The sequence below is a fragment of the Dermacentor variabilis genome, chromosome 5 (genome assembly GCF_050947875.1).
Source record: "Dermacentor variabilis isolate Ectoservices chromosome 5, ASM5094787v1, whole genome shotgun sequence".
NCBI lineage: Eukaryota > Metazoa > Arthropoda > Arachnida > Ixodida > Ixodidae > Dermacentor > Dermacentor variabilis.
This window is the reverse complement of record NC_134572.1, coordinates 64,954,649-65,203,962: the sequence shown is the minus strand read 5'-3', so window position 1 is coordinate 65,203,962 and position 249,314 is coordinate 64,954,649. Positions and strand designations below refer to the sequence as shown.

At 49.3% G+C, this 249,314-nt stretch overlaps 3 protein-coding genes across 5 annotated transcripts; 1 reads left to right on the top strand and 2 right to left on the bottom strand.

Moving 5' to 3' along the window:
* Positions 1-17,970: 17,970 nt before the first annotated feature.
* On the top strand, positions 17,971-28,247 carry LOC142582707 (uncharacterized). The gene is made up of 4 exons (XM_075692671.1): positions 17,971-18,158; positions 18,568-18,702; positions 19,538-19,682; positions 28,102-28,247. Exons 1-4 carry the CDS (start codon positions 18,102-18,104, stop codon positions 28,143-28,145), a joined length of 381 nt encoding a protein of 126 aa, XP_075548786.1. The 5' UTR covers positions 17,971-18,101; the 3' UTR covers positions 28,146-28,247.
* A 2,246-nt stretch (positions 28,248-30,493) lies between these two features.
* Positions 30,494-202,108, bottom strand: LOC142582705 (semaphorin-5A-like). 3 transcript variants are annotated; one of them, XM_075692668.1, is made up of 21 exons: positions 201,723-202,108; positions 135,350-135,469; positions 74,857-75,094; positions 70,334-70,433; positions 62,494-62,602; positions 60,135-60,233; positions 59,079-59,292; positions 57,898-57,986; positions 56,739-56,938; positions 55,830-55,965; positions 53,970-54,082; positions 53,011-53,212; positions 51,839-51,915; positions 49,532-49,668; positions 47,912-48,079; positions 46,958-47,131; positions 44,360-44,731; positions 41,849-42,031; positions 39,171-39,350; positions 35,451-35,612; positions 30,494-34,945 (listed from the first exon to the last, which is right to left on the bottom strand). In XM_075692668.1, exons 3-21 carry the CDS (start codon positions 74,990-74,992, stop codon positions 34,602-34,604), a joined length of 3,195 nt encoding a protein of 1,064 aa, XP_075548783.1. In that variant the 5' UTR covers positions 74,993-75,094; positions 135,350-135,469; positions 201,723-202,108; the 3' UTR covers positions 30,494-34,601. The 3 variants fall into 3 exon arrangements, with proteins under 3 accessions (XP_075548783.1, XP_075548782.1, XP_075548784.1); XM_075692667.1 differs by lacking the exons at positions 135,350-135,469; positions 201,723-202,108 and adding an exon at positions 101,431-101,837; XM_075692669.1 differs by lacking the exons at positions 39,171-39,350; positions 135,350-135,469; positions 201,723-202,108 and adding an exon at positions 101,431-101,831.
* LOC142582706 (tudor domain-containing protein 5-like) lies at positions 67,166-68,898 on the bottom strand. Its single transcript, XM_075692670.1, has one exon. It carries the CDS (start codon positions 68,719-68,721, stop codon positions 67,711-67,713), a length of 1,011 nt encoding a protein of 336 aa, XP_075548785.1. The 5' UTR covers positions 68,722-68,898; the 3' UTR covers positions 67,166-67,710.
* Positions 202,109-249,314: the final 47,206 nt, after the last annotated feature.

The window sequence follows — 249,314 nt, the reverse complement described above, 5'->3', positions numbered from 1 at the left end:
AAAACGACGGGCCCTGGCTGTCCGATCATAATAAACCTTGGCCCTCTGCTGGGCCTTTGTCATTGCTTCACCTGACAACTCCTGTGCCCTTCTTAAGCGTTCGAGGAGCTTAAGCACGTACTCCACCACGACTGGGTCGTCGCCCCTGCCTTCCCATGATTCTCGAAGCATGCGAAGCGGAGACCGAAGCGAGCGACCGTACACCAGTTCAGCTGGCGAAAACCCCGTAGCTGCATGCGGCGCGGTCCTTAAAGCAAACATCACCCCAGGCAGACACAGCTCCCAGTCAGTTTGATGTTCAAAACACAAGGCTCTCAACACGCGCTTCATGACGGAGTGGAGCTTCTCAACGGAATTCGACTGTGGGTGGTACACTGAGCTGTGTAACAGCTTTACCCCACACCTTTCGAGAAAAGTTGTCGTCAAAGCGCTAGTAAACACTGTGCCCTGATCTGATTGGATTTCCGCAGGGAAACCAACTCGCGCAAATATGGACAGTAGTGCATTAACTATCTCAACTGAGCTGAGTTCTTTAAGCGGCACTGCTTCAGGGAACTTTGTCGCTGGGCAGATCACAGTCAAAATGTGTCTGTACCCCGTGGCTGTTACCGGCAGAGGTCCCACAGTATCAATAACGAGCCGTCTAAAAGGCTCCGTAATGATAGGTACCAATTTCAACGGCGCCCTCGATTTGTCCCCTGGTTTGCCCACCCGCTGACAAGTGTCACATGTCCTCACGAAATGGTCTGCGTCCCGAAAACACCCTGGCCAATAGTACTCTTGCAAGAGACGGTCCTTAGTTTTCTTAACTCCTAGGTGTCCGGACCACGAACCCCCGTGTGACAAGCGCAACAGATCCTGACGATAGCATTGAGGCACGATCAGCTGATCGAACTCCACTCCTCTTCGGTCTAGATACTTCCGGTACAGGACTCCACCCCTTTCCACAAAACGCGCAGTTTTCCTGGCGATACCTTCTTTGACATTGCAGCGCACGTTTTCCAGGCTGCCATCCTTTTTTGCTCGGCTATCAAAGCCGTCCGGCTGACTTTTAGCAACCTATCAAGTCCGTCTGACGTAGGCGCGATGAGCAAATCAGTAGATAGCTCTTCTAACTTTCCCGCGTCGGGCGTTTCCTCTCCAGTATCTGGCGCCTTTAACGTTACAGACTCAAGTTTATTCAGTTCGGGCGTGCTCTGAATATCAGCTTGCTGCGCCTCTGACCCTCTTTCGTTGTTTGATAACGTCGGCCCCGCAACTACCGCCTTTGCAGCGAGCTCCCGAACCTTCGACCTGGTTAAGGCCTGAACACTAGCTTCACTAAACAAAAGCCCCTTCTCGCGCAGGAGGTGATCGGACCTGTTTGAAAATAGGTACGGGTACTGGGGTGGCAGCATAGATGACACTGCCGCCTCTGTCTCAAGCGCTCCGAAAGGTCCTTCAATAAGCACCTTTGCTACTGGCAGACACACGCTATGAGCTTCCACGGCTTGCTTGATCCACGCGCACTCGCCCGTGAACATATGGGGTTCTACGTAAGATGGGTGAACTACATCCATCGTAGCTGCGGAATCGCGAAGCACTCGGCACTCTTTCCCGTTCACGAGGAGGTCTCGCATGTAAGGCTCGAGAAGCTTCATGTTCTCGTCAGTGCTGCCTATTGAAAAAAACACAACTTTTGGTGTTGTTTCCGGACACTGCGCCGAAAAGTGACCCGGCTTCTGGCACGTATAACACAAGCGCGCTCGCCTCATCTCGAACCGCTTTCTGCGTTTGGCTGCCGCCGTCTCTTTACGTTTGGTCGGACTGCTTTCACTCGCATCCTCACTACGCGTGTCCCCCTTTAATCTCATGGGTGTGAACTTCGGCCTCTCAAACTTCGAGCCAAATTCACCCTTTTGACCGTCCTTAGCTCCGCGAGCCCGACGCGTCACAAACTCCTCGGCTAGCTCAGCGGCTTTAGCCACCGTACAAACGTCTGGCCTATCCAAGACCCAGTATCGCACGTTCTCCGGTAACCGACTATAAAACTGTTCTAGCCCGAAGCACTGCAGAACTTTATCGTGGTCACCAAACGCTTTCTCTTCTTTGAGCCACTCCTGCATGTTCGACATAAGCCTATACGCAAACTCTGTATATGACTCACTTCTGCCTTTCTCATTTTCCCGAAACTTCCGACGGAACGCCTCCGCAGACAGCCGGTACTTTTTTAGCAGACTCGATTGTACTTTGTCGAAATCCTCTGCCTCCTCTCTATCCAAGCGAGCGACTACGTCGGCCGCCTCGCCGGGTAACAAAGTGAGCAAGCGCTGTGGCCACGTTTCCCGAGAGAACCCCTGCTTCTCGCACGTTCGCTCAAAGTTAACCAGGAACAAACCAATGTCCTCTCCAAGCTTAAACGGCCGCATCAGGTCAGTCATTTTGAACAATACGCGTTCTCCTGCACCGTGTGCCTGACTTCCATTACGAGCGCGTTCCATCTCTACCTCGAGACGCTTCATTTCCAAAGCGTGTTGGCGCTCTTCTTTTTTCTCTTGTTGCTCTCGCTCTTTCTGTTCTTTACGTTCACGCTCTTCTTTTTCTTTCTGTTCTTTAAGTTCCCGCTCCTGTCTTTTTGACCTCTCCTCAATAGTCTCAAGGCATTCCGACAGCTCGTCATCCTCAGCCTCTAACTCAAGAATAGCCTTTAGCAGTTCAGGTTTTCTTAGTTTGTCTGAGACATCCAGACCCAACTCTCTTGCAAGCTCCAACAATTTCGGTTTGCGCAACGACTTCAAATCCATGGCTGCTCTGAATGCTGCTTTCTCTACTGCTTACTATTGTCTTGCCGCAAACTAACCCGGCAGCAACGACAACCACAATTACCAGCTCTGTTTCTGACACTAACAAAAAGCCTGGCAAAGCTCAGAAGAAGAAAGTCCCGCACTCACCAAACCTCGCAGGCAGGAATTCCGCGCAGTCGTTCCGCTGCAGGCAACCAGTCGTCACACAGGGCTCGTTGCACTGCTCCCGGATCGTCGTTGAGCTGCTCAGCATACCGTCAACTGCATCTCTTCGCTGCTGGCCTCCGTTGTCGCGATCTCACCGCTGGCAGACAGTTGTTTGAAGTCGGAGGCGATCCCACCGCTGCCACCAGATGTTTGGAATCGCACCGCTGGTACGATCTGTTGGGAACTCGGCGCTGACGCCCGTGGTTGTACCTGGGTCGCAAGCCCCAAGGGTAGCGTTGGCCTGGCGGCCTGGGGTACAACTGGAAGCATCCGAAGGTCCCGGCAAAGCATGAGTCGACTGGTAACAACGAAACAACTTGTTTATTTTAACATCGCAAAGAGTAGGTGGTCAGGTTTGACCGAAGTAGAGAGACGGGAGAGCACTTCACTCAACAGAAGAAATCGGAGCCCTCCTTCTTGGCGTCCGGGGGCAGCTGTTTTTATACTCTCGCAGTTGAGGGCAAGAAGGAACCCCTCAAAAGACGAGCACGTGAATGCACAATGGGCTAATGGTGACGCACACTGTCGTAGCGCTGCCGTAGCACCATGTCGAGCACGATCTCGTAGCACCCTGTCGAGCACGATCTCGTAGCACCCTGTTGTAGCGCTGCCGGTCGGGCACAATGACTGTAATGAGAGGATGGTCCCTGCTTTGGCATCGCCTGTTTCGGGCACAATGACTGGAATGAGAGGATGATCCCTGCTTTGGCATCGCCTGTTTCGGGCACAATGACTGGAATGCGAGGGTGATCCGTTGCGGTCGCATCGCCGCAGTCGCGCCTGGAAACACCTGCCGATGAGCGTTGCGGTGACGACGATCGGGCCAAAATGTCTGCCGCCCCTCCGCAGTCGCGCCGGCAAAACCACGTGTCGCAGGCGAAACGCAACAGCATGAACTGACGTGCGCATTTCGACGGATACATTGTGAACGGTGTATCTATAGTGCATTGGATAGACTTCTCATGACATAAAGTCAAGTGCATAAAAAAGACACAAAGGCCAGGGGGGGGGGGGGGCGAGGTCATATATGTCTGAAGACCTGCCGGCTTGACTGTGTGTAAATTGTAAAGAATGATCCGGTATAACCGGCAGCACGCGCTTACATACCACATGTGTAGCGCCGCAGAATTCTCGGCTGCAGCTTTATCAACATCCTACGTAATAATTGCCACGAATGTGCGGGCTAAAAAGTTCAGTTCGCCAAGTGGTCGCTAAACTACTCGCCTTAGCGGAACGCTTCATGAGCGGTGCGCTCGTGCGGCGCGCTCATGTCCCACCATGGTTTGTGTGTCGTCAGCATGTGTACAGTGGTTAAAAGGTAGACAAAAACCCGGGACACTACGCCGACCAAAGTGAAATCTGTGAACAAGGCTCCCGTGTGGGAGCCGAAACGTCTTCTTTTCTTTTAAATTTCACTTTGGTCGGCGTAGTGCCCTGGGTTTGCTTCTACCTTTTAACCATGTTTCATCCCGACCATGCAGACGGGATTCCGTCAAACACTGAACTTCATCTATACAGTGTTCCATTTATGAGTTTTGTATCGTTTGTATTAGTTTTGTATCAGTTTCTCGGTGTTGAATAAAAACACGTCTCCTAGTCATAGCTAACCATCTCTTTGTCATTTTGTTGTTGTCACGGTGGCGTCCCACAGGGCGGGGTATCGAGCCCTATAATATTCTCCTTAACCTAAGCATCGTTGGCCTTGCTGAAATGTTACTCAAGAGAACTTACATATTAATATGCGCTAACGACATTTGTCTTTGGCCTTCTGCGGTGACTCGTCGTCAAGTACGCGCAAAAATTCAGCGGGCAGCCACCCGAACTTGTTCGTATCTCAGCAAACAAGGCCTTCGCCTGTCCATCTAAAAATGCGCGTTAATCGCGTTTACGCGCAAACCCATGGCACCACTATCAAATACCGGAAGTCTCACCGCTTCTTAGGTGTGATTATGGACAGGAACCTTTTAGGGAGCCCCCACTGCATCTGCCCGAAGCGGAGACTAATTTCGATTGCACATACACTGAAGTTCCTGTGCGGAAAAACCTGGGGCACGTCGGTACGGTCCATGCTGCAGCTGTGCAGAGCAATGTTTCTGGGCTTTTTAGGGTACAGCATGCCGGTTTTGGCGAACACATGTAAAACAAACATTCATACCTTCCAAAGTTTGCAGGCCAGGCTCTACGAACATGTCTTGGACTGCCACGATGTGCCCCGACTCACGCAACAGTCATGATTGCTAGAGATTACTTGGTTGCAACATATATAACGATTGACAACCTTAGAGCACCCATTCGACATCTGTGTGGCGTATATACCCAGTCACTATATTGCTGCTTTGCCAGCACAAAGACCTCAAGCTACATTTGCTAAACTTGTTGCGACACATGAAGGCTATCTTACGTCGGGCTTTACACCGGCAGCGAGACCACTGTTACTCCTCTGGTGCCTACAACAGCCACAAGTACGCCTCACGATTCCGGGAATTACGAAGAAGATCCGTCACTCAACAGTGGCTCTACGTCAGTTCACACTGTCATTACTCAACAAGGCATATGAACAAAGAACGCACATTTACACCGATCTATCTTTCTCAGCCACCAGCTCCACAGGCGTTGTTATCATTCCGGCCTTACCAGTCAAAATTACGTTCAAACTGTCCCATATAACGGCCTCTACGGCAACAGAACTTGCCGCTCATACGTGCCGCAGTTAATTGCAATGGACAAGCCAAACCTCCAAGGCAGCCCTTCAGAGTCTGCAGTCAGCACGACGCAAGACCCATGAACAACTGGTGTTTGAGACCAAAAAGGTTCAAGCCCTCATAAATGGACGTAACATGATTTTCCGATGGCTTCCGGGGCACTGTGGCATCGTTGTAAGCGACCTTGCTGATGATGCCGCCCAGTCAGTCCATAAAGAAACACTGACACTTCCTGTACACTTATCAAGGACAGACGCTGAGGGGGTTCTTTACTTGCTCAAACCAAGACTGAAACTTTGTGGAACGCCCTGATCTTCTGCAACTGCCGTCTCCACCGGCTGAATCCTACGTTGAAGATGCACATTCCATCGAACTTCTCCCGCCGTGATGCAACTATACCGTGCCGCCTCTGTTTACGAAACCCTGCTCATTCCTTATTGGAATGACCGACACACTGATTTGTGACTCGTGCAAATGTGAAGAGACGATCGAGCACGTGTTGCGTTTTTGTAATCTCTATGATATCGAACGCGACGTTCTTCAGAGGTTGTTAAACCGATGCGATAGCAGACCATTTGCAGAGACTAAACCCCGTATTCAGAAATGCATCTTAACTTGAATCCCACGCTTGACTTGATTTAAATGAACCCATGTGGTGAACGCACCAAAGAAAACGCAATGAGCGTCTTGGGCGCGTTCGCACCAGGCGACATTTATAAACATCAAGTCAAGCATGGGCTTCAAGTTAAGATGCATTTCTGAATACGGGAGCAAGATTCTCGGACCATGGCCCCACGCGTCGCAGGCTTAGCAGGCTTACAAAGCGACGCGGGCACTGCTACGTTTCATGAAATCGACTGTCCTCAGTGACCTTATATAGGCGTGAAGTTATGGTCAACTGCACGTATTCACACCGACAGTACCTTCTTCTCTCCCTCTCCTTTCTTTTCTTCCCTTAAACCCCTTCCCCTGGGATAGGTAGCAAATCGGACGTGCGTCTGGTTGACCTTTTCTTCCTTCTTTTCCTTCTCTTACACCTCCCCCTGTTTTCGTTGTTGTGTGACTTCATGTCACAAATACAGTGTCTTGTGTGAGCTACACGGAATTTTACAAAAAAAAGTGAATTTTGTGAGGGTATCTCCCGATATTCTATCAGGTTATGCATCTTTGTGACCACTAGGAACTCGGTATCGGGCAAAGTATGGCAGACGATTAATAAGTATATCTTACATAAATGCTTAATCAGCAATTATAGAGGAAACATTGCAATTCGGGAATTGAGGATCTCAAAGTCATATTATTAGCTCAACAAAATCTTCTCTAAACAAAATCTTCTTGGGAGCTAGAGCCTGCAGTACTTTGTCACTGCGGGCGGCTCAGTACAGAAAGCGGCTCAGTGTATACAGAAAGAAATATGAAATAGTGCACCAGTGACGTCCATCTCTCTATCCTCTCCATTGCGTGTGCAGACCAACAGTAGCGCAAGCTTTCGCTGGCACGGGCTTCCTGCACCGCGGCCTTCTCGGTTTTTTGCATGGTGACGCCAGGAATCGACGCGGAGCGTGCTCTATTCCGTTTCCAATCTTGCGGCGGTACCGCAGCTCGTATGATCACGTTTGCCAATAGCAGCAAATTAAGAAAGGCTTCATGGATCAGAATGAAGAGAAGTCGTAATTGTCATAGCATTGGCGCCAGCGCAGCAAGGAAGCAGGTGGCATTTTCTGATAGGATGGGGAGATCAGCGTAACTGACACGCTATGTACTTTCGTTTGGGTTCCAGGGCTAGCGACAGCCAAAATACTGCACGCCGTAGTACCTACGATTATATTGGAGAAGTTGTTGTTGGTCAGCATATGACTGTCGGGCTTCAATTTTTGCAAATGCAATATTGCCTCTGAAATCGCTAATTAAAACTTCATCTTTATTGGCTGCCAAGCCTTACAGTCTGACATCAGATGTTCAAATGCGCTTATCAAGTTGCTAGTGCTGCGCCCTGTATTATTTGGTACAGAAAATAAAACAGCCTGTATACCTGCTACATTAGCGATATCTGGGAACGAAAGCGAAGGGGGGGGGGGAGAGTTGCAAGGCGGCTGTACTGGTGCTGAAACATCACCCCCCGCCGCCCCACACCCAGGAAATTTTCGATATCCCCGCCCTAGCTACGCCACTGGCTGGAGCTTCGGGAAACTACAAAAGTAAAGTAGGTGTGTGTGTGTGTGTGTGTGTGTGTGTGTGTGTGTGTGTGTGTGTGTGTGTGTGTGTGTGTGTGTGTGTGTGTGTGTGTGTGTGTGTGTGTGTGTGTGTGTGTGTGTGTGTGTGTGTGTGTGTGTGTGTGTGTGTGTGTGTGTGTGTGTGTGTGTGTGTGTGTGTGTGTGTGTGTGTGTGTGTGTGTGTGTGTGTGTGTGAACCGTCAAAAACAGCTCGTGCGCTTGTACGCACACGCGTTGTCGTGCCACTAATACCTCCACGCTCCCACTTTGTTTTCCTTTCTTTCTTTCTTTTTTTCTTTCTTTCTTTTTGCATCCCCCCCGTTTTTTCTTTTTTCTGACGACTGTGTAAGTACGCTCAGATAAGCGTTATTTATTGGCATGACACAGGTGAAACAGGAACACAGATATTGCAAAAGGCAGCTGAGCCACACGAAAAGAAATATAGACAAACGCCTCAAAATGGGCGATGACGAAATGCTACGCTGCCGAGAAACATGACTTTGAAGCTTCGTACAATTGGAGGCGCGCTAACTCCTTTGTCTCATATGTCGCTGATGAAAAAACGTGCCGGTAACACGATGCCATTTTTTTAAATGTAATTGCCTCTTTTAGCAAGCATGAGGTCGTTATTTTTCAATAAAAATGCGGCGTCAGCGACGTTGCCGGATAACAGACACCGCGCTGGCAATGCGCAACGAGAGGTCTCTCTAGATTGCTATGTATAAGCAAAGCTGCAGGAACACGTTTTAAAACCACACTTGGCGGGTTTTCATGTAGACCGTCTAGCTTTGGTGTAGCTGAATTCTTCAATTTTCTGTTGCCAACTTCTTTCCACTTCTTGCCCCTTGTTCTGCTTGTCTATCCTGGCACCCATTGTAATGGTTGGGGTCGGGCATGAAATAGATGGTAGCTGGCCCATGCCGTCGTCCAACTCATCCAAGTCATGTCCAACTCATCCAACGTCGTCCAACTCATGTTGAAGGGAAGGACTTGTTCTCATCGAGAACGAGGAATATGGGATTTATTTGCAGTTTCTACATGAGAACGTTACAGTTCATCAGTATAGCATGACTGAGAGAGAATCCACCCTGAGGAGCCGCCAACGGCTCCTTAAATACACTCTGTCCTCCCTAGATCCCTCGGTGAGGGAAAACGGCCGTTCAACCATCGACCTGGGAGCGTCCAAAGTCATCGTAGCCGACCCGCCTGGAAGGGGGAGGGTTTACACACTCACTTCCGCACAGGTTTCACTGACCACACGGAGGTGAGAGGGTTCTCGCAGACAAGGGTCCTGCCCCGAGCAGGCGCCTCTTGATCCCAGGGTTGACTCCGCAGGCAGTGGCCGCCACGCCTGTCCATTGACTGACGTCTTCTATGAACCGTGCGACGGCGCCACAAAACTTCTCATTCCAGGAGTTCCCCCGCTCCAATCATACCGTGAAGGCGACGGCGACTCCACAAACAATACTTGGCCCGCCGATTTTGTAGACATCCCGGCGCCGTTCGATTGGTGGGGACGCTGTGCATTGTGGTCCTTACAAAGCGAGTCGTCGCAGCAGACATGCCGGCGCCAAAGGGCTGGGGACTGACGTATTGTCTTCCTTTCAAAGCGAGCCGCCGCAGCAGACATGCCGGCTCCAACGGGCTGTTGACTCGACGGTCGCTTCTTCGTAGATCGCCAGCCCCGCAGCTGCGGTGGGCTGGGAGAATTTTGTAGGTCGGTACCTCTGCAGGCCGTTCGTAACACCACAGAGGCCATACCCATCCTAGAGGATTGGTCGAGAACGTTAACGCGCCACTTGCTCAGTTGCACATATGCCCAACGTCCCGAATCGTCTATTCGGCCAAGTGACACTTGCCCACTGTAGTTGCAGTACCCAATGGCCCAAGTTGTCTATTCTGGCACACATATAGTCACATACACCTGGTGACCCAAGTTGGCGTGAAAGAGGTTAGATGATACCTACGGACATATTGAATAAAGAGCGTGACGGTTCCCAAATAAAGATGACCCCATTAAATTAAACGAATAAACAGCAGGAGAGAGAAAGGGAAGAAATTGGCTTAGAAGTCAGAAATCGAACCTGAAACTTTAAATTGTCTTTAGCCCTCAGGTGAACGGGGTCGGTCGCTGAGGTTGCATTTAGGGAATTGTTTTGGAGTCGAGAAAGGTGTGTAGAAGGCGTTCTGACGCGTTCATGCATGGGCATTTCAATCGCCTCCAGACTCAAACTTCGGCAAGTAAATGAGTCATTTAAGTGCTTTAAGATAGCGCTGAGGCTTCGGCAGAACATATGCAATGGCGTGAAATTATTTTACACCATGGAATCTAATAAAATTGAGTGTTTTGACACGTTCGTGCCTTTGTGTACGTAAACGAGTGCTTCAATTGTTCCAAAGCGCGTGCTACCCCGAATGATGCCGTTGGCTAGGCGAGCCGCCGGTTTCTTATCATAAGCCAGCGTTGCCATAAGCTAGGCCTTCATATATGCCCCGATAATCGAGAACCAATTTCAAGAGGGCCCCCGAGATAACGCCCGAACTTTGCGGTCGAGGTGGGACGAAGTGCAGATTCCCAAAACCTACGACACCATTCGTTTCTCTATAAGGGCTTAAAAATGGCTACTCATGAAGTCGTTGTGCCGCTGTGTTGAGTGACGACGTACTTCCGTTCCATTTTCATACCAGAAGTCTGCGAAAGACTCGTACTGTAAAGAAAAACTGCTTCTGCGGTAAAAAAAAAAAAAAAAGCTAATCCAGGGGACAAGGAAGGAAACAAACACGAGCGCAAATGCGGGAGTTTTATTTGTGCTGAGTTCGCGCTTCGATTTCTGTTGTTGAACACACTTGTCCAGCAGAGAAAGGGCGGTTAACTAGATGGCCAGATAAATGCTCTTACTGTAATTAAATTCTATAATATTTTCCAGTGAAGCGTTATAAGTAAATTCTAGATCGAGCCAAATGTAACTAGAAAGGTGAAAAACAAAAGTTATACGACAGGAGCTGTTGCCTGTACAGAACATATCGCCTGCAGCACTTTATAGGTTAATATTAAGTGTCGTAAAACCACTACACTAAAGCTGCGCCTTCATTTCAGTGCAGGAAGAAAGTTATAATGTATGCGGCATGATCTCGAAAAACTATCTTCAGAATTGGAGTAGTATTTACTTCACTTGTAACCTCAGGAACCCTTTCCAGAAATTAAATAATATTTGCTCCGTATAAAACCCCTAAAACCCTTGTAAGCATGGAAGTAATATTCACTCCAATTTCAACACCTATAAACTCCTTCAAGAAATGAAGTAATATTCAGTCCAATTGGAACACTTTAAAAACTTCTGCGAGAAATGAAGTAATATTTACTCCTATATTTGAACACCATAAATTCGCAGTTCAGCCCGAAAGGCGAAGCACATTGCGATAGCAAATTAGTAGGTAGCTGTACGAAGTAAGGATAGTAGTTTTATCGATCGTGCAAACTTGTAAATATTCTAGTAGATAGCTGTACGAAGTAAGGATAGTAGTTTTATCGGTCGTGTAAACTTGTAAACATTCGTTTACTAACTAAATTAACAATGACAGAATGTGTAAGCGTGACTCAACGAAGACGTAGAAAGAAACAGGCACACCGAGACAGCGCTGTCTTTGTGTGTCTGCTTCTTTCTACGTACTTGTTCAGTCACGCTTACACATTCTATCATGGATTCAAACCAACTAGCCCGTCAACGTGTTTTAACTAAATTAACCAGCACGGTGCCACGCGTGCTCAGGTAAACATGAACACGTCTCGCTCGATGAACGCGGAAACGCGCTGTCAAAATTCTGGAGTGAGGAACGCGGCAGCAGCAAGCAAATTGACCTTCATGCATCTCTCGCTTCAGCGCGAACGGAACGCCGAAAGCACATCGGATACGAAGCTACCGGCACTACGCGCACTCTGCAAACATCGCAGATCGTTTTGAAAATGAGGCCCGCGCGGGCGTGCACTTTAGCCACGTCGCAGACCGCTTTCAAGACACACGAGCGCCGGCAGCACGTCCCTACGACGTGCACGATTCGCGTGGCCAACGCCGTAGTAGACGCCGCGGTTGTCTCCACTCTGTACGGTGCGGCGGGCGAGGAGGACATCGAGGCACCGTAGCTGCCGCCGGAAAAGTACGCCCCTCCTCCTTCGCCTCACCCCCCCCCTGCCTCGCGGGCCACAGGAGAGGGCACGCACCCGGCCCGCGTTCCTCGCTTGCGTATACATAGTATGCACGTGTGGTCACATCCGCTGCTGTCGTCGGCTTCCGCACTACCTTCCGCCATCTTGGGGTACCTTATCAACAGGAGCGCGCATAGGCTGGCATAGGCTTATGGGTTCCCCAACATGGCGCTGCCGTAAACCGGAAGCCGCGGAGTATCGTTGAATGACGTACGTGCATACTATGTATACGATATTTAACCGCGTTCGCGGGCTCACCCTCACACGCTTTCACTCATACGGAACCTCACGGCGACGGCAGAAAGGCGCCTGGAGTGTCCATATAATCGCTATCGCAATAAAAATTCCTGTAAGAAATGGAGTTAACTAAAACTCCATATGAATGGAGTATATTAAATTCTAATTCGGGAATTCTATAGGCGACGAGGCACTTACTCCTATCTGGGATTATTTCTATTTAGTGCGTATAAGGGGACAAACGGCTTAGAAACGGCTATTCGGGAAGTGGGCGTGGCGCCATGCTGATGGACGAATCTACGGGACAAGGAACGAAACAAACACAAGTGGAAATGTGGGACTTTTATTTGTGCCGAGTTCGCGCTATACCACGACATTACGCTCGCTATACGAACGCTTGAGCTGAAGTTATAACCGATCATCCTGCTTCATTTTCGGTCTTTCCTATGTGTATCCAGTGTGACGCGTCCCAAGCGTTGGAGTGGCGGTTGTGGTCACCAATTTAAACGGATAACTGCGCGTTTCCGTCGTCGTAAACAGCATAGTTGTTCCGCGGGATATGAGGCGACGCCACGCCGACATTATGTCGAGGGGAGAGAGAGAGAGAAAAGGCCTTTACAGGTGTATGCCAATTCGAGCACCTCATATATACCATGTATACCTGTATACCATATATATACCATGTATACCATGTATACCTCATGTATACCTCATGTATACCAAAGTCTTGGTATACCAAGACTTTGCGAACGCTTCACTATATCCGATGCAACTCCTTAATTCTTTCGCTATACCAGAGCCTCTTCCGGCACTTCACTATGATATATCCGATGGATATTCCTGTATGCTGCGCCGGCTCTAACGACGCCGGCGCCTGAGGACGCATTCTCGCGCCGATGTCCTGGGCACAGGCTGCTTTGTTTGATGTCCTGTGATTTACATTTGACGCTGACCACGGGCGCCGCCGCACGAGAACCGCTGTGGAATTGCGCTATACGCTGTAAAATGTGCCTCGTGGTTGTCACATCAAGGTGAATGTGTAGGTTGGACTGTGCCTGTTGTAAACGGGAAGGAAGGTAGCATACGCGCTGCCGGCAGCCACTGATACAGGCACCCCCCTCTTCGACGCCGCGCGTATCTCACTGGCTAGAACCAGATACCACATCCGTCCTTTGTTCGGCAGGCTGGGAGGTATTCGGAACTCGCCTCGGCGCCTCCTGGACAGTGACTGCCCCGTTTCTTTCCTTTTTATTTGGCCTTCTCCATCGCTCTCTTTTCTGAAGGTGTAAACATGCTTACGAGACCTTCAAGCCGGCCGGTCTAAAGCTGCTCCGCCAGACTAGGTGTTTTGTGCTTGTACAGCGCTGTAGTAAGACGTCGAACGAGTCGCTTTCACCAGCGCTATCGCACACGCTGTTCCATCGTTTTTAGCCGAGGATGAAGATGGCGCAAGCATGAATAACAAGCGGCGTTGCAAAAAGCAAATGAAGATACGCACACATATAATAAAGGTCTCGGAGAACGTTGAAGCGAGAACCGCGCCAAGTTACAAACTACTTCGAAGTCCCCTTCAACTCATCTTGCATGCGCCGGGAGGGATAAACGAAAAAAGAAAAGCCACGTGTTTGTTCAATCTCGGCAACAGTGGCCGTCCATTTCAATTGATATGTAAGGTGCGTAAGGTGAGCCAGACTTCCTCCAGAAGATGCGATCACCGACGTGGTCGCCCTCCCGGCCAGCCAGCAGCGGCGGCGGCGGCGGCCGGAGCCTGGGAAAGCCGGCAGCAGCACGTGCGGAGCGGTATACGTAGCACGGCGGCACGGTGGCGCCGACTTTCCTCTCCGGAGCACGCAGCGCACTTTTTTTTTTTTAACCATTTGCGTGTCTTTCCATGCCCCAAACCCGTGTGTGTATGTCGTACGCAGTACATCCGTTCTGCAAGAGAGGGGCGAGTTTCGGCGTAAACATCACGCTCGGCTAGCACAGCGCGCGACACTCCGGCGTCAATCGGCAGGTGTGCGCCCGACTCCATCCAGAAGAGAGGGCTGTCGCGCACGCACCACTCACTGGGGCCAACGCAAGCGGGTCGCCGCTCAGCGATGACGGAGGCAGTCGGTACGGGGGGTGGGGGGGTTCGGCGCCCGCCGGCAGACGGCGGCGACCGCTCGGCGCCGGGGAGTTCCTTTATTGGGCAGTGCCTCTCATTGTTCTGCCGGCGGCCCCGCGCTGCCTTTGTCCAGCTGCGCGGAAGCAGCGAACCGTGGGAGCAGCCGCGGCCATCGTGTAGTAATGGTCAGGCCCCGGCGCGGCGTCGTGCACGTTGTTCGCGCCCGGAAGTGGGTGCAACAGCCGCGCGAGCTAGCGCCACTGTTGACCTGGGCGCCCGCCGCCGGGCCGGCGCGCCGGCGTCGTCGTCTGCTGCGGGCGCTGCCATCCCAGGCGAATGGGGACGGCCCTCATCCGATCCCTCCTCCTCGGCTGTTTTTGCTGGCTGCAAGGGCGGCTCGCGTCGTCGTCATCGTGTTCGAGACGCCGCGACGGCGGCTCCCTTTCGCTTCGCGCGCGCACTCACGACCTCGATTTTTTCTCCGGCCGGCGCCGTGTTTTGTTTCAGGGTCGACTTGACGCTGGCCCGTGGAGCTGGCTGAGTTGCGCTTGCCTCACTCCTCGTCGTCTCTCGGTAGGCCATTTCGTCTCGTCGTGCTGGTCTGCGCGGCCGGTTGGTTGCGCAGCCGTCGCTTCGTTGCTCGCGTCTGCCTCCGACTGCGTTTCACTTTTTTTTTATTCTTTCCCAGGCCCAGCGGCGCAGGTTGACTAGCGTCCCGTTTCCGGTCACGCAGTCCGATCATCGCTATCTTCCTTGTTTTTCCAGTTGTTTTATGACAGCGGACATCCGAGCAGGTCTGCGCGCCTTTTGTCACGCTCAGAGGGAACACTTATGATTAGCGTCAGCGTTAATTAACTGGCATTATACGTAGGTCTAATAACTATATATAGTCAACCATCAATTAAGAGGAAGCTTTAGCTCGGGCCGAACTCCGACGCGACCTATTCAAATACATGTAAAACGCAGAAACGCTTTTCCCAGATAACCCTTGGATCGATTTCAACGAAATTTGTTGCATTTGAGAGATAAAAGTTAAATTCTAGTGACTGTTGTTGCGACGCCTGTTATTGGAACCTCGACCGGCGTTACTACGGGGTAGCGTGGCGTTGTCGGCAGGCTGCAGGCGTCCGGTAGACCATGGCGACCAGGCAGGGGCGAGACGATTGCTAGTGCGAGACTTGCACTGTATATTCCGTGGTTGGTGAAGGATATAAAAGAAGAGAATGAATAAAAAATACATTGGGGGCGGGGCGCCTAAATAGGCCCGCTAAAATCTTAGGCGGGATTTTGCTCACATCATCGTCATGTGACGTGTACTGAGTCCCGTCGGTGCTTGGCGGCTGCTCCCTCTCATCTATAGGCGACGTTGCACATGCTTGCCTCCACTGGCGGCAACTCGCGGGTCCTGTTTGGTTCGAGCGAAGGGTCGCACAGTTTGCGGAAAGGGTTCTGCCCTAGAGTTGCACAGTCCGCGAAAGGGTCTCCTATTGAGTCGCACAGTATGCAGAAAGGGTTCTCATCTTGAGCCGCACAGTTCGCGGGAAGGGCCTTTTTTCTTCTTTTGGTCACGCGCACACACAAAGGGGCCCGTAATCACTGCGGGGCGCCCGTCAGACCGGCAACCTCTCGAGATATCCATAGCTTATTAGGGATCCATCCTCCGTTTTGATTAGGCATGGTCTTTCGGTTATCCTTTTTTGCAAGCGGTATTACACGCCAATCGTAACACTGTTGGAAGCGGAAATTTGATTGAGGGCCTCTATTTTGTTAAAAGAATTTTCAGAAATTCGAAAGTTCTAAAAAAATAGAAGCACTAAGTTTACAAATCAATAGCTCTGCATCAAGAACGGATATCAGTATTCCGAAAACGCGTTCATTAGATCAATCAAAGCGAATAAATTCGATGTGTCAATTTATATCTTATGTAAATTTGTTACGTTGTGTACAAGGGTTCTACAAAAGCTGTATTTCCATATTACAATCTTTTTTTCAGATTTATGTTTAACATACCAATTCTGTCCGCTGTAAATTTACTATTAGATGCAATTCACAGAATTGTGATACCATTTTTCATTGCTGAATTACAGAGTTGTAAACTTGATGGCATCGTTTTCTGAAAATTTGCAATTTTCGCCAATATTTAATGCAAAATTGACGACCCAAGTCCAAAATTCGAAACGAACAGTAACTAGATATTAAGTTTTTATTTGAAATGCAACAAACCTCGTAAAATTTGGTGCAGTGGTTGCCGAGAAAAAGCGAATTCTCCTTTTACATGTATTTAGATAGGAGCACCCGAGCCAATGCTTCCTCTTAAGAGACGCCTTTCGCCACTGGGCACCCTAGCGTCACATCGGTCACTATGTTGCCTAAGGCAGTGGCTAAAATGCTGACGTTAATTTCAGTTTAATATGATCGTATATGTACGATAATCGTCACGAACGATGTGGGATGACGCACGCAGAGGATAATGCCGGGCTACTACGAAATTTGTACTGGTGGTGCGTGGTAGCCTGATACCGAACGCGTTCGCGTTCGGTATCGCGTTCGGTATCGTTCGGTATAATCGCGTTCGGTAACGCTCACGCACGCGACGTGAGCTTGCTACGAGAAACATTTTCAGAGTAGTTACGATGATGATATCGTGCCTTTTATGGTGCAATACATTTGTCAGCTGAACAGCCTCAAACATTACGTACGAATCTACAAACGCAATTGAGGTTAATTTAGAAGCCGCGCGAAGTGAGAACGTTGTGGTTCCAGTTTCGGAAACCTTAGTTTCTACAACGGAATTTTCGGCGCTTGCAATCGCTTCCGGCGTCTGCAGCATGCAAAAGCATGGCCTTCAAGACTTGCTTTTGTTACTCTGAGGTAGCCGCTGCCGACAGGTGTGGTGTGCACGCTGCTACCCTGGTAACGCGTCGAGTTTAGCATCAAACTGGACGCTGTAAACTAAACGAATGGGTATTTTATTGAAGTTTATTAAAGTTTATTGAAGAAATTAAGTTCAGTAAAACGAGCTTGTATTTCTTTTCGTAGCGCGCGCTACGCGTTCCGCTTGTTTGCTGGTGTGGGTACCCCAAAATCGTGGTCTTTCTTTGAGATTCAATGCCACGCCTTCCTGTAAACGCGCCTGACGCGCATGCAAAACTTTGTCGCAATGTTATGTAGTTGTACAGCGCTTAATAAATATAAAATGTGTTCTTATAATTTGCTGACCAGCGCTTTGCTACACGTTTTGCTACATTTGGAGATGACCTATGGCATGCCCAAGAGGCAGCACAGAGCACAGAGCCGTTTTTTTATATTTATTTTTCCCGCCTTTCGATGCGTTGCTCCATGGGTGCGGCACTTATCTTAGCGTGCATTAAAGATACACAAGAGAAGCATAATATAACTCTCTATTACAAATTTTTGTCCTTACACTGTACATGAAATAAGACAAATTTAAGTTCATCAGGCAATGCTTTCATCAGAATAGTACTGTGTGATGGGGTTCATTTAACGGGAAAAGTCGCATCAATATCAACATCACCTCTAGCTGACGACCTTGCGAGTGTTACAATTTATCTAACGACTGGGAATAAAATCGTTTTGCCTGACAGTTCTTACAACCTGTTTGTGGTAACTCCCTTATTCAAGTAAAACATGTCTGCCATCACAAACAACGCATTAAAGATGCGAATTATTGTCCGGCTTCAAGCGGTGAGCTACGCAGTCGTGCGCATGCGGTGCAGGTGTTTCGTGTTCGTAGAGCGCTAACGGTTTATAGAAAATGTTTCGTGCTCACCTTCTTAGCGTGTATCATCAGTGCGTGTTAGTAATATCAGTGCCTTCTTTTAAAATCTAATTTATCGTATAACTCTTTCGAAGTTGTTATCAATACGTGTGCTGGCTGCGTTCTCCGCTCGGGGAGCACTGCGGAGTTGATTCGTGAAAGGGAGCTAAAACAACTTTCACCGCTGCATATAGCACAAGAACTCGTCTAGTCGTTATTAATTCTTAATATCTCGATCGCTGTCATCATTGGTCAGCGCCAGTTCTCACGAAGTGTTCTTACGCACGAACGGCTGTACTAACATGTGAACGTAATTACGTCTGTTTTGTTTTTTAGGCCAAGTGTAGCACGACCGCAGCGCCAAAGGAGCCGGTTAAGAAAGGACAAATAGCTAAAAGGATTCCAACATTTGTGAAGCTTGAAGCGGGCAAAACTTATTCCTGGTGTGCCTGTGGTCTCAGCAAAAAGCAGGTAAGATATGCATTTGTTAACCTAGCGGTTATGCTTAGTACCGCGATAGCTGACAGGTTTTCTGCAACGAAATCCCGATGAGCCTTGTTTTAGCTGTGGCTTGACGGTATTATAGGGCCTTTAGCGATGCAAGTTTGTGCTCATTTGATTACTGAACTCCAATTTGCTCTGGGGCACTTAGTACGCATACAACGGTGGTAGTTACCTCTTCCGCCTATCTCCTAGCCAGGTTGTCTCATGTGTACCTGCATCCACAGGTGGAGAGAATAAGTGGATACTCATTCATACTTCCTCACCAACATTTCCGCAGGATCTGTGCTCACAGGCACTCATCTGCACTTGCACTCGTTGGCACTCATTCACGTTCCTACTCACACTTACTCGTTTTCACCAACACTCACAGGTGTTCATAGTCCCTTCCATTCACAATCGCCTGTACTCGCTCACGTTCATATACTTGCTACCACTCCCACTTACCGGCATTCAGTCATATACATATCTCCAATCACACTCACCTACAATCACTCATGTTCAAAATCCCTGTCACTGACTTTCACTTGTACTCGTACTGTTCATACTCACTTCCACTCAAACTCGCCGCTAGTCACCCCTGTGCATTCCAGTCCGCTCACACCATTCCTAACTCTCTATTCATGCCTGTGAAATGAGTGCGGCATGATTATGTATAAGTATACTAGTGAGTATATATGCCAACCTATGCCTATATCTGCTGCAATCATCCTTATGTGAATTTATAAAATGTTTTTTCTTCCTTACGTCTAAACAAATGCCAAAATGTCTTGTATTAAAATGTCTTTTGCCACATCCTTTATAGCCATTCTGCGACGGGGCTCACAAGGGCAAGGAGCTTGGTGTTGGGCCGGTGCGCTTTACCGTTGAAGAGAGCAAGAAATACCTCCTGTGCAGGTGCAAGCAAACCAACAACAGGCCCTTTTGTGACCTGACGCATGTCAAGACTTGTAAGTCATGTTTTGATGTTGTTAAATTATAATTTCCATCAGTGTGACTTTCTCACCAGCACAGTGCAGTTCAGAAAGCCTAGGGATTGTGTCAGCTACTTAGTAATGAGACCTGGCTTAGAGAATACAGGATAAGACACTGATTGTACACCACTGACTCTTCCAAGAAGCTTCCATTAAGTTGACTTTGCTCAGAGGGGGAGTAAAGGGAGATAATGGAGGAGACATTCTTCTGGTTCTCTGTTCCGGTCGGCCAGCGCTACCACACATGCCATACAAGTCACCATAGAACACTTTTTGTGCGCATGCTTGTCATCTTATTTGTACTTGTTCCTATGTATTCAACTCAAACCATAGGCATATCAAGTTACATGTAACGGAAACCTATATGTGTTGCAGCTATAACATTAAACGTCCATGCTCTAAAGAAATAGAAAACATCAATTTATGTCTTCCACATGCCAGTGAAGTTATCTCTATTTCTTTCTGATGACAGCTTGCATGCGCATACCAGTTGTGAGAGCCTGTGCAACATGTAAGCACGAGTATAAAATGTATTCTTGTGCCAAGCTGGCTTGAGAATCGATTGTGTTGTTACTTGGTTTGCCAACAGTTACAGTTCTACCAGGACAGTGCTTAAAAGCTTGAATATGGATTTGCTACGTCCATTGTTTCCATCATCCTTTACACTATGCTGTCATCGTTATCGTCAAGTCGTCATCACTATTTTGCCTTTGTTACACCTGTGAGGAAGAAGATTGGCACACTGAAAAGCTCCATTGCCATCGCATGGCTCGTACCCAGTTCACTCTCTGGCTGCGCCCTACTTCCTAGTGCTGCATTTGTCGCTGCTGCTCCACGACCTTTATAAACCCCCTTTACAATTGGTGGAGCTCCTACGTGTAACAGGAAATCTGGAACTTCACAATCGGACACTACAGCCCATCTTCATTATGCCGTAAGAGGGACCACCACAACTTGCTGCCCCAGTGGCTATCATGGTCTGCCCTGGCCTGTTGCCTCAACAGGACCCACCCTTAACCCTTTGAGACGCTGTCTACACAATTGTGCACAGCAGGAGAGTGCATCAATAGCAAAAGCACTGATGAAAGTAATGGTACTTAAAATGTGTTTCATACATCTTGAACACTTATTATTGGAACTGTGCTGCAATTTTAAATAATGTGCAGAATGTTTTAGCAAAATGAGTGGGTGTTCTTACTCCATGTCAGTATGTTGTATGCAGCGGGTTCACTTCTTTCATTGTTTTTTACAATGTCATGCACCAGGCATAATGTTCAAGTGGCTGGATAAGTGCTTTTCAAGCTTTTCAAAACACCAAATAGTAGAAGTTCTCATATTTTGTGTTCCTGTAGAGAGTTTTCGCATGGAGTCGAAATTTTGTAAACTTGACAAAACTCGCTAAACAATTGAAAATTCTTAATATTTTCTGTAGCTGTACACTTTCTACGATTCTGAAGATGCAAGGGATGTGGTGAAAGTAACTTTTCGATCAACGGGATAAAGTGGCGTCTGAAAGGGTTAAGCAGTACAGAAGAGGATGACGTAGAAGACTGGCTCGCTGACTACGACCATATGAGCATCCGCAACCAAAAAACTGAATTCCGTGTAGTTTTATTTGAGCGATGTTGCCAGCGTTTAATACCACAACCACGAACGTGATCTCACGACGTGGGTGGTCTTCAAAAGTAATGTGATGGAGGTATTTGGGCGCCCCGCCATTTGCAAGCTTTGTGCTGAGCAACATTTGCATGGTCGTGCACAACAGAGTGGGGAGACATTTACCAGTTGTATAAGAGATGTTGTCGACCTCTGTAACCGCGTTGATGTCACAATGGCTGATGCCAAGAAGATCAGGTTATCTTAAAAGGCATTGAAGATGACGCCTTCCAGATGTTGGCAGAAAATCTGGCAGCAGTGTCTGAGCTCGTCAGTCTTTGTGAAAGCTTCAATTAGCTATGCAAACAACGCGTAGCCACCTGCCAATCTCCTCCTCAGGACACTTCAATGTAAGAGCTTGGCTGTTGCCCTGGATCGCACTTCACTGCTGCTACAGATCAAGGAGTTCGTCCGTAAAGAGGTTGCTCATCAGCTTTCTCTGATACCGCTTACACATGGCCAGCCGAGTTCTCCATTGGCGCCCGCTCTCCTATATGTCATCAAGGAGCAGGTAGCTGACCACGTCCCGCCTTCTCTACAGCAGCCTCCAATTGCCGCTCCCCTGACGTACGCTGAAGTCGCTACGAGCCCTGCACCGCAGACCTACGGTCCCCTTCGCCCGCCTTTGTGCCCACCCGTATCATCTCCCGCCTGGCCAGTGGTGCAGTATGCATGACCTCAAGACCATTGGCACGCGGAAGACAACCGTCTGATTTGTTTTTATTGTGACCGTGGCTGGACATGTGGCATGTCACTGTCAGCTATTTACACCGAATGTCTCCAACAATGTGCGTCCATATATGCCACGTTTCCAACAGCGCTGCAACTGTTCAGACAGCTTTGAATCTCCTTTATTGGAATCTTGTTCTGCCGTCGAGACCACATTCTCCACTCGCCATTCACCTTCTCCTCGCTGCCATTCCCTTTTCCCCATGCACCGTTGACAGAGCCCTCTGCGCCAGGAAAACTAAAGATTGCAGTTCCGGAGGCGAGAACTGCGGTGTCAGCGAAATGTATAAGCCCTCACACTTCCCCAAAATGGTTATTGAAGTCACAATTAGATGGAATATTGACGCTGGCACTTTTAGACACCGGCGCTGCACTTTCAGCAATAGATGCTTGTATTTGCCGCAAAATAGGAAAAGTGGTGACAGTGCTTTCTAGAATGTCCCTTCAGACTGCCAACGCGCAGCACGTCAAGCCAACCGGCGCATGCACCGCTCGTGTTCTCATTCAGGAAGTCATTTATGTCATTGAATTCATCATGTTGCAATCATGTTCACACGACGACGTCACATTAGGTTGGGACTTTCTCTCCACACATTGTGCGATCATCGACTGCACCCGCGTCGAAATTGAACTGTTTCCATTTTCTACAGATATTATCACTGAGCAGAAGCGCCCTTGTCGCAAAACCGCCGTTTCAGAGGGCACCGTTATACCTGCCTGGTCTTCCGCACTTGTCAGTATCTCTTGTGACTCTGTAAATGACGGCACAGTACTCTTCACAGCGTCTGAACTTTTAGTTCGCTGCCGATCACTATGAATACCGTTCGCCGTCCTCAAGTTCAAAACTGGTGCCCCTCTCATGTGCGTGTCAAACCCATTTGCCAAACCAATTACTTTATGCCACTGCGAAAACTTTGGCAGAGCAGAGCCACTGACCTCATCTTCAATATTTGACACAATGGACGACTCCACTTATCTTGTCACTTTCAAGGCATCGCCTCCTCTGTCACTGCCACATTCTTTTGAGCCAGCTATTGCCAGTAACCTTATGACGATGCAGCACAACGAACTTCTTCACTTGCTCCTAGGCTTCTCTTCCTTTTTTAACTGCCAAGCAACATCACTCCGCTGCACAACTGTTTCACACACTATCGACACTGGGCGCCATGCACCCATTCAACAGCATCCCTACCGAGTACCGGCGACTGAAAGATGCATTATCGATGACCATGTGAATGAAATGCTCAAACGCATTGTCATCCAGCCTTCTAGTAGTCGCTGGGCATCACCAGTCATCCTAGTTAAAGAAAAGAAAAACGGCACCAGACAATTTTATGTTGCTTATCGAAGGCTTAACAAGGTTACCCGAAAAGATGGATACCTGCTTCGATGTATGGATGACGCACTTGACTGTTTGCAAGGTGTGGAGTTTTTTCCTCCTTAGATCGCTCTGGCTACTGGCAGGTGCCCATGGCTGACGCTGACTGTTCCAAAACCACGTTTGTAACACCATATGGCTTGTGTGAATTCACTGTAATGCCGTTCGGTCACTGCAATGCGCCCGCCACCTTTGAATGCATGATGGACGGCATCCTGCGCGGCCTGAAGTGGCATACTTGTCTCTGCTACCTCGACAACGTTGCCATCTTTTCCTCAGATTTTCTAACCCGTCTTCGCCGTTTACATCAAGTTTTGACCTGTCTCCGGAATGCTGGCCTCAGTACCCCGATCGCTCCCTGGCTGTGCCCTACCTGCTGGTGCTGCGTTTGTCGCTGCTGTTCTACGACCCGAAAAAAAAATACATTGACGCACCAAATTCTTATCCTTAGCTTTACCATCGCCTTACGGCAAAGAAAATAACTTTTCGTACCGCCGCCATAGAGTTTTCTACTAAAACTGCTGGAGGGAAATGTGGCACTGTAGTCATTCGGACACCATTGGCATGATGGGTAATACATTCATTTTTATATAATTTGTCCTGCTTTACGAAAGTAAATGCAGCTTCTTTTGTTGTTCTTTGGGGCTCAGGTGTTCTGTTCTAGTTGCGCAACATTTCCCTAAAGCAGTGGAGTGCTTTGCGTTGAGAACTGTTATACCTCATCCTGTTATTTCATTCCAACTGCATAAATAAGTTTACAGTTATTGGCACATGTGTTGCTATACCTGAATGGTTTGCGGGTGGTGGCACTCACCCTAGCTAACTTTTTAGGTGTACTAAAGAGTTGAAAAGGTAGCAGTGCAAGAAAAGACACGGATAGAGACGGGATGACAAGGACTAGCGCTGGATCAGTGCTTGTCCTTGCCTCATCTCCATCTTTGTCTTTTATTATGCTGCTGCCTTTTTAAATATCTACCAACATGCCCAGTTTGTCGCATTAATCAAGTCTAAAGAGTTCTTTTTGCTTATGATGTTCTGAAAGCAGTGCGATGGTCACACTCAAAGAGTAAGTCGCACTAGTCATTGCTATACAGCAAACTTGAGGTGTCTGGGTAAAACAAGAAGATTGTTCAAAGCCCAGTGGGGGGGTGGGGGTGGGTGGGGCAGAGTGAAGCTTGTACATATTCATGTAGTGCTCATCAACGCTGGATGATGTGCTTCACTGGGCATTCACAAAGGGTAAAGATTACACTTGTCAATGCAGGGAGCTCACATCACATAATGGTGCCACGATTTTGTGACATGGTGCGCTGCCAGCATATATCCCTGGGAGGGAGAGAAGGTTGTTGCCGAGAGGAGTGAGCAGTCTTTGCTTACAAGGGCTCTGGAATTGTTTTTTGAGCGGGGGAGCAGGAGCAGGGGCTTATTTCTCTCATACAACCTTTTTTGTTATTGTGTAACCCGGGCTTATACTATATCAGAAAGGTCGGCACTCACTGCTGGGAGGGAGGTAAGAAAAGGGAGGAGGGAGAGGAGGCTGTTTCCACTGTACAGGAACCATTGGAATGCCCTCCTCTGGTTCCAGAACTCCTACCTACATGGCAAGGGATCCAGCAGCATTTTGTGCTGTTGTCTAGCAACCTTAGCCAAATTTGTGCTCAAGAGGGCGGCAGCCATATTGCAATCGCTTTGTTGTTGGGGTCACCGCAGTCACAGTGGCTTTGAGTGGTATTTGTCGAATTCGTCATGCTCTCATTTCTGATTGGCTGGCAGGTTTTTATGGTTGGCTCAGGAGGTAGGAACATGGCAGAACACTAACATGGCAGAGCTTCACAGTGTCCAGAACAGGAATCCGGTCACAAACTAAACGACGACAATGACACTCTCAGTGAAACGCATTGGGGCTGTTGCTATCAGCAAAAGATGAAGCGTAGTGTCGAGAGTGTAACCTGCCAAATTACTCTGATAGCACTGACCTTCCTCTCCAATGGGCTCACCCATGTGAGTTGGGGAAGACTATGGGGAATACTCTGTGATGATTGATGTCATGTTGCTCCTCCTATACCCTTTGCAGGTATCTCCTTTGTGTGAATACCCCCTTACCAGCAGGGTGTGTAAACACTAGCACCAGATTTCCCTCTTTGCAATTTTGGTATGAAACTCCATGTGACCATAAATGGAGATCGAACTCATGCCTCTGTGGCAGTGTGCAGTTGGGAGCCAGTGGACTAGTGTACAGCTTTGGTGCTTGACAATTTGTACAAGGCTCTCTGTGTAATGCAAACTCTGAGACTGGTGCCAAGTGTGTATGTATTGTGGAGGCCATCCTAAGAAATAGCGTAGTGGACAAATAGGAATAGGGTGCTGCGGTGCATCGCAAAGAAGTTGTACTTCTGAAGGCGTCAATGGCCCGCTCTGTGAGCCTGCTGATGGCACAGTAGATCAGCCCGGAAGCGGAGTAATCTGGCGTCGGCCGATTTCTAATCTCCGGGAATTTAACTGAAATGAAACCAAAGCATCTTGAACCTGAACCCAAGCTGAACCAGTGCTTTTATTTTTAGTTCAATAATTTTGTTGTAAGTCATCACTGCTCTTCATTCGTGCTGTTCTTAACGTGATCCTTGTCACTTTTAATTTGGCTTTAAGCTTTATAGTCGACTTTCGTTAATTCGACTATGATGGGACAGACGAGATTGATTGAATTGCCCGGCGGGTCGAATTAAACAAGACGCAGAAAAAACTGCAAAGCACACCGCTGATTCATTTGACAGTATGTGCCAGGTTCTAACATGCCCCCGCATCAAACGCGCGCCCACTTTTTGTGGGTGCAAAGTAGAAAGCTAGCATATAAATGACATTAAAGCTCCTAAACAAAGTATAAAACCTAAGGCGTATCCGATTTACTAGCAAGAAAAGCGGGAAAGAGTCTTATGTGTTGCAAAACTACAACCTATTTTGTAAAGTCAGCTTCGCCGCATTACATCGGCGTTATGCGGTAAAGCATATGAACGCCGCGAATGCGATTTTGGTTTTGTATCCGATTGCACCGCGCAGGAAATCGGATACAAAATTCCAATATTCTTGAAAAATATAATAGATAAAAGGCACGCGTCAGATGCGGGTAAGTACCGTAATCAGACATTGTGAGCTGCGGTTATTGCTTGAATATCATCTCAGGGCAGGCCGAAAATAAGCGTTTTCGGCGGGAGATGACTGTATTCACGCACTCATTGTCCTCTAAGCTCTGCCGAATCCTGAATGGTCATGTTCGAATTGTGCAGTGAAGGCCAATTTTAGGATCGAGATAACGAAAGTCTGGGCCTTTAGAAATGCATCACCGTCAGTTGGGATCAAATTAACTGAAAAATCGAATTAACCGGAGTCGAATTAACGAAAGTGTACTGTATCTGGATGACATAAAGAACATTTTTAACACCTTTAATATTTCATACTGTATTTCCTCAAGCTTATAAGATTAAAGTGTGTGCAAAATACTGTAGAGAGGACAAGGGTCTCCGCCTGAACAACAAAAAGGGAGGATGCTTTCTGAGCAAGCTTTCATTTAATCATTTCATCCACAGTGGATAACCTGAAAAACATAGCATGAAACAGACAGGCTTGATGTACGAAGTGAAACATAAATGTTAGTGGCACGGCATTTCCCTTTGCTGCAGCTAGCCATATTTGCTGTTTATAGAGAATACAATCCCTGCAGATCCATGTTAAAGCCTGTTTAAAACATTCCTTTAAAGCAGTGAAGCAGTGTGGTGTTTGTTACACCTTATCTGTCTACACATACTGCAACATTTGCTGCTCCATATTCTTGTACATTGATAATTTTCTGCATATACTGTTGTTTCTGCATCTCGAAAGCTTTCAGCAAACGCATTTATATCATTTTATTTAATCTTGCTTTTCTGGCTTTAAAGAGACTTTTCTTTCTAAATTGTAAGTATGCTTTGCCTGAATAATGGTGGCACTGGTCCGTGTTAGAATGAAAAAAGAAAAGTGCGAACTGTGGATGTATTATCATTGTCGGAGCCATCTCTATATTATCCATCTCAGAAAACACAGAAGGGGTGCACATATGAACAGGCTTGAAGATTGACTGCACTGTCCTTGGCAAAATGTCTTGTTGCAAAGCGAGATTTAAAATTAAAAAAGAGCTGCAGCAGCATTGCTGCAATTTTCATTTGCAGATTGCATGCTAAGAATTAACGTTAACATCTTGTTTATTCTTTTCGCTCCATCATAAACTCGGTACTGCTCATCTTGCAGTAATATAATTTTGATTGCTTGGGAAATTATTAGTTACCTGCCATGGTGGTGCAGTGGTTTCGGCTGGGCGCTGCCGAGCCTGGGAGTGTGGGATAAAAGTTCGCCCATATTTCAATGAGGGCTAAATGCAAGAATGCCCATGTACCACGCATTGGGTGCACATTAAAGAACCCTAGGGGTCAAAATTAATCCGGAGTCATCCATTACGGTGTGCCTCATAATCAGATAGTAGTTTTGGCATGTAGAATTTCAGAATTTAATTTAATGGTAGTTGACTTTATTAAGCACAGCTGCCCTTGTTTTTTGGAGGATGAGCTTTGAGACTAAGTGCATGTGATTCTGTTTGCATTGCAGTTATTCCAGAGCCGGTTCGTGTGGCCCTGAAGATTAAACTATAGTTCGAGAACAGTGCCTCATCCTCTTCTGTCCACGTAGAAGAAGATATTCGTAGTTTCCATAGGCAGCTTTTGTAAAAAGCTTCAATAAAGGCTGTTAACATTTCACTTGGTGCCTGATACACAATACTTGTAAGTGTTGAGGAGCTCTCACTTGCCATTGCTATCAAATGGTCGATACACCAGGCTTAAAAATGTTGTGAGGTGTGACGATAAGCACTTTCCATGTACTGTCATTGCTCTTCGACTCTAAAGATGAATACTTTCATTTGTGCCAAATGTATTAGCTGTATTTGAAGTTCGTTATATTTAGACCTATTCTCAAAACTAGTCATACGGCACTGAACAGGGTGCAGAAGAGCAACCCACCGACACAAGTTGGTGTGAAACGGGTTAACTGATGTCATTGCAGTGTGCCACATACACAGCTACCCAAGTTGGCCTCGGAGATTCACTGAAAAGGGGCACAGATCCACTGCTCCAAGTTTGGCATCAGAGAGGTTCACTGAACAACTGCACATACCCAGTGCGACATATTCAGGGATCCAAGTTGACGGGAAAATGGTTTGGGAGATAGTAGCTGAGAGAACAGGAGGACGTTCGGCACTGGCCTAGCCACGGCAGCAGCTGAGGGAGCACGTCCTCCTGCTAAACTGAGGAAAGTGGAACTTTTGGCAAAAGCAGGTAGCCTTCCTAGGAAACTTGAGCGGGGTCCATGCCCGAAAGATGACAATGTGGCAGCCACTAAGCCGACAACAGTGAATAAGCTCAAAACCTTTGTTTTTGGGTCAGCTCGGCTATTATAGAAAGTTCCTGACACTGGTGTCAATCCTGCTAGCACCTTTGCATGCACTACTGGTAAAAGGCACAAAGTGACTGTTGTGAAGTTATGAAGAACAAGCCTTCCTGGGAGCTAAAGCAGTGCTTAAAAGCCTGAAGTTTCTGATACACTTTGATCCAAGTAAACCACTTCATTTGTAATGTGACACATCAATGGTAGGCATAGGAACGGTTCAGTCCCATCAGATAGATGTGGCGTACTATACTATAGTAATAAAGTTGTGCCAGTTGTTGAACAGAATGCCCTACGGTGCAAGGCCTGTGGTGCGTGAGCTTTTTAACTTCTTCCGAGAGTTGGCAACTCTTGGCACCGAAAAAGACGGCATAGGTTGCACACTAGCGACCAATCGTAAACCATTAACAGAGCTGTTTAGCCCTGACAAAGCTATTCTCCAGATGGCCAGCAGTACAAATTTGTCTGTTGCAAATGCTATGAGAACGCTAATGTGGACACCCTTAGTCAATTTCCGTTTCCCATTAAAGAACAAGAAAGCAACCAGAACGAGACCCTAGAGCACTTCCTGTATGCTCAAACATTAGAGGCTGCACCTGTCGATGCACAGGAACTAGTGCATCCGACTTGGGTGGATCCTGTGCTACCGAAGGTAAAAAACTGTGTTTTGACCAAAGCACTGTGTTGTCTTACCTTCATCTTTCATGCAATGTTAGTTTTAACTATGAACCAATGTGAACTTACCCACTTTTCTATCTTCAGTTGCCTAGTGTTGAGGCTCATCAACATGGCATTGGAGATGGGTGAGACACCCACATCAGGGAGTTTTAAAATAATTTATTGAGTGGCAGCCCTCACAGATTCTTACCAGCAGAGGTGAAGCAAGCGCTTGGCCCTACTTCACCTCTGAAGCAGAGCCATGCTGGATGGAGTCAACTCACAGTTCAGCTGCTTTTGATGTGTTAATTGCAAATACTAAGCTAATTGGAAAATAAAAGCTTGTTGTTCCGAGCTAAAATATGACCCATTAAAATGGATGTTTGGGCGAGTTAGTAAGCCGTATTTGAAACAGAACAGCATGGTTTTGACGGGGACAAGGAGGGAGACACAACAGCGCTTGTCCGTGTTGTGTCTCCCTCCTTGTCCCTGTCAAAACCGCGCTGTTCTGTTTCAAAAATATTACCACTGGCTGAGTAGTGATATTACGACCTCCCATACAATTTGCTGAGACCTTCAAGTTTCATTGCAGAACGAATGGCACAAAGGTACACATTGAGCAGTATATGGATGGCAAATTTGGCCACCTTAAACCTGCAGGGAGTGAAGTGTGCTTCCTATTCTTCGTCACTTTATGCCAACATTCTGCAGTTCCTCTAGTAAGACGGTGGCAATCCGACTTCACTTTCAGGACACCATCTCCAGTCCAGAAATCTTTCAATCCTCCATAACTCACATCCCTCATGTAAAGAAAGAAAAGATACAGGTATGTGCTGCTGCTACTAGTGACAGTGAATTGCAGTTTTGTTTCTAACGTAAAAATACACAACACGCAAGAGGCTGTAGCTGCAATACTTTTTCAATGCCTTGCAGTTCTGCTGTTACATCATGTTCCTAATGTTTTCAGATTTCAATATTCAAAATAAAGAAGTTAACCTTCTTTTTTATTGAAATTGTTCACACACAAAAAAAAAAAAACACGAAGGAGATTAAATATGGCAAATCAGTTACCTGGAAATAAGGGCAAGATTGTAGCTTCAAGCTGCTGTCACGCGTATAACAATTTTCCCCCATCGTGAACCTTCCTACATCCAGAAAACCGATCTGCCATTTTCAGTGTCCCTGTGCTTCGAGTTGTCGATTAATTTGGACCTGCTGTGCGATCTGTTTGCCTTCTGGTTAGCTCAGGTGGTAGAGCGACCGCTCTGGAAAGGCACTAACCCCGGGTTCATTTCCTGGACCCGGATGAGTTATTCAACTGCAAAGCTTTCTTTCTAAGAAATCTATGGGCTTCCTTTGTAGCTTAATGGCACTATCGTGTGGATGACAGCTTATCTTTTGAAGTGATAGCTCTAAGGCCCTACTGCGCAGTGAGCATGCCATCGGCAGTGTGTAGCGTGAGTGTCTACCAATTACAGAGCTGCGCGTGCTGCAATTCTACCAATCGCAGAGTGTCGCACGCTGGGAAGGTAAAAAAAGAATAGAAACAGAAGAAAGCTACCGTGCATAGTGTACACTGCAAGCGTTTCCCGGTAAAGATTACTGTTGCATAATCTGCAGTGGCCGGGAAGCGCGAGAAGCAGTCAGCGACCCTTCAATCGATCTGAATGTGCAAAACGCATCAAGAATAAGTATAATCAACAAAACGAAAAATATATTTTGCGGAAATCTTTTCAGCAATAGGGGGAAAACCCCAGTCAGGAAACTGGAATTGGGCTTCACTCCAAGCCATCCAAGGCTTTGTTTTCAATTCATATAGACAGGTCTCATCATATGTGAACCATAGGTGTACACTTCATGCACTTTGCATCACATGTGCGACACCACTACAGCTGAGAACACGGGGAATGTGGGAGATGGAAATTCAAGACGATAAGCAAAATGAGAACAAGGTGGATACAGCTACACTACGCTACGCTACACTACACTACACTACACTACACTACAGCTGGATATCTTGCATCGGCCTGTCTCCTCTGACCTTGCTTTCAAAAGACTGAATCAGATGCCAAAGTTCTACTTCCCCGCCCAGTGTTCCTGCTCTAAACAAACAAATGACACTTGCTGCCTGTCATTCAGTGTTGGTCAAAGACATTTAGCCAGAAACTTCGTACTCAATACTAAAACTCGGAAGAAAAAAACAAAAAATTCCTTGTACGTTACCTGTAGGCAACACTAATCAATAAAGGGTTAATGTTATCACATTCTGCTCTTAAAAGAGAAGCTTAAGCATTTCCCAAGGTTTTCTGCGAAAAATATTAAAGCATGCACTGCTTATGAATAAGAAATAATGAGCCATTGGATTGTTCTGATGTCTTTAGTAGGACACATCCACACACAAAAAAAAAACATCTTCAGAGGCATAAAACTGACAGACAGTATGAGACACTGCTATCCTGGTTACATGTGACACCAAAACAAATGCATGTTGGAGGTTGTATTCACCTTTTGGCTGAATCATACAGCAAAGATTTCCATTTTCAAACATTCTGCAAAAGTGCATGTTTTGATGACAGATGGTATCCAGAAATTTAAATAACGTACCTTCTTTCAGTGTTGTTCACAAGCTGCATAATTATGTGCCACAATGTTTAATACACTTACATGAGCGAATGTGGATTTCATGGGCACCAAATATATCTGAGAGAATGTTCTCTTATGTGTTAGCCAAATAACATTTGGATAAAGTGATCACATCTTTGCATCTTGTGTCATAAATAACAGGCCAAAATGCACCCTGTAGTCAGTCGCATGTAACTGCCAGTCAACTCTAGGACATTCAATATAAAAGTGATAAAAAATGTTTTGGCACATCTGTCACAAGCGTAAGTTCAATAACCTTTTTGTGTATGTCTCACAGTATATAAACTTCCATCTTTGCCACATAACCAACTATCTGTACAGCTGAGAAGAAATTTACAGCTAAGCTTATCTACAGGCACACGCTATATACAAATGCAAATGCAGTATTGGTCCCAAGTGAAGGAAGGATTAGTTGATAAGGTCTGGTCTCACCTTCAATGTAAGCAAACAGACTTGCTGTTGAAGAGCCAAGCATATTGCATGGTGTGCATTTGAAACTTAAGTTTACTTTGCCAGAGCCGAGGCATCTTGAAATATTTAAGAAATCTTACAGAATTGGTGCTTATTTTTCCTCATGTCCATGTTTAATAAAAAAATTACATATAGAGAAAAGTTTGTTGCTTGAATTTGTAATTAACCTTCTTAGATTGAGCACAGCTCCCAAAGTAAGGTCTAAAATAGGAACGCAAAAATGTAAGGCATATGCAATTACATTTGATGTTAAAATTGAATGTCAAGCACACATACACTGTCATCGAAGGTTTGCATAAGACTTCACATCAAATGGCTGACTTAGTGTGTATTATTGACATGTTAATGTATTTAGTATTTTGTTTATATATCTATATATGTACTTTCCCATTCTACAGACACAGACAAAACTGTTGATGGTGACACATGATGTGCTATGCACTGTCCACTGCAGTTCAAGTTCAAGAACATGATCAAGCAGTCACAAACACAGTTCTTGTTGTTCACCACTTCCTCACAAATTAGTGCACAAGCGTCTTATGAACACAAACAGAAATGCAGACATGAACTGAAGACATTGGTGTCGTGCTGAAAAGATGAGTCCAAGGCCTTACTAAAACTCACCACTCTTGTAACCCTGTGTAGTAGTGTCACTGGTGTACTATTTCTCTGTCACACACTCAGCAGTTTAAACACTAACAGCACCGTACGCATGCAGCTTGTGGGCTTGATGTCATCATGTAGCACACCCTATGTCCCATGTTCTCAAGGCACAACAGTGTAGTTTTTTGCATTGTCAATCTTGTCCCCATAGCCTTGGTTCACACAGCACAGATTGAATGCACCTTGGATCCAAGAAGCAACGATCGTACATATAATTCTTGATGAGCTTTTTGTGTCCTCTTTTCTGTTGAGACTGCTGCAGCATTGCAAACACTTGCAGAAAAATATAGGACAATGTTTCTGCACATCCCTTTAGTTCACTTCATTTGTGGTTCCTCACGATACACTGTTATGGTTTGGCTGTGATGTTTTGCATTTCACAACTGTCCGCTTGTCAGGAACTGTGTTGTACAACAATGCGCCATTCACTTGGTGAACAGCTCAGTAGCTGGAGGGGCACACCAAGTACTTAGATGATGCTTGACCACACCTGTGCTTTTAAGTCACTGCTGTCAACCTGTTGTGGTGTTGACTTTTATTTCACTGGGTGATTTCTCTGCACTCCTTGAGTTGGGTGTTACATTATCTGTGAACACTGACGGTGGCAGGGCGCAACTCGGATTGTTTGTGAAAGTTCCACTTCTGCCATAGGCTTCGACACCTCTGTACCAAACTGTTATCTGGCTCTATTCATGGCGATGATTATCACGGCAAGCAAAATATCATTTAAAGGCACTTCATTGCAGGTGCGGCATTGTAGCCATGTTGCAGTAAACTGTGTCACTTTCCAGGGAACTCTGGCTGTGGACCGAAAGGTCTCAAGCAAAATTTATGTTGAGGGCTTTAGAATTGCATCGCTTTAAGGCACAAGTGCACCGAGCACATGTTTGGCTGCTCATTGTCGGAGCATATCTTGCGCCACATGAAATGTGAGCTGGCAGTGAGTGCAGGTTCACAACTTCCACACTGCCGCAGTGAAACGGTGCAATATGGCGCCCTTCTCTTTACAAGTCTTCAGGACTGATATAAGATGTGTTCGCTGCTTGCAAGCATCACCCAGTTTGCGCATCTTGAACCCTTGCTGTTTCGCTCAAAAATATGAGCCCAAACACATCCGCTTCGCATAGCAAGTGACAAGCTGTAATCTTGTCTGCAACGGGTCTGTCCACAGCACAGTGTCTTCGCAAGTGCAGCAGAAGTTTCTCTTTGACTGCTTCTCTTGTCCTGCGACCTCAGAAATTGTGGTCAGAATGAATCTGTGCCCTGAAGCCATTCCGTTTGATAGTAGCCTCTTTTTGAAACTTTCCTCCGGGTGATGTGGTCAGAGTGGAGAAGTTGTTCTTGTACTGGGAGTGAGGCACGTAAGTGTTGCCCTCAGCCTGTACCAGTGGTGTCCCCAGGTGTTTTGGCGCCAGGGGGTCGCGGCTCTGGTGCCGCTTGGTGTAGCGGTACATGGCCAGCGCTCCTACCAGCGCACCCAGAACGAGGCATGTGATGCAGGCTCCCACCAGGTGCTCTGTTCGAATTCCACTGCCTCCACTGTCACGTTGCTCTTCCAGACCAGGTAGGATGGCAACTGCAACATGGGAACAATTGCGTCCTATATCCACATGCCTTCACTTGTGATTGTTATTATTGTTCCTTCCTAAAGGTAAAATACATGACCAAAATCTGGTTAACCCTCATTATAATAAAATTACATCCGTCATTCATTGTAATCATGCTCCCAAGCATATATCAGCTAAGAAAAACGAATTAATTTTGGATGATTTACTTCATCATATATGTGTTTGTAATGTCAAAGTGTGACTTATCATGGATCATGCAAGCTCAACTGGTGATTTAACCAAAATTACACGCATAGGGATGCGCTAGTGACTTCTGCCTCTGGACAGCAACACTGCATGTGAGCCAGCTACTACTTATGTTCCCTTCAATTGTACATACGTGTGCTTGCAAGTGCTGAGCAAAGTTTGAAAATATGTGGTGTCAAAGGTTTTCACAAACTACTGCCGTGTCCTCCTATCCAGGACGTCAAGGTACACACTGTGTACGAAACTTATCAAAGTAAGTAGACTCACTTGTCTCTTGGCCAGCAATACACATGCGGCTTTCACGAGTTGATCCTCTGCACTGAGTTGGGTTGGGGTCAAGAATCATGCATGTGCGACGGCGATGCTGCTCATTGTTGTGGTCACACAGTGACCACACAGACCACTCAGTCCATTCTTCCTCCTCAGGCTCTGCAGAAAAAAAAAAAAAAAAGAAGAAAAGAATTCTTGGTTATTGTACCGCTTGCAGAGAAGCCAAAGCCACCATGTTGGCTCTCTTTTGTACGGCACGGTACAAAATGCATGGCTCCACACAAGGTTTAATGAACAGTGCTCATTCACAGTACAGTATACAATCAACTTCTATTAATTTGACTTTAGGGGAACCCGCAAAGTTGTTTTTAATCATCCGGACTATGTGGAGAACAAGCTGTGACTCGTGAATATAAATTATTAAGCTATAACGAGTCCAGTTATAATGAGTCCAGTTTTACAGAAGTGGAAATTGCACAGTGAATTTCTGTCTACAATAAATGCACCACAACAGCAGTTTATGAGAGGTGTGAGCTATGTGCTAGGTTTAAAATTGACGAGATAGCTAGCCCCTTTTATTCATGGTGTCCACATAAGCAGATGCAAAATCTGCCTGTGTTTCTGGCTCAATGTCAGAAAGAAGAAAAAAAAAATGTTTCTATGTTCTATGTATAAACAAACACAAAGAGGTGTGTGCAAAACCAGCGCTCAAAGATTGGCACTTGCATTGTGCTCATGAATGCATGCATGTTCCTGTGCATCAATGCTGGTGGCGTGTTTCCTTGTGCATGCACAAAATTCAAAACTGTTCAGTAACAATAAAGTCCATTAGAATGACTACTTTTGCTTCCTCTCCTTCTGTTAAATGAATCGGCATATTTGAGATCGCAAAGTAAAAATCTGGTAGATACACATGATAATGCGTACTCACTGTCGTCGGCCTATTTCAGTCTGAAACAGCTGTCAGTTGGGCGTGTTGGTAAACATTCATGATGGAAAAAGCACCACTAAAAATGGAGACTTAGCAAGAACACAGGATGTGCTTTGTCCTGTGTTCTTGCTAAATCTACGTTTTTAGTAGCGCTTATTCTATTTCAGTCTACCAACAATATTCTGATGCTGATTCATTTAACATACCTTTCCATTGTTTGTGTAGGAATCAAGACATTCTCCTTGAGGTGCTGTGAATGAGTGGAAAAAGCCACTCACTACAGGCTTGCCAGCCCAGAACCTATTTTCCAACAGATCTATAGAATTTATCTTTTTCTGGGAAGCGAGCAGTCTAGTTAAACAAAAGCATCAACCTACTGAATTTTTTCTCAATAGCAGGTCAGTTGCATTTCACAGCTGAGGGGGATGATATGACTTGGTAATAATAAAGATTGGGCTGGTTGATTCTACATGACCTGTAATGTGACAGCACCACATGGGACATAGAGAGAACCGAAGAGAAGCTGTTGTTTTTAGCCTGGTTCACACGCTGCAAATTGTCTGCAATTCTGGCTGCAGTCGCCACAGAAATTGGTAGAATCCAGACTTGGTGAAAATTTGCGCAGTGGCGTTGCAACTGATTAATGGAAGCACTGCAGTAGAGTATGACGCAAATCCTGACGTGGTAGTGGCAGCGCGCGCCCACTACTATCAGAGTGGCAGTCGCTGCGTTTAAGTCCCTGAATACAACTAAAAGGTAGGGACATGCTTTTATCTTGCTGCCGCCGCTGCTGCGAGGAGCATGCAAGGAGGCAGGAGAGGAGGTCTGCATCTCCCAATTGGTTGTGCGCCGTCACATGCTATTTTTCGCCGCCCTTGTCTCTATTTTTTCTTCTTTTTCGTGTCTCAGCGTGCTCACCCTCATGACGGTTGGTCATCAAGATTCTGTGGCGAGGCTTTTGCAAGAGATTTTATATGTTTTGGCTAAGTTTTGTGAATAACCGCATCATTTAAGAAATTACTTTTTGCTTTGTTTTATGTTAGGGATTGATTTTAAGAGTACCGGAGGTGCAAATGTGTACGAATGGAGCTTTTTTCTTTGTTGATGGGGTACAGAGCTCAGGCATGGCTAAGCTTATGCACGAGTGCTATTCTCGGGGCTCGTTCAGATTTGCTTTCCTGATCGCGCTATCGTCAACAGGTGTATGAAGCTATAGAGTGCGCAGGCTGTATTCTGTCATATATTATGCTAGAAACGTAACACATGTTATTGTTGTAGTACTGAGAGTGCGTAGCTTTGTCAGTCCATGCTTTTATTAGGCGCTGCAAATATATTTTGTGAGGACAAGCTGTTCACTAATAGTGCAAATGATTTTGACTATTGTGAGTAGGATTTCTGCACTTTGCCATCTCGGCAGGATAAAATGGTGCAAGAGTTTGTTGGCTCATATTGACTTGGAACTGTGTAAAGGGAGAAAGTTCTCATTGATGGATACCATTTCTGTGTGACTTTCATCCTCGCATATGCTTTGTTCACAAATGAAGTACAGGTTCCACTGTGATGTTTGCGCTTGAGAGCCAACGGCACCAGTTTGTCATAAAAGCGTAGGACCAGTTTCATTGCATAAAGAGATGCCAGTGTCATGACAAAACGACAAGAATAGCTGAGATGCTCCGCGTTGATCACGCATGTTGCTACATGACGCTCGCATTAGTCAGGCAAATATGTCATGCGCCTTGCGTTCAGTCGTCATGGTACTAAGACGATTAAGTCATGAAGCTGCACAAGCTGGACACACGGCAGTCAACTGGGTACACGCAAGTATACACATACACACTTCGAGCAGCGCAAACGCATCCGAGTTGTTGAATCAGCAGCTACATAGCGCAGCGCACACACAAGTGCATCGCCTTTGGCATGTCTCGGCGAAACCTTCATCGCAGCTCTTTCATGCCGGGCAAGTGTCCTTAAAAAGCCAAATAAAGAATCTGATCAATGCAATAGAAACAACTCGCGAAGAGGGTTGATCTGTGCAAGCCATGACATTGTTTTTGCCCATGAGTACAATGCATAGATGTGGACGACATAACACTCAAGCGAAGTTCTGGCATGTGTGTAAACATCTTGTACATTACGTATACATTATTGGCGAGACAAAGAATTCTGATTTTTGTGCTAGTACTCAACACTAAAAGGAATTTGTCCCCCAAACTAGCCTCAAAAGCCTTCTTCTAACTGGCAGCAGGCAGCCAACCCGAAGCCACAAGACAAGTGCGCAGTTACGAGCCGAAAAAGCACAAAAAAACATCTGCTTCTGCCAGTTTCGTAGCGTTCCATCATTGCTCCTAGCACAGCACACAATAATCAAGCCTTGAATATGGTAAAAATTCATGCGCTAACGCCCAATGACAACTTTAGTCTCACCTCATGTAACTCTATGGGCGGCTTCCGAGCGAATGACCAAACTGCGAAACTGAGCTACGAGCGAAAAAGCAAGCTGCGAGAAGGCCAGGAGATGGAGAGGTGAGGTGAGGAGGAATATCGCTACCCTTTAGTTTTATTCAGGCACCTTAGCTGCGTCAGCAGATTCTCGAACTAAACCTCTTGCGGCAGCGGTGAAAAGCCACTCGTCTGAGTATTTCACGTCGCATAATCGCAGCATGTGAAACAGGATTCTTTGTCTGCTCTTTGGTTTCGTCCTTGTCCCAAGTCATGGTGCTACATTTTCGATCATGAAGGGATAAACAGCTTCATGCATTAGGAACTCCTTCTCCCACAGTACTCACTCGAAAAAGGGCAGGGCAACGTTGCATTGCAAGCCACGACCTCAGTGGCATCACCCTGGCAGGCTCCCGACTCGGTGCCTGAGCCAGGTTCTCTTAGGCATGTGCGCGTGCGTGTTTTGGTGCCACCACCTCCACACGTCACGGAGCATGTGCTATACTCCGACCAACAGGACCAGTGGCCTTTGCCGTGTAGAAAGCATGGTAGCGAAAGGCAATAGAGGAAGAGGAGAAGGGAGCAAGAGAGAAGAAGAAGCCAACACCACAATCAAGCCACCAAGCAGCACCCACAGGTTCACTGTCCACCACTAGGCACAAGCATAATCGCGTTGAGCTACTCAGTGTGCTGCATCAGGAGCAGGCTGGCTTTGTAGAGTCAACTCACATTAATGCAAACTCTTAAACATTGTCACGTGAATTATCAGAATTCGGAGTGATCAAAAGGTGTGTAAAATATGATACAGAAACAGGATTGCTGGTTGATTATTTGGTAGGGTTTAATGTCCCAAAGCAATATGGGTGAAATCCACATTTCATCTACACACCATTGAATTTTCCTCATTCATTGCCTCGTTTGTAATGCTACATGACACAAGTAATTGAATGATAGTGTATCCTGAGATTATGTTGTCTCAAGAGAGTACATGTTGCCTGTGTACACTTTGTGCTGGGACTGCACAAAGACAATGTATCAGCGAAGGAAATGCGACAACTGGCAATTTGTCAATGAAGTAGTGCTAATGATAATCGAGTGCTCAACAACCACTCTTAAAGGGACCCTGAATCACCCCTCAGGCTTGGTGAACTAACATAGTCCGTGGGTAGCATGCGCTGCTGTGAACATCTCAGCCAAACTTTGCTGTCCAAGCATTGCTGTCGTACGCAGTGCGCAGAGCTTGCAAGTGGATCGTAAAGTCGCCTTCCTCTCAAATGCTCTGTTTTCAACAGAACGCCATGTCCTCACTCTTTTCTAGACACAGTATTTTGTCATCTGATGCACTATTTCGTCATTCCCTTAGACAGCTGCTATTGGCCGATAGTTGACATCAAGCTGCGGTCAGCTACATGGCGTACTGCGGCTCGCTGAAGACAACCCCGCTTGGCTTATGTTTAACCCGTTGTAGGCACCAAAGGCAGAAGTCGAGGCGTCTTAGTTAACATCCAAAATGAAATTTGAACTGCTCACCACGGTGATATTTAGAAGGCGGAGTATTGTGGGCACGCCTCACTGCAGTGTAGCCTTCACAGTACAAGGCATTGAAGAAGGAATGGGAGCACAGCGAAGGCCGTGTTTGGTTGCCAATAACTCCACTTCTGCTGAACTCATTGAAGTACTTTCTGCGGCAAAGTATTGCTGAAATAACCTATTTTCACTTCAAATGCCTTTCTCTACTTCGATAAAAAGTGGTTCAGGGCCCCTTTAATAGTAACTCTGGCAATAAGAGTGCACCAACTTTACAAGGATGCAAGCTAAACATTTTTCAGAAGGCAAGCAGATTTGCAGGCATCATGCAAAAGTTCAAAAAGAAATAAGGCATTCAGGCATTCAGAAAGCAGGCAGTGCAGTACAGTGAAGGAGGCAGTATGGCTAGTAATGTGTGCTTTCAAATACTACTCGTATAATGCAGTGTGCACATAATGTGCAGGGAAAAGAAAGACAAGACAAGGATCCTTCCTGCTAAGTTATTTTTTTTTCTTTTACTTCTTCGACTATGTTTGCACAATGCATTATTTTTTAAACAATAGTTAGCCTGCCTTTCAGTGTTAAATTATCAACACAGCCCATACTTCCTGGTTATTGACAAGGCAGGGGAAGGTTATGGTGTTTTTATTATTGTTTTAAATATGTAACAATGCGAAGGTTATTCTGTTCAGCCCTTTTGTTAAGATAGAACTCTGCATGCTATATCATCAGTAAAAGCAGAAATGATCAGCCTGTGCTATACATCTCTTACGATTCTTGTAAGCTTTCATACTTTGTCTCCTGATAAACAGTGCTCCAGACGAGTTCAATTGATGCATTATGAAACATATGCTCATGTCTAACTGGGCAATTCTTTAATGTCTCCATATGCATGCCCAATATGTTATAAACGCATTTCCAATTATGGCTGTCGGCAGGGTGCCAACCTTGTTCTGTTACTGGTAAAGCATCTGCAAGATGTGATTTCCACTTACATCCTAAATTCACTGTCACCTTGTTGTGCCTCTGGAGACCACTCTTCCAAACAGAGTTCAGATGTATAGAAGAAGCAAAACTGGTCTGTCCTCAATAAATACATCTCTAATTAAGTGTGCCCAAATTAGACAGTTTTCTAAAGGTTAGCTTGACACGTATTGCCTTGGACAGTGACGATCATAATTATACAGTATACATATTTCTTTCATAAGATGCGGCTGGCAATCCATGAGCAGTTAGTGAATACACAACCGTGCATTTCCACATACTGTAAAAATGGAAAGAGCATGGCAAAAGAAGAAAGTAAAGGTAAACTGACAAAAACAAGAAAGACCAGATGGGACCAATGTTCACTCAGGGCCGCTTGGAAATTCCCTCAATGCCTTGTCCCTTCTAGCACTTCTTGTCATTGCCTTTTGCCTTTTCACTCTTTTCGCTGCGTTTTATTAGGAGGTGAATGAATGAGCCGAACAACACCATGTTGTTAATCATTGATACTTACTCTGGCACTGATGGATGTTGCAGTCCCGTTCCTCCTTGGAAGGGCCCTGGCAGTCGGCACCGGTCCCTGAGGGCCGTGGGTTGTCACAGGTCCTTTCCCTGTACTGGATGCCACCTCCGCAAGGCACCGAACACTGGTACCACTCACCCCACTCTGACCAGTCGCCATCAATATTCAGGTATGCTGCACATTTTAAAGGGAATGACAGTAGTACAGATTTGTTGCAAAATCTCCAGTTAGAAGCTGATTGGAAAGCAAACACATATGAAGTCCATGTACCACACGGCCACACCTCAGTCAACTATCTGTAGCGATCCCAGGAGAGTGGCTCAGACAGAACAAATAAGTGTGCAAGCCTTCCTACCCTAAGTTATCAAGCAGATGTTCCCAGGCTGGCTACAGGTGTCCAGCACGACATGGTATTACTTAATATTCCATGCTGAATGTCAATACAAAGATTAAAGCTCATTTATGTTAAAGGGACTGACAGCCGATCTCTAAGGACCTAGTTTTTTATAGTGCAACGTAAAGTTCACCCTTGGTAGTTTTTGCACCTGCAGTGGCTACTTCCAAAAGCGCATGGATATTTCATAAGCAATATTTTTCGATCTGAGTAGCCTCTAAAAAAGTATGAGTCCCTCCTCCAGCAACGCTGAGAAATGAGAGCGTTGCCGATAGTCCGCCTCGCAAGTTGTGAAAGCCGCCCATCGTTCTGCTTTCATAGGAGTGAGTGCAACTGTGGTTAACCACGTTCTGAAAACAAAAAGCTGGTACAATAAGTTTGCGTTGTTATACAGAGCTTTCTTATATTTGTACCGCGTTTTCCCCCAAGTATGCGCCTACGTCATGGCTAGCTGGCCCCCATCGTCATTATTCTGTCGATAGATGAGCCTGGTCAATTCATCGATAAAGAAGGCGAAGGCAGCAACACTTTTTTTGTTCTCTGCAAACGAGGGCCTATCTGCACATTGTAAGTTTTAAAAAGATATAACAGAAAAAAGTATACTGCATTTTAATACTGATCAAAAGACCAGCAACCGCTTACATTAATAGAAGGTCACGTGATAGGCCTCTTACGCATCTTCATGTTTTTGCCACGTGGCGCGCCCAAGGTATTTTGTCCCGACATTTAGCGAAGAATTAAAATTATAAATTCACGTTTGATGAGAAAAACTTGACTTGTTTTAACCAGTATGATAGGCAATCTTTCCATCAATTCATGTTCTGAGCAGCTGTCCGTCCCTTTAATTGATAAGTAAGGTGAGCATCAGCACTCTTTAATCTTGCATGAACATTTTACAATGACTTACAACAGCATGAATATTATGACATATCTGATACTACTATCGACAAGCACTTTCTTATGATACTTAGAGCGACAAGCCTATCTCATAGTATGAGATGTTATTCTGGTTAACGGTCTAAACTCAACATGGCTGCAGAGGAGAGCAATAGTAATAATTCCGAGTATTGAGATATCCCTAATACTGCCACGCGGCGTTGTTTTACTTCTTGCCATTGACTGCTTTACCAAACTTCTACTGTCATCTTGTGACCACTTTTGCATATTATGCACTTTCCATGTTTGAAACTTTGTGAATATTGTTGTGAATTCGGCGGTGAAAAGGCAAGTTTAATCAGACTACATGTGTCACTTGAACAGTGTTGTGGATTCTTGAATCTGTGTGAGCACCAGATATTTCTCTGGAAAGTGTGGTGATGCACATATATATACTGGGCCAACTTTAGCTGTACGATAAGATTTGAATTGCCAGCAACCGTGTTCATCACTATCATTGTGATTTGAGTACTACTTTCCTTCCTGGGCACAAGTTCACCCAATAAGGAGTTAGAATTTTAATTCACATTTTCTACTAGTGTTTTAGGTTCTTCAGTGTCATTACTACATGCCAACATAATCTCATAGCTACAAATGAATGCACTGCTGCAGTCATAATGTTTACTGTGCATGTTAAATAAATTCAAGCCAGCTCTTACACACTTTGAGTGCTACCTTTGAGACAGCCAAAAAGACACTTGAAATTAAGTTAAAACAGCAACTGCAGGCACAATGGGCTGCTTTCTTTCACTCACTCTAGCCACTGGCTTGCAATGCCAGCTCTACATTCAAGCCCAGTTGACCTAGTAACAGCACTTAAGTCTGTAGCGGCTGCTGGAATAATGTGAAAGCTGTCTGTGACAGCTCTGTGAGGATGCAAAGTGATGTACCTGTACACATATGTGCAATGAAAAAGGGAACACTGACATTTAATCTAGAAATGCCCCCTAGTTTTAAACTTAGGTGTGACATGTGACTAAATCAAGTAGTTCTCCCATTTAACAGCCAACTTCATAATACACCTTTATGCTCGAGGTAGGCGTAAGGTTACTCTTTGCCTTTTGAATGCAGTTGAGTAGACATTCTTTGTTATACTGTGTACAAGTTCATGTGCTTTACGAGAACTTCCAGCTTCGTTTTCCTGCACGGATTCCGTATCTTAAGTTACTCACCCGAGTCCATGCAGCTCTTTGCTGACTCATGACAGTAGCGCTCCTCCTTTTTAACGTTTCCAACCCTGAGCAATGAGCTGTCAGCAACATTGGCACGGCAGGTGAATCTGAAGCGCTGCTCAAAGTATCCATCCCTTGTGGCATTGACGCGTACCCATGCAGTCCAGTTGGAGCTCTTGCGTGTCTCTGGGCAAGCATGTGTGTTGCAGGCACGGTAGTCCGTGTCACAGCCACCACCACAGCCCTCACGACCGCGGGGGGAGTCGCAACGTCGCCGCCGCCACTGGAAGCCACTGCCGCACTGTGCCGTGCACTCACTCCAAACACCCCACTCTGACCAGGTGCTCTCACGGGTTGCAGGTGTGGCAGGGGCTGCACATAGGAGGTGATGTGGCATGAGAAACAAGGCAATCATCATTCCTCTCCTTTTAATGCGAAAGCATTATGTGCCCCTTTACACGAAAATCCGGCTTTGGTGTCGCCGCCGAGCGATGGTACCAAAAGTGACCAATGGCACACAAACAGTAAAAACACGTCAAAAATGCTCAAATTGATGTCAAATTTCTCACGAAGGTTGCTGTAAACAAAGTAGTTGGGTTTCAACGGCGTTGAAAAGAAAATTTGGTGGTAAATTTCGGTTTGGGTGGGAATCAAACTTGGGCCTCTGGTTTGCAAGACGGGAATGCTTTTTCGAAGCCACGGCAGCTCCACAGTTCTGGTTGACTAAAGGTGTGCCTAGTGCACGCGTCATTGCACATTCCACGTCGAAAGGTGTGGCCTAATTGTGCGTCATTCGGCACATGATGACACAGCCACTGGGAAGGAGGTGGCGCCACATCACGAGTGTATAAAATAAAAAGCATTAATGTCCAATTTAATGCTGCTGGGTCGTCCTTCGAGCTATGAACGCCTCACGGGCAAGTGAGTGTGTTCAGATGCTTAGTGTGTTTTCACTTGGCCTTACTGAGGCACAGCTAGAACACAGGTGAGAGTTTGTGTGGACAAGGAATGCGCGGAAAAAAAAACAAAGACATTTCACCAAAGAGACTATAATGCTTTTGCATTCCCACACGTAAGCAGATTTAAAGGGCTCCTCACAAGGTCTGGCCAATTTGAGCTGACAAGCACTGTGCATGCAATGCGCACTAACGATCATGTATGCTAAGTATTACATCACTAAGCGTGCGAAGAGATTAAATTTCAATCCAAACCCTGTTTGCCCTTCTCCTCGAGGGCAGCGGACTCCCAGCTGGAGAGTCGACGCATTTCGCACAAGTGCACCTACGTACATGGCACTGCTGTGACGTCGCTCATAGTGGCATGTGACTGAGAATTGTTCAAGCCAAGAGCAGTTATTTGTTTGAGCTGTTGCTTTGAGAAACAAATTAAAGTTTAGAAAAATAATAAAACCTACAAACCGAATGTCTGCGTGTCTTTATTTACTTCGTATCGTAGCGAGAGAAATGTACTTCTGTTTTGCCTGCTTGTTCCCATGTCGTGCAGTCATGCGCGCAGAGAGCGAAACTTTCTACTGTGTTCCAGCGTGCGATCATGCTATGTGATCCGTTTTTGTCTGCTTCAGTGTTCCTGTAGCATTGACTTATACTGCTAGTTAGGTGATCTTGTGCACACTGTGCAAGATCGTGCGCTGTGCAAAATGAAACACAACAGCTCACGCAAGAGACAGTCAGCGGAAGCGCACCGCACAGAAAAGAGAGAGAGAGAGAAGGCAGGGTCCATGAAGTATGTGTCACGCGATCCTCCGGTTCTGGTATGGGAGAACTCAGGGAAGGAATTTCGCTTGCAGAGGCTGGACGTGAGCAAGCGGAGAACGAGTTATGTTGGTGGTGACACTCTCCTCCTAAAATCATGGGTTCGCGGCACTGAAATATTTCTATCTCGGCTATTAATGAACCAGTTTGAAAAATTCTTGCAGTAGAACACTCCCTAGAGGGCACATAACAACTTCCAGCATATAACCAAAATTTGCTGTATGGCCTGGTGAGGGGCACTTTAAGTGTCTCTGCCAACTTTTGTTCTCGTAATACACATCTTGCAATTTCTATGTTTAATGGGCTTTTTCCACTTCACCTTACTATTTACATGTCCTATTCATAACTTTGTAGATTTAATGTTTTTCTTGGCAGTACTGCCTGTTCTAAGACTGACATTATCAAATTAGATAATCATGACAATACACAACAGACAAATATATAAGTTGAGAGCAAGATATACTGACTTGGTGAAGCACATTTTTACTATTGCACTCAAGTTATTACTGCGAAAAGCCTGCATGGCTTGTTATAACTAGCTATGGTGAAGTATACTGGCACATTAGAAGGTAACTATAATAAGTACTAAAGCTCTGGGCATTTGCACTAAACTATAAAGTTTAGCAAATAAGACTTGGGTTGTACCAGTTAATGTCCTATTTAAGGCATTCATAACGCAATATAAATGAAATTGACAACTGTTTGATTTAGTGTATAACCATAATTAAGAAAAAAAAAAGAAACTCTACTGGCCAACACGTCATGGTAAGAAACTCTCACTTGCAGGACTCTTTTTCTACAGAAATTTCAGCAGATTTCTCATTACCTGGACAGGGTGGGTTAGAAGTGCAGTATATTTGCTCCTGCTCTGGTCCTAGGCAGACACGTCCACCATGCTTAGGACTTGGATTCCCACAGGTCCTACGACGGAACTTCACTGCCAGACCACATGTTCGTGAGCATGCTGACCAGCCAGACCACTCTGTCCACTGGCCATGTTCTGTAGGAAGCAATGAGCGAGAGGAAGTTACATATAGCTTCTCTCACTAAGTTTTGTTTTATCTCATTTGTAACACTAGGAGTAAGCAAAAAATATATTCTTAATGCATTGCTATATACACACTTAATTTTTATGACACACTCTTGTGCATTATTGCTATTTTAATTATCATAGCAAAGTGTAAACATAAACAAAAGGCTTAAGGAAAGACTGCTTCCGAGAAGGGCGCAATGCATGCCTGCCAGAAAGGGGAGGGGACAAAAACTTATGTGCATCCTTAATTTGTGTTTAACCTAATGCCAATGTGTGTTTTATTTATCTCTTTCTTTTTTTTGCATTGTTAATGATACCCTCATAGCACTCGTATTGTCTAGGACTCCTTCCCCATTGCTTTAAGAAATTGCATACTTCATGTGATTGTGCATGACCATGCAGTGCACAGACCTCAATGTGACATGCCTGTCATCACACCTGCAGCATCGAGTACATGTTCCACCAGCTATAACACCCCATTACTTGAAGAGCTGTTGCAAAGAAATAGCAAGTTTCAATAGAGAGAATTTACATTATTGTGTAGCAATATAAAAGAGGCATGCTCTCTGTTTTACGCCTCTATACCAGAGAAGTAACAATTACAATGATGCGATGAAGACCTACACATTGCACAGTGTAACACTGAGTCTCTCATTTTCTCCCAATAGGAAACAAGTTAGGCTAAGAGCAGTTCCTAACTATTGCTAAAGCAAATTTACATTTGTTCTGTCTTTGTCGCATACTCACGCGTGCAGTTGGTGACTTCTAACGATGAGCCCTCGCACAGCTTGCCACCATTGGCTGGAGTGGGACTGGTGCAATGCCGGGACCGGCAAAGGCAATGATCACCGGGTGGGTCCTTGCCGACCTGGTCACACTCTGCCCACTGACTCCAACTACTCCAGCCTCCGTCAACTGAAAGTAGGGGGGGGGGGAGTTGGGGGAGGAAATTTAAGCTTCAGTATTGCTTCTGAGCTAGTTTTTCAGGCATTCTGAAGGGCTTCAAGGGCTGGGGCTGTGCGAGACACCGTATTGAAGGGCTTTGGATGACAACTTGAGATCCTTGAACATGCACACAAAGCTTGCTGCACAAGCATTTTCGCATCCTGCCTCCATGGAAATGTGGCTGAAGCAGTCAAGAATCAAAACTGAAATCTCGTATGCAGCAGCTGAACACTATAGCCATTGAGACATTAGGCAGGTATGTATAAGCCCTCAGAATTCTTTAATACTGGTTCATTGCTTGATTGGTGTTTGCTACAAGTGTGGATAGCCTGGCAGATGAGCCGGTAACTCTGCTGCTGTTCAGAAATTTGCTACCATGTGCTAACGAGTTCTGTGTCGTGTAGATATGTGACACAAATATGTATAATAGATCCACTAAATTGTGCTCAGCTAGAACATACTGCTGGGAGAGCTGGCACATGTCTTGATTGAGCAATACACGGGACACATGAAAAGAAACAAGTAAGACAAAGACACCGACAATCACCAAGTGGCAGCCAGTTTCACATCTTTAACAGTAAAAGTCATTACCCCACATGGCTATGTGCTACACATAAGGTTATCATAGCATAGGTTATCATATAGCTTCTTCAGGTAGCATAATAAGATGACAACAAAGAAGGAATGAATTGATGGGACATGTGCTGTTCTCACAAATGAATTTTTTTGTTGAAGACCAAGTGCTTAAGTACAATATAAACTGGCAAAAGCAATACTATCAGGGCCAAGTATATGAAAAATTATTTTTGACAAAGATTTTTGCCATGAGTTCCTGCTTTGGTTTTTGTCACTTGTTTTTGTTAGAATTACTGTTTCCGGTTTCTACTGTACTTAAACATTTTGGTTCCAAAAAGAAATTCAGTTTTGAGAACAGTGCATGTACCATCAATTCCTTCCTTCTTTGTCAATGTCCTGTCATGCTTTCTAAAGAAGTCAGGCGCCCATTGCAACCTGCCCACCTATGTGTGCTTTTTTTGCAAGGTAGTCATAATGACAAGTCATAGCAGAAAGGTGTAAAAACAAGTTCTAGCAAAAGCCAAGAGGTGGGAGGGAGCAGCTACCATACTTAACAGTGGCATTGAGATTCTGCTTGTCGGTGCTCTTCTTGCTTCTTTTTGGTATTCTTTGTGTTCTTTATATAGGTGGACTCCAGTTTCAGTCTAGCATGTCCGATGATCACTCTCGTTTCATTGTCCTCATCCATGTTCCCATGGAAAGAACCATAAACACTCCGAGGTGCAATTCACTAGCCTAGCTTGGTACTGTAAATAATTTTAGATATACAGTGTGTCTCTCCAACTATGTCAGGTTTGGATGGAGGAAAAAAATAAAGTAAGAAAGAAAGAAAGGCATATGTCTCACCAGGCACATTGCTGTTGGGGCAGCCTGCGTGGTTCTGTTTCCAGTCAAGACTGAGAGGGTTAAGGTGTGGCGCTGTTGTGCATGCCAGCTGGTGTTTGTTCCATCCGCAGTATGGGTCCATAGAACCCAGGCAAGACCTGCAAAAGAATACAAATTTGCTTTTAGTGTGGCACGCGTTTTAAGTACAATAATATCGTGGTAAAGGGAACTAGCCTAACAGAACAACCACCTCTCAAATGGCTGGTCTCGTACCTAGGTTATGCAGAAAAAAAAAATGTTGCAGTTTTGCTCGAAAGGTGAAGCATTGATTGCGATGCCAAATTGTTAGACAGCTATACGAAGTAAGGATAGTAGTTTAATTGGCCGTCTAAACTTGTAAACATTTTCTTAGAAACTAAATTAACAAGCATAGCGTCACGTGCACACAGGCAAACATGAACATATCTCACTCGATGACCGTAGCCACTCGCTGTCAGGTCGCTGACGTGAGGAAAGGTGGCAGCAGCAGTGAGTGAATTCCCCTTCACGCTAGTTGCAGGCCACCAGGAATTTCGTACTTAATCTGACCAGTTAAATCTGGATGAACTATGTACTCCATGTCAAAACCTCAGTGCATATGTGTATTTTACTCAGTGCATTAAAACAGTCAGGTGTCTTTGCAGGTTGCTTTTTTGTCTGTTTCGTGAAGAGCTCTGAAGTGATGCATTCATGGCGGATGTAGTCCTTTGTGTTTCAGCCTTACAATATTATATTATATTAGAGTGGAATCTCAATAAACGCTAAAATTAAACGGAACTCCCTCTTAAACAGAACACCATCATCATGGCTGGTTGGTTTTGTACTCATGCAATTGTACAGTGTATGCTCGTTACAACGGACCCACGTACAACAGACTTTCGGACATAACGGACCATATTTCAGCCTTAGTTTGTTCGACCTATTTTATTAATGCAACGAAGTTCGCTTTTAACGGACCGCGCTACAACGGACTATCGGCTACAGCGGACAAAATTAGCGGCAATTAAAAAAAAAAATTAGGTGTATAGAACGTACGTTTGCCGTGTTGACATGGGCTGGCAACTGACTTGCGAGGGTCAGCCGACAATCGCGGCTCAATATCGCACGTGCAAAGGAGGAAGGCAGAGCGCAAACGCGCCATCTTCTTTCGCATGCGAGGCACTGGAGGGGAGGGGGATGCGAAAGACAGGGGGGTTTCAGTCCAGCGCCTGCTGCGCCGTATCTTCAAAGCGATCTGCGATGTGGACAAAGTGCGCCCATTGCCAGTAGCTTCGTATGCGCTGGACTTTCGACATTTAGTTCGCGTTGAAGCGAGTGACAGGATGAAGGTCAATTCGCTCACTGCTGCTGCCGCGCTTATCTTGCTTAATTTGCTATCATGATCGATGCTTCGCCTTTCGGTAGAAACTGCGACTTATTGATTACTTTTTTAATTTGTACGTTCCTCACTCACTTTTCCCAACACAAAGTTGTTAGACATTGTGACGAACGTTTCGTAAGTGAGGCATTTTGGATATTACAGGCTTCGGACAAAAAGGTCCTGTTTAGTCGGATTATCAGGGTCCGTACGTTGTAACGAGAGTCGATTGTATTCAGCTTTGTCTCTCAGTAAATGGAACTCCTGATAAGTGGAACCAATTTCGCTGGTCCCTTGAGGTTCCGTTTAAAGAGAGTCCACTGTACTTAAGTTCATTAATGTATCAAAGCTTGACATACTGTCATTCACCAAAGGAAGCATTACCAATTTAATTTTTAGCTTGTTAGTTTTTTCCAGAAGTCATCATCACAGTCTACTATGCTAATCAAATCAAGATTTTAACAGCCGTCTAGTAATGAACTCATCGATCACAGGTGGCTTCAGAATGGAACATACCAAGAGGCCAGTCAAAGGCACCCTCGCGTCTTTTTAAATAGCAGCAATGTTATTCAGTTGATCTTAATGGTTACAGTGTGAAAAATACAAGGACAACGAAAGAGCAGACACCACAAACACTGACTTATACTTATTACCACAAATGCGTAACAACTCGCCAACATCAGTATAACAACTCGCCAAACTTTCCATTTCGGTTACTAGGCTGATATGTCCTGAGCACCAAAGAGGCTTTTACACAGTTATCTGAGCTGAGTTATGAGCAGTAGATGTACATGCGAATATACATGCATGCTTTTTATAGTGCGCATAATGCTATCTGTCTTGTTCATCTTAAGTCACCGATCATTCTCTTTTAAAATCCTGGCCACTTGTCGCACAGTGTGTTAGGGAGACAAAGAAGTACTTTTACTTACTCTTCACTTCTGTACTGCTCACACCGGTGAACAAAGATTCGGAGCACCTCCTTGTCTGTTCCCAAATACAGAGAGCTCTGAAATGCAAATGAAAAGCATGCTCTGTCTAGACCAAGTTGGGATAACTACGAATATTCATAAAAACATGGTTGTTTAATACTTCACAACCTTTTGGAATATCTTTTGTCTCCCTCAGTGCGTCCGTACAGGAAGAAGATCACAGTGCTGGCACTTTGTATTCACTGCACTTGCTGGTTCGTTGAAAACACTTATCACAGCAACAGTGCTTACTCACATAGAGCATAGAAGTCGAATATCTAAGCTGCTAGTCATTGCTGGTACTGTGCTATCAGTGTCAAACGAAATGTAAACAGCAACGAGCATAATTGAAGGTATAGTGCGCACTGTCCAGTCATCACCATTGGCAGGCGTGCTCATCCAGTCTGAATGCACTGCGCAATTTTTGTTTCTGTTCTCGCTCTCTTTTATTTGAAAGCAACAAAAGAAAAACTGAAGCAAACAAATACCAAGATATCACAGTATAAGGCGAGTAGTATCGCCCAGTGTGGCGAAAGCACACATGCTATATCGGTGTCAAATGAAACACGAACAGAGGTGTGCGTTGCACAGTTTGTGCTATCATCTTTTTGTTGCTTTCCAATAAAAGAGAACCAGAACTGAAAGGAAAATATCACAGTATAGAGGGAACACCATTGTGCAGGGCAGTCAAACCGGAAGTGTGCGCCTGTCAATGGTGATGACTGGACGGCGTACCACTTTACCTTCAGTTGGGCGCTCTGCTGCTCAAGTTTGATTTGACGCCGATAGTACATAGTTTTCCTTGGTTTCTCTCATTCAAACCTTTGGGTGTTGTACTCAAACATACTTGGATGCACTTCTATGGTTCTCCAAACTGCTTCAAGCATTCCAAACTACATATCATTCCAGTCTCGGTTCACGAGCACCACTGTCTTCAGGCAATAATGTGAACATTTCTGCCCTATTGCTCACATTTGCACTAGCTGAAACTCTATAAAATGCCAGGTGTGTCCCCACAACTATTTTGATACACTTGCAAATCAGCCGTAATACTGTGTTATGTTTTATATGACACAGCAACAAGGCCATCACACTGGAAACCAACAATGCTAAGTTACGCCCCGTATACTCACAGTGTCTTTTAGAAGCTTCATTGTGAATATGTGCCTTTCCCTGGGGGAGAAAGGGTGGATTTCTTCAACGAGACAGGTTTCCAGAAGTCCTGGGATAACCACCAGCTTCTTGATTGCACCTTCCAGTGTAGCTGCAAAAATTACATGGACTCCATCGAAGCTGTACTTTGTGGGGACAACGTCAACTGTTATGTGAGTCAGCCTGGAAGAAGATAAGAAGAGTACGATTAGACAGCAGTCGACACTCAAGACTGTGTGAGCGAGAAGTGTTAGTATGTCTGATTTGAGGAATATTTAGATGTAACAAATATGTTATGAGTTCCTAGCAAATAAAGAAAAAGAAGTTAATTTTGTTCATACTAATTTAATGAAGTTAGAAAATCAGTTCTGCAAAATTCCACAAAGTGGATGACAGCTTTTCCCTTTCATTTATTGAAGTTAAAGAAATGCTCAGAAAAGGGGCCACCAAGAATGCTTATTGTTTAGATGCCTTCAAATTCATTACTGGCACGTGTGTCAATGGACACGTTGAAGCACCACGCACGGCTCTACAAAACTACCCTAGACACAAAACATTTCACCTGTTATGGCTCCTGACAGTGGCAGCAATTGAAACAATCCATGTGGACATGGATGAGGGTGTTAATGAAGAGAATATATTGAAATTTCTTGACGGTGACAAAGAGCACTTGGAAAATGCTAGTGATGTGGCTGCTACTAAATGTCCTATACTGACCACAGTCAGTTTTACTTGGTGCCACAATCCCACTGCAGCAATCTGGTGGTGCCCACGAGGGAGCTTAAGACACATTGTGTGCACACACAATATGTGTAATCACTAATTAAAGTGCCTAAGCAAACTGCTGTTTTTTGTTGCGTAAGAATTTTTCAGTTTCCACGAGTACTTAGAGTGCATTTGTGTTGGGGGACTGGAAGGTACTAGCATCCTGGCTGCGTACCTTTCCAGCTCGCCCGTGTACAGGGGCTTTCGGCTTGCTGGTTGCACAGCCTCATCTGTCAGCTGGTAGTTCTGAGCCTCAATGACTCTTTCGTTGTCCTCAACTGCACGGCACTGAAAGAGAAAACAGAAGGTGAGTGCACATAGTTTATAGCTTACACTTTGCCATGTTTAGCCACAATCTTATTCCTTGTGCCTTAAAGTGAAGTCCCTCAAGGTAAACAAACTGTTTATTTCCTCTTTCTGCCCTCCTCCTTGCTTTCACAGTAAATACACTCTGACGGATTCATTAGACAGGTTGCAAGATTTGTGCGTTTTCTTGTATGAAGGATGTCCTATGCAGAAAAATAAATAAATTATTTAACGTCCTAAAGTTGCACAGTAGACAAACTCGTACTGTGCACAGCTGCACAGGATGCCATAGTGGTGGGACTCCATGATAATTTTTACCACCTAGGGCTCTTTACTGTGCACCCGAGGCATGGTAGATGACCATTTCTGCATTACACCCCTTTGCAATGGTGCCACCATGGCTAGGAATCGAACCTGCAACCTTGAGCGCTCAGCAGCATAACACCACAGCCACTCAGCCACTCACTCCAATTAAAATTTATTAATTAATCTCTGGGGCATTAGGTGCTGAAGGGGCCTTTTGCATAAAGCACATGGTACTAGTTCAAATGTGAGGGTATAGTGACCCATGTTTGAGAAAATCAGAAAGCTTGTGCATGGTCTGGCTAGCTACCATCCTTACCTTTACATTAAAAACAGCTGGACAAATTAGTGTTGCGTGACCACTGTCCCATCCTGGGCAAATCGCCAATCACCAGCGTCATGAGAGCGATGGACACAGAAGACAAGCCGTTATGACTGAGGTTTCGCTGATCAGCCCACAAGGCGTGCAGCAAAATCAGGTGCAAACTACTTTGTGTCGCTGTGCGCAAGGCCACTACATGTAGTGCTAATGCCTGAATGACTGTTAGTGGTTTTGCCTCCATGAAAGGGAGGACTTGCAATCATTATGTTTGAGAAGCTCACTTCTCAGGTTCCTCAAGCACTTAGTCACACGGAACAGTTTATATGTTACTGTGGAAGTAGAAGTATACCATCAATTTGAGAAAATCATATACAATGAAAAATTGTCCATCTGTTATGACCTTAAGCTAGTCCCATGACACAAGCATGTAAACTTTAAGACTCTCCTGATATGCAATTTCATGTGAATATACTGATAAAGATTAAATAACAAATGCTAAGATGTAACATTTGCTTTTTTATGCTGCAAGAGAGGATAAAAAGAGCAAACAGTTTTCCACAAGAACAGTCCTGCAGTTACTCATGGAACTTAACAAAGAAGTTATTATTGCATAAAATGTTCACACAGAAACATATAATAGCAGGTTAATTGCCGTGACTGGATTCAGGAGAACATTTCACAATACATCCACATTCATTTTGAGGAACAGAGAAAGGGGTGTTTGTTGCAATAGCAGGACAAGAAAGAGAGAGGAACTCATTTACAGAAAGGCGGAGAGGTACTCCTGAGCCATAGATTGCTTTGGCCTGCTACTCTACACTGGGAAAGGGAGTGAGAACGAAAAAGTGGTGAGTGATGATGATGAAGTGAAGGGAGTGTGTATATACAAGTCCATCACGTTGCAGGATCTCTAAAGTCATATGTTTGGTCCATTGGCTCATCGTAAGGCTGGATAGCTGCCCTTATAATCGGGGTTGCGCTGGTTGTGTCGGAATAAAGAGGTTAGCCTGGAGTGGCCGTCACTAGCTGCACTCTTCAGTGCTGCATTTCAGTGTCCATGCTTCATTTCAACAGGAAGTTTTACACAACACAGAGCAAGCATACCTGGAACTGTTGACTGGTGGTGGTGGAGCGCTCCCAAGCCGATTTTTGTGTGGACTGGTACTTCAGGGGTCCTTCAAATGCATGCTTGATGGCTGACATGTTGAACGCACATATTGCCGAGCCATAGATGCTATTCCTGCGGTGATAAGATGGAGGCATGGATGTTAAGCTGAAGCTCATATTAGGAAAAAAATGCATGTGGTTCTTGTCTATTGGCAAGAGCCTTTTCTCCGTTGACACCTATCGTGCCAGATGGCTCATTTGATAGCTATAATAAAGTGTCATAATGCAGACTTTTTATTCTTTTTGTCTATTATCAGACACACTACGCAAACATAACGATGCAATAAACATGTACAGCATGGTCCATTCCAAAAGTGAAACACCAGTTAAGTAATATGCTCTTTATTACAGCCAAGATATGAAATAGTGACCTGAAGACAATGTTTGTATATGTAGAGCTGCATGCCTGATGTTTAATATTGCAACTATATTTATCTGAAAAAAAAAAAAAAGAAACTGAAGGACTGCTGCAGTTATAGAGTGTGTTATACTGTACATAAATGCATACTTTTTCCTTTTACTGTTTTATGAACATATACCACTTGTGAAGCCCAGCTATGCAGAAATCATTCTTGCGATGCATCTTTTTCGGATCTCTTTTTTTTCCTGTTCAAACTGTTGTTATGTCCAACAATATTCTATTTACAGCTGCCTAGCCCCCATTCAATATCTAGAAGTGATGTGCTAACTGGCTGTGATATAATTGTAAAGCATTTGGCAATAGCCACGGAAAGGCATTTGCCAGATATCTGTCATTCTGGCATAGGTATTAAACTAATGGCCTCACTGAGACTGTCACCATGCATGACAGCATTTTGCTGTGACCTGGCGCTGTTGTTTACTCACTCTCCGGTGGTGAACGCTGCATAGAAAAGCTGTTCTTTCTCAAGGTAGTGGACACTCTGGATCTCGTTGTAGTAGAATGGATAGAGGCCCGGCAGTGAACAGTTCAGGCGAGCCTTGAGGAATGTTGTCCAGTTCTCCTTGAGGATCACCTGGCCACCTTGGTCATTCTTGCACACCCGAGCCACTCTCGAGTAGACAGCCTGCACAGCGAAACGTACATGTGCACCTGCATTGAATGCACCGAAGCAGCTTGCTCTGCTTACAATTTTAGCAAGCATTCTTGTTTTTGAACACACCATGAGAATGGTTTCAGATAAAATTTAAGGTTTGTCTAGGCTGTAGATGATGTTTCAAGTATTAGGTTGACTTTGCGCTCATTGCAACATAACTCAACAGAGCGCCTGAGCTGATAATGTGGAAGTGACTAGTAATTTCATTTGCAACAGAGCGCAGGTTCATGCCATGCTCAAAAACACATATCAGTGGTACAGCTGCTTGCTGAACTTTATAGAACGCTGCAGCCATGAAGATACTGAACCTTCTCACAGCTCAAGCACATATCTAGGAATTAGAAGTAATGATCTCTAGCACAACCTTTTTTTTTTGCTCGTTTTAATCACACGATCTCTATGAGTACGGCACAAAGATGGAGATGAGACTGCACAATGCACAGAAGAAGCAAAGTCCTATATAATATGTTGTCTATTTAGTGCCTGCCTTCCGCGCCATGCTCATAAAAACAGCACACTCACGGCACCAATACATGCAGTCTTCACTGTGCACATATCACTTAGAAGCTAAACTCACATTAAATACATTTCTTTTCATGACTTTTCATATCAAGGGCACATGAAAGCATGTACACAATATATAACTAATTGCTTTCTGAATTACCAGACGAGTTTAGAAGGCAAGTAATCCTTTTATTTGCAGTGCAGTATGTGGTTTCTCACCAGGTAGCAAATAGTGCCGACTTGTCTTGATCTACACGAAGTTTTCTATCACTCATCGCCAAGCTAGCTATAGAGCAAAGAAAGCCAGCACATTATCCTTCCTTCTTGTTATGGCTGTTTCGGTGAATTCCAGAAAACCTGCCGCTAATGGCAACTGCAACATTACATGCACAGGAAATGTTTTGCCAAGAGACAGTTGCACTCACTTTGCCGCAATTCATGAATTCCACGGCAGACTCCCTGTAGAAGATGTACACAAACTCTCCAATTTCAAAGGAACCAACAAAGTTTGGCTCTGAAATAAAGAAAAATCATTTAGTACAGGAACCACAGTGATGCGTACTTTGAATGATTTAGTCTCTGTCAACTTCTAAAAGCAACAATTATAAAAAGCTTTCACGATGACGTCTCAAAATAATGTTTGACATCAAAGCATTCATGCTTATTTTGCTGCTGCACAATAAATGTTTGAAGCAAATTAAGATCCCCGTTTTTTAATTTTTATTTGTGCTATATCCTAGAATACCACCGCACATTTTAACTCACACTTGTCATCATGGCCTTTCTTGGCGATCGCCAGTTATCTCCTGTTTTGCAAAAGCCAACTCTACCCTATACCTGCAAATTTATAATCTCATTGCTCAAACTAATTCTCTGATGTCCTCGACTGCTATTCGCTTATATTGATGCTCATTCTGTTACTTTGATAGACCAGTGGTTTACCTGTTATTCACCTTAAAAAAGTTGCTCGTCTGCCCAATAGAAATGTGCGTAGTGTAAAGCTAACATGTGCAGCCACCATCAGACTTAAACCAAATGCACAGGCTCTAATGAGTAAACACTGAATGCTTTGGAAGGAAGATACATTAGGCTAGCACATTTCAAGGCACCCCAGCCAGGAATCTGTAACACCCTCTGCAGGAGAAGCAAAAAATCACTTAAGGGTCACTCGAGCTAGGCATGACAGTGACCCTACATAGTCCCAGAAATGACTTAAGCTTATAAAGAAATATACAATTGCTGCAGGGTAGAAAGCTCTAGTGATAGGAATGGATGCATACTTGACGTCAGTGTAGAAAATGATGGTGACATGAAAAGGACAGAAGGCTTGTCCTGTGCCTTTATTGTGTTGCTCTTGTTTTCCATGCCGAATTCAAGTATATGTTCAATTGCACCAACACAAATAATTGTTGAACATTGAATGCAGTGCAGGGCAAAGACCCCTGTTGCTGCTTTACATTACCTGTTTGTGCTATGCATGTCATTGCTCACAGACTCTAGTGATGAAGGAAGAGTAGGAATTGAATGCAGCACTAAGAACTGCTACAGTGGATCTCATGGACAGCTTAACAAATCACAAAAGGTTCAGCAAAGACATCTAACACACCGCTTAGCCACTTGTGGTCATAGATGGGTGTGCGCAGAGACCGCTCTCTGCCCATGATGCGGTACAGGGCATAGTCCCTTGCCGAGAAGTCCAGAGGTGACGCAACATAGTAGTCGCCTTGCACGGTCATCAGCATGGTGCTGTTTGAGTGTGGGCTGTAGGGTGCCTTGCCCATGCCGTCCACTTTCTCCCTCACAGTGGCTAAAGAGTTTATCTGCGTCATACAAAGCACACCTTTTCACTTCACCCACAGCCAAAACATTGCCACCAGGCAGCTGCCGCATGTTCTCCTGCATTTGAGTAAGTGTGTGCGCAAACTCTACACAAAGCATTGTACCAGTTGTAGTAAAGCTTCTTGTGACTACTGCTGTAAACGAGATCTCACTAGCAAAAGCAACCATAATCCCAACAAGCTCAAACCTTGCATAAGAAATTCAACACCAAACACTCAAGCTTCTGATTCAAAGTGTAAGACAACTGCGGCATAAGTCAATAAGAGGAAAATGTAAACTTTGCTTCTTTTTAGGGTACCTGTACAGTAGAACCTCATTGATAAATTATTATTTGTTAGCTATGACCAAAAGGAACCAATACTTTCATCAAATTTCTATCACACACAAATAATCTATAACTATAATGATTATAGACTTCTTGATGTGTTGCTAAAATAAACAAATTAAATTTTGTACTGCTCCCTTGTCATGAAACATTTTAAGATTATGAGATGCCTGACCACAGTAGCCCTTTGCATCTTTCTCTTTTTTTCTGTGACAAAGTGCCCTGAAACACTGATGGTTTTTTTTTGGTTAAAAGTGAATTTCAAGCAGTGAGTTCGTAGCACTCATTTTCCTGCTGTAAATAAGTTTGGTGTCAATATGGCAAACATCAGCAATATTATAGTTCTATGCTTACTTCAGTATCTGTGCAGCAACCAGTGCAGTGCAATGAGTGTCAAATTACAGTGCTTGTACACTGCCATGCGTTAGGACAGGCTTTTCAAGCGGAATCAGATGTCAACATTGACACACTGCTGAATGTTCTTGAATGAGTACTCACGTCTCTCCAAGTGCATTCTGGAGCAAAGGCATTGGTGCCGCAACTGAATAGCCGCTCATTATGCGAGAGCAGCACCTTGATGTAGTTTCGACAGCCCTCCTGCGCATAGAAAGACATATTGCAGCACAGTGCAGAGATCCTCAATGAACCATTAAACCTGCTTCATGCTCCGAAAGATTCCCATAGGGGCATATTTTGAGCAAATAGTTCTGGCTGTCACATAATTTTAAAATGTTAAGAGAAAAGGTTGTAAGCAGAAACATTAATGCATAGCTTCTTGCTTATTAAGTAAAGATTGACCAATTGGCGGCAACATGGAAACAACTACTGGTCAGGATGGCCATCTTGACTTATTATTTTCTATGCGTTTTCACTGACATGCATAATTTTTCAGATGTTCTTCATGTTTTCTTAGTTTTATGTAACTTTTCATCCTTTTTCATTCTTAAAATGTAAACTCTGTGCATCTTTTTTCTTCATAGCGCACACATACTGAAATGTCTCTCTCGTCAGAAACACAAGGAAAGCAGCCTAAATGCTGTCATTATTATAGTGATGCCGTGAGCGTGTCTAGAGTGTCTGTATATTTGCTATCACAATAAACATATATATATATATATATATATATATTGTAAGAAGCCAACAATATAGACACCAAGGACTACATAGGGGAGTCCTTGGTGTCTACACAGGAGCGTTAGCCGGCGCCACCACTCACAAATCTTGGCAGCGGAAAAAATGTTCCACTTCTGCCGCCAAGGTTTGTGAGTGGTGACACTGGCCAACAGTCCCGGGGTCCTAGTAGGAAACATAAATCCCCAAGAAAGCAGATGGGAAAATGGCGCCGCGGTAGCTCAATTGGTAGAGCATTGCACGCGTAATGCGAAGACGTGGGATCGTTCGCCACCAGCGGCAAGCTGTTTTTTCATACACCTTCATTTACATTAATTTATCATTTCATTAATTCATTTATTAAGCACAAGTAATTTCCCCTATGTAATCCTTGGTGTCAATGTTTGCTGGCTTCTTACTATATGATTAATAAATATCGGGGTCCCTCGGTTAACCCCCTCCTTTCTCACACACACACACACACACACACATATATATATATATATATATATATATATATATATATATATATATATATATATATATATATATATATATATATATATAAATAAATCAATCAATCAATCTCTCTCTCTCTCTCTCTCTCTCTCTCTCTCTCTCTCTCTCTATATATATATATATATATATATATATATATATATATATATATATAGAGAGACAGATTGATTGATTGATTGATTTAGATGCTTAAAGGAAATTGTTTAGTACAACTTTCGTTCTGTAAAGAAGAAAGACACATGGTTCAACAGCACTGCCAGCACCTCACAAGAAGTACCGCGACTCCATCTTGAAGATAATTTTTGCCAAGCCTGTGACGTCATTTGCACGCTACAATAAAGACCATTGCATTTGATACAGGTGCTTTTATTGGTATCTTCTTGCAGCTGCAGTATTTTTATTTGAGACAGCTAGTTAGCTGTCTGCTTACTACACAAGGACCTGGCCATCCTGACACTCGTAGTGTGCAGAGGTAATCGGAAGAGTTACTGCTAGCGCCAACTTCTGGCCATAGGTTCACAGAAAAGTATTGCGCAAGTTCCAAGTGAAGAAGTGTAACCTTTAAGGTGGATACACGTGACGTACAAAGCTGCAGCAGGTTAGCTGATGTGATAATCCCCTTCCCCCTGTACAAACCACTCACGCGACAAAAAAAAGGGGGGGGGGGAGATTGTGTGGAATGAACAAACATCGTTCTTTATGACAGGTCTCTTGAAAGCCAAGCAGCACCCTGATATGAGAGTATGCAACGCTACTCTTTCATGACAAGTGCTACATGCAGAAGATATACTCTGTGTCAGCATGCATATGTGATCAAGTGATAGCAATAATCCCATGCCTTGTGTGAAAAATGAAAGATGATTTGCTGCAAGACCCAATAGGCCCTACTGCACTAAAATCACACCAGTTTGCTAAGTGAAAGGCAGTCATTTTCAGCCGGAGTGAAAACTGGGCGAGTTGGTATATGTTGTTTGTAGTAATTAAAGAGCAGTGTGAACAGAAGACACAGGAGGCACTTGTCCTCTCTGTTCCTTGTCCTGCATCTCCTGTTGTTCATGCTGTTTTTTACCATGTTCTCAAGTGTTGCTGGTCCACGGATGAGGTACAGAAGCACTGAAATGGTTATGTGTAGTCTCATAGTGCATGGTTTCGTGTGTCCAACATCATGTGTTGAATGTTTTGTGGCAAAGCACAAGCATGAACATACTGAAATGCTGCCCCTTGTTACCTCTGTTTGGCCTTTCAGTAGACAACTCCGCACAGCTGCGTTTGATGCTGGCACAGCGACATCCTCAAGCTTCTTAAGATCCTCCAGTGACAGCCGAAACAGGTGGTCCCTGCAGGCAACAAAAAAAATTCGAAATGGTAACAATGCAAACACAAAACATTGCACTTTATGCATTAAGTTGCTTTATAGCGGCCAGCTCATTAAAACAGGGCTTGAATACAAATTAGTTAGAACATCCTTTGTGGAATTTCAGTAGTTGCAGAGGTAGATATGAAACAAGCAGAAATGGAGAAGGATTAATTGAAGTGTTTATAAATCTTGTTTGAAAGATTGCACAGAATATAAAGTCATGTGGAGATAAGAGAATATGAACACACACTTAGTTTTTTTTTGGTTATTTGGCAGATCTGCATGTACACATATTATAGGGCTCTGTAGAGTGCTTCATTAAATCTCTAGAGGCCCCTCCCCCCCTTTTAGCTAAAAATAAGTAGCCTATCACTGGATCAGGGGACATCTCTACTCATAAGAAAAACGGGTGAGTTTGCACAACCTGCTATGTTCGCTGGTGCAAATAATGGCCTGCCAAAAAAGTAACCCTTTTATCTCGACCTTACTGCAATGTATTTGCAATTGAGGCATGAACAGTAGCAAGAGCGAAACTTCGACATTATCTTTATTTCATGAAGCATACTATTGTGCATATATATATATATATATATATACACACACGCACAATAGTATGCTCAAAGCTCAAAGTATCTCAAGTATCAAAGTATGCTCAAAGTATCAAGTCATCAAACATGCGCTTCTCTGGTGTCAAGAAATTACAATTCCTTCTTGCTTTAAAAAGAAAGAAAGAAAGGTGCAGATTCAAGTACACATTCCAATCTATGTGAAGTGAAACTTTCATGAAGCAGGTAATTCAATGGTATAAAAATAAATTCAATGCCTACAATCGTCTTTATGCTACATGTCATCACATGCAAAGTACATGCTTATGCATTGCACTGGTCACAACTTTCATGTCATGCGATGTTCATGTTTGAATGCACAGTTCACAAGCTATGCCGAAGTGCAAGCAGCAGTTCATGCAAATGCACACTGTGAGACGAGGCAGTGATGTCACAAAGGTAAAAGCGATGTTTGACGTTTGTAGAGAGAAGAATGATGACGAAAGCTACTTGCAGAGAGAAGTATGATGCGAAAGATGGTTGTAAGGTTGACTGCTATTCGCCCATTTCATTATTGCATCTGTGGTTGAATGGGAACTGGTGCCTGCAGATGTGTTTTTGTACACATGCTATTGCGCACACATGCCAGTCATCACACATACACACATACCAGTCATCTGAGTTAGAGGCTTTGGCATGCAAGGAGTATACATGTGATTGTGGGCCTAATGGTTAGAGCATTGGGCCCTTGTACTGGGAGACCGAGATTCAATCCCACCATGGGGCACATAGTTCTTTATTTTCTGTGTGCGATTTATTCTGCAGGACAGCAGCAGCAGTCACGGTTAGCAATGTCCTGGAGGATTTGTTAAAGTTTCATGGATGAAATGTGGATGAAATGCTAATGCAACTATACTTGCCTTGCATGTGCTTTGGTGCCAACAGTAGTTTCATTGACAAGAGCAAACTCTGGTTGCTCTTCTGACTAGTTAATAGCACCAGTCTTCCAGGCACATGGCAAGAGTCACACTTGGCGATTCATCTCGTGCAAGACAAGTGTGGTCCACGGATTTTCATCTTCCTGTGCTCATTCTTACACTGGACAAGCTCGGTATTGTGTCAATGAACGTTTGTGAGAGCATATTGAATGCAAAATCAAGAACCAGTAGGATTATTCAATGTGCCATCTGCGAATGTGTTCCAAAGTTTGAAAGTGCGTGCATTCTTAACATATTACAAGCAACATGTGTGTCAAACTATTTTATGCCTATGTTATTTACCATAACAAGCTGTTGTGCCCAAGCAAAATCATCTGTGTAGCCAATTGACAGAGAAATTGCACACCACTGCAATTAATGCGTTTTCTTGAACCTTGTTTGATTGGAGTTACGCACCTACATCTCTGTGTGCCTTCTTTTTCATGCTTCTACTAAGGTTCATAAAGAACCTTTTAAGTAAAACACCTGTCAGTTGGTAATCAGTGCCATGTTGTGCAGCTTATTATTCTTGTGCCTCCTGTTTAACGCTGTTAGCTCCAAAATGTGTACCACCTAACTTACGAAGTCACATTATTGCCTTTGTGAACAGTATAGATTTTTATATTTTGCTTATGCTTCTATCTGCTTTCCTGCACAATGCATCATATTAATTAAACATTGGATGGCAACTACAGCCAACCAATGTGCTAAAGTTGCCTACCCCGATAGCCTAGCTAAGGGAACCCTACATTCTGTTAAGGCTCCCTAATTTTATAATTCAGGCATCTGCCTGTTTTGTCTAATACACCTTTTACAACAGAATCAAGGATGCTGACACAAAACATTCCTGACACATGACACAGACGCAGGCCTGCAATTTTATTTCCGCCCAATTGGTACATGGACTTTCTTCTGAAGGTGCATAGATAAGTACATACTGTTATGATCGACCTGTCAAGTGTGAGAGCCATTCAGGCGTACATTCCCATGACAAGATGATTTGCCTCGTCCCAGAAAGGGCTGTTACGGTAAGCCTGGACATCGACCTGTCAAATGTGAGAAGCGTTCAAGTAGGCGCCCCCTTGTCGACATAATTGCCCTCTTCTCCAAAACAGCATCACCCCTCTTATCCCCCAGCTGACTCAAGGGGATGGACGAAGGGAAGAAAATCCAAAGGTCAGGAGCTCAACGGCAGAACCTGATGAAAACACTAATACTTCCACAGGCTCCCCAAGAAGACGTCGATGACCACAAGACTGTAAGGGGTTATTTAAGGTCGTCCTGGCCCCCATGTTAATCAGAACTGCTCAAGACTTGGATGAGAGTGACAACAATGTACCAATGAATACAATCTTTTAAACTTTTTTTTTTTTCCATCATCACGATGCCTGGTTTCGTCGTTGTTTCCTAATTCTTGCGGTGAAGACCCACCTCACTCGGTTGAGATCGTATCAATACTGGGGCCTTTCTTTTTAAACCATACAAAATTATTAAACGTAGCCTGTGTAAGATAGCACAATTCTAATTCTTGAATTGCACTGCTAGAAGAGACGGACATCACTTACACAACAAACAGATGTGCATAGTTGAGACTAAGTACCAGTAACCAATTAATTCAGTTTTAACTAGTACTTACTTTATGGCACATATTGCAATTTATTAATTTGCAATACGTGAATATTTTGAAACAGCAGCTTTGGAATAGTTATTCCAAAAGTGTGTGACAAAATATGTTGGCATACCATTTACTTTTGTGCTTCAATGCATAAAACGGTGTTTTGATTACAAACTAAAGGGAGCAAGTGCATTTTTACTGCAAATTTGACGGCATCTGTTTTGAAATGGGTGCCATCCTCAAAATTCCTTCAACGTAGATGCCGCCTTGCAAGCTCACCGGCTATGATTTGTTAATTGCACTATATGCCGTAAAGCAATTAGAAACTTGAGTAAAATTTTGTTATTTTGTTATGTTATGTAAGTTTATTGTGCAAATGATGTCCGCCTTTTCAAGCAATCCAGTACAAGAATCAGAATTTTGCCTACTGCCATAGGAAATGTTTTTTAAATTATGTTTGAAGAATACCTGGGGGTTATTCTGCAAGTGTCCACCTAGTGGACAAGTCTATTTCATCTGCTGCTGTATTTCTGTTGTCTGGGCTGTGGAACACATCAGAGACAGGCACCCCAGCCAATCAGCACTTCAGCAACAGACGAAATGGACGTGTCCATTAGGTGAGCACTTACAGAATAGGCCCGCTGGTATGCGAGTGCTCATGTACACAGATGCAAACTGCCCCACTGTTCTCGTCATGACATGCCTCAATCGGTACAGTTTGACAAGGAAAACATCCCTGCATGCATCACTGCAACTGATTCGGGAACATCTAGCTGGCCTGGTGTTGCATCCACACTCTTGGAGAACAGAAGAGATCAATGCAAGCTCTCGTCCTCCTCTTGTAGAGCATTCTAGTATCAGGAGTTGCATAGGCACAACACGATGCAGCTGGGACTCCGCAGTAATCAAGCCCCTAGCGCCTTTGTTTCTTTTGATGAAGGTTGCATGATAGCTGTCCCTGCACTGCAGACTGAAATGAGCCAAACTAAGCCTAACATAAGTTGTGCAGCACAAAGTCGCTAGGGAAGCACAGTGCCACAGCGCTGAAGGCACTTGCTGATGCAAAATTTGTGACGAGATCTGTATGCACAGGTGAATCTCTAAAGCACACGGAGAGATTTCGCATCACATGCAGAACTATGCTGCACTAGGCAGTGCTGTGCCTTCCTTGTCTACTGAAAATGTGCCAAGTGGTAGACAGAACATTGTTGTAAAGCAGCTTTCACTACTATTTGCTTTAAGGATGGTAACTGACTGGAGGACATGATATGTACTTTGTTTAAATGCTTCCTTAGAATACGTGTGATATTGCAAATGGATTATCTATTTTGTTGCAAGGTCGTTGACAAGGTCAAGGTGGCAACACATAACTTTGTTGCAAGGTGTTAACAAACTGAACATGGCAATGAAAAGGAATGGCTTTTATAGAAGTCAACATTGGATAAGATACAACACATACGGTAAGAAAAAACAGGCAGGCTTTGCAGCATACAGCACATAATAAAATAATGTAAATGTACAATGGGGAAAACAACTGGTGAACACAAAAGTGTGGTGACATTGAGAGTCTTAGTTGCTTAGTTAGGACCTTGAAAAGGAACTGAATTATCCTAGAGCACCTTTAAATTACTTCAGAAGACATAACCAAGACAATACATTACACAAGCACCGTATGACCAAACAAAGTTTAACATAACTGTTGCAAGGTTTTGACAAATTGACATGGCAATGAAAAGGAATGGCTTTTACAGAAGTCAACAATGGGTAAAATGCCACACAACATAAGAAACAACATGCAGTCTTTGCAGCATAGAGTTCATAACAAAATAATGTACAAGTACACTGCACATACATTGCAGGAAAAAAAAAAAAAGGGTGATGCAGACCACTCCCATACATTGGTCGCAGAACTCTATGACCAATGAAGTCTGCATTCTACCAACTGAAGATATTATTCTTCATCGTCAGACGACCCCAGTGGAAGTGCCAGGCATTCCTCAATGAGTACATTACTCGCATAGATGTCATCTGGACCACTTGTTTTGCACATGATAACAGCAGGCATGTCATCTACATAGGTGACGAGTCGGCACATGACTGTCTCGTCCCAGACCAACTCCGCCAACCTAGTACACGCTTCAAGTCCCCATACCCCTCCGTAGGCAGGACGTAGCCGGTATAGCCGTACTGTTATAGCTTGCCGTGGTAGCGTACAGAAGTGCGAGGCGAGCTGGCGCAAGCTGGTGCTTGGTTTCAGGGTTTTTACGCCGCTGTCGACATCCGTGACTTTGATCATGCCGTCCTGATGGACACCCGTTATGACTCCACGGCACCACCTTCCCGCTCCGGAACCAGACGTGTCGACGTGTGGGTAAGCGCACAAGGCGCCAGCAACCAGATCCTGCGCGGCTACCTCCTGCCCGCCAGTTCCCCCCATGCCAGGATGAGAGTAGAACAATTTCATTGCTTTGTGCATCTCTGCCAACTGATCGCTCAAGTTTCCAGCCAAGTTTATGACGATGGCTTCGGGGCTAATTATGTGTCGCACAAGAACTGGGAAGAACTCGTTCTCCAAGGTGTAGGGCAGTGGTTGTATCACGTTGACATCAGCGCACACGGGTCGCGGCGTAGATGGCTCGCCATCCGCGGATGACGGCAGCGAAGGCGTTCTGCCACGGCAAATGACAACTTGACCCTCTTTAACTTGGAAGTTCAACCGGCCAGCTGTCTCCAAGCAAGCATTCAGTACCTCTGTTGAACTCAGTTGGGGCCATTTCAGTTCATTTCGTAGCAGTTCGACGGCTGCCGTCAGCGGCACAGATTCACCGTCGTGTGGAAGTCTGGACTCAAGGTAAAGCCGAACATCGGCATTCCCTCTGTGTTCGGATTCTGACGGGCTGTCTTGGTGCTGGTTGGGCGGCTCGGCGATCGAAGCAAACGTGGCACTGCTATTATTGCTCATCGCAACTTCGCTCACGTTTTGCAGTAGGGCTTAACGTAAGTTGCGATGTCTAATGGTACCACTCGTTCCTGTTACGCCTGTTAATGCAGCAAGCTACGTGCCAGAGCACTAAATCGAGAGAACACCATAAGACACCCTTGATATTCAGGCTTCTGATGATGATAATAATCATCAGCTGTGGCACCAGGTGGCACCGTAAAGATAGGATATACGTTTATTTCCTTCGTGTGGTCCTGTACTGGTACAGTTTCTGCATCTATTTATTCTGTTTTTATCGCATTTATCAGTGCTTGGGATCAACCTTTACGTCTGCCAGCTACAAAGGAAGAACTGCCATACCATCATCATCAACAACGCAAGCAACATACATTGCAGACGACTGCTGCCAGTTGTTTTAAGCAGGGTATGCAAGCTACTCAGCTGAAACTTCGAATACTCTTGCATATTATTGAAGTTATTATTGAATCCCCGAATATCTCCTTCATTTACCGCTCGATACGAAGTGCGTAGTTCCTTGCAATGCCGTTACGGCTATAACATGACGAGGAGTGCTTCATCACGACCCAATGGTTCGCGTGTTTCATCAGCTTGCTTGGACTATGGCACGGTGAAAGACATAGCTGTGGACTATGGGTAGGTATGTATATGGAGAAATTTCTTTCGTGGGATACTAAAGCACAGTAAGTTTTCGACCTTCCCGCGTTGCAAGTTGTGTGTGAACAGCGCATGCGAATAGCTAGGTAGCGCGAGCCACCAGATAGCTGGGAATACAGTCATCCTTGCGTTCTAAGCGTTTTCACTGTTATGTGTGAAACGGGATAAAAAGAAAAGAAAAAAAAAACTCAATGACCTTGTTGACACCGAAAAAGCCCTGGGCACATTTCATGACGTCGTCCGCAACATACACTCTTAAAAAAATGTTGCACCCTTTGGGGTGTATATCTGCCACGCAGCGATAATCGTCATCTGCCTTGAAGCGTTTCCTTTCTTTAACGCTGCGAGCCCGGTACTTTCCAGAAACTGGCAAAAACGAACGGCATGCGCGTTATCAGCATGACATAGCATTCCCGACAGGAAAGGAGCGGGCGCGGCGATTTCAAGAAAGGAAACGCATTAATGCGGATGACGATTATGGTTGTGTGGCAGATATACACCCCAAAGGGTGCAAACTGTTTTTAGAGTGTATGTCGCGGTAGTAGACATCAGACACTTGTTTTATTATTTTTTAAGCCGAGCCAAGTGTGGATGCAGAAATCGTGCGATAATCCCTCAACATTTTGACTAAATGATAATCTCTTTAGGGATGTCTCAACTGGCTAAGCTTTGCACTGCACTACGGAAGTTTCTTTCTTTTCTTTTTTTTAATTGAAAATAGGATGCCTCTTTTCAGTACGCCCCTATGCCCTATGTGCTACGTACACTGCGTGCGCATATATGTCGTGTAACGTATGTTAGTACGCACCTCTCACGTAAATCAGCCCACCTATTCGCTCAACACGTGATGTCAAGAAGCGTAGTTTAGGGACACAAATAGTTGAAATAAACGTCGGCACATGTATTATATGACAGAATGAAATTGATGATGGGTGCTTGCCCACGCGAGCGCTCTTACCGTGCTCCAACAATCAGCTGGTATCTGTGGATGTCGAAGAGAAGCTCTGTGTAGTAGCCTGTGTCCCCGTGCGTGAATCGCAGCATCTTGCCATCTAGGTCTGAAAAGAGAGAGGAAGGGCAGCGATGAGAGGTGGGTTATACGAGCATTTCGCTTAGAACGTTGCAAAGTGATGCTTGCGCGTAGCATTTCATCAGTGAGATCCGTTTACACACGGTTAAAGACTTCGCGCAGGTTGCGCCACATTAAGATTCTGAGTGAGAGAGGACTACTTAAAGGGACTGACAACTGGCCAGACTGTGTCGTGAGACGTTGATGGAAATGAAGTGACCATCATCTATATTGACAGAATCGAGCACGCTGTTAACGATTTAAGTATGAATTATATTTTTTGAATTCGCAAAAGAAAGTATCGAAAACTAGCATGTGGCGCGAATTGGCGGTGAATCTTTGTTACTTCGGGTGTAGTATATAAGATTACCGTGCGTAAGGCGGCTGTTATTAAATAACGCATACTTACTTTTTGCGCTCTATTCTATGCGTATTACGAAGTAAAAAGAAAAAAGAGTACACGCTAACGAGCGGCGCTCGCGTCCCTCATTGCATGGCGGCGCACATGATTGGTAGTGTACGCGCTCGAAATTATGAGCACGCATGCGAAATAAAATCTTTTGTTCCACCTCGCTCAGGTCTTCGAGAGGCGACATATGCTTCGGAAATCAAAAGCGCACGCGTGGCTACAGGGCAACACGCTGAACTACGCATCGCGCGTAAATGCTTTGTCTGATATATGATAACAGCGATGTCCGCAACTCGACTCCTATACTTTTCTATCCGCGGAAACCTCGTTTGGCTGTGCGCGCACCGAACCGCGCACCAGGACTCGCTTCAAAACTTCTTCCTAAATACACGATGGACCCACCGCGTTCTGCAGCGAACTTCTCCCGTCAACTAACTCATAGAGCCACTCACACCAGCGTCTGGCATGCGTCGTCTTAACCGCGAAATCGTTCTCCAAGTCCAGCGGCTCAAGCCGTATCATGATTCTGCGGTCTCATATGCAGACTAAGTCGCCAGGATGGTTCCTCTTTCCAATGGGACCATTGTAATGAAGAATGCGTGGACTTATGCAGCAGGATTGCCAACAGCGATCGCGTGCCGCAGAGGCTCGAGTTTTGCGACTGTGCTCGGTGAAACGCTCTACCCGTCATCAGTCCTTCGTCGAATAAACCTAAATAATAATAATAATAATAATAATAATAATAATAATAATAATAATAATAATAATAATAATAATAATAATAATAATGGTGATGTGAGTAATTGACCTAGATAAACGTATTCCTGCACAGTACTATGGGGCTGACTGGCGATCATGAATTGTTGTTCCCTTGACAGGCTATTGAACATTACTTTTGTCTTCTGTATATTATTCTTCAACCCTGCTACACTTTCTCGGTTAAGGTTCTCAGTTGTTTGTTGCAATTCGACCCAGTGTTGCTGAACAGGACAATGTTATCTACAAACCGAAGGTTGCTGAGGTATTCGCCACTGATCCTCAGACCTGAGCCTTCCCAGTCTAACAGCTTGAATACTTCTGAGCATGCAGTGAATAGCATTGGAGAGATTTTGTCTCCTTGTTTGGCCCCTTTCTTGATTGATTTTCTACTTGCGGAGAACCAAATTATTATTGTCGTCTGCCTCCCACCAATGCCGGCGTATATATAATCGCCGTCGCGCTCACCTATCTCTTTTTCAAGTATGCTCCCACTGAAAACGACCACATCCTCACTTCAGATCGAAAAATTCTGATTGAAGAAAAAAATGTTATCTGCACGGGCGATCATGAATTCTAAAACGCCATGGAACAAAAATGTTACACGGCGTTTCTCGCGCTGCCATTGCACGATTCGACACTCAGTCCGGCAAGCTTTCCACTGCATAAGAAAAAGAAAAGAAAAATGGGTACCATAGCAATTGATTGTCAGTCCCTTTTATTACTTTTACTTTACTACTTACAATTCTTCATCACTGTGCAACTCGCTGCCACTTGTGCAGAGCTTTCTTTCATCCGCGAACGCGAAATACGTGGTGTCGTCGGCTTTTGTATATCTCGCACCAACTCGCCGCGGTACTGGTTTAGTGCGTGACTGTGTCGTTCTGCTACTGAATATATTACATAATACTATATGCTACTATACTGTGGCTACAGCTATCTCACGAAAAGATATGCCGTTTTTGGTTGCACCATAGTCTGCATGCAGCTATGTTCTTGTTATGTACGTAGTCCCAATAACAAGAACGTAGCCACATGCAGACTTAACGGTTTTTCTTCGCATCCAACACGGTGGACGCCACTACGCTTTGTATACGAGTTTGACAGCTATAACAGAACGTGTGCAATGAGCTTGACAGCAACGGCAACATATTCAAAGGCTCGGTAGGCAAGCGAGTGGATCTGGTGTTATGCACGCATTTAGAAAAAAAAAAACAAAAACAGAGGAACACAAAAAGGTAACGCATGGAAAGCTCGTTCCCGTTTTGGTGTGCGCCATGCTCTGCGATTTGCGCACGTAGCCCCGGCGGTTAAAGTAACGCAGGACTTGTACGCTTGCGCGCCCGCGCGGTGACGTCCGACGCATACCAACGACTCCAAATCGCCGCGTTTCGTTGTGACCTGCGGTTAGGGATTAAACAATGGGCTCAGATTCACCGACGTCAACTGACAGAGCAGCGCGCTTGCACGGCGGTTTGCCGGACGAATTTCGTTCACGATCGCGTCGTTAAGCCACGGTGACCCGGAAGAATTGAGTCGCCCAACCGAAACAAGAGCAGCGGGAGAGACGTACCGTATAAGGTTGCAGGTTAGGCATGCTTCGGAAGCTTCGCGCCTCCGCCGTATGGTACGCACACTATCTTTCCTTCCTAGATGGTACGCACCGCGCAGCACAGCACAGATCGCGAAAGACTTCCGGTTTCACCTTCGGGAACAGCTGGCTAAATTTAGCGGTTAACTAGGGAAATACAAGTTTCGGGAGCTTGTAAATACACGCATAGGTCCCTCCAGCAGGCAGTAATCTTGCTACGCTTTTAAAACACTTGTCAGATAAATTTTGCCCCGGAAGGCACGTGAAAGCTACATAAACGAGCTCAAGTCATGCGTGCCGGCACACCACATTTTTCACCCTGGAGGAAGCGAGAAGGGCGATCTGCGGTCGGTATTTGATGTATAAATGGCGGTTAGTGAGTTGTTTATTTGTGTGTTGTGGAGGTGGGGGGGGGGGGGGTGTATTGCTCCACGTGTATGCACAAGTACGGCCTCTGTTGAAGCCAGCGGGACTACGACGAGGGCGATTATTTGCACTCCCATTTCATTGTTGAACGGCGCGTCGCGGGGGTAGAGATGCGGCCGCGTGCGTTTTTCGCACGCCCTTCAGCCTCCGCTCCCGCATTTAATTAGAGGGATCGCGTCGTTATATACTGCGCGCGCGGGGCCGCCCGTTCGCTCGCATAAGTGAAACGCCGGCCGTCGTGCATAATGCGCGAGCTGAGCGCGTTTTAACGGCCATATAGCACCACCTCGGGAACAACGGACACGCGCGATCCCCGGTGGTGGTCCTCGAACTTGCCCAGCGCCCGCGACAGGGCAGTCAAGGCGGAACGAAAGCGTAGATGTTCTTTAGCACGTGTCCAGCATACTTCAAGTGGACACTGAATGGAAGTACTAAACAAGCAGAGCATTCTTCCTTAAACCCTCTCTCTCTCTCTTCTCTCTCTCTCTCTCTCTCTCTCTCTCTCTCTCTCTCACACCTTTTTTTCTTTCTGTTTATTTCGGTGAGAGGCTGGTTATTGTGAGAGAATGTGAAGGCCGAACTTCCATTTATGTTGCTTTCGCGCCGAAACGTCATCGCAGGTATACGTCAATGTCACGTCATGGCTTTCGACAGATTTTCTCGTATTTGGGCCGTGTTTTTATCGCTGTAAAAGTCGCCGAAACTTGCCGAGCCCAGTCTTCGGCTACCTTATACTATAATGCGGCACATCTTCACTGAAAAATCAGCTAGGCCAAAGCAGACGGCGTCAAAATTCACGGCGCCTCGCCGCCTGTTTTGCGTCTTTACTGGTATTCCGTGCCTCCTAGCTGTGACGTTAAGAGTGGTTTTTCTTTTTTTCGCATTGCCACAAAGGTGATTTACAATACACGTGAACTTATTTATCTCTCTGGTGTTCTATAACGCCCGGGCGGAAGGTTGCCCTTGTCATCCATGGAGGTCTTTGGTTACATACATTTCGGTTACGCGTATGTGGCGCTGGACTGGCTTCCTCTGCGTTTCACCCACAGATTTCCTTCCCGCGTTAAAACATTGCTTTGTCAAATGGAGCATGTATAAGATGTATGGGTCAAAGCTCCCGCGGCAGCATTATCTCTTTCGCGTGGGCTCACAATAAGCACTGCATGACGCGGTCTTTTTTTTTCTGTGATCCTCCAGACAGTTGAATGGAGATAATGCATATACACTTGCCTTTCTCCCGAATGGTGATGTGCGCCGAGACGGCCAGGAATGTGACGCATAGTATCGACGCTCTGAACAGCCTGAGAAGCGCATGTCTGGGGAGCCGCTGGGACGCTGGCTCTTCCGTTCGCAGGACTAGGCTCATGGTGTCCCGGGTGACGTCACTGTACCGTCCGGACCGAGTGGCGAAATCTCGACCAGCTCCCGCCGAGCGTTCTCCCTGCCGTCGCCATCTTGACCTGTAACCCTGCAAGAACAACAGCAGGAGGGAGAGGCAGCTTTAGCATTTCGAACGACACAGGAAAGCTTATAGTTCGCAAAAACGTGTTCGTACACCGTCCGTCACTGTCAATCGGGAAGATCAACTTTATAGACTTCCTAAAGTGTGACTTGCATACCTATACAATGAACCATCGCTTTCGTGCATTACTCCAAGTCCTTGCGTGTGCAGTTTGTTTCAAGCGATACCTTATGCAGAGCTATGCGGTTTCGACTAATGCACATGGGTTCAGCCTCAGTCTGAGAGCTACGGCGTACAGATTACGGGAAAACCATGGTCATCCCTTCGCGCTGTAGCACGCAGTATGCTCGCCTGTTCGGTGGGCGGCACTCATTCAACGTATATACCTGCAGTTTCCGCAACGCGCCGACGAAAAATTGGCACAACTGCAGCTGCTTCGACTTCAAGCTGTCACGCCGTTGAACCATAAACGCCGCTGGTGCGCCACAGGTACTTTTTTCCCCTCGCCGGAGTATCGCGCCAAACACGGCCGGAGAGCTTTGTATACGCTATGCATACGCGTCCGATACTCGAGCCACAGCTCATTCACACGGAAGTGCGCGCAGGAGCGGGAAAATGTGGTGTGTGTGTGTGTGTGTGTGTGTGTGTGTGTGTGTGTGTGTGTGTGTGTGTGTGTGTGTGTGTGTGTGTGTGTGTGTGTGTGTGTGTGTGTGTGTGTGTGTGTGTGTGTGTGTGTGTGTGTGTCGCTGCAGCCATAGCCTCCTATAGAGGCTATGCTGCAGCTGAACAATCGTCCGTGCGTGAAAGCAGGAGCCCGCAAGCGGCAGAGAGAGAGAGAGAGAGAGAGAGCCGCTGTGGGAAATCGCGAGCTGCAGCGTCGCTCCGGTCGACATGCGAAGTGTCATTTATTGGTGCGCGCTGATGTATTGGTCGTAATGGCGCGGCCGTCGTAAATGTAAACGCTGCCAAAAACACAGGGGCCCTGTACCGTACATAGTCCGCGCGGCAACAGAAGCCGCCGCCGGTCGGTGCCTCGCCGCGCGTTATTGCATGCAGCAGCCGGGGTCTGCGTTGGCTTCGCCGCACTCTCCTCATACTCTCGGCCTTTTCCATCAACGTCAAAGAGGTCGCGATGGCAGTGGGTGACGTACGCGTATGCATCCGGAAAGGGCCTGCCGCGGCAGGTGCGCTGCCCGAAGTGCTTATATAAGCGCCTACGTAAGCCTTCTGTTATAGGACTGTGCCGGTGACGCCGTGTCCTTCGATCGCTACAAAATGCCACAAGACAGAAAGAAATAAAGAGAGAGCTGGGGCTCGTGATGTTAAACCGAAGTATAATAGGTGAAGCTCCCGAGTACGGCGTCGCAACTATCGGCGTCAAATGAAACGCGAACAGAGGCGTGCGTGACCGAAGCATAGCTGAAGGTATATGCAGTGCGCGCCGTCCAATCGTCACCAGCGACAGGCGCGCGCATCCATTTTGACAGCACTGCGCGATGTTGATCCTCATGTATACAGAGATAGTTTCATGTCTGTCTTCAGCTATGCTTTGGCCACGCGCTCCGCTGTTCGCGCTTCATTTGACGCCGATAGTATACGTCGCATTAATTTGAGTGCACGCGTATACCAAGGCTCGATCGTGCGGTAATTCAGATATGTGCCAGTGATGACCCAACCCACGTTACGAGCTTTGATAGGGAAGTACAGTGTGAGAGACGCGACATGGTGGGCGGGCTTCGAGAAGAAAACAGCCAACGAATGTGCGAGCCGCGAGGCTAGGTATGGGCGGAGGAAAGCTACATGCGGGGGTTACTTGCTGCAGGTCATACGACTGGCAGAATTTCACAGGACACGCAGGCAGCACTTGCCTATAGTTGCCATATACTGCGCTCAGTATGAATCCAACCGAACTCGCACGGAAGTACGGAAGTGCAGTTGTTGACATTGTCAAATTCCGTCACGTTGACAGAGAGGCCTTTTAATCAGCAGCACATGTGTGCCAATGAGCGATGACAAGATGTTTTTGACAATATACGGCGGAACCCTGGCTTTCCGTCGTGTTGCCAAAATTTCGCTCAGCTCCACGTTTGGCAACGAGATACAAATTGACGCGCGAATGAGAAACGGTCCACGACTGGTCATTTCCAGTTCGAGTGTTCTCGACATGATTGCGCTGTGCGCCAAGCGTATACGATGTGTAAGCGCCGTTCTATGTGTACGGCGTGAAATGAATATGGCGAGAAGGCTAACTATACGTATATGCGCGCACATGCATCTAATCGCTGACCAAAATACTGCGACATTCCAACGGAAGAGCATATCCAACGATTCCTGCTCCATTCCCACGCGTTGCGCACGAATCAGACCTGCAGAACGCGCGCACAGAAACTTGGTCGACGACGGCGTCGACAGGAACGGTCGACCCGAACGACGCCAGCGCGCTTTTGGCTCGTGCGACACCGATACGAGCGGCCGCTAGCGCCGTCTTCGATTGCACACTTCTGCCCCATTTCTTTTCCTAGCTAAAGCGGCTTCTATAGTGGAGAGCCGCTGACGCGAGCGCGGAATTAAGCCACAACGCCGCGCATTTGCGACGAAAGCGCGTCGTTCGTCGCTAAAACCTGCTCGCGCCTCGAACAAAGTTGTATGCCACCTAACCAAACGCGCGGGAAGAGTGGGTCATTCCGCGGCGGGGTGCCGGACCCGAGCTATTTATACGCGGAGCGCCCCGCGGTTTCGAGAAATATATACCTTGGACCCGTATTTCGGATCGCCGTGTAGCGGTAATTTTGGCTGCCCCATCGCACACTGGCCAGATGACCATTGCGGCTGTTTCAGCTTCTCACAAGTGCTGCCGATCACCAGCCGCTTGCGCTATATACGACCGAAATGAGACGACACTCTGAGCAGTAACAGATGCAAGTTCGTTTAGTGGCGTGCTTGAACTTGATAAGCGCGTGGGTTCGTACACCTACTTGAGATCCTCGAAAATCCCGCGAAATTGGTAAAAGGGATTGAAGAGCTCTTAAAACTCATCGAAAATAAGTGTGCTCCTTGAATTCCTTGAAAACTGGAGTTGGAGGCGAACTTTGAAGATTCAAAGTAACAAACTCCGCGTACAGGCTAGAGTCCTAGATCATCAAGCAACCAAACCGTGCAACTGTTTTGTTGTTTTGCTATAGTGGTTCACACTAGTCATGGCTCCATTTTCGACCCCTATAGGCTCTCGAAATGCCTGGCGGAAAGTATGCTTCAGCCATTTGGCATTAGCACGACGTGAATCTTCGGCTGTAGTCGGACACTACTAACCATCGTGCCAGAAGGCAAATGACATCTTTACAACGGGAAAGTCAACTTAGAAACGTGACCCGAAGAGCTTCAAGCGTGTGTTCAACTCAGCAGCGCACCTAAGAATGACATTCACTATTTACAGTGTATTCGTACAAATAATGTTTGTTTTCCGCTCCTTGAATTTTGGCCTTCGGCATCCTTAAGATTCTCGAGTTGTCCAAGTCAAATGTTCTGTGCGAACCGTGTAAGCGAATCCTTGCCCGAATTCATGGCAGCGCTGGTACGCGTATTTCATGGGCCTTCGCCAGCGTGTATGCCATACTCACGCAGGGAATGCCTGGTTGTAGTGTACCTGCGCAGAGCGTGGATACTCTTGCCTCGAGATAAACGATGGCTGGTGGGCCCCCTGAGCACGCCTCCTACAATATCTCCACTCGCCAGGCTGTGTGGTCCGGCGCTGCTGTCAGTATGGAAAGCCTGAGCGCACGGTGCCTATTTGCGCGATATTGGCAGCCCCGTTCCGACGACGCTTATAGAAGACTCGAAAGTCTGATCGCCAATGCTGCTTCTGCAAAGAGCGTAAATCGCCGTCTGTGAAGACGGCATCTTGCCTTGTGAAAGAGCTCGTCTTTTGTTTGCGCCATTTCCTCATAGCGGCGCATCTCTTGCAGTCTTGCGGCAATAAGCAGTTTTAATTCGGTTGCCATGCAGCCCCCACGAAGATGATCGTAATATACACGGGAGATCAGGCCAGCAAAACTGCAAGCGAGCTTCTTTGCGAGGCAAGACGCCATAGCGTTCGCTTTGTTGCCACATCAGCAGATTTTTTTGTTAGATCTAGCAGATTGTTCGCTTCTCCAGCGGCAACACTTTGCCTTTAGCGGATACGAGACTCTCTCTCTCTCTTCTTAAAATTCCTTTCATGGATTTTTTAATGTTGCTTAGTACATATCCCTAGAGGTGGGCATCATTCCACTGCCCAACAAGCTGGCTATATAAGCTGGGTCAGAGGTATCGCAACCGTTTTTGCCTGGCTGAATAGGCATAAGATAGGCTGTTTGGGCACGTATTTCTATGAGTATTTGTGACCGTCCCAACAGTATATGCTGACGCTTACTCGTTGCTGAGTCGGTCGGCAGCTAAAGTGGCCGTGTAATAGATGCGCAGTGTTCTGTGAGGAAACCAACTCCTCTTGTAGGGGAGAAGGAATTATATAAACGTTCTCTCTGTGAAGGCTGTCATGCACTTGCGTCTGGTGTTGTTGGTGATATGTGCAGGCGATGAGTAATCACACCAGTTGACTACACTGGGGCTCTCTGGGTTCGCACACTGTACTCGTTTATTGAAATACCCGTGTTAGCTGTAATCCAAATTTTTGTAGCGGAGCGCTTGTCTTTGATAACGTGAGGAACGAAGTATTTCTGCATTTATTGGTGACAATAACGCGATTGTGGACTAGGGGAACAACTGTGGCTCACGCTGGTTTTGCCATCTTATCTGTTTCCTCCCTGTTTGGTCTCTCGCCCTCTCACTCCTTTCAGGAGACACTCTCACGAACTTCCACGCCCAACGTGTTTACACCGGTAGGACGCCATCGTTCTAGTACAAAGCTATCTGCAACGACCTGCCCCTCCAATTAGATTCTATGTGCCTCTGTATCGCCCGTATCGCGGAGTCGACAAAACACCCGTTCTACGAGTTGTCAGAGGACAATGAAAGCTGGCGTGGCCTCCCTCTGAACGTGCTGCCAGAGCGCGCACCAACAATGATCCAGCATTCATTAGTGCGACGAGCTGTTCTCGGACATGGTTACAACAGCCACGGCTTGACCACGATGGCCGCGTGACCATGACCGCGACGACAGCGGCTATGACGTGCGCCATGTGGCTGAAGAGTCTCGGTGGATACAATGATAGCGCTGTCGCAGAACCTACTTAATGAGCAACAGTAACCCGGAGAGAGAGAGAGAGGGAGAGAGAGAGAGAGAGAGAGAGGGGGGGAGATCTCCGCGCTGCTTGTGCGGGCTCTCGTTCCGTTGTCCGCGAACATACATATAAAGAGCGTGGCGCCGTCTGCGGGCGGCGCGCGCTCTCGTGAGGATGAGCGCGCACGCGCCCTATCGCGTGCTCGGCGCGTCCCAGTTCTCGCCGAGCGACAGTTGCCGGCGCCCCGTTGGAAAGCGGAGCGCGCGTCTTCCTCGCGCGGTCTCAGCATGGCGAGACAGGGGACTCCAGCGGAGGTCGGTTCCATTACCGGGTCGCCGTTTAGCGTGATGGATCACCGCCACTCAACATCAGAACCGCGGCCTCCGACCGCCCGTCTGCTCTTGTATACCGCAGCTCCGCGCACTGCCAGGCTTCCGGCGAGACTTGGGCGCCCGAGACAAAGGGGAGAAGGGCGAGCGAGCCGGCCGTCAATGCGGAAGCCACGTCGCGCCACGCATACGTCCGCCTGTCATTAGCGGAGATAGAGTATACGCACGCTGCCGCAGCAGCGCCGTGCACTCCGAGGGACCCGCCATTGTTCTGCCAGCATATATCCGTTGCGCGGGCTGCTGCTGCTGCTTCCATCTGGGGGCCCTCCTTCTGACGATGCAGATGCATGCGAGGAGGAGGATAAGCCCATTGGGCGCGCGGAAAAACCAGCGCCCCTTCTCGGACCACGGTTGGCTCGCTGGCTTGCTGGCTTGCTTGCTTGCTATTGAGGAAGGCAAGCGGCAGGCCGAATACACGGGAGCGCCCTGTAACATCAGCGCACTTTCCGTCTCCCCTCCGCGTCCTTCGCTTTTTTTTTTTCCGCCGTTAGGCGATGGCCCCGTTATATCCGTGTACGAAAGAAAAATAAAGTGAGCGCCGTGGGCTCTATACGAAGGTATTACGCTGTTGTATCGGGGGTTCGTGTCAGGGAAAGATAAAAGCAGAGCGGCGCATGCACGTGTAAGCCTGCATGCATTATAGTTGACCTAAGCTTTATACATGTGTGTCTGCGTGTGTGAGATAGGGGTGGAAGAAAAGAAAGAATGATACATAGACAATGAGCGTTTGGCTTGGATGTAGCCTGGTGGCCATTCCGTACCGGCGTGCATGATGCGATAGATTCATACGTGAGCAGATAGAAAAATAATAATAATAATAATAAAGACCGTTATTTCATTCCAGGCAATCCGGCTGACCGAAATCAGCCATTGTATTTCTCTAGGAACGACAATCGTGTATTAAGTATTGTATAGGCGGTGCGGACCGAGCAGCGGGCAAGGGCGCCAAAATGACCGAAAATAACGGCCTTCACTCGATCACCATTGCAGGGTGTTCTACTGAGCACAGTGGGTGGCCCCGTATTTCCGACGTTATTTATTTTTTTTCTCGTCATTTTTGCTGCTGTAGCACTCTGCACAATAGCCACGATACGTGAGTCAATGTGATAGAAGCACAATATCCAAATTATAGCCGGATGTTACGACAATATCAAAGCACAACGCTCCTGGATAGATCAAACGGCCGGCTGACGCGGTGCCGACATTTGAGCGGTGACGGGACATTACGCACAAAGAGCCCCAAACAACGGCGGGAACGGAACTGCTCTCCGCAAGATCATCGCAAATACGGACAACGCTTTCCGCCTCGTTCGCAGAATCGCAAACCGGCATCGAGGCATGAAGGAAAACAATCTCTTTAGGCTGATCAATGCCTTGGTACTCTGCCACCTCACGTACACGATTTATATGCACTACTGGCTCAGAGCAGAGCGAGACAAGCTCAACGTTCTCATCCGCAAAGTAGTCAAGAGGGCTCTTGGGTTATCCATCAGGACCCATACCGAGGATCTCTTGAAGCTGGGGTATACATAACACCGCCGAGGAGATTGCCGAAGCCCAACAACGCGCGCAACTCAGTCGCCTGACCACCACAGCGGCAGGTAAACGCATCCTCGAAGAGCTGGGTTGCCACCCTGCGGAATTCCCGATGGTCAGTACCCCGATCCCTAGATGCATTCGAGACAAGTTCGTAGTGGCCCCTGTGCCCCGAAACGTCCATCCCGTCCACAACGGGGGCAGACGCAAGGCCAGAACGGCAGCCATCCTTAAACAGATCAAGCAACACGACATTAGAGCAAGCTTCGTCGACGCCGCGGAGTACAGTGACGGGAAAACCTATGCCGTCGTTGTGGTCGACTCGAGCGGAAAGATTTCGATTAGCACCTCGATTCGCACTTCAGGCCCCGGAGTCGCCGAGCAAGTCGCCATCGCCCTCGCCCTGCTAGACAGTCGTGGGTCCGAAATCTATAGTGATTCCAAAACGGCAGTTAGGGCTTTTCAGAAGGGTTGCATCGCCAAGGAAGCTGTTCGTCTTCTTAGCGGCTCGAGTTTACATGCTCTCACAAACCATTCAATTCACTGGTTTCCCGCTCACGTAGGATCGGTCGAGGGTGCTCCCCCAATCTCAATGAGTCTGCTCACGAGGCTGCGCGTGACCTCACCGACCGCGCTTCCTCTATAAGGAACACTGGCTCCCCTCCTCTCTATACGGTCACAGGGACGCTCCCGCTACTCACAACGAGATTATTAAATATTTCTACATGTCCAGAAGGGTATTTCCACCCCCTCACACCAAGTTGAATAGGGCGCAAGCCGTGTCGCTTAAGCTTCTACAGACCAGCACATATCCGTGTCTGTCCGCTCTCCACGAGGCTTATACCCCGACGTGTATCGCTACGACGCCTGCCCGTCCTGCGGCCAGACCTCCACTCTACCTCACATGCTCTGGGAGTGCGGGTGGACATACCCCAAGTTCATCAAGCAGGAGTGGGACTCGCTTCTGCGTAGCCCCGCTCTAAAGAAGCAAATCCTGGCCGTCCGGCGTGCCCGCAACCGGGCCGGTGGGCTAGACCTGCCGGTCCCGACGTGGGACTATAGCCTGTTGCGCGACGAGTTCGCGTCCTCGCCGGACCTGCAATAAAGTTTATTCACTCACTCACTCACTCCAAACACGTGGAAGAGCTGAAGCCAGGGGTGCGGGGTTTTTGGAGTCTGGGCGTCCATGGGCAAGGTTAGCTATCCGCGCGCTCACTGTGGAATCAGGAGCTGTCACCTCTGCGCTGCGCGTGGATTCCTAAGGCTGCTATGCCCGACGGATCTAATGACCCGTCGGGCGTAACATAACTATAATGTAACATAACATAACTAAGATAACATAACTAACATAACATAACATAACTAACATAACGTAACATAACTATAATGCGATGACCACGCGGCTTTGTTGTGTATCCCTTCTTTCGTGACCTTCCGTTGGCTGCGCAGGCTGTTTAGTATGGTTGGAAGCGGCGCGTTCTTGTCGATTGCCGATCGAAATGAGACCACAAGCGCATGAAAGACACTTTAGGCCTCGCCAAGTATATATCATGTACGGGTAGATATTCCGGCTGGATGTGTTGGCGCATTGCATGGAGATAGTGTATTGCGTTACGAGTCTATCAGTGTTGCGACCGCCGTTCGCTTCGCGCTAAACTTCATGTGCCCGAGCAAGTGCTCTTAATTTGAATCTTCATTCCAGGAAGAAGTGGCTTGGAGAACAGGAGTCCCGTTCCTTAGTTTTTCTTTCTTTTGCGACTGTGCGTTCTGGCTGCGCAGATGCGCTCACTAACGAGTCAAACCAGTGAAGACGCAACTGACGCTGGGACCGATAGACGCTTGGTTATAATGCGAGTCCCAGTTGTTTTCAAGCACTAAACACGCGTCGCAACTGCGTTGAACTATACGTTTGTCAAATCTCGCAGATTATCGGGAAAAAAAAAACAGAAAGAACAGAGAAAGACAACGAGAAACAATCGCCAAAGTTAGCCCGTATCCGTCAACGGGGCAGGCAATGCACCACTCGCCTAAGAAACCTCGACTTAGAGCGGTCGCACGGACTCTGGTTTCACTGGGCCCCGGCCGCGATGAACTTCGACAGCGCCTTCGACTCGGCCATCGACCATGTCACGCTGAATGCACCGTTTCTCCGGAGATCACCAAGGCTAAGCAACATTCGGGACAACGTCTTGGCCTAGTCGCGCTATTTGCTAGAGCAACACGTTTACGGATGAAAGGGCCAACGTTTTTCAATGCTCACGTTCCATTCCTTTCCGTTCGTATTTTTAATGGTAACCATGGCCGCCTTCCTTTAAAAAGGCAGTCATGCAGTCGTGCACAGGGATGTTACGAGTCATTTCTGGGAAGGCAGACAATCTAAAAAAAAAAAAAAAAGAAAAACGCAGAACACTAAATCGAAAGCAAAAGTACAGCTGGGCGGGCGAGTTAGTACAGATTCAAAGACGTTTTGGGCAGCGAGACAACGCGAGGACAAAGGAGAAGGTAAGAAACAGAACATGTGCTTCACTCACAACTGCATTCTTAGAAACTGAAAACCAAACGGCCGTGTACAAAGAAAACAGGCAAGGGCAAACGCAGAAGTTGACCTTCTTCCGCGGACATGTATATATAGTTGAGGGGCCGAATTCGCAAAGCTTTTCCTTCGTAATTCGCCGGTCGCCTTCGCCGATGTCTCCAACATGACGAGTGGCCGGCATCTGCTCTGAACAGTTCTAGCGCAATATAACATTTCTGTGAACACGGACCAGGTGTGCGCCTCGAGTGACACTGTATATATGGTCGCGGCGCCGGCCTATACTGTAGGAGGCGTCTATCCCGTCTCAAGCTTCCATCGTCGTTTGTAAGCTTCCATTCGTTCCTTCTGGCCTATGCCCCGTCCCTTCGTAGCCGCAGCCATGCGATCGGGAGAACGTACTCGCGCGGCTGCATGCGTGGCTCGGCCCGTACAACTCATGGCGCGAACCGGGAAGAGGCGGCCAGATGAAAACGTCCACCCACATTCGGCCTGCGCTCCTCGTGTCAGCCTGGCCCACGCGGACCCATTCCGGCCGAGCGGCAAGCGCCGTTGCCGGTATAACGGAGGCGGCTCGGCGTCAAACGAGGCTGTCTCGGAAAGGAAACAAGTAGTGGCACCGGTGAAAAGAACTGCATGTATATATATATGAGCAAAAAAAAATGGGGGGGGGAGGGAGGGGAAGGGGTGATACTGCCACAGAGCCGGTACAAACGGTTGCGTGTGTACTGCCAGTTGCGTGCTCGCGTGGGGCGACGCGAAAAGCGCACCGGCGCTAAAGCCCCTGAATCTCCCAAAGTAGCGCCATTCGCTTCCCTCCTCCTCCGCTCGGCGCGGCCTCGACGGTGGCGCCGCCGGTGGTGGGCCTACCGTAGCAGACGACGGCTAACACGCTACGGGAGGAAATTCGCAGAAAAGTTCGTTCGAGCCCTGAGGAGCAGTTTTTTCAATCGAGATCTTTCTTCGTCAGTCGGTAACTGGCCTTTAGAATTTCGTGTTGGAATTGCGGAAGAAATAGAGAAAAGGACCATTATTCAAGGCGTATTTAAGGCGTAAAGCGCGCGACGTTGAGAGTTCGTGTTGCTGAAACACGACGCAAGCTCGCGGTGTACTCAAACACGCGCGTAATTGCCAAAGTTTCAGGTGTTCACAGCGTGAAAGTATGTGTACGTGGTTTCGTAGGTTCATTTACGCACCTGCAGGATACTTTTGCTCGGCCGGTGCGTGAGAGATTGCTGACCGCCCACAGCCGGAATGGCTGTGTGCGGCTGTGTGAACAAGTACTGCTCTAGGAGGGCACATGTAATAGCTAACGGAGGCCTCTGAAGAGCACGTGACATTACAATAATGCAGGCGTCGCAGGGAGTGTTCACATGCAAAATTGGCTGTCCGCGATCTTATACCCCCTTGGCATGCACAGGCTACGGCGAGCCCCATCCAGCCCTGCTTCTAGCTTTGGTGTTCCCGTTGCCACTTTGGTGTCCTGGAGGCGCCGTCAGTAATACGAAAGAATGACAAGGTGTTGGCTGTCCGCGATCTTATACCCCCTTGGCATGCACAGGCTACGGCGAGCCCCATCCAGCCCTGCTTCTAGCTTTGGTGTTCCCGTTGCCGCATTGGTGCCCTGGAGGCGCCGTCAATAATACGAAAGAATGGCAAAGTGTTACAACTAGTAAATAAAATTTATTGAAGAAATACAATCGCGCGCCAAGGCACCAACAGCGCTAGCGCGCCCGCGCGAGTATTATGAAACGCCATCGAGGAATTTACCGGCCCACGTACGACTCTACGATCAAAGTGCACGTTAAACATCCCCAGGCGAGCTAGATAAAGTTATCCGGAGCCATCCACTACGACCTGCATCCTAGCTTAATCGCTTCGGAACGTTAAAAACGTTAATCACCACAAACCAAATCAATACATGCGGGCGTACATTCGAAGCTAAAAGACAGCATCGTAAGTCATATTGAGCCTTGCAAAAGCGTCGAGAATGTGCTAACTTCTGGTGGAGCTCAAAACACACCCTGAATAAAGTCGCTTTTATGTCACAGGCCAGCTGCAGATGCGTGCATTTCACCGCAAGACGAAACTACATAAAGCAAAGAGAGCACATTCGAAAAAAAAAAAAAAAGTCAGACAACGCGCTAAAAACCACGCAGAGCATGAACACACACTTTTTCGAAACCGAAGGCGTGATCTAGGCTCGAAATAAGAGGTTGTGAGTAGCCGTGGCCCTTACTTCACTAAGCCGTGCGTTCTTTGCCACTTCCTCGAAGTCAGCCCACCTGATCCTGCGAATCCACACTTCTTTTTGCGTTGCGCCCACCGGACGGCAAAGCAAAAAGCTTTTTGCCCTCGCTGTGTCTGTTGCGGCAACCGAAGGCGCAGCAGCATGGCATCGCAATTAAGTTCTCGGCCCTACACATTATATTACGCTAACGCACTCCGTCAGTCCGCCTGCCGTACTTTCGTCGCGCAGGCCCAACAATGGAGGTCGGCGCGCGCTGGAAAGTAAAAAATATACAAAAGCGCGGCGCCTGCTCCACGGTGGAAAGAAAAAATATACAAAAGCGCGGCGCCTGCTTCCACGTGACACAGATGGGCCAATGGGGGAGCGGAGGAGGCCGGGGCGACGGGAAGCGTGGAGGAGGACGCGCCAGGGTGAGCGGGTTGGCGGAAAGATCTAAGAATGGCGCTACTTTTGAAAAATTGAGGGGCTTTAACCGGCGCCGCGCTGAGACTTCCTGCATGTGAGTTGCGTGCGCGAACAAAATCGAAACACCTGTTGCGGTGCACTGGAGAAATATGCGGAACAGCAGCTATCGACGAACACGCCGTGTACTTTCCTGCAAATCTACCGTAACTTGATCTTCCATGAGCGTCGCACGTTCGTGCGTACCTGGCGAACTCAAACCACTCTATGAAGAGATGGGAATCGATCCTGTCCCGAGCAATATATATAATTTAATGAGAAGTTCTGTAGGTCCGGTGCGTAGGTAGTTTTAGAAACGAAGGTGCACACTTACGACAATTGCATCTTTAATGTTTTTAGCGTTTCGGCCGTGGCACGGCCTTCGTCAGAATAAAAACAGCGTCCCGCATGCAGCACACGCGACTCCTGTCCGTGTTGTGGTGCCGATCATCGGACCTACATGAGAACCAGATTTCGGGGTATCCCAGGGCAGCCGGTCGCTCTCGTTTCGACGTTGTGCATACGTGCGCGCTACATGCTCGAACATTATCCCATTGCTTCGAAGGCAGTATGATTGAGATAGAGAGATTTACCGTTGGGTGCAAGGAGGGGGGGGGGCGGCGATTAGAACGAAATGGCGGCTCGACAATGTACGACCCGACCTTTCTGGTTGTTCAGCTCGATTCGGCTCCGATAGCCCGCGGTTATCGCTCATCGAGACCGCTCCGCAGTACGCCGTAGTCCAGTCCGGATCAGCGCTATCCTCCACGTATAGGCAGTACATACCGTTCTTTAGTCCGATAACAGCTTTCGCCCGCAGACTCGGTGAATCTACACGGCGACGTCGTAACAGAGTGACTCCGCGGCGAACGGAAGTGATTTTCGTGGGAGCGTGCACATCTCGTTTTCGAAGCCCCTCCGAGCACGCCACGAGGATACGTGGAAGTTTCTCTCCTGAGCTGCGGCGCGTTCGGGTCCTCGCGAGCATCGCTCGTTCCCATCTCGGCCGAAAAGCCGCTCCCCGAGCGATTGCCGCGGTCGCTAATGTTTCCCTGGCGTCCTCCCCTGGCTTTTGTGTTTGCGCGGAGATAGGTACAAGCGCGTGGACGCCCGATGTTTCCTTGTCACGCAGCCGCCGAGATTTCGTTTCTTTTTCGCCCTCCGGTACCTCCGTTGCGCATTCGCGTACCCGCGTCAGAAGCTTGGGCGGAAAGTCGCCGCGCACTTCGGCGATAACGCGAAGTTTTCGCTCTCGTGCGCGAGTCAACGTCGTGCTGCGCGTGAACGATCGTTCTCCGCGGCCGAATCCTTGCGAGCCCAGTGCCGCGCGCAAAATGACTGCCTGCTGGAAGGAAGCTGAACTGGCTGCCTTTCTTTGAAGCCGTTCTTCATCTCTCGCGAAGCAACTGACTTCTGTCCTCGCAACATCCGCATGCCGTCGCTGCGCGTGAGAGGCGTTCAGTGCATCTGTGCCCACCGGTTGCAGTCGTATATGGCAACGAAAAAAACAGATTCAGCTGACCCGGCGATGACGAAACGATGACAAAGATAGCTATGACCTCCGCGAGGAAGTCCGATTTCTGGCCAATTCCCATAGTTGGCATATGGGCTGCGTGTAGAGGAAAGAAAGCAAACAACCTTCACTGCCGATTCTTGGCCTATAGTGGCTTGTTCCATTTCCTGTGGAACCAACCAGCCGACCGGCCTGAATCAACGTGGTGCTTTCTATGCTTCGGTGTTTGTTTGTTTAATCGTAAGGTTGACATGAAGTTGTAGATGTACATGACAACGTGGTGATGACAGCTCTCTTGGCATGTCGAATGGGAGGACACATCGAAAGCCGGAAGAAACGCCACCGCTGTAATACAAAGGGAAGAACGAATGCTGCGCAGCCTGAAACGTGTGGGAAAGCCGCCATCAAATGGACAGAGACATCTGCTGATGACGTGTACTGAAAACAGAGATCCAGCTGCGACGGCGCGCGCTTCCTGTCGGAGAAGTGTCTACAAAGCGCTCAACGTACGTTTCACGCGAGAGGGATGCATCGGTTATGCCCCCATCAGACTATACTTCCGGAACATAGTTCAAGAACTAATTCGCAGCATTAAGTTGCTGTTTCAGCATTCGGTAGATTCACTGACACTGGAAGAGAAACATGCCACCGGAAGAGACCCGAAACAGCACTGACACCAAACGTGCCTCGCACAGCACAGCACAGCAATTGTTCCTGTAACATTGCATCGTATAGCGCGTATTTAGCGTAAAAAGCCTGACGCAGAATAACACGGAGCGTACAATGCGAAACGGTCGACGATTATAAAAGCACACATAGACAGTTCCAGCGCCCCGAATTAAAAATTGCGCCGAGACAAGCGCGTAATTAGAGCACGCTCCGGACAGCAGCTACACTTAACGAATTTCCAGCGTTTCTTCCGGCGATGGTGCGAATACGCCGTGCAGTGTGCTTGCAACAAGGGTTGATGACGTTTCCTGTCGTTTTGTGACTTCAAGCGGCAACCCACACCGAACGTCATTCCAGCCGTGGTTGCTTTCGTCGGGAACGTGACGGACACGACCCGTGCCGAAAATACACGTCGGAAATTCGCCCTCCAATTCGTCGCCGCATTTTGCAGAGCGTGGAAAGCTTTTTACGCGAAGCGCTTTGCCCGAGGAGGTGGGTAGGACGAGGCACCCAACGGACAACTAGCAGCACCACACGCATCGTCCTGCATGCGTCCCGCTCGCCTCCTCCTGCTCCCAATACCGCGCAGCACCATGAAACGCATACCTCGACCGCATCAACCAACCAGGAAGGCGAGTTTGGCAGTCGGTCGCGTTGCTGAGCGACGTGAAAGTGCTTTGCCGAGCGTCGCAATGAATGCGCGCCTTCAAGGAGGGCCGGATGCTGCAGTCCGTCGAAACTCGGAAGCACCGTGCTCTCTCAGCGTGCAGATTAGCGGGCAGCCTGGGCACACCTCGCACAGCCTCCGCCAGCTATACAGTGCACGGATTTAGCAAGGCCGGCCAGCGCCCATTCCCTGCGGCGTCGCGCTGTCGCCGGACCCCCCTCTCTGGTTCAGCGCCCTCCTCGTCTTCGTCGCTGCCGCCACTGCGGACCGGCTCTGCCGCCGGACGGGCTTTTCCTGCAGCACGCACTCGCTGCTGGGCAAGCCAGGCAAGGCAAGAAGGCGAGACGCGGCGGCGAGTCGTAGGCGCCGTTACCTGTCTGCCTACCCGCGCGCGAACGATAAGTGGGCATACCAGAATGCCGCGCCGCAGCAGCAGCTTTCGCTGCCTGCCTTGCCCTGCCTATAGCCTCGCCGGCAGCCGTCGCACGGGGACACCCACGCCGGCGTTCCAGCGTCGTGTCCACCACCGCTCCCGGGGAGAGCCTCGCGGTGGTGGTGGTGGTGGTCGCTCGGCGCCACCGCACGCGTCCTTCGCTGCCTGCAGCTCTCCTTTCGCCGCGACAGCTCTCCCGAGAGCACGCTTGTCGGGTCAAGGTTGTTGTGCTCGAACAGCGCGCATTGGTTCGGCCTCGGTCGCGATCGATCTGTGTCAGCTCTGAACGTGCGGTCAGCGTTCATTTGGTGCGAACACGGCTTAATCTGACGGTGGCAGAAAATGCGGGCGAGTAAGTCACAGGCAGAGTTCGCGTAAGGGACAAGCGGAACATTCGCGAAGTGTGTACGGGCTGTTGTGCGCGCCACGTTTAAGAACTATTATGCGGAGTGCAAGTTGCGCGCGCGATACCGCTTTCGTGCTACAAATGTTGAGCCAGGCATGCAGGCTGGCCTTTGTCGCCCGTGTTTCTGCATGCCTGAGTATACTCAGGCATGCAAATACACGGGCACTCATTTCCCCTTTTAACCACAAGACACAGGTATACGCTATCAAAGAGCTAAATTAACGTTGAAATTTCCAGGAGACGTTTGCTTCACACAGTTATTTAATTTCAACCTTCCTGAATTCTTTGAGCGTTCTTATTATAATTAATCCTTATTTTTGTACTTCAAGAAAGAAGTTTCGTTCAAGTTACGTGGAAAGCCTGTATATCAAGAGTAATCACTACATTCTTCAAACATACAGCTAGCACGAATAACCTAACGCGTCCCCGTTGATTGTGCTATGGTTTATGCTGTGCAAAGTGTTAACTACGGCCTATCAGGGTTAAAACAAGATGAAGAAGAGCGGCACAGTAAGAACGAAGCAATTCGTCCGATGAGGTGCTGAGTGATTCGCGCGCCCAGAGCACAACGGCACCTGGACGAACCGGAGCACAACGAAGCAGGGAAAACAAATCTGTTACGCAAGAGGAAGAACGGGTGGGGGGCGGGGGGGCGAGAGAGAATTGGGGTGGGGAGTTGTCCCTTAAGAGCGGCGCGGGCGCGCGCGGCAACAGCTCTTTTACGGCGTCCCCACTCATAAATTCTGTCGGTGGCGCTTATCGGCGCGCCGCTAGTGGTCCGTCTATCTGTCCGCGCTTGCAGATGCCAATCGCGTGGAATGTTGCGACCGCGACAGGCATTACACGGCTTCGGCGGCAGCAGCGGTCGCTCTTTGCACGCCGAGCGTGCCTCGACTGTCGAAATGGCCCAGGCCGCCGCCGCCGCCGCCTTCCTTCCCTCCACCCCCCGCCACAGCGTCGCCGGTGGTGGCGACGACGACGTCATGTCGTGTGTGCACCACTTCCTACGCACCCGTGGCTCGCCGGTCTGGCTCTGAGGAGGCTGCATGCATGCTCGGCGCATGTCGGTTAATGCTGCGGATGAGGCCACGCCCGCCTCCAGTAGCCTTGCATGGTTGTCCTGCACTTGAGACGCTGGGACATTGGCTGTCCGGCGCTCTCTGCTGCTAGAGCCAAAGTGCCAGAAGGCTACCGTAATCAGGGCAGTCCCTGCTTGTCTCTCGATGAGCTGCTACACCCCAGAGGCCCTGGCTCCGAACGCAGATGTCTTCTACGCCACCTCCTTGCCTTCGCCGACACCACTAATCTCCGAGAGCGTCTGCAGTGCTGTGCCTCCCACATGCGTGCCTCGATAAAACCCGCGACGACCAGCCGCCGTCTACTACACCCAATTTTCTACATTCCTGTCTATGCCTCCCTCTCCCTCGTGCACTCGCGCAGGGCGGTTGACGTGTCCTACCCCAGAGACAGTTACTGTGTTGCACAGGCCCACTTTCTAGTACCCTACTCCTCACCTCCTCTCCACCCCCCACCTAGGAAAAATCGCTTTTTTTTACAATATGTTTACTTTTTTACGTTTTTTTACGATTTCACACACACACACACACACACACACACACACACACACACACACACACACACACACACACGAACACACGCACGCAGGCGCATATATAGAATCACATTTGCAGTCAATTATACATCGCTTATCTATTATATTACTTATTGCGGCTTGCAGGACTACTGGTCACATACTGTCAGTTGCATATTGATAGAACTCCGCTACAGACGCACTGAACTCATTTGGGCGTAAAAATGGTGCATCTTCTGTTTACACCTTCGCCAGTAACCTTGAAGCGCTCATGTAGTTCGCGCCCAGGAGATGCAGTTCCGTTCTTCAGACAAATTGATTCGTATGCATAAAGCCAGTTCCACTGTCCGAGTCAAGATGTGGAACTGCGCGTATAGTTCGTTGCAGACAGGTCTATGTCTAAAGCGCCTTCTTAGCAAAGAAGCTCGCCGCAAAGCCGTTTGGAACGGATGTCAGGCGTAAAAGACTCACGCAAGAAGCGACGGTATATAGGATGGGAGCTGTGTTCACCTCGTATACGGACTCTGAAAGCTGTGTAAGGAGCAACGGTAACTTTCCTTTTGGAAGCCCAAGGACGGAATGTCTTCGCCTATACACTTCTTTGCAAGGAGAGCGGTAGTATTGTACTGCGTTTCATGCAACTGCAAAAAGGAAAGGAAAGAAAAAACTGAACGCGCAGCAGTAACATAAAAACGACGAATGGAGGGTGGAGTGCGGTTTCGCTTTCGTTGTGTAACCCGCGCCCGCCGCCGTTGCGGCCCGAAGTTTGGTGCCACGGTTTTTTCTTTTTTTTCTTCCTTTTCTTTCGCTGAACCGGGCGCCACCGCCAAAACGTCGCCTCCTCGTGCCGCTCTCTACAACCGTTCTCTGTCGGTTTGTTTTACCGCAGCAGATTATATCTGTGTCCCGATCTATGTGTCTGTTTAGGGCAGCCCCGAGAGCAGCCTGCCGTCTACCCCGCCTGCTCTTCACCCCGCCACGGTCGCATGATAACGCGTGCGTCTATTTGTCGTACAAAAATCCCTCACGTGACCTGATCCTAGGTGCCTAGGGACAGCATCGTTTAGGGATTTTTGAGAAGGCGCGATGCTGGCGCCGAGCGACGCCGTGGCGTGTTCGTCCTCGGCTTATCGTTCTCTGGACCGCGCGTTGTTCAACATTGGCTCATGTGATTGTACGTGCGTTGCTTGTGTGTTGGTTGTAGGTTCTGTGTTACTTGGCGGAAAGACGTGAGTAGTGGTAGTGCGGCAGTGCGGCTTTGGCCTCGGTGAACTCTGGCAGTACAGAATCTGCGTTGTGTGACCCGTGCTTTCTAGAGAACCCGGCGGTGGTGACGATTGAAATATCGAACTGGCCTAGCGCCTCGGCAGCGAAGTTCAGCGAACCACGATGTGGCGTCGCCGTGTCCGACTTTGCGTAACGGACATCGAGGGATGTGCTGCTCGCTGCAAGTCATGTTAATGCAACTGCGTCGACAGCCCACTGTTCAGCGCTGAATGTGTGTTTGGTGTGCTGTGCTTGAAACGAGTGGTGCAGCCGTGCAGCGGGGGTGGCTGAGGAGCAGAGTGGCTTAGGGGCTCCGTTTGCGCGTTCACAGACATGTGCTTACGTCTTGGTATCATTAGCGGCTGTCGCGAGACTGTGGTGTGCTAGCTCCTTGCCTAGTATAAGGTTTACGACGCTAACACACAGCATGTTCACGTTTTTCCGCGCTATGTCATTTGCATGACGGCCGAGTTGAAAACGAGACATATAGTGTTCTTTGCGTTTGTGTGTTGTAAATTACTTTCTATTGTGGAAGTTCTGGGAGTCTTATTACGCAAGGAGTGCGAACGTAAACATAAACACATATGTGTGATGAAATTTTGAATTACCCATAATACCTTTTACGACTGATAAGTGGCCTACATCGCCTGTGTGAACCAGCTACCGTATGTTGCGACGCTCTTTCGTGTGGTAGAATGATGCATGGTGCGCGTTTATTTCTGTACTGTTGTCAAAACCATTTGTTTATTCACTCAATACAAATGTACGGCTTAATCGCCGCAGTACATTTTAGTTACGCGGTGAAGTATACTATAAGTGGGAGGGAGCCGCTGTCAGCCAGCATAGTATGTCCACTTAGGCGATCTGAGAGGCGGCGGGCGCGCGAGTGTATAATTAAAGAACTCTTATTATGTCCAGTGACAGTGGAGATCATTAACTGTAGCACCAAAGTAGTGGACCACTACCAGAAAGGCATGTAGTATGCCCATCTCAATTCTTGTGCTTATGCCAGTCTTCTTTTTTACAGCAATAGCTGCTATGGGCGAACTCCCCCGGTTGTTCTGATGTTACTGGTGTTGTCACTGGAATTCCCGAATTTCTTGCTAGAATATTGCAAATAAAGTTCTCATTGTGCTGCGAGGATTCAAACATATGATTAAAAGAGTAGCAGTCCACAATTCTACATTTCAGCCACTCTGCTGAAGATTCAGTCGCGGTGAATACTGATCCCGGAGAGCATGATCTAGCCAACAGGTGCCATGATTGGCTAACACCTGCTCAATGTCTGCGTACTGTATATAGAGCTGGCATCCACACCTTCAAGCTCTTGCACATCACCTTCCCACTTGTGAAGGCAGTCCTATGTTAAATTTTCTTCTTGTAATGACAATGATTGGGTGCACCTGCTTCATTAATCTTCTTCTAGTGCTTGGCTTCTCAGATTTACTGGATAGAGCTGTTGGTGTCTTGTTTTCCTCAAGCAAAGCGCAAGACGTAGCAATGGCTAGCCCAAATATAGATTTGAGAAAACCAAAACGAATTCACCAGTAAGAAGCTGAAGGGTTGTTTTGGTGTAGATCAGTGGCTAAGTCCGGATATGAAAGAGGAGGAAGAAAAGCCTAGTCTTTCCACGTTAACACTGTGAGGCACAACTCCCACAAATAAATACGACTCTTATTTTACTTTTTTAAGGATATTACCGACTTGCATTGGCAAGTGTTCACTTCAACAAACACTGCATGAAGTGAGCCTCCTGTGCATATTTCACCAGCTACTGCATCACTGTTTCCCATTATGAGTGAAACTGCAATTTTCTTTATGCTACAAGTTGCCCAAATTTGTGTTTTGCAGTAGGATGTTAGCAGTGCTATTAAGGCACTTAAAACTCATGAATTGTAGTAGAGAGAAAAAAATGTAAGAAAGCAGTGGCTTTTTGTGCGTAGACTATGCATACACCTGGTGCTCTTATGGTCATTTTTTCCCTATCCGCTAAACCATCCTAAACAAGAAAAGTTTATAACACAATTAGTTTATACACAGACCACAACTAAACCACAGGTATCGTTGGTAAGCAAAGTATACTTGTTCGGTGACATTTTCTGCAGCCCTGCTATTGGGCTTTCCTTCCTTCCTTTTCAGCTGTGCAGGTTCATTAAGAAGTGATGATACAGTTTGACAATTTTAATCGTTGGAAGACTTAGCGAAACCTTTTTCGGGTTGTTTTTTCTTGGTTTCAGACTCTGCACATTGCATTTTAAGGCGTGTTTTCTGTGTTTGTTGCTTTTTCTTTGTGGGTAGGGCATGTCAACATTTTTTACACCATTTCAAGTATGTTGTGCCATAGACTGTTCTTAGACGGAGTCTCGCCCTTTCATTCTGTACAATTTGATGTCGGTTTTTTGTGTCCAAGGCCGTTTTACAGCGCGATTGTAGCATTTTGCCAAGTTTTGCCTCTGTCACCCAAGCTTGAAAGATTGCTACCCACTGCTGGTGGCATGACACATGTGACATTTCTTTTTCAATAAAAGGAAGTCTTTCACTTATTCTGTGCACTGGTTGTCTTTTGCCTCTTTGAATTGCAATTTGTTACCTATATTTGCTCTTTTGTTGCATTTCAGATTAGGAATGGCTATCATAATTGACATTTAACCATACTGCACACAATGTGGTTGATATGTAATTGCAATATATGGCCACCATAAATAAATAAAAGTTAATAATTCAAGAATAGTGCCTTTGCATGGTGGTGCAGCCATGAATTGTGGCTATAAGGTACCAGCGCTGCAGATAGCACTGCTTGTGCAGAATATAGTTCAACTCTACTACTTTCAAACATCATTGCTTTTATCTGCATTTGTATAGCTCCAGTTTCTACGAACAACACACATCTGGTGGAAGAGTGGCTTGCACCTGCAGTTGGGCCCAATGAATAGCCAAATTTCTGCCCGTTTTCATGTTACTAGTAAAGGCAGTCGTTTTTATAGTAGCCTGTTTGCCCAGTGTAGAAGCCGCTGCAGGGTGTCGGGATCTCGTACACATCTTCAGCTTTGCAGGGGACACAGCATCTGGCACATAGTTTGTCACAGGCCATGTATTCGGGGCAAGTTGAGTTCATTCACTAGCAAAGGGAGAACCAAGCTTGTTGTATATGAAGTAAACCGCCTGAATACTCAGTGGCCCTTTTCATTTCGTGTGACATGTGGTTATAGCGACCCTTGTTTTAAGCACTTCTTGTCCAGCAGCGGTCGTTTGCTTTTGAAACACTCAGGATAGCTTTCAGCAAGCTGGACAGGAATAACACTGAAAAACCAGTAGATGTTAATTCTCGCACTTATCATGCGAAGCTTCGTACAGTATGATGAGGGCGTAAATAAATGAGGGTGTTCCTCAAGGCCTTGTAGCACATGTCACGAGTTTGGAGCAACATGATGTATAGCACTTTTTTGATTGCATGCTATAGGTTTAGCAGGTGTGGCCATGGTTGAAGTGCAGTGCAAGGTCAAGAAAACATATCTATGAGCAGCACCCTGGTAAAGGAGACTCTGGGAAAACTAGTGGGAAGCCAGTTGAACATTTGGTTGACCCACTTGCTGGCTCCATCAGGCAAAGTATGATAAAGAGAAGGAAGTCATCAACACATCAGAAGGTTTTTACATATAAACACTGTGCTAATGTCATAACATGCCAACAAGTCTTAGTGCGCAGGCTATGCACAACCAACTACATATGCCTTCTGTTCGGACATTGCTCATTGTAACTAACAAGGATGGAGTGGACAAAAAAAGAACAGCAGCTCCATTAATTTGGTTTCACTGGTATCAACAGTGTTTTGTAAGTGTACATCGCCATACTCCCCAATGCCTTCTTGGGTGACATCAGCAAGGACCAGCTTGAGGCAAGGGGTAATAAACGTCTTTACAAGCTAAAAATGCATGCATGCATGGAAAGCACATTGTGTCCAAAAAGTAGGCACTTCACAAGGGCACTGGAGAAGGAACAGGTTATTAACAGTGGGCAAAGACAAGCTACTAAACACCCAACACTGTTGCCATGTAACGACCTCTGAAACAATCCCTCTTAATGAGGAAATCATCTTTGTGTATCCATAAAGAGGGCAGATGGGCAAAGCCCCTTCAGTAATGCTGCCAGCTTCAAAAGCACATTTTGCACATCTTGAATGCTTCCTTCTTAAGACTTTGCTGGGTGCAAGCATTCTACTGTCCAAAAGCTGTCACTGAGAGCACTGTTGGTTTGGTGGCAATAAAGTTCAGAAGCAATTGCAACAAACCTCCCTTCCTAGTTGGCCTGGATGCTCACCGCGCTTATGAAGCAGCACCATGATGCAAGCAAGGTGAACTAATGCCTCCAAGCCCTTGTTCATTTATCACACTGTTCTGTTAGTAACAACCACGAGACTTGAAGCCAACAAGCTCAAGTTCTCCACTCGCATGGTTACTGCGGAGGATCCATAAAAAGCACAAAAACAGAAAACTCAAGGGAAAGGATAAAGCACCATTTAACACTTAGTATTGCTACAGCCCACGCCCTTCTTTTATTTTGTCTGGTTGTGCTACATCTTTTTACTATAGATAGGCATGCACTTAGGTGATGTTCCCAATCAGTGTCCAATTTTTATATACACCATGTGCTGGTTCAAAGAGGTTTGAAACACTGCAATGGAAGCTTCAAGTAGAAAAGGTGCCAGGAAGAAAAAAGAAAGCTGTGCTGCAACCATCTCGGCAACATGTTGTCCCTTTAATAAAAATCGTGCTTCCATATTAACTTGAGCCCTCCAGTTTAAAGTACCAGTGCACTTATGAACAATGAATCAATTCTCAAAGAGCATGTGCAGTCCAGCCAAAAGCAGGGGCAAGAATGCGCATTGCGCTCCTCCTATATTGAAGGTGAATAACACGTACCATAATGGCGAATGTGCTTTAGTAAGCTTCCCTGCAATATGAATTTGTAATGTACAAAGAACTTTCAATGAAGCTTACCACGAGCACAGATGCACTTGCAAATTATATCACAATTGAAGATAATGAGCAAACCTATGTGCCCTTTCCACTCTTAGTATGCTTTACTGCACGATGCTTATTTACACCCCTGTATTGCGGTATAGCAAGCTACAATAGAAACTTTGCATAATTAGGCTTTTTAGGATTATCTTTCTCACAATACGCTAATTTTTCGCGGTGAAGCCTAAGCAATGTACTGCGGTGAAGCATACTAAAAGTGAAAAGGGGCAAGAGTTCTTTAATCATACACTCGCGAACCCTCCGCCTCTCAGGTCGCCTAAGTGGACATACTATGCTGGCTGATAGCGGCCCCCTCCCACTTTTAATATGCTTCACCGCCTAACTAAAATGTACTGCGGCGAAGAAGCTGTACATTTGTATTGAGTGAATAAACAAATGGTTTTTACAACAGTACAGAAATAAACGCGCACCATGCATCAGTCTACCACACGGAAGAGCGTCGCAACATACGGTAGCTGATTCACACAGACCGTGTAGCCCACTTATCAGTCGTAAAGGGTATTATGGGTAATTCAAAATTTCAGACACACGTGTTTATGTTTACGTTCGCACTCCTTGCGTAATAAGACTCCCAGAACTTCCACAATAGAAAGTAATTTACAACACACAAATGCAAAGAACACAGACATATGTCTCGTTTTCAACTCGGCCGTCATGCAAATGACATATAGCGCGGAAATACGTGAACATGCTGTGTGTTAGCGTCGTAAACTTGATACTAGGCAAGGAGCTAGCACACCACAGTCTCGAGACAGCCGCTAATGATACCAAGACGTAAGCACATGTCTGTGAACGCGCAAACGGAGCCCCTAAGCCACTCTGTTCCTCAGCCACCCCCGCTGCACGGCTGCACCACTCGTTTTAAGCACAGCACACCGAACACACATTCAGCGCTGAACAGTGGGCTGTCGACGCAGTTGCATTTACATGACTTGCAGCGAGCAGCACATCCCTCGATGTCCGTTACGCAAAGTCGGACACGGCGACGCCACATCGTGGTTCGCTGAACTTCGCTGCCGAGGCGCTAGGCCAGTTCGATATTTCAATCGTCACCACCGCCGGGTTCTCTAGAAAGCACGGGTCACACAACGCAGATTCTGTACTGCCAGAGTTCACCGAGGCCAAAGCCGCACTGCCGCACCACCACTACTCACGTCTTGCCGCCAAGTAACACAGAACCTACAACCAACACACAAGCAACGCACGTACAATCACATGAGCCAATGTTGAACAACGCGCGGTCCAGAGAACGATAAGCCGAGGACGAACACGCCACGGCGTCGCTCGGCGCCAGCATCGCGCCTTCTCAAAAATCCCTAAACAATGCTGTCCCTAGGCACCTAGGATCAGGTCACGTGAGGGATTTTTGTACGACAATTAGACGCACGCCATGATAACGCCCCTCGTCCCACCACGGTAGTATCGGCCGCGACCGACAGGAGGCGCCAGGTCGGCGCGTGCACTCCTATGGTTGCTTCTTGTACGGCGCTTCTTTTCCGCTCAGCTGGCGCTGACAACACTGATGAGCTCTCTCTCAGCGGACGGGCGAGGCCCTTGCGACACGAATGCGCGTTCACGTAGCCGTTGCGTAATGGCGAAGGCGAGCAGGCGTGAAGTTTGGACCAGCGAGCGAGGTCGGTGCAACGAACGATGACCGCACCCGCGAAAACGCGATCAAGGCACTCGTGAACTCGGGAGCGAAAAGGGAGAGGAGAAATGTACTCGATCACAAGGTGGCGGGGCGAGATATCTGACGTTATAGCAAACGCATTCGCTGTTCCTTGTTTATAAATGCGACGACCTGCTTCGAATGGACGCAGCGGAAGAGTATACACACAGCTCGGGGTGCAACGTTCGGAGCGTGCATTCCACCAGCTTTTATATACTCCTTCGCTCTGCGTGACGAAAACCTTGGGATGTTATTCGAACGACGTTCAGGGATAGACACGAACGACGTCAAGTTAATTAGCATCGCATCGGAAGTGCGAGGTCGCAGGCTCGATTCCCGGCATGGAACACACACACAAAGAGAGAAAGAGAGAGATTAGCAAAACAGGCGTTCATCCCCTTGACAATTTCTGTCAAATGCAGCTGGCAAGGCATTTCCGTTCGTAAGAATTTATCGTCATCGGGCGCCCATCTCGACAATCTATTTCTTATCACGATTGGCTACCTTCTGCCCTTAAGAACAGCACTAACGCCTGAACGACACAAATTAGCACCAAGGTGTCTTGCTCAAGAGTATATCCTTGCTTACCTTTGAAATTCAATAATCAACTGTGAAGCAGCCTAACATCATTTCTTCAGTTGCCTCGAGTATAGTGTAAAATAGAATCTGGACATTCAAGAAATCCATCCTATACGGAAACATTCCATGTACGCAAAAACTCACCCTTGCTCGATCTAAAGACGATTCAGCCATGGACTCGCCTCGAGGAATCCAGAAAGCACAGGACACCATACGTCACACCGCACGTCATTCGTCGCGCCAGCCTATGGTCTATGTCGATGCACGCTTGTGCGAGTCACGATTGCGGCGCTGGCCAGAGGGCAAGTACGAGGTTATAGCTTGCTCAGAGGCTGCGCTTGCGAGACTTCACGCTGATCTCAGCGGCACTAGCGAGACAAACTCGAGCACTCGCGAGGACACAGCATCACCGAGTACTTCCTCTTCTCCCTCTGGAAAGCGCCATTAGTGAGACAATTTTACCTCGACGCGCTTTCGTAAAGGCGACTGCAACACATGCGCTTAAGGTCCGACGTTATCGACGCGCGGGCAGGCGTCATTAGACGCCGGGCGCGTCAAAGCGCGTTGACCGTGTCCGGTTACGTTGGCGGCGCCAGTGCGTCGAAACATCGGTTGAACTATAGACGCTGTAGTTCTCGCCAACGCGACGTAACGCTTGCGCGCGTTCGCGCTACGTCAGGCCTCGACGCGCTACGTCAGTCGCTACGAAGAAGACGCGCGCAGGATTCCGAGTTCCCCATGAAGCACGTGTCCCGGCTTGGCGCCAGCCCTGTCCGCGACCCGTGCACGGGCTTCTGCGGAGGTCACCATTTTCGCATTGTCGGGGGATCGTGTCGGTTACGGTGCGGGAAAGGCTCGTCCCTATTGAACTAGCATTCCGTGGCTCCGTTGACGACCCGGCATGCGCTGCTCCTGTCTCCGACCGCAAAACTGCTGGTTACTGTGGGTGATTTAGACGGAAGATACGCGAGAGACGTCAATCGGGGCGAGCGAAGCGGTCTGGCCGTCGCCGCGGTAGCTACACTACCTGGTTCTGCTCTTCGCGCTTGTAGCCAGTACAAATTAAAAAAAAAAAGACGGGAAAAAGAAAAAAAAATGTTTTTAAGGGAGCCTCACCAACGTGTAAAATTATCCACCAATGCGAGCGAATAATCTCGCAAGACGAACTGACAGAGAAGGAGAGAGAAGCTAAAGATAACCTAGATAACGCGTACTTGCTTGCTTGACCTTCCTCGCGTATAGCTTTTATCACTAGCTATAGGAAAAAAACATGACCTATCGTGATCTAACGGTAAACAAAACGAACGTAGACTTTAAGGCAACCCCCAAAGTGACTGTCAAAGGTAGGATAATTCTCTAACGCGCATTATTAAAAAGACAAAAAAAAAAAACGTGCAATTATCTCTCGGTCGACTTTGGAAGCTAGGTGCTTATTTTTTTGTTTCTGTAAGGCCACTCTCCTCATCTGGAAGCTAAGCTGCTCGTAACACATCGCCGAAATTATGTTCAGTATCCAGGTGTCTCATAATCGATTGTTGTATTGAAATACGTATACAGGGTGCCCAGCTAACCTTAGCCAGTGTCTAAAAATATGCGAATGAAACTCATTCATATCAACATCAATAGGCACTTCTGGTTTGCTGCTGCTTTGCCGTTGGTGAAATAAGCTTCAGCGATTCCCTGCGTCTCGTAGTCTGGCCGCTGCGAGTAGCCCCCAGAGACATCTTTCGCCATTGAGTATAGCCTATAACGGCCTGCGCGGTCAGGATATGTAAAGAAACACCGCGGGACAGTCGCATGAGGCGTAAACGGCCCATTTCGCTTTCCTTCGTCGTGCGCTGTCGTGTGCACCACTTACGAAACTGTACGAAAAAAGGAATAAATACAGAGAGTAAGCGGCACAAAGAAGTAAGAGAGAGCCGTTCGCGCCGAGTTCGAGCAGCAGAACGGACGAGTTTTCACGTGCAATGGCACAATTAGAGAGTCGCAATTATGGCCTAAGCGCTATCGCTTTCGCTTGAAGTGGCCCACGCGCCGTTCCAGGTAGTACATATACTGGTTAGAGAATGAGGGTTTCGGGGCGAGCTTTGAATAGCCGCCCATAAACGAAGTAGTTGTAAGCTTCGTGTGTGTATCTGGACTATAGAACGTGAGTTCGGCCGGCTCGGTTGCTTGCGGCGAACGCGATTCTTTTGTATGCGAGCGACGCCACTTGTAAGTGTGGCACGGCGGCGAAACAGGCGACGTGGTCGGCCAAAGCGGGTAATCGAATCAGACGCTGCGGCGAGGGCACGTTGCGATCGTTGCGCTTGCGCACAGCGATCGTACACTACATAAGCCGGCGACCTCGTCGGCAGAGACTCCAAAGAGGGAGCGGCCTTGGCTTCGATTTCGTGCCGTCCGCGGCGCTGCACGTTTATGCCATAACGCCGTTTAGTGCGCGTTTGCGCGTGCCTGTATAGAAGCTGTGAGCCGGTGTTTGCTTAGGAGGAGCTCCTTGACTGGATGTGCCTTTATGATTTCCGTTAACGAGCATTCGGTCGTTTTGCTTTCTTTCTTATTCCTTCCCCCGCCCCCCCCTGCCGCTTGCGTGCACCTGGACGGACCTCGTTAGAAAGAAAAGTTAGGAGACGAATGGTTAAGGCTGTGTGGTCAGGAAATTCGAGGCTTAGTGGGGCACGGAAAGCATTAGGTCACGACGCTTCCATGCGGCATGCGATGTTTGGGTGTATAGGGGAGACGTTAGGCTCGGCAAAACAGGTTCGTTAGCGTAGAAGCTAAATGTGTGTGCTTATAGAAGAACGTGCGCAGCAGAAGGTTTAAGAGCGAAGCACGGAGGTAATATGCTCGCGCGGCCGCTCGCCCTGCGTGCCTTCGTATGTTCGACCACGGCCGCTGGATGTTGGACATCGTTATTTGCGAAGTGGGCTGTAAAGCCTAAAGTGGCCCGCGCTGTATAAGTAAGTCGTCTAAGCTAGCTCTGGTTACTCATATATGGATTAGCGGGTTCATAACGAATACTCTTTAATGTATGCCGCGAGCCGTACGTCTCGTTCTGTCTCCCGTGGTGTAAGTGATGCCTACATTAGTGGTATAGAAACGGGCAAGAAAAAAAAAAAAATGCGCGAGCGGTGTTCCAGCAGAGACTAAAATGGGCTTCATCGTTACATTACGCGCGCCTTAAGCTACTAGACGCCCTTGGACCGTGGCGTCGTGCTGGTTCTGCATTCCGCGTTATATGTGACAGTGCGTTACGCGTATGTGTTTGTGTCTGGACACGTATTCCCCCCCCCCCCTTTTCTCTCACATCTTGCAGTATATTACACACCGAGTACTACGCGAAGGCTGTAGTTTGACCAACATTTCCTGTTATCGTTGAGTGCACTACCTCAGCTGAGAAGTCGCAGGACACACTCTTTCTTCTCCGTCTCTCGCGGGCTGTGTTTACTATAATCTTTCTAGTGCCGTCTACGCGTGAAGAAAAAGTATTCGCATGCGCCGCGTCTGATCCGACGTAACCAAACGCGCGCGCCGCGCGGCACACGTCTCGTAGCAGCTATAGCATGTACGTATGCGCCCACACACAGCAGACGCGGCGTCGAAAAGCTACGCTGTCGCGAAGGGGGGCGACAGGCGGAGAGCCATATGGCAGGCGCGTGGCGACGACCGCGCGTGCGACAAGCCCGCGGCTGCCGGCAGCACCATCTTGAGATCGTTGCCAGGACAGAGTTCCCCTCGAGCTGGGGCTGTGCTTCCGCCCCCGTGAATGGACGCCCGGCGGACGGGACGCCACGTCGCCGCATCGCCAACCCGCGCTGGGACTGTACGGTCCAGATGGCCCAAAGCTGTCGCCCCCCCCCCCCCTTCTCCTCCGCGGCCGACGAGGTTTCTATTATATGACGAGGCTGCCGCACGCTGGTAGAGGCGCTGAGCATGGCTTCACGATACCACGGGTTCCGTATGGCACTCGTCAGTCGCGTAGACGTTTGCGTATTGGTAAATTCCGTGACATAGCAAATCGGACACCGTGCCAGCTGCATTTGGCAGGAATCGTTGAGGGAATGAATGGTGTTGCTACTCCCTCTCTCTCTCTCTCTCTCTGCGACTGTGTGTCTCTTTGTGTGTGTGTGTGTTTCAAATATACATAGCACTAACCGTACACCGTGCAGGCTTGGAAGGGATCGATGAGGCAGTGGCCGCTTTTCCCATAGTTCTAGTACGATGTCCAAAACTCGGCAGTTTCAAAGTCAGACTTGTAACATGACTGCCTAACGCTACGACCCTGGGGCCGAATTCAGAAAGTTTGTCGTTCGGAAGTGCTCATTGCCATTGGCCGGCCGCCTGCGCTAATATTATGCCCAGCATCAGTATTGGCTGCAGTCTTCTCACACAAACGATTCTAGCGTAAGTGCTTTTTGTGAATACGGGCCCTGATGCAGGTTACTTTAGTTTTCTTCTAATAACCGGTCACTCATTATGGACACAAAATCAGTGCTTCGCCACGATGGAGAACGTGTGCGCATGTACTCTGCAAGAGTTTCCTGCTATCTCCGTATAAACAAGCCGAACATGCCAGCTATCTCCAAAGCGTTACGTTTGCCCTGAGTTCGCTCGATCTATAGCCTCTAGCTCACATTCGCCTGAAGATCCTCGTGTCCGTAAGGAAAAAGGAGAAGTTGTTCTGGGATTCGGATAAGTCGTTTTCACCCATGGCCCCTTGAAGGTTGTCCCTCTCTCGAAGCATGCATGCGATGCCCGTTCGTCTTCCTTGTGCTGTGATAACACGCAAACACACTTAAAGGGAAAGAGAAACAAAGTCAAGCAAAAAGCCAAGCGAAGACGAAGCCATTCGCTCAGCCGGCTCGAGCATCGCAGCCTCCGGTCCACTGTTTGTTTTTCCTGGGCCACTCGAAAAGAAGGAGGAGGGGGGCTCTACGTCGGTGAACGCGCACCGCACTCTGCGCGCGCGCATTGCCTCGGTTGGCAGCGGGTCCCGTTTATTTAGTTTGGTCGCGGTGGGGCCGGGCAGTGCCCCGCACTGAACTGCAGGCCAGTCAGGAGCGGCAGCTGCGGCTCCTGGTGGCCCGAGCGTTGGCTTTTTATCCGTGCAGGGCGCACCGTGAATACGCTTCTGCAAAAGTCGTCAGCCGCTGTCTTTTTTGAGCCACCAGGCCCATGGCGAGAACAGAAAGCGAAGATGAAGAGCAGCTCGCCGATGGTTGAGAGACATATATTATGTGGGAGCTCAAAGAGAAATATAAAAGAAAGGTGCTCTAGCCTCTGCCACTGAGTTGAGAGACAGAAAGAACGCCAGTAGCAGGCTAATGCGAGACCATTTGCGCCGTGTCATTCGCGCTGAAGCTTAAAGAGTTTTGGAAGACAACAGGCCGAGTATATATAGACGCGCGACGACTGGGAGAGGGAACGGAGGCCACTGCAGGTTCGTCAAAGAGCAATAGGATCGATAGTTGGGCGAGTTGGTTACGGTAACAAGAGGATATACCTCGATCACGAGGGCTTCTCGAAGAGGCCTTCAGACGCCAAGCTGAGCTTACTCAGTAGAGTATACAGATGTCGTGTCGCGTCTTTCCGACAACAGCCTCTTACGACGTAATGGCTGAGCGGGTACAAGATTTACGCAAGGTGCACTCATTCCGAAAGCCAAGTGTGGGTATAATGTCGTCGGGCCCAAATGATACTCGCTTTCTACGACGATACATTGAGTGTTGTGATTTGTTGAGAATATATGCGCTGTACTACAGTTGAAACTTGTGAAGCGCCCTCTCTCTCCTTTGTCCCGCGTAGTTTCTGCTATTTAAAAAAAAAAGAAAGTACAGAGCTAGAAACAGCTAGGAGCAACTCTATACCCCAGTTTGACTGCATCGTGACCCGTGTTTCGACGCAAGCGGCCACTTACGCGGTGTGCGTTCCGAAACCAGTATAATAATGCCTAAATTGTGTTCGCGCTCTCTTCTAACCTGATAGCGGTATAGCTGGCGCGCACCTCTGCGGATCTCCACATCACAGCCAATATAGAAGTGTCCACACTGCATATCTGTTGGTTCTAGCAAATGGAAGAGGCCCGGGAATGGAAAAAGAGAGAGAGATACCATGGCGCTCTTGCTTCACACATCGCATCTGGAGAGTCTTCTGTTACATCGTCGAGGCTGTCCAGGAAGAAAGCGGTCAAAGGGGCAAGGTCTATTTGACCGGGACATATCAAAGGGCGGCAACGACAACAGCAGAGATACGGTCGCGATGCATGGGTGTTTGACTCCCATCCCGCGCATCGCAGTGAGCGCGAAGCGCACCGCCCCCCCCCCCTCCCCCCCTCCACGAGAATGCAGGGCACGAATATCTTCGACGACCGCAGGAGTTAAGTGGCTTGCGTGAAGAGCACGTGCCCCTCCGCCTTATCTGCATTCGTGACCCCCGACATTATCTGTCGGCCCCCCGTCCCAGCAAGTAACCACTCCGCGCGCTGAGGGAGCGCGGCCGCTTCCCGTTTGCGCCGCATTAAGCGAACCCGAAGCCTGTGTATATAGTATGTACGGTGCTTGACGTTAACGGCGCGTACGAATTCGGCGTGGCCTATGGGCGCGGCGGAGTCTCACCGGTTTACAACGTCACGCAGTAGTAGTATCTCTATGTATGCGTCGCGCCCTCTGTACTAAACGGCGTTCCGTGATACCGAACTCAAAAAGTGGTGCAGATGAAACTTTGCCTTCGTGCATGGTTTCGGGCCGTTGCGATATGCTAAGAAACTGCGCAACGGCAACCGTACGGAACGTTTTTTCCTTTCGACATTTTTGTGGCGTGGGTGCGCGCGTATGCATCATTTGGTCATGCGATTACGGTGTACGCGCACCGCGCGCAGTAATCACATAACCACACGCAAACGTGTCCCGTGCGGTTAGTCGATCGGCGCGTCGGGTGCGCCCAGCGGCCGGGCATGATAGGCGGGTGCATGATTTCGGGCGCGGTAAGTGCAGGTGACGAGTGGCCCGCGCGCGTATTTCGGGCTGTACATATGCAGAAATAGAAAGTTCATCAATGAATGCACGACAGTATACAACGGCGCGGATCTCGTTTGGCGTGAACTTCGCGAGACGCGCCCACGTCGCGAGACGTCCTTTCGATGTACGCAATTCATCGCAGGCATGGACCTCTGTATAGACTTGGGCGAAACGTAACGTATTCAGTGCGTATGTATACAACGGACACCTTGGCTATGAGCTCGCTAAGAGTGCGATAAATGTGTTCGCGCTAAAACGACAATTTCGCAACGAGTGCTGCTGCAACACTGCCCAGTTCCAGCGATAGACCTCTGACCCGATAACATATATAATCACTCGCTTTAGTTCCTCGGCCCACACGTGGGCATGTGACGAACTCGAAGCTCTGTATAGAGACCTCGCTTGCGACTGCGCCGGTTGTGCCACGTATACAGGTCCTGCAAATGTATATTCCGCCGGCGTTCGACAAATATCCGCAGGGCGGAGGAAACGTTTCGCTAAAGGACCTAAATGTCGCCCAATATATAGGAGCGGGTGTAAATTTACTCCCGAAGCGGAAAGAAAAGACGACGCCGCGGAGATAAAAAGCGGTATATTACTCGCCGCCAATCGTATAAAACTGGTCGAGAGGGAAGAACGCGCGATCAAGCAAAGCACACAAAGAAAAAAAAAAGAAAGAAGGAAAAGGAAAACGGCCACCCGGTATGTGCGCGGCGTGCGCACACCGGAGTCTAGGCGACGGGGATGGATTCGACTTTACGGCTTTCTCGCCTTTTCGTGCGGCATGCTCGAGATTTCAGGGAGGAAACAAACAAACAAAACGACGACAAGAAAGCGGACGGACTGTTAGAGAACAGTGTGCTCACAGCTGCGGGCACACAACCGTTATATAGGTTTATGCGGCCTGCACACACACGTCGCGTTTGTGTACACCGGCTGCAGGCTCGCGCAGGTTGCGGCGTATATATGATGTATTCGCGTTAGCTGTTCCTTGCCGTTGTCCTTGCGATCCCGTGTATACGTGCGTATGCTGCTCGAGTGTACACCCTGCGCGTGTCGTCTCATTTGTCACCATTTCCATCTCGAGTATACAGCAAGACGCCAGGCAAAGCTACCCTGTTTTCATTTCCGCCGTTTGCCCACCGGTTATCCAAACGGGCACAGGTATCTCCCCTGTCCTGACACTTGGCTTTCTTTTTTAGGGCGAACTGTCCTGGAGATGTGGGGCGTTCCGTGACATTGAATGTCACGGAACTTAAAGGGACCCTGAAACGATTTTGACGATTTTCTACAAACGTACTGAGTCGTTAGACTAGGTCCTTCTGATCATTAATTGACGCATCTAAGTGCTCCGCTTAAAGCGTCTAATTTATTACAAGGTTTTAAAAATGTACATCGCTGCCGATCGCAGCACACTGCTCGGCGGAATTTTGAGCCGCCCCTATCCATATGACGTAAATCACACATTTGACGTCATTAGGGCGAGCTATCCGATTGGCTGCCCAGGGCGGGTCATCGATAATTTTTCCGCCTTGATGGTGAACAAATGATGTTCGTAATAGTTGGAATGTTAGTTAATTTGTTTCTACGAAAAGAAAGTAACAGAAAGAGAATGGACAAGAACAATTTCTCACTACACTTAAGCACTTCCGGAACACTTCAAGCGTCGTCTGCTTGTGTTACGACGTACTCCATTTTGACGAGAGCTCCGCGGTCAGAGACGGTCTCAGTCTTTTCGCGAGCACTATGATTCGACTTTGTTGCGTTGCGAACTGCAAACGTAGGGACTGGCAATATGTCAAGCTGCGACATCGTGTCCCTCTGCAAGGCAGCAGACGAGCGGACTGGCTGCAGCGCATCGGACTGCCGCTATCCGATCGGCGCCAGGATTTGCGCGTTTACGGTCGTCCACTTTACACCGGAAGATAATTAACGCAATAGCGTTTTGCGAGTCCGGTATTAGGGTAAACGCAAGCGCAAGGGGACAGGGCATGGCCGCTTGACTGTGCCGTTTAACGGGATGGTCAGAAGCGCAAATGTGAATGGTCTGCACGGCGCAGCCACCTGGTGGCACAGAGCTCAACCATACACAGTAGCAGTAACGAAATGTATTTTTCTTTGCTGCTGGTGTAAATTTTTCGCAAGAGTGTAATCATCAACACGTTGTTTTTGTGAATGTTTAAAATGTTTTACACTTGGTTAGAGCTATATTAGCGCTTTGTTTGGCTGGTTAAGCTCTGCGCCAACAAGTGGCTGGACCGTGCAGACCGGTCAGGCCGCTCACGTTCGTCTATGCTAAAGTTCCTTCATCAGCTTGAGTTTATGCCTACAGCCATCTGCCGAAATACCCAGCTTGCCTGTGGTCACCGGAATACGAGACACGTTGGGCGCTTCGATAGAATGCTCGCAACGCACGCTGCTTTGATAGCTCTCGCTTGGGGTCGACTGCCAAGCAGCTAGCGGAGGGTTTGGAGGAGCTTCGCGCGTTCGCTCCTAGAGAACCGGAAGTCGACGACACGACGTACCATCATGACGCAGAACCAGTGAAGGCGGAGCTTAGCCCCGATCACTCGACGAACGAGTTGAGGAGAAAATGCATGAATGTGGAGGAGGGTAACTTGTAATCGTCCGCAGCTCTCTTAATATGAGACGTTTCACACAAATTGTGGTGCGAATGATTAACTTTCGCTGTACCCTACGCGTGTACAAAATTTGTCCGAACCGTTTCAGAGGCCCTTTAACATGGCTCATACGGAACTGTGCCGGGCTGGTTCGCGCGTAATGGCGATGTGCTAAATTATACTCATAAAACGACAAGCGTACGTGTTTTCCTGCTTATTTAATAGCAACGGCTAGCTTATCTTCAGGACATGTTTATATTCCCTCACGCGAAAGACTTTATAAGCCTCTTTAATTCAGATGCCACGTGTACCTTCGCTCGGTCGGCACCCTGAGCAGTCAATATCCGCTACCAGTAATTAGCGGTCTTTACTGATAACGCCGAAACTGCTTTCCCCTAGAAGAATCATGACATCGGCGTTGGCGAAGGGAGGGATTCTGAAACTTGTGCCTTTTGTGGCTCCCCGGCGAGTCTCATTCGCGTAGCTGCGTATACAGGGCGAAATGAATGCGCGTTTTAACGCGACAGCGTTAAGGAGCTCGTGTCGCAGAAAAGCCGGTGTCGTCGGCGTCGTTGGCCGTGAGCGAAAGAACCCGGAAGGCAATTCATGAATAAAAACAACTTGCAAGGTGGGCTGGGTTTGAATCGAACCTGGATATCTGGAGTGTGAGACGGAGACGTCACCACTCAGCCATGAGTTTCACGGTTCAAATCGGGACAAAAGCGCCTCTAGTGAATGCGGTGTTGTCTTAGAAACGTGCCGTAGAAAGTTATACTGCGGTGTATATCGGTAATTATTAGCATGTAAATTACAGAGGTCGCAATTAAACGATAGCGAAGTACGTTTCCGCTACATTTATTCTGCGCTTGGCGCACACGGAGAGCCATCTTGCGGCAAACATGGAAGACCCCCTCCTCGCAATGTACGGCGCTGCCCCGACAGGTGGCGCGCCACTCGCCCGCTTCTCCCCTTCGTCTCGTTTGAGCGCATTGGGACCGTGCGGGGACCGGTGCGAGGATGCCCCAAAGTTGTGCTGTGGACTTAGAAGTGTTGTATATTGACACGTGTCATCTTGAAACGTGTCTTGAAATCATTGACACGTGTGATCTTTATCGGGCGACCACGTTTGGCCGCCTAACAAATGTTATCGCGCAGCGCAGGACGCGCCTGCATGTAAAAGAAGTTTCTGGAATGTTATCGATGGTTCCGTCCACTGTCTTTCACCGCAACTTGTGTAATCTGATTGCATGTATGCGCGACGCGAATAGTGTAGAACTTTGTGGAAGACACGCGGGTCCCATCGGTTAATCTGGAACGTTCGACGACTGATCTATAAAAGCCGACGCGCTTGACCCGCTGATCAGATTTTCGACGATCGCCGACTGTGTTCGCCGCTCTCGTTGTGTATAAGTGTAGCCTGTTTTGTGGGCACAGGTTCGCCCAATAAAATCTAGTTTTGCCTTTTACAGTATTGGTACTGTGTTCTTTGACGTCACGACCACGTGACAATATGAAAACTATGTCTTTGTGTGACTCAAGCGCATGGCGATCGAATGAGTGGGCGGTGCGAACGGGGTGCGATAACGCTATAGCGTTCCACTCTTGAAGGCGAAGCTTAAGCGTCCTCCAATTTTTATGTTTAAATCGAAGTGAACTTCGTTTACTTGCCCAATCGGAACAGAACACACAATGAAGGACCCTCGTTCGGGTCCGACGCCCAATCGTGTCGCTCTCCGACTCGCTATGCGTGCGCTCACAGAGGCCTGCCTCTGTCTGCTGCGAGCGAGCTGCACGCTGCGGCACACACGCGCGCGTCATCGCGCGTTTAGGGGCGCGCGAGCGCTTGCGAGAGTACAAGCCGGTGCCATTCAGCGTCTTGCTGCGCTGAGGCCGGCTGACTCAGGGACAGCGGAAACTTGCGTCGCTAAAAAAATAAGAAATAAGCGCGCTCCTTTCTTTCCATTTTTCTTTTCCGTTGCGCACACTTTCATAGTCTTGCAAGAGCTGCCTTCTTTTATTCTCCTCTTGCTCCCAACGACTTGACTCCTTTCTTTTCTTTCTTCTTCTTTCTTCCCTTCTCTTGTACTGTCATCTACTTTCACATTCGCGGCCGCTTGGTCTGAAAATTGCGCACCGGCTTCCGGAGGAAATGTGGCTCCAATCTGCGGGTCGGCAGCAGCTCACACTGTTGAGGTCCTGCTGGGGAGCTCGGGTCGGGTTGCGAGCTTCAACTCCGCCTGCAGCCCTGGTGCTCGGTGCGGGGAGTTCATCCTGGTTCTGCGGTTATATAGACAGGCTGGCGCCGCTGTCGCGCGACCGTCTTCAAGGTCGGGGCCGTCTTCTCGGCCCTCTTTACATACATGTGGGCCGAATGTGCTGTATAGATTGCCATTTTTATTGCGAGCTTGACTTGCCTGTCGAAGAAGGCTGTTCCGATCGATTCCCGTGCCGTGGTTGCGCGGAAAATCTGCCAGCTTGCGCCGCGGGCTCTTTGAGCGCGTTAGAGGCTTCTTTTTTTTTTTTTTTTCATCCGTGTACTTCAATTGAAAGTTAAATTCTGTTGTTTACCGTCTCGAAATTGCACTGTGGATTATGAGGGACGGCGTCTACTCCGGAGTTCTTAACCACCTACTGCTGTGCGCTTAAATCTAATTGCAACAACGTTTTCGAACTTTGCCCCGCAGCGAAATGCGGCCGCCGAGGCCGATCCAGCTCAGCAGAGCAATGCCATAGCAACTGGGCTATATCACGACGCGTCCTAAAATTACACAGTGTGTCATAGGGGACGACGTACATAGCGGAGGGCTCGAGGCTATTTTTCACCATCTGGAGTTCTTTAAAGCGCACACAAAGCATGGCACCAGAGTGTTATTGTACTCCACCCCCGGAACAATGAGGTCGCGGCAGGCGTATGGAAGTCGAACCTGAAACCTCGTTCTCAACAGCAGGGCACTACAGCCAGTGTTGCAGCTTTTGTGTATTCTTGAGCTTGTTAAGCGAGTAAATGAAAAAAAAAATCATGTTGACGTTCGTGCATATCGCGAACATACATATTTTGTTGTTGTATATTAACAGCTATGAGGCGAGCTGCTGTGCCGCGAAGCTATTGAAATAATCAGGAACGTCTGTATTAGGTCGCCGATTGCACGTGCTATGCATTATAGCAGCCACCGCTCTTTAGGGATGCTCGTTTTCTGCTCGGAAGAGTTCGAAAAATTTTTCAGATCCTGGTTCCTTCCGGAAAAAAGAAAAAAAAAAGTCATTTAACTAGTGTTTGCCCTGCCAATTCCGCTATAGTGTGGCAACATCTTTTGGGAGTCCGCTTGCAGAAAGATTCGAAAATAGTGCTTCCAGTTGTGAAAGTTTTTTTTTTTTATTATTATTATTATTATTATTATTATTATTATTATTATTATTATTATTATTATTATTATTATTATTATTATTATTATTATTTCTTGCATTGCCCAAATACAAAACCAACCAATTTAGAAAGGCTGCCGTTCCGTTTAAGCGGCAACTCCGTTTAAGCGATTTACATTTACCGACATTCCGCCGTGCTTCTACTCAATATGTTTCGGGCGCGTGTAATAGACTTGCTCGAGTACGCTCCGGTACACACACGACGCGCCACTCGGCTCGGGGGCTTCAGGCTGGCACAGGTACCGTCGTATATCCTTCCGGGGCGGCACGATTCACGATTCGTATAGCTGCAAGCTTAGGGCGGCTACATACGACAGCGCGACGCCGGTCCCACAGGCCTCGGAGGCGACACGACGACACAGCGTGCGCGGCTGCTGCTGCTGCGGCAGTGGCTCGGCCTGCGTGACAGCACCGGCCTGATTTGTGTCCCGCTCGGGCGGCGTGGGGCCCGGAAAGGCGCCTCTGCAAACAACGCGGGGAGCTAGCTGCTCGACCCGTGTCTTCCGAAGGGAGGAGCGGAGGAGTTTCTCTGGAAGCGCCTGCCTGCATGGCGTTATGCGGGTGTTGAACGACGAGCCTCCGTCGCCTCGAAGCGTGTGTTTTCCTCGCAGGTGCCCGTGCGCGGCGTCGCTTGGGCCGAGCGAAGTTGACAGTGCGACACTGTCGAGCTCCGGCGTTTATTTCGAGCGCTTTGTGCGCGTATGCGTGTGTCCGCACCTGCGATTCTCGACGCCTGCACGGTCTGGCACGCGGGCCATGGTGGCTCGGTGGCGCTTTGCTCGTTTTTTTTTTTCTGATTGTTATTTTATTTTGTAACGTCCGCGCACTTTGTCAGCGTGAAGCTGTCTCTGAAGCCCTGGCCCGTCGACGACAGTCGCTACGTGACGAACGACAAAAAAAAAAAAAAAAAAAAACAGAGCACGCATATAAGTCTACGCGCAGACGCCTCGCGCGGCTGTGCTATGGGTCGTTCGGGATGCGTCTATGCGAGGCCGTGGTCCGATCACTCAAACAATGTGCGCGGTTATTGAAGGCTGACATCGCGCCGTGCTACATGGCTTCTTCGTCGGCTTTGCGTGACGACGAGTTTGATTAACAAAATTTGTGATTAACAAACAAAATTGTTGCGCCATTAAACAGTATTTGTGGGGGATGAAACTGCGGTATATAGTATATAACAAATGTCTTCGCATGCTCGTCTCGCCAATGATCGCTCTCGCCTGTGCATTGCCGCGTGTTTTGTCAATGAAATGCTGGCCTCACCGCTGCGCGGAAGACGCAAGGGAGACTTTGTCCATCTGTAATGGAAGGCGTGTGCGATGAATGCAGATAAATCCTGTGGCAACGACCGAATTCACAATATACAGGAACGAAGCTTGAAATGGTGGCATGCTTTTTTGAGCGGCTATATAGATGTACGAAATATTGCTTGGGGTTACCCACGCTGATCTGAAGTCGTGATCCAGACCAGTCGGTCCTTTCGCTTCTCTATAGATTCAACACTCTGGCGAATACTATACGTGACCCGTGTACGTAAGTGCATGCGGTTTATGCTGCCCAGTCGTCCGTTACATTCGCCACTATTCCAACAGCGACACAAACTGTTCTCACGCTGCGATACCGCGCAATATAGCAGACATTTTGAAATCATACGAGTCTCTGGTAAGCATGGCCTTAATTGATCAACGTACTCTGCTTCTTACCGTGTTTACCGTGAAATTCATAAAAAAAAGAACAGCTATGCGGCATTGTATATATGGGCGCGACTGTGATTCGCGTTCGTCAGCGCTTTGTGCTTGTTTCAATAGCGCTGTTACAGCTTTTGTTGAAGCCAGCCCAACTCTCTTGCCAAGATGTTTCTGCGTTGGAGGAGAACTGTCGCGGGAAATTTCAGACCCTTGGGGCTCCTCTAGCTATATACGCAAGCTCGTGCATACATCTTATATCATGTAATTTCTGACTGTATAGACTTGTTTTATTATTCTGTTTCTTTCTTTCTTCTTTTTTGCTGCCTTATGTTCTTCCACTCCCTTAACTACGGCGCTCTCATCATCACTCTTCATCACGCTGACGGCGCGTCAACGTCCTGCGTGCGTTTTGTCGTTATTAATTTTGGTTTTTCTTTTCCGCTGGGAATATCTTCAAAACCGCACCCTCCTCGCCGGAGAAGTTATTTGGATCGCTGCAGAGCGAGCTTCTCTCACGTTCTGGTTTGTCTCCTCGGCGAGGCTGGGCTCCCTCCCGAGGACGCTCTTCCTCATCAATAACCTTAACTACGAGTCGTTTCGCAACGTTTTCGTTGCCTGCCAAATACTAAAACAAACACGCGCGGTAGCCGCCGCAGACACTTGGCGGGCTTGTAAATGCGCCCCATGAATACGCGCTGCTGGGCAAAAAAGCCGCCGCGTCATCAATAACCCTAACCACAAGGCGCACGTGCTTGGAAGCGGCGCTGTGGGGCTCGCTGCGAGGAGACCGACGCGTAAGCCCCGTGCGTTTCGGCCCGTTTCCCGACACTTTGTTAACACGTGTGCGTGCCACGAATGTGCTTGTGTGTGTCTGTACGGGACGTGCCAGACATAGTTACGGTTCTGCCCACAAGGCGCGGTTGCTCCGTGTTCTTTTCGTTTTTTCTTTTTCTTTCTTCTCGTCGATAAGGTTGAATGTCAGGCGGCCGCGTATGCCGCCTTGTTTGCGACAAGTAACGCGAGCTGAAGAGCATTTAACATATTTCTTTCTTGTCCTGTCCAACTCTAAGCTACTACTTGATTTCCTTTAGGCACGAAACCTGTTTATCTTCGTCAGCGCAGCACCCCGGGCTCCGCCACGCGGTGATTACAGCCACCTCGGGCTGCTAGCTGGCGCACGGACAGGCCGGGGGAAATAAAAATGCCCGAACCGCCCCGTGTATGCAGCTCTAACGGTAGTGCGGGTGCCGCCGTCGAGGGACAGCACGCGTTCACCGCGAACAACTCTGCGGTGGGTCTAGAACCACCCTTGATCTTGTTCTTTTTTTGGTGCGCACTATAATGTGTCTTGTTCCTCTTGCCACGGCTATAATACACAAGATAGAAATGCCGAACATCGGCAACAAAAGAAAAACACGCGCAACCTAAACGAGAGAGTGAACCAGTAACGAGAAACAGTGCTGGTTGGAGGAACCGAAACGAGACTGGCGTGGTATAGGTGAAAAAGAGAGAGAGAGAAGTGCGAGAAGCTGCCGCAGGCGGCGCCCCTGCGCTTCACCAAGGCTGCGGCGGTGCGGACCCCATGCCGGGCGGAAAAAAGCGCGCACCGATTGTTCGCCGTGTTTGCGGGACAAAGAAAGGAAAGGAAAAAGGTTCCACTCGCGATGCGCGACGCGGGAGGAGGACCTTTCCTTGCTTTTTTTGCAGCGGAGAAAGAAAGTAAATGTAGCTGAAGGAGAAGCGGCGCGGCACTGCCATGAGGGAAGAGGCGGCGAACTGTAGCGCGGTTCGCTTCGTTCTGCCCGCCCGCCCCGCTATACTTTTGGTTCTGCCACGTATGGGCATTCGGCCGAGCCCATCTCGGTCACCGAGGCGCGACGTGGCAGTACTTCAAGCTTCCCGCTGGGGTCGGTAACGAAACGGCGGCCGCTGTGCTGGCGGCGAGGCGCTGTGTCGAGGTGGTGTCTGTCCGCACGGCGTCTGTGCTCGCGCGCGCGGTTGCTACTGGGCGAGGAGGTCAGCAGTACGCGCTGCATCGCGCAAATATTGCGCGTGCCGTGGTGCTCCGTCTTGTGGCGCCTGGACCCTCATCACGACTCTACGAGTGCAGCGGGTGCCGGTGTTATTATAGCTGCACTCAAGGGATGCGTGGGCAGTCGTTCATACATTGTATCACACCTGGATCGAGGATAAGAATTTATCTGGCGCATCTGTTGAAGCTGTCCCTCTTCGCAATGAGTCTCGGCGGCAGAAGCCAGTTGGAGAACGAAGCTCTTTTGCACAGGAGCGCGTTTGCTCCGACACGCTATTTGATTTATACGATTCGGTGATTCGATGCTTTATCGAGTTCCACGCAGGCTACCGACCTGAGGGTGTGGGCGTTTCTTCTTTTGCCCGCTCGCAGATTTCAAGTCCAGGGGGAATCCTTTCCGGCACCGGACTATCTACGGCGCTTTTATTTTGTCTTGATTCCGACGTTTACATCGCGAAGGTTAATGTGAGAGGCAGGACTGTTGGCTCTAAGTAAGCTGAGTGTAATGAACGTTCTCAGCGCTACAACTGTTTTCGTTGAATATATTGAAAGCAGATATCACAGTCATTTTTCTCTTATCTACAATAGAGGCTGAGGAACAGAAATGAACCTTGTTAATGAGCTCCGCCTTTTAACCTTTCGAGTTAGAGTCTTCGACAGGCATTGGTCATGCTGGTTGCATCTAAGTCCTTCGATTCTTTCTGTAATGGGAGATCGGGGTAAAACTTCCTTGCTGACGGCATGTGGGACTACAGGTTGACAGCGTGACGCATACCCAACGAAGCCCTCTTATCCGGCTGGCTTAGAATAGACTTTTCGACGACTTGCGTATAACGGAGCGTCGACAAGTGCTTCGAATGACGCGCGTTCCTTCGTCCTTCTGTCTCCCGCATCCTGAGAAGAGGGAGAGAGGCGGACGCTAGTGCCTTGGCAGTACTGCACTTTTATATAGTCTGAATCCGGGCCGACATCCTTGCGGGAGCCGCTGTGTAGCCACATCCGCCCCCGCAGCGCATCAGTGAACATCGGACAACGTCTCTTGCTGAGCCGCTGCTGCTGGAAATAGTTTTCCAGTCGACACAGGTGATGCTCGTATGCTCCTCGCGGGGGAGGCCTGCCCTCGCCATTGCGCCCCCTGGCCAGCCGAGGAAAAGAAGAAAAAAAAAGGGGGGGGGGGGAGGTCGAATAGGCCGCTGGTTCGCACGTGCTCCACACGCCACGGCGTAGTTGGGGCTGTTTCCATTTTGGGGGGGGCCTCCCCGCCCCACGACTCGGCGCACACTTCCGCTCGTGCATGCGTGACAACGCCGAATACCTCCCGACGACGGACATGTTGCCTTCGGCGCGTACTCCCGTGCTTCGCGAGCATACGGCGTGCGTATATAGGACGGCGCGGTTCTGCGACGGCGGATTGGTTCTAAATGGGGAGCTCGCGTGAAGTGACGTCTTGTGCCGCGGAGCGGTAACTGTACGTTCTTGCCGTCTGTGTGGCGGTCTGGCAGTGTGCGGGCGACACATGTGGCACTCAGTCTACTGCTTGGTAGGGCGCAGTGCGGGATAGAGGCTAGGCTCTCGTAAAGCGCGAAATGTCGGGTGCTATATTTGTTTTACAATGCAAGCCCTGCATGTATACTTGTAGCTCTCTTTTACTCTTTCTTCGGAACGCTGGACTCTAGTTGTGTGTGCGTAGCCCTATGTTGCGTATGGTGCACGTGTGTGCTCTATGGATAATTGGGTATACACATGTATCGTCCTTGTCATTTGGAGAAGCATCTTACATGTTTTCGGCCAGGCAGACATCTGCAACAGTTACTAAATAAATTTCTTCTCTCTATCTTTACCGACTAATCAGTCAATCAGCTATCTATCAATCAATCAATTCATGGGGTTGGTAGAAAAGACTTGCCCTAAGGAACGGGGATATAAACAAATATTCCCCTGAGCTCGTTCCTAGGAGGCATACTTTCCACATGGCGTGCCGCTGTCCTTTCGATCTAGCATGGCTTGTTCTATGTTTTCTTGTTTTCCCAGGCAAGATGCGACCTAAAAATTTTTCAGCTCTTAACAGGACTGGCTCACCAATCGTGTAGAGCCATCTGGTTTGACGAGGACAGCGCAGGTTAACGTAGCGATAGAGTCGGCTTTTGTTCGACGGTCCGCGGGGCAGAGCTTGGCCGGACGTGTGTGCTTCAGGAGCCGGTGAACTCTGACGCGATCTTTTCGAAAGCGAGCACTTCGTGAACGGTGGGCGTATACTCGCGGCTCTTTCCGTGCGCTGCAGCCGTGGCGTGCTGACAGCTCTCTCGGACGCCGTCGCTCGTGTTTCCATTATATTTCTCGTTCGTGCAAGGGGCGGGGTCCCGACACGCGTCGCAAGGACTCCCTCTCCCAGCGCGATCGCGTCCTTTGCGGCCGCAGGAAGCTCTGTGGTCGGCGCCATGCTCGCGGTAGAGATGTTGCGAGCACGCGCCCATGTGTAACCGAAGAAAGTTTTTTTTAAGGCACGAGGCGCCTACATATACCCGCTGGGACGGCCTATGCCCGACGCTTCTTCGCCTTCAATTCACTTCCGTGGAAAGGTGGGTGGGCTGACAGGTATAGGCGCAGACGGTATGGTTGCATCGCTTACGAACAACGAGAGGAAGAACACGAAACGTAAACCAACGCCCGCCCGCGCGCATGTCGGACCAGTTTTCAGCTATACCGTCAAACAATGAACAATCACCTTCGTTGCTTAGAGCTGTCGCTTCAGAATGTCAGTGAGATAGTTTTACCGAGAGGCAATGTTAATAGACGTGCAGCGTCCTGAACTTCTTTTGATCGGCTGCTGTACTCCTTCGTGCGCTGTACCTTCAGTGAATGATGTATTTGACTGTGTGCAGGCTATTTCGCTTGCGTTACTTGCCTTCAACTCCTCCTTTTTACTGATTCCACTTTTCCTGAGGTGCACTTATATGCGGACAACTTAACAGCATGTTTCCTTTCATCTTTATTTTATATAGATCTCTCCATCGGCGACCAAGAAGGCGTTGTCACCGTATACGCGTAATGTCGACCTATATATATATATATAAAACGTATTTGTCTTCCTTTCTTCTTTAAGCAAGGCGCCTCATCTTGTCTGTGCCATATTTATTTTATTTTATTTATTTATTATTTCATTTCTTCTCTTTCTTTCGCAACACTGGTCAGACGGATCGGCGAGTAGCGTCCCGATTGGGGCGAACTGCTAAGCATTAAAGTGAGTATTATCGAACGCGTGACGCCATGATTCTCTTCCCCGTTCTCGCGTCGTTACGATCACTTCTTCAACATCAGTGGCGTCAGTAAAGGTCTGCTTCACCCGAACATGACATGTGGGGGTGTCAGGCGTAAATTTCTATCCTCCTCTTAAAAGTATATAGTTAAATTTCCCATACGTCAATTGTACACGCTCGGCTGATTTCATTACAGGAATACGTCTTCGCTACCACGGGCCTACTCTGCACTGTTGCTCGGGTAAGCAGCACCGGCTCGCGGGCACTCCCCTTTCTCTTGTGGGAACAGCCCGATAAGAATCGAGGTGTTGTTTACACGTGAACCAAGGTGTTCGCAGCCCATAGATACGACCTCGCGTTTACGAAAACATTTCCGCTCTATCTATATGGCGCAAACGGCGAGGGTCAAGCACAGCCGTGCCATTGGCGTTAAGTGCTCTTGCAGACATTGTGCGGCACGTGCACCGGCCAGTAACGAGCACATGTACTCTGTCTTTATTATTGGAAAAACTCTGCCGGAGGCTCTTGGCCTCAGAGTGTATTCGGCCTTCAGAGAACCGAACGAAAAACAAAAACAAGAAAACAGGATGCTTCGTGACGAGGAACGCACGCACGCACACACACACCAAGGAAATAACGTTCTCGAGAACGTAGAGCCTCCGCACACCTTGTGTGTGATAACGATACGTCCCCCCGGAGAAGCAGCGACGCTCTTCTTGCGTGGGTGGATGCGAAGCAGGCCGCCGTGTCCTCGTTTGATTAGGTTCGTCTTGTCGTGCTCTGGAAAAAGAGTCGGCTCTTAGCACTTAGATGGACAATATAGCCGCTACCAAAGTAATGTGGTATATAGTTAAAAAATATCGGTTGGGGTCTGAGTATATAGCTGGCTTGCGACATGCGGACCAGTGTAAGCGGGGTAGACGACGATGTTCGTGTTGATAGTAAACAGATTGATTGATTGATTGATTGATTGATTGATTGATTGATTGATTGATCGATCGATCGATTGATTGATTTATTGATTGATTGTGTTTAGCATAAAGCAACAGAGACGAGGCTACGAGAGGCACCGTATAGTGGTGGACTCTGGATTACTTTTTACCACCTGGAATTCCTTGATCTGCATCCAGAGCATGAGCGCTTTTGCATTACGCCCAAATCGGGATACGGTTGCCTCGGCAGCCGGGAATCGAACCCCGCGACTTCGTGCTCGGCGGCAGTTGGTGGTGTGTTAAATCACCAGGCCCTCCGAAGCCTTCCGTGGGCTTCAATGAGACGAACTCGGCGACCGGGGCATGTGTCACCTGAAACCTTATTTGCAAGCTACGGTATTAAATCTGTGCTCAAGATCAGAGCAGCTCAAGATTCTCAGCTACGGGCTGGATTGGAGCAGCCGTGCCCCGCTTCTTTCTACCTGCAGTCCGCCTTCCTACTTTATTTCGCGCCTCCTTTTTTCTCAGGTGCAGGTACATCAAATTTACAAAATTAAGAACACGATAAAGTACTAATAATAAATTATATTCTTATGCTTTGACAGTTGTCCTCTTTGTATATGGGATACAAGCTCTTTTGTCTTGCATCAGCATTTGCGTATTTTAGCCCTATAGCGAGCTTTAAGTGACGTACATATATGTACGAAATTTACACGTATGAAATACGTATGGCCATAACAGCGGTTCATCACAACTGCAAAACGCCTGCGCTAGCGTAACAGGTCACGATGGCGACATTCCAATATTTCCTATATAGAAATCGCATGTGCCCGATGAGCAGCGGAGCCCCTGCTGTCTCTGCCTGATTCACGCAGTGTCGCGCGTGCCACGAAGTGACGCGTCCACTCGGCGCACCTCGTTCGGCGCGGTGGTCCGACGATGCGTCTGCATCGCTGGTGGTTTTTCGAGCTGCGTCCTCGCCCGAGTACACGATGACGTGTCGAAGCTGTACGCCTCGTGGTGTGTACAGTCTTTATTACGCACCTTTCTACCACCGCCAGTGGCCTTGAAAAGAGTGACGTGAACTTCGGGGAACTCGTGAAGTCGAACCCATATATATGTGTGTCTCCTCTGAAGAGCAAGAAGGTGCTATGCAGGACAGGGGCGGAGACGCCGCCGACAGGCACAGAAACATTCAGTTTCTATGCGTCTGGCACACACACACAGCGAGATAACTTATTTGAAAGGCAGAGAGGTCGGCCTGAGCTAGTAAGTTCCGGCCCGCTACACAGCACAAGGGAAGGCGGAAATGGGGCAAAAAGGTGATGAAAGATGATGAGGAAAGGAAGAAGGGGTGCGTATATACAATAATCACGAAACGCAGTGGTCGCCCTAAAGCCTAGAGTGTAGTCTACAGTTTTGGAAGTAGTCTAGCTACAGCACTGGTATACCCGTTTTTGCTGCCATGGATCCACAAATAACAGCATGGGGACTTCTGATAACGTTTGCCTTCCTATACTTGTCATTGCAGATGTATGGGTGTCTGCCGCTCTCGCAAGTAGGCGCAGGTCAGTCGCAAATCGTCCAGCACTGATGTAGGCCGTTGTACTCTATATGCGATCAAAACGGTGTTTTGCATATTACTGTTGGATGGCTTCTTGCTGCTTAATTGCCAGTTCTCGTCCGGTACTTATTACGACAGATCCACAGGGGGCGATCCGCTTGCTTAATAAACATCGCGAACCAACGGGTTTTCATATCTCCATTACTAACCGTTATTCACTTGCAAGACTTCTTCAGGCAACGCGGACGTTCTATAAACTTATGCGCCGACACCCTTTCGTGGCCGCAAGCTATGTATGGTGCAACCAGAATCGGCTCTGCGGCAATACAAATGGAAATGACAACGCGACGCCAGTGCAAAGGCGGTCAGACAGATTAAAACATGAGCGTCGCAAGGCGCATATGTTTAATGCCGCCGTCCGATTGCCTTCTCGATGAACACGTATACCGACGGTTAATCTTGCCAACAGCGCGCGATGCATCGACAGGATCCGGCTTCGGCGTCCCTCTCCCCCTAACCCTTTTTGCTTCGCGACTGCAAATGACTCCCATCTGGTTGGCAAAAGCCGTATACAAACACCGCAGCGGCGTGCCAAGGAATTCGCGCAAAGGCGCACGAGAACGGATGCGCTGGCCGCCGATCACTTTATCTGGGCTTATTTCCATTCGCATAATATAGCCATCGCGGAACAGAGCGGGCACCAACCACCTCGCCTATTCGGGGGTGACGGTAATACGACGACCGTATCACTACATGGCAAGCGCATTATAATCCTCCACTATATATACATCTATACACACATCGCGGGTCCTGTCCCGCATTGCTTCGGACAAGCAGTGACCGCGGCCAACGAACTCATTACGGGTGTTCTCCGCATGTTTTACGCGCGTCGGCGAGATGAAGACGTCACGTGCACGGTTGTCCGACCGTCGTCTCGGTCTTCGCATTGCCTCCCGCGCCGCGTGTGTGCGCGTGAAAGAACGAGCCCCTTTTAGCCTCCGTCTGGAATTAGTTCTGCGCAGCAGCAAGAAAGCCGGAAGCGTGCGAGGGCTATGTATACGCATGTGAGTAGCGCGCACGTACGACTGCGCAGAACAGTATGACCTGAAATCATGTCTCCGCAAAGCAGCTTTCTCTGTCACAACGATGCACCGCATGTGTTACGTGTTACAGCAACCAGCTTCTGTGGAACGTACGTGAGCTGTTCGATACCGCAAGAAAACTTGCGTGATCGTGTTCTGCGGGAAACATGGGGTACAGTTAAATGCGCGTGCGTTGCAGCTGGAAACACGTTTTCGGGCAAGTTTACGTAATATTAGTCTACACTTTAGGACGCTATGAACTGGCCTGGTGACTACACAGTTCGTAAGCAGCGGAGGTTACTCAGTGTCTATATAGACAGGCGAACTCCGACACGTACAGCTCTTCGGGCAAATGCAACGGCGCACTGTTCCGTGGGCGAGCACGGAGCATCTCGCAAGTGCAGCACCGCCGGTCCGCAGCGAGGCGCATGCGAGAGCCTCGCTATCTACAGAGCGCTTTTGGAGCAGTTCCGAGAGCTCCGTGTTCGCCCACTCGGAAGCGTCACACAACACTGACGCGCGCGCAGGACGTGCGGACATGAAGGGCCGACGTGTTGGCGTTGGGACAATAGCGTTGATCAGGCGTCCGCAGCTGTTGCTTTCCCTGCAGCAATGCATTCAACTGGCGGCGCGCTGCGCACAGACAGCTCGCGTGTAAGCGTGCAGCAGTGAGCAGCCATAGCAGCGCGGCCAACCGAGATGAGCTCCGCTGCCGGACACCTGGGTGATAAATAACCTTAGGCCTAATTTACGACCGAGGCTGTCGTATACGCTTCCCGCGCGACGCCACGCGCGCGGTAAAAGGAGCGGGAGACGCTGTGTTTCAGCGCGCGAACAAACGCCGCTGTCTGGCGGAACACGGAAGCCACCCTCCCCCCCCCCCCCCCCCCCTACAAATACGTCACGCGAAGTTTGTGTCGCGCAATCGGGTATACAGAGAGACCCGGCGTGGACCGCGACGCGTTCTCATTCGAGCACCGCAGGTCTTTTTGTCTTTCGCGGGGATTCGCAGAAACGAGCTGTTACCAACTAGCCATAGCAGCTGTTGGTCGCGCAGTTTAAATCACATATAGCACTTTCCAGATGGCGAGCAGACGCATCCACAAGTATACCCGCAAGTATATAGCAAGCCGTTATGTCAACCGGCGATCCTTGCTCCAGATGGCAAATGCGTAAACACCTCTCTTTCTATACGACTGGAAATGTTGCGAGGCAACACGACAATATGTTTACGTTTCCTATAATTCGGTTTCATACGTTTGCGCGAAAGAGCTGACAAAAACAGTGCCTGCCGGATGCTTTTCCCGTTAACCTCCTTTACAGAAGGGGACACCGTAACCAGCGACCATCGGCCCAGAAGGCAGCGAAGGCAAAACTTTCGTGCTTTTTGAAAAGGACTGGTTTGCGGGAGTGCATTTGACTGTATGGTGCTGTCCGCGCACGTGCACACATTCGCCGCCATCCCCACCTCTCTCTTTTGTATATTCCCCTTTTCCTTTCCCTCAGCGTAGTGTAGCCAACCAGAGCACTTTTCGGTTAACATTTCTTTTATCTCTTCCCAAAGTACTTATTCCATGACCTGGTTTGTGTTTACCATGGTCATATTTACCGCTCGAGAGGCGAATAACAAGAGACGAATACGGCACCGCACGTGTCGTCATTCATGTTCCTTAGAGAGTAGTTTCTCTAAGCGATAAAAAAAATGTCCTTTAACCTCTCTGCTTTACTTTTTTCACACTCTAGCTATCTCTCTCTCTCTATTTCTCTTAGTCGGCGCTCGCTCCGGCCGAGATCAACGTCATGTGATAATGAGTTGTTGTTCATCTGTGGGTAGTTAAGAAGAAGCGATCAGAGCTTCATTAAAGAAATGAAAAAAAAAGAAACAAGAACAAACAAACGAACAAGAACGCAAGGTCACGACTTGGCACCGACTTTCCCGCCAGTGGCGACAATCGTTCTCAAGCAGCGGTGAGAGCGCAAAAAAAGTGTAGGGGGCACCGCGTCCCGCGATTGACGACTCTCGACTGAAGACGAGCAACAACCAGAAAAGCAAAACGATGCAGCGTCCTTCGCCACTGTCCTCTGTCATTCTACACATTCCGGTTCCTTTTCCCACTCCCTCGTCGCACACGCTTGTCTCTTCGTTAATTATCGCAAGATCGACAGTCAAAGACATTTGCACCTATGCTCGTATCCCGTCGTCGGCCGCGTCTTGCACAAGACTGCGTGCTCAATCGCACAAGTTGACGACTTTTAGGGTGTTTGCTTTTAATCGTGCGTATATGCGGCCTGACACGCATTCGTCGCTTGCATATGGCGATCATTCGAAATGTCTCTCGAAGGCCACCCTACATGCATGACGCGCAGAGTAAACAATAATCGTGCCGTGCTGCCGAAGGGGAACGAAAAGAAAAGAACGAGAAAGCATGGAGCGCTGTGGAAGAGGGGGACGTTTTCACAGGCGGCAGCAAGAGGAGAAGCGACGATGCACAGCTTTCTTTCTTTCTTTCTTTCTTTCTTTCTTTCTTTCTTTCTTTCTTTCTTTCTTTCTTTAATCCAGCCTTGTTGGCCACTTCGAGCCGCGTCTCCAGCCGCTCCTTCTTCCTCTTGGACACGCTTGGGAGGCGTCAATATATCGGGTTCGTTGATCTGCTCGTCCCGTCGCGCTTCACATGACGCGCAGGTCGCAAACGGTGGGGGCGTAGCAAAGCGCGCAGCGACTACGGAGCGCCAGGGAAGTGCGCCGCTCTCTCCTCTGTCTCGGCATCGGTGGCTCCGCATATGCTTCGAGAGCTACGCCTCGCAACACTGGCGAAACGTAGCCTGCATGCATGCCCACGGCCGTGCTGCCTGTGAGGGGACAATACTCGCACAACGGCTGAGCAGCCGTTGCGGTTTGCTAATAAGCACGAAGTTGTGGGTTCGATTCCCACTACGAGGTGTAACAGTTGAGGAGGACTTTGAGATGAAAACTTTGAAGGTTTATTTACATTATTTACAGTGAGACGACCAAGACATTAACAGTCATAAAAGTCATTACGGGCCGGCAGCAACTCGGACGCTGCGGCCCGTGGCAAGAAGCTCGAAAGAGATCAATGAAGGAATGCTCCTAGGAATGCCCTCTAGCTGCTCCCGATCTGTGTCTTTTAAGCCCTTTGGTGTCTTGAAGACACGTCACGTTCGGCCAATGGGAGAGCCCGCTCAGGTGACGCCATTTTCGGCCAACCGGCGAACCCGCTCAGGTGTCGTCATTTTCGGCCAATGGTAGGCGCCCGTGCGATGGCGTCACACCCGGCGGAGAGGGTCGCTGCTTGGTCCCCAATTGTCCGAGGGCTTATTTCTCCCTGCGGTCTTGCCTTGCTGACTTGCAATGCGCCGTCACAATAGGCGGATGGGGGCGACGCTGCCAGAGTTTCACGGTGCATTACACCCGTCTTGTCTCTTGGACCCAAGTTACCTGGAACAGTGCCAGGCTCTCGCTTCACTTTCGGGAAGAGTCAATCAGTGAATAGCTCCAACTGCGGCACACGAGGTGGGGGCCGCCAACTTGTTTGCATGTGCCGCGCCTCGGGAATGTGGTATCCGTGCTTCTGCGCTCCTTAATTAGCTGTGGTGCGATTCGATGTGGTCTGGTGAACTCGAAGGAGGCTCAGGAAACGGTCCCGTATCTAACAGAGGGCACCGATTGGTCTCGGGCTGAATGCAGAATCTCTTGTACAGCTGCATTTTCATGCGCGTTAAATAACAGCACTGTCCTCGAAGCCGATTCATAGCCCCCTTTTCTATCCCCTTTCCCCTGTCCTTCCCCCTAGAGTTCGTCTGCTATTTGCATTGTGTATAGCTAAGCAATACCAGATGAACGGATGAATTAATGAATCCTATTCAAGAGAACTCGCGCGCTGTGCTTCGCAGCTGCTGCAGCGTTTTGAGATAGACATCCCTTGGCTTATCGATTATATATCTCAGTTCGTAAACCACATGAAAGGTTGAATTTTTGGAGCACATGTTCTTGTTGAGCGCACCATCGTGCCGTGTGTCGTCGAGAGAGCAATTATAGCGGCGTTAGTCGAGAGTGACTAAGTGAATTCGCACTTCCTCATTCACGTAACCTTGGTAACAGCTGGCACTTCCTTTCTGCAGCGTAGCTGTATATGGCTAGGGTTCCATGCGTTTTTGTTCTCCATGAACAAAAACTATCATCATCAATGGTTCATACCCCCGTAAGCATTCATGCTCCCGTAAGCAAGCGAAAAATGCAGTGGCTCATAGCACCGCAGGGCAAGAGGCTACACTCAGCAAAGTGAAGCGAACAGTGCTTAAATTCCCTCTAGTCACGCATACAACATAAAGAACAGCATGTCCGAAAGTGTCATCATCAATGCCTCATACCCCTGTGAGCAATGGCTCATAGCTCCGAAAGCAAGCAAAAAATGCAATGACTCAAAGTCCCGTAAGGTTCATGGCTACTCACATTGCGTGAATTAGCTGCGATGACACCACCCCTGTTGTCGTTCTCGATGATTTCAATATGCATGTGTCGGTAGCGAAAAGGGAGCGATTTACGCGTTTAGTGTTGCAGACGTATCCCTTGTGATGCCACAACGATCCGGCCCAACCGACACCCAGCGGCGTACGTGCATCGATTTGACATTATCAAAGAATACGATTGCAGTTGGGAGTGAAAGAATGACCGTCCGATCAAGACAATAAATGTATGCGCATACCTTTCGTCACGATGACCACCCATCGAAGCAATAAATGAGTTCGTACCTTTGTTCAAAATAATGTGTCACCTCCGTGTCGTGTGCTAAACAGCTTCGCTGGTCAACCACCTTCACAAAGTGGAATGGCTCATGATTTTTTATGCACGTTCTGATTCGCGCTGATTTTCAGCGCGCCCGAGCAGAGCGCGTTGCAATCGAAACTCGGTTTTGACCGCAGGACACACAGGAGCGGCTGCTCGCTCGACTGCAGATAAGCGTGGACTTCATTTGCTGCGAGAGCACTTCCGCAGATGCCGCTGTCACCTCGTGTCAGTGAGCTCCGCGGTCCGGTCGGAGGAGCCACTCGAGATTACGGGGTGCAGGAGGCACACACGTGCGCGCTCGTGCCTTGTCGGTATAGCGAGCTGCGTTGAAGCATGCGGCGATGCTTGGAGCAAACGGCTGAAGAACTGGGGGCTGACGGCGGTGCAGCACAGCGCGCATATGCATACACACTCAACTGTGTCGGGCAGCTCTCGAGCGAGCAGTATAGTTGGAGCTACGGATCCTCCTGACCGACCGATAACGCTGGGGTCAGCGCAGGTCGCCCATATATAGAAGGGCCTCACCGGTTCGCGACAGTTCGCAACGTGCTTTGTACAAGCGTGCGCCTATAGGTGCGACACCGTCGGCGTCAACCACGATGGCATTCGCAGTAGAATGTGGCGCGCACATGTTAAGAAGGCGTAATTATGAAAACGCATACAGGCGAACTGTTGTGCCAACTTCCTTCACCTTTGTTTTTGAAAGCATGAGCCGAGAGAGAAAAAGAACAGGCTATTGCGAAGAATGGGCGAGTATATCAGTACGAGGAAGTTTGATTTGGCTTCCCTGCGTGGTGTATCTGAGAGCATAAATGACCATACGAAACGAAGGAAATGTGAAGGAAAGAAGTCACGTGGGGGCGTGGACACGTGCACTGGAAAAAGCGCGCAACGCCTCGAGACCTTTCGTTCGGACAAATGAGAGAGAGCGTAACCTTTTATTTCAAATCAACAAGATTTGAGTCCGGCGTCTTTTTAGTCGGTCTGGGCACCCGCCGCGGACGCGGTTCCGAGACCTTGTCTCGAAGCGGCTTCCTCGGCTCGCTGGACGGCCCAGAGTTGTGCTGTCAGGTCAGAGCTGAGCAGTGCGGTCATCCAGCGTGACTGGAGGCTGGCGGTGGAAGAGACGGAGGGGTCGGCACTGCCCGACTTGTTTGTTAGGTCCCGGCACTCCCATAGCATGTGATTTAGTGTGGCAACCTCGCCACACGATGTGCATCTGTTCGTAGTGTACATGTCTGGATGCATGGCGTGCATGAGTCTGGGGTTTCTGTAAGAGTCTGTTTGTAATTGTCTGAAGTGTACTGCTTGCGTCCTGTCTAACATAGCGTGAGGGAATGGGTATATGCGTCTTTGTAATTGGTAGTGTGCCGTGATGTCGTGAAAACTGGTCATACGATCCTCCCATGCCCAGACGTTTGCAGTACCCCGCGGGGACTCTTCCTCCGATGCTGCTCGGTGAGTCAGGCCTCGAGCAACGCCGTGAGCCGCTTCGTTGGGGGTGCTCATTCCAGTGTGTGCCGGAATCCATAGCAAATGCCTTCGGTTATCAACGTCGGCCTCTCCCTGGTGTATGAGATGTCGCTGGAGTATCTGATACGCCTCTTGCGAGATGCGCCCATTTGCAAAATTGCGAATTGCCGTTTGCGAGTCGCAGATCACGTATGTAGCTTTGGTTTGTGTGAGGGCCAGTGCTATGGCCGCTTCCTCTGCCGCTTCGGCATGGGCCGTGTTCACGGTGACGCTCGTGAGGTGGTTGCCTCGGTGGCTAGTAACTGCCGCCACGAAACTCTTCCTGTCTCGATAGCGGGCTGCGTCGGTGAAGACCGCCTCCTTGTCGTTAGAGTAACTTTTGTTCATGTGTTTTGCCCTGGCTTTACGCCTCCCCGTGTGGTGTTGGGGGTGCATGTTGCGAGGCAATGGGGGTACGTATAGTTGCTAGCGTATGGGTCTTGGAATGTCTACTTTGACGCCGCGTGTTGCGAGTGGTATGTGATGCCGAGATTTTCAAGTACGTGTCTGCCCGGGCGGGTCTTGGATAGGCGTTCAAGTTGGGACACTTGTTGCGCCTCCACGAGTTCTTCGAGCGTATTGTGTAGGCCTAGTTCTAAGAGCTTGGTGGTGCTAACTCCAGGCGCAAGTCCCAACGCACATTTGTACGCCTTGCGTATGAGCGCGTTGAGCTTGTTTTTTTCCGCAACCGTCCAGTTGTGAAATGCTGCCGTGTACCTTATCTGAGAAATGACGAAGGCTTGTATGAGTCGGATGACGCTGCCTTCGCGCATGCCCGCGTGTTTGTTGGTGATGCGTTCGGACAAATGAACACTCGACATTTATAAAGACTTTCTTTGATGAACTGCGCGCGAGCTGGCTATTTTAAGGTGTATTTTAGTGTGCACTGTTAAAAATGTTTACACCCTTTGGGTCATATCTTTGCCCTCAACGATAATCGTCATCTGTCTTGCCCGCATTTCCTTTCTTTAACGCCGTGAGCCCGGTACTTCCAAGTCACGAGCGGGTTGCGCGTTATCATCGCGACACAGCATTCTCGACAGGAAATTAGCGAGCGCTCAGTTTTCAAGAAAGGAAATACAATCAAGGCAGATGACGATTATCGTTGTGCGACAAGATAGTCCCAAGGGGTGTAAATTTTTTTAAGAGTGTGTGCCGTAACATGACGGACGTATATATATATATATATATATATATATGCTTATGTGATAGCGCAATGACAGTAGACAGTGTGTGGTCTCCGCAGTGTACACGGTGTCTATAAGTTCACGCTGCTCACTCATATTGTGCGTAGTGTACGTAGACAGCGTGTAGAATGTGCATACATCGAACAAAGTCTACTCACGTTACCGCCATCAAATGTGTCTTGGTAGCTGCATTACGTGTTCTCATATATAGATCAAATTCCCTTCGCCATGAATAGTCGCGTTGCTTTGACAGCGCAATGATTTTGAAATAGCCGGCTCCTTTTGAAGGAACACAGCTCTCTATTCTTTATAAGTAAATCTACCCGTCACACAGCGCTGTTATCTGCCGATTTACCAGCACAGCTGTCTCTCGGCTGTCTCTCACAGCGTTCACGTAGGTAGATGTTTACAAGGCCACATTGCATTAGGCCATGGCTTGAGACATATAATAATTGAGGACATGCAAATTTGCCATCCAGGGACGAACCGCGTCCACTCTCGTTTTTGCCCCTACCGAGGTTCAGTCGCCGAACCACCGGCCAAGCGCGCCACCTGGAGAAGCCAGACACCCCGTGGCGTTTCAAAAGACAGCCGCCAGCGTATCTCGCACGAGGCGGGGCACGCATCCAAGGCTCGGTTGAGAGAAGCGCGTGGGACGAACGTCGAGCTCTCAGAGAGCGGTCGACTCGAGGCGTAACTCGGTCGGACAGATCGGGTCCGCGATAGGCAGATGTGCGCGTTCGATTGCGCACCAAGAAAGCGGGGCCGCGGCCGCTGTGACGACGGCCCGCGCCGCTGCTGCGGTATAACTGCACTATTAGGTCCCCGCTACACGCGTGCACCGCGGCGCGCCGGTACGGCGCCAACACCAGCGCGGACCCCTCCCATCACTTCCTCCTTTCCTCCACACGCACAGCTCACGGACTCTTAGCAGTATGTCGCACTAATTCGTTCTCACTGTGCGAGCGTAGTTGCGTAATGAAGACATTTGTTCGCCCTTTGGCCGCCCTTCCTCTCACGCCTGTGGTCGGCGCTTAATGAGCTAGGATAGATGGCGGCGAGGGGAGGGGCACTCCTTTAGCCACTTGGCAACAGGGCGCCTAGACAAAGAAAGGAAAGAGTGCGAAACTGCCGGCCATATGCGCATGCAGTGCACGAACATGCATCCATAAAAACGACGAGCGCCGCACAATGAAGCCATGCGAGATGGATTGCTTAGTAAGTGCAGCCGCGCGGATGTGTCGAATCCTGCTTGGCTACAGGTTACACAGATGGTATAGTAATGCCCAGGTGGGCACGTGGGCACGCTACTCTCGGTGGAAACAGTTATGTAGATCAAGGGCACGGCAAGTCGCCGATGTCAGTTTGTGAGATAAAATCAATCTATACGCACCCGGAAAGCGTGTAAACGTATCAGCATAGCTATATTGTTTCATGACGACTAGTTGAGCTTAATGAATGAATGAATGAATGAATGAATGAATGAATGAATGAATGAATGAATGAATGAATGAATGAATGAATTCAGTTGTTGAGGTGAACGAGAGAGGTGAGCGAGAGTGGTGTTAGCCTTAACCGTTCCGACAGTGCCGGACGGAATCCCGCTAGAGCTGTGTGGAACACGCCATGCAATTGCCAGCACTGTAGTGCTGGAACTTCGGCACTGCAGCACTGGGCACTGCAAGTTGCAGTGCCCCTTGAAGCACAGCTTTTAGATGCAGCCTAAACGCAGTGCCTTATAACGGCGCAGCCTTAAAGCCACCGATAAAACGCTTGCTCCAGGTCAGAGATAGTATTCTCGACACGGTGGAATTCCGCCGTATTGTCAAATTTACTGTATATACGTTGTCAGCTCTGGTTCGCTGAGAGGGCCCTTATTGGATCAAAACTTAAGCAAGGAGCAATTTGACAGTCGTCTCCACATTAGCATCCTGCACGCACACAACACGCATCCGTTTTACACGGAGCGAGGCAAGACCAAAAGCCGCAACGAGACCTTTGTTTCGTTTCTATACAGCTGTCATGCCTTTGGTCGTTTCTCAGCGTGAGGCAACAGCGCGTGCAGAACTGGGGACCAAGAGAACGAACGGTAGTTTCGCGTGCAACAGTGCGGCGATGAGAGGGCATCCAGTTTCTCACGGAAGAAACGCGGGCTTTGTTTTTCAGACGTCACGCGTTACGTCATCGTGTGCAACAAAGACTAAATAGGTTTCTGCGACAGGTAGGAGCTGCTTGTGCACGGTCCTTGCGATTTTGACAAGGAGCCTCTGTACCAGCTTACGCGGCTACGTCCAAACTGAAATGTCGAAGTTTGAAGCTCCATTTCACATCTTCCTACATTCGTAGGGTACACGTCAGTATGCACATATAGCTGAAGGCTGCTGTGCCACTCTACGCACAGCTTCCTCCGATTGGCTGGTACTGACCGTATCCCTCATTGTTCAAAAGAGAAGAAGCACTCGCCCCCCCCCCTCCTCCATTAAAGTCTATATGCGCCAACAGTGTATAGGTGGGAAGGCAATGTTGGGCGAGGGAATAAAGCCCCCAAGTTTGAACAGACCAGAAACTACCCCGCTCCCCCTTTCCCATGTTTTGGTTGTTGAACCCTTGCTGAAATGAACAATAAAGTAACAATCCTAACACGGGAGGCATCAGAATAAAAAATAGAGAAACATTTTATTATTGCTCAAAATGGTGGTGAAAATGGTGGTGGGGAAGTTTGGGAGGGACCTCTAGACCGAGGTTACCGATGCGACAACCTATATGCGAAGCAGCTAATCGTACGGTAGCGCCGAGACGTCCTTCTGTCCGTAGCAAATGCAGTTCTTATCACTCTACCGAACATCTATGATCTCCGGGTAGTTCTTCCATTTTACATACGCGGTGCGATAGACGAGCGCTCGCGAGACAGTGCAAAACGCCAACCCGAAGGGCAAACTCACCGTGCAGTTACTCCGTGCCGAGTTGTTCCGATCCGTCTTGTCGGAGCTGTCTCGACCAGCACTGCTTTGGCGACCCTAATGAGGTCGCCTGTAGACGACGAATACCGAACTTGTAGCTCCCTGCAAAGCACAAAAACAGAAAAAGACGTGCAGGGGTAAATTTCTACAATACAACAGGAAAATACGATATACAAGCACGCACATACGCACACATCGATAGACACGCAACCTAAGTTATATAGCTGTGGTTTTAAGACCGAGACAGAGAAACAGGAACACCCACGTTGTTTTGAGTCGCGTGCCATTGTCACACAAGTCCCCCAATGACACGTGCATCCGATTGCGTATGCACGGTATGTATCACATGTCGCAGGTCGCCGCTGCACGCGAGACGATAACAGCCACCTTGCACGGCGGCAAATTAAGCAACTGTGAAAAAGAAAACAATCTCTTTCTCCGTTCGATCAGCTATAGCATATACGGAAATAGCCCCCCATCCCTTCCAGTAATGGAGGGGATTAGGACACCCCACAGGAAGTAAGTCTGCCGGCTTGCGTGCTCAGTTATACTGGCGCATTGCTCGGACGCTTCGCGGAGGACGGCGCAGCGGCGCTATAGGAATGCTGGTTTCCGTATTCGCGGTATATGGGCAGCTAGCAGTCTTAGTCTGCGCTCGGCTTCTATGCTGCGCAAGCGCCGCGCGCGGTGTGGCGGCCGTTTATGCAAATCACCGTAGCGTGCCCAGACGCACTGTGCCGGTATGCACCGCGTCGCGAATAAGAGAAAGACGCAACCGGCGGCTGCTGACCGAAGGACGAACCCGGAGAAGCGAGACATGCATACCGCGGCCAGAAGGTTCTAACGAGCCTCGGAGCGGTGTCGTTTTTTTGTCTTTGCGGCCGAGCCGTCGGCGCAAGGGGTAGCCCCTTCGAGGCGTGCACGGACGACGAGCTCGTCCGCCGCATACCAATGACGGCCTGGTGTGAAAGGCCGCTTTGGCCCACGATGGATGGACGGCTCCGGCGACCGCGCGAGCGCTCGCCGTCGTGACTATCCTAAGTGCATAAGTGCGTCTGATCGGCGCAGCCGTCGTCGCTGCGTGGCCTCGCGCCTTTGGCTCCACTTCGCCGTCAGAGGCGGCGACATGGCGAGCTAACCGTGGTAGTACGTGAAGGTCGCGAGCTCCGCGGTCACGGTCAGCAGAGCAGCGCTCGCTCGGCGTAAACGCGGCGCGCTTCGTTCTCTCGGCCAAGGGCGGCCTGTGACGGCGCGTCGTTGCCCTCCGTCGGTCGTGTACTTTGCCGAACGAAAGTTTGGGAGAGTGAGCGACTCCTTCTCCGGTATGCGAGTCTAACTTTTCATAGATTATCAGAGTTTTATAAGCGACGGCGATCGTACAGTAGAGCTTCAAAAGTTAAAAAAAAAAAGACACGCACGCACACAAAATAAGTTTTACGTACCAAGAATTACAGGGTCTCTTAAGATCACTCTCAAGAGGTGAACGACGAAAGCCTACTTTTCCTCCGCTTATCCTTCGCCTCTTTCTCTTTGCCTCTTCTCTTTCTCGTCTTTCTTTTATTCATTACAGCTAAGCATCTTTAGTCACTTGTAATCAATTGTGGCCATTCAAGCCGTCGTTAGACATGTTAGTCATATCATACCCATTAGATAGTCATTAAAAGTCATTTCAGCCATTATTAGTTATTACTAGTCATTACTACGCATTTTTAGTAATTTCTAATGAATTGTAGTCGTTACAAGTTGTCGTTAAGCATATTGGTCATTTTTAGTCATTACTAGTCATTAAGTGATTTCAGTCATTATTAGTCATTACTGCTCACTAGTAAGCATCTTTAGTCATTTGTAATCAATTGTGGTCATTACAAGCCGTTGTTAGACATATTGGTCATTTCGTAGTCATTAGTAGTCACCACAGTCATTACTACTCATTACTAGACATTTCTAGTCATTTCCAATGAATAGTGGTCATTACAAGCCGTCTAGACATATTGGTCAATTTGGAGTCATTAGTAGTCATTACTAGTCACTATTAACGCCTACTAATTTCTATTAGAACGGTATTATTCACTAACTGTCTCTATCAATCATTTTTCATTCTTTAATGTCTTTAATCTGTCTTCATATGGTGTGATGACGCTTCGGCTGACACTCCGGCGGTCAGGTCTGCTAGCACAAACTTCACCATTAGCCTAGGAAGGCTTTCACCTTTAAAACCACGATCTGAATATGTGGTACGCCGTAGTAGGGGCCCGGCCGCTGGATTAAAAAAAAAAAAAAAAACGTTTCTTTTTTATCCAGCGGCCGTGGTTGGGGACTCCGGATATTTGGACCACCTGGGGTTCTTTAACGCACGAGCTTCAAAAGTAGGCAGCGCCCGACGGAGATATATAGTTGAAGCGGGAAACGAAAAAAATGGGATAGTATTCGCCTCGGCACAGACAAAAAAGTCTTCTTTTCGAAACGCTGGCGTAGGACTGAGGCTTCCCTTACTATTGTTTCAGGTGCAGAGAGACTACCGTCTGTGGAGTCTAATCTTTGTTCGGCGTTTGTTATGGATCGTAGCCATGCAGGTACTTCAACTCCGAGAACAATACCGAGAAGGAGGCATGCGGACGGAATGCGTTTGGCGTGTCCTCACGTCCCAATGTCGAACCGGCGTCCTTGAACACGAGCGCTCCACGAAAGTGCCACAGCGCGAGCTGACGCCATCGCGAGAGAGTGCGGCGCTTTCAAGAGGGAAGCAGAGCATTCGATCTCGCCACGCGAAGCTTCACCGCATGACGCGACGGCGTTCCGTCGTCGTCGTCGTCGTCGTCATCGTCAGTAACGTCACGCGACGCGGAGGGAGGCTCGCCTTCTCAGAGAAGTACCGCGCCGGATGTCCGCCAAGCGTCGCGCCACGCTCGGCTGTCATCCTCCTTTCGCCGCAGGATCCGTGAGACGGCGGCACTCGGTCTACCGATGCCGCGAGCTCGCTCCCTCTTTCCCGGGAGCTGTGTCTTCTTACGCGAGAACAAAGGCTCGAGAGGGGGGGGGGGGGGCGGATGCGCGCGTGATTGCCGTGCGAGACAAGGTCGGCGAGAACACGACGTCACGCCCTGCCTTGTACACGCATGCAACCGAAAGCGCGTGGTTACGCGGACCTCCGTATAACATGCGTGAAATGGCAGTCCGTGGTCAAGATAACGTACGGACACTGTAATGTTAACCACTTGCCAGTGAAATGTTGTAAGCAGGAATGGGGCGGAGGCGGAGCACGGCTTGTATATGTATTCACGAACACGCCGGACGTCCCGGTTTCGTCGTGCACGCAGTTCGTGCTTGCAGAGCCATGTTATATACTCGCAGACTACGTATTCGTGAAGTGAAGCCATATGTGAAGGAAGGCCGTCGCATTTAATGCGGGCTTATAGGAATAACACACTCGACACGGGACACAACAGCGACCCGCACGCACATATTACGTGCGTATGCCTGACGCTACTGTGTCATGTGCGTGTTACACATTTGCACGCATTGTCTGTCGCATTGCAACGCGACAGACATTGTCGCGTTGTTTGTTTTCCGGCGAAGAATCCGTGTTTTGCCGGTGAAGAACCAGCGTTCTGTATACCCATGAGGTGGGACCAAGCAGAGGGTATTACTGTATCAGAAACCGTTCTTTCACACGGGGCAGTTCTATACCTTGCCGCTTACTGTTACCGCTCCGAACACACATGGCAGCTTTTTCGGGTACTAACCCAGGGTGTACTATAGTCAACACATTCTGCTAATAATGCTGCCGAAACATGGAACATAACGGCTAAAGCTGGAAGGAAACTTAAGAACCACGCGTGACAGATGGCAGGGCAAATACAATGCGTAATGTTGAGCTGGGAATTGGGCAGCGTAAACTAGAAAGCAAATGTGAGTATAGCTGATAGTCTAGTTGAGATTAACAGAAAAGTGGATTTGGGCAAGTCGTGTAATGTGTAGTGTAGATAATCGAGCTTTTTAGAGTCTGTTAGAGTGTGTATTAGAGCAGAAATGGCTGCCAAGTGATAGAAAACGTGTTCGGTGGCGCCGGATGATTATTTTAGAGTGATGATATTACGAAATAGGTAGGCGTAGGATTAATAGAGTTGGGATAGAGCTGATAGAGGGATCAGTGGTTAACCGAAAGTAGCTGGTGGAGGCCTTGATCGTTTAGAGCAGACGTAAATACCATGATGATTATGATCATGACGACGACGGCCTCATCCGCGCTGCCTCCACTTGATGCATGCGCGGTGTGGATCCGGTGGCACGCGCCAAGGTGTGCGGGGCCAGTAGCGATAAGCGGTAAAGCAAGGTCCGATACGACACGTCTTCCTTTCCCGTCAGACCGTAAACCTAACTCGGTCCGCAGATCAGTTTCCCGTTTTCTGACCAGCGTATCTAACGGATGCATCAGAGTGCGCTTGGGTGAGAGCGCGGCAAAGCGCCGTATATGCATCAATCGTGAGTCGCTTTCTTTTATTTTTCTATTTCTTTTTAATTCGTTAATCGCCGCCAGCGCGAACAAACGCCGTGTGGCGAGGGTGGTGGCTCGATCCACAGTTCCCCAGCGCGATGGACAGATCTGCTGTGCTGCACGGCCGGCAGCGGCAAGGAGCATATAGAGAGACACGGCGGGTCGCCGTGGTAGCCGTCGCGAGGAAGGACCGACCGCTCGTTGCGCGTTCCGAGGAAGAAGAAGAAGAAGAAGAAGCAGAGCTTTGACGGGGGACGCTGCCGAGGCCCTCGTCTGGGGAGAGGAAGCGCGAGTGCATTGGCCCCCTCGACGGCCCGACGCGTTCTCTGTGGGGTGAGGCCGGGAGGGGCTGCCGGCCATCTGGGCCCGGCGCTGGCGGCGGCGCGTTCTCTTCTCTAGTAGCTGCCGCCCTTAGGCGCGAGTATAGATCATCCATCCGGAGATGGGACTCTGCTGCATGGCATCGCAAGAAGAGTTGCTTCGGGGGACAAGACCGTGGTCAGTCTGTCGATACTTGCATGTGAGCTGTTGTGAATTTGCGTCCAGTGAAAAGGCTCATTCCAATGCAGGCTGTACACGGACGGTCATGAACCGTGTGATAATGCTGAATACGCTGGTGCTTGTCAGGTGATCGAAGCTAAGCCTGGATTGTCTGCCAAAATGTTGGTGCTCGCTCATTTCCTTGGTTGAGAGACTACCGCTAAGCGCCGACTGCTGATAGCCTTGTTCCTGCGTGTGAGTGAGACAGCTACGGCGACACTGGCAGGAGAGGTCCACCCTTAATTTCGTAAACACATTTTCTTTTCTTTAATGTGGTAACTGCAGACTGACAGAGCGTATCGGCATTCCTGTAGGTGATTGCTGTATGTCTTGTTTGCACCAGTTTACATCGACTACTGTCTGCAGACTAAGTCGTTGACGATTCTTACATAACTGACCATGTGAAGCGCAGCGCCTCAAGGCGGTGCCTTATACCACCTTTGACACGTCGTTTCACAGCACTACGGTATAGCTCTACAAAGTTCGCGTAAAGGCACCTATACTAACATTTGCTACAAGGCTGAGCCGGCTCCGATATGTGTTTATCATATCGTATATTATAGCTACATGCCCCGCCAGCGAATCGATAAAATGGTTGACATTGCGGTAAGGTTAAGTACGGCGCCCGTCACCGCCACATAAGCTGAAGCAGGAGCTTATAAAACACGTACCGTGACCTAGCGGAGCGCTGCCATATGGCGTTTCCTCGGGAACCGGAACTGTCTGCAGCCGTTACGTATTCCGACGCCTCCGCAGAAAAAAAGCTCTTTCAGGCGGTTCCCACATCCGCACTGTCGACCTCTCGACTGGCCTTTCCTCCTATATTTCATTAACGATCTCTCACTCTCAATTTATCATACCTGCGCGCCCTTTCCAGACGAATGGGAGAGGTTCGCAGAGGCGTCGTAATGTAAACACGGAATGGTGTGTTCTAGAACGCTCTGGCACAGCGCTTACCGGTCACCGTCACAGTTACCGCCCCGTTCAGCTGCCAGCTGCACGAACGCAAGCTATATTGTGCTATGCTGATGGCGCCTGGCGTGGCGGTAAAGGTAATGGCGAGCGGGACCGCTAGGTCGAAACGTTGCGTTGCGTTTATCTTCTATACAGTGACTATAAACTGAGACCACGTTGAACAGCCGCCAAGAGTCGTTTATCGGTAGCATGCCAAGAGGCAGGCAGTGATATCATTTCTCGAGGCTATTGCACCGCGATGATGAAGTGTCGAACCGAACAACTTACTCAGGAGAACGTGAGATGAACCTCAATTGCACTTAGTCCACTCTGCTTTGTTCACAGTATGACTGTATTTCCTGCGCGTAAACGTCCGATTACTCTTGCGCTTCCGTATTGCTTTTCGTATGAGGTACTTGCTGTGCCAGTGCTTATGGCAAGTATGCATCTGTCTTGGGCACTATGCGAGGTGAACTTCGCGCTCCCGTCATCGAAACTGAAAATACATTTCCTTGGTGGCCAACTAGCCATTGTAATTTTCCTCCTCCCACTCATCATCGCTCAGCGGCTTGCTCTTCGCCGAGGGGCGCTTCGAGAAACGTCCACTCGTGTTTCACGCAAACGGCCCGCAATTAGTTTTCTTATTCCAGGGAACATCCGCTCTAGTTCTTGACGCTTTCTTTCTTTCTTTCTTTCTTTCTTTCCGAAGCAGTGGAAAAGAAAGAAAAAAAAAGGCTCCGTGGACTGCTCGCCGCGTGTCAAGAAAGAGGCCACGAACGTTATATAGCGCGCATCCGCGGGCGCCGCCTCGTACCACGCGTTCGCCCCGCGCAGGGCGGCGGGGTCAAGACGCAAACCGCTGCAGTGTCTCGTCGGTTCCCCGCCCGCCCGCCCGCTTGCCTGCCCGCCAGTTTGTCCTGTTCGCCTACGCGGTCGGCTGGGCTGCGCGGGTTTCGACGCCTGCGAATGCTCTCGACCGCCACACCGCCGCAAACCGACGCCACTGACACCGACCGCGCCAGGCCGCGCTTCACAGCGGGCCCTCGGAGAGCTCTCTTTCTCGCTCTCGCTGCTGGAAGTCTGTACCACGGTCCGCTTCCCCGTTCGTGAAGGGATACCCGTTGTCTCCGAAGCGGCCCCCGGATGAACGACTGTCTGGTCTCCGAGGTCTGACATGCGAGATCGCGAGGGCGGGTTCTTGTACTCCGGCCAGCTCGTCGGCCTCGCGATCGCGAAAGAGGTCGGTCGCCTAATTGCCCGTGTTATATGCACGTCCGGCCGCGGTGTTGCTTCCACTTGCTGCGGTGATCATCATTGTTATTGTACGCTGGAAGTCGGTGCTTGAGGGCTTCGAATTGAGAGTCAACGAGTGCACACACTGTGAATTGACTTTCACAGTATATACCACGCAACTGAGGTAATCGAAACGCTCCTAAAACACTAACGTCAGAGATATATAGATGTACGAAGGAATGAGCGGATGCATCGGCGATAACCTAGTACACAGTTAGTTATCTGTCCAACGCAAAAGATCCTGAGAAAGAAAAAGAAGAACCCTATGGGAATAAGACGAAGCTGCCTGATCGAATGTAGTAATTCAGGGACACGGAAACACCTCCACGCTCCTGTGGCTTAGGTGACAAAGCTCAGGAGCGACAAGTCCAAGCGTTACCCGCTTGGACTCAGCTGACACAACCAGCGAAGCGAAGCCTTGAAAAGCTGGCTTCCTGTCACGGCCAGAACTCGTATCCGGAATACGGCTTGCTCGACAAAGCAGTTCTGGGGAGGTGGCCAAAAAATACAGACTATGTGCTCACCCTTTTACAAAAAAAACATGCATAAGAACAATAATAATAGCAGAGATAAAGTAATATGAATGAAAAGAGTCTGCACGTAGTTGCGATAGGACCCCAGAACACCCCCCCCCCCAAAAAAAAAAGAAGAAGAAAAGAAGACATAAGTAGAGAGAGAGAGAGAGATACCGCGGCCTACCTTTGCACGTCCGCAGCAAGTCCAGCGAGACCACGCGTCCTTTCAAGCAACCAAGATAGCATCTCACACGCTCGACAAAGGGTCGAGAGTGGGAAGCGAGAGAGCAGGACGCGAAAAGAAATAAAAAGAAAAGTAACTCTTTCAAGCCTGCAACACCACGCTGTGCGATATTCACGGTCGTCGCGGTGCGAGGAGCCGGATGCATTGTCTAATTTGGGCGCCAAATGAATCTCGGGGCCCCGACGCGCATCCCCTCGCCTCCCCTCCCCCCCCCCCCCCCCCCGTGCGCCGTGTATACGCATGCACGAGTGCACACATGCGCGTGCGGTCGCGACGCCCTGGAATTCAATTTAGCCGGGCTAGTTGCGTGTGTACTTGTCTCTCTTCCCCCCTCTTTTCCCTGCAACGGGCTCATCCAGGAGAGAGAAAGAGGGAGAGAGACAGCGCCATATATGTCCACGGCTTCGCGCAGCGGGCGCTTTGCATTCGCCGCTCGAGTTGTTTATGGTTCGTGTAGGTCAGACGACTTCGCGCGGCGTTTATTTTTTTTTCTTCTTTTTTTTTTTCGCGTCGTTCTTGTAGTCTGCTAGAGTTCCTGGCTAAACTGTGCGCGCGCGAGCATTCGACCGGGAACTATTATACCACCCGTTGTGAGATGCCCTAGGATACAAACACTCGGCACCCCGTTCGCATAGCCTCCTCCCCTCCCCAACCTCCTCCTAGTTTACTGCTCATCTCCCTGCCTCGTCTTTCTACGCGGACGGAATGTTAATTGCCCACGGTTTTTGCGTAGTTCGTATAAGGACACAGGGCTACGCTTTAAGCTGTCTTTTCGTTCTTTCACATAATAAGCGGCGCTTTATTTAGCGGGCCAAGGCCAAAGTGCGTGGCCGAACTTGACAGCAGGGGTCAAGGGAGCACGAAAGAGAACGATATCCTTAGACTTATAGGGCCAACCTTTACTGATATTGATAATCTTCGCAGGAATGCCCAAGCCGGTTAACCGCGTAAGGGCAGATCCTCCTATAGTTACAAATTAACTGGAGGGGTATAGACAGCTGTCGTAACCCGTTACGAATTGCCTCACTAAGACCCACTGCATGTGCGTACACATCTGGCCAAACCGACCGCCGCGTTGGTTGAACGCTTGAAAATTGACATTCGTTTTCAACGGTCTGCGCTGAGAGCTTTGCAGTGACGGAGACCGTTTGAGGACATGCCTTTGCAAGCGGCGAGCTTTAGGAGCAGCGTCCTCAAGCAGCATAGCGTGCACCAAAACCCTAACTTCTTTGTACGCCTTCTGCGTTCCTTTGTTAACTATTTTTGCGTTCCCTTGTACGTCCGGCCGATGACGTCTCCTATTGCTAAAAATGTAAGGCGGATGCGCTTTAGAAGGTGCTTTACGTTCGCCTTTGAATTTGCCTGGTTGCGAGGACATCAACACCGGCCGACCATTGGATTGAGCATAGCCCAGCGGTTCTCATAGAGTATCAGCGAATGGCTTACAGTCTGTGTATATATATATATATATATAGCCAGCGTGTACACCATTTTACGGTCACCATAAGTTCAAACGCGGGCAAGTAGAAATGAACTATACTATATAGACTGCGTTTTTGCATTGGCAACGGTGGCCTAATTCAGGCTGTCAAATATGTATTTGTGCCCATATCATGCCTAAAGACCGGCTACGGGACGATTGATTGCATATAGCACTCTCTTGTGATTACAAGGGACTGATGTACCGACCTTTCTTTTTTATACAGAGGGTAACGCTATGCGTTACCCTCTGGCGGAAACCACGTGATACTCATATGAAACCGCATATTTCGAGACGCAACCGTGCGCGTAACTATATAGTGGGTGTGCGTAAGAGAAGCAGTTGGCGAGCTTCGCCTTCCACGGGACTGCCACCGTTGTCTTGCGGTGTCATAGGCGGGAATTGGTCGACGCTCGTTACATCACTTATCGACTTGTTCATTTTGCCACCGATTTGAGCGCGTGTCCCGTATAGCGGTCATTCGGATGAATGCGAACATCTGCTGCGCGTTTCGAAGCCTGACCCCTTTCGAGACGGCTTATATAGCGAGCACAGGCGCCGTGACAGCGTTCAGGCGAGGCAACTACAAAAGACCGCATAAATCCAGTCTCATGCCCACTATGTACACCGAGGCGCCGTCGCCCACTGAAGCAGGGTATGCATTATCTTCTCCCGCTGAGCATGTCCTCTCGCGGTTGCCTACGGAACGGGGTTAGGTTAGGTCGGCGCCCGCATTTTGCATGCGGCCGGGAATCAACGAGAGACGAGCGTCTCCGCTTCTGTCCCAAAGTCGAACACTCAAGCCGCAACTAATCCAAACCACGCGCCGCAGCAAAAGAGCGTTATAGGCGCGCGCGAAAATTCATGTGCCCACGTCGCCCCTGCCCCAATTCACCGCGGTCGAGTCACCGCCGTTCGCTATATGCGGCGTTTGCTGCTCATCGCCCCATTGTTTTCTTTTGGCTGTTTTACCCCCACTCTCTGGCTTCGCTTGTACCGGAGGGGGGGGGGGGGCTCTTCGCGCTGTTGTCCCGGTCAGAGCTCCCAGTGGGTCCCATCGCCGCCGCCGTGAACCCGTTTGCGGTCGCCGCCCGCGTGCCGGGCTCGTTCCCATGGCTCTCGTGCGAACAACGGGGGCGTATACGCTTAGGTATAACGCGTGCGCTTCTTTGGACGTCGCTTCTAGAGTAACCGACGCCCCCCTCCTCAATGTGGAGCGGCTGTGTGCCTGCTCGCTGCTGGCGTCCTATCGCTCTAAATTGCGCCGCTCGACCGACACTTGCCGCTAATTAATGAGTCACCTTGGGGAGAAAAAAACGGGCTCTCTCGCCCGGCGGTCTGCGCGCAGTTGGCCGGCCATCGCATTCTTCTTCTTCTCTTTTTTTTTTTTTTTCTAGAGCAGGGAGTCATTCGTGGCACCGTTCGGTCTCGCGGAAACGTTCTTAATGCGCGCGGTCTGCCGGCCGCGGTTGTTTCGGCGGAGGAATTGCTGCGGAGGGAAGGAAGAACGGACCATTTGGGTCTGTCGCTCATTGTATATCTTTGCTTGCCGGGTTTGTTTACGGTGCCGGAGTCGTCCGTGACAGCTCGCTTGGAGAGAGCCCGACCCTTCGAGGGCACCGCTCTCCGCCTCGCCGACTATCGATTCCGTCGACGCGAGTGTCCGCGCGAGGAAGTCCCTTCCCGCGGGATGACCGGCGTTGATTTACGGCGTCGTGCTATCGGACGGCATTGTGCGAACTTGTTATGCGGTGGCTTACATCAGAACCGAAGAGACGTGAGGTGGGTGGGAGGCATGGTCATGCGCCGTCCCTATTTCGAGGATGCTATTCACTGTATACTATAAGCCTTGGAAGGAGGCTAACTGCTCGGATGCGTGCCGTGTCCCCTAACAAGGGATCGTACGTTTCGAGCGCAAGTCTTCGTCGACAAGTCGTCGTCGTAATAATAATAATAATAATAATAATAATAATAATAATAATAATAATAATAATAATAATAATAATAATAATAATAATAATAATAATAACTTGTTATTCAAAACATGCGTTTTGCAAATACGAAAACAAGGGAAGCGGCAGGATAACAATTATGACTGTATTCACGACATCATCTGTGCTTATAAGGTTTAATTATTCTCGAAGCACTTCGCAGTTGCTGAAACTAGCAACACGCCCGTATAGGCTATCTTATCTATCCGGTCAGAGTTGGAGTCTGAGGATCTTGCAACTAACTATCTAGAAAATTTGGTTCCAAGTAGTGCCTTTCGATTCTATTCAAGGCAGCACGGCGCCGAACGATGTCGACTGGAAAACATTATGCTTCGCAAAAGTAACCTTGCTAATTTGGGTGGCAAATGGCAGCGCGCGGTTCGGGCAACATAGGCTACGCGGGCTGAGATGTCGGTTTCTGGGGTGTCGGTGTTCCTTTTCTCTGACTGCACTCTTTTCTTGATTTCCATTTGAGACGTCAAAGGGCGCGCAACGAGGAAGGCTGTGCAAGGCGTTGCCCACTATGTGCACTTCAAGCTTATCCTAAGCGTCGTTCTTTTAAAGAAACAACAAGGTGGAACAAGATCCGCAATCACGGCTACTTGTCTTGCGAACGCATCCTTCTTCTGCAGCCACTGTATATATCGCTATAGGCATGCCTGCCTCGCAGGCGCCGATGGCAGACGGGAACCCGGCCGCGCTACTGCAAGGTAACGTGTCGATCGGTGCAATAATCTGCATGATGGAGTGGCCATAGAAAGAGACGGGATAGGTGGCTGTGGCTATACGGCCCTCTTGGTCGAGCCCACTCCGAAGGTTGTTTGCCTTCGTTGGCTTGCGCGCGCGGCCAGGGAGGAGTTAACGCGAGCGCTGGCAGCGTTCGTGTGTGTACGCGCGCGCGAGACGGAAGCTCCGTGACCCGCATTGGCACTCCAGCTACCGCGGTTCGTAATCAGGCTCGCTGTCCCATGGCTGCGCTGATGGAATATGTTTTAGGAAGGAACCGAGGAAGGTGCGACGCGAGTGGGCCTGCTCGAAAAGGAAAAGAAAAGAAAGAGAGAAAGATGAAAAGTCTGGTCCTCCTCCATTCTCGGCGTTCTTCTATTCTGGTCGCGTCCGCGCCGAGCGATGAGCGCTCGTCTCTGATAGCCCACTGAGATTCTGGGCAGCGTGGTTGTCCGTTGACAGATTGCCGAAACCACGAGTGCGTCGGGGAGGGCCGGGGCCTGTTGTAAGTGTGCGGGAATGCTGATGCAGGTTGGAGAGGGACAAAGAAAGATTGAACGGGATTATCGGAAGCAGAGTAATAAAGAGGCACAAAAAAATGAAGAACGAAGAAGAAATAAAGACAACGATCGAAATAGAAAGAAAGAAAAGGGAATCATAGGCGAACAAACAAACTACAAGCAATGAAGATGATGGCGCCGGCGCGGGAAGTGTATGTTATACGTGGGGACTCATCATCTGCAGGCGGCCCTGTTCAAATAGCGCGAGCTTCTTTCTATACCAGACACACGGAAGAATCCAAACACGAAACCTCGGCGTGCCTCGCATACGGGTACGCTGACCACCTCCGAACGGAGGAGGGACACATATTTCGAGCAGTTCCATTAACGCCGCACACACACACATAAGCAACGCGCGCGCGAAACGCACCCTTTAGACTGTTCTCTTTTGTGGTGCCGAAAGGACATTTAGTGGGCCACGGTCAAACGGGCCTTGCTCCACATAGCCTGCACACACAGCTGTATACATTGAACGCGCACCGCCTCCCAAACGCATCGGCGGCGCTCTTTCTGAGTAAAGACAATCAAAGGACGCCTTCCCCGCTGGCTCGCGCGACGCGTTCGATCCGCTGGCGACGAAAATTGGTTTCTTTCGCTTCGAGTCCCAGTTTTTTTCGGGTGTGCGCCGGGGAGCACTCGAGTTTCTACGCGGCGCAAGGGACGCGTGCCGGGCCATTACCATAAGTATTACGCTGTGGGGCTTCGCCGCATGCTCGAACGAATGTCGACAACAACGCTGAGAATATATATAGGCTTGAGAATCGAACGACGTTTCGGGCATGAGCCCCGGCAAACCGAGTCGCAACAAGCGTATAGCCTTTGTACCCCGTAAGCGGACTTTGGATTTACGACTCGCTTAAGACTCCATGTGTGTGACTGTATACACACTATACGCACGCAGCCTAAATGACGCCAGAATATTCTGGACCGGACATTGTATAAGCTTCAAAAAACAGCGTCGCCCAGAGCGGGATGCAGAGAGCACGCAGGCTGGTGAAGGGGTTCCTAAATGTAACGCTTCAGTTATAAATATACGAAACTGCGGCGTTCGCGGCGTTCGCGGCGTTTTAGTTGTTTAGTTTCTTTTCCCTTATATACAGGGTGCGTGATTCGGGAATCGTAAATCACGGCCGAGAAGTGAACAGTCCGCGAAGAGAATGTTTGCTGTCCACTCTGAAGGGGGCCCCGCCCGCTTACCTGCATAACATATTAAGTCCTTATCCAGTGCATCACTGCAGTTGTTATTAAAGCTGAATAACTGCGAGCACGGGACCGCGCCGACAGTTTTTCTGGGTCAGTAAAGGCAGTTTGTGATTAGTTGGCGAGCGATCATTTCGTTCAGTTTTTCGCGCGCTATATAAGCGTGGTATATGGCATACGCCGCGAGGCCCCCGAAGCGACTTGGGAGCCTGGAGGTCTTACGAATCGCGTAAGGTGTATCGTGATTATGTGTTCCCTTCGCGAAAAAAGTTGCCACTGACCTCAGCGCGTAATAGGCCGCGCATAGTCTCTCTTATTTAATAGCTTTCCAAAGCTTTGCATATGATGTGAAAGGACAGACGCACATGTAAGTTATGCAGACTTATGTCCACTTGGTCACACCTTTTGCGTGTGGAGGGTGACCGAATAATGAGGAGAGGCAAGGGTACAGATAACTCACATGCACCACAGGTATATAGTCTCGCTTTTTTTTTACCTACTTTAACTAGACGTTACATGCCATAGACGTTAGTCTTGATGTTGCTTTAGACAAAAATAACCGGCGCGCTGTAACATCTCTATGTAGAAATTACAGCTCTCGAACGTGAAGGTGAACATCTTCGTAATGGTCACGTATACCGCGTGACAACTATGCACATATTGAGCCGTACATTCATTGATGTCCACGGGTCTTCAGTTGTCTGCCTAGCCCTCGCGCAGCTTTATAGGTTGTGAAGAGCTCACGTACTTGCCCTCCAATGCGGCGGACATTCCAGTGTGTCGCAATAACCCCGCCGGCCAAGCAGAAGTTCACGTGACGCGTATAGGGTGTATACTGCCCGCTAAAAGCTGTATACATGTGCAGCAAATAGTCGTAAAGCCTCGTTTTACAGCGAAGCTCTATAGCTCTACCTCCCAATGGGTCTGTCGTGCTCAACCAATCAGCGGGAAGCGCGCGCAGCGTGCGCCGCTGGGTTCCTTGCAGCACCAGCAGATGGCGCTCGACTCTGCGCATGCGCGGCAGCGCCTGCCGTGCGGCGGAAAGAAAAAAGAAGAATCAGAAAGCCCTCCTTCACGCACTGCGTTCGCCACAAGCAGTAAAGATTGCGGTTGGACAAGCTGCATACGAAGCAGGGAGTGACGTAACTACACTTTCGTATATAGAAACAGCCTGGCAACTGATTTGTGCTGCGACAGTGCTATGGGAAGGTCACGTATGATGAGTACTCTTGAAGAACAGCGTGCATACGAGCCGTGGCGAAAGTAATTATGACGTGGTTATGTGTACGAGTATTTCTCTTCTCTCTGGTTCACTCTATGCAGTAGGTGCGCAAAGTAGCGGCGCAAGCCAAGTAACAGGCCGTTGAAACGCCTTAGGGCTAATAATTGGCAAAGTGCATGCGAATGTCGCCATGCGAATAATGTCAAGCTACGTCGCAATAGATAATCGTTCTAGTTGTCGTTTACAGAGTCTTTGCTGCCCAACCACCTTCACAACATGGATTGGAGACCTTTTTCTTTTTGTGTCTGTTTGTTGTCAAACGAAAATGCTCAGCTGTCCGCGTCCTCGCCGTCGAATGTTTACACGCCTATGTCTAACACAAGCGAGCTCCATTTTCTTAAGGCACGACTTTCATATCCACGGTGGGAAATGAGTCGGCGACACGCGGGGCCAGTTGTTCCCGGAAAAGGTTAAAGGAAGAAAAAAGGCCGCGTCGTTAAATTAATCGTTCACTGCGAGCCGCGGTGCGCAGTGTGACTAATGACTATGTCCGAGCAGTTAGGCGTGTTTAATGGCCCTCGTTTTGCATGCATGACCTGGCATTAAAGGCGCACTCGCGTCCAAGCGCGCCGTCGGCGCCATTTGTCGTATGCGCAGGGTGGCGGGCGAGAGCAAAAAAAGCAAAATATGCGCTTCGCGCTATCTATAAGCCCTCTCAGAGGTTTGCGTCGAGCTCGCTTTAAATACATGGGACGATCTCGGCACACTTGCACGATTAAAAAAAATGAGTTTAATCAATATCAACAAGCGTTTCGAGGTATCGACAAGCCAGTCGGGGCACTTCGGCATAATAATGACATTCGTGTGAATCAGCTCCGTATTACACTCGGCACGTAATTAAATATGCGAAAAAAAAAAAGAAGGTTTTAACGTGCCTTGCAAATATTGTCCTCGGGATCAGGGCGAAGAATCGTGCCGGCGTCTCAGTGCTCTGACATCTAGGTGCTATATTAATAAGAGAATGACTACAGAGGGCGTACTTTTTCCTGCCCTGTGTCGCCTCTATTTACATCCTTTCTTTCTATTTCTCCCTCACCCTTCCCCCAGTGTAAGGATAGCAGACCTTTGACCTCTCCGCCTTTCTACTTCCCTTTTGGGTCTCTCTCTCTCTCTCTCTCTCTCTCTCTCTCTCTCTCTCTCTCTCTCTCTCTCTCTCTCTCTCTCTCTCTCTCAGTGATAGCGAATTATTTTGTATCGTTGTGCAAGACCAGCAGGGGTACGTTGTACGTGTTGATAGCGATTGATGGCGTCCTTGCTAAGCTGGGCGGACCATTATGTAGCCCTCCTTCTTGAGGCACATGTCATCGTTACCGTCACAATTCGTGCTGGCTTTAACATATACTTCTTTTTCTTTCCAAATTAAAAAAAGAATATTCTATCTGACAATCACAGAAGATGGGGTAGTTGCGACACACGATACTCCAGTCTTTCTTCACAGCAGACAGTTTACGAGAGAACAAACCGCACCATGCCAGAAGCTATACAGACTATCAGTCTGTATATGCGTACTTCGAACGTGCATACGTGCCAGCGGCAGGAAGTGATCCGTCTTCGAACTCGATCGTCTCCTCGGGAGTATCTATGGGCCGAGGCCAAGAGAATTCCAGCGCGTCGGTTGGGTGTGGCCGTTGTCAAACCCGAAAATAAGGCACCGGGTCGTCGCCACGGCATCTTCGCGACGACGGCATTTTTGAGCGGTCGCACCCCCCACGCCGCAGCTGCGAAGAGACGAGAAAGACCAAAGAGGCCCGCGAACTTTGATCGATGGCCCACCGCTGGAATTGGTGCAGTACACGGCCGTCGACAGCCGCTCAGACACTCGGCCCCTGCCTCCATGGCAGTTGTGGCTAACGTTATGCGCTATGCAAAGCTTTCCTTCCTGATGCTAAGGCGTGCAATGAACGTATTGAAATAGCATCATTCGCCGAATTATTAAAACGTTACATGAAAAAGAAATAATAATAACTTCAGAGACTCATCGAGTCCTAGAATAGAATATATGAACATGTCAGCCGCCACTACACAGCCGAAAACTAGCTTGCACATGTATGTGATAAACTTACGCGCATGACGCTGCTGCTGCGTGATACATATGCTATCGCGCAGATACCGTGTTGCGCTATCTACTAACAAGCAAGCAAGCTGACAAAAAAATGCGCCTTCTGCGTCCCGACACACACACACACACACACACACACACACACACACACACACACACACACACACACACACACACACACACACACACACACACACACACACACACACACACACATATATATATATATATATATATATATATATATATATATATATATATATATATCCCAGGCTTAGCTAAACTGCACAGAATCAGGCCATCGACATGAGTTGTCTGGGGGTCAAGACTGCGAAGCCGTGCCGCTAGCCAGGTGACTCGAAAAGGTCGGAACACTCGGAGCGCTCTGTCGACCACGGTCAGATATATCGAATGGAATGGCCACCCTACCTCACAGCCTCCTTGAATTTCAAGCGCAGCCTAGATATCCGCGTCGATATCGCTGGGCTAAGAGCTTGCCACACGTGGAAAACACGGGGCTTTGCAATTTAGTAAGGCCGCACGCCTGCTAGAGGCGGAGCTCACACATCACTGACTGCCTATACGCAGCAAGAAGAACACTTGTTCTCTCGCTTACACCGATGGCGCGCTGTTTGTCAGGCAGCCGGAAAGATCGAGAGAGTAACACTGCCGCCTGTATTTGCATCAGCGCAGTGGTATTTATTTTCCGACGTTGGTCGGAGTTAATCTGCGATCGTGTACACAGCTCTAAGCAAGCGGGAGATCAGCAAACGCACAAAGAGCACTCGCTGAGGAGGTTCACGTCACGTGAGAATGATAAGCGGATTTAACGAGTCTAATACTATAAGCGGCGAATACTATCGACTCCCAAAGTTGAAACAGTCTGGTTCGGCACTGGGAGTGGGCAAGGAAGGCGAACTGGCTACACAGCCACGGCCAGCCAGCATATACGCGAGTGCCGGAAACAAGACGTATAGGCGCGAACAACGAAAACGCGTTGTGCGACGTGTGTCGGTTGTCAAGCCAGGTTGTAAAAAGCGTGACCGAACTTTGGAAAAGCAAGAAGAGCGAGGAATTAAGTGCGCGATACCGCGCCCTAGCCTTCTTCTCACAATGTATGCGGAACGAGCTGTACCGCCTGCTGATTTACTAGTCCCGAGTATTTCCAGCTCTTTTGTTTAGAAAACCGCGCCCTCTTATCTCGAACCGCGGCGCATAGCGCACCGGCCAAGGGAAAGAGTGTGCGTGTGTGCGTGTGTGTGTGTGTGGGGGGGGGGGGTTGCATCGCTCTCTGAACGACCTGCCGCAAAAGAGGCGCTGCGCGCGAGCAGGCGCTTCCTCCGGAGAGTTCTTGTATGCATAACAAAAGCTCGGAGAAGGCTTCCTTCTCCTCTGCCGCGAGATTGCGATCACGTACGTATATCGTGGGCCGCGCAGGGCGAGCACGCGGCGCGCGTCGGCATCTTGTCTCTGCGGGCGGGTATGCGACGCGCCAAGGTTGAAGGTGAAGCGAGGTGGAAGAACGCGGTGAAATAGGCAGAGATTGCAGAATCTTGCGCGAGCATTCTAAGCGGCGCGCGCGCGCCTTATTTGAACTTGCGAGCCAGCCCACTACCGCCACCGCGCGCTATGTGCGCGACGCTGCCCAGCTATAGCTAGTCCTCACGGAATCGTGCGTGCGCGGAATGCTGGCCCGTGGATCCCGCTATTTCTTTGTCAAGTTGCGTGCAGCGCACTTCTGAAGCTCGTGGGCGCTTAGGCGCTCTTGGGTGGGAAAGACGAGTGGAGGAATGGCTGAAATACCGTTGCCGTTCCTTGTAATGTTACTGAAATGGCCACTTTGTCGAGTCGCTTGTGTCTGTAGCGTGGTCGTTAAGCAATGCTACGGTGGCAGTGTCTTTGCGAATTGAAGAGAGAGAAAACTGCCGCCGAGAAACTGGTGCGGGCTGTTGTGTATCCGAATATGCTGTTTTGTTTACTGTAATGTGAACGCAGTGGCAATCGAATGGCACGCGATGGTTGCGTCTCGGGTTGCATAAGGAATTGCTGCTGTTTTACGGAATGAGCGTACTTTACTAAGCAGTAGTGACACTCATTCAAAGCTTGTGACTATTGAGTTAGCCTCCCCGCCCCATCTTTCAAAAGACGACTTTGTGGGAAGGATGGGAGGGAGCAGTTGCTGTTGGATAGGGTTAGGCGAATCTTCCGCTATGAACACCGATACGGCCCCATTCACAACGGACGCCTTTATAAGTGTTCCGCAGCAGTAGAGCAGCCATGAGTACTCGGGTCTCCCAGGTGGTCTCCTTCCCAAGCACTGACCGGTCCTTTAGCGGCGGCGATTCGACGAGAACTCGCGTATTTAGCAATGCACGGCCAGTGGCCAAAACGCCCGCTTCAATTGAAAACCCTGTCCTGTCCATAAAAGGTCGTTCTCGTTTCCAAGCAAGCAGATTCCGGAACGTTTAAGCGTGCCAAATGTGTAGGAGCACCCTTAAGGTTACACGCTAACTTGCTTAACGCGTGGGCGCGATGGTGCGTCGTTATGCATGTATACGTTATAACTAGGAGTGACTTCAGTTACGCGCCCCACATGTGCTCGTGCGAAGACGATGCACGCAACTCACGCTCGCCGTGCTGGGGGTGCGCGGAAAATCGTCCTCCTTTGCGCATGCCGCCGCTCGAGCAGAGTAAGGAAAGGGGGGGGGGGGGGGGGCGGACTAAGTGGTTCCGCGGTTTACACAGTAGCCCAGGCAGGCAGGCCTCCGTCTACTTCGCGGTATACACAGCCCTGCGCGCAATGGTTGCAGTGCTTAATGCGGAGACCCTCGTCTCCGGGCTATCCGCAGCAGCGCCGCGGGGTTGACCGTCGACGAACGGGTGGTATGGGGTCGGCAACCCCTTTCGGCGCGGTGGCGTTTATGCGCAGGGCCGCGTGTTTGTCTTTGGTTGGGTGTTTGTCTTTCGGCGGCACACGCTAGTCCTGCAATAGCTCGTCGTGCCAATCAGCTAAAAGGAAGCATGCTAAGTTTGCTTGTTTCTTTAAACGTTCCTAAGCATTTTTTTGTCTTTTCTTCGTTTTCTCTGCACTACTGTTCTTAAGCCAATGTATACGAAGCGCATGCGTGACTCCGCGACCTCTCTGCTTGGCGCTCGTAGATCGGTCCAATAGTTGAGTAAAATGTTTCCATTCTTTTTCTTTCCGAATTTATACGTTAGTCTAGCATTTGTTCGGCGACTTTAATAATTCCAAAAAATTATGCAAATAAAGTTGTTTTTAGGAAAAAAAATGAAGGAGTTTAATCTATCTGTCAATGCTGGTCACGGCCTATGTCTGTTCTTTGCGGAACGGTAGGAACGGCGGAAGGAACGGCGGGCCTTGATGAGGCGGGCGCTGCTATTTGATTTGCGATATGTGTGGGTTGCGCAAGTTGAGCAAGTGCGCTTCTCCGCGTGGATCTTCTCCGTCCGTCCATCCATCCATCCATCCATCCATCCATCCATCCATCCATCCATCCATCCATCCATCCATCCATCCATCCATCCATCCATCCATCCATCCATCCATCCTTTCTGCAGTTGGCACAATAAGTAGCGAGATGTGCTGCAGTGGTTGCAAATATATGTTGATCATCCAGTCGTCCGGCGGTGACATCCCAGCACGTGTGAAACTCGCTCAAAAGCGTCCGTGCAGAGCAGTTCGGCGCACACCTGTCCCAGCGCGAGAGCGTCGCTTCGGCACGGAATCAACGTTGATGTTCTTTTGATCCACCGCCCAATTACGTCCGTCGAGCGTGCAAGCATCACCTGAAGAACGTCGCCCGCGAGACAATTGGCACGCGACCCGAGAACATTCGCCCGTGGCACCCGAAAAACGCTGTTGATGATGGGCGCCGTTCCTCGTGATTCGGAATGGGCACTTTGGCAGCAGTATAATTCTTACCGCTGCGGCAATAAAGACAATTCCACTCGTCCCTACGGGATGGAGAGGGGACGGGACGTACAGCCTCGCTACGGCTATCGCAAGCTCGCGTTGGAGTGCGCTATCTGTGTAGTGTAGTAAACCCCCCCTCCCCTCCCTCTCTCCTCAGTGGCGTTACTTGCGGTGTGCAACAGCATTACGTGAGCTCTCCTTCGCACGCACGCACGCACGCACGCGCACACACACACACACACACACACACACACACACACACACACACACACACACACACACACACACACACACACACACCACAGCGTGATCGTCGCCTTATCGAGGCTCCCATTTTTATCGTCTTTCGCACAGATAAGCGCTCTCCTTACGAGACACACTCACGCGCACGCTTAGTGCTGGAGAGGTGAGAGCTCTGTTTATAAGCTCCGAAACCTTCGCAGGCTGTGCAGCAGCAGCAGCAATCTCGGAAGCGGCACGGCATTCGCTTTCGACCAATGGGAACACGGCGATTCGCACACCTCCGTATCTCGTGTGTGCGGGCTTCAGCAGCGTGCATGTTTGCCATGCTCGCGAACACTTTCAGCGTATATACGGCCCCTCCGGGCAGAAGTGCTCTCGGAAGTCTTGCCATCCGCCTTCTCCTTCTCTTGCTGCATTCGCGACTCTTCATTCGTTCTTCGCTTCGTCCTTGCTGCAGTTTTCTCCGCTCTCCCCTCCGCACAAGAAACCTGAGCTCGAGCAGCAGCTGCGCGCATCATTGAAAGACGTGCTAAATCGTTGCCTCAATGCCAGTGAGGTGTTCCCTTTCACTAATGATGAAAACTGGGCTATATTTGGATGGCTACTCCCATTGTGAAACATGGTTATACAGTACCAGCGAAAACGACGACACCTACACGAAATTCCGATAATTAAAATTCACTTGTACAGGGATCTCCACTAAAGAAATTGATTGCTTGAATAGGGGGACCTGTGGTGCGCGCGCGCTTGAGACTATTTGAATGATATGGTGTGTATTCTCGAATTTTGACGCGAGCGTGGCTTTCACTCGCGTAACCGCTGCTGTAGTAAATCGAGTTCATGCCAGCGCCGCTGTATTTCGTTTTAAAGTCTGCATCTTTCGTATCGCTGTATAGCCACGTTTCGTGCAGCTCGAGCGGTTAATCGCGCTGTCGATGTTAAAGAAGGCACTGTCGACGTCCCACGGTTCTGTAAGGACTCGTCCTCCCCGGTTTCTCAATCCATCGGCGTGTACATAAAGCAGTCAAAGAGGTATTTTCGCGCCGTCAGAGAAAAACGTGCAATTGCAATCGTCCTATACTAGCAGGACGGATGTGTTCACTGTTTCTTCGATGTTAATTACTACGCTCTGACGTAGCCTTCCCATTCATCCATATTAAACTAACAAGCGAACAGCAACCAGGTCCTTATTCTGTTCAAACGCACGAGTTTGCGGATGTTATGGAACTGGCTCGTTAGGTAGCGATTTTGTACTCGCAAGTTTTGTGCACGTACGGTGCGACATGCTCGACGTCTTGCGAGCTCTCTTCCATGTTTCTTTGATTTATATATTCATTCGGAGAAGAGGAAGTGGGGGAAGCGCCATTCACTCAGTAGCAGCAGCAACAGCATTAGCTAAGTGGAGCAGCGCGGTAAACATTGTCGACATGGGAGGAAAACTAGCGAGCATACATACAGGAGACGGAACGGTTTGGCGCAGCGTATATATACAAGCGTAAACACACACAGATATTTTTTTTTATCTCGTCGAGTGGAACGCGATGCTTCCGTTTTTGCTCGCCCACTCTCAACGGTGTCGTCTCGGCACCTTTGCACGGAAGAGGCGGAGCGCGATTTGCTCCGGAGTGTTTACTGCGCCCCCTCCCCCCTCCCTCCCTCCGAGTTGAACGGCCCGGACTTGGAACCGACGCCGCGCCCCGCGCACGGACTTTGGACGGCACGCAGCGCTGTTCGGATGCTGCTGCCTGACTGCGAAGGGAAGGTGTTCGTGTTTGCCCACTGGAGGTTGCGCAGGAACGCTGACGCGAGTTCGCGCATCTGAGAACCGTGTATTAACGCGATAGCGTTAAGGATCCCCATGTCGCAGAATATCCTGTGTCGGCGTCCAGCGTCGGGCGCCGTATCGGCAAAAAGATTTTCGAACCACCCATACCCAGGCCCTCCGTGTGGCGCAAGGAACCTACTGAACTAATTTAATTTCTCAAGCTAAAACAGGAAGAAATATTGTAAAGTACGACTTACACACAAACTACAGACATGATAGCGTCGGATTGTAATTTGACTATACGATGTAATTTGATTATACGAGAAAACATAATTCTGCTACGCGAAAACTCAAAGAAACCCCTTTTCTAGAGTTCCTACCATACATAGACCGGCCACGGGGTGCGCCATTTGCGCGCGCCGACATGTATCTCGGGGGTCACGGAGCGGCGCGCCCGGTTCCATGCAATACCTCCAGATGGCGCTCGCCTACACCGTATCGCTGCCCACGCAAGAGGCCGCGTTTCTACCAGAAAGCCTGCCTTCGTGCATAGCGTTCGCGGCCAGCGTTTCCCGATAAACATTACTGTTACGTACGCTGCAGTTACCGGGAAGTATGAGAAGCAGTCATGGATCTTTGAATGCTATCACGTTCCACTTTTAAAGGCAAAGCTTGAGCGTCCCCCATCTTTTTGGCTGTGCGATTTAAATGGTCAACACAAAGCACAGTTGTTACTCGGTTAACATTGGTACAGTATCTTTTCAACACTCCATCCTAATTTATTTGTCATAGAAAGGTTCATTGTTATTCGACGTAAACGACCGGTATCCACTCTGCATGGACTTCGTGTTGCGGTTCTTACCACTGACGGTTTGTAAAAAACACTGGTCAGTTGTTATAGCGAACATAGTACTGGTGAAGACGATCAGTCAAAGAGAAACAGTGTCTCCGAACGAAAACTTGTGAATTCGATCCCTGTACAATTCAAGGTACACACTACTGTAGCCCTGTGGGTACGAATCCAGGCACATCTTTGTATGAATGATATGCCTTAAAGGAAAGAAAGAAAGAAAGAAAGAAAGAAAGAAAGAAAGAAAGAAAGAAAGAAAGGAAGAAAGGAAGAAAATGTGCGAGTTCCCTTGAGTAGAAGCGGTTTACAGGTTCACTCAGCTTTTCACGTAATACATGCATCATTTCCAAAGACAGCTCGACCGCGATGACCGCCTTCAAGCAGATAGTCGACACTGCCGTTTATGCGTATGATTTTATTGCGATAGCAAGTATATGGCCACTCGAGGCGCATTTTTTCCGTCGGCGTCGCCATGATGTTCCGTATAAAGTCCAAGGGCGATAACACCGTCACTCGAGGGGAGGCGACGGTCACGGCTCACTCTGGAGCGCGCAAGGGAGGAAAGCTGAGAGGAAACGCAGTCTTCCGTCGCGCTAGTGGGTTGGGGGATGCGAGGGAGGAGGCGGCGTTGCTCTCCGGCAGCAACTGCGTATTTCGCGACCGCGCGCAAGGGGAACCGACGATCGCGGCTCAATGTAGCTCCACTGCACCTCGGTAAGGCCAAATCAAAACGCGCCAAGCACCTCAACGCGCTCGCTTGCCCGCGAGGAGTTCATAACTCGAAGGACTTCTCGACGGCGTCCAATTGGGCATCAACGCTTTCGCATTCACAACTCATGATAAGTGCTCAGGTGTCTTCGGATTTTTCATTGCACTAATATCCATGGCCACTTTCTTCCCTTCCCCTTGTGTAGGGTAGCAAACCGCCCGCAGAACTCGCCAAGCTCTCTGCCTTTCCGCATCTCTCCTTCTCGTCGAGAAGGCTACTCCGACGCTCGGCAGCAGCGCAGCTCGACGGAAGAGCTCGCAGAGGCGCAGCGGGCGTCACGTTGCCCGAGCGACGCCGTCACCCCAGCGTCACCCGAGTCGAGCGAGCGCAGGGGCCGCCGAGAAACGGCCTTTCTGCAGACCTGTCTCTGCGCTCTTTGTGAGTACTATCCTCTTTCTCACGTGTCACGTTCACAGAGTAAACAGGGTACGGTGCGAGCCGTTGCATGATGCAGCTGACCCACCGGCGTCCCCTTATTTCCCGTTGCATAAGGCGAGCGTTAGGACTCGCTCGGCGAAGCGATATATTATGCGCGTACACTGCTAGGATGTCGCGGCACGGGACTGAGGGCCCCGACATCCTGCGAAGCTGTATATATATTTCCTTCAAATAAAGTGTTCTTGGTCTACTACACATCTCTCTCTCTCTCTCTCTCGCCTCCTCGCTGCTCCCTTCGCGCACTCTTAAGTTCTTTTTCTTTCTCTGTTATACACTGTAAAATAATCTACACTCTCAAAACGAAAAAAAAAAAAAATAATGTAAATCGATCTATAGTTACACGATTACTCTCAAAAGGTTGTATCGGTGTGACCTGTAGACTGATTTACACAGTTATCGTTTTAAGGGTGTAAATTATTTTACAGTGTATATAGCTCGTATACGTGCATCATGTCACTGGTCATGGATTCATTTCGCGCGTTACATGCGCCTTTGTAGCGGCACGAAAAAAAGCTGTCACTGTGAAACGTTTCGACAGCGCTATAAGAACGACGGAACACAAACCACGAAGCGGCTTCATAGCGCTTTCGTTCGCGCGGTTAGCACGTGCACTTCGCAGTGCCAGTATCCGTTCTAGCCCACATTTGGTTGGTTTTCTCGAGCACAGCACGCAGGAATGAACGAACCCTTGCTAGGAATAGCCATGCAGGACGGCACGCTGTTATAGAAACCTGGCTGTGCTGCAACTGCGTTGTCGCGGCTTATGGCATGCGCGCACGTGGTGTATGCAGTGTACGTGCCGTAGCACACGAGAAGCCGCATCACGCGGCTCGGCGCATGGAACACGAGGCACGCACGCAGGCCGCCGCGGTCTCGTTTTAGTGCTGGCCGGCAGCAGTTTTTCAGCGGCGGCGCAGCTTGGAAAGTCGAGCGACGGCGCGCCGCTGTGGCGTCCTTGAACAGCCGCCCCGCAGTAGATCACCTTGCATAACGCGCGGAGCATATACACACACGTGCTGGGCAGCGAGGGTGCAGCAGCTCAGCCCGGCGACGCAGAAGAGGAGGAGGAGGAAGAAGAAAATACATACACGACAGACTGAAAAGCGATACGAAATGCTAGTAGACGTGCGCTTCGACGCAGCCAAACCGGGCAACGACGCCACGGAAACACCATACCGCATCGGCTGGGAGAAAGAAACAGAAAGAAAGGAAGAAAGAAAGAAAGCGACAGAGATGAAATGGAAGCAGGGGGCTCGTGTTATGGTTCCAAGGCAGGACTGAGCGGAGAATGTTGGAACGCGGGGCATCACGTGACCAAGTACGCGTCAAGGGCGTCGACAGTCGCATTACGGTCACATGATACTGTGGCGCGCAAGCGTGGGTACCACCGGCCGGCGCGGCAGCAGTGGCTGAGCGTTCCGGAACGACCCGCGGGGAGAGAGCGCGCAATCGGGGCTCCGAAAGGGGTGAAACGGTTAAGCCAGCGCGCTCTTTGTGTTCGCAAATTATATACGTTCTCTCATCGTGCCACAGGCATGCGTAGCAACAATGGCGAAGCAGAGAAAAACCAACTTGGAATTTAATATATCTTACGGGCCATTGCCTACTATATAGTGAGATGTTGCACCGCTGCATATATCCAGCAGCCGAACGTATACTGTGACACCACAGCTCTCATCAACATTCGATCCAGATCGACGCGAGCAGGTGCGTCTTAACATGAGGTCGTCGCCCTGTATAGTTACAGCCCCATCCATGCACCAGCTGCGCGTTCACCTTCTGGTGCTTTGGTACGCGAGCGCACATAATGGAGCCTGGCTGGGCGCGGCCACGGTTAGACTAAACATTCTCTTATGGAACCCGCACTGCCGAACGTCGTAGACTTGAGTTGCCTGGCCCAGTATCTGTAGTCGCAGTAATCCTGAAATCTGGGGGAAGAGGACTTCAGCTGCAGGGCGAGGGGGGTGGGTTGAGTGCTGCCTTCCGCGTACTCCGCTTCGTTCTCCTATATAACTCGCGATGCCACTGACACCAAAGGTCACCAAATCCAGATCGCGGTCACCAAAGCTGCAGTATACCGCGGTGACCGTTCGCCAGAACTAAATGGACGAATAATGTCGCTGTCATGGCCACCAATGGGCGCCATCTGGTCCTCTTTTTTATCGGCTCGCCCTGTGCATGGTAACGGGTACGTGGGCTGGGACATCCTACGCAATGCCATTTATGCCGTACAACCCCTTTGGTGGCAGTCCCGAGGCAGGACACGTATGAGCAAGCCGACAAGCTTCGCGTCGCCCCTATAGCTTGCTCGCCAGTGGGTCAAGCGATCGATACGCAAGGTCAGTCCGAAGCCTTCTCGAATCTCGCCAGTATCAGTGTTTCTCACGCACGTCCCAGCCTCCAGGGTGGGCCGTCCGCAGTTATAAACACCGGGACTTGTTTCAGCAGGGAGGCACGCTTTTCGTCGCTCATGCTAATTGAGAGCTGTTCGTATTTAACGGACATCAAAGGCTAATTGAAGACGACGACGACGACGGAGCTATTCGTGCTGAAGAACGGAAACCCGTCATTAGTGCATTATTCGCCATTGGCGACTGCCCGTGCTTAAATATGGTATAGCCCCCGTGGGGACTTCCCACGAAGAGTCTGCTACTGCGGTCGGCTAATGTGACGACGAGACCTGCACAGCGTACGCACTACGTGCTTGGCTGAGTGTGCTGTTTGTTTGTTTATTGATTCGTTTTCGGGCAGACACCCAAAGAGCGTTTCCACGCGCGTTCGCCCTGTCCTCCTCCTCCTCCTCCTCCTCTTTTTTTCTGCACCGTCGAAAAGTGCTTTTGGGACGCGCCGAATGCGGCGCCATTAAGGCGTCGGGTCGTTGATCAGGCTTGTCGCTAATGTTATCAGCGATGGACAACGTGATTCCGCGAAGAGAAGGGAGAAAGAAGTTGTGGGCCCAGTTTTCTCGGCTTTAGGCGCCGAATTTGGCGAGGGCCACCTAGGCCGCGTATTAGCGGGAACGGCGCCGCCGCCGCCGGCTGCTGGGGGACTCGTTTCGCGAGATGCGCGAGGCGAGAAGGGTCCTCCTCTGTGGTGCTCACTCGGCGCCTCTGCAGATGCTGGCTCTGTATACCTGTCTGGACGGTGCAGCCGCCGCGTGTGTGTTCTAGGGCGGAGGAACGCAGACCAACATGTGCCGCATGTTCTCGCCTTTGGCATGTCACGTATAGTACTCCCTCTATATGCATAAGAGCAGTGCGTACATTTGTGTGGGGGGGGGGGGAGGGGGGGAGACGTGTTTGTCAAAACCACGAACAGGCAGAGGCGCGGGCTTTCTTCATTTGTGTTCTGCACAGGGTTTGCCGTAAGTGAACGAGAAGGGATTCTGTGCGGATATGACGATTGGAACACTGTTGTATTTCCTTGCACGTTACCTTCGATACACATCTCAAGGCTTGCGTCTTTCTGGATTTCGCTACTGGCTTTCTTCAGTTGTTTGCATGTTTTTGCAAGTGTGTCAAATGAGTACTTCATCATCGAGCCTCGAGTATAAATGATGACTTTATCTGTAATGGTCGCGCAATTGCTGACTTAAGCCGCTGGTTATAACGTGCCGCCAGAAACATCGCGCCTTTGTCGCCATAGTGCTGTCCTTAGTGGTTCTTGTTTAGACGTCGTTTTAAGGAATAGTCCGCGTTAATGAGCGTAACGGGACATAAAATTGAGGCGGTTGGCAATGTGAAGGTTCCCTGGTGTCTCAGGGTGTCAGACATCCTGAGCCGATTGCTGCAGGTGATATGTCTTGCATCGTTGCAGCGATTGCTGAGGTTACTCTCACGCAGATTTGCCTTTGCTATCACATTTCATCGCATCCTTTTTCTTTGCTTCTTTAATGTGCGGATGGAATATAGCAATTGAAGAACATGGGTATGAACCAACATGGGCAGCGGTTATAGACTGCTTTGACGTCCACGAGGTCAATACACTCTCGTTGCGTATTAAACAGTCTACAATTACGTTGCTCAGAAGTTAACCACGGTCCACTCCCCTCGCCTACGTGCAGAGCGGAAAGGCGGTGCAGATTTGCTGCTACGCAGTTTAGCACAGCTCTCAACGCCTCCGCCTGCCGATGCTGCGTATATGTAGGTCTGTAGCCCGTATGTTCGCCAGTTGCTGCGCCTTCTTGAACATCCACCGCGCGTTTTTCTTCACCCCCTCTCCCTTTTCCCACTGCCTCTTGAAAGCCTGGCCTCCGCTGAAAGGTGGGCGGGGTATTTAGTGTTTAGGGTGTTCAGCACGCGGCCGGTGATGGGGGCTTCAGCGAGACGATCGCCCCCTGTATATCCTCGGGGCAGACGGCGGCTACAGACAAGTAGAGGAACAGGAGCCAGGCGACGGACGTTTTTCAGCGAACCTCTTTTCCTCGACACGGACACATACAGGTGTCGCGCTCGTCGCCGTCGAAACTGTTGATAGAGAGAGAGCGCGCGCCGCTCAGGGACTCGAAATAAACGAGCCAATTTGGGAGGTGTCCCGCAGGCCACACTCCCTCTGCGTAGGGGGGAGACGCCGCCACGGCACGCATACCTGGGATATCGTAGTCGAGCAAGCCAGACGGCGCTCGTAGATATATAGTGTAATAGTGGTCGCACCTGCGTGTAGGAGACAGGGAGAGAGCCGGCGAGCGACAAACACGTGGGATGAAAGGAGTGGCTTTGCCGACGCAGAAAGCCGTGAATGGGCAACGATCAGAGGATGGGGGAGGGGGGGGGCGAAAGGGATCGCCTTCGAAAAGAAGGCGCGATAATTGAGAGGCGTCGACGTGGCTACCGTGTAGACGTAAATATATATTCACAGACCCCCCCCCCCCCCCCCCCTGCATGCATGCACGCTCGCAATGTGCGCCAGCATCGCGGTGCTGCTGCTGCTGGTTGCTGCAACATTCGATCCACGTAGTATTACGCTCATTCTGCCGCTGGTCGTGACCCAATGACTTTTCTCTAACGATCGGCCTCCCCCCGCTTGCCTGGCGCGTCGTCGGACGCGCTCTCTCGCGAGTGGACCACGCGGAGCGTATAGCATCCGGCCGCGAGCCGAAATTCGAACGCGCGCACGCGCTGGCGTTAATCGCGCGTGCCGTTTTTTTTCTGCCGCCGGTATCGTATACGGCGTGGCGCGTCCAGGCGCTTTCGCCTTGGGCTCCCTTGTTGAAAGCAGCAGAAACTACGCTCGCCCCCCTCCTAACACCCCCAACCAGACATCCCTGGAACACTGGGAATCTCGGTCGCAGCTATAGAAAGAAGGCGCTGTGCGGCTCTTATATGGAAACGCATTACTTGCATACCCTTCGGGAGGAGGTATACGTTCCTTTGGGTGCGTTTATGTTTGTCTTATTGCTATTCGCTTGTGACCTTTGCGAGAGAAGAGTGATTGGAAAGCTATCGAAGAAGAAGAAGCCGTTCTTCGTGACCGAATATCTGGCCCGACCAGCGCGCGAGGCGCGCGTCTACGTAGCATCGGGTTCATCTGCATGCCGCTTGTGTATACGTTACTCTACACACGCGGCCGCGGAGAGGAAGACGACGACGTGATAAGTTGCCGCAATTTCGCCTTCTTCGCCTCGCGTTCTTTCTTTACTTTTATTGACGCGTCCACGCGTACGCCGTTCCTCTCTTCTCGCCGAATTATGTCGGTAGTCATTAAGTATGGTTCTTCGTGGTGTTGCCTCTCTTTTTTTTTTCTTCTTTGTTTGCTACGCATGGTGGGCACTGCGTTGCACGCGCATCGGTTGCTGTTGCTGCTGCGAATCGGTCGCCGTTCGTTAGTGCCGAACGGCGCGTTTACACGACTACATTTGGCCGGCCTTCACCTCGCCCCCCTCCCTCCCCCCTAAGTAATTACCACAGGCGGTGGGTATAGGCTTTCAGGAAACAGTCGCCATTACTTACGTCGTGAATCTAGCGCTTGTTAGCGCGCGTATGCGTAGAAACCCGCGACCAGCCATGCGATGCGCGCTCTGGCGTGGAGGCAAACACTGACGGTTCGCGATCTCTCTCGTCTCTGTTAACGAAGAACGGTTCTTGGAGACAGAGAACGAAGCTTGTGTCCTCGCGCTACCGGAAGCGCCTGCGACTGAACAATCCATTAAGGCTGTGTAGTTTGGCACGTGCATTGGCGTATACCATTGAACCTGAGATGCGGGAGACAGAGCTTCATAATGATGTGTAACCTTCTTCTTTTGATTCTGTAGGGCAAACTAACGCACTAATGATAAAAAATAATAACGTCCGAGAATAGTCATCAATTACGCGTTTCAGTCATACGCGCATGGATCAAGCTATAAAACGAACACTATAGTGCAGGCACTTGCAAATGCTCATCTCTGAGTATGTTTTGAGTTAATCTACGCTTGTTAATCTTGCATTAATTGCATTAATCTACGCTTGTGAATTGTTTATCTTCGTTTTACGTTGCGAGTTTCGTGACTCGATCTGGAAAATGGCGGTATCTATCTGTAGATTGTAATATATATTTATGGAGATGACGTCGGGACAGTTTGTTTCAGGCTCCTTTGCTTTTCGTGCATGACGTACGTACTGAATGAATGAATTAATGAATGAGCTTAAGATGCGGCTACACCTATGGTCCGCTTTGAAAGTTTCACAGAAGGCGTTTCCACAGGCGTCGCTTGCTCAATTTCGAGCGATCATTACCAACACTCGGGGCAACAGCACATTGACACTATATAAGCCAGCGAGTGTTTCATTACGTGCGCCTTTCGGAGAATTGGGAGGCGTATTCGCGGGTAGACAAATTGCCGATGTTCCGGCGTTCAAAGCGCGCGTATACTTCTCCGAACTATGTCTACGCAGCGGTACCTTCGAAGAAGGCGGCAAGGCCCGCAGGAGGGCACCTGTTTATCGAGAAAGCTCTCTATGCGCTCATGTGAGGCTCTCGTGCATCTGGGATCTGCTGGGTGCTCGCAGTCTTCGAGTCGCACATCTTGGACAGCATTTCCGTATGCTAAAGAAATGCGTAGTTCTGACGAGACGCGCATAGACTCACGTTAAAGATATAATAAGGGTAGAAGATGCAGTGGCGAAATGTGTGTAATCGCAGCATCTGTCGACTGCGCAATATAAGGAAAGGAGGATTAACGTAACACTTTGAACGGGGAGACACAGTCTTTACGTGACCCCCGCTCCCCTTCACTTTTAAAGAATAAATCGCCGAACTTAGCGCACCGTTGTGTCTACGTATTCCTTTCCTCCTTGTCGGCTGGTCGCTAAAAATGCTCTACAAGTACCTTTTTGCCCAGCGATGCTGACTCACACAGGCGCCGGCTGTTTCCTCGTAGTATAAGCACTCTAATCTCTCAAGGTCCACAGTCGAACCCTTTGAGATTCTCTAGTTTTGTTCCCGGTGTCATAGCTGCTCAGCCCAACGTGGTTGCCAGAGTTCGGCTCGTCGTTTCAAGGGCCCCCTGTTCGAGCTCAACGTGACCCACTGACTCACTCGCGAATCGACCTGCACGCGACAGGGCCAAAGCGCTTTCGATCCGGACTCCATCCCTGACGGTCAGACGAGCATCTTCGGGGCAGCTGTCAGGGAACGCTCCTCGCAATAATAATAGCACGTGTGGGGGCATGCAGACCGTCGAAGCGGATCATCGGCCCAACGCACCCGTGACGTTTTGTCTGACAGCACCTCGCCCCTTCGCCGCCGCGCGGCGTTCTCGCTCCAATCCCGCCTCGCGAGGAATACACGGGGCACGCAGGGAAATACGCAACGGGGCGGAATGGGACCCCCTCCTACAAAAGTGGGGTGTGGGGGGGGGGGGGGGGTAGTATAGAGCGCATTGGGGCCCATGTATACGGGTGGCCGGTCCGCGATATAACGGCGGCACCGCGCTCTGTACGCTTGAAGTTGCGGCCCCGGCTTCCGCTGATCGGCGCCACGGAGCACGGTTAATTAACCTGTCGCCTTCGCCCGGCTGCCCGCTCTGTTTTGGACGGTGGTCTCTCGGCAAAGCGTGCGGGCACTGCCGCGCCGAACGCGAAGGAGCGCGGGCCCTTCCTTCGCGAACACGCGGCATCGAGCTTTCGGCCCGCGCGTTTGGAGAAAGCCCCCCTCGTGAGCCTCTTTCCCGGGAAGAGAAGCGACAGGCGAGTGAAAAACGGCGGCCGCTTCGCGGAGCGGCAGCGCGTGGCAGAAGCCCGCCGTCATTAGCGCTCCGTCCGGTTGCAGACGCGACGCAATAATTTCTGCGAGTAGCGTACAGGTGCTTTACGGCGACGCCAAAAGCAGCGTTCGAGCAAGGAAAGTCCGAAGAAATATCAAAATACAAGAAAGGTGAGGATGGGCGGCCAGTGGAGAAAATATGGAAGAGTGTCAAGACGGTAAAGTCTTCTGGGTGAGACGGAGTATATATACGCTCTGCCTCAAGCGATGTCGGAAAGTGCTGCTACTTTTCGGGCAGGCGTACATACCTTTTTTCATGACGCAGGAGTTTGCAACGAAAGCTTAGCTCGTCACCTGGAAGGTTTATTTAGTTAGTTAGTTAGTTAGTTAGTTAGTTAGTTAGTTAGTTAGTTAGTTAGTTAGTTAGTTAGTTAGTTAGTTAGTTATTTTGTGTCCACCATAACTTTCAACACGACATTTTCACAATCATCACCTCCTGCTTTGGCTCAGTGGATGCATGGCGTTGTGCTGCTCAGCACGAGGTCGCGGGTTCCATTCCTGGGCCACGGCGGCCGCGTTGCGACGGGTGCGGAAGGTATCTAAAGCGAGAAGGATGCGATCGCGGCATCGGAATTATCGCATCGGGCGTCAAACGAACCGTCCATGAAGTTGATCAGGGTCGCGATGAGCGAGAACCCGCAGCGGAATGCGGCATGGGCTGCTTCGCTCTCCGCGCGCGCTACCACAGGCACAGACTGACGTGGAGGGCGCTGTAAACGTCGGAGCAAACTTGTCCCCGCCGTAAATAAAACTTCGAACACGCGCGCTATCTTTTCTCGCCTGGTGAGAAATCGCTTGTAAGCGTGCTCCGCTTTTAAAATTTACGACCGGAAGATTGCCCATATAGGGTCGGCCGTATACTTACAACGAACATTACCGATCTTCGGGAAACCCCGCGCATTCGGCTCACACCGAAGTTTCAGCCAAACAATGGCACGTTTCAGTAAAGTAGGACTCGGCGATAACGAGAAGTGTGCGCAGTCTTAAAATTGGGATCTCTAGTATCTCAAAATACGCTATAGGGAGTCTCGGCGCGTGCGTCCGCCGCGCGGGTTCACACCTGCGGTACATGCCGATCGTCGCGCTGTGGCTGCGTGCGAGTTTCGCAAGCCGCGCCGCCGCCGATAGCGGCAAGGTCGCTCGTAGTTGTCGGCTTGTGATTGGCTGCGGTCAGCTCCGCGCGAAACGCGTACTACCGCTCCGAGCCGAGCCTGCGAGGCGTGTTCACACTTAAGGCGTCACTCGCTATCTTCGTCCGGCGTTTACTGCCAGCCACGATAGCATCGAGCGAACGCGCAGCCTGAAGTGTGAACGCGAGTCATAAGGAACCCGGCGGCAACTAGCTCGATGCTCGCAAAAAAAAGTCACAGTTTCGCCCGAAAGGCGAAGCATCGATTACGATAGCATATTAGCAGACAGCTATGTACGAAGTAAGGATAGTAGTTTTATCGACCGCGTAAACTTGTAAACATAGGCATACTAACTAAATTAACGAGCATGGTGTCGCGCGCTCACAAACCAACATGAACACATCTCACTCGATGACCGCGAAAACTCGCTGTCAAAACGCTGCAGTGGGGAAATGCAGCAGCAGCAGCGAGCGAGTGGACCTTCGTGCAAGCGCTCGCATAAACGCGAAGTGCGCCGCGAAAACAGCGCAGCACGGACTCTACCCGTCGCTGATGGCTTTCATAGTACACTGGCTCGGCCAGGCGGCCCCTCCCCCCTTCCCTCCCCTCAAGCCTTGCGCGCGACAGAAGGCGGCGCGCTTCCTCCCCGCTTTCCGCCGTTGCGTACGCGAGATTGAGCCAAGATCACCGGCTCACCCTCGCACGCTTTCAATCTCACATACAGCTTACGGCGCGCGGCGACGATTTCATGGCCCTTTGGCTTTATACGGAACCTCACGGCGACGCCGACGGCAGAAGTGCGCCTGGAGTGTCCATATAATTGATATCGCAATAAGATAAAGCCCTCCGCTCCCCTTACCCCATAGTCCTCTTGCATTTCCTACAGCGAAGGCAAGTTATCAGTGGTGGAAAACGATCAGGACCGTTAAATGGGAATATCGATTATCCCGCTGTCTAGGGAGCATCGTTGACTGCTTTGAATAGCCAGCGGGTGGTCTCGGGAGAATGCGTGTGCACTGTGGCCTCCACCACGCAGGTAAAGTGTACTGCCGCCGCTTATCCAAATGAGTCCCTGCGGGTCGCCGTGCGTCGCTATTTGAGCTCCGGCTCAAAAAAAAAAAAAGGATAAAGAAAATGCCGCGCTGCCAACTCCGTCGCCTGTACGCGGTCCCGCAGGGGGAACCGCTGTGCTCGATAAGCTCGACAGATAAGCAACGGCGGCCGCTCCGTCCCTTCGCACTCTCGTATCTCTTGGGGCGCAGTGGCCAGCAGCTCCGCCCATGCGCATGGCATGCAGCGATGCGGCGTCGTATGCACGTATAGCGTATTCTTTTCCTGCTCCGATAGGGACGCGGCGACCGCTCATAAAATGCTCGCGTAGCTCTGCACGGAGGCCAAGCGTGCCGTTGTCTCGCTTATCATTATTGGGGTGCTTCCTCGCTAAACGTTCACTCGACAAACTTCGTCGACAATCTGCGTAGGGGAGCTGCAGCCTCCGCGGTTGCACGCTGCATCCGATCACGGCGACAATTACACACACACACACACACACACACACACACACACACACACACACACACACACACACACACACACACACACACACACACACACACACACACACACACACACACTCCGTGGCGTCTCTGCGCATGCGTGTGTGCACCTTCGCACTCTTGTTCCGGTTCGTCCGGCTCTGCTTTTGTCTGGTGTCGGTACAAGGCGTTTCCGTACACATAAATCGGAACGCAACAAGCACGTCAGAAATGGATTGCAGAGAGAGAGAGAGAGAGTAGGCGCGCCCGGAGCTTAGCGCAGTGCGTCGCGGGCGACCTTGTCCTGCCGGCTTGATGGAACGGACCTGCCACCAAGAACTATTTTCGCGCTCGCGAAGTAAGCGTTCGCTGCAGCTGCAGGAACGAGGTGATGATTGCTGGCGATGGCACGGGTGTTCCTGGGGACTCCCTTCCTTCTTGAATAGGAGAGAGGCAGTCGTGAGATATACACGATAGAACGTCCGACACGGCGCTCAGAGGTATGTGCAATGAAGAAAACTAAACGTACTGGAAAAAAGAAAATTTCTTACTCCGTCGCTGCTACAGTGATGAAGCTTGCAAGTAAATCAGGCCGCCGGCAGACTTTGGAGAAAGCTGAGACTGACTATAACGTCATAACTATAACGACTATAACGTTCGGAGCAAGCGGTCACCCTGCAGACGCTTCCCTGCATATTTGCCCCAGCTGGCCCTCTGGTTTTTGAAAGGAAAGCCACCGGTTTGTAATAATGACGCTCAGCTCTTACTGCGCTTGTTTTATATCTTGCAAGCCATTTACGTGCAGTTTCAAGCTATGCACTCGTTACGGCGCAGCCGTAATTAATTCCGACCTGTTTACCGACGTACTCCTCGCTGTGCGCATAGTTTACCACGTCTGGCGCGGCAAGAGCTGAGAAGTAAAGCAAGGCACGCACAGCGGAGAGCCATCAAACCGCGCATATATCCCGCGAGGCCATTTATCGTCCACGACTGCTATCCCTCTCTTCAGGAGCGGTATGAAAATTTATCCCGCGAGGCCATTTATCGTCCACCACTGCTATCCTCCTCTTCAGGAGCGGTATGAAAATTTTCCCCTGCCTGAACGATGAGCGAAGGGGCGCCTCGTCCGCAGGTATAGGCAAAGGTGCCAATCACGCTTTCCTCACGCCCCCTCGTCTTTAGCATCGAGCTACGCCTCCGCGTGCGCGCGTGCATGCGTCGGCGGCCGTTAGCCCGTTCTCTCCTCCGGCAGGATCGGACCGTTCACGCGCCACCTGTTCGCGGCTACGTCCTCGAGCGCTCGCCGGCGGCCATAAACGGGGTGGCTCGCCGGGGAGAGGTCACCGAAGCGCAAGTGCTCCGCGAGGCATCGAGAACAACGTGCGAGCGAAGAAGTATAGTAATAAAAATGCGGGGCAGGTTTTTCTCGCAGCGCTATCGGATCACTGCGGCGCGGGTCTTTTAGTGCTGTTTGCGGGACCCTTTATACACGGCGCGCGCTCGTAAAGCACGGGCACGCTGCAGCTCGCGCCGCTCGGCGCTCGCGGCGTTGTACGGATTGATTGGCCGTACGCGCCGGCCAAGGCCCGCATTGCAGCCCCGGAAGCACCTCGAGGCACGTGGAAAGAGATTCTTGGCTCGAGGCTGTCGTACTGCACGCTGTTGTACGCGTACGTCCTCTGGCGCGTGACACACGCGTTCTTTTTGGCCTCATTGAGTACTCGCTTCTGTTTTGAGAGACACCCGGCACACCCTACGTGGGTCCCAGTACACGGTCGAAGGCGCAGTTTTGTAGTTAGACAACAGCATGAGTCCTTATGCAGCGGCATCTTGCCAAACGTGCGACACACTTTCTTGACACTTTCTTTGAGGCGGCATTCGGCACTTCTGTCGTGGAAACAGTGCACGAATGAAAGGTCGCAAAGCGTTTCTCCGCAACATGACCTTAGAGCATAGGACGTGTTTACCATTCCGTCACTTCTCGAAAAAGCTGCGCTCCCCGTCCCTTCGACTCCTTCCCAGGAAGCCATACGATTTTCAGCGTCAACGCGATTCGAGGTTATGAGATCACACGCTTGGAACGGACTGCCTTTTGGGAGCTGCCACTTGCGATGCGTCGCGTGGCCCACGGCACACCGTTTTACCGACCCAACATACAACCATCAGTCGGCGGCAGGCTGGACCGACCCCTCAATCTCTCGACCTCTTCTCTCCCGGCATCCGCCATCTTGAACGGAGCGGAGCAATCCAAGAGAGCTGGTACTGAAGCTGTGCGACGCCGCAGAGAAGCGAGGGGGGCGAACTGCCACAAGCGACGGTCTCCTGACAAAAGCTGCGGCAGTTGGGCAGGCGCTGCGCCATAAACCCTCTGGAGGGGGGCCTCTCCGTCTGACTCGCGAGTGTCCCTCCTCACTCCGTCTTGCCCCCCTTTTTCTTTCGAGACCCCAACAAGGGGGGCAACTACGGGGGGGAAGGGAGGCGAATGAGGGCATGGCTGGCGCCTCTACGGTACGGAAAGAGAGAATACGCTGTGGAGGCGCGTTTACTTGCAACGGGGCTTCCCCGTGGAAGCCCAGGAGAAAAGGGAAAGGGGGAGGGGGGCTTGGCGGCAACAGAACGAGGCCCCCGAGCCCGGGCGGCGCTTTCTCGCAGCCAGCACAGCAGCACAGCCTTCCCGCCAAGACTGCCGCATGACCTTCTCGACCCGGCGTCAAGGTCATCATCGCCCGAGCGGGGCCGTTCGTTCCCTGGCCGTTCCCCCCATCGCACCGGCCGCCTGCAGCACTCCAGCAGCAGAAACCTCGCCCTGCGGCGGCCGACCGCCTCCCTCGAGAGGGTCTCCCCCTCCGCGCCGCCGAAGATGGCGGCGCCCGAGAAGACGGTGCGCACCCGCCGAGCACGCCGCAGTGCCTCTGCCGCGCGACCTTAACCGGCTCTTGCTTGTGAGCTACCGATTGAGCACAGAGCATTTCGCCGCTGTGAAGGAAGGCAGGCTCCTGTGCCAGAAAGAAAAGATCCCCACGATTTGGCAGAAGGGATGACGGAAGTAACACGTGACTGTTTCGTTATGCTGTATTTATATATGGCACTTTTCTTTGACTAAGGAGCAGCTCTGTTTGTGAAAAAGGCGTCGGTGTCCTTGAAAGCGAGCGCCTAGAGAACGCATCATATATTAGGGTGCACAGTTCGCAACGGTAAATCAGGTAGGAGTGGCATATGAAGAACCGTCACGCTTGCTTCTATAATGCATCACTGATCGCGGGTACGCAGCTGGGACGTTTGAGACACATATGCATGGTGCTGGACGCCATCAATTTCATACACGCGTGTGCCGAAGCGATTCGTGCGGGCTGCGTGCGGCGGTGCACGGAGCAAGTTCTTGCCGCTGGTGTGTTTCGTAATACTTTCGTCATCTCAGCATAATTAACGCTTCAGGTTGTCTCAAGGCACGAGCGCACGAAAAGACGGAAAAGGAGAAGCGTGGTGCGGAAACGTGCATATGCGACACGCAAATGTGCGCCGCCAGGTTCCTTGAAACTGCCGAGCTGCCTCGTCGATATAAACTCGTCCTGTAAAACTCGCCGTAAACGATCTATCTGCGTGAAAGGAACTGAGATAAGTTCCGCAACGAGAAATAAAAAATAAAGAAGAGAAAGAAAGGTAGAGCCATGCACTTCTTTATCTCGGGGTTATCTGGTCTCATTTATGCTGGCGGCGATACTGCGTGCAAGCCGAACTAGCTCCCGCGGCGCTGTGCCGAATGCGATGTCGAGTGGTACGGTTCCGTGTCGCGGCAGATGCCATGCGATCCACGCGCCCGCATTTTTTCAAACCCCGTAGCAGGCCATTATGCCGCAATAGGGATTGGTCGGTGCATGACGCCGACTCGGGGTGTCGCAGTAGAAAGCAGAGTCATAGTTACACCGTCTTATGGGCTTTGAAGATAGAGGAAAGGTGAAGGAATGTAGATGGAGAATAGTAAAACACGTATGTCTAGTCAACACCACCGCCATATATTGTGTACTCTGCAGCACGAAGCCTCTCCCAATATTTACCCCCGTCTCGCGCCATCTGGCGCCTTTATATATATACGTATCTGCAAGTTTATTCATTTCATCGCAACGCCTATTTAGTTCTCTGGCCTCCTCTACTTCGCTTGCTTTTCCTTGGTGCCCGTTCTATAACTACTGTGCCACCGGTTACCTTGTACTACGCATTACTGCGCCCAACTCCACTTCTTCATCTTGATGTCAACTGGAATGTCGGCCACGCCCTTTTACTGTCAACTCCACACCGCTGCTTTCCTGCAGTACTGGTGGCGTAACGATAAATAACACACTGAATTAAATTCACATTACTCATTAAAGTACAATAAATTTATTTCGGAACAAGTGGTTTGTTGACACGAATCGCGGGTCAACAAACCAAAGGCAAAAGGGGTAAAACTAACGATCTTGGCGGCACCAGCCAGAGCCCACGGCACCGCGTTTCGAAGGGGATGCTCGTAATGGTGCATCCGTCCAACGGACGGGCGCCCGTGCGCGTTGCACCCCGTGTTTTGCACGCCCTCTGATGACGAGCGGAGGTCGACGGCGATTGCCCGTATACTACGAGTGCGGGGTTTCCGTAAGGGGCCGCTCACGCCACCGACAATCACGGGTAACAGAGAGAGAGAGAGAGACGCGGTGGGCGCCAGCGCTGTCGGCAACTGCTCGCGCTCCCCGTCTTCCGCTTCGTGGCACCCCACCCTCCGCGGCCCGGGAGCGCGTCCCATTGTATAACAACCGCGCCGTCAAATGACTGTACTTTCCGGGCGGCTTCCATCACGACCGACGCGAGTGACCGTGGGCTGCCGCCGGCCGAAGCCCAGTTGGCCGGCGCGAGGCACGGTTGGCGCTCGCTACATGGGCACGCGAAGCCTCGAGCTTCTCGTGCACTGCGATCAGCGCGGACGCCATCAAGGGTTATAAAGCAACAGAGTCCGCTCCGATTGGGAAACACGCTGCGAAGGCAATTGCCAGGAGCTCTCTCGTTTTTGCAAGGCGGTGGCTTGGGCTTCCAGCAGAAAAATGGAAGAATTCTGAACTGCTAAATAAGGATTTAAATCAGTGTCAAAATCGTTACTTCCTTGCTGCTTTGTTTTTTGTTGTTGTTGTTTATTGAACTACTCTCGAACTATGGCACGAGACCGTTACCAATGCACCACGTTTTTCTTTTTTTTTAATATAGACACAAGAGGAGGCTAAATACCCCGAAAGGTTTAACTCATTACGCTCTACAATCTACTCGGCTTTGCAGTACTAACTATTGCTGAGGAAGTAACGCAACAAGTTGTTGCAAGTCGGAAGTCCTTGAAAGGACAGAGAGAGCAATCTTGCTCGGCTTAGACGCTCGTTCTGAAAAAAAAAAAGAAGAAAAGAAAGGAAGAGTATAGGGGGAGAGGGAGTGTTTTATGGTTACATCTATATAGTAAACGTTGTCTACGTACCTGAAGGAGCGACGGAACGCGTGGCGAAATACGAGGGCGAAATAGCGAAATGAAACGTGCAAGACTTCGTGCAGTTCCGCGGAATTCACTTGCGAAAAATTGCTCCCTACACGTGAAGCTCTCATTAGCTTCACGAAGATAGCGGGCATGTATCGTGCCGGCGATTACATCTCTACACAAAAAGCGAAGAAGAGAAAGACGAAGAAGCGAAAACGCGTTCGTTTTCTCGAGCGTTCCGAGAATATCGCGAGAAGTGTTTTCGTGTGGCTCGGCGCACCTTCGCAGGATGGCCAACCGCCTCGCTCATTTACGTTCCATTCGCGGAAAGAAAGGTTACGAAAGCGCAGAAGGAATTAATCACACCGCCACCACTATATATCGGCTTCGTGCGCCCTGTTATACAACTGGCGGCGGTCCCTCACCGTTTGTATGCGCGTAGCTTGTCGCTCGCCTTTGCGGTCTGCAAAGCGACTAAAGCGGCCAGCAAAAAATGACCGCGAGGAGGAAACGAAGCTTCGCCGGGCGTAGAAGTATGTGCACGGCACGGTGGCGGGTAAGCTTCTTATGGTACAACGGTCGTGAAGAGCGAGTCCTTGGCCGTCTTCCCTCTCCGTGCGTCAACTCCGCGTCTGCGCGCTCATGCACGTCTTCGCTGATGGGACACGCAATGGTAGACCGCGCGACCGACGCTGGAGGTCGAACGGTCGCTAATAATCATTGATCGCCGATGTAACAGCCGCTCGCTCGCATGCGGGTCGGATGGTCGTACGATCCGTGAACGGTCTCGCGCACGCAACAACTTGGCAGCTCCCATCACACTCCCCGCCTCTGCGTTCGTGCTCCCCCGTCGGGCATGCAACGAGCACCTCTCGCTTCTTGGTGAGGAGTGGCCCGACTCGCGCGCCCTCTGGCGATAGGAACGTCGTCGCGAATACTCGTGGCGTGGATAATCGATCATATACATCTGTCCGGGCACATGGACGTCAGTTATTTGGGGGGCCATGGGTACTGCGCAAGATATTTCGAGGGCGAAAGCATGTTGCCTGGGGCATATATAGCTCATATACTGCTATATAGGGGCGATCGCGAGACCGCCGTAGCACGGATGGGCCCGTTCTTTCCCCAAGAGGCGCCGGGCAGCTACGTTTAGACGGATGCGAGTCGGATTGACTTACGTGTAGCTTATGTAGAATTTGTCAAGTATCGCTGTCAGTGCGCATTTATGTGGGCTTGTGTTGGGACTGCGTTGTGAGGAGGTTGGGAGCCGTAGGAACAGGGAAAGAAAGAGAGAGAGAGAGGCTGTGTGTGAGGAGTCAAGAGTTCATAGAATGCGCGTGTAGAACTTTCTTTCCTCCAAAACTTTCTTAATTGGGCGGAGCTCTGATGCGCTCTAGCGCACAGGGCGTGCGACGACAGCTGTGCGAAAGGGCCCGGTTACAGATCTTGTCAGTGGGCGATTTCGAAACTCAGAAAAGAAAGAGGGTGGGGGGAGGAACATGCACCACTTTGTCATAACGTCCTCTAAACAAACGATTGAAAACCACGCTGATGTCACTCGTAGATGACCTACGGTAGGCAGCTCATATCCGTTGCTTGTTCAAAACATTTGTAAGTAGTACAGTTTACTTTCTGTATGTTCTTCGTCCGCGGACCGCGAGGGTGGCACGAGTGCTTCATTCTGATGTCGTCGGCGGCCACCATTCATTTCATTGAGCCCATAAGCACAGCGACGTTTCAACGGTGTGTCCTCGACCCCTTTCTTTCTTCCGTCCGCTTTTCCCGGTTGCCACGAACAAAGGAAGACCCTGATAGCCTGTGCGCGCAGGTTTCTTCGGTGCCTTTAAAGTCATACGCCGACACACAGTTCAATGAATGCCTGTGCGTTTGGCATTGACATGGCTGGCAGCCCTATACTTGCGAAGCGCACGGTTGCGATGAGGCCATCGCGCATCTCTGACTGCCCCCGGTTTTGTGCGCAGGGACAGGCCTCATTCTGCACCACCACCCAAAAGCTTAACAACCGTGCGCTTTCTGGATGCAGGCTTATAAGTTCCTGGCCTCGGCGGATGTTTACGCGGGAGGCTTTAAAAAGCCTTGTGGCGATCCTTGTGGCGTTGTTTAAAGCGGACAGGATTATGCGCCTGACTGACGGCGCAGAGGCATGATCGTCTTTCGCCAACGCAAAGAAGGGATCCAGATTTGTTATTGGGTTAACATCTTTACTTTCCCTTTTGCTATGCTTTCCCATTCTCTCTCTCTACGCAGCCGCTGTATTATACTGTTATTCAGACCGCGGCCTTGATCTCGATGGTGGTGGTGAGAGGGAGGGGGGGGGGGAGATGACCTTGCAGGCCACGTTCAGAACTTCCGAGTCTCTGCCAAGTGCCTGCTTGACCACTTTTCGACGTACGTCAGATCGTATTGCAATTCTGAAGTCTCCGAACCTCTTGCGTGTATATATATGCTCTTCGCAGTGAAGAGTGAACTACACCACTTTTTGAACGCAGAATAAAAGTTCACACGAACGAACTGCGATGGACCTAAAAGAACTGCGCGCCGAAGCGAAATTTTATTAAAACAATACGCAAATGCATGAGTTCGCTGTCGGGGTAAGTTGTTGCAAATGTGGTCCGGTTCAAACACATTGTTAAAACGTTATTCGATGGAACGGCATTTTTCGGCACTCGTGTCTCATTTGTTCACGAGACAACGGGTAATCTCAACGCGCCGTTTCAGGGCAGCAATCGTGCTCGCAGAAAAAAAAAAGAAGACCTAAGTACAAAAGCCAGAAGTACCCACGCCGTTTCCCCGTTCTACACCCATGTAGAACGGTTTACCCCTACTACCCTACTTCGGTTTACCCCTACTAGAAGTCGTCACGTGAGCTAAAACATACAGTGGATGGCGCGTGTTGAGAAGCCGCCTTATAAAGAAACCGGAACGTTCTGAAGTTAACGAAAACAAATAGCGACGTGCAAAAGGGAAAGGGAGCGAGAGAGAATAAAGGAGGGAAAGAAAGACGAGACACGTACGTGGCGTCGTGCGCCCATGGAGTTGGTGACACCACGCCTCACATTTACGAGGGGAGACGAGGAGCCAATTGGAGGCGCCTGACGTGTTAAAGGTGGGTGCTCGCTGCCCCGCAGAGCTGCCTCTCCCCAGGGCCGTTTTCCAGCGCGTTGCCGGACGCTCTTATATGTGCTCACGTGGTGCGTGCGTGCGTATGCTTTCTTCCTCCGGGGATATCGGGACGATTATAAACACACCGGGAGGAGGGGAGAGGCGATTGGCATTCTGGCTCCCAGCATAGCCACGCCGCGCCGCTTCTGGCGTCCTCGGGCGACGCACGTAGCCCGCTGCTGTCTCTTCACACTCAGCTCGCTCTCATGACGGTTCTTTATCATGCGCGAGCGCCCTAAGTTTCATTCTGTCGTCGTGTACGGCGAAATTCGCCATGCACCCCTCTGCAATTATATGCGCGCGGCCTTGCCGAAAAGGAAAAGAAAGAAAAAGAAAGAACAAAGAGAAAACTAAAAAAAAAAAGGTAAAGATAAGCAAACGCTCGCGCTCCACGTTTCACATGCCTTTCGTATATCGTATAACCGGTCGCGTCCTATCGCTCCTGCGGAGAGGGCTGTGTCTAGGCTAAGCCGGAGAAGTGATAATTGCAGGACCTTGGTCGCCGCGGGTGAAATGTATGCACGCAAGTATGAGGGAGAAGAGTATTGTGTTGATAACAGGGGCTGCACGGTCATGCGCTTTGGATTGCGGCCGCAAGGTGCATCGTCGTTCACGAAGACGTTTAAAGATGCCCGTGGCCACCGCGCGGTTAACCATCGCCGATGGTTTATTCCAGTGCTCCCGAGTGGAGACATTCCTACAGGTCAGAAGCTCCGCACAACCAATATCAGTGCGGGTCTTTTGGCCTGGCCAGAGCAGAGCTTTAGTGTAGCTGTGAGGACTGCAGTCTTCCTCTTCTTCTTATTTTTTTTTGCAACGACACTTGTATTGAACTCGTGGTTTCAAGAATCAGTTTACTGCAGTGAATTGTTCACAATCACACAGTACAGGCTGCAACTTCTAATGCACAGGCCACTTTCTAAGGGCTTCTGTCGAAAGCTTAATGTCACTCCGTACGTCGCCGCTATACTAGCTCTAAAAGAGCGCATAACGATGAAGCTCTTACTTTCCTGGTTCTTGTAGAGCCTGTTTTAACGCCACAGCGTTAAGGGCCCCGTATCGCGGAAAATCCGGCGTCCAACGTCTAGCGTCGGACGTCGCTTCGGCAAAGATAATTTCTAACCACGCATACCCAACCACGCAAGCCCTCCATGCGGCGCCAGGAAGTTACTCATCTAATTGAATGTTTCAAGGTAATATACGTAGAAAAATCGTAAAGTACGACTTACACACAGCCTACAGACATGATAGCGTCGGATTGTAATTTGAATATACGAGAAAACATAATTCCGTTACGCAGAAACTCAAGCACAAACCCCTTTTAACGCGATAGAGTTTTCCAGCAGCCGTTTGAGGTCTGCCTTATTAGGAGCGGCGCAGCCTCCTGAGTTCCTTGCGCGCCATCAAAAAAAAAAAAAAAAAAAAAAAAAAAAAGAAAAGGAAGGAAAGAAAGGAAAAAAAAAAGGACCACGAAGCTCGCCTTCGTGCATAGCGTTCGCCGCCAGCGTTTCCCGGTAAACGTTACGGTTATATAAGCTGGAGTTGCCGCGAAGCGTGAGAAGCACTTAGGGATCATTGAATGCTATCGCGTTCCACTCTTAAAGTCGAAGCTTAAGCGTCCTTCAATTTTTTTGTGGTGCTACAGGAGAATACGCTTTTGCACTGTGGCAATCGCTCGCAAAGTGGCTTGCATAGGTTAACCTAGCTCTTGGGGCACATATGGCACGGGAGCGGCGGTAATGGTCGCGGGCGATGGTTACGTTGGTGAGAGCGCAGGAAAGCACGCTGTTAAGTTACACACAACACCAAGAAACGACCAGATTCAGCCGGGTCCATTAAACGGTTTACTGTGCGAACGATTCTTGCTTCATGTGCACAACTTGCTGCTGTTGTGACCGGGTCTCCGGGTAACGAAGGGAAGCGCTTGGTCATCGGCACGGGGGTCCTAACATCCACGTGTAGCTAGTGAGACTCGCCCTTCTCCTATTGGCTTTTATTGGTTCCTCGTTTTTAGCCCCGACACCAGACCCTTCAAATCGGAGGCCACAACAGCAATTGAAGAAGATAGTCTGCTACTCAGTCCGACCTCGCTGCTTTCTTTTAAAGAAATTATATGTCTAAATTTTGGCCAGCATGGCCAAGGAAACTTTGTGAAAGAGAGCGAGAGCCAATAATTTTACTGCTACCGTTGATCCCGCAGTTTTGCGTGCATTTAACGAAAATATAACGTGTTGCTAACAGAGAGACTCGTACGTGGAGAACGGGCTAGTTCTATTCACTTCGCATCTGAGACCGTCAAACAGTGTCACACGAGACGCCGACGGTGTTGACGCAACGCACACACTTGGACCCTGCGCTACACGCTAAGCCACCGAACGTGGCGCGCTGCCATGGCCACCTTACGTTGAGAGGAAGAGCGCGCAGCGCAGGAATTGGCGTGGAGCCAGCCTATCGTGCGGGACAATCGTGGCACGCCGCCTCGTATCGCGACATCGTTCACGCCCAACGCGGCTCAATAAGGCGTCGAGAAAGGCGTGACACCGCTGCCGGCTGATTAAAACGGGAGAGGGAGATCCCTTCTTTCACTTCCGGCTAGAGACTCGCTAGAAGCCTACCTTGATAGAAGTTGGCCTATATGGCTCAATTTCACTGTTTCCGTGCGGCATTCTAGAAGCCGGCTAGGGTAAAACACGTCAGACAGAGCGTGCTGTACCTGGTTCAAAAAGTACATCTGTTTGTACATCTAAAATTTTAAAAAGTGCATCTAAGCTTGCTTATGACATCAAAAAAGAAAATTAAAAATGAGGAAAGAAAAGGGGAAAGAGACGCAATCCAAGAAAGAAATTGTCCGAAAAGATATCGGAAAAGCGAAACTATAGTATAGTGAAGTGCTAGTCAAAGCAGCAATGGTCTTCCCGACGACAGCGATGGGAAGGAGGACGTAAATGGAATGTACGGACGGCACGGCACAGGGGCTGACAGGTCGTCGTTCCGGGATCGAATCGTGGCTGCAGAGAAATAAGAGTTTTCCGTTTTGGTGACTTTTCATGGCCAAGGAAACGTGAAGGTAGCTTGCTACGTGAAGATACATTGCGCGAAGATAGCTTGCTAAGAAGGCCAGTAAAGCTCTAGGAATTACCCTCTGCAGCTGCCATTGTAAACTATTTAGCTGTGCAGCACGTACTTAGAGTATGTAGTAACAATGAACAACTACGAACTAGCCCCATTCGTCGCTTTGTTTTGTCGCATGTAATATTGCCCCTGCGATGCTGAGCGAGCAAGTTATATACTTGTTTATTTGGTTTGCTGACATAAAAAAAAGAAGTTAAGAAGTCACAGCGAAGAGGAAGAGAGCTATAGTTGGCAACTGCCCCTAGGAGGGACACAACGCCTGCTGGCTCTAAAAGAGAATAGGCACATAACCACACGGTAACGACACAAACAGAAGTGCACGCTGCAGAGGAAACAGAACGCCTTTTCTGTCTGACGACGAACGTCTGCATTGGTAGCATTGCCCAGAATTAGCTACAGGTGGGCAATTTTCGCACAGTCAGGCTGCTGCCGCCTGTGTATACAGAGGGACGCAAACACCAGTACCATACAATCTGAGCTCGTTCGGCGAGGTTCAGCGCCCCGGGCCACACATCCTTGCATGGGCGCGCGCCCTTGACGTTGCTTGCAAGAAGAGTCAGTAATGACGAGTGACGGTCGCACTTACTGCATGAGCGACAACGTGTGAGAACTCGCAGCCTCTTCCTTCGTTTCTGCGCTACACTAGCCTCCCCCCCCCGTTTCTTTCTTTTCTTTTTATTTATTTCTTCTTCTTCTCAATTCGAATTATTTGCCCAAAGGATTGCGCTTGACGCCGCCGCGCTTCGCGTCGTGAGAATGTGTGCTCGCCGTTGTCCTCCGTCCCCTCTGAATGCAGCAGTAAGCAAGCAAGCAAGCAAGCATGAATGAGGCTACACGGAAACAACATTAAAAAAAAAGGAAATGTAACAAGAGCGCGCATTATGCGTTTTCCACAGGGCAACCAAGAGACAAAAAAATAAAGAATAAAGAAATAGAGACAAAAAGCTAGTTGGGGAGGGGTGGTACGTGAAGATGGCGAGAAGGCGTGAGAGCAAAGCGTGCTCGCTCTCTCCCGCCGAAAATGTCGTTCGCTCACGGTCCGCGGAGCGTGACGGAAGCCCGGCTCGTTTGCGGCCGCGCGGCGCGGCGCACGCTCTGATCACGCCGTAGTGCAACGCGCGCGGCGCATGTACGCGCATTAAGGCCCCCCTTATCGCGCGACCGTGGGAGCCGACGTCCTTTTGTTGCCCACGGGGCTACGCTCTCGGTCGGCCGCGCTTACTGGTTCGGCTGCGCGCGGGAAGAGTATTTCCGCCGGGGAACAATAACGGCCGGCAGACCCGCGGCCATGCCAGTCTCGCACCTCCCTCGCATCCTGAGGACGCGACTGGACGGCGGGAGGACATCTCCGGTGTCCATCGCCCTTGCTGTATATGCACGCGCCTGTCCCTTGACGGCGAGGCGCGGCATTGTTTTGGCGAGAACTCGGAGGGTGCGCGTGGCGGGGCCGTCTGCTTCCGAGCAGAGCCGGTCCGATCCTCGCATAGTGCCCTTCTGTCGAAGAGCCGGGATGACGACCTGCAACCCCTTACCAGTTCGCGGAGGCCAGACGGTCAAGGAACACCGGAAATGTGCGCCGGCCTAGTGTAACGATTCCTCTTCCTCCTTTCCATTCCTCTCTCATCGTCCGCTGCCGATAACGACGTAGGCGGTGCTGCCGCTCGGACCTCTGACGAAGGGCCGAAAATTAAGAGAACTGGAATAGAGTCGTTACGTTATCTCGGCGGTGGTGCCGATGGTACAAGAAAAGCAGCACGAGGAGGACACAGAAACATACAGCGTATGTTTCTCCGTAGCGCTGCGTAGCACCATGCAGAAACGGGAACAGCGCAGGACCAACGAGGAATAGATACGGGATCCGCATAAGATAACGAGCCGTATGTCTTGGTCTAGTTCCTCGTTGAAGTTGCGTTGCTTCCCTTACACGACCAAGATGAAGCGACTGGCGCAAAATGAAGTTGCTGATACTGTTCGGTTCTGATACGTGATAGAAGCGAGACAGTGCATATGTGTAGAACTGACGGAAGCGGTTTCGAGGATGTCCAACGGCGCCATGTGAAATACTCATACGGCTACTGTGTGCTGTTATAGACAGTAGGTCACACGCTCTGTTGAACGGATCTCGTTGGGCCAAAGAAAATTTGAGCGGGTAAGCAGCGCCATCTGCACGATCCGTGACTAATTTCCAGTTGAATAGTCCACTCGATTACCTCGTGTACTATTATCGAGCCGGATTTCGGCGCATATCGATGGCACTTTTTAGTATTTTTCGGCGCCTTTAGTGCAACTTTCGTTAAGTTAAATTCGCAAAGCTATCATCACATGGCAAGACGCAGCGCGCCTCCGAGAGCAATTGACTTTCGTGTTTGTAGCAAAAACGCGACAGCTCCTCGTCATGCAAGCGCTGTTTATCCCTTTGCACGCATCTTCACAGGGAAACAAAGAAGGGAAAAAATTCATGCAACAGCGGCGCGTCCTTGATACGCGAACCGTCATGTAAATTAAGCGCGAATTCCGCAGCTGCGGCGGACGGTTTCGGCTCAGTTTCCTCCCCCCCCCTCCACAGTCGCCGCGTCTTTCGATGTCATCAGCCCGGCACAACTGCACCGACGAAAGCGGAGCCCGAAATATGCAGCCTCATTGCCAATTTTGGACGAGTCTTCCCTTCGTTTTTTTTTTTTTTTCCAGACACACGAGACATGTTGCCTCCAATTTCGATTCCTTTGGTCAGCGTTTCCTTGTGTACTGTAATGTTGCCACGTTTGCTGTCTGCAAGCGGTCTGCAAGTAGCGACAGCTGATACCCTGCTCGACCACAGAATTCTCTAGAAATGAATGAATGAATGAATAAAGTCTTTATTTGCAGAAGGAATGGCGCTTTGGCCTGGATAAGGCATGGTGGTTTGTTGTGCGGGCTCATGGTGACGGCTGCACTACAGGTGCTAAAGTGTGGTCAGGTCATTCCTATGAGGTCAATCTCTGTGTCGAATTCCCATACTGGTAGCGGATGATGTTTTCAGTGCTTACGAGGAGATCCACTCCTCGTTCTTTTTAGTATTCCATGCTGTTCTAGCAATAAAGTTCTCTCTCTCTCTCTCTCTCTCTCTCTCTCTCTCTCTCTCTCTCTCTCCTATTTTCTGCAGGGTAAAGTAGATAAGTGGTAAATCATCTGAGCCTCTGTCAGTCAACAGAAGAATTTACGCTTTGTTGCCCTGCTTACGTGGCAGTGGCCTATTATAAAGGCTATAATGATGCCGTCCTTCTCTTTCCTCTTTAGTTTTGTCGCCGCTCTTCCTTCCGTCTTTACTTCCCCTTTCCCTTCCCCTAGTGCAGAATAGCAAACCGGAGGCTTTAGCTCTGGTTGACCTCCCTGCCTTACTCTCATTTGCCTCTCTCTCTCTCTCTCTCTCTCTCTCTCTCTCTCTCTCTCTCTCTCTACGCTTTCCTCGTTTGGAAAGTTGTATTTAATTGACATTATGTTTGAGCGAGAGAGAGATAGAGAACGTTAATGAGAACCAGCAGTTTTTTTTAGCGAAAGACAAAAAGAAAAAAGCGCCTTCACAGCGACATGAAAGCGTATATACATATGAAGCCCCTCCGACAAGCACCACACCGCAGAGCATGTTCTGCTTCCTCCGGCGCCACGGACGCTGCAAGTGGCGCTTGTTGGTGTCCCGCGCAAACTGGGTCAGCTGCGAAGTGCCGAGCAGAACAGCCCAAACGGCCACTGCTCGCGATCCCTCCGCAGGAAGGAGCCAGCGTGCGAGCCCTTCCACTCGCCATTACGTCCTTGTTACGGCATCGTAAATCTCCGACAGCCGTCAGCCGCGCACGCGCAAACGTACTCGGGCAACCCCGGAGAGGAAACAGCACGCAGTGCGCGTAAGTACGTGCGAATCCGTTGGTCATTGAGCGGCTTCCCCGGCGTCAACGCGCCGCGAAGGCCACGCTTAGCGCCTCTCCTGTGTACGGGGTCACTCGCGGGTTCCTCCTCCCGAGCGCTGCAGTCTCTGGGGCCGCCGAGCGTGACCGAGTCCTCCGCGCTCCTGTTGTGGATGCGGCGCTGCCTAAGGGCCTCAGTGTGGTCTGGCCATCTAGAATACTGTAAAATACGGCACTTCGGAAAAGTGTCTCCTCCCCTGCCCTCCCCTTTTCTTTTTAATTCTTCCCTGTTTCGGCGCGTGAAATGAGAGTCTCGTATTAGCATGTTCGATTAGGAGAATATTTAGGTATCGAGAAGGTTTTCGGTTCCATGAAAGAAAGAAAAAAAAATCAAGCGTTGTTTAGTTGCACCAGTGTAACATCCTCCGTTTATTTCACTGTTCCAAAAATTATGAAAAGAAGTGATTGTAGGTATTGGAGGAGCATGTCCTCTGCATGGCGGCGGGCACCGTAATAATCTCGCTAAAGGGGCACCCTTCAACTATAGGCAGCCAAAATGGAAGCCTTCAGTACTTGGCAGCTTTAAGGGTGTCTTCTACCCGTGTCACACGGGCGTTTGGAAGGCCTTCCAACCGATAGTCAGTTGACTCAAAGGTCAAGTTCGAGCTGCTACACGTACGGTTTCGAAGGCCGCCGAGTCAATAGTCTATCGAGTCAACGGAGCACCTTATAACTCTATCGAAATCTCGATGGCCTTTGAGCAACGGAAACGGAAACAGTGCGAACATGCCCTCTCGTTCACAGTGTGCTCGTACTATCGGTTAGAAAGAACAAATCAAACCAAAATGCTCTAAAAATACTATATATGGGTGTTATTAATTATTCAATAAAGTATTCTTGCCACTTGATATGTGCGAACTGCACATACTCTCGACAACAGCGACATGCAGCGACGCAAACGTTGCCGCAGTTTCGCTACTCAACAACTTAAAGATTAAACATATATGTATGGCAATGTATAAACATTTCTTTAAATGTATAAACAAACATAAAAGAAATTATAGTTCTTTTAAGTGGTTTTAATGTTGCTTAACTTTTCGTGACATGAAAACGAAAGTAAAGATCCGCAGCGCCACGTAATTTTACGAGAAACACGTGAACCACTCAACGGCCTTTCGAAAGTGCCGTGTAGCAGCGCGACAACTCCTTTGAGTCGATAGAGTTGTGGCATTTCGAAGGCCGTCGACTTGAAGGCCTTCCAAATGTGCCCGTGTGACACAGGTATTCCTCCCAAGTGTTGACCAGTCGCAACGCTGCTAAGGTTCCGTGATCTGAGAGGAGAACCGGCGTGTTAAGCATAACATGACCGATTGCATCCCAGAGTTTTACCTCGCATCACATTAGACTTATATCATCACATTAGACTTATATCATTAGATTATATCAGGAATCTTACGATAGTTGCTTAGCACTTTCACTTTCTACTCTAACGTCCGTCAGAACATTCTAGGTAGCCTAACTATGCAACTACTCACTACGGTGGGAAACTGGGTTATGCGAGAGTTCTCTGATTGTGTTGATACGTGATATAGTCGTTGAGAATTAGTGTTTCTGCATATGCTGAGGATAAAATACGATGTCGCTGCGGCAATTCGATGGGGGCGAAATGTAAAAGCGCTCATGTGTTTTGACGGGTTAAACTATATCCACCAGGTGGTAAAAATTAATCCGGAGATTTACACTCGTCACTCATAACACGCTGTGCTGCTTCGGGACATTAAACCCTTAACCCTGTTATTCTTTTTTTTTGTCAGCAGTTATGATATTTTTGAAGCGTGGATCTGCCGCACAAGTCAGGAGAGTCCATTGGATAGGCAAATGCTGCCAGTACCGGTCTATACTCCGTTCCATACACAGTAGTCAACGCTGTGGAGGCTAGAGAGACTTCTTGCAGTGGCTTCGTTGGCACTTGGATATAGTTCGATGTTTTTTGACATCACTTGTGCGCAACTGTCTTTTATATAGGCTCAGTATTGAATGAAAGAAGTTTTAATACTTAGAAAGAAACACACTGTGGTATACGGCTGATAATGCGTTGTTCTAGATCATTTTTATTTTTGTTGTTCTTTTCGGGCTTTTTTGCAACCCGTCGCGAGGAGCCTCACGGGCATGCTCGCGCGACCGAACGCTGTTGGCGCGCAGCGAAGCATGGACGGAACGCGCAGAGTGATGACTTTTCTTGACCGATTTGCTTGCGTGGCTTCCACAGCGTTGACTGCTAAGTACGGAACGGAGTATAGTTTCATATGACACCGGGGACTCAAGCTGGGCCTAGACAGGAGGCAAGCACGGGACTGGCGCCGCCTCCAAACAAACACTTTCCCACTTTTACACAGGCTACACAAAATGCACCCAGAGAAAAGAGAGCAACAAATGCCCGTCCTGCGAAGGAACAACGGCGTTGGAACACATAACATTCCAGTGCACGTTACGCCCGGCGGCTGCCATCTCGCCGCTGCTGGACAACACTTTCCATAACTGGTCGTGGGAGGGAATTGGGAAGCCAACTGGCGACCCTTGACCAGTCCCGGCGAGCCGCTGTAACCAGTACCGCCCTGGAAGAGGGGCTCCATCCACCATAACCTAACAACCTCTACTACAATAAACGTTTACTCTCTCTCTCAAGCTGGGCCGTTCGTGCTTTGTCGTCTTTCTCTACTCCAAGGCTACTGCGCTCCTTTCGCAGTCCCAAGATAACGACGAAGCTCTCTATACAGGATCGCGAAGTGCGAGCAGCTAGGCTCTGTCCGATGCTACACATGTGGTACCTATCCCTCCACGGGGGGGTGGGGGGGGGAGGGGCCGTACCGCTATTTAATGTGCTTATCGCTGCAGCAGTTGCGTACCACTTTCACATATATATATCTCTCTCTGCGCGAACGAGCGAAAGAGCCAAGTAAGTGCGCACGCGATAAGTGCCCAGCCGGGAGTGCGCGCGCGATAGCGGCCGCGGAACGGCGTTGCCAGCTCTTTGCGATACGCGACCGCGTCCTTGCGCAGGCCTAACGGCGAGCGAAGGGTCACCGCTGCTGGAGAGGGGCTCAAAGATCGCCTCTGACGACAACGCTGGGAGCGGCACGTTCGCCGCGCCTCGCTCGCCTACCCGCAACACAAAAGATCGTTACCGACCGTTACGAACGGCGATGCTTTCCATTCCGCCATGCGCACCATCAGCGGTCAGCGCGCACGCGCAGTCGCCTGCTTATGTCCCGCGAAGGAACACAACGACACGAGTGACCCTGGCAACTGTCTTTTTTTTTTTTCCTTTCGTTTATGCAGTTCTATCTTTTTACAGCGAAAGCTGCCAAGAGGACTTCAGCCAGTGTTCGTGGCGTTTGTAGCAGGTATCACGCTCGTGTTACCTATTTGTCCCCACTCTTGAATATTAATAACAACAACCGCAACAACAAAAATCCAGATTCCACGAAGTAAGAGCCGTCGTGCCGCCATATCGTGTGATCGTCGTAGTCATTGTCGTGTCGTTGTGGTCCCACTTACCGTGCGGCGAATTCACGGCTTTTCGGGTGACGCTCAGGACTTTTCTTCGAGGGACTCGGCGATTAAATTTTTTTTCGCCTGGTTTTCTGCACGTAGTTCTTGCTTTAACATGAATCTATTAAACATTTCCTTGCGAGCAGTCTCTCTCTCTCGACGTTCAGGCACGATTGCCAACAAACCGGCAGCTGTTAACTGGGTGCGCGCGGGGTCTGCTGCGTAAGAGGAAGAAATAGACATTGACAGTTTGCGCATGCCTAAGTGGACGTCGCGGGGGTCACGGCAGCGGCACCCCATTTATCCAGCTTGGCAGGGAAGCGTATACACGAATGCTCGCGAAGAGGCACGAGCGAACAAAACAATGCGCCAAACGTAATGGCAGGAACGGAAAGCCACGCTTGAACACGTGCCAACAAAACACGAGGCGCCGTGCGAGGGAGGACTGGCTATGTGGTATCGTTGGGTGGCTTTCGCTTAAAGCGCACGAGTTGGGTATATAGGCCTAAAACAGAAAGAGAAAGGAAAAATAGTTCTGAGACAAGGGGAGCTCAAATAGAATCGCAAAGCTTGCCAGTCTTCCTCGTAAGGAAATATTCGTGGATTGGCCCGAATCGGAGTGGTTCAAATGCTTCTGTTAGGAAACCATGCTCCGGTGCTTGTCCACTCGGAATGGCGACGCGAGGTTTCGCCTTGTGACCTTTGCGGCTAACGAAGCACAAGCGTTAATGCGAGGCTAGAACAAAAATTGCGTGCGTTTCCTTTTTCTTTTCTTTAAACAAAGGGAACGTGTCTAACGGGAAGTTTTATTTGTACAAAAGGTACTTTAACAGAAACAGGTTACATACATGCAAGTAACATTAGTTCGGGCTCGTTTCCTAGACTGACTGCTGCCGTAGGTGCTCCGTTTTATCGAAATGTCTCTGTGACGAACGAAGCACACGTAAGATAATGTTTGTCGATGATCATAATAAATGATTCTTTAAGAGCAACCTCCGTCGCCACTCAAGGGGAGATCATAGCTATTCCTGAATTTTATCGACGTTTATAGCAATCATAAAGCATCTAACGTAAGCAATATCTGCCGTTAATTCCAGCAGTTTGTGTTCCGGGCAACCAAAGGGCGAGAAGAGACGACGTGTGGCCACCACAGTCGTCATTAACTCCTGTTGCGGGAGGAAGTGGCAAGGAGGTGAGACTCCCTAACGAGCACGATACATAGTTGGCCCCGCGCAGTGCTATCGCATTCACGAAAGGGCGGCCCATGGGTGGCACTCCTTAACGCAGGCGCGAAACGGTCCGAGAGAGGCCAGCCGTAACGCGCGCATAGGAGCGCTGCGTGCCTGCCTAACCCACATTCGCGCGGGGGCCCCCACTGCGGCCACACTTCTATACTTCCTGCCTAAGCGAGAGTCGGCGGCCGAGGCCTTGACTCGCCGAGGCCAAGTACGAAGGGGAGGCGCTGCCATAGCTCACCGGCTCTGCCTGCCCGCCTGCCTGGCTGCTGCTGCGTGAGCCGCAGCTATACGGGCGAGATTTGCATGGCATTAGCATGCGGCTTGGACAGCCCAGCCGCGCCGGGGCTATCTCTATAGAGCAATCTCTCGCATCGCGCGACTCTGCCGCGCTGCAGCGTCCTCTCTCTCTCTCTCGAGGTTGCATCTTCGCCCGTTGTTGCCTTCTTGCGCGGCTACGCGCTGCAAAGAGCGGCCTGGCCAGCAGGCTGCCGCCGTCCCGGAAGCCGTTGGCGGTTCGGGACGCGACAGCGTCGTTCGCTCGTCAGTCGGCCGCGAGCGCTCCGTTGCCGCTGCAGTGGTCGCGCGCGTAGATTTATAGTTTCGTCGACCGCAAGAGCGTCGTGCCGCCGCTTCTTCCCTCTGCGCTTCTTTGCAAGTCTTGATTGCACACGCGTGACTGCGCGGGCGCACATAAATTGCGCGCGAAGTCGCGCTCGGCCTGACCCGCAGCGTTATGAGGGCCGCCGCCGCGGCGCGTGCGCTGCTGGTGTACGACGCACTTTTAAAAAGATAGGCGACGCTGAACTGGGTGGGGCACTTTGCGTAACCGTGTTCTTTAAGTGTCCATCTTGATTAGTGACTTGCGAACGGCGATACAGAGTCCATGCTGAATCGTAAACTGAGCTACCTTTATATGGATAATGCGTTGTTGATCGCTTTGGTCATGACCGTGTATTTTACACTATAGGGCTATGCCTAGAATACGGTTATATTGAACGAAGAATAGTTGGCGCGCTTTCGGGTGGGGACGCAAATAATGCTCGTCTTTCTGCTGTGAACGCCCGTGTGAGGGAACGAATGAGTGAGTGTGCGAACGAGATAAGTCCGCTGTGCACGCAATTACCGTTCTGACCTTTCTTGCTCTATGATATCACGTTGGTCAGCTTGCTCTCGACAAAACACTTAAGTGCTGATTTCCGAGCCTTGACGCTTGACTAATCCCGTTATTTATGATGGAGCGTTTCCTTTGGCCGTTAATTGCCTCCTTTTATGGCTCGTGTGCCGTATAGTTAAACGTTGCTGCGCGACAAGCAATGCCGCATTTGCATGTCTTATGCGTGTGGTAAGTGTGTGTGTTTGCGCGTGTGTGTTCGTCAAGCACAGATAAAACTGGGCATTTTGTCGTAATCGGCATAGGTTTACCCGGAAATTGGTAAATATATTTATCTCGCTACTTGAATGGTGCACCGCAGCGATTACAAAGAATGCATATGGTTTCTGTCAGCCCTGGAAACAGCGAAAGGCCATGCACGCGTTGCCCCCCCCCCCCCACCTTTTGTTTTTAAACTTGCCGGAGCGCGTGAGTGCCATTGTTTTTAATGATACGCGTGGAAGCCGCGCTATCTTCGCATTTCCATTGTTGTAGTTCTGCTAAAGACCGGGGTGTACCGAACATTTCTAAGGCGACGCCAATATGATGACGAGCGCTTTCTACGGCCTCTTCTCAACTGACACACCTCTCGTTCACGCGAAATAACGCTCCGTCTCGACTAATAGTTCGTTGTTACGGCTCCACGCGGTGGGAATCAAGGTGTCGTAGCGACAACAACGCACGCATTAAAGGGGAAGAGAAGCTTCGGTTGCGTAAACTATAGACGCTTGGGCGGATGGAGCCAGAAGTCGGCCTGACCGATACCGACCCTGCACTGCTTACGCGGGGTTCGCGAAGCGATTCGAGCGAGTCGATTCATGCACACACATCGCAAGCTGACTGATCCAATTCGCCACGACGTGTTTTATAGTCCCGACCCACAAGCCTTTTCACGAATCAATCCGGTGACCGACTCGACGAGCCAGGTCGCTCCGATTTTGTCAGGTTCGTGTGAACATATGGGGCATCACATAGGCGGTGGCAAAATCGTCCGCGTATTTCACGCGTCACGTGCGTACAGATTTTGTCGGTGCGTTTCTCTGTCGTGTGGTCTCGTTTGTGAATTTTCCACTATAGTTGCCTAATTGGTGGAGAAGAACGCGTGCTCTTACCGGGAAGCCTCAGCTATAGCCGGATTGGAAGTTAGCGTGGACTTGCGAGCGTTCGAAACGCAAGTGGCGATTCATCCATGCATGTGGGGCCGCGCGGGGGGTACGCGCTGCTCGCTACCGATGCAGGCGAAGCGGCGCTAATGTGTTCCGATTTTCGTTTTCGAAGCTCGTGTGTGCGTGCGCGCGTGTGATCAACTGGCTTGGCGCGGGACGATTAAGGTCAGCCAGAACTGCCGCGACCGCCGGCGTCCCGCAGACGTTATTGCCTCTCGCGTTGTCGGCACGCGCGCTTGCCGGCCGGCTAATTGGGGTCCGCGCGGTGCCTAATGGAAAGAAAGTGCGCTGTACCCCTCCGCCCGGCCGCCTCCCGCATCGACGCAATGAAAAGGAAAAAAAGGAGGACAACAATGTACCGCCGCCAGCGAGCCGAAAGTTGGAAAGCGGCCAACGGTCCGACGACGGCGACGCTTCCGCGTCTGTAGGACGACGCCCGGGCGTGCGACAGCGCGGGACTCGCCGAATTTGTTGTTGCTTTCTTTTTTTATTTCGCGGATTCTTCTGTCAGCCAACGTGCCTGCGATCCGACGATGAGGTAAACCTGTTGCTGCGGCTCGGGCAAGCGGTCGCTCGCCGCGTCGAAAGTGATCGGCGCTTGCCAACCGAATCGGCGCGAGGTGTCGGCCTGCCCTCTCGAAATAGGGCACTCGCGAAGTCGCCAACCACCGAAAGAGAGGGAACGATAGAACATGACACCGCACGGGGATGAAATCGCGGGTTTATATATTCTGGATGTCGAAAACAGGAAATGAAGTCGTCTGTGTGCATTCGAGGGACACGAACTTCGGTTGTGAAGTTGATCCCCGCCAATAATGATAATTCATAATAATTTCTTTAAATATATGTGGGCATGCTGTGTTGTAGTACGTCGCGCGTCTTTTATGTTCGGCTTCTGTGCAAGAATTACGCTTACACGCTTACGTGGTAGTTGTTTAATTATAGAGTCCTACGATGTGAAAATCATTGCGGGATATGCATGCCACGCAGGGTGTACATTGTCAGCGGTAGCGCAACTGCGTGTCGCTTGCCAAGCTTGAGGCGCGCTGTTGTCATGGTTGTGGCAGCAAGTCGCTGCCAATTCACGCATGCTTCAAGAGAAATCAGTGGACATGCGCCTTATGTTGGACGGCTCAGCGAACACCTGCATGCTTAAAAGTTAACTATAAAAGTCACTTCTGCGGCGCTCGTTGCATGGAAATTCTTGCAAAGGTCAAAGAGTTTATTCATGCAAGTGGACGCCTGACAAGGAGTCTGTGCCCTTCTTGCTCTCATTCGAGAGCACAAGACATTCAGCGCATAAAATAAACACTAAACGAGATGGAAATGCAGAGTGGTTGGTTAACATTGAAACTGGAGTTATTTCATATTGAACATTTACTTACAATCGGGAAAATACTGTAAGAAAAAACAGAAAAAGAACAAAAGGAGTGGTCATGCCTGCAGTGACAACAGATACATAGTGATGCTATTTTTGAAAGCTTTGAATGATTTACTCTCCTGGATAATGTTTACAGCAGGATGGTGATCGCTTAAAAAAACTGGAAATTCTGTAGCTAAGTTTCTGAATGCCGTAGTTCGTACGTATTTTTTACTTATTATAACCTATCTGCCGGCTGTTGTAGGTGTGTGTTTTCGTTAGATACCGATGAAAGAAAGCGGTAGGATCGGAATGCATTTGCACGTAGGTCACGTGCGACGTGCAAAATGAATTTCAACAGAAACTTTACCGGGTGCAACAAAGGGTTCATAGAACCTGAGACGAATTGTTACAACGACTATATTGAAAAGGGAGGTGCTGTTTTATGCCGACGGGAGTTCGTGGAAGTAGACGCAATGCGCGAGACCGCTATCCCATTCCTAGCTGTTCAGCCTCGCTCTCCAGTGCTTTGCTGGCGAGCGGCTGTAAGTGAGACTAGTATCATGGCCGTCTCAAGGGCGCGGATCGGGTTTCCGTCTTTGGCATATTCCGTGGCTAATCAATAACACGCTTGCCTGTTCAGTGAGGGCGTTTGCGCGGCCGCTTACCACTGTAACTTGTGTGCAATGAGGTGTTAAGGCGCATTTGGCAGCAGAATGTACAAATTGCATGCGGTGATTTTCTTTGCTTTTACCGGGAGGGGTAACGATGTGGCGTTATGTTATTGCTGACAAACCCTAACGCGCTGTCAGAGAATGGTCTTTGATGTGCTGTAATCGGTGTTTAACCGCCGGAAAATTACTAGTTTCTGGCTATACAAGTTGCGCTTGTGTCATCGTGCCACTGTGGCGCAACCGCTTGCCGACAATGTTGTTGCGTTTTGTTCTCGCTTTCGCTTTTCCCGAGTAAGAGCAGCTTTTTGTGGGAATCACGCCATCTTAAGTACTTTGCTTTTGGCGTGTGTGAGGCCGACCGCCAATCGATTACGAGAGAAACCATGATTGTTAAACGTTTCTAATAGCAAGAAGAAACACGTAGCGAGACGCCTGTAAGTTGAATAAGAATTTATCTTTATCTTTATTATTAATAGGGAGCCATAGCTTGCCAGGCTAGCTGTGACTGCTTCGCGCTCGGATCTCGTATGCTCTGTGCCCTCGTTACTTTTGAAATATCGGCGTGTTTTTCCTCGGTCAGCAGACAATTAGCTAGGAACTTCCACAGTTCAAAGCGTAAAAGGGGGGCTCCCTCTGCCAGGTTTGTTCAGGCTTAGAGACGTTATTGCGATCGCCGCACGAAGATAAAACATTGAGTAGCAATTTGTATGCTGGTTGACTCGCTAAATAGTGCTGCTCAGGGTAGGTTATGAGGCTAAGCCGCACTTGTGCTCGCATACATAAGCTAGTCGGTTAGTACACTGGATCCTTGCCAGCCTTTTTCGAAAACAACATTTCCTCTGTACATTATCCGCAAGCCGTAATAATGCTGTTGGATCGTGGTGCGAAGAAGTAGTCAGTTTCAACACTGTGCACGGAGTACTTGTACAGATAATTCAGCCGGTCCGACTCAAAAGCTATTGCGAACATTTGGCTGTGGCGCTGCCCGTTTTTCTTTCGTTTGCTCACACGTAGTCATTCTCCGCTGCAGCCACGGAAGTGAATTGTGAAAAACACATGAGAAGAATAGTTTAATGATTGGAAAATGTAGAGTGGTCGGCCGGAAAATGGAGCATGTGGCCTGCTACTCTACGTAAGGGAAGGGGAAGAAAAAGGGTCACAATGGGGGATGATAATGAGAGGAACGAGGTGAAGGACACACTGCATAAATGTCATCACAAGCGTGAGTCCAGGCCCGTGTTGCCCAAGAAACGTGAAAGAGCACGCATTGCCTCTATCGTCTGCCAACTCTGTGGCCATGCGCCTAGCAATAGCTCCTCCGACAGTGGTCTCTTGTATAATTGTTTCAAGGCAGCATTAATCGACTTATAAGATCATCTGGAGGGGAGTGGCTTTATTTAACGAACAATAAAGGTGGGCAACATTAAGAGCTCAAAAGGTTTTATCGCTGCAAGAATGAGCTGCACGTTTTCTTTTTGCGCGCTATATAGATGGCGTCTTACCGGGCAGCTTTACGATTTGTCTTTTGTGGCGGAGGCGGCGACGCCATTTGCATTGGCATTCACCGGCGACGCAGCTGCATCGGCGAGGCGGGACACGATGAATAGGATAGGAAATGCAGTCGGCAAGCGCCCGCCGTCGATTCCTGGAATCGACGTGCGTTCTCTGGGGACAACTTTCTGCGACTGTGAAGGGAAAGCTGCGGTGGCAAAGCGCGCACAAGAGAGAGCGCTTCTGAAAAGAGTCCCGTGTTTTCATCCGCGTTAGCTTAAGCTGGGGAGGAGAAAACATAACCACCTTATTAGCAACAGTTAAATAAGATAAAACACACCACTAAGTGTAAAGGTTTACTTATATTGCAGCTTTTCCCTTCTGCGTCTGGGAAACGCGAAACCGCCCCACGTGAAAGCTGCTTCGATTCAATGCTGTTCCGAGCAACCGAAAGCACTGTCAAACGCTGCCAGACTACTTGGCACGGTAACACGTGTGCAGCAACCGCAGCAACAGCAGAGTGCTTCTTCCGCTCCGCATCAAAAGTACGTTTCGTCCCACCAGCAGGTCAGGTCCCTGCAGTGCAGCCGATGATACGGGTCCTGCCATTCGCAGTGACACGCCCTCGCGGAATAGTCTCGGGGAGCAATACACGATATGAGGAGCACGGGACTGCGTCGTTGGTTGCATGATCAGCGCGCGATATCTGTTCACCAGATTATGGGAACGAATTGCAACGACTGTGTCTCTCTTTCGTTATGTAGGACTGGAACGCACTCAAAACGTTGCGCTCCACCGCGGATAGTGAGTCGGGATTCATGGCCCGATTCTCAGGTGCCAGCAAATACTTCTGCCCCGTCAAACCCTGATGGCCAAGAGGAGGATTGCAAAAACACGTTTGAACAACAAAGTTGACCTTAAGCTTCTTAACTCGTGTGCATAGATGCTGATACGTGCAACCCAGCTCGACTATAATGACCCACGGTGTGGTCCGTTTTAACACATCATTAGTGAGCTAACGGTGATTACCGCTTATATTTGTTAAATGGGCAAACACATATTTTATGAAATGCCTACCTTATGTGCAGCTGCCGTTGGACTTAACCCGAAAAATGAAGACACACGTAATTATAGCATATAAACTTTAACAAACATTGTACGTAACGAGCAAACTTGGAATACTTTGGAAGGAGAACGCAGTAAGCTTGCACATTTCAAGGGGCCCCAACAAGAAACCCTCGGCACGAGAAGCAGACAGGCGCGTGAAGCGTGCTAGGGTTAGGCATGGCGTCGATTTGAGTGCGTCCTGTATCGTTTGTTCCGCTGCACAGCACTGATGGGACCAGGTGTAGCAGCCACCACCACCGGGAAAGGGGAGCGATGTCGCGGCGCGCGCTGGGCGGGGGCGGCCAGCGAATGTGCGTGCTCGTCACAAAGACCGGCGGCGTCTGGAGAGCCGCACGGACCAGCTGCCCCTTTCAGCCGGCTTGCGAAGAGTGACTGCTTCGCTTCACAACGGCGGCAGCAGCAGCGGCACGTAACCGCTTTCGCGGAAAGGGTGGCGTGATCGCGCACAGCTTCGCTCTTCTTTTTTTTTTCCTCCTTGAATGCATTAGCGTGCGACTGGGCGCCGGCACACGGTAGACCGCGTCGGCCGGTGCGCGCGTCGTGGTCGCTGCGGGCGAGCGTCCTTGCGCGTGCAATGCCGGACCTTTGCAGACTGGCCGATGGGTGGCCTGCACTGCCACAGCGTGCTGCATTTTCTCTCGGGGCGTCTGTATATCTCCCAGAATGCAAATTTTAGCGGAATTTAGTGTTAACAACATTTAAGGGGGAGTTTCCTGCAAAACTGATTCGAGGGAACTACGGCGATATAGTGTATACGGGAGCTCGCGCAAGCAACGGCTGCGGGAACGATGAGTAGCGAATGTATTTGGGCAAACTTAATCGTGCTTGCGCCTTCGAACGGATTTATGACTTTGCAAGCTGATCTTTTTGAGCAAGCTGTCGCTTCACAAATTCAACTATTCGCCGCGATTACGCATGTGCACGGGGAATCGATGCCTTGCAGCGTTTAGAAAACAATTATTGCGTGGAAATGTTGGAAAATAAAGCGCAATAAATAACGCCACGAGGATGGCTGATGCCACAAGCATGAAGCTTAGACCAAGTCCATGCATTACTCGTCATTCCTGTGGAAGCTGAACGATCGCAACGCCTGTAATGTTTCCGGGAAACTCTGTGGTCAAGGAGTATACGTCGGGCCGTTCTCGAGGTGCGCAGATATGATTGCCATCATGTTTATTATCATCGTGTTTTCTTGGCAACAGCAGTTGCCTTGCAACTCCGATTGTAACTTTGGCTCCACTGCAGTGAAGCCGAAGTTCGCTCGCGCTAGCTCCCGAAACCGAGATATTGCGGTCGCTGCACGATCAAATCTTGGCAGGTACCGTGTACTGCCGACGGTTTGCCAACTTTGGCACGCGACGGAGCAGGCAAAGCAGCGGGAACGCAAACACGATGTAGCGTTTTGGTAGCCAAATGCCGCCGCTTATCTGCCAAGTGATCGAAGCTACTACTTGCCGCAGATTTCGGCCACCGCTCGCCCCGAGGGGGACGATTCGAACACACCCTGTGAAACGCACGACCAAGCGCCACGCCAATTATTCGCACGTTAGGCGAACTTTGAGCCATCGAAGTGGCGGTACGCCGGTGAATTTTTATCGATCAACCGGGGCCTGTTGCGCCCACATAGGCCAAAAAGAGATCAAACGACGTGGTCACGTGACCTCAGCGAACCAGCGAATGCCGAGCTGAGGCGAGGGGGTTTTCGTCTCGCGTTTTGACTGGCTCGAGATAAACGTGCGTCCTCTCGTCGTTACGTCATGCCTTCGCGCGTCATGGGCCAGTTGTGCGGAAGTAAACAAAAACAAGGCACGCCGCACATGCTCGACGAGGGCGGGGCGTTACATAACACGAGCTGGAACGGATGCCTTTCGCTTGTAACGACACAAGTGCGAGCCGAGATATGCTTTCTTGCACGAACGAAAAACACGTCTACAAGCAGGAAGAAAGGAGCAATTGCGAAGCAGTACGCATATCTGTAGGGGCAGCTCACTTCGCATTAGCTAACAGTTACGATGCTGCACATTTTCAACAAAAGGAAAGTGAGCTAGACGTTGTTCTCGAAATGCCTTTTTTTTGTAAGCATAGCATGCGGGGGGGGGGGGGGGGGAGGTGTCGGCGAGCGTCACAAGCACCTGGGTGTCGAGTTGGCTTCTCGAAATGGTAATTTGGCCCTTTTTAGTTTCTGAATAAGGATTCGTGGAAAGGAAGGGAAGCAAACCGTCAAAGCTTTCGAAATGCTGTCTCCTTCCGCTACACCGCGCGCGAAGTCACGGACTGACGCGACAGCCTCCGTATCCGCAAACTGCAAGGGTCGCGAGCGCAATCTCTCAAGGAGTAGTAAAAAAGTAATCCTTATATCGCGAAAAGGACTCCTCATATCGCTTTTTTGCGCTTTGTGTAGCGAGGCTTGACAGTGCCACTGTCAGTGGCCACATTTTGTTGGCAGCTGTCCGGGACAGTGACAGCAGCTGCGCTAGATCCGGGCCGAGACGCGCGCAAGACGACGCGGGCGGGTCGCTGCCCCCTGCTGTTCGCGGGGCGCCGCCGCGTCCACCACCACGTGAGGGAGGCGAACGAGCAACGCTCGTGAGCAACCGACCGCCCGTCTCCACCCGAAACACGCCTTCGCCCGATGCTTGCCCGCAAAGGAAGGGCATGATTGCTTTCTTACCTTTCCGGAGCCCTGCACACAATCCTCTCCTCGGGGCACGCCGGCGCTTGACGACGATGCGGGCCTCCGGCCCCCAAGTCACAAAAAAAGCACCAGCACCAACAACACGGGGTCAACACGGACGGATCCAGGAAACCGCGGTGAATCAAAAGAAAGAAGAAAAAAAGGGAAGCTCAAAGCACTGTGGTTGCACAAGAATAAAACCGCTGACAGCGTTCCTGGTGGGAACGACGGAGGAGGTGCGTGTAATCCAGCCGATCGCTCCCTGGAGTACGCTGTGGAGTCGGGGAAGCACGCGCTGCCAGGAAAGCCGCCGCGAGTGAACGGCTCGTGCAGCAGAAACAGCTTGCTCGCCGCGACAGCAGCCGCCGGTTTGTTGGCCGTGCGGCGCGCACAAGTTTGCAGCGGCCGCCGGCGAGAGAGAGAGAGAATTGGGTGGAGAAAGAAACGAGCCCTCCGTCTCGCTTCGCCCGTTTTTCGAGCTCCTTCCTCCTCCTCCTCCTAGTACTCGTACTCCTCACGGAGAAGCCCTGCTCCCCTCTCTGATCTAGCCCGGCAGCGAAGAAATCGGCCTCCAGGGCTGGACTGGGCTTCTCCTCAGCCTCGGCGCCCGCTCTTATCTCCTCTCCACTCTTTCTCGCTACGTCATATCGCAGGCAGAGCGCGTATTTCTTCTTCCTCCTCTGCAGAACGCCTCGCTAGCTAGAGCTCTTCGGCTTCCCTCACCGCCCTTCATCTTCCTCTCTCTTCCTTTTCGTCTCTCCCTTCGAGCGCTCAACTTCATCTCCCTCTTGCTTCCTTCTCTCTATCTAGCGAAGTTTGTGTCGGCGGCTCGCGTGTGGATGATGCGGAACAACGCCCGACTTTTCAACCTAAGCGGGCTGGGCATCCTTCTCGTCTTCGCTCCCTCCCTGCCAAACACACGCCCTTCGCCGCTTCACTTTGCCCGCTATTCTTGCTGCGCGCGCGCGGGACCCTTTGTTTTGTCTTTATGTATATCGTTTCTCCTTTTCCTGTCTTTCTTCTGATACCCAATTTCCGTCGCTTCGCACGTGGCCCCTTCGGGTCGCTGATCATGCCTTCTCCCCTCTTGAAGCGATTTTGTCAGTGTCACTGCAGTTTGCCTCAACGGTCATTTTCCGGCTCTCTCAAGAACGCCGAGAGGCCAACCTAACCGCAGTGTTTTCCTGTTTCTTCGCCATAATTGCTGCCGTATATCCCTCCTTTCTGTGCGCGTGACACGAATGTAATCAAAGGAAGTGCCCCGTTGGCTGTCAGGCAAGAAGAAAAAGTGATTTTAGTCCAGGCAGTGAGCATAGCTTTGCATCATCGTCATCTTCCTTGCACTGCTTAGCAGATAATAACCTAGGCGCGACATTGGGAAGAAGGGATCGTACCACATGCAGCTCTTCAACTCCTATTGATCTCCGTTAAGCCCTACCGAGTGACGTTCCCTTTGTTTTTCTAAACAGCGACTGTCTTTTTGTAATTCTATCCGATTCTCGGCCAATCGCTCATAGCATACGTGACATTATTAGAGTGAAATCAAATCCAGTCTTTCAGCTGTTTTTGAGGCGGCTGCAACAAATAGCCGTCAAGTACGCGAAACACTGCCGACGAAACGGAAGCTTACTCGGTGTGGGAACCTTTGAGATTTCTGACATTTTGAATCTAACTTCCAGTAAAAGTTAATGTGGAGTCCTCCACTACAAAGGTTTTTATACTCTGGCGTAGTGTTAAGAACTTGAACGACATGGACATGGATAGATCGACAAATAAACAGCAAGGTGGCTTTCCTGCGATGCCGAATGTGGCATCGCAGGAAAGTACAACAACATAAATGTGGAGAATATACGTTGTGCTCGTGCGAGTTTCTTTGTGCAGTATGTGTGTAGATGATATAGCTGCTTAGCGTGTAGTAGGTGACACGTATATGGCTGCAGTTTTATCGATGAGCGTGGCGGCCATATTTACGACATACAGCTATGCGAGAAAGCCAGCTTTATGTTTATTAGGAGCTTACAAGTTGGGTGGAGCAAATCTGTTTACCGCTTGGTTACGTGTTAAAAAAAAGAAAGAAAGAAGGAAGGAAAGAAATAAAACTATAATTAGATCATTTCGATTAAGCAAGGATGCAACAGAGTTACACTGTATTTGTTATCGACTTGGCTAGATAGAGGAGAAATGCGGTCACCGGAAAATTACTCACGATCATTAAACCAAGGTCACAGGGCTAATAAAACAGAGACGAACTTCGAAGTAAATGCTCTGCGGCGCCATGGAACATGACAATGCGTGTTTGTGCTTCTTTTCTCATCATAAAGAATAGTATCTCTCCCTCTCTTTCTCTCCGCCTCTCTAAGAGGTGGCGATGAAACTGCAGCGGCGCCGCAAAAATAAAACATAGAGAGAGCGGAACATTGCCCTAATAGCACCCTAATCGCGTGACCGAGGTCAGTGTCTCGCTGAATGGAATGCTCGTTAATGTGGTCTCTTTACATCCCGACGTCTGACGCAAGGTTATGGGATTCGGTGATGCAATGGCCGGCCTGCGGGATAAAAGATTGGCCGGCGAAAAAGAGGCAACGTATATCGAGCAGTCTACCAGAGCCAAAAACAAAATCTGATTTCGTACCATCGGTGGCGTGCTTACGCAACACGTTTCTCATCTGTGTCCCGTCTCTAGAATGCCTTGACGCAGAGAAGCTAGGTTACGGTGAAGCCGCCCTCCCATAGGTAAATTCACTTGGGTAGCCAATAAAAATTCTTCAGATGTCTTACTTTACTGTAAAGTCTGTAAAATGTCTGGCAACTTGCAGTCTTCTGCCTAAAGACACTGCAAAAATGTCGTTTGGGTGTTTATGGACAATGATAAGCGTAGCTAAGGAAATTGACTTATTTTACGCTTTTGTCAATAGGCAGTCTCTATACAGAGTGTCCGACATAACTGTAGCCAAAGTTTAAAAATATGCAAATGTCACGTAGCTGAACAGAAGCAAGGTAATGTTGTATGGCGCTGCTTGGAGATACTCAGATAATTTTTTTCTATTCTCCTCATTACATAATTAGTATCAATTAATTTATCAACTTCTCAAATGTTATAATTAGATTAAAAGTGTCAGTGAGAAAATTGTAGAGCAACATGAAAAACTCCCGATACAGCTTTCTGTTGTTCTATACGTGCTACATAAACGTGTCTTTCCGAGCGTGAAAGAAGCCCGGGAGTACGCGCAATATTGCCCCGCGACTGGGCGCTCGAGGTACTTTGCGTGTATTCGCGGGCTTCTTCTACGCTCGGAAAACACTTTTATGTAGCACGTATAGAACAACAGAAAGCTGTATCGGGAGTTTTTCGTGTTGCTCCACAATTTTCTCATTGACACTTATAATCTAATTATAACATTTGAAAAGTTGATGAATTAATTAAAACTAATTATGTAATTCGGTGGATAGAAAAAAAAAACTCATCTGAGTATCTCCAAGCGGCGGCAAACAACATTACCTTGGTTCTGTTCAGCTACGTGACATTTGCATATGTTTAAGGTTTGGCTAAAGTTACGTGGGGCACCCTGTATATATACTCAGGTAAAAAAACAAGCCTTTAAGAAGGCGAAGCACTCTAGTTGAATTGTATAGACAATGCGCAGGTTACTAAAAGTCGTTTGTTTGAAGGCATATATGTGTTCCACACGGTCAGCTGAACGCCCATACTATTTCTCACCAGTGGCTATTTCATGCAGTCTCATCGTAGCGCACCTAGGTAACCTGGTCTTGACTTATTATCGATTAGATGACTCAGTAACTTCTTAAAAATACATGTTTGTTTGGAGGTGCCGACGCGCATAATTGGCGTTACTTAGTCCTTTTCACGTAAAAAGATGAGCTCACAACGTGCTCGATGAGACATAGGATACAGGGCCACACACTATAGTCATGAATGTCACATTATTGCGCATGAAGTCAAGCTACGCAAACGTACAAAGAGTCAGGTCACAGACATAAATTAGTGATTTATAAACTGAATGTTTTTTGTTGACTGTCACAGCTATCCCTTGTGAAAAATTCCCTGAAACATTCAAATTTGTATCACATTTCGGCAGTCGTGTCATCTGCCTGCCCGTACAGTGATAGTTTCCGTCAATGCGTCTTCGACCACACTTCTTGTATATACTTCGCTTCTACCACGCTCAACTGTTGTGTCTCCACCACTCGCAACAAGCGCGCGGACGCGGATGGCGGTAAACGCGACGTCAGGGTCCTGTATATATACGGACTCGAACCGTTCATATAGGATGCGGGCCGGATATTTCCTGCATGACGAACTACACGAGACGTGGCGCCTTCCGCCCGAATCCGTCCGTCTGCGACGCGGTGTCGCGGGGTCTCTGGGATCGTTAATCACCTCCCAAAACGTAACGGCGTCTCCGTGTATGCGTCCGCCGCTCGCCAGAGGGGGCGGGGGCACGCATGCAGCATATACGGAGGCGACAAGAACTCGATTTGCGTCATGCGCTGGGAGGCCCCGCGCAACGCCGGCGACAATGAACGGCACAGGGCGTGGGACGTATAGCCATAGCGCTATATAGACTTCACATGTACGCGGTCGGGCCCGGCCGCTTGCTTGTCCGCGGGCACGGCGTGTTCCTATGGCGTGTATATACACGTGCTGCGTGCTGCCGATTCTAATTAATGGCGTTCGCGGAAAAGTGCCGTGGGGACCGGACAAAACGGTGCGGCGCCGGCGTCCCTCCTCTCTGCCGCGCGTCTGTAGCATGCTCGCCGGGAACCGCAGAGATTGACGACCGCGCGTTGCGCCGGAGTCTGATTTCGATCTGTAATTAAGTCCTCGCTTGTTCCTCGCCGTTGTCGCGCGTCTCTTCGTGGCTGTACCGGCATTATTTGCTAATTGAAGTCGACGAAGGCGTATTTAATGGTCGCCGCGGTAAATGGGGGACCCTTCGCTGCGCCCCTTGCGTGTATGCGCATACCGGCGACGCTGGTGCGCGGGCTGTACAGCTGACCCCGCCGTGGCGTTCAGCTCGGCAGGGGGTGTCATTTCGTTTATCTTGTCTGCGGTGCTCGCCCGCTATGTGTGCGATTGCGTATATACCGGAAGCTATAGTGTCTCGCTCGACGTATATACGTATATGTATAAGCTTAACGCATCCGTGCGGTCGAACAGCACGCACTGGTGAGTCCAGTTTTTTGACTGACTGTTCGGTGCGCGTATACTCCTGGTGCCTGTGTAGCCTTAGAACCTGGCGATGTCGTATAGTTTCGTTTTAGAGTTGAGCACCCGCGCAATGTGAGACGTGTTTGTTTGAATGGCCGACGTATACGACGCCGAGAAACGAAGCCACTGCGCACGCCTCACCGCAACTCATTTCCGGAGCCTGTAAAGCCGGCTACCTGTTGTTGCGTCGCCGTTGCTCGAAAACTCCGGAGAGAGAGGTGACCTCTGCACACCGTCCAAAAAGCCTTTCAGAGCCAGGGGCTCTCTCTACATAGGCTCCACGGGCGCCCTTCGCACCCCTGCATGCTTCCACCACGTCCCTCTCCCAACTTTTCTTAGTTCCGCTGCCCTATACGTCTGCGGCACCATGCAGTGGAGTGGTTTTTCCATGGAGCGACGGGTAAAGGCGCCTTACGGGTAATCCCTTTTTCTTCACTTTCTACAAGCAAGAACCGCTCTGCGTAACATAATGCATCCAGAATTAAGCAGTATACGTACGGGCCGTTGTTTCAGCGAACACTTCCAATGAAAAAAAGGAATATGCCTGTGGCAGATAGCACAATCCTAGTCCATGAGCTCGTATACTTCAAGAGGCAGGCATTACTTACACGAAAAATTGATATGCGTAATCGACTAATTAACAAAGATGCACTAATTAAGTTGCTAACTAATTATCTTCTGGCGCACGTTGCAGTTTAGAAATTCCAGCCGGGGAGTTCGCAAGGCGGATCCACTTGGAACAATATGCATTGGCGTTCCGGTTACTTTTGTGCTTCAGTGCATAAAACGACGTTCTTTTTATGAAAGTAAGTGGAACGACAGCGCACTTTTACCGCAGCTTTGACAGCGCATATCTCGTAAATGATGTCGCCCACACAAGTTCCTGCAAGTTTCAAATGATGCAGATAAAACACACTAGCAAACTAATTGTATTCGATACGATACTTGCCATATGTGTCTTAAAATACTTCAGTACATTAGTTGATTCCCCATTATAGCAAGGGCAGCTGCAAGTTAGCAGGTGGTTACTTACAAGTTTCTTATCTCCCGCCAGCAGACCTCGCCCTTTTCACATTTTCACTATTACCAACTCAGATTTCTTTTTGACCAAGTGTTATATCGCTATTCACCAACAGTCTATGGGGCCCGCCGGACTTGCATCAAATCAACGCAGGTATGCTAAACAATTAGCTCTTTTTCCACACCGCTTTTACGCTTTCTATGATGCATTGCTTTGTGTGGTCCAATCATAAAGCAGGTCAGCGTGTTATTTAGCTACGGGTTCGTTTGTGCATGTTCGTAATTGTCCCACACTAAGCTTCAGTGCGTAATCTGCAATTTACACACTTAATAGGTTGCTTGCGTTCTAAAAACATACCAACGTTTCTAAGCGTCGGTAACGGACACCAAATGTATCATATGGTATGAAGGCACTCAATGGCATAGAAAAACCAGAAATTTGAAAGAATGAACTGGGTGAGGTATATGAGCATCCCGCTTCAAATGAGACACCCATACCTCACTATCATCATCATGACAGCGACATGGTGAGTTTGTATCAATGTTCGGTGTGCGCGTAATTTTGAGTTAATGTTAAAATTTGGCGTGGAGCAGCACACACCGCCGATGGTGGCCTCGCGAAACGCTTTGACTTGACTTGACTTTGTACTCGTCAGACTAAGAAACGGTAGATCACGTAACAGCAGATAATCTTACATCTAAGAAAGCATGCCTGCTGTCATTAGCCGCGTACAGCTCTTCGTTAGAGACTTACAGAATGTGTATGCTCTCAAGCGGTGTGGGGGATTCTTGGACTGACCCGCATTTGACAAATCGTCCTTCGCATTCTCGTGAGATGGTGTGCGAAGAACACGGGGAAACGTTGGCTACATTTGAAAAAAAGATCAATCACAGCACACAGAAGATGCGCAAATGTATCACAGAATGAACCAGTACATATTATGTTCGCAGACGTGTGGACCGCGGCAGAGGAAATGATGTTAAACGGAGGTACATGAGGGAACAACATGATGGAGAGGAAACCAGCTATGGAACTGTGTTGAGCAGCAGAGAATGAAATAAAAAAAAAAGAGAAATCATGATACTTCGAAGCGATGATCCCTACTGTTCGGACCCTGTAAGGGTATCTGATTATCTGAACGGCTGTGTCATATAGGATAAAATTTGCCGATGTCTATTAGTATGTAGCGTCCGGAAATAGCGCAGAAACTATTCAGCATGCTTTCTTATCGTGTCAAAATGCCAATACAAAGGTAAATAAGGAAATAGTTGCTCTGTCGAAGGCCGTGACTACAAAAGATATAGTAAGAGAAAGGTAAATGAACCTGTGTCTGAAGTAGCAAAAAAAAAAAATGGCTGGAGTGATAGAGATAATAGAGCTAAAATAGGCTCTGCTTTCCCACGTAGACACCTCACGCTGCTCGCTAATTGCTATTCGTCCTGGTCCGGGACTATTCATATTATTCCTAATGGTCAACCACTGACTGAATTTCATGTGCATGCCGTAGAATAATTTGGCAAATAGTATTTTAGGTCAACTGACTTCAACCTGCGTGCCGGCGTGATAGCAGATGTGCCACAGCTGCAAGCAGAATAAGTAGACGCAATAAAACGTTGCTCTCTTGTTTAGCGCCCGATCTTGCGGCTTTGGACTCTACTACGGAGTGTGTGTGCGGGTATAGAACAGTGACTGGGTCAGCACTCGTAAAGTGTAATCGAAGTACTCAAACTCTGAAGCGATGTGCATTGCTGTTACAAATTATATCTTTCTGCACTGTGCGGAATGTATGTGGAACTGTTGGCTGTGTTGCGTTTCGCCTGCGACGCGCGGTTTTGCCGGCGCGACTGCGGCGGGGCGGCAGAAATTTTGGCCCGTTCGGCGTCGCCGCAACGCTCCCCGCCAGGCGTTTCCAGGCGTTTCCAGGCGTTTCCAGGCATGTTCCGATGCCACGTGTCTTCATGTGCGTGTGTGAGTGTATGTGCCATTGTGCCCGAACGGCGGCGATGCGACAGCAGGGGGTCACCCTCTCCTTCCAGTCATCGTGCCCGACCAGAGGCGCTACGAGAGCCGAAGTTACCTTCTCCTCCCAGTCTTTGTGCCCGACCGGCGGCGCTACGACAGTGTGCGTCACCATTAGCCCATTGTACAATCACGTGCTCGTCTATTGAGGGGTTCCTTCTTGCCCTCAACTGCGAGAGTATAAAAACAGCTGCCCCCGGACGCCAAAAGGAGGGCTCCGATTTCTTCTGTTGAGTAAAGTGCTCTCCCGTCTCTCTACTTCGGTCAACCTGACCGCCAACTCTTTGCGATGTTAAAATAAACAAGTTGTTTTGTTGTTACCAGTCGACTCATGCTTTGCCGGTACCTTCGGATGCTTCCAGTTGTACCCCAGGCCGCCAGGCCAACGCTACCCTTGGGGCTTGCGACCCAGGTACAACCACGGGTGTCAGCGCCGAGTTCCCAACAACCGATGCCATCGGTGGGATCCAAACAACTGTCTGCCAGCGGTGAGATCGCGACAACGGAGGCCAGCAGCGAAGATATGCAGTTGACTGTATGCTGAGCAGCTCAACGACGATCCGGGAGCAGTGCAACGAGCCCTGTGTGATGACTGGTTGCCTGCAGCGGAACGACTGCGCTGGACTCTTGGCTGCGAGGTTTGGTGAGTGCGGGACTTTCTTCTTCTAAGCTTTGCCAGGCTTTTGTTAGTGTCAGAAACAGAGCTGGTAATTGTGGTTGTCGTTGCTGCCGGGTTAGTTTGCGGCAAGACAATAGTAAGCAGTAGAGAAAGCAGCATTCAGAGCAGCCATGGATTTGAAGTCGTTGCGCAAACCGAAATTGTTGGAGCTTGCAAGAGAGTTGGGTCTGGATGTCTCAGACAAACTAAGAAAACCTGAACTGCTAAAGGCTATTCTTGAGTTAGAGGCTGAGGATGACGAGCTGTCGGAATGCCTTGAGACCATTGAGGAGAGGGAGACTGCAAAAAGACAGGAGCGCGAACTTAAAGAGCAAAAAGAAAAAGAAGAGCGTGAACGTAAAGAACAGAAAGAAAAAGAAGAGCGTGAACGTAAAGAACAGAAAGAGCGAGAGCAACAAGAGAAAAAAGAAGAGCGCGACCGTCAACACGCGTTGGAAATGAAGCGTCTCGAGATAGAGATGGAACGCGCTCGTAATGGAAGTCAGGCACACGGTGCAGGAGAACGCGTATTGTTCAAAATGACTGACCTGATGCGGCCGTTTAAGCTTGGAGAGGACATTGGTTTGTTCCTGGTTAACTTTGAGCGAACGTGCGAGAAGCAGGGGTTCTCTCGGGAAACGTGGCCACAGCGCTTGCTCACTTTGTTACCCGGCGAGGCGGCCGACGTAGTCGCTCGCTTGGATAGAGAGGAGGCAGAGGATTTCGACAAAGTAAAATCGAGTCTGCTAAAAAAGTACCGGCTGTCTGCGGAGGCGTTCCGTCGGAAGTTTCGGGAAAATGAGAAAGGCAGAAGTGAGTCATATACAGAGTTTGCGTATAGGCTTATGTCAAACATGCAGGAGTGGCTGAAAGAAGAGAAAGCGTTTGGTGACCACGATAAAGTTCTGCAGTGCTTCGGGCTAGAACAGTTTTATAGTCGGTTACCGGAGAACGTGCGATACTGGGTCTTGGATAGGCCAGACGTTTGTACGGTGGCTAAAGCCGCTGAGCTAGCCGAGGAGTTTGTGACGCGTCGGGCTCGCGGAGCTAAGGACGGTCAAAAGGGTGAATTTGGCTCGAAGTTTGAGAGGCCGAAGTTCACACCCATGAGAGCAAAGGGGAACACGCGTAGTGCGGATGCGAGTGGAAGCAGTGCGACCGAACCTAAGGAGACGGCGGCAGCCGAAGCCGAACGCAGAAAGCGGTTCGAGATGAGGCAAGCGCGCGTTTGTTATACGTGCCAGAAGCCGGGTCACTTTTCGGCGCAGTGTCCGGAAACAACACCAAAAGTTGTGTTTTTTTCAATAGGCAGCACTGACGAGAACATGAAGCTTCTCGAGCCTTACATGCGAGACCTCCTCGTGAACGGGAAAGAGTGCCGGGTGCTTCGCGATTCCGCAGCTACGATGGATGTAGTTCACCCGTCTTACGTAGAACCCCATATGTTCACGGGCGAGTGCGCGTGGATCAAGCAAGCCGTGGAAGCTCATAGCGTGTGTCTGCCGGTAGCAAAAGTGCTTATTGAAGGACCTTTCGGAGCGCTTGAGACGGAGGCGGCAGTGTCATCTATGCTGCCCCCCCAGTACCCGTACCTATTTTCAAACAGGTCCGATCACCTGCTGCGCGAGAAGGGGCTTTTGTTTGGTGAAGCTAGTGTTCAGGCCTTAACCAGATCGAAGGTTCGGGAGCTCGCTGCAAAGGCGGTAGTTGCGGGGCCGACGTTATCAAACAACGAAAAAGGGTCAGAGGCGCAGCAAGCTGATATTCAGAGCACGCCCGAACTGAATAAACTTGAGTCTGTAACGTTAAAGGCACCAGATACCGGAGAGGAAAATCCCGATGCGGGAAAGTTAGAAGAGCTATCTACTGATTTGCTCATCGCGCCTACGTCAGACGGACTTAATAGGTTGCTAAAAGTCAGCCGGTCGGCTTTGATAGCCGAGCAAAAGAAGGATGGTAGCCTAGAAAACATACGCTGCAATGTCAAGGAAGGTATCGCCAGGAAAAATGCGCGTTTTGTGGAAAGAGGTGGAGTCCTGTACCGGAAGTATCTAGACCGCAGAGGAGTGGAGTTCGATCAGCTGATCGTGCCTCAATGCTATCGTCAGGATCTGTTGCGCTTGACGCATGGGGGTTCGTGGTCCGGACACCTAGGAGTTAAGAAAACTAAGGACCGTCTCTTGCAAGAGTACTATTGGCCAGGGTGTTTTCGGGACGCAGACCACTTCGTGAGGTCATGTGACACCTGTCAGCGGGTGGGCAAACCAGGGGACAAATCGAGGGCGCCGTTGAAATTGGTACCTATCATTACGGAGCCTTTTAGACGGCTCGTTATTGATACAGTGGGACCTCTGCCGGTAACAGCCACGGGGTACAGACACATTTTGACTGTGATCTGCCCAGCGACAAAGTTCCCTGAAGCAGTGCCGCTTAAAGAACTCAGCTCAGTTGAGATAGTCAATGCACTACTGTCCATATTTGCGCGAGTTGGTTTTCCTGCGGAAATCCAATCAGATCAGGGCACAGTGTTTACTAGCGCTTTGACGACAACTTTTCTCGAAAGGTGTGGGGTAAAGCTGCTACACAGCTCCGTGTACCACCCACAGTCGAATTCCGTTGAGAAGCTCCACTCCGTCATGAAGCGCGTGTTGAGAGCCTTGTGTTTTGAACATCAAACTGACTGGGAGCTGTGTCTGCCTGGGGTGATGTTTGCTTTAAGGACCGCGCCGCATGCGGCTACGGGGTTTTCGCCAGCTGAACTGGTGTACGGTCGCTCGCTTCGATCTCCGCTTCGCATGCTTCGAGAATCGTGGGAAGGTAGGGGCGACGACCCAGTCGTGGTGGAGTACGTACTTAAGCTCCTCGAACGCTTAAGAAGGGCACAGGAGTTGTCAGGTGAAGCAATGACAAAGGCCCAGCAGAGGGCCAAGGTTTATTATGATCGGACAGCCAGGGCCCGTCGTTTTGAGGTGGGCGATGAGGTCATGATATTGCGCACATCGCTAAACAACAAACTAGACGTGCAGTGGGAGGGCCCAGCACGAATTGTTCAGAAACTGTCGGACGTTAACTACGTGGTAAGTCTGCCAGGAAAGCGGAAAGCACAGCAAGTTTACCACTGTAATCTGCTCAAACCTTATAGACAAAGGGAAGCAGTGGTGTGCATGATGGTAAACGTTCCTGAAGAGCTTCCGGTCGAGCTTCCGGGACTAGGCTCAGTGACGAACAGGGAAGACACCGGTCAAGTCATTAGTGACCTTATCAGTAAAGCACCGCTGTCGCCCGAGCAGAAAACCGAACTACACCAGCTATTACAAGAGTTTCAAGGTCTGTTCTCTGAGAGGCCTGGTAGGACTTCTGTACTTACTCATGATATAGAACTTACCTCCCCAGAGCCATTACGATCCAAGGCGTATCGGGTGTCACCCCGCCAGAGCGATATTATGGAGGCTGAGGTAAAGAAAATGCTACAGCTCGGTGTTATTGAGGCAGGTGAGAGTGATTATACCTCCCCTTTGATTTTAGTTGAGGTACCGGGCAAGGAACCTCGTCCTTGCGTCGACTACCGCAGGCTTAATTCCATCACTAAGGATCAAATTTATCCGATCCCTAACATCGAGGAGCGCCTTGAGAAAGTTAGTAGCGCTCAGTTTATTTCCACCCTAGATCTTGTCAGGGGTTATTGGCAGGTTCCACTTACAGAAGAGGCTAGTAGGTATGCGGCGTTCATTTCACCAATGGGAACATTCCGTCCTAAAGTGTTGAGTTTTGGTTTGAAGAACGCGCCATACTGTTTTTCAAGCCTCATGGATAAAGTGTTGCGGGGACAGCAAGAATTCGCTTTACCGTATCTAGACGACGTAGCGATATTCTCCGCATCCTGGTCTGAGCATATGGCACACTTGCGGGCAGTGCTAACCCGCCTGCGCGAAGCGGGCTTGACAGTAAAGGCTCCTAAGTGCCAGTTAGCACAGGCCGAGGTTGTCTACCTCGGTCACGTGATTGGTCAGGGTCGTCGCCGCCCCTCTGAAATAAAAGTGGCCGCTGTGCGAGACTTTCCGCAACCGCGCACAAAGACCGATATTCGGTCGTTCTTAGGTGTCGCCGGCTACTATCAGAGGTACATCCCCAGGTACTCTGATATCGCGGCTCCCCTGACGGATGCTCTAAGAAAGTCAGAGCCTCAAACAGTCGTCTGGGACGAGACAAAGGAAAGAGCTTTTAGCGCCCTAAAGAGTGCCCTAACAAACCAGCCTGTGCTACGATCGCCAGACTATACAAAAGGGTTCATTGTTCAGTGCGATGCTAGTGAGCGAGGCATGGGCGTTGTACTGTGCCAACGGGAAAAGGGAGAAGTAGAACACCCCGTCCTGTATGCTAGTCGTAAGCTGACCAGTCGTGAGCAGGCGTATAGCGCCACCGAGAAAGAGTGTGCATGTCTCGTGTGGGCCGTTCAGAAATTGTCATGCTATCTAGCCGGCTCGAGGTTTATCATTGAGACGGATCACTGCCCTCTCCAATGGCTGCAGACCATCTCTCCCAAAAATGGCCGCCTCCTGCGCTGGAGCCTCGCTTTACAACAATATTCCTTTGAGGTGCGTTACAAAAAGGGGAGTCTCAACGGTAACGCCGATGGCTTAAGTCGAAGCCCCTAACGTAGGAATCAGCCTCAAAATTGTTTGTTACTGATGTTTTTCTTCCTGAGGCAGGATTTTTTTTAACATATTGCTTTTGTTTAGTGTTTCAAAGTGATGATATGCTTTCTAGTGCAATTTTCCAATTTGTGGACGCGTTCTGAGTGATGCTAGACTACTGTAAGGAACTAGGCAGTGGTATAAAAAGGGGAAAGAGCCTGGCAGGGCTTAGTGAGGGTTGTGCCGTGCTTGCTGACTGAGCGGTTGAGTTTCAGCGTAGTTCTAACGCTTGCCGGGAACGAGAACAAAAATGTGAACTCTCCCGAAGTCACTTTGCAGTGTCCCGTGCGAACCTGAACGAGAGAACGAGGCCTTCTCTGTGCGCTGCGCTCAAGAAACGTCGAGGGACGCCCGACTTCGGTTATGAGCATCATCGAGCGACATCCCTCCGGACAGCGGATGCAGTCCCCTGTCCATCGGGATCTCCTTCCCCCGGCGGGGCGGTCTGTTGCGTTTCGCCTGCGACGCGCGGTTTTGCCGGCGCGACTGCGGCGGGGCGGCAGAAATTTTGGCCCGTTCGGCGTCGCCGCAACGCTCCCCGCCAGGCGTTTCCAGGCGTTTCCAGGCGTTTCCAGGCATGTTCCGATGCCACGTGTCTTCATGTGCGTGTGTGAGTGTATGTGCCATTGTGCCCGAACGGCGGCGATGCGACAGCAGGGGGTCACCCTCTCCTTCCAGTCATTGTGCCCGACCAGAGGCGCTACGAGAGCCGAAGTTACCTTCTCCTCCCAGTCTTTGTGCCCGACCGGCGGCGCTACGACAGTGTGCGTCACCATTAGCCCATTGTACAATCACGTGCTCGTCTATTGAGGGGTTCCTTCTTGCCCTCAACTGCGAGAGTATAAAAACAGCTGCCCCCGGACGCCAAAAGGAGGGCTCCGATTTCTTCTGTTGAGTAAAGTGCTCTCCCGTCTCTCTACTTCGGTCAACCTGACCGCCAACTCTTTGCGATGTTAAAATAAACAAGTTGTTTTGTTGTTACCAGTCGACTCATGCTTTGCCGGGACCTTCGGATGCTTCCAGTTGTACCCCAGGCCGCCAGGCCAACGCTACCCTTGGGGCTTGCGACCCAGGTACAACCACGGGTGTCAGCGCCGAGTTCCCAACAACCGATGCCATCGGTGGGATCCAAACAGCTGGAAGAGCAATGCTCTTCCAGCTAACATCCTTGCTCAGAAGATATATATCGAAAATACTTCTAATCACAACGTTTCTAGCAAAAGGATGTGCTATATGAGCACCGACTTGACTTCCATTCTGCAGTCACAACATCCCACCCAGTTACTAAACTTAATATCATTTTTTTTTATTAATTGGTAACGCTAGTGCCACAGAGCATCCAATTTTATCAATCGTATTTGTTCACTAGCTTGCTTGCCTCAGTGACTCTGGGTGTCTTTGTGGATTTTCTTATACGTGTATTATAGATGTATTTATGGTAAACGTCCAATACCTATAACAAACCTATTCATAACTCTGCGCGTTTTTCAGTTCAGTAGAACTGGTTACTGTATATGCCTAAAACCAACTGTGGTAAATTTACGCGTGCCTTTGCTGCGACTTCCTTCTCGAACTTATACTGGCACAAAACATTAAGAATACGAGGAATATCGTGAAATTAAAAAAACTGGTGTACGTGCCTTTCTTCTTTCACTGTAGGTATTTTTATCGCATCTATTTTCTTGACCTTTTTGTTTTATCCTTTCTCCTTTTTCCTTTTTTCTCAAATGACCTAAATTCAACTGTGTATGCTTAGTGTTCGCCCGTAATCTATAGCCTGCAGTGTATGTTTATTCTTTCCGATCACGCCTTGTACAGGAGGTCCCCCATGCATCGGTCTCTGAACCTGGGACCTCTTTCTGCATGTATGTCTTACAACATGTATTTACAACGTTTTTGTCATTAATAAAGCCTAATTGAATTGAATTAAAGAAAACATCCACGTGTGCGCGCAACTCCGGCACGCACACAAACGCGCGCATATACGAGCACGCGCTCGCACCACCACTCAAGCGCCCAGCGAAGCAATCCGACGACAGGAAGATGCATGTTCGGTGCCGTAGAGAACCTTAGCTGGCTAATTACCGTTCACGTCAAAATGAAGCATCGCCCTCGAAGAAGGCACGGTCGGTGCCCGATTGTGAAACAGCTGTTTCGAAATGTGCGCATTGGAATGCGCGTGGCAGCATAGGTCAGAAGCGGGGCCGCGTGTATTCGTGTGCGGACGTTTTGCCTTATAAGATACGCGCTTAAGAATCCGTCTTGCACTGGTTGGTGGCTGTGGGAGGGGGGGAATTTATCTGCGTGTCTTCGCGTCGGATTTTTTATTTCTTTTTCTTTTCTTTTCTGTTTTGTACTGTTGGATCGGTCGTGGTGCGTGCTGGATGCGCAACGCTGCAGAAACACTGTCGCTCACGACAAGTATAGCATACTTGTCCAATTGTGAGATTTCAAATTCGTAAAAATTTCGTGAACAGGAGATAGATAGATAGATAGATAGATAGATAGATAGATAGATAGATAGATAGATAGATAGATAGATAGATAGATAGATAGATAGATAGATAGATAGATAGATAGATAGATAGATAGATAGATAGATAGTGTGAGAGAAAGAGAGAGAGAGAGAGTATGGTAGGCGTTCTTGAGAGCTGTGCCCTGAGCACACACCTTTTCTCGTGGCAACACGTCTCGGTCGTGTAACACATCGATGCGTAGTACAAATTGCTTACAAACGTGGCCGCGGAGAGTTCGTAACGAAATTCTGAGAACTTTGTCCACATAACCGTAACTTCGTTATGAACGTCCTCTCACGACGCACTGCATTCACCTTCATGTCCGTCGAAGTTCGGGCCCCTTTTCGAACATTTAGCGTAATGGTTCGAGCAGTAAAAAAAAAAGTTTTTTTTTTATTTTGTAAGGGACGAGCAGCGAAGCTGTTGAGTGTTTTACCTCAATCGACGTATTATTATTATTATTATTATTATTATTATTATTATTATTATTATTATTATTATTATTATTATTGAAGGACACAGACAACGAATACATCTTTTGACTGTAGAGTTATTTATTCTTATTCTTTTATGAAGTAGTGACGTGATCAAGTACCGCCGCATGGCAGACGGGAATTCTACAATATATACAACTTCATTGTGAACTACGTAATTGTGAGAAGTAGGTGAAATTCGGCGTAATGTTAGAGTCCTCTTAGCGGCTAATTGTCATATAATTTGTTTCGGATTAGTTTTGATAAAACAAGAGTCACAGCCGTCTTCTGTAACCACACTCCCTCCGTATAGACGGCCACGTATTAGCAGGAGACGGGAATTCTGTAACGTTTACAACTTCACTGTGAACTAACTAATTAGGACTAGTTGTAAAATAATCAAACTAGGCGTAATGATAGAGTCGTCTAAGCGGCCGATTTCGATATAATTTTTCCCAAGACACCTACATTAGATTGAGAGCTACAGAGAATTCGCGGGAAACCGGAGGCGAAAATTGTTTCGTGTCGACGCTACGCGTAGACGGAGGGACATCGACCACCGCCGGAGGGTAGCTGTATACAGATTCGCTGTAAAAAAACAGCGCGAACGTTCTGTCCACAGCGCCGTTTTTTCTCTCTCAGTTCACGCACAAATGTACGATTGTTGCGCTCATCGGCGCCGTTCTGTTACATCTTTCCGCCCGGATCAGGAAGTGCATGCCGAGGATGCATGTTTCGCTGAAGCTCCTTTGCCAGCTCTTTCGTATACGCGACAGCGCGTGAATGAATACGCGTAAAACTTTAGCGCATCGTCCAACGGATAGGTTTCCGGATGCTGACGCAATGCCACGGACATTCATAGCACCGTGTCGGCAACTGTGCATGTACTTGATCAACGCCGACATATTTGCTCCGTGTACCGCGTGTATCGGACATCGCTCGTCTCGTGTTTGTGGACAACGTTTTGACGAGGCGCGGACAACGTGGCTGGTGTCACGCACCTTTGCGAGTTGTTTCGACTATCGCCTGTTACTCCACTTTGCTCGAACAGTGGCGACATTTGTGTGCAATCGGATACGCAGTGGAGGCGGCCGCGACTGTCCTATCATGCGCGCTGCGCAGCGACCCTTTTCCTCATTGTTAGCTCAGGCGTGTCGTACGTGCTTGTTCTCTGAAGGTTCCTGGCTTATCGACGGAACAGGTAGTGCTCCTTCGAAACAAGCGAAGAAAGAAAGAAAGAAAGAAAGGAAGAAAATAAATCAAACAGATGCTGAGTGTCACCAAAGTATACATACGCCTTCTTCTTATAGGAAGCCGACACAGGAAGCCGCAGTCGTCTGTTTGCCTCCGATATACTGTTTGTTTGTATTGGAGGCCTCCCTATCAAAACAAGTATCATATGTTTAAACTCGTCTTTTATTATTATTATTATTATTATTATTATTATTATTATTATTATTATTATTATTATTATTATTATTATTATTATTATTATTTAAGCTCGTTGTGCGACAACTTTTTTTTTCTGAGTTGTCTTAAACTGTCTACACAGGAGCTACGCGTCATACATATGTGCTCGAAAGAAAGCTAGATTTAAACGAAGTGGGAAGGGTATACATGGATGCCGACCAAACGAACGTGTTCAGTTTGCTATATCCTACACGGGGAAAAAAAAGCGAGACAGAAATAAAAAGCGGGAGAGGAGAAAGTTAAGAGCGCGCTGGACGTGATCATTAGCAGGGTTACTTGCTATATATTGTCGCGAAGACAATGTAACGCGGCCTTCTTTGCTGTCTTTCGGGGAATTTTGTGGGGTCCTTGACGCGGGGCAAACCTTTGTACCTCGACGGCGCCGCGGACAGTGCTGCCGCGCGGCCGCCGCCCCCGCCGCACCTCACGTCACACCTGCACATGTCGCGTCGTCTTCTCACGCTCGGCTGTCAAAGGCCAATTAGTTATGGCCAGAGTGCTTTTGTGTGCAGAGTGTTGACGCGACCATTTCTTGACCCCTTGAACTCTGCCGCTTATTGGATGATGTCGGCTTGCCTGATTGGTCGGAGTAACGAAGTAGCCCATTGGTGGAGAAAAGTGTCTCTTGGATGCTGGGGAAACTTATTTAAGGAAGTTTGGGGTAGTTTTAGAGGGAGCAAGTAGACAGCAGCAGACGGCGCATCTTCACCAGGGGAGACCAGGCCGGTCAGGCAGGCCGACGACGACGGGTATGACATCGTTTTGCTTGTAGATATTTTGTACAGTTTAAATTTAAGGTAAATACCAAGAGAATAAATCAAGTTGTTCAAATGTTACTCTCGTCGTCGTACCTGCGGATTTGGACTTGCCCCTGCCAGAGCTCATCCCCAGTCTTCTTCCGTCTCCCTGGTGAGTTGATGCGTCTGATATCTCACGGCTGCGTCACTTCGCTACAAAGTGGTGGAGTGTGCTGGGTACCGAAGGCCACGCACTAATATCATGGGCCGTGGCAACAAACCCCAAGAACCTAGCTCTAACAGCTCGAATATAACCGAACCCCCTACTGTTCTCGCTACCATGTCGACCCCTCAAGCTAAACCTTTCGTCGGACCGCCAGTCTTTAGAGGCACACCGGAAGAGTCAATAACCGAGTGGCTGCTTTGCTACGAACACGTAGCCTCCCTCAACAACTGGGATGAAGGGACGAAGGCAAAATTTTTATATTTCGCATTAGATGGCAATGCGAAAAAGTGGCACACCACGCAAATTCTAACGGGTGCCCCTAATACATGGGAAGAGTGGGCGACGCTCTTAAAAACGTCCTTCACAAGTCGCCACTCAGTTGAGATCGCATATTTGCGGCTCCAAAACCGAACGCAGCTGCCATCAGAATCTCACGAAGATTATTATTATGACGTTGTGCAGCTGTGCGCCAGAGCCAATCCATCTATGACGGAAGAGGAGCGGATGCGGCACCTCATGCGCGGATTGCGTCCGGACGTGCTGGAAAAAATTCTCATTGCAAACCCGGACAGCTGCTCTGCTTTCCTCGAAATTTTACGCCGAATTGATTGGGCAGCTTTTTTGATAGAAGTGACCGGCACCCATTTCTCTGCCGGCCGGCAGTCATGCTACCCATTCGCCTCGGCAACTGCCGCCGGAGTGACACCCGCTGGAGCAACAGTGCAGCCGCCTCCAACATGTCTCGCCACCTGCGCTGCGGCAGAGCGTCACTGCCCGCGAGAGGCCACTGACCGCGACAGGGACTTGAGGACGATCGCGGACTCTATAGCCTCATTATTTGACCGCCTGAAAGGTATTGAACAAGATGTACGTCGTCCTCCAGTGCCTTGGCCAGCGAGAAATACCCGTGACGACGACGAGCGACCACGCTGCCAGCTATGCGACCGCATCGGCCACTTTGCGCCCCAGTGCCGGCAATGGCTCCAGCAAAACGGACCCCAGTGGATGGAGCAGCGCTCTAACTTTGAGCAAAGCAAATCCGACACTCTTTCCCGACTTCCGCATGATTCCGCACCAGCAAGCGAAGAAAATTCCTTACCGTTGCTCGTGCTGGATCATGTGGACATCGGGGCAAAGCAGAGAGAGGATTCATGGATGCGAGAAGTAATACAGCACCTAGAGCAGCCGAGTGCGCCCGTTGCCAGAAGAACGAAAAGAACGGCAAGGAGTTTTCGCTTGATCGGCGGTGTGTTGTATAGAAGAGCGAAAGCCTTTCAAGACGGTCGCACGGCACTTGTTGTCCCAGGGTGTTTGAGGTCGGAGGTGTTACGGCACTGTCATGTCGATAGCTCGGCGGGCCACCTCGACGTCAGGCACACCTGGGGGAAAGTTCGCCGCCGTTATTTCTGGCCAAAGATGTTTTCCCATGTCAACAAGTACGTCCTATCCTGCTCTGACTGCCAGAAACAGCCGCTCGCCCACAGAAAGCCAGCCGATCCCACCTGCAAGTCGCCCTTTCCAACAAGTGGGCATGGATTTTCTTGGCCCTTTCACTAAAAGCAAAGCAGGAAACCGCTACATCCTCGTGGTTACTGACTACCACACGAAATGGGTCGAGGCTGTCGCGTGTACAGCGGCCACTGCTGCAGAAGCTGCTAAAGCCTTCGTCGAGCAAATTGTCTTACGCCATGGGGCACCAGAAAAAGTGATAACAGATCGGGGGCAGCATTTTGTCGCCAACCTGACTGAAGAAATTTTCCGACTTGTAGGTAGCGAGCATGCCACTACTACAGCGTACCATCCTCAAGCGAACGGCTTGTGCGAGCGCTTCAACCGCACGTTGGCCGATATGCTCAGCATGTACGTTTCTTCGCACCATCGCGACTGGGACGAATTTCTTCCGTACGTGCTTTTTGCATACAATTCTTCTACCCACGAGACCACCGGGTTCACCCCATTCTTTCTTCTTCACGGACATGAGCCCACACTTCCTATAGATGTAGCGCTAGGCGCGGAACGCGGTTTCGACTGCACACTGGACGCCAGGAAAGTGGCCCTCCGGCTGCAGCGTGCTCGCGAGCTAGTGACTGAACGGGAGAGGCGTCAGCAAGTAAAGAACAAACGTAGTTACGACGCTAAACGACGTAGTGCAGTCTACCATGCGGGGGACTTGGTGTATTTGTGGACTCCCTTCAGAGCTCGGGGAAAGACAACAAAACTCCTTCACCGATACCACGGGCCTTTCCGTCTTGTTAAGCGAATCGGTGAGAACAACTGGGAGGTAGTGGATAGAACTGGCAAAAAACGCGACGTTGTTAATGTGGCGCGCTTAAAACCGTGCCACGTCAGACAGTGCTCGGATAATGACGACGCGGACGACGAGTCTGTTGACGGACATCGAGAGGAGGTGTGTGATCCAAGTGGTGCTGTGCGCGAGTGCGATTTGAATGGTGGTGTGCGCGAGTGCGGTTCGCGTAGTGATCGTGTATACGAGACAGAGACTTGTGAAAGAGTGCGCGTCGTAGAAGACTCGGACGATGGGACTGAACTTTACTTCGACTGGAAGACATTCCGCAACGAGGCCGATCCGAGAACTATCACTGCTTACGACACGGACACTGATGTGTATCACAACGCAAGCGTATAACCTTCATTGTTAATTTTATTGTGTAGCGCGCGCGAATGAACTATGTTTCTTGTCTTGTGCATTTTGTTTCCATTTTGTCAAAACTTGTTTGTTTTGTTTTACGTGATGCTAAATCTTCCTTACGGATACTTCAGTTCTTTATATGAATCCCTAATGTGCGCGTTTAACTTCTTGAGCCATGTTTTATTTTGTAGTAATGATTTGTAACGAGTGGGACACTCTTTTTCGTAGGGGGGAGGTGTCGCGAAGACAATGTAACGCGGCCTTCTTTGCTGTCTTTCGGGGAATTTTGTGGGGTCCTTGACGCGGGGCAAACCTTTGTACCTCGACGGCGCCGCGGACAGTGCTGCCGCGCGGCCGCCGCCCCCGCCGCACCTCACGTCACACCTGCACATGTCGCGTCGTCTTCTCACGCTCGGCTGTCAAAGGCCAATTAGTTATGGCCAGAGTGCTTTTGTGTGCAGAGTGTTGACGCGACCATTTCTTGACCCCTTGAACTCTGCCGCTTATTGGATGATGTCGGCTTGCCTGATTGGTCGGAGTAACGAAGTAGCCCATTGGTGGAGAAAAGTGTCTCTTGGATGCTGGGGAAACTTATTTAAGGAAGTTTGGGGTAGTTTTAGAGGGAGCAAGTAGACAGCAGCAGACGGCGCATCTTCACCAGGGGAGACCAGGCCGGTCAGGCAGGCCGACGACGACGGGTATGACATCGTTTTGCTTGTAGATATTTTGTACAGTTTAAATTTAAGGTAAATACCAAGAGAATAAATCAAGTTGTTCAAATGTTACTCTCGTCGTCGTACCTGCGGATTTGGACTTGCCCCTGCCAGAGCTCATCCCCAGTCTTCTTCCGTCTCCCTGGTGAGTTGATGCGTCTGATATCTCACGGCTGCGTCACTTCGCTACAATATGTTGGGCTATTATAGGTGCATAGCTTAAGAGGGGTGTGTGGCGCAAGGTTAAAAATGAACGAGAAGAAAAATAACAACTTTATCCTCTTTCTGTCTCCTCCTATACGTTTTCTGTTGATTTTAACCTTGCGCCGAACCCGCGACCTCTCGTTCAGCAGCGCAACGCCATAGCCACTGAGCTACCGCGCTTGTTTTCTTTGAAGAAGTAAGAGTTTCTTGCGAGATTATACATAAAGCCTACAGCGATCGGCGGTGATCCTTAATATTCTTGGGAATATTTTCGGAATGAATAATAATAAAAAAATTTACCCCTAGCAACATAGGCTATAGCGCCGCTACCATCTTCCAGATCACGCATGGTACAAATACAAGATCATTTCACGCTGTGCCACATAAGCACGTGCGTATATACGATTGCTTCGCGAGGCGGACTCCCAGGGGAGTATACAGCAAACGTGCTCTACGGCCGCATTCTCGGGCCGCATTCTCGGACCGCGGTGGTGAAAAAAATGTGACAGGCCGCGTGCGCGTAAAGTTATAGCGCTCAGCACCGCTGGCCTAATAATCGATTTGCCCGAGAGCAGGAGCAGGGCTAGCGCGAGATGGACCAGCGAAAGAAAAAAGAATAAATAAATAAACGTCTCGATCCGAACGGAATGCGGAGTACACGCACAACAGCGCCGTGGCTTCTGCGTTCACGAGAGAAATGCTGTTTCGCGCCATAATCGTGTCGAGGGAGCATAACTTACGTCGCGCTTTTGTATCGCTTTACCTGTTCACGTATTGCGACTTCAATAGTGGTGCGCTGCTTTTCTACGCTGCCGTTTGATCATAAGACTTGGTTGGGTCAACGACCTCTTTTTCTTTGGATTTCGGGAGATAGTGCAACATTAAAGGGGCATTAAAGAGAAAAAATTATTCGCCCTGGCAAGTAAATTACCATTCTACAATGCCAAAAATACTAACTGCTGTAATCGGCGCTGGGTTTCGGCGCGGCATTTCAGAAAACGGAACTTTTACGTTCGTTTACTCTTATAACAATCGACCCTTTACCACGAAATTACAATAGTAATGTTTTGAAAGCACACTTCATCAATATCCTTCAGCACCTGAACGAATGAGACCAAAGTCTAGGAAGAAGTAGAAAGAACTGGAAGACGTTATCAGTCGTAAGTGAGTTGGTGTTTCTCTTAAAGCCCATTTAGGCAATGTGGGCGATTTGGATGCTGTACGCTCATGCTTTCAAGAAGCACAAGACTCACGGGTCTTAGTGTCCCACCTATAGCACTGACACCCCCGTGTCAAAGTATGTAAGGCCTCAGAGATTATGAGGCGCGCAACATTGAATTTTGGAAGCCTCCGTTGAGGCGCTGCTATAAAGTTTCCTACAAAAATTACGAGAGTGAACTCCAGTGCTTATAGTGTCTACGGTAAGTGCAAGGATAGCGGTTACGCCAGCATTGGAATCATGGACGGTGCATGGATTTGCCTAAACTTCGTCCGTGTGGCTTCAAACGGCTTTGTTACTTTCCAAACTGATTACTTTCAATGAAGCAATGCGTTGTAAATGCTAGGACAACTCGCAACGATTAAGAGAGCGCGCAGACACTTATTACCGTTATGTTTTTAGTAAACACTGTTTATTAGAAACTTAGGAAGATAGGGCGTAGTAAGTAATGCCACAAAAACAAAAGAAACAACAAAAAAAGACACGTAGAGCCACAAGCACGATGATCAAACAAATCGATGTAGTACCCAATTTTTCCATGGTACACTCTTAAACAAATGTACACACGTTGGGGTGTATATTTGCCACACAACGATAATCGTCACCTGCCTTGCTTGCGTTTCCTTTCTTGAAAACGCTGCGCTCGCTACTTTCATGTCTATAGAATGTCTCTGCCATGCCGATAACGCGCATGCCGTTCGTGGCTTGGGGGCTCGCAGCGTTAAAGAAAGGAACTGCGGACAAGGCAGATGGCGATTATTGTTGTGCGGCAAGATACGATCCAAAGGGTGTAATTTCGTTTAAGAGTGTGGCTGAACGATCGCGCAGCGCCAGAGTTGGCTCTAGTAATTTAGCAGGAAACTATGGGCGTCACAATACACGCACATTTTATTTACAAATGAGTGGTTTTGTACGCACCTCTCACGTATATACAGCATTTTAGCGTGAAATGGCGTTGCCGTTCTGCTGTTACTTTTACCAATACCGCTCCCCCGCACTGCACATGCCATGTTGTCGGCAAGCGGTATCGGTAACGGCAAAGGTTGAGCGGTAATACGATGCTAGAGTACTCCTATAATTCTGTACCGGTATACGGGTTCATACAATGTGGCCAGTACTGTGTGTCACAGTTTGACATGCACGTGAAGGTGTACTGTATAGTACATATGAAGGTGTAGCACTTTACTAAACTAAGAACTGTTACAGTAGAAGAACTAGACAAATAAGTTGTTCTAGCTCTACATAGACAAGGAACTTGAATTAGTACTGTATTAGACAAATAAACTGTTTCCTTCTATTCTTTTACTCTCTATCACCGTTACTTTATTTCAGCTTTCCGCTTTTGAACAGAAGCGCAGATATAAGCATTCGACGATATCAAGGAAAATTGTTTCTTGGGGCCGTTTTCACAAAGCTTTTCGTTCGTAAGTGCAATTTTCCGTTGGCTGGCTGGCTCTGCTGATAATGTGTCCAGCATCACGATTGGCTGACAATTTCTCTGACGCAGAAATCTATAGCAGCTTTTCTTGAATATGCGGGCCCTGTACCGCCATTTTAACGTATTCGGCAGTTATAATTACTATATGAATACTTCCTCAGTTCCTGTTTAGGTCGAAATAACATCCAAGAAAACTCTCCGGTGAAGCTAGAACGTCAGGAAGGGTGAAAAACAGTCGAGCACCGCCCACAGTTCGAGCATCTTCTTATCCCACGCCGAGACCGTGGCATTTAACGGATCTCCCGCTTTTCCGAGCAAAAAAAAAGAAAAAAAAAAAGAAAAGGAAAAAGTGAAGTTCGGTCGCACCTCCGGTGCTGTCAGGCCATCCTCGATGGGAAGGGAAGGGGAGGTGGGTGTAGCAGGTTTTTAAAGCAAGGCCGGAAACGCCAACGCCACTTCCTGCGTACACGCTGCATTCGCAAGGTGCTCGCCGGGTTAGCTTATCCACCAGTGTGTGCTTACAAGACGACTGCCCGTCACACGCTTTGGACAGACTTATCTGCGCAACACGCCCCCGGTTAACACGACCCTTTCTTTAACACGTTACGGATATCCGCATTCAGTGCGCGAATTTCGACGTGAATGCGATTGGCGGGTTTGCTGCTCACATGCAGCAGATTGAAACTCTACCGCGCCATTTAGCTTCGATAAGAATTCCGAGTTCCTGTGAACTTTTTCGACGGGAACCGGGTGAGAATGTATCGTTAGCAATTGGCTTGTGTTGTCTGCTTACTCATATATTTATTTGCTCTTTCACTCTTTTCCTGCTTGCTCTAAAGCGCTGGTCGTCCCTCGGAGCGAAATGGAATAACCGCAACCCTGTTGGTCCCAGGTTCCGGGGTCGTGACAGTTCATGTGGTGATTTGTAAGTGTCTAAGAATAATCCGTGCACACCCCTCCCTTCTTTTCCGGCATGTCGACTGAGAACTTAGTGGTCGAACTTATGTTGACAGCGGGATAACCCGTGTATATTTCAGAAAAAAAAAGGGAACGAAAAAATAAGAATGAGGAAGATGGCAAGAATGATGAAACGGAGGGATACTTCTGTGTTCATTCTGATATTTCAATGATGAATGAAAGTGTGCTCTTATCTAAAAAGAAAGAGATACCTCGATTTCTTCTGGCGATAACGTCGCCTGGACAGCACCTCATATCTGGCCGTATGTGAACAGGTGAACGCAAGGCCATGTCTCGGGAGATGACGCCGCGGACGGGACAGACAGTGCGTCGAACCCCGCGGCCGCTCTTGTTTCACGAGTGGTTTACCGATACAGAGGTGCAGGGTACGACGTCTCTACGTGATCGGTCGCACGGCGCGGATAAGGTACGCCTCTCAGGTGGCCGCGCCATTAAAGGGACTCTTTCTATTGGGTGCACGGAGCGCTGCGCTTATCTTCTTGCCGTTTTACGTGCATACGGACGCTGATTTCGTGGTCGGCTGCCCTTTGGGGACCGTTTCTCAACAACACGGCGAGTCTTCGAAAAACTTTCATCGTGATCGTCCATTCCACTCTGTTATGCAAGAGACGGGTCCATGTTTCCGACGTGCCGGTAATAGACGTGCCGAGGACCGGTAATATTGAGTGGAGGTGGGGTGATGATGATGATGATGATGATGATGATGATGATGATGATGATGATGGTGGTGGTGGTGGTGGTGGTGGTGGTGGTGGTGGTGGTGGTGGTGGTGGTTGTGGTGGTGGTGGTGGTGGTGGTGGCTTGTAGAATGAACCGCGGCAACTGCTCATGTAGAGTTTCGTTTGGTTTCCCTCTCACCCACTGTGGGGAATTAAGTTGCGTCAGTTTTGTTTCACGTGTCTGACGTACTTGTAGGATGTTCCTATCACTTGTAAATTTATTATTTGAAAGTCTAGCGTTCGACTCTTACGTCTCTAACCTGTGTCAGCTTTTTTGGGGGGGCTATGTACACATGCATTTCTATTAATCAAGATTCGAATGGAATTAGAAGAAGGCATTTCGTACTGACAAGGAAACAACGAAGACAGTTGGGGAATAACCAGTCGGCAAGAACATAATATAATGGGCAAAAAAATAATTAACAAGAAGGTAGCCTCGAAACAATTAGAAATTCTCGTACGGCCGGTACGATATCGTCCAAGAAAGGAGTCCCCCGGAGAAAGCCATCCGCGTCTCTTCTTTGACTTCTTCACTTGAGACGTGAACCAAGCCTAAGTTTTTTGCACGGTGCTGACATGTATTATCTTTCTGAGGCTGCGAATCTGTACCGTTATCCCGGAGCATCGACAGGACTGAGACATCAGCACCGTGCGAACTCACGCCGAGAGCGCGCTTTGTGGACCAGCCTGCAATCTCGTGGTCTGCATTAGTGCGGCACAGCGGTTGCGCAATCGAGTCCGCCCGAAATAACTCGAGGGGAGTCGATTAGCCTTCCGTGTGCTCCCATGGTGGCGGCGCTGGCGCGGCTCCTCAACCTACTATAGCTGAGCTCGCAATAAAGGTGAGAGTGGAATGCAGTTGGATTTCGTTCGTTGCTGTAACACGGCAAAGCAGGCTAAGAACACATAGGACTATACGCAGGACGAATATTGTCCTGTGTAGTACTACAGGCGGTAATTTTTTTTTAAGTATTGGGATTTACGTGCCAAAACAACGATCCGATTAGGAGGCACGCCGCAGCGGGAGACTTCGGATTAATTTGGACCATCTATAGGATCATTAACATGGGCCTAAATCTAAGTACACTGGTGTTTTTTTTTTTCGTGCATTTTGCTTTCATCGAAATGCAACTCCCGCAGGGGGAATCGTTCCCGCGACAGCGCAAACCCATAGCCACTAAGTTAACACGGTGGGTACCGAAGTAGTAAAGTGTACCTGCATATTTAATCTATGCAACAGTATCTACTTAGCAGATATTACGAGACTTTATTACATCTATCAAAATATCTGTCCCCAAAATCAGATAAAAAAATGCGTTGGCGCTGCTGTTAACCTTCTTCCGAACTGCTCAGCCTCAATTTCGCATCTTCAACGTGACTTCTAAGTGGAAAATTTTAGTAATTAATTTGAGTGTACCTTAATTGGGCCGCCTTGTTCTTCTATTTGTGAAAATATAGTTTCCGCCTCTTGAAGTAACTGCGTCAAAAGTCTGAATTGCGGTATATGCTCCGTGAGACTTCTGAAAAAGGTAATTCCGATCACAATAAATGCACGCGGCATATCTGCATGTATGTTCAAAAAAAAAAAAAAAAGTAGAGAAGTCAGTTGTCAGTCATCGCTGTCTCGTTCTCTTCCTTGTACGGGAGTAGAGTTGGGCTCATTTATGCTCATTTACTGCTGCCATGACGGTTGGTGGCGTGCGCCTCGTGAAAGATTAGATATGTTGGCATTTGGACTTGGGTGTCCTAGTTTACAAAATGGAATAATCGCACCCACTTGCTGTTGCTATTTTACAAACCAGCCCCTGTTGCTAGTCAGGGGCTGGTTTGTCCCGACCAGTTGCAGCAAGTCATCAGTCTCAACTCCCTCTTGGCGTCCAGAACGACGTTTATTTCTAGTACTTTTTTATACTCGCCGGACCCCAAAGCGAGCGAACCGGTTTTGCACGCTTTGTATCGCGTGAGGTGTCCGCGCCGTACGACTGGCACTAACGTTGATGATATCATACTCGAGTCTGGCTGGAACATCAGTCATAAAGCGTAGTGGGGGGGGGGGGTGAGGGGGGAGCGTCTAAGATTTCTTTCTGTTTAACTGAAAACTGGACGGCCGTCCTTGAAAGTACAAGGGCTATTAATTTGTAGAAGGTTCACAGCGCTGTATCTTACAATGTGCGCCACCAAAAAAAAAAAAAAAGTTCCTTGGATTGCCAAAGAAATTCACACAGAATTTACACACAACCGAAATTGCGTTATTTCGTTTATTTTTGCAGATATGTACCATATACAACTCCACGATGGAATCCGTACTTAATTTCTTCCCCCACCTCCCCAATTTGCTTCATTGAAATCTCCAGCTGGACTCTAGACCATTTTCGGAAATGAAGATCCTTGGACCTTGGCCGTACGCGACGATGGCACAGAAAGCCACGAAAGCGTTGTTGATGTACCTCAAATCGACAGGTCTTGGCAACCGTGTGTAGACTCGGTGCGAACCTTCGAAAGTGCGCGAAACTGTGCTCTCTCTCTCTCTCTTCGTCCCTACACCCCTTCCCCCAGTGCAGGGTAGCAAACCGGGCGTGCGTCTGGTTAACCTTCCTGCATATCCTGTCTTCTATCTATCTCTCTCTCTCTCTCGGCCTGTAAGCATGTACAGTCGAACGCCTTTGTAACGAAGTGCTTGGCATCTCCGAAAGTGTACACAGGTAACTTCGTTGTACAGGCGTTCGTTTATATATAGACGTTCGACTGGGAAGTGTACTTGTACGCAGAGTCCGTATCAATTATTCTAAAGAGAAGCTGACGAAATTGACATATTTTGAACGCGTCCCCAACTCGTCAGGGATTTAGTCGCAGCGCCAAAGCCTTCAAATGAACAACTAATGCGCCTTAATGAAGTGCGAACTTACGGAACCCTGAAGTCATGTATCCCTACAATATATTTTCGAAATAATGTTCTCTCTCTGTTTCGAGTTTTTGTCATAAAATTTTACATATATGCGCACGAATGATGTGCGAAACTTGCGACACCACATATTAGTGTGACGCTTTAGGTCACGGTGAGAATTAGTTATTTTTTCTTTGTACTTCTTTTGTGCGCCGCTGTGCGAGCGCTGACAGGTACCGCGACCTGTCAGGTGAAAGCGTTTTTCTCCGGTATCCTTTTTATTCTAATTAGAAAATATGACATCAGCTTCAAACTTTTGCTCCAAGCCAATAAGATCTTCCAGTACAGAAAGTATTGCACGTGAAAGGACGGAAGTGGCTTAAGCGGGCTTCTGTTCTCAAATGTTTATGGGGCTAGCCCACTTATTCCCAGGATCGAGCTAATTGCCAGGATGACAGTTTTTACTTTGGGACCTCTTTATCTATGATATGTTTATCGTAACAAAAACAAAAGAAGTAATTAAAACTGAAGAAACCGCCCATTAGGCTGTTTCGCGAACCCCGGGAAGTCGAGAAATAATCTGGAGCCACCGTTACGGCGTCTTTGGTAGCCCTTGCTCTGGTTTGGGACGTTGAACCCCATATTTCTTCTTTCATTTTTTTTTCTCCTTGCGCTGTCTTGCTGGCACTTCGTAGAATGCCCTCACTCGTGCGCACTTTGGCCAGCAGAGTTACTTTCCTTTCTTCCCTTGTTTTCCTTCTTTCTTGGGTGACGTAGTTTCTCGTCTGTTCTGTTACTGCCTGGCGAAACCGCCTTTACTTCCTCTCGAACCTTCCCGGCAGTATCCGCGTCTTTGACCACCGTTTCTTAAGAGGCAGTTGACTTTAACTCTCTCTCTCTCTCTTTCTTCTTGTCAAGTTTCACCGCTTGCCAGTCGCAAAAAAGAGAGAGAACGACCGTTACCGCTGACGGTGGGCTCAGCGAGCGTGACACGGATTTCATTGTCACTCGTCGACCACGAACCCATCTTTCGAAACAAGCATTTGAGAACCCCCCCCCCCCCCCCCGCCCCTTACCCCACTTCAACGAACCTCAAAAGCCGCGCGCGTAACATACACCGAGCAACTTGCGGTGCAACGAATTAAGGAACACGGAAGCGATCACGGCGGTTCTTATTTATAGAAGACCAGAAAATTGCCCCGCGTAGATCTTTGCGCGCACGTGACGCATAGAAGGTAGTCTCAAACTCAATTAAGAGAACCCCTTCGTTCGCGTGTTTCTTGCCCCTTTTAGTCTTGTCTTCTTTTTTTTTTCCCAATGAGGCTAGGAAAAACTCGTTTCGAAAACTGGCATTCGAAGACTTTCCATTTACAGCCCTGCGGGCCCTGAGAGTATACACAACATAATATACGGCGCATTCCTTTTTTTTTTCCGCCGCCGAGTTTTGCCTGTTTCGCGAAGGCGAAGCGCGCATGCAGCTTATGCACCTGGCACACCGATCGCTTGTCTCGGCAACACAAGCAAGCACGCTGCTCAAACGGCCGCGCGAGGCATGGCGCTCGCCTTCTCGCGTCCTTGTGGGCGGAATCGGTAACACCTTAATTATAACCCGCCGTATAGCGCCGCCTGCAGCCACCGCTTCTCGGCGCTGCCATAGCCTGTATAGCGGTGCGTTCCTTACCGGCTATGCCTTTCTTTTGCGAGCCTCGCTGGCTGAGCCGGCCGCAACCTCTGGCGAGCACACGCCGTATAGTACCACAGCCGTCGCGAGGAACCGGGCCAGATTGAAAACGTGCGAGGAAAGCAGGAAAAAAAAAAAAAAAGGAGAGTGAGGCCCAGAGGCGCGAGAAAGGGCGGCGATCAATCAGGGCCTCCCCTACCACAATTGCAGCTTCCGTGCCAAGGTGTATGCGCGGCGAATAGCGTGCCGCGGCAGTCTCTGAACGCTGTGACACCTGCGCGGCCTTCGCTCTTGGCCTGGCGCGCGAAGACGACGGTGCCACCCACGTTTATGGTAGCGCAGCGCCAGCACGCGCTGCTGCCTCTTTCTCATCACCGTTCTCACTTGTGGTCTATGAACTTTTGCCAAATTACGCGACGTCCGATTATCCTCCGGAGACGCGTCTGTCGGCCAGGGAAGTGCCTCCTCGCTGTTGTTACTTCGGTGCACACCTCGCGACCTTCCGCCAGTATGTCTGTTTCGAGGTATCGATGCGTCCAAGTACATGCCAGGAAATTCGCCAACACGCCTTTATAGCGTGTGTGGGCTCTCAGGCAAAGCTAATGTATACGCACATATAATACAAGCCAGCCGACCGTGCGCAGATCACGCCGGAGAAAAGCCGATAACAAGTTAGGTGCACTGTGTTACCTTGTGCGGAGCGCGCGTATATGTATAATTATAAGGCAAGTGTAACATTTGTAGTACGAGTGGATCCAATGGAGCAACCTTCGTCCGGCACTCAGCCAAGCAGCATTTGTTTGGATTAAATGCGCAAGGTCCTTCTCACCCCTCATGCAAAGGCAAACGCGTTAATATCTGAGCACTCGTCAGCTACGCAGAGGGTGTGTGGTCTCTATAATGTTACCAATTTTTTGCTGCGCCGTTTGCTTCTTTCTTGTGGATGATTTGACTTAGTCATTAGCCATGCATATAGTTTTGCAAATAGTATTTCCCTCTCTTCCTATCCTGTCCTTTCTGCTTCCCTCTCTCCATGTCCTTTCGACTCAAATAGACAGTTACACTGCAACCAGAAGTAATTTCCTCCTTAGTTTTTCTAATGGATAAACAAACAGCTGTTACTCGTTCCTTTCCATTGCCGGCTAAAAAGCAATGCGTTGGAGTGAGTCTGCGTTTAATAGCGCAATTCCCAAGTAGGCAAGTGTTGAGATGTGTTGCAGCTTCTGCGATTTTAACAGGTTTTAATTGGGACCCGAACAAACAGAAGCAGAAATGGGGCAGCACGCGCGGCTGCATCGAAGCCCAGGGGACGTTCACATCTGATTGCCAGAACGCCACGACGAGGTACGCCGGCTGGCGGAGAACGCGACGAGAGAGCGCGATGGATCACCTTTTTAAAGATATCCAATTAAACGAGCACCGCAACACCGGCCTTCACGACGCCAAATGTAGAGCGCGACGCTGATCGAGCGCGGCCATTTCATGCCACGGTCGGCGCCTGACGTCAAGTCTATGCTGAATTCGTCGCTGGCGTGCTCCTGTAACACTCGGAACGCTTGTATAGGTGTGTGTATATATATAACTAGACGCACTGCGGGAGCAGCCAGCTGGCTTCGAATGGCTCCACGTCGCCGCTTGCCCTCCCTGCGATATCGGCACTTCGACTTGTCAGGAAAGCGTTCGCGAACTTTGCCGGCGGCGGCGTTGATGGCCGCACGTCGAAACGTTCGTCGAGAATGCGGCTACGAATTAAGGCTCTTCGCACGGGTACCGAACAGCTGATGGCCGACACGATGGCGCTTGTCGCGTAGGAAATGCGCGTCAGTTAATCGGTTCACGGTGTGCGCATGCGTATACACGCCGTGCAGCTGTGCACGTGACAGGTGCTATTAGTTAAACGCGTATAGCCGAGACCCGACCTCATGGTGGTGAAAGGTTCTGTGTGACCAATACTAGTGTAACCGCGAGCGAGCGAGCGAGCGAGAGAGAGAGAGAGAGAGAGAGAGAGAGAGAGAGAGAGAGAGAGAGAGAGAGAGAGAGCACTGTACTGTGACGAAGCAAATAAATTAATAAATAAGTAAATCAACATGCGAAAAAGAAAAAAATACAAAAATATCCTCGCCGAATCAGATACGCGTGCAAAGGTATAGCTTTAAAATTTGAAAGGAAAGTGCGATAGAAGAAGTATAGAACCACTGGCACGAAAAACATTAAGTGGTGACACAAATTTCGTTAGCAGGGCCAGCTACAACGAAGTGTGCGACAACAATGATGGAGACTCTACGACAAAACACGCTGGCCCACACGCCGCGGACCTGTGTTCGGTGCCTGTACGTCACAAGTGTGATTATTTCCTGGCGACATTTTCCTCCCGAAAAAAAAAATTGAATACAATAATAAAAATGCTCTATGGGGCATTTTACTGCTGAAGTCGCAACAATCTGCTGATATATATTTAAAGACATTGTTACGTGGATGTTGGCAGTATAGAAGATTGTATTTACAATATATATACAAAATGAGTCTGAGTAGTTAAGATGGCTGACCACCAATAGCACGCAGGAGCCAGCGTACCGCGTTCTTCTTCTTCCTCTCTTCGTTCACCCTTCCGTAACAATATCATCGCATAAGAAAGAACAATAAAACAAGACTATAAAACACGTTAAATCGCGTTTCCTTTGCGTCGGCTTGTTTATGGGAAGTCGACCGGACTGTTCAGTCTGGGGGCCGGGTATCATCCTTTTGTTTTTCCTCCTGTGTAATTCGTTAGAATCAACTCGTCTTGTGGGGCGTTGCATCAGGCGTCTATCTCTGTCGCAAGACCTCCTAGGGAGTAGGCCTCAGTTATTCTCGTTAGATCTGAAGGGCTCGCCTGAAGGATATGTCACGGCTGAACTTTAGAAGCCATCTGATAATGGATATTTTATGCGGGCTGCTTGTCGCGCGCTCGTTTCTGCTTCGCCGAAGCGCGTTTTCAAAACAAGCCACGTTGAAGAAGACACAACAACGGCTCTAGTGTTCAGAATCCCTGTCACTATTTTCACCTTGCGGTTACAGACAAGCAAACTACTCCTCGCACGCATTTGGGTCACCGTGAGGCCGCAGTACACCATTAGCTCAGTTTGGTGACCCACGGAGAGAAGCAGGTTAATCAATCAGCGCCCGAACTGTCCCAGACAGGGGGCCCCCCCGCTTTCACCGAAGATGAGCGCAGCGCCGACGCAGCTTTTCTCACGCCACACCGAGACAGTCCGTGTTGGTCGCCGTCGTGAGGTCGCACTGCTCAAAGGGTGCGTCGTTTCTGCATGCTTAGCCGCGCCACTGCACCCTTTCCTGGAGACGGCCGCCATCGCGACCCAAGTTTGCCGACCGAGTGTCGCTGCTTTTCACGCCGTATGAAGAATCCTGTCACCTCGTCGGTTGGCTTCTGTCAAAGCGCGAGCTTTGAAGTTGTTCGTTTAGCGGCCTGCGGGGGCCGCTGCGTGAGGTTGGGCTGAATGCTCAGCCGAAAGTGATTGCTGCTAGCTTTCACTGGGCCGCCGGGACTAAATGAGTTATTACACTGACTGAAATGAAGGACAGGGTGACTTGTCTCCAAGCTATGGCAGCTGAGAAAGAGGATAGCTGCTGAGAGGGATTGCATCGTTTCGTCTCTGAAGAGAGAAAAAAACGATGCGTGTTTGCAGGCTAGTTCTGGCATGTTTCTCCACTGGTTTTCGGTTGAACGTAAGCATGGCGAACAACGTTAGACACATTCCAGGGCATTGCGCTTTGGGAAACTCACCGGTGATTGGTGAAACAACTTTGCAACGTACCACACGGTGCTTTCAGCGGTGGCTGGGATCATTACTGAGGTGATAGTCTCTGCTCTGTATGTAACACGGAAGGTTTTAACGGACGAATTGCCAATGAAATAGGAATTCATGTCATTGTCGTAACGCACAATTTACTGCCTTTGTTTTTGTTATACGACTTCTTAGGCTTTAAGCGACGTGAGATGTGTCGTATCGCGTTGTGTATCATGTTGTATTATTGCTAGGCTGTATTATTGTATTCCGTTTGGATTATATCTTACTAATTTTTCAACTACGTGAACGATCTCCAAATATCTCAAGAAGTTCGCTGAAGATCAAAGAACGACGTTTTCCTCCGCAAAGAACCGTCACACCTTTCTTTTCAGTTATCACTATGCGACCCACGACGATAATGGAAGAGAGAATAGTCTAGAGGAATTCGAAATCCCACAGGTAACGCGCTGCATACCCGCCCCGCCACATGGAGCTCATATGGGTGCCTGCCCACTCTGGGAATCCTGGAAACGAGGCTGTCAACGCTTTAGCCCGAGTTTTTCTCAACCGGGCAGCGGCGGCCTCCGATCCAGGGTTCTCACGGGAGCGCATGCATTCATTCACTGAATTGACGCAAGCCTGCAAAACTGAGCGTCGGCTCTACCCCCCACCCCATCCCTCCCTCGACAATTATCACCAGACACTTTGGAGGCGGCTCCAAACACGCACCTTACCCTCCCCTCATATACGCTCGCGCTATCACCACGTCCACACCGACCCCTCCTGTACCCTCTGCCACCACCCCAAAGCCACTCTCGATCACATTCTTTTCCTCTGCCCGGCGGATCCTCCCCCGCGGGGCCTGGAGCACCTTACTACTTGGGAGGCTTGGGAGACCCTACTGCGCTCCGAGGACCCGGCCAAGCAAGCCATCGCCACAGGCCGGGCTGCCAGCGTCATGAGCCTCCGGGACATGAACGTTGGAGTGCAGTGGGGCCGTGCGGGGGCCCAAGGACCTGCGTGTCCGCAACTCCCCTGTGTGCAATAAAGTTATCACCACCACCACCACCGGAAGAAGTAAGGAAAGCCTTGGGAGCTATGCAAAGGGGAAGGCAGCTGGGGAGGATCAGGTAACAGCAGATTTGTTGAAGGATGGTGGGCAGATTGTTCTAGAGAAACTGGCCACCCTGTATACGCAATGCCTCATGACTTCGAGCGTACCGCAAACTTGGAAAAACGCTAACTTAATCCTAATCCATAAGAAAGGGGACGCCAAAGACTTGAAAAATTATAGACCAATCAGCTTACTGTCCGTTGCCTACAAAGTATTTACTAAGGTAATTGCAAATAGAATCAGGAACACCTTAGACTTCCATCAACCAAAGGACCAGACAGGATTCCGTAAAGGCTACTCAACAATAGACCATATTCACACCATCAATCAGGTGATAGAAAAATGTGCGGAATATAACCAACCTTTATATATAGCTTTTATTGATTACGAGAAAGCGTTTGATTCAGTCGAAACCTCAGCTGTCATGGAGGCATTGCGGAATCAGGGTGTAGACGAGCCGTATGTAAAAATACTGAAAGATATCTATAGCGGCTCCACAGCCACCGTAGTCCTCCATAAAGAAAGCAACAAAATCCCAATAAATAAAGGCGTCAGGCAGGGAGATACGATCTCTCCAATGCTATTCACAGCGTGTTTACAGGAGGTATTCAGAGACCTGGATTGGGAAGAATTGGGAATAAGAGTTAATGGAGAATACCTTAGTAACTTGCGATTCGCTGATGATATTGCCTTGCTTAGTAACTCAGCGGACCAACTGCAATGCATGCTCACTGACCTGGAGAGGCAAAGCCGAAGGGTGGGTCTAAAAGTTAATCTGCAGAAAACTAAAGTAATGTTTAACAGTCTCGGAAGAGAACAGCAGTTTACGATAGGTAGTGAGGCACTGGAAGTGGTAAGGGAATACATCTACTTAGGACAGGTAGTGACTGCGGATCCGGATCATGAGACTGAAATAATCAGAAGAATAAGAATGGGCTGGGGTGCGTTTGGCAGGCATTCTCAGATCATGAACAGCAGGTTGCCATTATCCCTCAAGAGGAAAGTTTATAACAGCTGTGTCTTACCAGTACTCACGTACGGGGCAAAAACTTGGAGGCTTAGGAAAAGGGTTCTACTTAAATTGCGGACGACGCAACGAGCTATGGAAAGAAGAATGATAGGTGTAACGTTAAGGGATAAGAAAAGAGCAGATTGGGGTGAGGGAACAAACGCGAGTTCATGATATCTTAGTTGAAATCAAGAAAAAGAAATGGGGGGGGGGATGGGCAGGACACGTAATGAGGTGGGAAGATAACCGATGGTCATTAAGAGTTACGGAATGGATTCCAAGAGAAGGGTAGCGTAGCAGATGGCGGCAGGAAGTTAGGTGGGCGGATGAGATTAAGAAGTTTGCAGGGACAACATGGCCACAATTAGTACATGACCGGGGTAGTTGGAGAAGTAGGGGGAGGCCTTTGCCCTGCAGTGGGCATAACCAGGCTGATGATGATGATGATCATCATCATCATCACTGTGCGGTCATAGAGAGAGAGAGAGAGAGAGAGAGAGAGAGAGAGAGAGAGAGAGAGAGAGAGAGAGAGAGAGAGAGAGAGAGAGAGAGAGACAAGGGTAGGAAAGGCAGGGAGGTCAACCAGAACAGCATCCGGTTTGCTACCCTACACTGGGTGTGGGCAAAGGGGAATAGTGCTGTGCAAAATGGGACACCAGGTGACGTCACTCGACAGTTCGTCGCATATATCTTCAGTGTGGATTCCACTTGCTTCCCCTAAGTTTATAACGATGCTGATGGAACATGAACACCAGCAAAGGAGAGTTGATTCTGCTAACTTGCGATGTGGCCTGCGTTGCTTCGACGAAGCCTGGGCGCCTCTCCACGTTGCCGCGATCGTACACGCATAGAGTCATTGCAGCAATCTTTATAAACTCGTGATAGCGGGGTTGAAGTAAACGTAAAATAAACATATATATTTCTTCAAGGCGTCTAGAATAAAACATCATAAGGAGTGCTCGCTGCACGTATGTACAGCTATACGCGCGTTGTTGACTCAGAAGCCGTCAGTTGGACTTATGTTTAGATTTTCCACGAGTTTCCACGGACTGATGGCGTCTTTAAACAGTTATGTGCGGCACGCGCAGACCTGTATGAGTTTTTGATTCTTTCCCATAAATTTAGTTGTCCAAAAATTAACGTGTACCATCCTCTCCCTCGAAAATTCTTGGCACACACTGTGGATGCTCGGCGTGCGGTCGCATTTGAGGTTACATTTGCTTCGCAAGGTCGCTGGAAGACAGGTGGCGCGCCCGATTCGTTTTAACCGTCCCTTTTCATTAGCGTGTGTTCGCCGAGCCTTCAACTTCGCTCCACGGATGGATATCTCGCATGCGCCAACGCGTCGCTCGTTGCATCGGGCCAGTGCAACCCATTCTCCCGACGCGGCGTTTCCAAGCCGCCAGCCAGGCTGTCCCCAACAGCGGCTATACATAGCTTTCGCAGGGACCCATCTGCATCTGCCGCTTAATTGCTCTCGTAACTACCTTCTCCTCACTCTGTTTATCAGAATATCTGGCTGCTGCTACAGCCTGACTGCAGCGTGCTCCGTTTTTCGAGCGCCGCACGCATGCCCCGTTCTCACCTGTTCGTCCGCTCAGCCTAAAGACCTCCACACCGCGTCTGGACGCGGCGATATCTGCTGCATTCTGGGAACGCGAGCGCACTTCCAGCGCGCAGCGCAGAGCATGACCGCGAGTGCTGCGGCGCGTGTGCCCGACCGATCCAGGATGTTGATCCTTTGGGCCCCTGACCATCTGTTGCACCCGCGGCGGCGGCGGCGGCGAGTGTGGGCGACTCGCAGGGGCGGCGGGTCGCCGCATGCATGCGCGCACACCCTTTCGAGCGCGGCCCCGCACCGCCACCTCGCAGCGGAGCGAAGCGCGCGCCCTTCCACCTATAGAGCCGTCTCATCCCGTACCGTAATTATCCGACGAAGGAGCGAGAAAGGGCCGAGCCGCGCATCGGTGGAAGATGCCTGCCCCCCGACGGGCATTTGCGTGCAGCTCGGGAAGAGGGCGGAAAGCGCGGATTGATGCTTGGCGTATTTATTTCTTTTTTTTTTTTGCAAAGCTGCAACAGAATCGAAGGCGTTTGCGATATTATTTTCGACCGTGTTTCGATCCGATTTCAGCGTTTTCGTAGCACGAAAGGACTCCACGTGCTGCCAGCTGCCACGCTTTGCCACGCCTCCAGAGTTACAAAGTCGAACGCTCGTTCCATGAAACTGCTGATTTGGGCTGCGTTTGTTCCCGTACCACGCACGAACTACGAGTGTTTGGTGCCTCTTCAGTTGATTTTGACCACGAGGGGTTGCCTGAGCAACTCATACCGGCTTCTTCGAAGCACATTCGAAACCTTCTGGGTCTCTCTCGCCCAGCTGGCTTACACAAATCTTTGTGGATCGCAGATGTTGACTGGAGGCCGTGCCTATTTGCCGAGTTCAACAACCTTATGCCCGAGAAATCTTTCGATATTCTTCTTTATCGAATCTCCTCCTTGTCACGTTGCACAGTGGTTATCAAGCGAAGTTTCCCCCCGCGCAGACCTCTCTGCCCTTCGTTACCAGTAAACGATCTTTCTCCTGCTCTTTAACGGCTCCTTACATGTGTGGTATCAGGGGGTTGCTCTGCAAATTAAACGAGGCACACTATAGGGAGCTAAGTTTCTTTTTCCCCGCCATTCCACACTGCAACGTGTTAGCGTAGTCTGCACCCAATTGACACCAGGGCTGTTTGCGTCCCGACCAGGGCATTTGTTTACGGAACTCTTGTTTTATACTAATCAGCTCGTGACCAGGCGGTGTCTTGGCTATCGCGATGGGCCGTCGCTTGTCAATAAGTAGTCGAAGTAGTCGACGTTATGGCCGGTCTTAGATGACCGAACCGTAACCATCTCTTTTCATCCATGCCAACAGCGGCCGCAGGCAGATTTCCACACGCTGCACTCAACTAAAGCGAGTCTGGAGCTGCAGCTTTCGGTGGGCTTCAGGCCGAGTTCCACCACCGCCCCGGCCAATTTTCTTTATGACTTGCATTCAGCACTCGCTTTCACGCCCCGTTCTGCTCGCAGCAACAAAACAAAGGAAAGCGAATTATTCTTCCGGTACACTCCCTCCTTCTCGTCCCCCTCCCCCTCCTCTCTCTCCCTTTCTCCTGTGGCCCTCACAGTTCCGAAGCGAGCACAACTTGTAACAGGTACGAGGGCACATTGGGGCCCCCGTTCCCCTTCCCGTGATTCTTTTCGCTTCTTCGAGCGTACTTTAAGTCGAAGCCGACCACCACAGAGCGTTACAGGGGCGACCTTGAACGGCCTCCGAAGGACTCTGCCTTGCCTTGCCTTCGCTGAAGATGAAAGGGGGAGGGCAAGGAGAAGATGGAGGAGGAGCAGCCGGGGGCGTTAATTCAACTCCCGAAATCGTTGGCGGTGCGCGGAAGAATTCCTGGTCCGGTGCCCGTGGGCCAAAGTGCGCCGCGCCGCTCCAGCCGCGCTAGAAATGTGCCATCATTTTTCTTTTTCTCCCTCCGCGGACGATATGAGCGCGGATGTACACCAGAAAAGGTATCACGACCGCGCACGCGCATGGTTTATGCTAATGACGACGGCCCTGCGTCGCTGCCCTCTTCAGCGGTCCATCCCGACGCGGGGTGCATGACCAAGTATGCTAACGCGATTGTCCGGCCGGCCTCTCCCTCTCGGCCGCGACGTCTCTTGAGCAATCAGCACACGTCCGAGCCGTGTAGGAGCACGCAAACTGCTGTTTGTTATCACTATACACATGTCGCGACGTATGATGCTTTCGTCGTCACTGTGTAGTCTCGAAATAGCGCAGTCGAGACGCGGGACACACGTTTTCGCTTGTTGCCGCTTAACAGGCGCGACCAGATGCCGCTGGACTTGACTACATGCAGCTCGTAACGTCCTTCGAGACATCGGTCGCGCGTCTGGGTTTGTCCCAGCCGAAACACGTCGCACGTGCCTTGGAAGCGAGCCACGCTTGGGTTTGTACAGTGCTGTGGCGTGCACGCATGTATATCTTGCGAGCCACGCGGCCGCGTTGCTTGCATGTTCAGCGAGGCCTCTATCCGTGTGGCGCGACAAGCGAGAGCTGTCCTCGTTCGCGGAGGCCAGTCGTGCCGAGGAAGCTGTTTCGAATGCGTGGTACCTACAGTTGTTTGGACGGGCGAGTTCACGTACGTGAAGGGGGTGCTATACCGACGTGCCTTAAGCAGCTGTTCCCACTGTTTTGATGCGCTTGGATGCTCGGTCAGGGTTCTGGGAGCAGTCTTGCAGCCTCTGTTGTTGGCTTGCGGGAAGATCGTTACAATGCGAACAAGTCGCCGTGAGGCCACTACGAAGACATGGTATAGCATGCGCGACGTAAGCGAACAGCGTTTGTTGTCCAAATGTTTAGTTGCTGGATTTGTGGCTCAATGGTCACGGCGTGCTTCAGCTTAGTACGAGGTCCCGGGTTCGGTTGCCAGGCGTGGCGGCCGCATACTGACGGGGAACGAACTGCAAGAACACTCGTCTATTTGGATTTACATGCACCTTAAGGAAGCCCAAGCGGTCAAAAATAATCGGGAGTCCGCCTCATCGCCGTCCTTCATAGCCCGTGCATTGATTTGGGGCTTCCATAATCGAATTTCTTTTTCAAATAATTCGTTTTTAAAAGCAATTTTCGGGAATATTACACTGTGTTCTTGAGTGTGGCTAGCTTCTCAGTGAACGTTACTTTGGCAGCAGCTGAAAAAAAAAAAACTTGGAGGAATGACTTGGGGCGGGCGAACACTAAAGGGATGAACTACGAATTGCGATTTGCTCTACAAGAACCGACAATAGTATGTGGAACACACATGCACACACATAATTATGTGAGACCTTGTCAGTGATGACTGACGCTAGTTCGAGGAAAATAAAAGACAATGAATAAAGAGAAGCAGAAATATTGCAGTGAAGAAGCCACGAACAAAGTGAATCATTGTCGTGCTTGCGCTTTGTTACGAAGCCTTCCGGATCATCGGGTTCAAAACTGGAACAAATTTTAGGTGTTGTGTAGGTCCTTTAAACGGTTAATAGCTGCAGTAACACGCGTACATGAGTGTTGGAGAACTGGAGTATACTTACAGCTCACTATTGTTACATTGATGAAAGTTGTGAGAGTTGATGAGAGCCTTAGTCCGGTCAGTGTCGTCAGCTCTACATGCTGACGTGAACACGCATCCTATACACACAAAATAAAATTATGCCGTTCGTGTAATTATGTGAGGACGCTACAGAAGAAACCATGTCGATTCTTCCGAAAGGGAACATCTAAGTTGGAAGCATTTTGTAACTTATATATAAGTTTTTCTTTTTCATGTTCTGGCAGTCTATGTCAAGTGTGGCGTTGTGTTCTGTTGAAAAGCATAACGCAATACTTAAGAGGCGTTATCGGAGCGAGTTGTTCAACCGGCTCGCAAGGGAAGATTCGTGGAGTAAAATGCTATCGGTGCACACAAAAGAACTCCCTTTTTCAGGGTTTCATATTGTTTACCCCACCTTTGAGTCCTCTCCAGTTTTTCTTGGTATTTCGATACTATATGTTAGGCCACACTATCGCGAACATAACTCTTACCTCCGTATTCAGAAATGCAACCTAATTTGAAGGTCATGCTTGACTTGATATAATTGACGCCTGGTGCGAACGCGCCGAAGACGCTCATTGCGTTTATTTTGGTGCGCTGAAGACAGGCGTCGTTTAAATCAAGTCAAGCATGGGCTTCAAGTTAAGATGCATTTCTGAATACGGGGGGTTATAAGGTAGTTTCCGAGTTCGCGCACCTTCTGTCTCTCCTGTGTCCTGGCTAACGCAGTTCGCCGTGGTGAGCGATGCTCTAATTAGGTTAGTCATACTAACGAAATCTTACTAGCGAAATTCTGCAATGCTAGTAACGAAAATCCCGGCTTAGCGACAGCGCTCGGCGAATCGATCAGTCACGTATAAACGCGCATGCTCAGTGCTGCCCGGGTTGAGTTTCTCTTGCCGAGCGAATGGCGCCAGTCGGCTGCGTCAGTGTCACCGTGGTCGGCGTACACCCGTCCTCGGCCACGCGAAACTACACGTTCCCGCTTACTCGCTTTCGCTCGCACGTGTTTGGTTCCTGTTTTGACTACGCAGAGCAGCAGATCGATAGCGACACGAGTACGAAAATCGGATATCTAGCTTTTGCATTCTTTTTTGTCACGTGCTTCTTCTGCTAAATTTATTTGTGCTTTCCAGTCCCGCTCAGCTCACACAATGCGACTCAGTTAGCCCTCTCAACAAACGCTTTGGTATTACAGACCCGATTTGTCCAGATGGCAGAGCGGGTTGATCTCGAGCATGAGCAGCGTGTTTGGACCTTCCAACCACGTTAGCGCGTGGAAGATCTCTCCTGCGCCAATGGTTAAAACTATATACTAACTGTGTCCCGTTTGTGTAGTGGCGTGGACAGTAGTTAGATGCTGATTGAATTCTCCCTATAAAGGCATCTTTCGAGGGCAGCCGGAGGTTAGCGAAGGAAAAAAGAAAGCGCTTAAAATAAAATCTCGCGCTCTATACCGCCACTGAAAATCGAATTGACCCGCACCTCGTTGCGGCAAATATAGAAGCCGGGCGCGTTAACTGCTGTGTTATCATTCAACGCTGTGAATATGAAATTTGTGCATGTTTTTTTCGCGCCGCACAGACTACAGTCCGTACGTGCACTTCGGAGGCGACAACCGGCAAGACGAGGACGACTTCACGCGCAGAAAATTAGTTAAGTGCCAGAGAAATCGCCGAAGTCTACTGGTTCTTAAATAATTGATTTTTGTTTTCGTGCTGCTGAACAGGGAGAGGCAGCGTAACCGAGGTATATTCTACCTCAGTCTCTTCACAGAAACCCACTTACATCAGAGTAGAGATTTAAATGGACGGTCGAAGAACAAGATTTACTAAGCTCTGGCTTGCAAAGTATGTGTTTTCGAAGCTATGTCTTTATTATTATTTTTTACGTTGCCTGAAAAAGCCAGAATCTTACGGGAGAAAATGAAGGCCCGCCTAAGTTTATTTTTCATTTCTCTCGGAAACCCTCAGCGCAAGCGCATCAATGTGACGTCTCTGATGTTTAGTTGTATTCAAGATATGGGCCGTTTTGCGCAGCAGCGTACGAAACTTGCTAGGTTGTGTCAGGTTCCTTTCGAACGCTGTGTAATCCTTATTCTTTATTGAATTATTTAATCTTTGACCGGTGAGCGCTTAAGCAGGCCCCCGTAGACGCCGTATAGATGCATGCCTTGGCGCCGCGTCGAACTGACACCGCGGATAACTTCAGGGTGGCGTGAACTCCCGTATTTTCGCTTTCACGCATTTGCTATAGCTTACCGATTGTCTGCTTATGCTAAGTGAGACTTTTTACTACCGGTGAAAGATCACTAACTATGCTCCTCGGTAGTCCAGATGCTATGTTGTGTTGTGCTGCACATCTCGAGGCTGCCGATTATATCCCGGCCGCGCCGGGACCTAATCGCATCTAGTCGGATCTAATGGGGGTGAAATGAAAAAAAAAACCGCTCGTGTGATTAGATTTAGGTGCACGTTATGTATAAACAAAACCTAGGTGGTCAAAATTAATTTGGGATCATCCGCAATGTACGGCGCACCTCATAATGACATCTCGGTTTCGGCCTGTAAAACTCCAGGATTTATTTAATTAACGTGGTAATTACCCAGTACGGGCATCCTGACTTGACAGTAGTCTGTAGCGCCCTTCCATAGTCTCGTGCAGATGAATGTTATAATAGTTGTAGAAGTCTCGCGTAGCAAAATATGCGCATATTTGATTACGTATACTATTCGCAGGTTTGCACCTTTGAAGCCACTCGTGCATGCGGATAGGCATTCTTGAAGGCGTCCTTGTGCATATTATTTTGGTTATCAGCTGTTACATTGGTAGATTTTGTACTCGCTGTCAACATAAGAATACATCGAACCCCTCCGTCCCTCCACTTCACCTCCCCCGCAAAACCGCACTTCGCGTTCTCTTTGTGTTTGCGTCCGCGCTGTGAGGCATAGTTCCCGAGAGACGCTGAAATTGAAAAGAAGCTCCGTCGCTATACCGTAAGGTCGCGGAATCGAGCGAACTTAATTTTTTTTGTCACACCTATAGTAAATCTCTTTGTTTTTGACATCGGTGTAAGTGCCCCTACATTCTTAGGTTGTAACCGATTAATAATTTTTCATTCATTATCGGCCAGTGCACGATGTTGAGGTGAATGACCGTAGGGTGAAGGTGCTCTCGAATATTTAGCAACTTGGTCGTGGAGGCCATCGACGTCTTTCTATGAGGCTCCTGCAGTGTAAGTGGGACATTGTTCAGACAGCCCGAATGAATTACGTACGCGACGTTTTCGTCTCGCGAAATCTGACGCATCAGCCGTGGCGAAGACATTCGCCCGTGCACGCGAAAGGCAATCGCCTGTAGAGTCTGTCGCTTCATCAGCGTCACTTCCTCCAATTCACTAACCCCGTCTTAAAATCAAAACTTCAGGTTCCTGTCAGACTCCACGTCACCTTGAGACAATGTATCATTGGCTTCGTTCTGAACGCCGCATTCACCAATGGCTACCTGCGCCGCAGTGGACTGACCACCAATACTTATAGTGCTAACTGCGTGGCGTCAGGAACCGTGAAACACATTTTGTTTGAATGTCAAGGTTACGCAGACGAAAGGAATTGTAATTTCAGTAGAACTGGCTCTTGCTTCCCAGGAACCATTCGATCTGTGAAGCATATATTAGGTTATGTTTTCTCTTTTAAAACAACGTGAAACATTAAACTTTCTCTAACAAATCGGCTTAATTGTCACGCTCTAGCCTATTATATCAGCACCATGACCTTTGCCTCAATCGAATGCATACCGTGATCATATATTCGCTTGCCGTTTTCCTCCTCCTCCTCCTCCTCCTCCTCGTCTGGTATTTCCATATTCCATATGCCAAACCTGTAGGCGCCTACTTATATGCCGGCAGAGTTCTCTGCATTTCATTAAAGAGCTCTCTCTCTCTCTCTCTCTCTCTCTCTCTCTCTCTCTCTCTCTCTCTCTCTCTCTCTCTCTCTCTCTCTCTCTCTCTCTCTCTCTCTCTCTCTCTTCGTTTAGCAGCATCTCTGTGCATTAGACGCGCGCTTTTTCACTGTGGAGATTTCATCAAGAACACACCTCGCCAAGTTTGTAAGCCCTTATTGGTCGGAGTCTGTTTCTTCTAGAGGATAAGTGAAACTTAAAAAAATAACTTGAATCATCATTTTTATCCTTGTGACCGTATTAATCTCTGACGGATTTACCTTTTTCACTGTGCTGTAGTCCCCCATCTTCGCTCCGTGTACTCGCTGGCTCTGTTGTTCTTTTGCTGAGGGCAAGGCCGCAGGTTTTATTCCCTCCCACGATGGTCGCATTGCGAAAGAGAACCGCGTATGCAGAATTTCGACCACCCCTGCAGGTGGTCGAAATCAATAGGCAGGCTTTCTGTCCTTGTCTCAAGTCCTGTTATTCGTAGTGCTGTTACCGCTCGAGTCGCGAGCCAACCAGCTAAAATGCGTACGCTTAGGCAGCCCTCCACTATACGAAGTCTGTTAAGAACACTGTGTTGCTTCTGGAACGTAAACCACATCAATCATTTGCTCCCTCTTAGGCTCGGTGAAGAACGTACATTGTGCGTGTATGCATGTGTGCGCATGCATGTATACGCACATCAGGAGACAACGTTAAATGGCCATGTCGTTTAATAGCTTAATGGGCTCAGCACACCTTTAAAGCGCAAAGACTGAGCCTCCATATTAAGACGCAGAAATGTCTATATAGGTTTTCGCGTGAACAAAGTAACAAGGTACGATTATAGCATTATGGTAGCATTATAATAAAAGTCAGGATATTCTTGACACCGTAGCAGCGTTATTGGGCCGTTATAGACTCGGAACCGGCCAGCGTTTCAGGTGTCGCGACTAAATTACTGAGAATGGGAGCCTTTGTATTGGTTTCCACGAAGAGGCTGCTATCGATACCGTCACTGCAAAATCAGTGCTATATCAATCCGTAATCACGAAAAGCAGTTTTATGTACAACCGCTCGCCTTCCGCCGTTTTCTTT

Bases quoted from the DNA above. Each gene is read 5' to 3' on its own strand.
- LOC142582707 (XM_075692671.1), top strand. From the start codon at position 18,102: ATGTCTGCCATCACAAACAACGCATTAAAGATGCGAATTATTGTCCGG. The intron at 18,703-19,537 runs GTAAGATATGCA...CATCCTTTATAG, and splicing joins GTGGTCTCAGCAAAAAGCAG to CCATTCTGCGACGGGGCTCA. The intron at 19,683-28,101 runs GTAAGTCATGTT...TTTGCATTGCAG, and splicing joins CCTGACGCATGTCAAGACTT to TTATTCCAGAGCCGGTTCGT.
- LOC142582706 (XM_075692670.1), bottom strand. From the start codon at position 68,721: ATGAGCAATAATAGCAGTGCCACGTTTGCTTCGATCGCCGAGCCGCCC.
- LOC142582705 (XM_075692667.1), bottom strand. From the start codon at position 101,499: ATGGTGTCCTGTGCTTTCTGGATTCCTCGAGGCGAGTCCATGGCTGAA. The intron at 56,939-57,897 runs GTGAGTGCAACT...TTCGCTGTGCAG, and splicing joins AATTCATGAATTGCGGCAAA to GCTGTCTACTCGAGAGTGGC. The intron at 48,080-49,531 runs GTGAGACATATG...CCCTACTTTCAG, and splicing joins CCCCAACAGCAATGTGCCTG to TTGACGGAGGCTGGAGTAGT.